The sequence below is a fragment of the Podarcis bocagei genome (genome assembly GCF_964188305.1).
Source record: "Podarcis bocagei genome assembly, chromosome: 8".
In the NCBI taxonomy this organism is placed as follows: Eukaryota; Metazoa; Chordata; class Lepidosauria; order Squamata; family Lacertidae; genus Podarcis; species Podarcis bocagei.
The window spans coordinates 58,436,293-58,658,751 of NC_138133.1; the positions used below are offsets into that span (position 1 = coordinate 58,436,293).

The 222,459-nt window shown below is 41.9% G+C and overlaps 2 protein-coding genes across 9 annotated transcripts; one reads left to right on the forward strand and one right to left on the reverse strand.

The window, feature by feature from the left end:
• Positions 1–354: 354 nt before the first annotated feature.
• SULF1 (sulfatase 1) lies at positions 355–108,208 on the forward strand. Of its 6 annotated transcripts, none has more exons than XM_081204439.1 (21): positions 355–562; positions 19,288–19,346; positions 54,064–54,299; positions 56,156–56,395; positions 63,413–63,564; positions 66,232–66,401; positions 71,545–71,695; positions 73,104–73,279; positions 73,887–74,015; positions 74,280–74,336; positions 75,921–76,050; positions 89,762–89,978; positions 92,960–93,212; positions 94,347–94,443; positions 95,318–95,412; positions 95,956–96,024; positions 96,493–96,665; positions 99,557–99,699; positions 100,111–100,234; positions 102,438–102,471; positions 105,557–105,727. In XM_081204439.1, the coding sequence occupies exons 3-21, from the start codon at positions 54,128–54,130 to the stop codon at positions 105,585–105,587; spliced, it is 2,613 nt and encodes an 870-aa protein (XP_081060565.1). In that variant the 5' UTR covers positions 355–562; positions 19,288–19,346; positions 54,064–54,127; the 3' UTR covers positions 105,588–105,727. The 6 variants fall into 6 exon arrangements, with proteins under 6 accessions (XP_081060565.1, XP_081060564.1, XP_081060560.1 ...); XM_081204438.1 differs by having other exon boundaries at positions 356–562; positions 105,554–105,727; XM_081204434.1 differs by lacking the exon at positions 102,438–102,471 and having other exon boundaries at positions 356–562; positions 105,554–108,208.
• A 1,381-nt stretch (positions 108,209–109,589) lies between these two features.
• SLCO5A1 (solute carrier organic anion transporter family member 5A1) lies at positions 109,590–165,854 on the reverse strand. Of its 3 annotated transcripts, XM_081204492.1 has the most exons (11): positions 165,695–165,849; positions 162,808–162,861; positions 158,108–159,565; positions 138,141–138,273; positions 135,285–135,508; positions 132,756–132,920; positions 127,967–128,165; positions 118,438–118,597; positions 116,074–116,315; positions 114,587–114,651; positions 109,590–114,260 (listed from the first exon to the last, which is right to left on the reverse strand). In XM_081204492.1, exons 3-11 carry the CDS (start codon positions 159,072–159,074, stop codon positions 113,803–113,805), a joined length of 2,613 nt encoding a protein of 870 aa, XP_081060618.1. In that variant the 5' UTR covers positions 159,075–159,565; positions 162,808–162,861; positions 165,695–165,849; the 3' UTR covers positions 109,590–113,802. The 3 variants fall into 3 exon arrangements, with proteins under 3 accessions (XP_081060618.1, XP_081060617.1, XP_081060619.1); XM_081204491.1 differs by lacking the exon at positions 162,808–162,861 and having other exon boundaries at positions 165,695–165,854; XM_081204493.1 differs by lacking the exons at positions 162,808–162,861; positions 165,695–165,849 and adding an exon at positions 161,550–161,768.
• Positions 165,855–222,459: the final 56,605 nt, after the last annotated feature.

The window sequence follows — 222,459 nt, forward strand, 5'->3', positions numbered from 1 at the left end:
TGCTCAGGTTCTCCAGCGGGAGCTTTTGATCTCTTCCTCTAGCTGAGGAGGAAGGCGCTTTTTTGCTTTCTTTTGGAGATTCCCAACAGGCTTGCCATGTGCTTTTCTTTGGTGCCCCCCCCCCTTAGCATTTCTCTCCCGTGCGTCTCACTCACAGCTGAGGGTCCTTTGGGAATGCAAGGAGTTGGGAGGCGCGCTAAAGACCGCCCCCCCCCCTTGCAAAGCCACCCTCTCTCTCCCCCCCCCCAGCCAGAATAGGGGGCGGAGGCGAAGAGGCCTCCCCTCCCCTCTACCTTCCCCGCTGACCCCGCCCCTCGCCTCCTGCTCCTGCGGCTGCTGGATTTCTTAATAGCCGCCCTTTTTCTGTCGGCAACTCTCAGGTTACCGGGCTTAAGTGCGCGCTCCGACCTGGAGCCTCGCGTCGTCGCCGTCTTCGTCGCTGCTGCCTCGCCGGCGCTTCCTCCGGAGCCACCCCGCGCCGGCGATTGGCTCGGGCAGCCCCCGCGGTCTTGACACAGCGGCGCGCCGAGGGCTTGAGGACGTGTTTCAACAGATGGTTGGGGTTAGTGTGTGTCATCGCGTTCGAGTGGGGATTAGGCGAGCCGAGGGCGGCTCAGGCGGAGCGGGGTGGTCTCCTCCGGCTGCGCAAAGGAAGCAGCCAGAGATGTGGCGGCTTGGCGCGCGGGCGCGCTCTTACCTCGGGGGGGGGGGCAGCGCGGAAGAGGGTCCCTTTTTACGCAGGAAGGGGAAGATCGTCCAGGTAAAAGGGACAAAAGTCACCGGAGGATTCCCTTTCTCTTCCCAGCCACGCTTCTCTCTCTCTCTCTCTCTCTCTCTCTCTCTCTCTCTTCCCCTCCTCTGCTTTTGAATGGAATGCTAGCCCAGCGCACTTGGTCCAAGCCGGTCGCGGCCGTCTTATCAATGCTCCTATTGTATAGCTGACAGATAACAGCGGGCAGAGCTTGATGCCTGCCTTCCCTCGCAGACCTGACACTCTGGATGCACTTTGAGGTCACGCTCGAGAAGGTGGTGTTGCAGCAGCAGCAGCCTCTGGTCGGCGGGGAAGGTGGGGTGAGGGACGGGATGGACTGCGGCGGGGGAGTGTCTTTTACGCACCCACGTGCACGCTTTCGACCCCCCTCCCCTCCCCTCCCCAGATTTCTGATGCTAAGGAAGCTTTAGTTGCGCCCTAGAGCGATGCCAGGGTCTTACATCTCTCCCCACCACCACTGCCAGTAGTAGTAGATCATTCAAGTACAAAAAAAAGGAAACAAAAAAGTTTGGCCGTGTTCTCCTTGGAAAGCGCCCGCACGCAACTCGGCTATCTTCGGGAACCGGGTGCCAAGAAAGACAGCGGGGCGGAATTTGTGCTTTGGCCGGTTCAGAGAGGCAAGTCAGGTTCTTCTTTTGGAGAGGTCTCCGGTGTAGTTGGTTTTTGTTTTGTTTTTCCCGGGACGGGCTCCTTTTTGGCAAATGCAGGGCTGGGCTGGGCTGGGGTATGTCGATGACTTGGCAAAGCTGCCTGCTGGATTTCCAGGGTGGTGATGGTGGGAGGAGGGCGAGCAGCAGCAAGCTGAGAGCAGCAGCCCAGCACTGTGGAGATGAGGAGCTGCCCTCGCAGCTGCGCGGAGCAGATGGATGTAATTCATTTGCAGGTCTGTTTGTGAAAGTTTTACGACTCGCTGAAAACTAAGTAGCATCACCATAACGGATCATTAAAGTCTAGCTGTATTTATTTATAGATTCTAAACAGCCTCTCCGAAGTGTTAATTAAATTGAAAGGGGCTTTTCTTTTTTCCTTTTTTAAACAAATCTGCAGGGAAGGAACAAGATGCAGAGACTTGGGCAAATAAATGGCCCTTAATCTGCGTTTAATGCGACGACTTTCAGGGCTACCCCTCGAAGCTGATTTCGCCAACATGTCTCCTACCCCCACATGTGGGGATTGCTGCTTAGAAGGATTCCCGGCTTTAAAGCGGTTATGCCCCTTGCTTTGGGAGTAAACCCATTGAACTCAATGGGATTTCCTTGGTAAATGGAGGATCGGGACCTGTAACTGCTCTCTGGGCTCCTTTGGCACAGCTTACTTGCCAGCTTCAGTAGAATGTGCAGTTTGTTGGTTAGATATGGCTGACTCTCTGTTTCTTATATATTTTGAGGCATCCGGTTTTGTTTTGTTTGTTTGTGTTAATCTGTGACCAAATAACAGCGTTTAGCCTTGAAATAAATAAATATGCATAGGCAATAACTCTTGCATCCCTTATTGGAATGTAAGAATTGCGAGAAGTTATTCTCTCCCATGGGTGGGTGGCTGTGGGGGGAGTTTCGCTATGCCCTCAACCTTTCCAGGTGAGAGATTCTCTAAGTGATACTATGCCTAATCCTTTCTGGAATAAGATCTGAGGAATGTAGGGGGGTTATGATGGAGGATGCGTGCTTCGGATAACATCACCCCTATAACTTTTCAAGTTAAATGCATACATTTAGCATTCCCCCGTCTGCTTGGCTGGCTTACAGATTATACACCCTCTCCAAGAAAGCATCGTTTTCCCCCAAATAACCCCTCCAGCAGTATCAAATAAGGGTATTGGCAAATTGCTAATTAGCTAAATGAAATGACTAAAATGGGAGTGTTTTGATTTTCTCTCTCTCCACCCCCTTCCACACAAAGTTCCTAAGGAGAGGTGGGAAACTTTCCCAGATATTTTTAAAGGCAGAAAAAGAGAACGCTTGCAAATGGGGGTTAAAACTTCCATGAGCTGAACAGCTCCAGCTGCCCTTTCATATCTGGAGAAATGTGGCTGGTGAGGCTTGTTCTGTAAGCCACCTTGTCTCCACAAAGATATACAATATGGTACAAGGCAAGGTGCAGCGGTGTGGTGTCAAGAATATAAACACGCAAAGCGGTGTCAGTCTAATTGCTTCCTGCTGTGGAGCTGCATTTTAGGTAACTGACCTACCACCTGATTCTGTGCATATTTACTCCAGAAGTAGGTCCCCACTGAGTTGGATAGAATTTGTGAGGAAGGATTGCAAGCTTAGTGACTTTAATGTCCTTGAAAACTTCTGGGTGCCAAGAGGTGGAGGGAGAGAAACTGAGCAGGGATCTAAATTCTGTTCTCGCATCACTTGACCTGACTGGGGACTATCTTTAAAAAGAAAAGACAATGCCCTCCGGCTAGTCCAAGCTCTCTGTCGAAGCAGAATCTACTGTTCCAGATGGTAAATGTTCAAAGGAATATTTATGGCTACTGCTGCATACCTCAGGTTGACATTTGGTTTCTTCCTGACAGCACTTGTGCTGGGTACACACAGATGAAGTTCTCATTAGCGACTCGACAGCTGTAAAACTGTTCAGAGTTTAGGATGTTGCACAGGGAGATTATCTGAAGAACAAGGGGGGGAGAGAAAAAGTTCCTGGGGGGTGTGGTGAAGCCCTGCGGCTGACAGGTCTGCCGCTATGCAGGACAATCTTCCAATTTGGGTGGAATAGGCATTTTTGCCTCCATTCTCTCTCTCTCTCTCTCTCTCTCTCTCTCTCTCTGTGTGTGTGTGTGTGTGTGTCTTCTTTATGGAATGCAGAACATACCAGACGAGTCACAAGCCAATGTGGTGTAATGGGTAGAGTGTTAGACTTGGAACAGGACTCACTGCTCAGCTATGAAGACCACTAAGTAGCTCTGGCCAAGTTGTTACTTGTCAAGCTAACCTAGAATTATAGTTTATAGCAGCCTGCCTTGTACCAAGTCAGAAAGTTTGGTGGCTCTGGCTCAGTCCTGCATGAAAACAGCTTTCCAGGGTTTCAGACAGGGTCTTTCCCAACCTTACCTGGAGATGTCTCGCAAGGTGGTTGTGAGAAGTGGTGTAGTGGAGCTGGAAAAGGAGAGCAGGCAAGTGTAGCTTCAGAGGAGGAGCAAAATGCCACCATCTTGCTGGAACACCTTGCTCTGGCATGTGGATGAGGTGATAATGAGGCTTTCAAGTTTTAGTTGGTCACAAATTAACATATAGAGGGAAAGGTGGTGGTGCCCCCGGCCATTCCTTTCCTTCTGAGCCTCCTTGCTTTATGGTACCATTATTAATATGGCTGTTGACATCTTTGCCCCGCCTGTTTTATAAGTCATTGGAATGTGATGATATTGTGTAAATGTATCCTTCTATGATATTCTTTTTTTTTTTTACAACAAAGAGTGGCTAATAGTTTTCACAATAAAACTAATTACATGGGGAATGAAGAAAATATTCAAGCAGAGGCCTTGTGCTTCTTTCTCTTGGCAGGGTTTCTACTTCACATAAGCAGTTTAAATAGTAGTGATTCTTTTTAAGATACGATAGTTTATGTTACTAACAGAAAGCTAAATGCTGCGTTTCATCTGGTGGAAGATCTTTTGTTAAAGCTCTGTGTTTAACAACTCAAACCTCTGCACTTGGGCAGGGGTAGGCAACCTAAGGCCTGGGGGCTGGATGCGGCCCAATTGCCTTCTCAGTCCAGCCCGTGGGCAGTCTGGGAATCAGCGTGTTTTTACATGAGTAGAATGCGTCCTTTTATTTAAATTGCATCTCTGGGTTATTTGTGGGACCTGCCCGGTGTTTTTACATAAGTAGAATGTGTGCTTTTTTAAAAATTGCATCTCTGGGTTATTTGTGGGACCTGCCCGGTGTTTTTACATAAGTAGAATGTGTGCTTTTCTTTAAAATGCATCTTTGGGTTATTTGTGGGGGATAGGAATTCGTTCATACTTTTTTTCAAAATATAGTCCGGCCCCCACAAGGTCTGAGGGACAGTGGCCTGGCCCACGGCTGAAAAAGGTTGCTGACCCCTGCACTTGGGGGTAACTTCCTCTGAGTTCAAGGGAGTTTACTCCTGCGTAACTATGCACAAGAGTGCTGTCATGCCGCATGGCTCATCCGGGTTGTCAGTATAGTTGTTCTCTGTGAATCAACACAGCTGCCTGCATTTTTGGACTCTCCTTGTGAGCGCAGCTACGAACTGTCCTTGGAGACTTTCCTGTTGTGTTCCTGCAGCTCAACATTAATCTCTGGAACATAGGAAGCTGCCTTGAACGCAGTCAGACAGTTGGTCCCACCTAGCTCAGTGATGTCTAAACTGGCTGGCAGCTTTTCTGAAGGGCTTCAGGCAGGGAAACTCTCCCAGCCGTTGCCTGGAGAGGCCAGGGGTTGAACCCAAGACCTGCTGCCTGCAGGGCTCGACCTCTGAGCTACAGCCCTTCCCTGGGGACAAATCCCTTAAGAGAAAGGGTTGGGATAGAAATGTGTGATGGTGGCAGGCATCACCATTGTGGTCAGAAAGAGCAGAACTAAAGGATCAAAGATTGGGTTTTACTTGTGTGCCCGGGATGCCTTTGTCACCTGCACTCAAGAGACAGAAATGTAATTTCACTGAACTGTGCAACATTATTTGCTTTAACCCAGTTCATTTTTATTCTGGCAAGGAATGCAGTGACTTGCTAGAGGCTGAACATGCTTTGATGTAGATTGGCTTAATTGTGTGTTAGTTTATTACTTGGCAGGGGGTTACTCTTTCTGGCAATTCATAGTCCAGGTAAGGTGAGCCTGCTCAGCTCTGCAGCATTTTGATTTGAGCTGTGGCTGGTTTATGTAAATCTTGCTAACAATGTATAACTGTGCATCTTTCAAAACAGCATGGAATATATCTGAATAGATAAGTAGAGAAAAGGAGCAGATTTTGTGATTGTCGCAGAATGTTGTCTTTTCTTATTACGCTTGTTGCCATGCTCATCCTGGAAAAACTTGAGAGAAAATGGGCTTGCATCTCTCCGTACTTTGAAATAATAGCAGATATCGGGATCCCAGTTAAGGAACTTCGTGGGTTTTCATTCTGGGCAAGGACTCATGAAAACAGATTGTGAAACATGCTGAGATGGTGCGGGACAGCATTTCCAAATATGGAAGGCATTATAAACCACCACTCTTACAGGAAGTTAGGCATCTATGGAAAGAATGATTTTTGAATGATTTTCAAATACTCTTCTGGCTAGGTCATCTATTGCAAAGGATTTTGGATGGTTTATTGTGAGGGTTTGATTAGCTGCTTGTGCGTGAAAACGTGCTCCCTCAGAGTTTGTGTGCCCCCACAAACCTCCGTGTGTGACGAAGCTCCTCAGACATGTCTGCTCTAGTCACTAGTAGAGTCCGACAGTGGCTGCCTGCGGAAGCGTTTCCAGCAAAGAAGTTCCTTAACGGAAACGCGTCTCCTGGACTCACGGCGTGACAGTTTCCTGCGAGGTATGGGTCTCCCTATGTGAGACTCAGATACCTCCCCACTATTTTCGCTGGAAGCGTCCCTGAGCCCTCCCTCCTGCTCACATTCCCTCAGAGAATCACTCCTCCCCCTGCTGGTCCCTGCTTCAGCAGTTGAGTCTCTTTCATCCTGCCTGAGTCCCTCCACCACCTGATGCTCTGATGGCAGTTCCCTGACATCCACTTCCCCTCCAGGGCCCCCCTCACCCCCTCCCAATTCCTCCCCCCTGGGAGGTGAAGGGCTAAAACCCCGAAACGAATCTTCCTCATCTTCTGACGTCTCGAACAATTCTCTCCATCGATCGTCGTCCTGGCCAGCTGAATCCTCCTCCTCTTCAGAATCTGGGAACCCCTCCAACTCCTCTTCCTCGTCGGTGGTGGCAAAGTATTCCCTTCGGAACCTCGCTACAGGCTGAGGTTTACGTGGGAACCTCTGATGAAAAGTCTCTATTAAAACCTCGTCATTGACATCCTCTGCCCTAACCCAGGTGTTTTCCGACTCCGGTTCCCCTTCCCACATTACCAAATACTCTACTTGATCTCCCTTCCACCTGGAATCGAGGATCTCCGCTACATGGTAGCTGTGTTCCTTCTCCTCCATTGCTGGTCCCCTAGTGACCCTCCCCTCACTGTCTCCTCTATACGGTGACAGCAACGACCTGTGAAAAACTGGGTGCAGCTTCATGTGGTTCGGTAACCGGAGCCTGAAAGCCACTGGATTGACCTGCTGTATGACTTCAAACGGACCCAGCCTTTTGGGTCTTAATTTCTTACAACCTCCTTTGAATGGCAACCCTTGGGTAGACAGCCACACCTGGTCCCCCACCCTGATGCTTTCACCTTCCCTTCTGTTTTTGTCTGCTTGCCTCTTATATTCCTCCTTAGCCCTGTTTAAGTTGAGTTGGAGCTGGCGATGGATCGCTTCCATTTCTTCCACGAACTGTTCTGCAGCTGGAACGCTCCAGTTCTCCCCCTCCCCCCCTGGGAAGGCTCTGGGATGGCACCCGTGATTGGCCAAAAAGGGGCTCATCCCCGTGGACACGTTCTCTGCATTGTTGTAGGCAAATTCTGCCAACGCCAGCTTCTCCACCCAATCATTCTCCCTGTCATTAACATAACACCTCAAATATTGTTGGAGAACCCCATTTGCTCTTTCCGCCTGCCCGTTGGTTTCAGGATGACGGGCCGTCAAGAAATTAACCTCTACATGCAGTAAGCTCATGAGCTTCCTCCAGAACCTGGAAGTAAATTGTTTCCCTCGGTCTGAAACCACCCTCAAGGGGGCGCCATGCAACCTAAACACATTCTCTACAAACAATTTGGCGGTTTCTTCTGCTGTAACCGCATGTGAGCAGGCTATGAAGTGGGCCATTTTAGTTAACAGGTCTACTACAACCATGATGGCTGTTTTCCCTCTAGACCTTGGCAGATCAGTCATGAAATCTATTGCCACTGCTTCCCACGGTCTCTCAGGTGTGGGCAGTGGTTCTAATAAACCAGCCGGCGCCTGCCTCTCCCCCTTGGCTCTTTGGCATTGTTCACACCCTCTCACATACTCCCGCACATCTTCCCTGACCTTGGGCCACCAAAATTCCCTGGTAACCAGCCACATGGTTTTGTGTTGCCCAAAGTGCCCTGCTGTGGGGCTATCGTGCAGCTGCTTGAGTACTTTCTCCCTCAATTCCCCTTCAGGTATATATAACGCTCCCTTATAATACAATGCCCCATTTCTCTCCTCAAAACCACCGGGTTTGTCTTCCTCCCCTCTGAGATCCCTGAGTTTCCCCTGGGCGTATGCATCCTGCACCGTACCCTCTACCAATTCCCTTTGCCCCACCAAAGTCGCCCCACACACCCAGCGGTCCTCTGGAATGATATGGGTTTCTTCGGGTGCTCCCTCCCCCTCCAAATATTCAGGTTTGCGTGAGAGAGCGTCCGCCCTAACATTCTCTGGGCCTGGCACATAACAAATCTCAAAGTTAAATTTGGAGAACTCTTGGGCCCATCTCAACTGCCTTTGGTTGAGCACTCGCGCCGTTCTCCAGTACTCTAGATTTTTATGGTCCGTGCACACTTGCACTTTATGTTGTGCACCAACTAGCAGATGCCTCCATCTCCGGAACGCCTCATGAATAGCAAGCAGTTCTCGGTCGTACACCGTGTAGTTCCTCTCGGATTTGTTCAGCTTCCGCGAGAAGAAGGCACACGGACGCCACTCCGACTCCTCCTTCCCCGGCTGCAGAAGAAGCACCGCCCCTATGGCTCTGTCAGATGCGTCTGTTTCCACCCTTAGCTTCTTTCGTAAATCCACATGCAGAAGTTGTTCTTCAGAGGCGAAGGCCCTTTTCAGTTCCTCAAACGCTCGCTCCGCCTCCGCCGTCCATACAAACTTCTTCTTACTGCTGAGACAGTCAGTGATGGGCGCCGTCAGATGGGCGAAGTTGCGGATGAACTTACGATAAAAGTTTCCAAACCCTAGGAACCTCTGCACATCCTTCTTGGTTTTGGGTGTTTTCCATTCCAGCACTGCCTGTACCTTGCCGGGATCCATGGCCAATCCCTTGTCTGACAGGCGGTACCCCAGGAATTCCACCTCCTTGGTATGGAACCGACACTTCTCCAGTTTGACCCACAGCCTGTTGGCTTGCAGTCTGCTCAACACTTCTCTGACGTCTCTCACATGTTGCTCCTCATTCTCAGAATACACCAACACATCATCTAGAAAGGCAACGCAATTCTTGTAGAGCAAAGGGCCCAGCACGTGGTTCATAAAAGATTGAAAACACGCGGAGCCTGCTTGTAATCCAAATGGCATAACGAGGTATTCAAACGCCCCCAAAGGGGTAAACATGGTGGTTTTCCATTCATCCCCTTTCCTTATGCGTATCAGGTTGTACGCCCCCCTTAGATCCAGCTTTGTGAAAATCTTTCCCTTCCTTACCATGTTCAAAATATCATCAATTCTGGGCATAGGGAACGCCACCGGTTCAGTCACTGCATTCAGCCGCCTAAAATCACATACAAGTCTCGGCTTGTCCGCATTTTTTTTTGTCCACAAAGAACACTGGGCTCCCCCCTGCTGCTTTGGACTCTCTGATGAAGCCTCTCTTCAGGTTCTTGTCAATGAACCCTCGCAACTCCTGCATTTCCCTGTCTGACATGGCATACACCTTGCCCACGGGAAGCTGTGCTCCAGGGAGTAAATTGATCTGACAATCAAAGGGTCTATGAGGTGGTAGTTGGTCAGCTTCCTTCTCACTGAACACGTCGCTGAGATCTGCATACTGTGGTGGTACCTTCACCTTCCCCATTACTTCAGTCCCTGCTAGGGTGGCTTGGGCCCCTACTGAACCCTTCTCCCCTTTGCAGTGTTCTAGGCAATGTGCTGAACCAAAGGACACCACTCTTTGATGCCAGCCAACCAGCGGATCATGTAGAGCTAGCCAGCTCATTCCCAAAATAATGGGAGCGCCTCCCAGGGTGGCCACATTAAACGCTATCAGTTCTGTGTGCCTTGCCACCCTCATTATCATTGGGACAGTCTGCAAGCGGACTCCTCCTCCCAACAACTCCCTGCCATCAATCGTGGTCACCTGCAGGGGGTTGCTTAAAGGGATGGTCTGTATCTGGTGTTCAGCAGCAAACTCCTTGCTCATAAAATTGCAGGAGCTGCCTGAGTCCAATAGCGCCTTTATTTTTAGGGGGTGCCCATTCTGCAGCTCTAGCGACACTTCAATCACTAGAGCAGGTCGAGGAGCTTCTGGCACGGGCACTTTCACTGCTCTTTGGCCTGGCTGCAGTGCCCCAATTGTGGCAACCAGGCGTTGGCTTTTACCTGCTCCTCTCCCCCTTCTTCTCCCCCCTCAACAGCTCCCACCATCCCTTGCCATTCCTTCCTCTGGGGGCAGACTCTGGCAAAGTGGCCTGGCTGTTGGCAGAGATAGCATTTCCGGGGGCCCTTTCCCTCCTTCTTAGCTCCCTCGCTGGTTTTTGAAAATGCGCGCGCGCGCGCTGTTCCGATTTCCATCGGCTCTGCCGGCGGGAAAGCTGGCTCAGGAATGTCTGGAATGCGGAACTCCTTCCAACGTTCCCCTCTCCCTTCCCGCCTCTCCAAGGCTCTTGCCTCCTGCCGCGCTCCTATGGTCAGCGCAGATTTGGTCAGCTGATCCATAGACTCCGCCCTGGGGCTCCGTGCCAGCTCGTCTTTCACCCCCGAAGAAAGACCTTCTTCAAATAGCATTTGAACGGGTGCCGCCGATAAATCCCAACTCAGTCTGTGAATCAGCATGGTAAACTCAGTCCAATATTCACGGACAGATCGACTCCCCTGCTTACAAGCCATTAGCTGTCTGCGCACCACCCCTTCCTCAATATCGCTGGAAAACATGATATCCATTGCACGAAAGAACTTCATTGTGTCCTTTAGTATGTCATTGTGCGTTGCCATTAGGGGTCGAACCCAGTCTCTAGCCCCTTTCTCAAGATGCCCAATTACAAAAGCAACTCGCGATTCCTCATCAGGGAACTCATCGAACTGCACATTAAGGGCATATTGCATCTCTGTCCTAAAAGCATGGTAGTCCTTGGGGTCCCCCCCAAATTTCTGCACCAATCCTGGTACCTTTCTGGGGAATTGAGTGGCTCTCCCCTTCTTGTCTGCATCCTGAGCCCTTCTCTCCTCCAGCCTCGCCGTCTGCAGGGCCAGTTGAACCTCCAACGCTCGGTATCTATCTTCCAAGCTTGGACCAGCTCCAGCCCCTGCTCCTCCGGTTCCGGTTGGTTCGCTCATGATGCCTTCTCTTGCACAGGCAGCGTACAAAGACTGTCGGACTGCTGTGAGGGTTTGATTAGCTGCTTGTGCGTGAAAACGTGCTCCCTCAGAGTTTGTGTGCCCCCACAAACCTCCGTGTGTGACGAAGCTCCTCAGACATGTCTGCTCTAGTCACTAGTAGAGTCCGACAGTGGCTGCCTGCGGAAGCGTTTCCAGCAAAGAAGTTCCTTAACGGAAACGCGTCTCCTGGACTCACGGCGTGACAGTTTCCTGCGAGGTATGGGTCTCCCTATGTGAGACTCAGATACCTCCCCACTATTTTCGCTGGAAGCGTCCCTGAGCCCTCCCTCCTGCTCACATTCCCTCAGAGAATCACTCCTCCCCCTGCTGGTCCCTGCTTCAGCAGTTGAGTCTCTTTCATCCTGCCTGAGTCCCTCCACCACCTGATGCTCTGATGGCAGTTCCCTGACATCCATTATCAAGGCTTTGAGCCTTGATAATACAGAGTCATAGAGCTGCCTAGGCGTATCAAGTTTTTTTTTAAATTTAAAAAAATGATACAGTGTTTATGTGTATAGGTATGGCTTATTACAACCATATGAAGCTGGAGTTCTGGTTGTGAGTTTGAAAATATAAGGAAGACCCTTTGACATCCAAGGATTTTTCCATTTGAAGATGGATAGGTTTATACTTCTTACAGGGCTACAGACCTGATTGCCTGGTGATTTGTGAGGCTCTTAACACAAAAAGGCAGTTCCTGTGTTGCCACAAGTTTTTACATCCAATATCCAAACTAAGGATACTCCTGTGATGGTTAGGGGCTATATCACAGCATCTTAGAATTTTGCAGCAACAATGTCATATTAATGGGGGGGGGGGAAATGGGCACTAATGCTGAATGGCTTCTGCTATTCAGAGCCAGCCCTACCATTCGACTGTGGCAGCCACCTGAGGCAGATGATTTTGGCTGTCTCAACCTAATGGTAGACATCAATAAAATGGTACGCAAGTTTTTATAAATTGCTTTGTAAAAAAACAACAACCCCCAAATCAAATGGTGTGTAAATTTTATGAAATAAGTTGTTGGTTATTTAATTTATTATTGATTTTATTTTTACTTCCAGGGAGCAGGAGAGATTTTCTGTCTCAAGTGCTAAAATAAGTGGAAAGACTTTGGGGTGCCATGACCAGTATGGAGTAGTTTGGGGAGATAGGATGCTATTAGGTTCCAAAATGTCTTCGGTCTGCACTGCTGCTATCTTAATCTGAATACTACGATCTTCTTCAAAGGAATCCTTGAAGACGTGACGTTAATGTTCAGAGAATATCAGCGGTTACCACCATCTCTTCTTCATATACTGGTTCCTCTTATTAGTATAACAGAGAGAAAGGTCCTAGCAGTAATATGTGTAAACGCATGAGAGAAATGATAACACATCAGCCAGTGAGTGCTTTCAGGGTCAAATTTCAGTTGGTTTCTATAGGACTTGTATCAGCGTGAATATTTTTGAGGTTTGATTTGGACACAATAAGTTTGGATGTTACGGGTAAAGCCAGTCTTTTTGTTTTTTTAAAGAGTCTTTGCTCATTCTTCCACAGCTTGTTTGACATCCACTTGCGTCCAGGAGCTATTTTTTTATTTACGCCAATGTTATCTGCTGCTCTACTGGCAGGAAATGACTTTGTTTCCCACCAGTATATCTGCAGGTGGCTTCAAATCTCTATTCTTTATCGGCTGGATGATTACTCTTTTCTTCAGCATTTTCTTATGGGATCATGGATTACTGGAGCTATTTAAGAGATGACTAATTCAGAACTGTCAGTCATACTTTTTTTTTTAACTAAGTCATGGAAATCAAGGCTATATAAGCTTGGCTGACATGTTTGGCCTCCATGGAGTCATTAAGTGCAAAATGCAGTAAGCGCAATGTGAACTGTCCCTTACATATTTTATGTTTACTTGGAAGTAATCCCTAGTGAGTTCAGCAAGATTATAACTCCCAAATACATGTGTATAGGATTGTAACCTTAATGTGTGATCACCCTGTAGGGTTCCTTCACCCCAAATTAAAAATAAATGAGGAATGCCTGATATTAGAGTGGAATTAAAGCCTGGGATACTGATCAAGATAGAAGTCCAACTGTCCAAAACACAATTAGCTCCTCTTCCATCATTGTCACCTCTCCTAGTTGACTAGAGAACTTGGAGACAAGTCAGTCCCAAACCGGAGGACGGTGATGTCACAAAAAAGAGAAATGAAGATTTCTGCTTCCAGTGGCCATGAAAAGCAAATTGTTAAGATGTAACCATGAAGATTAAAGTGGAATTTATTTAGGTATAACAAGGCACAGGGTTGTTGGAAGCTTTTAATAAATCTATTTTAGATTTTTCCAGTTGAGGATTTCTGTCTTTAGTATGCTGTTACAGTGAAGCTATCTTCATGTTTTCATAGAATCACAGAATTGTAGAGCTATTGTAGAGACCACAAAGGCCATCTAGGCTAATCTGCTGCAAATGCAGGAATCTTTTGCCCAGTGTGGGGCTCAAACCCATGACTCTGAGATTAAGAGTCTCATGCTCTGCTGGCTGAGTATGTGAAGGAACCTTCACAGAATGAAGAGGAAATGGGATTGTACCACAGGCCCAGCTCCTAACATTAAGAACTCCCAATGCCTCACCCCAACCATAACCATGCATGAAGTGAGGAAGCCTACAGGCATAGACTTTCCTTCTTCAGACGTTCCCCTTAATCATGTGGAGCCTTCTTCATAATGTGTGAAAAAGGCTTAAGTCTCTCTTACAGGGATGGGAAACCTGTGGTCCTCCAGATGTCGGTGGACTATAGATCCTATTATCCCTGACCTTTGGCTGTGGTGGCTGGAGCTGATGGGAGTTGGAGTTCATCAATGTATGGCAGGCCACAGATTCTCCATCCATGCCCTCCAGTTTCCAAAAATCCTGTGTATTGTTGCAAGTCCCATCCAGGCCACTCAGGGTGGGAGCAGGAATGGAAAAAGAGAGGGTGGAGGAAACCACCCCCAACAAATCTTACACTTCATTGGCACTATGGCGATCTCTGACCACATAATCGTCTCCATCTGTCTGTTTAGTTGCTTGTATGGTGGCTGTTCAAGTGGTTCAGGTCAGCTATAACAATGCCAAAGACACACCCTTAAAATGAAAGGGGGCAGCTTTAACGTGACAGAACCATTCCAGCACCAATCATCCAAGCACGTAACACTGGAGGGAGGTTCCCACAAGGCTTGGAAATCAAACAGTAGCCGTGCTGCTAACATCTATGTGTGATGATTCCCAGCCATTTTTCAGAAACGAGAAGGGGACAGTGACTTCCAGATGATGCCATGTGTTGCCAAAGTTGCACAGAGTGTTCTAGGAAGTGCACACAAGATTTACTTAATTGGTTCAATGTCCCAGCAAAACTTGGGCTTTGAAGCCTTTCTTCAGAGGGGAGATTATTTGGTTAAACGGCTTTTAATACACACATAGCATTCATTAGGCACCATGGTCTTTTGTGTAGCTATATTTATTACATTCCCCCAACCCTGAAGAAGCTAAAATGGATACTTCATTGGGTCCATAAATCTTATGTGTGCCTTCCTAGAACCTTTATTGCTCTGGGGCTATTGCCCTCCCTTGTTGTCGTTGGTCATCATAGTTCTGCAACTGGTTGTTTTAGATCAGGCTAAGGCAAACTCTGCCCTCCAGATGTTTTTGGTCTACAACTCCCATGATCCCTAGCTAACAGGACTAGTGGTCAGGGATGATGGGAATTGTAGTCCCAAAACATTTGTAGGGCCGAGTTTGCCTATGCCTGTTTTAGATTGTGCATGGTGAATTTTTAAAAGTACTAAATGTACATTATGAAAACAGTGTTGTCACTCCTACGACTGTGTTGGCTTGGACCGATGGGGTTTGTAGTCCAAAACATCTGGCAGGTACATTGTTGGTGAGGGCTGAAGTAGATGGTCTAAGCAAGATCACACAGTTGGAAGGACATCTACGCAAGTTTTTCAGGAAAGCGCCTATGCCAGTCTATTCAAGAATAAGTCCCATTGAGTTCAGTGATACTCTTAGGTAAGTGAATGTAGGATTGCAACTGACATATTTGCTCATGATTTCTCAGCCTAAAAAAACTATGGCCAGTTCTGACAATTGCTTGCACTTAATGAAAGCTACAGGTAGGTAGCCTTGTTGGTCTGCCGTAGTCGAAACAAAATAAAAAAATTCCTTCCAGTAGCAACTTAGAGACCAACTAAGTTTGTTATTGGTATGAGCTTTCATGTGCATGCACATCTGAAGAAGTGTGCATGCACACGAAAGCTCATACCAATCCAATAACAAACTTAGTTGGTCTCTAAGGTGCTACTGGAAGGAATTTTTTTATTTAATGAAAGCTATTACAGTAGAGAGAAATGGTCATTTTGCAGAGTCTGTGGAAGAATTAAGATTATGGTTCTGGTTCAGTTTCCAATGACAATGTGCACTATTTCAGGGTCTTCCTGTCACAGGTGAAGTCCTGCTCCTGTTATCTCGGTCCTTATGGACAGACAGCTTGCTTTTTTCTTTTTTTTTTTGTAGCAAAGGCTGTTTAAGGCTGCAACTGATAAGATTTGCTTCTTGATGGGACTGGAAAAGCAGTAGTAATGCACAGAGTCTGCACTGGCTTTATTACAGCCTTTCCAATACGACCTCTGTAGTTCAAGGCGCACTCTGACATTTTGTTGTTGCACTGAGGTACGCCGATCCTGGCAAAGTCTCCACTCTGTACCGCTCTGAAGCAGTTAGTACAAGACATAGTGAAGACCACTGTCTCCTACACCCTTTCTAAAAATGAATTAGCCCAACCCTCCATTAATCATGCCTATACCAGTGAGGTTTCCATGCTCACAGATCTTTGTACATCTCTGAAAGGGATGGTGGACCCAACTACGAGCTTTACTTGTTGCGATCCTGGAAGTGTTTGCTTGGCTACTAGAGGAAGCAGGATGTTGAGCTAGATGGGTACTTGGTCTGAACCAGGAAGAGGCGTCATGAGGTGGCGGGGGTGGGGAGTCCTTGTTTCACACCACAAAAAAGGTGGGTGGATTAAAGCCCTGTGCGTTATCTTTTGCAGCTGGTGTCTGTGGGCAGAGCCAGTGCCCTCAGGTTCTTTTCGCAACTGTTAGCTCTACAGTGGTACCTCGGGTTAAGTACTTAATTCGTTCCAGAGGTCCGTGCTTAACCTGAAACTGTTCTTAACCTGAAGCACCACTTTAACTAATGGGGCCTCCTGCTGCTGCTGCGCTGCCGGAGCACGATTTCTTTTCTAATCCTGAAGCAAAGTTCTTAACCCGAGGTACTATTTCTGGGTTAGCGGAGTCTGTAACCTGAAGCGTCTGTAACCTGAAGCGTATGTAACCCGAGGTACCACTGTATTCCTGTACCACGTGAGTGTGCACTAATGCATCTCTTATGGATAGTTGACAGTCTTTCCCTACCAACAGTCCAAGTAGTTCAGTCTGCTTAGAAATGAGAGCAGTTCCATTGCCATATCAGCAATGGGAATAAATCTCTGTGCTAGCTTGTAGGGAACTAAGCTTCAGTATGGTCATGTTGAAGTGACCACAGGGCAAAGAGTCCAAATATCATGAACATTAGTTCTTTTTGGCTTATGTGGTTCCATGGGGTTTTGTTTTGTCCCCAAACTTTTTTATTGTCTGCATGAAACCACTGACACAAGAGTCATCTGATGATTGGGAGTTGGGTGTCATCAATATACAGGTGATACCCATATCTATCTATCTATCTATCTATCTATCTATCTATCTATCTATCTGTCTGTCTGTCTATCTGTCTATCTCACTATCTATATTGTGCTGTGGTAATCCTGAACTGTTGTCTGGGCTCAACGGACTGAATGTGAGCTAATAAACTGAAGTTTAATCCAGACAAGACTCAAGTGCTTTTTGAATAGTAGGTTTGGGTCATGTCGTTCTGGCTGTTGTATCATTCCTGGTTAGATCTAGGTTGGACTACTGCAATGCACTCTGTTTGGGGCTGTCCTTGAAGAGTGTTACAAAGAGCTATTAAAAATGTAGCGTCTAGTGTAGCTTTGGTGTTCACTGCTTAGGATGCATATATTATATCAGTTCTTTTTCATTAGCTGTGGTTCCGATTAATTTCAGTTCACAGTTCAAAGTGGTATTTGATACCTAAAGAGCCCTAAATGGCTTTGGGGCCAGGCTTTCTGAAACACCCTCTCTTCCCGCATGGATCTGTATATTCACTGTACAGTATTAAGCATCTGAAGATCTGTTCCATGTTCCACCATCTTCACTAATGTGCTTGGTTGGGGGACATTAGAACAGCTTGTTTTGGCAGCAGCACCAGATTGTCCAGCTCCTTTCCAAAAGAGGTTTTATTTTCCCTGTTATGTACTGAAGTTCTCACCCTGGGCCAGCAGGGGGATACTGTAGATAGTTATGCAAATAAGGGATCAAAAGTGACGTTCAGTGATTGGATAGTTTTAGAAAATTGTTACAGTTACGTTGTACTGGAGCTCTATATAAGCAGGCTGACTGAACCCTTCAGCTCAGTTCTTTTCTGGTCTGTGAATAAACAAGAGCTCTTTGAAGAATCGCTGTGTCGTCTGATATGTTCGCCCACAACTTAACATTCCCCATTTCTTTGGATGGCATAAATGTTCTTTTAATTTGCCTTCAATTCCTGTTGTGAAGAGGGTTTTAAAAAAACACACACCAAAAAAACACACCTGACCCTAACAGCCCTACTGAATACTGATTGAGATACTGTATTTCTTTTATCTCAATATTTTAATTTTATTCTAGTGTTTTTTCATCTGGAACCAGCCTTTCGGGGCAAAAAGTGAGATAGAAATTATTTTAAATAAATAAATAAAAATCAAGCAAAGGTTAAAAAGGCTTGGAAAGTTTTGTTGTTGTTTTCTTTGGTAGATGTGAAAAAAACCAGAGCTCTTGTGCTGTGTGGTCCTCTTGCATTATTCTGACCTGTGGAATAAAGTCTCTTCATCCAATAGGCTCTCAGTCAAACTTTTATACCGAATTCAAAGTCATTAAATAATTTATTCCCTTAAAAGCTTTGACTTCTCTGTTATAAAGATCTTATCTCAAGGCACTCCCAAACTCCCCTTCTTGTTATGCTCCATACTAAGTTATACTTGGCTCATTTCCTAGAAACTTTCTCTGAAAGATTTCTAAGCATACCAGATACTTACAATGAAACAATATGTGATAAGGCTTCTGCATAATATCTAGACATTTATCATCATTTTACTTAACCTGCCTATTTAGCCTAAATAGGAGCCACTCAAATTCCGACTAGCCTCACATTTCTGCAGTCTGGATTTTATGGCCAAATATTTCATAATTGTTCTATAAATCTCTAGTCCTTTTCCATAGTCAAAAGCACCTCACAGTAAATATGTTAATGTTATCTATGTGCTTCTTGCTTTGATGTGCCACATTGGAGTAAAAAGGTCCAATTGAGAATATTTTGTGACTGGGTTTTGTTACAAATACAAGATTTCAGTTCCTTTATACTTTTTCATTGGGAGGGAATGACATTATTCCTGCCAATCTGCAAGCCTTGTGCCTTAACAAATGCTGTCCATAACAGCTTGCGAGGGCTAAATGCCATGACTGTCCCACTGGGTTTTTAAAAGAAGAAATACTCTGATTTGGTCAGCATGTCGCTACTATAATTCTGTAGTAAGCATTATGCAGATGCCATCATTTATGTAGCTTGGCACACACTTTGTGATGATGGTCAAGATCTGGTGCAGGGTTGCAGTTTCGGCAGCACAGTGACTGAGCAACTGTTTTACTCGCAGGAGAAGTCAGGTTGAGTTCCTGACATCTCCGGGTAGGACTGGGAAATGCACCTGTCTGAGGCTCACCACTTAAGAAATTTATTTATTTTAAAATATATATTAAGTGGTTTATGACTGCTTTGAAATAAATGGCCTGTAGACATCTAATGAGTTCATGCATAAGGTGGACATTGACCCTGACTTCCCATGTTCACATCCCAGCATTCTCTCTGTCTTGTATTGCAAATGTTTCCATACCCTTTTATATTTAAATAATTTAATGTTCAAATAAATAAAGCTGTCCTATAATGCTTTAAAAAGTGGAGTTAAAAAACATTTTTTTAAAAGAGCACATATTTACTCACTATTTGCTTCTCCCAACAGCTGGGCATCCACATCTGGACTCATGTTTTACAGTTCCTTTCTTTCAAACTGCAGACAAGGTAAGCAAACCAGCTTTTTCAAGGGACTAACCAGAGACAATTTAGATTCCAATGCAAGCTAAATGGAGGGAAAGCAACAAGTTGAGAATCGGCGTTCTCCTTAGTTTCCACGATGCCATCATTTTTGCAGTGCATCTTGACCTGGGGAACAGGCAGCAACCTACAGTGTGGGTGATGAAGTCTTCCCTAAAAATGGGACGTACGCAAGGACACAGATTCTACATTCAGGGTTTTACTTCTACACAACTAGAGAGGGGTGTGTGCGAGTGTGGTATATGTGATGTATGCTTCTAACGTGCAACCCTAACCGTGCCTACTCAAAAGGCTGTCTATTGAATTCCATGGGACTTTCAGATAAGCAGACTTAGGATTGCAGCCTTGGTAAGTGTAAAAATATACAAAAATAACAGTATGTACCACAGAATGTATGTGCACAAGAACTGGGGACAGGAGTCTTACTTGTGGCTTAACAAGAGACAATAACATTTTGAAGGATGGGAAACCCCTTTTCTCTCAAAATACACATTTAAATAACACACACACACACACACACACACACACACACAAACTTCCAAGAACCATGGTGCAGTACTCGACAAAATGCAAAATCTCATGGATAGCTAAGTTCTGATCTTCACATTAGAGATGGGGATCAAGTCCTTTTGTATAGGACAGGAGGGAGTGAGTCATGGATATTAGAGAAAAATAGATTAGCTCTGATCTCCTAGGTCTCTGCTCTAGTGATTCAAACATAATTTCACTTAGTTTAAAATAATCTTTGCAAATTCATGTTGCTTATATAGCCTGCCTGGTAATATTTGCTTTATAATTGGATTGCTATATTCACTCTGATATTAAGCTTTCTCTCCCCCCCCCCTTTTCTGCTAGCTGTTTCCTCTTAGCTCAGTGTTTTCTAATTATTATTTTACTTACTGGCTCATCTGCATTTTAGTTGCTTTATTGCTGTCTGTCTCCAGAAGAGTCTTTTTAAAGGGGAGGAACTTTGGTTAAGCTAGTATTGTTAACTTTGTTGGCTAACATGAGAAGATGAACATGTAGTGAAAACATTTTGGCAGCTTCAAAGCAGTTACACCTATCAGGGGTCACAGGTAGGGAATTCAAACCTGACCTAAAGTCAATTGTTTTGTATTGAGCCTTAGTGGAAACTCGCAGTTTATGAAATACTGACATGTAGATGATGAAACTAGAGCTGGAATAGCTCATCATTGTTTAAAAAATATTATTGACTTGTATGAGTATAAATATTTAGAATTCAGAAAAAAATAAGGAGGCCTTTAACGCATTGACCCCTTATCATCTTAGCTTGTTGCCTTCTCCTTTGGGACATAGTCAGAGCAATCGTTTTGATAAGAACAGATAGCTCCTTAAGAATCCTTAGATAGCTTTGAAAATGTGGTTTTGCTTATTGCAACTCTCAGTACTGAGTTTTTTGCATATGTTCTGTGCTCTCATAGCATATCTTGTTATATAAATATTGCTTGCTATTTTAAAAGTAAATTAAGGCTGAAATCCTAATCCCACTTATCTGGACATAAACTGAATTCAATAGGACTTGTTTCTGAGTAGACAAGGCTAGTATTGCACTGTAAGGTTTTTTTTAATGAACCCTCTCTCAAATAATTAGATTCTTATTATCCACACGATACCTGTAAGGTTATCAGTTGCATCCCACTAACTTTTACTCACTAACTTGCAATTCAGGTTACTGGTTGCATCCCACTAACTTTTACTCAGAGTAGACCAACTTAAATTAATGGACCAAAGTTAGCTATGCTTGCTCTGTGTATGACTAGCACTGGGTACAACCCTATGTTCCTTATGGGTAATCTCACAGATTTTGTAACTCAAAGTTTGCTTCGCTACTGGAGTGAGAACTTACCTGTGAAAAGCATATGGTAACAGGGGAACCTGAGTGGCCTTTCAGGTGTCAATGGACTCCCAACTCCCATATCCCCCAGGCAGAATTGTTTTGTTTTTTTAAGATATTTTTTATTGGTTTTACAAAGTTTTTATAAACAATACAAGCAAATAAAGAAACAAACAAACATGTATAATTTCCTCTCCTTTTTTCATAAACCTCACTTCTCTGACTCCCCCAAACCTCCCCTTTCTACATCCCAATTTCCAAAGTTATTTCAGCAAATCCTAAACTTAATTTTACCAAATTTATCCCTTATTTGTTCTTTTCTTTTACTTAATCTTTTGTCGCTGTAATCTCCTTTTCTTACAAAAACCTCAACATTTTAACATTCATCAATTTTGTAGTATTTCTTGAAATAAGTTTTAAATTTCTTCCAGTCCTCATCCGCCGTCTCTTTCCCCTGTTCACGGATTCTGTCAGTCATTTCAGCCAATGTCATATAGTCTATCACCTTCATCTGCCATTCTTCCAGAGTGGGTAGATCTTGGGTCTTCCAATGCTTTGCGATGAGTATTCTTGCTGCTGTAGTAGCATACATTAAAAAAGTTCTATCTTTCCTCGACACCAATTGGCCAACGATGCCCAAAAGAAAGGCCTCTGGTTTCTTAGGAAAAGTACATTTAAGTACCTTTTTCATTTCATTATATATCATTTCCCAGAAAGCCTTAATCTTCGGGCACGTCCACCAAAGGTGGTAGAAAGTACCTTCAGTTTCTTTACACTTCCAACACTTATTGTCAGGCAAATGATAGATTTTTGCTAGCTTGACTGGGGTCATGTACCACCTGTAGATCATTTTCATAATATTTTCCTTTAAGGCATTGCATGCCGTAAATTTTATACCGGTGGTCCGGTGAAATTAAGAAAAGGTAAAAGTTTCTACATTTCTTAGGAATTTGTGTAATTATGAAGAATAATTAGAACAACATAGCTGAGTGGTCTTGGGGGGGGGGAGACTGCTACTAGTCTGCAAACTGCTTTGTCCATCTTTGAAGAATAAGGGAAAGAACACAATGTCTTTAAACATCCTCAGTCTTGGGTGGCCCAAGATGCCACTCAGGGTGTGTGTTGTGTGTGTGTGTTTTAAGTAATCCATTTCTTCCTGTTCGGTAAAACATTCCACAGTAAAACAGTGGCAACCAATAATTGTGGGATGCTAATGGAATGTTATCATAGTGTAAGTAAAATACATTTGTTCCAATTTGGAATACTTCTGTATTGTATTCCTTTTTATGATAGCTTCAGTATCTGTAAGAGTTTAAACAATGCTTGGAAAAAAGCCCATGCTTATGCTTGGAGACGTATTTGTGGTGCAGTTCATTAAATTAAGACTCCTAAACATGTCTCTAATTACCCTCTTAAGCCACTTATTCAACACTAAATAGCAACTGTTTATTAAGAAATTTGCTTAAGGCTACCACCACCATTGCATTAATTTGTATCTAACTGTTTAGAAATACATTGCAAATGTTCCACTATTATTGCGCGAACATAAAAGCGGCAGTCTTAATTAATATAAATGAATACAAACTGAAGGAAGCATGTTTCCAATTTTGGAAGAAAGTTTAAAGCCTCATTGGAAAAATAAAAGAACATCTACTTTTTTTATTAAAAAATGCAATCCAAAACAAGTCGTTTAGCGTTCCCAAGGCACTGTGTGTTTCAGTGCTCTTGCATACATACTTTAACACAGCGGTAGCCAATGTGGCACTCTTCAAGACATTTCAAAGGTTCTAAACTTTGGACATTTTAGCAAAATGTATTTAAAAGCCTATGAAGTATAACACAAACATTACTTAATGTAAGTCTGAGACTAGTAAAAAGAGTTGTGGGCAACTTACAACTGCCAGGAACTATGCCTCAGTGCCTTCCACATGCACTGCAGCAGGAGGATTAGATTTGGGGCGCAGGAGGATTTGGGGCACAGGACAGAATTCCAAACAAAGATGTGCTCTCCGAAGCCCATGTTCCCAGTATGTTCGCACTCCTGCCTCAGCGACATCTACGCTGGTTTGGTCATGTCCACAGAATGGAAGATGGCAGGATCCCCAAGGAGTTGGCTACAGGGAGCTGGTTTCTGGCACCACAGACCAGCTGTGTGTTACAAATATGTCTGCAAACATGACACAAAGGCTGACAACATCAACCCCAACATGTGGGAATCCCTTTCAGACGACCACAGTGCCTGGAGGCAGGCGGTCAAGTTGTGTATCCATAGTGGTGACCAGAGGAGAAATGACTGCTGGGAGAAAGTGCATCTACAGCAACACAACTGGATGCCTTCATCTGCCCCAGCTGTAACAAATCATGTCTCTCCCGTATCGGTCTCCACAGCCACAGCAGGTGCTGCAACATCCCAACCTCATCCCCAAAGGTGCACTTCTCCATTGTCTCCTGAGACCGAAAGCCTAAGAACATGGCAAAACCAGGAGCTTCACAATTTGTACTTTATTATTAGCCGCTCCGCTCCACTCCACCTGCTGCTCATATGGGCTAGCTTTTTGGACAGCAGTTTTCTTGTTGAATTGTTCCTTATCCTGCTTTTTGAATATACTATTTTTTTATCTGGCTGTGAGTCGAGATTCTATGTTTAGAGTGCAGGTGGTGACTATGAAGTTGCCAGTTTGCAAGTTGCATTGTGTGTATGCGTGCTTCTGGGAAGATTTGATAATGCAGGTTTCAAGTATTTTTAGCCATAAACTTAAACCATCATTCGTTAGCATCCTTTTCTAACCATGGGACCATAACTTGCCTGCTTGGTGGAGAAAACAACTAATTTGCCAGAAATACAAGGCAGTGACTGAGAGAAATACTGATACCATTGTGCAGAGGAAGATGCAATTTTGGGCTCATTACCCTCCATCAGTTCATACTGAGAAAGTGACACCACTTCCTACCTGGGTGTCTCAGTTTTGTACAGTGGTACCTCGCAAGACGAATGCCTCGCAAGACGAAAAATGCGCAAGACGAAAGAGTTTTCCATTTTTTGAGTCGTTCCGCAAGACAAATTTCCCTATGGGCTTGCTTTGCAAGACGAAACGTCTTGTGAGTTCTTGCGAGTTTGTTTCCTTTTTCTTAAAGCCGCTAAGCCGCTAATAGCCGTGCTTCGCAAGACGAAAAAACAGCAAGACGAAGAGACTCGCAGAACGGATTAATTTCGTCTTGCGAGGCACCACTGTATGTTGTTTTCATAAAGTTAATGAAGGGAGAGGTCTACACTATTGAGCAAATGACTCTTTAAATGCTAGCTGTATCTCCCACCCCAATGTGCACACATAAAGCACACACATCTCCAAAAATGCAACATTGCACAATGGAAATTATGCAGTAAATGATTTCTATTTGGATCAACAGTTCAGAGATAAGTGCCTTGACGATTGCAACCTTTTTGTTGGGGGAGAGGTGTGAGGTTATATACTGCAGGTATATTTCAGCTACGCTAGTTTTTATAATAATTTATGAGCTGATTCACATGGGATCTGTTGTGTCCTCACAGACAAGTTTTATCTTCTCGACTCTGCTGCTAATGGACTTCCTCCTAGGGGGTACCATACTCTATAAGACAGTAAGTCTCCATTATGAATTAGCCATGTAAATCAGTGGCCTTACTGTAGCTTGCAAGAGAGCCTTAAGTAGAACTTGGGGAGGTCAGAATACCTGAATCGAGAGTGAGCACAGAGATCTAGAGCTGTCAACCTCTGAAGCACAAAACCCTACTAACTGGACAGCCGCTAAGCCTATGAGGCCTAGGTAGTAGTGGGGCCAGAGTCCATGCTCTAGGGAGCAGAACTGCAAACCCTGTTTTGTGCATTTTTTTCATGTAGGGCACTCACGGTTTCAAGCTGCACTTTGGCTGTCAAATGTATACATAAGATCAGTACAGTACAGTACCTCAGGTTACATATGCTTCAGGTTACATACGCTTCAGGTTACAGACTCCGCTAACCCAGAAATAGTGCTTCAGGTTAAGAACTTTGCTTCAGGATGAGAACAGAAATCGTGTTCCTGCGGTGCGGCAGCAGCAGGAGGCCCCATTAGCTAAAGTGGTGCTTCAGGTTAAGAACAGTTTCAGGTCAAGTAAGGACCACCGGAATGAATTAAGTACTTAGCCTGAGGTCCCACTGTATCAGTATATAGCAAGGGTGTGGAGCCTCTGACTTGGGGCCAACTATGTCTGCTCCAAGTCTCTCCATTTGGCCCTTGACTCTCCAGGCCACACTTTCTCCCAAGGAAACAACCCTTCCTAGCCCCGCTCTTCACTCTCTCCAAGTGCTTTTGCTTCGCTGGGAAGTGTCCTTGAGCTGTGCTCATTCTCCTTGTTTGTCTGGATAGAGGATGAAAAGATGTGGCTTGGCAAGGCTGGAGAAAATCCTGGCTTCTCTGTGCCTGGAATATGTGTATAATGGAAGGGTTCACATCCATTACTCTGACTACTTTTGCCTCTGGCCCTGTCCAGCACCAGCATGCGGCCTCTAAAAGGTTGCCCCTGAGGGAACACTTCCTTCTGTCTGAAAAAGTTTATTCACTCCTCATATAAATGTTGGTGTGTGTCTACCCCAGATGTGTAGCTTCAGGAAGTCTGTGGTCTTGTTCTTCAGTAGAGATGCTGATAATGAAATGCACGCTTTTGGCAATCCATTATAGCCAAAAAATAAATAAATAAATCTTCCAAGACATCTGACTTCCAGCTATCTCTGGCTTCATTCTGTATATCTCCTGGGACTGCCGACTCACCACTTATTGGAGTGGCTGAGCTTTCTTTTTACTAGTCTCAGACTTGCTTTAAGTAACGTTTCCGTTATACTTCATAGGCTTTTTAATACGTTTTGCTAAAATCTCCAGGGTCTTGAACTTCTGAAATGTTCTGGTGGAAGATGAGAATATACATGCATGAAGTCCTCATGACGTGAATTCGGTCAAAGGTCAATCCATGGAAGCTGCTGATATGTGAAGTAGCAGAATAAGTGGGAAAATTCATGAAATTTATCCTACAGAGGATTTTTGTTTAAGATTTTTCCTGAAGCATAACCCAGCTGTTTATGGAACATCAACTTCATATCTGATAAACAGCTTTTGTTTGTATGGATGGTTTACTCGTTTTTAGAGTTTGTTGAACTGATTTTGTTGTTTAGAGCTTGCATTTGTGTGTTTTCTTCTGTTTTTATTGTGTACACTGCTTCAGTGGCTTTATGTTGTGAACCAGTTTATAAATCTGAAAAAATAATAATGAGGAGGAAGAGGAGATTAGGGCAAGGATGGGGACTGCTGCATCCCATATTTTTTTATGCTGAATTTAATCAAAATTAAATTTTTATTTGCTGCTTAAAGGTGGGTGTAAACATGGTTTCTTCTCCATCTTGGGAACACCAGAATCCCCTTGAAAATTCATTCTTATTGATGAGATCCACCATCCTCACTCCTAGGTTCAATATATTTGTTTGGTATCTTTGTAAATTCTGGTTTATGTTAATAGATACTTGCAAAACCCAGATCTTGTTTAAAAGAACTCTCAGGCAGCTTAACCAATATTCTTAATTTCCATTGTCACTGATGCTACTGCCTTACTTTGTTCTTTCCTATGGCCTTATTCCCTATGTGAGGAGCCCGTCCTGGGGGGACTTCTGAGCCTGGAGCAGAGCTGGCATGAGGAAAAGCTGTAGTGTTGGTTCTTCCATGCTTAGGCTTTTAGTATGATATTGGTGGCAGGGGAAATAGCAATGCTACTAAAGTTTCAACACCATTTGTGTCATGACACCAGTGTGGGCTGAAATCTGAATGGTAGGAAATGCTCCCCATGCCACTCAAAGCTGTTTTGTGGATTACTATGACTGCAATCCTATACATGCTTATGTGAGAGTAAGTCACATTATGAGTAGACATGTATGGCTAAAACCGCAAAGAGAGCTATGCTTTCATAGACATCTGATTATGAACTCCATCATGAGATTTGAGGCACTTGGTAGAAAGTTCTGGAACATCTCCATTAGCCTGGTTTCCAATGCACTTATTGTTTCCTAAAATAATCTTTATATCAAGGAAAGCTTTTTTCCTCAATAAAAGTGGGGCTTATAGGGTTTTTCAGATGAATGCTGTCTTAATTTGCTCTGGACATAATACAGCAAAGGGCTTCAAGATGTTTAGCTTTTCATCACTGGAACATATGGAACAAAAGGGAATTATGAGGGGAAATATTTGCAAGTGATTGGGTCACTTAAAAAAAAAGTTATTAGGATATGTAGAACATCTTGGCAAGGGACAATAGCCTCATCTTTATCAATTGTTATTGAAGGAAACAAGATGTGAAGACGTTTTACGTTAAAAAGATGGGAAGTGCTACTTGATCTAGGCCAAATTACTGGCCATTATTTCTAGAACTCCTAATAGCTTGTTCTATGTCTTAATGTTAAACAGATCTTTTTCTAAAGAAAATTTAATTTGTTCGCCTTTGCCTCCTATAAAATTTGCTCATACATATGAAATGGTCTGTGTTGGAAAGGATTCAGGTATAAATTTCCACCTTTTGGAGCTGCTCTCGTGTTTAGGGGGGAAATGGTTAATGCTGTGTTAATAAAACAATGCAAATACCGTATTTTTCGCTCTATAACACGCACCCGACCATAACACGCACATAGTTTTTAGAGGAGGAAAATCTGTAGGTATGCCACCCATAGGCATTTCCTCCATAACACGCACAGACATTTCCCCTTACTTTCTAGGAGGAAAAAAGTGAGTGTTATGGTGCAAAAAATACGGTAGTTATTTGTTCTTACACAAAGTTGATCCAAAATTTATTAGCTGCAGTGTGCTTGGCAGTAATACAGTGGCGGAAAAATATGAACTCCCAGCAGAGTTTGATTGGATACAATTTTTTAAAAGACATAATCACTATGAGCAAATTCTTGCAACAGCAGGGTAAGGGAACACAGGCACCTTCCACCATGTGCCACATGCCTATTTTACAGTGGACATTTTAATATGCTTCTGGAAGGAGAACCACTGGTTTGGAGCAAGCATAAAAATTATAAAGCCAAAATTTCTTACTCTCTATATCAGAATAATAACTTCAGTAACTGAGTTGTCTCTTCTTATTTGATTTAATCTCCAACATTTATAGGATTGCACTGTTAATCTGGATTGAGTGATGACATGAAATTGTCAATAGAGGGAAAGGGTTGGTTTTTATTATGTTGGTTGTATACTGCAAATATTTAAAGCATCCTGATTCTGTGAAGGAGGTGCATAGACCCAAGCAGGCTTCTATATACATATGATTGCTGGATTAGGAACCTCAGGAGTAAATTGGATATGTATTGGAAATAAACATCTAGAAGTAGATGTTGTATACCCATAGTTAATTCCTTTCAGTCAGATACACATAAAATTGCCCCACGTTCTGGTGCATGTCTGTATATAAGCCATTTTTGCACTTCACTGCAATGAGAGCTGTGGTGGAAGTATGTAGCACCATCTCAAATGGCTGCCTTCCAGATTTTTGGACTACAGCGTCCATGGTCACTGACCATTGCCGATGCTGGATGGGCTTTATGAGAGATGTAGTCTAAAGTATCTGGTAAAAACTAGGCGGCGAAGGTTGATATATGGTGTATAAATTGCCATACAGTAGAAACTCTTCCTGCCTCCCTTTTGCTGATCATATCACATAACTGACTTTATTTCAATGCTGTGAAAATTTGCAGACATGTTGGCTGCAGCAAATCTTCAAAGGGCACCAAAATCAAACATTACACAGGTTAATTAATTAGACCAAAAAACGAGGGGAAACACAATTGTCATGAGCTGCATCACCTGACAGTTAATAATTAGACACGAGAAGATTTACTATTGTTTATTTCCATCCTGTCAAACATTAAGTACCTTATTCAACTAAGGAATCAGTGTACTGTGGTGAATCAGTAAATGGGAATATAAACATCTAAACTAGCTAAATGATTTTCACAAACTTGGCACACACCAAACTCCTGTGTTGGGTTGTGGCCAAACCATATTTTTGCAGGGTTAGACCTGCAGGGACCCACACAGGCAGGATGAAGTGCAGTCCCAAATACAATACTAAAGAAGTTGTTGAAAGGATGACTCTATTAAAGAGATTAAAATGTGTGGTTTAATGGAAAGTGTTTGGTGTGATGTGTTTATATATTTAATACTCGGATACCTAAATCCTTGAAAGAAACATGAATCCAAATATATAAATCACATAACTGAGAAGCTTAATAAAAATGAACATGCCATCACATGCTTCTTTGAATCAGCAGGTCATCTTATAGCATGGTAACTTGGTGGTTGAACCTCTTTTTTAATCTTCTGTCTAGTTTCTCTTCAACTAATGCCTCAGGTACTTATTTCTAGAAAACCAAAGGTAAATGCAGTGGCGTCGCAGCCGGGAGCGGGGCAGGCGGTGCGCCCCAGGTGCCACGTCTGGGGGGGGGTGACAAGAAGGCACCCCGTGGGGGCTTGCGGCAGCGTGAGCAGCCATCGCTCTGCCGCAACCGCATGTGGAGGATCCTCTGTTTGCAGCTGTAGTGGCGACAGAGGGATCCTGGCACCGTCTGTACGGCGCTGGAGCAGCACCACTGGCAAACTGCTATGTACACCGTATGTGCAGCGTCGCTATGTACAGCGCATGCATCGTATGTAGCGACGCCCCTCCCTGGGTGCCAAGACGCCTTCATTCGCCCCTGGGTAAAAGTTAGGTGTGGGGAACTTTTGACCCTCCATATGTTGCTGGACTCCAACTTCCATCATCCTTGGCCATGCTTGCTGGGGCTGACTGGAGCTGTGGTTCAGCAATATCTGGAGAACCTTTGGCTCTCCAGATATTGCTGGTATATGCTTTCTGACAATCTTCTGGGTAATGAGAATAAAGTGCTCTTGTTCACTCAAGGCGCTAGTGCAGGCACGGTGCATCTGCTGCATCCCGCAAAAGCCTCGCCCAGTCTATCTGAAAGGAGCATATCTTAAATCACCAAGACAGCAGATATTCCATGTACAGCTGTTTAATGAAATACCTGTTAAGTGTATAGAGGTATAGTGGGCAAGCTGGCAAAACACTTCACTCTTTCTTTGAAGTAGGATGAGCAAACAGGTCGATTTTGATTTCTCTCAGTTACTCGTTTTTCCTATCTACTTCTCCACATTTCCTCATCAGTTTGCAAAGATTTTTTTAAGGTTCATGAAAATTCATTGCTAATTCAATGTGGATTTCTACTAATTATGCACATTTTTGAAAGATTTTGTTTTCAAATAGAATGCATCTTAATGCTTCCCCCCCCCATAATGTTATTTTATGCATATTACATATACACATTACATGGTTGGGAAACTGCATTGAAAAATTCTGACAAATGTTAGTTTCAGTATTGTTCTGCAAAGTGCAAATTAAGTATTAAAAATGAAACCAAACTGAACTTAGATATTTAGACCAATTCAAGGAGAATAGGAAGGGCTTACTAGCCTTGATGGCATAGCCTTGAAGGCTATGTTCTATATCCGCTATCAGAGGCAATACAGGCAACAGTCAATTTTGATGCAGGATTGCGCATGTGTGCATAGCGCTGAACCCGGAAGTGACGCTAAAACTTCACTAAAAGGGCGGGATAGGGACAGAGCATTTACATGGGCTCTTGCTGATGTGCGTCCGGGTCTGGAACGTATCCCCCGCACAAAACGAGGATTGCCTGTTTGTATTTGAACGCCAGGTGTTGAGAATCGCAAATGGAAAGAGTGCTGCTGTTCTCAACCTCTCGCTCGTAGGCTTCCCATAGACATCTGCTTGGCCACTGTGAGAACAGAATACTGGAGTGGATGGATCTTTGCTCTTATGTGACCTGAAAGTACACTGATTTGGTGAAACTCCCCCCTAGCCATAATGAAGAAGTATCTGTAAATGATACCCGCATTGCCTCTCTGCAAGTAAATCTAAGTATTAGATTCTTGGAAGCATTCCGAAAACCTCTTCTGGTATTTAGGTTGCTGGTTCCATATTACCAGAATCTCTTTCTGTGGTTCAGCCTGTATCAGTTGTCTTATTGTGCTTTAATGGTGAATTGCTGTGGTTACTTAACAGTTAGATACCCAGATGTTTTTTCCAGAATGCTCCTTTTAAAACTTATTTTGCAAGGTGGTCAGGGTGTTTTTTCTCCTTGAATCTGTGATCAAGAAGAATGTATTTTCAGTCAGCTGCATTCTTCTCCTGCCAGTAACGTGATCTCAACGTAGACTGTTGTATTTCAAGCTGTCTAATATGAAGCGAACCCTATAGTATCATTAGGATTACAACCTTGTATTTGGGACATGGAAAAAATCCTGAGAATGAAATCCCTTTCCTGGCTCAAACCCAGAATGAAACTAATCAACCACATCGGTATCAAACATAACAATGCAGCCCTACACTGCCAACTTGGTGATGCTTGGAACTTAAAAGTCCAGAATGCAAATAATGTTGATTATTGCAAAGTGGATGTAGAGGATTAAATGTTCACATGCTAAAGTTTCTGCATAGAGTACATTTGATGGAATGGGGCTCCATTTCAGGCTGCTGCATAATCAAGCAGATAAAGACTTAGTACTTTGTGTCTCACTCCTATTGGTGATTAAAAGTGCCTTTCTAAATAGATTAATTTGCCTGCATTTTTATTATAATTGCAAGTTTGAAGCATCCCGAGCATTTTAGAAGACATCAGAAGTTTTTTATGTTTGAAACTTTATTCTGCTTTTAATGTTCTGTTGAAAGCCGCCCAGAGTGGCTGGGGAAACCCAGTCAGATGGGCGGGGTAGAAATAAATTATTATTATTATTATTATTATTATTATTATTATTATTATTATATTTTCACACTCAAATTCTTCAACAAGTTCATTGTCCTGATATGTAAGAATAATGGAACAAAATGACTGGAAGTGTCCTTAAATTTTCCTGCTGAATCCCATCTGCAACATTTCAGTTTTTGAATTTTGGGCATCAATTGTGTGTTTAGTGGAGGGGAAGGCATCCATAATTCATTGGGGAAAGGAGGGCAAGAGATGCGTAGGGTCACTGAAAAGAGTCTCTCTGATCGAAGAAGGAACAGCCAGAGGACCCACCTCTGACTGTATGTATTCTGTGCAGCCCAGTAGGTGCTGTTTCCACATTTTATTTGCCACCATGAAGTGCAGGGAAACACCATTTTTTTTATATACAAGGGAGCAGAATTTATTTGTTGGTATTTGATGGCTGGAAGCAGAGTGGGTAATACCATAACCCTCAACTGTTCTGGGACATCACAGAATTACAAAAGCCATCCCGGCTTCTGATTGGATGTCCTGTTTTGGCTCCTGCAAAAGTGCTGCCCCCAAAGATGCCTGTTTGGGGGGCAGGGCATGCTCTCATACAACTCACCTGGCTCCTGCGAAAGCACAGCCCTGGAATACACCCAGGGCTCCAGGTTCTCATGTGACTCACGTGGGAGCACGGCCCCAAAATACAAGAACTCCAATTTTCCTCTGCGGCATGTTGGAGAATATGATGCTAGGCACAGGCTCCCCAATGGCAAATTAGATTAGATAGCTACACAAATAGTGCATTGCTTTAATCTTTAAAACATTTGGAAACGTCAGCAGTGCAAATACGGCAGACAGGTTGCTGTCCAGCATATGGCTTTTAGACCTCATTTATCCAGTCTAACATCAGTTGCACTGTCTTCCTATTTATGTCCAGACTCAGTTCTAGAGGCTGATGCTTACCTATAAATGGTACCTGAAAAGGCCATCTGCTTCCTTATGAATCTGCCCAGAAGATATCAACATCATTAAATAAATACAGTACCACCACTAAAGGGCTTGGTTGGTGGAAACCCAAGACAGAACCTTTCCTCTGACAGTTGTCCCGCTCCCCCTCCCCCCGCTCAAAGTGCAGTCCCCTTCCAAAGGTGGTGGTTGTTGTTTAGTTGTTTAGTCGTGTCCGACTCTTCGTGACCCCATGGACCAGAGCACGCCAGGCACTCCTGTCTTCCACTGCCTCCCGCAGCTTGGTCAAACTCATGCTGGTAGCTTCGAGAACACTGTCCAACCACCTCGTCCTCTGTCGTCCCCTTCTCCTTGTGCCCTCCATCTTTCCCAACATCAGTGTCTTTTCCAGGGAGTCTTCTCTTCTCATGAGGTGGCCAAAGTATTGGAGCCTCAGCTTCACAATCTGTCCTTCCAGTGAACACTCAGGGCTGATTTCCTTAAGAATGGAGAGGTTTGATCTTCTTGCAGTCCATGGGACTCTCAAGAGTCTCCTCCAGCACCATAATTCAAAAGCATCAATTCTTCGGCAATCAGCCTTCTTGATGGTCCAGCTCTCACTTCCATACATCACTACTGGGAAAACCATAGCTTTAACTATACGGACCTTTGTTGGCAAGGTGATGTCTCTGCTTTTTAAGATGCTGTCTAGGTTTGTCATTACTTTTCTCCCAAGAAGCAGGCGTCTTTTAATTATGCATCATCATCATCATCATCATCATCATCATAAAAAAGAACACAGGTTTACATGATAGGTCAAGGTGTAATTACTGAATTATATAAAAGCCTTAAACAATTTTCAGTTTCTTCTCTTTCTCTTAAAATTATATTAAATAATATTAAAATGTGTCTTCTATGAACCGTCTGGAGTTACAACGCAAAGGTTATGTGGTTCTGCTAAATTCACAAGCTATAGATTAATGGCAGTGTCAAAGTACATCTGAAGGAAGCTCATTTAACGTGCCTCTGGGCTAGACAGCACTATTCAACAGCAGCAAAGGTTACATGTTTTCAGGTATTAGAAGGTGCAAGTAAGGACAGGCTGCTTCTGTGTCTGATTGGGTGAGGGTCCTCTTTAGCATGCATTCAGTGAAGCTGGCATGCTGCAGTGTCTGCCTGAGAAGAGAGGCTGTGTGCCTCTTAAGTTTGCAGCTGAGGGAATTACGAAACCTCTACTAGAGTGTAGTCTGTAGCTTCATTGAGCTGGGACACCCCACCCCACCCCCGGAATTCATGTACCTTTTACTAGACAGTCTGGAATATTGAACTTATTTTAACTGCCTAAGTAGTCTGTTCCTTATTGATCATAAAATGTAAAGAGAGGTGATTTTGTGTCTGTGCAGAAGAGTGAACTCTTTTCAGTAAAATTCAGAATTTTCTGTAAAATTAGTGGGATGGTCTTAATTCAGTAAAATTAAGTGGTGTGGTGTTTCGAATAAAATTTTTAAAATTTGTATATCATGTCTACATCGAGTACTGGACTTCCCTGAGCAAAATGAGCAGCACAATCCTACAGCTGGAAGTAAAATCCCATTGAGTTCAGTAGGCTTGCTCCTTAGATAAATGGATGTAGGACTTCAGTCTATATTCTTTTTCTTGAATGTTGCGGTTTTTCAAAGATCTCTAGCTTATCCCATCCTCTTATCCCATTCCAGCATAGTTTGGTGAGGAAATTTGTCAAAAGCTTTTTGAAGCACCAAGTATCTACTGTCTATGAGATCACCCCATCCACATGCCTATTATCGCTCAAAAAGTTTAGTGTGACAGGACTTACTTTGCAGAAACCATGATGTGGATTAAGTAGAGACTTATTCTATAATATAGAAGAATATATGCTTGATTATTTATCTTTAATGTTGCCTTTGACCAACTTCAACTGAAAAACAACTACTTTAAACTCACTCACTTGTAATTTCCTGCAACACCACTTGGATATCTTCTTAAAAAATTGTTGTTACATTGGCAGCTTTCCAGCCATCAGGTGTGGAAGCTGATTTTAGGGGCAAGTTACACATTTTTGTTATGAAGATCAGCACTTCACATTTGAGTTGTTCCAGATCACCTGGCAATTCGTTCATTTTTAATTTGTTGATGAGGCCTTAAGAGTTCATCTCTCATCAATATGTTTTGCCTCAGTTGTTCAAACTCCCTTCCTGAAAATGTTACGGCTGTGGTCTACTTGCATACTTAGTTAATGTAGCTCTCTGTTTCAAAAAATAACTTTGCAGTTTTGCATTTCTTGATTCACAAAGATGCGTAAGTGTAGTTGGTCATGTGATCCAAATCATGTCTGTAGTCGAGGTGGTTTTAAGGAAGTTCTCCTTCTAGTCCCATAAGCAAACTCTCCCATTCTTCCGAAGTGTTATTTCTGAATCATAAAAATCCAAGGCTTGTTGTATGTTCCATGATTACAGTAATTCTTTTAAGGTTCCTGTTGAAAAGAACCGGGAGTTTCCTGCTGTTTTTCAATGGGGGCAGAATGGGGCTCATGTGTTTATAATTTAACACTTTCTTCTGGGAGGGTTGAGGGGAAAAGGGATTATGGGTCTTAAAATGCTCAGACTGGAGCTGTTGCACAGCATGATTAAACGGCTATTCTTTTATTTTCCCTTTATAAACAAAACAGCGGTGGAGAAACCTTTTTGATGTTTAGCATAGTGCATCACAGGAAAACTCGGGGAGGTCTCATAAGCTGATTAAATAAAACCAACACGAGTCACAGGAAGGGGAGAAAATGGTTGTGGCCTGACTTGCGCAGAGTTTGAAGCAGCCAATGCCGGGCTGAGGTTTGGTGTTTGAGTTGCCAAGTGACCTTTGAGAGGATAATTGCTGATTTCTTTTTCCCAGGATTCTGAAAGAGAGGTTTACACACAAAAGGGCATGGCATTCAGGAGGAGGGGGAGAAATACGTATATATTCATTTATTCTAGTGCAATATAACCTGCTTGTATCACAATACAGAAATGCATTGCATATTGATATTTAGAGGCACCAGCTACTCCAATTTCCTCTTGTTTTGGAGAAAGAATCATGTGATGTGTTCCCTTGCTTTCTTTCTAAACTGGTGTTTCACCTTTTTTACGTTTCAATGGATATGTTAACTGTTTTCCATATGTATGGCTGATCATGTGTACAACTCTTTACAAAAGAATTAATATGTTATTGTTTGCTCATATAGAAACTATATGCTCCCCCCCCCCCAAATAAAGTTAGATGTAGATTCATTAACATCATGGTATACACTTAGCCATATTTCAGCTCCATGCCATCACGGGACTGTCTCTGTTCTCCTAAAATTTGGGGTTGTTTTGTCTATAAAAATTAAACCATTCAAGTTATTCAAAGGGGTGGTTTCTAAACAGACCTATTTAACAGGGTTATGTTCTACAAAACAAACCTGAATCAGAACTTTTTTTTATGGGAAGCCTGGAGGCAGGGATGTCCACAGTGAATTCCTTGCTACTGAATATGACACAGGGATGCCAGCTCCTAAACGTTATTTGCTTATTTTATAATATTTCTTACCCATCCTTCATCCCGCAACAGTAGAATATACAGGTATAAAAACAGGTTTAAACATTACAATTATTGCATCAGTCATTCACCATAAAAATAGCAATTTTGCATTCTGAGCTAAACACTATTTCTGACAAATAATAGTTCCAAGCTCCAATAATGTGGAGATCTCTCCCCCCCCCCACTACTTAATTTATCATTTCTACAGTTTTATATCAGCATGCTCAATCTTTTTGGCTGCAAGGTACTTACAGTAATACCATGAAAGCTGGCAAGGGTATAAGGTTTCATCTTGCATCTAATAAAAAATGTAGTCTTCATTGCAGGCTTGCTATCAGAAGAGAAGCATACACAGTCCTTATTCATAAGCTTTTACTCATAGTGTCAGACCAATACGTGTCTGGAAAGCAGGGTAATGCCAAGTAGCGAAGCCCCTTTGGTTGTGCTTGCTGGCTGGTGCCTGCAGCCGCAGTCGGAACGACTGCAGGAAGGTGGCATTTGCATGTTCGGCTGTATATGTAAAGGCCTCCATCTGATCTGGAACCCTGAACAATAGGGGGTTCCAGATTGCATGGAAGCTTTCACACACAAAGCTGTGTGTGCAGAAGTCCCATCCTTGCAGATACTTGCATTGTACACAGGACAGGAGGAGGAGGAGCTGGTTGGCAAACCTGACATCAGAGTCATGGCTACTTTGTGCAGCCTCAAAATGTGTGTAAAAACAACGGAATAGTGCTAAGATCTGGCTTATGGTTTTTGAAGGTGCCATGATGGATGAGAAGAAGTGTTGTACTAGTGTTTCACATGCACTATGGTGTCATGCCAATGGAGCCTCAGTTCACATTGCTACTGTGTCGGCTACAACACTGTTGATGGGTGTTGTTCGGCAGTGTCTGTTTACGCCAGCTGTTTCATGCTAACCTGTTAAATAGTATGTATAGAATTTGGCAGAAAAGGAAGAAGGTAAAATGCACACTAAGGATGACTATCATCTTTGCAGCTTCCTGAAGGTATTTTGAGCATCCTATAATATGTCTGAAAAGTGCTAGAATGTTGTAGCAAATGGCAGCCAGTGTAGCAAAATGGAAGCTATCTTTATTGTCAAGACAAACATAGTTGCTGCAGAGTAGCAGAATCCACTCTGTGTACCACTGTGCCTTCTTCCATGTACAGGATAAAAACATTAGTTTGAATGTTAATCATTAAGACTAAATTTGCATTCCTCTCAAGCACTTTTTAAGTACTACAGCATTCTAAAAATCCTTTTGCTGTGTAGAGTCCTTGATTGTTCTGGGTTAAAAATGAAGCCCAACTTTTCATGGATTAACTGTTATGCTTTAGATAATGTTTTGTCAAGTTAATTACAATTTAAGGTGTTTTAGCCTCCTTACCGAAGACAGTATCTCAGAGGACAATTTCCTATTTTTGCTTACAGCAACTAGAAATGCTTAATTTCCTCCAGTGATACTGGGGATATGAAGTGCTTGACACCTGAACTTGTAGCACACAGTTAGCGTAGCTAAATCATTCTTAGAAATAAAATCTTGGTGTATAGGGGATTTCTGTCGCTAGCCAGAACGTGACTAATTGTCTATCTGAAAGACACCTACTTATAGCAGGAGGTTAAACATCAAAGACATTAAGTGAAGACCAAAAACCACTGGACAGCTAGATTGCTTCCTTCCTAATCCTGCAATTATTTTTACTACATCAGCAGCAAGGGACAAAGGAAAGCAATTTCACATATAGGAAGCTGGCCTTATTGCCTTGGCAGTAGAGATCATAAGCAGAGGAGGCTGCAAGGGACATTCAGTTGTTAAAAGTGCTCTTCTTATTGCAGAAGGATTTGGGCTGCTGCTGTAATGTCCTCTTGTTGGAAGAAGGAAGCAGGGTAGTATGAAATGTTTAATTGCTCTGAGTGCCTTGCGTTAAAATGCCTTGAGCTCATTATGAAAGCACAAGCTGGACTATTTATAAATATAATTAGTCCTCGGTAAAAGATGAATTTGGGAGCCAAAATGAATGGGTAGTGATTAGAAGAGGTATCCATTGCCATACAATTGGGTGAGAGACTGAGAGGGATTCATGGAAGTTTCAAGGAATGGTTATGTTGTGAAAGCTTACAAAAGCTGAAAACTAGGCAGGAAGAGTCAAGGAAAGGGGCATCATGGTTTTTAGGGTGTGTGAGAAAGAGAGAGGGAATGTGATTTGTAAGCCTATGGGTATGGTCTCTGTGGTGCTTTTATAAATATCTTAGCACACACTGCCAAATTAATGAACTGCAGAAGTTCACTCCTACCTCTTCCTCCACCTTTAGAGTCAGGTCATGCATCCCATTAGCTTTCTAAAAACAATATTTCAGAGGACCACTAATAGGTAAGTGGAGTGGTCTATTTCTCTCCCTCTCATAACACACACACACCTACACACCTTGTATAATTGGATTGCTAGTGCTTCCACACACTGTTGTCATATGGGCAGGACTTTGGGACAGATATCCAGGTTTCCAGTCAGCAGAATAAATAGGTTCCCCAAGCCCAAGCAGCAGAGCTAACTCAATACTGGCTACATTATGCAGTAAGTGAAATAAAAAACCTTTATACCTCCACCCTCCATAAGAGCCTTAAGGCACAAGCAGGCAGAATGCCACTGTCAGGCTTCCCATAGGCATCTGGTTGGGCACTGTGAAAAGAGAATGCTAGACCCAGATGGACCTGATCCAACAGGCTCTTTATCTGTTCTTAAGTCTAAATTTACCCAACTGCATCATTGCTGAGACATATGCTTCTGTCTCATTCATTCATTCATTCATTCATACAGACAGACACACACACACACCCTCTGCCATAGACGTAAGATGCTGGTAATTTGTATAGTGCAATCATTTAAATGCACAATGAATTGTTTAGTCCTGATCATGTTTGTTTTCACAGCAACCCCATGAATAAGTTCATTGTTACCTTTAGGGCTGCAGTGTTTACTTGACTGATCTAATGAATTAACAGCATTTTGTTTGGCTGTCTACAAAAGTGGCCTCCATTAATCAGGCAACAGCAGATGTTTTAACTTCTAATATAATTTTTAATAGAACTTTTTATAGAAACTGCAGGTGGTGTAATTATTGCTGTGATACCAGATGTATTTTTAAAATTAAAATCACTGCTGTATTTTTTTTCTTAAATGCAGATTTAATTGATTAATTGTAGGAGTTTCAGCTTATCTTAACTGGTAATAGCCCTGCCTGTTTTCCGGTTTGTAGTTGGGATTTGAGGTTGAGAAGAGGAGGAAGGCAAAGAGCCTGTCCTCTTAAGGAACATGTGTCTAGAAGTGTTTTAAGAACGTGACAAGAACCTGCTAGACCAGGCCAATGGCCCATCTATTTTACTGTACTGTATATTTTGTTTTTAATGTGCTGTTTACCAATTACTGTGCCTTTGGGCCAAAAGCATAAAATAAATGAATCACAATGTTGCCAGAGTCTATAGAATTTGACCTCTTGTGTCACTAGCTCAGCAAGTGCAGTACCTTTTTCAACCAGCTGAATTGGTGGTGTCCAAGTGCAGCAGACTTCCTCTTCTGGCAAACAGTAGCAGGGATGCTTTAGTCTCATTCCCACTCCATGATTTGAGAACCCACTACCACCAGCCCTTTACAGTCTAAAGCGAAATAAAGAAACTCTGACAGTTGCTGCCTCTTTTCTTTCATACAGACTGGCCCTCTGCTCCAGAATAGGCCTCCTGGAAGACCAGCCAAAATGGAATTGCCATGTTACATGGCTTTTGCCTTTTTAAGAAAATGAGGTTACTGTTGTAGGACTACCACAAATCAGCTATTTTAATTACTGTGCCCAAGAGTGACGAGGAAGCACAGGGCAATATCTCATAGGTGCTTTGCATCAGAGCAAGAATTGGCACTTGTTCAATGACAGTTTCTTTTCTCTCTCCCCTGGCGTCCCCTTAATCAGTTATAGGTGTATAGGTGAAGATTTGGGGAAAGTGTGGAGCACATGGGAGCGGGGAGAGGTTCAATTGTTCAAGTGCAAATCCTTTCACTTGACAGCACACATGATGCCATCCACTTTACCAAAGCTGAAGAATCCAAGGAGATATGGCGAGCCTATTATTATGAGGGAAGCAGGTGAGGCTAAATTGTAGATCATGTCTGGAAGATATCTACGTGAAGCAATTTTGAAAGGGAAGAGGGCTCTGGGTCAATAGGTTTGTACCTGGTACAGTGGAATGATGCTTGAACACTGACCGTGTCTGTGTATTTAATGTGGCATCATGCTGGCTTGCATTATATACTTTTAAATGTTCATGCTCTCACACTCGTGGATGTGTTGCACTGACGTGATTCCTGTGGTTCAGGTGCCACAACACTCTGTAACAGAAAAAAGGCAACAAGTGCTGATAGTGCTTATTTTCCAGACTGCCAATGTACCATGGCACAGTAAAATGCATTCCAACCAAGTCATTCTAATTGCATTCAAATGATGGGGGTATCGTTTTGAATGAAAATGGCTGCTTCTCATTATCATCTGTGCCATATTCAAAAGCCCCTTTAAAAAGGTTGTTAGACAAAATGCATGCATCACTCTTGAAAGCAGCCTTAGAAACTCTTCTTGTCAGACAGCATCTTTTGGCTTGGCCTGTATCTGTTCTATATCAGTGACTGACAGGTGGAAAATGATGGTGGAGCGTTTACATGCCAACTGTGTCCTGTTGTTTTGGAGTGACGAAGAGTCTTTTTCCATGAGAATTTGTTTTCCTTTCAGAGAGACAGAGAATAAAGAGCCAGAGCAGTAATAAAAGCTAAATACCATTTCAGCAATCTGATATCCAAGCCTGATTGTAAAATTAATTCAGCCTTTCAGAGGTCAGTGTGTAATACTTTCAAAAATTGATGTCATGCATAATTAGCAAGCAGTGTACTGTGCGATAGACCACATTGCTTCTGTAGTCACTCATATTAAAATACTTCATAGAGCATAATAATAAATACCATGGCTTAGTCAGATGGGCAAGATGTTTCGTTTCCCTTCCATCTATCTTAAAAGAAGTCAGATCTTAAGTTTATGGTCATCATGCGAAGTATGTGCATTTAAAAGCCTGCGATAATTGCAAATGTGACTACATAAACAAAACATTTTTGAAGTGCATAAGCCAGTTCATGTATTGAATTAGGAACAAAGTAAATGGGTTCAAAACATGGCAGGAAGCCATGAGCATTTTGGGCGCTGGGATTTGAGAACTTTCAGTGCGTGCTTTGGGCATGATGTTCATCTGCTGCTATGATAGTGCACTAAGTCTTAACATAAAGTGCTAGCAGGCAGTCTAATGTGCTGAATCTTTAATGCCATTGTAGCAGGTAAACATATATAAGAAGCTGTCTAATGCAGGGGTAGGGAACCTAAGGCCCAGTCGTCTTCTAAATCCGGCCCACATACGGCCCAGGAATCAGTGTGTTTTTACATGAGTAGAATGTGTGCTTTTCTTTAAAATGCATCTCTGGGTTATTTGTGGGGCATAGGAATTCATTCATTTTCATTTTTCAAAATCTAGTCCAGCCCGCCACATGGACTGAGGGACGGTGGACCGGCCCACGGCTGAAAAAGGTTGCTGACCCCTAGTCTAATGCTTAAACTGGTGATCTGAGCAACACAGTGCTGGCTATCCTGATTGGCCATCGGCTTTGAGCAGTGTTAGAAACTCAGATATATAAGCTAATTGCCAAATGGCACCTTAAACCTAGGTTACAGTTGCTACAACAGAATGTCTAGGCATTTTTTGTGGTGGGATTATTATTATTACTTATTAATAATATTTTCAGATCTATACTGCTTTATATTTTAAGGGGGGGATCTCTAAGCAGTTTACAACATATTAAAACATCAAATAAAACAATCCAGAATAAAACCAATTCAAGCTTCCAATCCCCCACGCCCAGTGCTAAAACACTTTTCCAATCCATATTATAGAAAAATTGGGCCTGGAAATCAATATCATAGAGAACCCGTAATAGTCTGAACTTCATTAGACGTATATGGTAGAGAACAAAAACTATTGGGTTAAGTCATATGTTTAAATGTTTTGTTTTTATTCTGTTTTGGTTTATTTGGTGTATTTGGTTTATTTATTAGTAAGCCACCCTGAGCACTTACTTGCTTGAAGGTTGAAGCGGTAGACAGACGTTTTAGAAATGTAAATTAATAAAATGTAACCATTAGCTTAGTTCAGTGGTAAAGCATCTCTACTTTGCTTGCAGAGGATCCTTGTCACCACCTTTTAAAATGGATCTTCCGGGGACTGGGATAGGAAAGACTTCTACCTAAAATTCGGCGGAGTTGAAAATGTTAGAATTAGGATAAGGCATGTACACCCCCCTACACCTACTATATTTGAAATACTGTATTTTTCGCCCTATAGGATGCACTTTTCCCCCTCCAAAAATGAAGGGGAAATGTGTGTGCATCCTATGGGGCGAATGCAGGCTTTCGCTGAAGCCTGGAGAGCGAGGGGTCCGTGCGCACCGACCCCTCTCGCTCTCCAGGCTTCAGGAAGCTATCCGCAAACCTTGCAAGCCCGGTGGGAGTTGCCGCCGGGCTCGCAAGGCTTGCGGGCAGCAGCCTGCAGCCCGAAGCATGGGGCGCCCTCTGGAGGGCAGCTTCGCCATCGCTCTCCAACCCGTTCTGGGGGCTGGGGTCGGGGGAAGCTCGAGCTTCCCCCATCCCCCTGCCCCGCAAGCTCTGAGAGCGATGGGGAAGCTGCGCAACCTCGCCTTCACTCCCGGACCCCCAGTCCCAAGGCTAAAAACGAAGCCAGGAAAGCGAACGGGACTGTTGGGGGGGGAAATACATTTTTTTTTTCATTTATTCCCCCCCCCAAAAAAAATAAGTGCATCCTATGGGCCGGTGCGTCCTATAGGGTGAAAAATACAGTATATAGTTTGTGCATGTAATCCTTTTTAATGCTTGAAGATTATAGATTGGCACTCTGATCCCAACTATTTGTGCTGGCAACGCTGGCATAATCCATTGAAGCTGGAAGGGCATGGTTTCCATCCTAATCATTTATTTCCAGCCCCCAAAAGCCTTAGGATCAAGAACTTACATGCACTGACAAACTGCTTAAATTGAAACAGGTGTGTAGCTGTGATGTCTCTGGGCAGGCTAATGATCTTAGGTGGTTGTTTGTCTAAGTTCTTGCAGGATCAGACCCAAATGTAAGTTAAGCTGCACCTGTATTTACAAGCTGTATCTATTGAAGCATTTTAAATGACCAACATGATGTTTTTTCACCTGGTCTGATTATTCTGGTATGCAGATTCTGGAATGCTGCTATTTCTCCTGGCACGGGATCACGAGCATTGTGGAGGCAGCATTCTTGGGTTTGTTGTACCAGGTCAATTACAGGTCACAAAAATGTTCTTCCAAGAATTTGATGGACCATTAGGGTCCGTCAAAGATCCAGGAGAGTTTTAAAATAATATATAGAGGTATAGAAAATGGAACTGTTCTTTTGGAGACTTATGAACTATTCTGGGGACAAATGGATAAAAAAAAAGGATAACAACATTTTATAATGTCTAAGATTCTGGTTCAAATATAAAAATGATGTCTATGTTTCTTGAAGCTTTGATAATCCTGACTTGAGACTCTTTCCTGAGTCATTCTAGATAGGTAATTTTTATGGTCCATTTTTAAATGATGTATTGCACAGCTGAGCAGAGGCCCAGCAAAATTATGCAGTTTATAAAGAGGATGTGAAAATAGCCTAAATTCCAGTAAACACAAAGGTCATTGTTTATGGCTGGGAAAGATCTGAAGAGTTTTGTCATGTATTTCCTGGTAGCTGCTAAAATTGGGCCAAGACTAACTTTTTTTTCAAAAAGTTGAAAGTTAGAATCCTGGGTTACTTTTCCTAATGAGTTAACAAGAACTCACTGGATGTATCATGACACATCTCCATTTTAATAAGCATATCCATAACTGATATTTTAGCTCTGAAGGACAATAGACACTGAATTCAATCACGAGCACACTGCCTTAATAATCTCCAATATAACATCAGGTTTTAATAAGCCTCCTGTTTGCAAGCACACATGTTCTTAAGACTGCCTGGAAACCAAATCAGCAGAGAGAAGGGATTACTTTAGATTACCCTGAAATATGCATTGTTTGAAATGGCCTCTGGTGACCAGCTTTCATGAATGGCTGATTTTACTTGTGGGGCACGTCATCTGGCTTAATTATATCAACATCCTTTTGTGTGGCAAGTGCAATTCTCAACGAGTTGAAATATGAACCTCTAAAACAAAGCAAATTGGACAGTGAGAAAACAAAGTTAGGAAAAGTGTGTTAAAAGCTCACATCAGAGTTGTTTGTAAAAGCTCTCCTTTCTGCTGAAAGATGTATTAGAACTTTCTCTTGGATTATTTCATGTCACATATGGTTAATATAAACCTAAAGCTTGTTACACTTAAACTCTTGATGAGGCCTATAAACTAACTGGCACAGAAGAGTGGTCTTAATCCAGCCGCTTTGAATATTTCTTTGCTCCCATACAGAAATAAGGTACAGTCCAGATTTGATTTATAGGTGTAATTTTAGTCATCATGGTTCAGAATTATGTACTTCTAGGTCTTTTGGAAATGTGGAGATGAGGTGCAATAATCTTAACCACACTTAAACACTTTTAATTTTTTTTAAGAGACCCTCGCCTTACAGTAATTTTGATTATCACCAGCTCCAGTCATACCTACTCTTGGGCAGTGATGTGTGGGGCAATTTCCCCCAAACATTTCCCCGCCATTTTGTAAGGTCATTAGTAACAATGCATGAAAGCCAAACTGCAAATAGCTTGGCTGTTTTAAATTTGTAGCTTTGTTCACTAAATGCAAATAAACATGCTAAATTAGATCACTTTCTAGGCCATTTCGAGGAGGAGGGGACCTGATGCAAACTACAAATTATTGCAATTTTCCCAGGGGGGGAAATCTAGAAAATCCAGCAAATGGTTGGTCGTATAATTTATTATTGTTGTGTTTTTACTGCCACTCACAGGGAGAGGTGCTTGTGAGATCTTCAGAGGAGGGTCCAGGAGGGCCAATTGACCTGGTTCCGTTCAGGATTCAGTAAACATAGTCAGATCAAGTTCCAGCAGGGCAAAGTCAAACAAGCTGAGGTGATTAGCAAGGGCAGGCAAAGCAGGGGTCACCTCAATTGAGCTCACTCAAACAAAGCAGATTGGAGGTCCAGATAAGCATAGTCAGGCAAGACAGGGTCCAGCAAGGCAAATAAGCAAAGTGGGCAGGACCCTGGATAGCTCTGAGTAGAGTGTAGACTGGAAGACAAGACAGGCTTACATTCTGCTGTAGCAACCAGCAAACCTAGACTGAGCCTCTGCTTCTATCTTGCCTCTGAGGAGTGGAGCCCCCACTCCATTGTCTCTGGAAGTCTTCAGGCTAGAGATGTACTGGCATCATGGGCTCTTTTGGTGAGGGAACACCCAGTGAGGCATAGAAATTGGTGGCTGATTCTGAGGGCCAATCTGTCTCCCAGTCCATTAAGTCCTCTGTATTTATGGCCTCTGCTCCTGAGAGTAAGGAGTCGGAGCCCTGGTTCATGACACCACGTGAGGAGGAGAATCCCTCCAGCAATTCCCATGATCACAGTGATTGGCAAAAGAATTTCTGTCGTCATGGAAATTACGCCTAGCTTAAACTGTGGCTGCCACCTTCACATTCTGTGGATTTAATCTGAAGGTACTTGCCCTTCTGTTAGTAGAAAGGCTCTCTTATTCATGGAAGGACTGTTTCCAAGTGGAAGATGTTGTGTGAGGAAAAGCATTCCAAATCTAGAGGAAGCTCCCTGTTTGTGCAAAGTCCTTTGTAAGACGTTGTAAGAGCTTATTTTCAAGTCCAATAAGTTACACAGGGCAGGCTGCAGTTTCCTTATTCGGTTTCCTATACTGTAATGCAGCCCCTACTGTCTTGTAGTTGCTGGGCCCATGGAACAACACTAATTCATTTTCTCCTTCTGTTCATGGTTCTTTGGAGCCAAGCCTAAATTTGTGAGTAAGTAATTTCTTTACTCCTTTGAATATTTCCCAGGAGCTGGTTGGGAATGAAGACATGGGCAAAACCAGCCCAATGGAATGAACAAGTTTCCTTCAGTTTTAAAACAATTGGAAGTTTCTGACTAGTTTAAGTTGCTGCTTAGCATATACACAACGGTTATGGTGGATTAAAACGTGTGTTACATTTTTGTGCCTATGCAGGAATGTATGCTTGCATAAAAGTTTATGCAGAAATCCCCTGATTGTACTTTGTTTGTTAAATTACATCGTACTTTTTATGAGGTTACAAATCCTTATGCCTGCAGTTAGACTAAATTATAGTTGGTGGGTATGATAATTTATCCCCCAGCATGGGTTAAACATCATAATTGCAGGCAGATTATATTTAGAGGTGAGCAAATAATTCTGATTGACTGATAAATATGTTGTAGATCAGACAGATAAATGCTAGGCCTAGATATTTAATGGCATTCTTTAAATTCAGTATAAATCCAGTGCTTTACAACTAAGATTAATGGATTAACCTTTAAGAGGAGGCAGTAGATCCTGCTGTTCTCGGCTTGCTGTACTGTAAATGCATTTTCCATGCTGAGAGGCTTGCTTTCCCATAGGAAACTGGACTGCTAGCCCTGATTTTCTGAAATGGTTGTTATGCTCGTTTTCCTGCAATATAAGTGCAGCGTTTGAAAACTATCGTTGCCTACTTTTAAACACATTTTTCCAGGGACTCTTAATAAAACCCTGAAATTGAGTATGTGCAAAAACTAGCATTTTTCAAGTGTCATATGCTTTTAGAAGAAAAATTCACCTTAACTTTTAATTTGTTTTTGACCAAAATTCTACAGTAAATTTCATGTGACTTCTTATTATATATCTTACTAGGATCAGCCTGGATAGCTCCGTAGGTTAGAGCCTGGTGCTGATAATTCCATTGTTGCAGGTTCATTCCCTATACAGCTGAATATTCCTGTATATTGCAGGATGCAGATTTAGTGATAACAATGTGCAAATGCTAATTTTTAGAATATATGCATGTTTAGAAATGATCGCTGCAGTTTCAATTATAATTTATTTGTTTGTTTCTCACTGAATTTATATACCGCCTCGTACCCAGGGGTCTCAGTGAATTGCATCTCACCATAACAAGGAACTCGGTGACAAGGTGAACTCTTTTTGTCTTTCTATTTAAACTTGGACTGAGACTAGATAATCATTGAAAAAGACCACTCTTTCAGATACATAACACAGGGCATATGGTCACCCTAAAACTTACATTTCCAGGACTGCTAATTAAAGGGGCTACCCAAACTCAAAAGTACACCTGTTCAAATACAGTGGCATTTCATTCTCTCTCTGATACATACACTGGAGATCAGTGGAAACAATGTATGTGAATTGAGTAGGATAAATCAGAATTTCACCACCACCACATGCACACCAATCCTGAAGCTTCTGTATTTGTAACTTGCCAGCATTTTCAACATAAGGAATGTCAAAAATTTTCATTGGCAATTATTAGGTCGGTACACTAGTCGTCTAAAGATGGATTGGTTGATTAACTAGTGGGAGCTAATTTTAATCTCTAAATTGAAGGTGTGGGGTTTCCGTGTCTTCTTACTATTTTGGTTCTGATGGGAAAATAAAACTACTCAAGATTCTCTTTCAAGAAAGCGTTTGTTTTATTAAAATGCAAGTTGCTATGCATTTCTTTCCATATTTTCAGGCACTTAAGACTCAAGTTAACACCAAAAAGGGAGTGGCCTGATCTTTGTTTAATTCTTGCTAGTTTATGGTCAGTATGGAAGTGAATTATTGCAATTCTGCAGGCAGATCACAGCCAACTTGTAAGGAAACATTATCAAAAAATGCTTGTCATATTCACCTTTTGCATAAGTCTGTTGGTATTGATATTGTTACGGCTTTCCAATGAACCGTAAATAGGTGGTTGCTGTATTTGCAATTTGTGGGTTGTGTCTTACTCCATCAGGTTTGCACTTTTCATAGTTCCTCTAGAAGATCTTGAGTCTTCGGTGACATCTGTGGTCAAAAGTGGCTCTTTCCAGGTTCACTGGGTGCACAAACTACAGCTTCTCTTAACCTATGGGGATTGGGATTTGGGGATACAAGGTCCAATAACTTCCACATTCAAATACTGCAGTATGCTCTATAGTGTTGGTGCCCAAAAAGTGTTTAAAACTTGCAGCTGTGGATTCTCGCAAGTAGCTGGGCATCTCAGCCTCTGCTTAAAAGCTTGGTGGATAGGTGGGAAAACTTGTTGGAACAACTTTGTAGCTCCTGTGCAGTCTTGCAATGCTTGTTCCTGATCTTCAGCTTGTGAACCCTGGCCCTGCTTCCTAGATTGGACTTGTTCCTGCTAGCCTTAGCCTTGTAAGAGCTCTGTACTGTATTGGTCTCTTTTCATGTCTGTACAGTTAGGTAAAGGTAAAGGGACCCCTGACCATTTGGTTCAGTCGTGACCGACTCTGGGGTTGCGGCGCTCATCTCACTTTATTGGCTGAGGGAGCCGGCGTACAGCTTTTGGGTCACGTGCCCAGCATGACTAAGCCACTTCTGGCAAACCAGAGCAGCACACAGAAACACTGTTTACCTTCCTGCCGGAACGGTACCTATTTATCTACTTGCACTTTGACGTGCTTTTGAACTGCTAGGTTGGCAGGAGCAGGGACCGAGCAACGGGAGCTCACCCCGTTGCGGGGATTCGAACCGCTGACCTTCTGATCGGCAAGTCCTAGGCTCTGTGGTTTAACCCACAGTGCCACCGGTGTCCCTGTCTGTACAGTTAATCTGCTTTAATAAAGCATCACTTCATCACTCAGAAGTCAGTGCACCTGCTGTCATGTTTTGGGACACTTTAGACTAAATGGCACCACAGCATTTTAACTCCACGTAAGCTGTTAATTGGAAGGGTCAGAACTGTGGTGCAAGAAGTGAAGTTTGTCTTTTTCTTAGTGTGTTCCAGATTTTTGTTTTTTAATCACTTATGCCAAAAGCTTCTATTTGTATTGGAAGGGAGACTCCCATGGGCTTTCAGCCCAGCTTGAGGCATGGATTTTTGACAAGATTGTGGTGGAGAAAGTGTTATTTCTCTCCACCTGCTGACATCTTGATGCTGCTTAGTGGCTATTTACATTTTGGAGGAACATACACATCAGTTGTTGACATGCATCTAATGTCATGGCCGTGTCTACATTGGTCCTTAGAGCTGTTGCGTTGTCAATGGATTGTACTAGAGCACAAATTTCCCTGTGTGCTTCCCTAGTGGAATGAAAGCAGTCCAAAAGTCGCAGACAATGCTCCTTCCAAAGTAAAGCGCTTCAGAGAGTAGTGTGTCCGGATCCAAAAGCTGTACATGAAGAGAGGTTGTAACGATGTTATTTGGAGATACAGATGTAACACCCAGGCTAAAGACTTTGGTTATCACTGGCCTAAACCAATCATGCCCACGTGCGTACATATTGAATAAAGTGCAATCTTTTGCATGTGGTGTAAAAACCGGAAACACTGTAAACAGGATACACACTGTCATGGATCACAGAATGTCAAGCCGGCTGAGCAATCTCTTTGTGCAGTTTTCCTTTGATAAATGGGTTTCGCAGTTTTATAGCTCCATGTAACTTTTGCTGTAAAGCTGATTTCTTGTAGGATCAGAATATATATGGGAAAGGGGTACATTCAAAATGCATCTCCTCTGATTCCATCTAGGAGACCTGATTACATGCCTGCCTGTACAAAAATATATTTATACTTTCTCTAAGTCGCTTATTTTTCACTTGCAGTCAATATGCTTTCATTTACCTTATGGAAGAAAGGCAACTTGTAGTCTCTTCTTGATCCTTGGACACTGCACAATGCCTTACGTTCACTTGCCATGTGTGAAGAACAAGGCCTCTCTTTAATTTTTCTTGCTTTTGACTGTTTCTCAAAGACAAATTGCAGTGTCTCTGAGGACACTTGTAGACTAGGGCAAAGTAGCCAACGCAAACACTACAGTACGTTCTTGTATCCCCACTGAAGCCCTAGATTTTGCAGGGGTGTTTCGTTGCTTCATTTCCTTCAGGAGCTAGAAGCCGGGCAGTGAGAGGATGGCAGCTTTTAAAAAGGTTGCCTTGGAATAAATAAGTGCTTGTGCAAGGGGGGCCTGGTAATGCATGTAGTGAGTAGTTGGGGTTGCTGAGCCCTCCAAGCCCTTTTCAGATTATTAATAGGGAAATGAATGCATAAGGGCATAGGGAAGTACACATGATATATGATACCTGGGCAAGACCTAGATATATGATACCTGGGCAGATATATGATACCTGGGCACTGCTCTGCATCATCAGGAGCTGTACCTATTTGGCTTCCCTGGTTGCACAAGAGGTGTCTAGTCATGTAGAATATATTTGGAGCATATATATAATATATTCTTCCCCCCTCACACACATGTATTGCATTTATATCATATTAACATAGGAGGCTGCCTTAACTTAAATAAGGCCAAAGGGCCATTTTGCTCAGTACTGTTCACACCTGCAGTGGCTTTCCAAGGTGTCAATCAGAGGACATTCTCGCCTCTACCTGGAGATGCTAGGGATTGTACCTGGAACTTTCTAAATGCAAGGTGGATGCTCTTCCAGTGAGCTGCTGTTCTTCCCCATCTTTTCTCCAGAGAACTAAAGGTGGCTTGATTGCCACCTTGCTTATCCCATTTTATTCCCGTAACAGTGTTAACGTAAATTGGAATAGAGTATAGGGATTGGGTCACCCAATGATTTTAATGGTAGGATTGGTTTTATAACCTAGGTCTTGACAGGTTTCCCAAGTCCTACTCCAACACTCTAACCCCTGCTTTATACTGGCTGACGCCACACTTGGGGGGCCCTATATTTATTTATTTTTCAGCCCAGCAGTCCATGTGGTCTGGGCAGCTGCCATCTAAATTGCACATAATGTTTCAGAGCAATGCTGTTTTGTGGGGGCATTGTGGAAAATTAAAAGGCAGGCTAGATCCAGCTTGCTGCAACCATCAAATAAATCCTGGCGAACTTTGCTGATAGACAAGGCGACTCGCCAGAGCACACCTTGCCCCGGGCTGTAGAAAACCTAGGTCTGTTTGGGTACAACGCTATTTGGAAAAATTATCTAGGCAGAAGCATCTGATCCAGGAAATGCTACACATTTGCTCTTTCCTACTCCCACATGCTCCTCTTTTGACTTTATGTGAGAGGAGTCTGGAGGTCTGCACTTGAAAGAGGATCCCCAGGAGAAATTTCTGTTTAGCTTTTGCACCATGTGTAAGTGGCATTGCTGTTATCAGGCAGAAAAAATACTTTCATGGTCAATAATCCTGTACTCCAGTTGGAGCAAATGGTTGAAAACCAAAATATTTTTAAGGGTAGAGAGAGCATGCTCAGACTAATTACTGACTTCCAGTCTACTTATCTGAATGTTACTTAGTCAGGGCGATAGCATTTAACTTAGCATGCAGAATCCTCCAGCATACTGCCTTTATGCTGTGATGTCAATCAGAGATTGGAATGTTTATGCACAGACAATGGAGCCCGGATTTCTTTGCTTACAGATGCTTGGAGGGGTTTTTTGTTTCGTTCTTTTTAAAAAAACAACAACAACATTCACACTCTCCTGGTGCAATTATCTCCCGAGGAGTGAGATGCATGACACTGTTTATAGGATATGTTGTGAAGTTTCAAGTAATAAGTGGGTGTGAAAAGAAAGAAAAAAATCCAGCATTTAAACGATATACGTTTATTGCTGGTGGTCTGTGTCAAATTTCTCCCTAAGGAATTGCATCCCTCCTTTGTGTTTTGAAATGAGTGATGGGACCACCCCCACCCCCTTTTGCCTTCTCTGCTATGCTATGCTTCCATTTAATTAGTTCTGCTGATTTATCCCCTACTAGTTAATGTTGCATGCCTAAATATGAAGTCTCAGGTGTGGGAGGACGGATTGTCTGATGAGTTGTGTTCCATTCTCATTAAGGCTGGTGTCGCCTCTTTTCCAAGCAGACTTTCCCATGGAGGATGCCTCCTTGCACCTCATCTGCCTTCAAGCCCTGCCTGTGTTTTAAAATAAAAATATATGGCCAATTAAGTTTCACGTTCAGTTAGTATTATCACGAGTTTCCATCGCTTGGTGGAGCCTCTGCCAATGGGGCAGAGAATGCTGGAGTGTAAGTGACTAACCTTTTTAGTCACAAGGCCCATCAATCATTTTCTGTTGTGGGTTTAAGTCTGCCACAGCAAGGAGACCCCTCCTGAGGTTGCATTAGGGCTTACAATAGTGGGGCTGCTTGACTGACAGCCATTGAGAAAGGGGTTCTGATAGGCTCAGTGAGCCGAATCTGGAAATGGAGAATTGGGGACAAACGCTTGCTTCAAGTTGTCGTGCATTATAGATGATGTGCTCAGTCCCACTGCTGATTGATGAGGGACAGGGATACGGCCTTTCATGGTGCTGGGTAGGATCATCTGGACTGTCACTTAATACGAGCTCTCTGTTAAGTTGCAAACAGAAACAGAGCAGCGTCAAATAATGTTAGAGATTACGGCCGGCAGCCATGTCTTTATCTCTGCTTCAGAAGTGCAGGTGAGTTGGACTAAAACAGGCCTGCTGTTCTGTGCCTTGGGACGGGACCTCTCTTGAACGGAAAGGAGATGAAAGAAACATAGTAATGTTTATTGAAGGGAAGAAAGCAAGCCGATTAGCTTTGCTGATTTTCTGAAGAAAACCTGGGCCTTTCCAACCATTAGGGCATGTACTCATCGAAACCCCGTATATAAGGAGAGATTGATTTAAGTGACGTCTCTCTTTCAATGCTCCCAGGAAAGGATATCTGCCATGCTTCACAAGAGACATACTGCTGAACAGGGAATGAAGAAGTTATGGATTTGAACACCACTTTTAGAGGGCTTCTTCTAAAGAGGTTCAAAATGCTTTTTTTCTGGATCAGTTGTTTGGTTGTAAGTAATAGAATAATAGATTTGTAGAGTTGGAAGGGACCACAAGCGTCATCTAGTATAACCCAAGTCACTTTGGGTTGCCCTGAGCAAGATAAAGTGGAATAATAATAATAATAGAAGAAAATAATGAGCTGTAAAGAAAACAGAAGCATCTCTGGAAGATGGCTGTGCAGCAAACCATAAAATACAGCTAGCACTAAATCTTGGAGAAGGAAAACCAAGCGCATTGCCATTGAAAAATATCGGTATCATTTTCAAAAAGCAGCATCCAGCTATAAGAACAGTTTTCTGTTCTGTCTTATGTATATTTAATCGAATGCAAGCTGAGCTTTAAACTAGGTTTCTCTCTCTCTCTCTCTCTCTCTCTCTCTCTCTCATTCTTTCCTCTCCCCACCCCCCTTTTTTATCCCTTTCATTATCCAGAGCTTGAAAATTAAGGAACAGAAGCATTTGCACGAGGGTTTAACTGCAGTATTGGACAGATACAATGAATCATTATTGCATTGCATTTATATGGACTGTGCTTGGCACTGAGCTGTTAAGGAGCCACTGTACTACTGTCAAATCCCCAAGGTTCAGAGGACGTGTACAGCAGGAGCGGAAAAATATCAGGCCAAACATTATCCTTGTACTCACAGATGACCAAGACGTGGAGCTGGGTAAGTCTGTTGAAATTTACTGCATAATTTCACTCAGTCCTCTTTGGTTGTTTTTTAAAGATCACTTTCTGCTCTGTAAATGATCCTTAGCATATTTGCCTTTCCTGCACATTATTATACTTACTTGACAGATTTGTAAATCGTGCTCCAAGGGGGGAGGGGAATCAATTTTCTCACTGCATTTTATAATTGATTCCCATTTTGTTGAGAGGTACATTGCAGAATCAATATATGTTAATACTCAGCAACCTCTGATTAAATGAAACACTTTCTGTTATTGCGTGCGGCAAGTCATGTTTGGAAAAGAAGGAAGCTGCCTGTCAACAGCAGCTAATTTTGCTAATAATGGTCCATTTTCCAACAGCATTTAAGCATTTGAAGTACTGTATCATGGAAGCATAGAGGAGAAGCCACTTAAGAAATGAGACAAGAACAGTTAACTGATTTTATCCAATGAGAACAGCCATAGGGAACCCCTGACTCCACCCAAATAGGATTATATCAAGTGCCACCTAGTGAATAAACTATATAATGCACAACATCCATACATAATGTGTATTCAACATTCTATTACTTTTACACTACTAATTTCGTACAATTTGCACACATCTTTATAATAAGCTGGACAGTGATATTACTGAAGTTTATCTTTCATGCATGTTACGTATTATTGCTGCAACAGAAGACCTCTCAGGAATGCAGTTGCATGCTACTTTATTTCTACGGTGTTCTGGAGAATAGGTTGTACTTACTTGGGGCAAACTTTCTCAAGGCAGATCTAAAAAAAATGTGGTATAAACACTGACAATTGGGAAACACTGGCCTGCGAGAGCTCCATTTGGAGAACAGCCTTTACCAAAGGTGTCATAGACTTCGAAGATGCTCAAACTCAGGATGAAAGGGAGAAACGTGCTAAGAGGAAGGCACATTTGGCAAACCCTCACCTTGATCAACTCCTGCCTGGAAACCTCTGTCCCTACTGTGGAAGGATGTGTGGATCCAGAACTGGCCTCCACAGTTGCTTACGGAGTCACTGTTAAAACTGTGTTCATGGAAGACAACCCTACTTGGCTACGAGTGATTGCCAAAGAAGAAGAAGTCCTAGGATCATAGGCACCAGCTTGCGAGGGTGATAAGGTTCTCATAAAGGATGCTATTTTAGCAAGAATTCCCTTGCCCTCCAATAGGTATAGCCAGTACTGGCATAGGGATGTCTACTGTCAGAGGTGCCAGCTTGCGAGAGCGATGGAGAGGATAACATCACTCATGTGATGTCCCAGTGTTGTGAGGAGCTGGGGCCCACCCTACTCCTACAATTTCCTCCAAGGGGAAGAAACAACTCTTAGTTCAAACCAGCAGTCATGGCTTCCTTCTTTCCAAGCAAACCATGAGTGTTGATTTGCTCACAAAGCTAAGCCAACCCTGATGTATGTTCTTTTCCAGCTGGGAAAAGGGAGGAGCAAAGAGGTTATGATTGAGAAGAACTGTATGTATTAATAAGCTGCTTGTTCGCAGTAAGCCATAGCTTATTTTTAACTACGGCTTTCCACAATGCGTGAACCAATTCTGTGTATCTTCCAGGAGACTAAAATCTTGTTTTCATAAAATGAAACTTTAACCTCTGTGAACAAACCTCCTCTTCAACCACAGCTTGCACCCTTGTAGCGGCAAATATCTTTGGTGAAGTAAAACATTTAATTTAGTTGAAAATAGAACTTGGCAAATTTATAGACGAATGATCCACATGGCTGTATGGCTCTTGAAGGTAATGCCACGTGTGTGAACCCACTGCAGGAGTACTAACTGGGTTTGTTCATATCCAATAAGCTATGATACAGCTCTTTTTTGTTTTTTAGGTTCTTTGCAAGTGATGAATAAAACCAGGAAGATAATGGAAAATGGAGGTGCCACTTTTGTCAATGCATTTGTCACGACCCCGATGTGCTGTCCATCTCGTTCCTCGATGTTGACAGGAAAATATGTTCACAACCACAATGTTTATACCAACAATGAAAATTGTTCTTCTCCTTCCTGGCAAGCAACGCATGAACCACGTACCTTTGCAGTGTATCTGAACAACACTGGGTATAGGACTGGTAAGTTTCCACACATACACCCCTTTAAAATCTTTGATTAAAAAAATAACCTTGCTTTTTATTGATGTTCTTTAAAACGCCATCAGGGTTATTGTTGGAAGGCATGTGTCAGAGCAACCTTGCTGAAACAAGAGCTGGGTCTTGTTGCTGGCTAAATGGGAAACCAGAGAGAACCTATGCATAGCAGTTTGAGTTAAAAATAATAGAATCATAGAGTTGCAGGAGACCTCAAGGGTCATCTAGTCCAATCCCCTGCAATGCTGGAATCTCAACTAAAGCACACACAACAGATGGTCATCCACCTCTGCTTAAAAGCCTCCAATGAAGGAGACTCTCCACCACCTTCCAAGTAGTCCATTTCACGGTCGAACAGCTCTTAACCATCAGAAAGTTATTCCTGATGTTAAGTCAGAATCTTCTTTCTTGTAACGTGAATCCCTTGGTTCAGGTCCTACCCTCGAGAGCAGGAGAAAGCAAGCTTGCTCCACCTTGTATGTGACAGCCCTTTCAATATTTGAAGATGGCAGTGCTTGAGAGAGACCTAAACCAGGGATGTGGAACCCGTGGCTCTGCACATATTGTGGAACTACACCTCCCATCATCACTGACTATTGGGCATGCTGACTGTGGCTTATGGGCGTTGAAGTCCAACTACATCTAGAAGGCCACAGGTTCCCCATCCCTGCTATCAGCCTGCCATGGTAGGCAGATAAAGTTTTGTGTTCAGGGGCAGGATCCCTCTGAGGACTGCTGCGTTTATGGATTGCTGGAAGCTTTTAAAAGCATATGGCTGGTCATTGTTGGAAATGAACCACTAGTCTATATCAACCTTTTGGTCTGACCTTTCAAGGTACCTCTTATGTTCTTAAGGCAGTAACAAACAACAGTGGAAAGATGTGAACAGGTCAGGCAGAACAGATTTCTTTGGACGGCAGTGTCTGATTCCCTTTCTGAAATTGACTTGTTTAAGTCTCAGTCGCACTGTAACTACCTTATGTGTTTTTTATCATGACTAAAATAAATGTCCTAACTTGAAAGTATAAGAAGGGTTCTCCTGTACAGTGGTACCTTGGGTTACATACGCTTCAAGTTACATACACTTCAGGTTACAGACTCCACTAACCCAGAAATAGTACCTCGGGTTAAGAATTTTGCTTCAGGATGAGAACAGAAATCGTTCTGTGGCTGTAGCAGGAGGCCCCATTAGCTAAAATGGTGCTTCAGGTTAAGAACAGTTTCAGGTTAAGAATGGACCTCCGGAACGAATTAAGTACTTAACCTGAGGTACCACTGTACTGACTTTGCCAGTGGAATTTCTGTGAATTGTTGAGCCAGGGGTGGGGATGAAGCTGTCCACATACCACTTCTTCTTCTTCTTCTTCTTCTTCTTCTTCTTCTTCTTCTTCTTCTTCTCCTCCTCCTCCTCCTCCTCCTCCTCCTCCTCCTCCCCCCTCCCCCTCCATGCTTTTCCTACCTGCAACAAGGAGTTTAATACTTTTCCAAGGCAGATCTGAATAACTGTTGACAAACAATGCATGGAGCCTTTTTTATTTTATAACACTTATAATGATAGAAAAACTTCACTTTGTACTGGAGAGCTGTTTCATGCATTATACTGTCTTCATGGCTGTCACTGAGGGGGGGAAATACCATACAGATGCCTTCTATGTGGGAAGCCCTTTGCAAATCGGCTCCAATGGGGCTCAAGCCAATTGTAAACACATTAGCAAAAGTCTTATTTTGGCTGAAAGACATTTTGCTTGTATGGGTTAAACTGGCCTGAGTGTTATGGGATCTTCATATGATGTCCTGTGTGGAAGAACACTTATTAATATAGCAGATTGCTTCCATTATAAAACAAACAAACTACATATTAATATAACAGATTGTTCCCATTGTAATATATGAAGCAGGCCAACTTATGCAGGGGACTACTTACTAGAACACTATTAGATTTTAGTTTGGTTTTGTCCTCACTGCCATAACTTTTGTTGAGAAAATATTTGTATACTTAAAAGCACGGGGGTGGACCTGTGGCTTCCATATTGTGCTGGACTACTTTATTTGTTATTTCATTATTAAGCTGTTCTTCATTTTTTGAAAAAGTCACAGAGCTGTTTATTGAAAGAGCAATACTATTAAAATCTCAGGAACGAGGTTATCAGCTCCAAACAGCTGTGACATAATACAGCTAATCATCTGTCCAATAAATTAGAAGTTTCAAGGGACTGTGTAAAACAGCATCAAAGGCCCATAACTGGCAAAACTGCATGCTCCATGCATCCTCCATGCAGAGTACTACAGTGGTGCCTCCCAAGACGAAATTAATTCGTTCTGTGAGTTTTTTCGTCTTGCAAATTTTTCGTCTTGCGAAGCACGGTCAAGTCGCAACTGCACCTCTTCAAGCGGTTTTAAGAAAAAGGAAACAAACTTGCAAGACGTTTTCATCTTGCAAAGCAAGCCCATAGGGAAATTCGTCTTGTGAAGCAACTCAAAAAACGAAAAACTCTTTCGGCTTGCGAGTTTTTCGTCTTCCGAGGCATTCGTCTTGCGAGGTACCACTGTATTACAGTAATCAAGATGTAAAATTTCTAGGGCATAGAACACTGTAGTCAGGCTATCTTGGTCCAGGAATGGCCATAGCTTACCAGAAAGTCGTAGCTGGACATAGGTGTTCCTATCAGCCCCAGCCAACCACCATAGCCAATGGCACTGCCAGCATCTAGAGGGTAGCCACTGGCTACCTCTCAACCAGGCATACAGCTGTATATACACAGATGACCATGGATAATTGCTTTTACTTAACTGAAACACTAAAATAGCTTGTATTGACCAAAGGTGTAGTAGTCTACTCAAGCATCATATAGTACTTAAAAGAGTTCAAAATGCTTAGCAAACCCAACCATGGAAGGGTTGCAGGTGGGCAACTGAGATAGAGTGACTTGCCTAAGGCAGCTACTGAATTCATGGCAGAAGAGAGAGTCAAACCAGAGACTTGCAGCTCAGTCTCTTAGCCGATATACTACAAGCACTAACTCCTCTGCACTGCCCAGTCCTCCTGCATCTCTTTCTCTATTATACTCTTTCCCTCCCAACTTACGTTATTCAACTTAACATACACTCAACAGCTGCATTCAGTTTCTATGCTATATAAACTCCACTTGGCATAAATAGTCTCTCAAGTACTGAATGCCTCTTCCTTGAAGGACGTTGGCGTTTGTTCTGTTCTGTTGGTATGCTCTGTTTTCTCCGTTACCTGGTTGCTGGGAATCACAAGAGGGGAGAGCACTGCTGTGAACATGGGAACATAAGAAGAACTGTGCTGGATCAGGCTAACGGCTCACCTAGTCCACCCTCCTGTTCTCCCGGTGGCCAACCGGATCCTGTGGGAAACCCACAACAGGACCCCATGGACATGTTTTGATCCAGAGCCCATTGTGTTCTCTGGTTTTACGTCAAGAACTGCATTGAAATTAGTCGGGCAGTTCCTGGGGAGAGGAATCCCCCTGTGTCACCCCCCTGCAAATAGCTGGAGCAAGCCAAACTTGGGGAGTTTGGGGGGCATAGTGTGGCTTCTACAAGTCACTTTTAAAAAGAAACACACAAGCACTTGTTTCAAAGGAGTATGCCTGTGATTGAAGCAATTATGAGAACTGCGGGCCGGTGTTTACGAGTGTTGCAATTAAAGGGTCTCCTGGGGAATCAGACACATTATCATAGACGGCTTGTGTGTGCAGACACTGGAATGACATTGGAAAGTCAGCTTTCGTTTGAAACATACTACGTGGAAAAGCAACCACGACTCGGCTAAAACAAACAAAAAATGTCTAAAAACTCTAGGATTGTAGCCAACTGAGTTCCACTCAGAGTAGACCCTGCCTCCACCTAGTTCCAGAAACAGAAATTGCCCAAACTTGCAGTTCAGTCTTTCAGCATTGGTGCTGGGACAGAGTCATCCACCACATATCATGACGTCAGGCTAGATTAGGGAGCACAGTGCAGGCTGCAAGGAACACTGCTCTATCCTCAAACACCTCACCACCAGTTATCACCACTCGGCCCCTGTCACCTGATGTGCCTTCCTAATGATAGGGACAGCCCTGCTAAACGTAGGATATTACTGAGCTATGCCATTTTATTTTATGCTTTCCTTTGAGACTCCTCAATCAGCTGCTTAGGAAAACGTAAGCAAACAAGTTTAAGGAAGCACAGTGTAATTCTTCCTTGACCAATTCCTCATTTGTCACCAAATGCTTCTTAGTTGTCTGGGTATCAAGTATAATAATTGTTCACCTTGAGAAGGATTGCTGTTTACACAAGCTCAATTAGGCATAGTCAAAGAGACTGCCATTATTCTGAGCTGGCAAAGTATGTTACATGTGCTTAAACAATGGCACTGTGTCCTGGGAACAGTTAGCAAAACTGCCAGTATTGCAGATAAAATCTGTCTCATTAAAATGCAAAAATCTACATTTATCTTTGCTATTATCCCTGTGGGCACCATTAGATACAATAATGAAAAGATGTTCCCTGAAATGGTATTACTTTTTAATGAGACATTTTATTCACTCAGCTGTACTTCGTATTTTATTAATTATACAAACAGAAATGGCTTCCTAATTCTCATTGCCTCTGTTTCTAAATATGTATGTTGCCTGTGGCTATCAATGAATAGATTTCAGACATGAGCAAGGAAAAAAGCTTCACAGTTGCAACCGGTTGGAGCATGTAGATAGGGTTTTGTTTGTTTTAATGAGCCAAGTGTAAAAGAAGAAAAAACAACAACAGAGAATACTACAATTGTGGAAAATTTCAAAGTCCAATGCAGGATGCTATTTAGGCCTATTGCTCACAAGGCACTCGTACACTGTCCTGTGCATTATTACCTGTTTTTAAGCTATCTAGTGGGAAAGTGACTTTCTTTTTCATTTAAGTAAAAGGATGGCTGTCTTTACATCATCATTTATTTGGTGTACAGCATTTATTTATTTACAGATCACCCTCTTATGGATGGATCAGTTCCACACTGCCCCAGCCTGGCTGCCACTTTCTCCCACTCCAGCCATGTTTCAATATGTGGCACCAATGCCTGTGCTGGGAGGGTGGCTGCATAGCTTCCACAGTGCTTGCCCCTCAGCTGCATGGCCTCCACAGAGCTGGCCACTTTTGCAGTATAGTAGGAAAAAGAGATTCTTATTGTACTGGATATGATGAGAATAAAGAAAGAAATCAAAGTGCAGTACAAAAGGGCTAGAGAAATAATCAGGAATTTAAAGAACAGAGGTGTTTTGTCCTTACAATTAAGTACTTGGCATTTTGTTTTAATTCAAAAAATTATTTATATTGGTAACCCCATCACATCATGATGACGATTTTGTTTTGATGCTAGGGTCAGTTTTTCTCCACTTGTCTTGACAGGAAGTCCTGATTTCAGTCCACAACAAATCCAGCCTCTCCTGAAGGGAGCATGTATTACTTATTTTTGTCCAATCAGGGCGGTGAACATGGTCCACTCCTTTATCTTCAGCTATAAGGTAGATTTTTGTAGGGATGGAGGAGAGGACTATAAATGACTGCTAGCTTTGAAGGCTATGCACTATTTCCACAATTGGAGACAGCAATGCTTCTGATGGAAACCATGGGAGGAGTGAATGCTCTTGCACTCATGTTTGGCCCATTGGTTTCCCACAGACATCTGGTTGGCCAGTGTGAGAACAGGACGCTGTACTAGATGGGCCATTGGCCTGATCTAGCAGGCTGTTCTTACAGTTTTGAACCTGGATTTCTCCAGGCTAATCTGGTATCTGCTATTTGGAAGGAAAATGTCCCCATGTTTGCTTAGCTCTAGAAGAATATGGTTCATTGAATTAACACCAGATTAATAGCTGTTTGAAAAGACGAGGTGGTTTTATTTCATTTCCCTCCATATGGTAATTAAAGCTACAGCCACTTAGGCAAATCAGGAAGTGGATGAAATCGGAGAATCACTGTGTCTGCGCATGGAAAGTCATTTAGAAGAGCAGCGCTATGAGGAATTCCTGTCTCAATACTCTGGTAGTAGCCGAACTCTCTTTCTGCTCTTAAACACTTCTGAGCTGGGAAACCTGTAGCAGTAACTTTGGAAAGTTCCAGTTAGCTCTATAAAAGTGCCCTTAATAGGTCTGGACCATGTTACCTAAATATTAAGTTTTGAGGCCACCTGCTCACCTACCTGTCTGATAATGAATTATGTTAATAGGGAATTATATCGGGAGTGGAGAAGCTTTTTCATCCGGAAGGGCAATCTACCGAAGGCCACATGCCTGTGGTGGGCGGAGCTAGATGCAAAAGTGGGCGGAGCAATGAACATTATTTTTACCTTTGTACAGTGGGCTAGTTTCTACGTAGACTCATGTAATCATCTCTGTCCTCCATCTAGGCAAACAAGAAGCATTGTCAGAATTCAATGATATATTCCAGGCAGGCAACACAAGGAAGGTACAATGTAGGGCTACTAAGGATTGAGGCCTAAAGAGAGGGGATTGTTTTGGGTGCCAGGTAGAGATGCAGTGTGGTGTAATGGTTAGAGTGTTGGACTAGGACCTGGGAGGTGTGGGTTCAAATCCCCACTCCACCATCAAGCTCACTGGGTGACCTTGGGCAAGGCACCATCCCTTAGCCCAGGGGTGCCCAAACTTTTTTCAAAGAGGGCCAGATTTGATGAAGTGAATGTGTGTGAGGATGAAATGGGGAGGAAGAGAACCATGTGTACCACCTTGAGATTCTTGGAAGATAAAGGTGGTATAAAAATGTAATAAAGAAATATAAAATAAATAGAGAGGCCTGAAGGGTCCCGTTTGGTCCCTGGGCCTGAGGTTTCCCATCACTTACTTAAATTAACAAAGGTGTAGTTAAAGATATAATACTTCAAACATATGGTATATATCTGTTCATCCATGAATTTTGGGTGTGACCCAGACCAAGGATCTATGCCCAGGAGTGCGACCAAACCTACATTTCCTCTTTCTCTTTTCACAGCTTTTTTCGGGAAATACCTCAATGAATACAATGGCAGCTACATCCCTCCTGGCTGGCGAGAGTGGGTTGGATTAATCAAGAACTCTCGTTTCTATAACTATACTATTTGTCGCAATGGCCTCAAAGAGAAGCACGGGTTTGATTATGCAAAGGTATTGCACAGACATGTTTCCATAGTATTAGGTGTTATCTATAAAACTCCCCTTTTTTTCATCATGCTAGAAGAATTAATGTTATGTTCAAGATCTCTCGATTTCTGCCCACCCATGGCCTTAAATCTTGTGTTCTGATCTGTAGGGTTAGAACTCCTTTGAAATGTAACTGCGTTCACAGAACGGAAAAGCCCATTCAGTGCTGCTGTGAATTTGTAATGGATCCTACCCCCCTCAACTTAAATGTGATTTAATTAGGATTTGTGTTCTCTGATACTCTTCACGGTTTTTTCCTATAGAAAAGAAGTACATGCGTTATTAAATACTTTAAGAATATTATTGCATTTTTAAAACACCCTTGAACTCAAAAAGCTGGTTGAGCTTCAGGTGCGAGAAGATGTTAGCTGGAAATTGGGGTAGAATACCTTCAGTGAATTTCCCCATTAAATACTGTATAGCCACTCCTCAACCATATTTTGAACTTATAGGAGTTTGAGGAGTTATTTGGGGAGTTCTGTGGGGTCAGTTAATTTGTAGGTTCTTTGCGATGGGGTGAAACTGATCACAGCTGTTCGGGTTGCCCCAACAGTGTTGTGCAAAATGCACTCGGCCTCCTTTCAGTGTTTGCTTTTGCAGCTGTTCAGGAATTTGTATCCACATTGTTTGATTGATTAGTCGTGCCTGGAAGTGTTTGAAGCTGCACACATTGTCTTGGAACTCTTCTCTGGAGTTCACACCCATTCGTTGGGCCAAAAATGGAATGCTTAGAGTTGGCAGGTGGCTTAATTATTGAGTTTTCATCTTTACATTTTTTGTTCCTTCCTCTTTCTTGCAGATTTTCACTTTACTACCTTGGCTCTCCATTAAGCTAGGGGTGGTGTTGTTGGTTGGGGGTTGGCAAGGGGCTACTTTGACAATAGCAGCTGCACTGCTGCTCTAAACTATGCAATTTAAAAAGAAGACTCACTGATGGTTAGATGTGTTCGTGCACATTTTAAAAGTTATTTAAAATATTTTATAAGTTGCTCTTCATCTGATTCTGATTCCAGGGCAGCACGCAAACACTGTGTGTGTGTGTGTGTGTGTGTGTGTGTGTGTGTGTGTAAGTGAGTAAACAAATAAGCAATTAAAACCATTATGTATGAGATGGCTTAGACAATGTTAAATGGCAGTATGAATTAAAATGTTTTAACCTTGCACCAAAATGATTGCAGTGTGGGTGCCAGGCGAGTCTCTCTAAAGGGGCATTCTAAAGTCAAGATGTCAATACTGAAAGAGCCATCTCCTGTGGCCAAATAATGCTCTCCTGCCCGAGAAGGCAATTGGAGGAGAACTTCAATTGGAGGAGAACTCCTAAGAAATGAACGGGATGATTCTTATTGTAACAAGAACACAGATAGCATGACTTGTGAGTCTGAGCTATGATCTAGGTCAGGTTTCCTCAAACTTGGCCCTCCAGATGTTTTTGGCCTACAACTCCCATGATCCCTAGCTAGATAGTGGTCAGGGATGATGGGAATTGTAGTCCCAAAACTTCTGGAGGGTCAAGGTTGAAGAAGCCTGATCTAGGTGGATATTCCTGGTTCAGATCTCACTTCTTTCGTAAACTCATCATGTTGCCATAGCGTGGTTTGCCATTTTCAGTGACAGCTTTCAGCCAGTGGTTGCATTTGGGCAGTTCCACAAAATCACTGTTTATTGTGTTGAGAGCAATATTCTGCAAGCCTTGGTCTCATGCACTTCCCCAATTCCTTTCTGTGGTGCAGTTGTCAATAATAATAATAATAATAATAATAATAATAATAATAATAATAATAATAATACACCACCCATCTGACCGGGTTTCTGGCTGGAAAGAGGCATTTTCTCTTTCCCATTAAACACAGCTTGTTATGCAGATCAGCAGACTTGTTTACTGTTAGCTATGGGTTGTGTCCAATGCTAGTCCAACTCAGAGTAAGTCCATTGAAATGAAGTGAATCTTAAGTTAGTCACGTTCATTTACTTCAGTGAGTCTACTCTGACTATGGCTAGCATTTGTTTAAACAGCTGTGCCTAACAATCACTGTATGTCAGTTTGGACAAACTAAGCTCTGGTAAATGGGAAACTCCTTGCAGCTGCACCAAAGGAAGGGGGAGTCTATGAGTCACTGTGACTTGTTCTTGTCACACTAAACTATGGCTACATCTCAACTAGGCCATTTTGAAAAGGGCAAGTAATAACCTTAAAAAAAAATTGTATATAAAATAGACAAAGTGTATTCCGTTTGTGCATTATTGCAGTACTGAATCATTGTATTGTGGTTGGGTCAGAAAGACCTGTGTTCAGTTCCTTCCTCATCTCTGAATTTACTGTCTTAATCCACCCTTTCCTCTGTTCTTGCTTTGCCTTGACACCTTTTGCCTCCGTTCTCCCTTGCTATCCTGTTTGTTAATCCTTCCCAGAACACAGCTGTTCATCTGGGCACAGACTTGACTTTGGAACGGAATTGTAATTCTGGTCTTTGGGAATTGTGTCTGCTTCTTTAGCCCAGCTTTTGAAACTGGAGCCTGAGAGAAATCGCGTTTGTTTCATAGCTCACCCTAGCAGAATGAAGCACTGTGATATGGTCTGGTATAAGCGATGCACTTGGCAATTCTTGTTTTTGTGTTGAATGTTTGTTTCAGGACTATTTTACAGATTTGATCACTAATGACAGCATTAATTATTTCAAAACGTCTAAGAGGATGTATCCCCATAGACCTATAATGATGGTGATCAGTCACGCGGCTCCCCATGGTCCGGAAGACTCTGCGCCACAGTTCTCTGAGCTCTATCCAAATGCTTCCCAGCACATGTAAGTTAAACATTGCACCATGACTATGCTGATGATTTGACTGCTGCTTAAATGCCCCTGCATAAAACATGACATTGCTGTTTAGACTGAATGAGGGGGGCTTTTTCTTAATTGTGTATCTTGCCGCTAGGTGTCAGGATGACAGCTCATGATTTTCTTTGCAGAGGTTGTGTCTGTTGGAGGTTTCTGCCTCTTTGGTGACTATAGGAGAACCTCGGAGGCGTCTGTGTAGGGTGATATGTACCAAATGTTTCGCTATTTTGCAGGTCCTCTTCCTATTTTTCTGCCCTGGTCCGTCAGATAGATGAGCTGTAGATAGGCTGCTAACTTACACACACTTCTGGAGTAAGCACCATTGCACTCTATTATAATTTATAATCTAAGAATATGAGTACAGTAGTACCTTGGTTCCCGAATGGCTTAGTTGTCAAACAAACTGGCTCCTGAATGCCTCAAACTCAGAAATAAGTGTTCCGGTTTGCGAATGTTTTCCAGAAGCCAAATATCCGACGTGGCTTCCACAGCTTCCGATTAAGTACAGGAAGCTCCTGCAGCCAATCGGAAGCTGCGCCTTGGTTTTCGAATGGTTTCAGGAGTTGAACGAACTTCAGGAATGAATTAAGTTCAAGAACCAAGGCACCACTGTATAGGATTATAGATGTTTAAATGAATGGTGGGTGCCTTTTGTCTCTAGGTTAAATGCACATGCAGATCCACAGTATATATTTAAAGCATACTTAAAACTCATGGTTTCCCGGGAACTGTAGTTTGTTAAGGGTGCTGGGGCTATGGTTCCCAGGATTCTGTGGAGGAAGTCATGTGCTTTATCAGCGTGCATTGGATATGCTTCAAATGGATAGTGTGAGTCTGTCTCCAAGGCACCATGCAATTGTACAGACAGCCATTTCACATGCTGCAGCTCCTGGGATTCTGCATGTTTGTGCATTGCTTTACAGCTCAGAAGACAGTGGCCGATACGTTATCATCTGGCTGGAAACTAGTGTCCAGGTTCCTTTCCCAGCCTGATAGAAGTTTCTGTGACCTTGGTGTAGCGACAGCTCACAGGTGCAGAGCAGGAAGCCTCCCCCTTCCCTGTGCATCTGATTATTATTGTATGTTCTTTCTTAGGGACATAGGATGCTGCCTTTATACCAGGGCTGCTTATTTGTCCATCTAGGCCAGGGCTGTCTAATCTGACTAGCAGAAGCTGCTATCCAGGGTCTCAGGGAAACGTCTCCCACCAACCGCTACCCGAGCCTTTTAACTGCACATGCCAGGGATTGAAGAACATAGGACTTCTGCATGTGCGTAAGGGGGTGGTATCAGAGGCTTTTAAGCTTCCTGTATGATGATCAACAGAAGTTACCCTTTGGCATTTAATCCTACTGTACATTTTAATGTGTGAACACTGATTTTAGCAAGAATGAGAAAGCATTTGCTGCTGGGCACCATCCGATCTGCCGTTAACATTCAATAGTGGTACCACCTGAGGTGGAAGAATGGATTGTACAGTTTTAGGTTGTAGCTGTGAATCGCTTTTTAAAATGCTAATTACGTTTTGAAATCTCCCTGCCCGTGGAAACTGGCACAACAAGAGAGCGGGTTGATCATTTCTCTTTGATGTTATAGGGGTTTTTCCACTTTGTAGGAAGCTCCTTTAAAAAAAAAAAAAAAAAAGATTTCAGAATTGCACACTCATATAGTTCACTTTATTGCTTCAGAATTCTGCGCCCTCATCTTACTGAATGCGTAGGTTTATCCTGGAGGTGAATGCAAACCAGAGTTTAACCTGTGGTTAGAAACAAGTTTCCTACAGTGACCTGAAGCAAGACACTGTGAGCAAGACACTGTAGCCACCTTGAGTGCTGCAAAAGGAAAGAGAGAGGAATTTGAGCAGGAGAAAGCAGGATAACACAGAGGGACACTTCTGATCATAGGCTTAGGAGAGTTACAAATACTTGGTCTCCACTGAGCCTTATGTTTTAAGGAGGTTTGTGTCTGGCAGCTCTGGAAACTTGTTTTGTCCTGAATGTTGAGACAAATTAGACTTTGTTTTTTTCAAGCAAAGCAACTTGTGCTTAAATTCTGTGATGTTGGGACATTATGGGAATGTCAAAACGGTGAGGGATTAGGAGGCTCCCACCACAGAGCAGGGCCATGGTGCTGCCTGAGGGCATGCCAGTATTGCAAGTCATAGCAAACATAAATTATTTCTCTTGGAAACAATACATACCTGCCAGGTATCAACATAGCAGTATAAACAACAACAACACTTTTTGTGTCTCTTCTTCAAGAAGTGACTGTCATTTTCTCCTTTAAATATCTCACTGAAGGTGCTTGATTTGCTCTTTCTCATATCTAGGTGTGCGGATTGAATGTAAAATTTAGCTCCTCAAGTGACACTGGTCTCCTTTTTTGAGGGTGGGTAGGGAGATTTTAAAAAATTGTATGCATTCTCCATGTTAGGAAGTTGCCGCGTTAGGAATGTTATGTATGAGAAATATTTAGTTTTATGTGTATTTAGACTAAAAAAAAAAAGCTTCACAAAGATTTTATCAGTGTGTATAACGTGCAGATACATCTAGTTATGTGAGGTGCAGGTGATTTTTCAAAGGCAACCAAGTGAAAACATGCAGCATACATTAAACTGTAAGAACAAGGCAAAGCAATAGGAAAAACCACCAAAGAATTGTTATTCAGTGTAATGTATGTTCTGGCTGTAATCCTAAGTGAAGTTTTTGTTGGCACAGCTCTGATTAAGTCAGTGAGGCTCTGCCAGAACAAGTGGATTTCAGCATAGAATCCCATTCTTAAATTGTCTGCAGAAGGCAAGATCAAGGCCTACAGTCTATTTTGAGAATTGCCATTGGCTAGGGAAATATACCCTGAAATTGTTTGAAAAGGGATGTGTGGGTGTGTAATGGTGTCATAAGTGCCTAAACCAAGTGCGTGAGTCTAATAAGGAATGTGACTGTTATTGCTTTTTCTTCCCTTGGGGATCTCCCTTAGATCCACGATACAGCAGGTACTTGCTAATTATTCTGTTTCCCTCTTAAACGAAACATGTATTTGTGTTGAGAGAGGCCTCTGCATAAGTGTCTCTGGAGAATCACTGCCGATTCCGGTGTGCTGTATTGGTTAAGCTATTTGGTCTGAAGCAGATTCTTACATCTAGTTTAACATTATTTGACAGGGCTTAATCACGGAGAGAAACTTATTGTGTCTTTTGCCTCTCGTGGAATATTTAAACGTGTGCTTGCTGTAATGGAAACCTCTTGGACTAATCACTTTCAGTTTTGGTCCCTTGATGTTTCTGGAAACGCTGTGAAATCATACCGTTGGCTGTATTTCTGATCCTAAGAGACTATTCTGAGGGTGTTTTCACTCATGACACTAGGCTAGGAGTGCTTCTTAATCTAGAATGAATCATTTCTCAAAGCTGCTAATAGAAAGTGGAATGTGATCTTTGGACAATCAAGTGTACATTTTAGCCCTCGTAGGTTGTTTATGGGAAATGCATCCCAGTTTAGAATCACTTCATTTAGACTTCAGTCCTATACTACCAACTGATCTCAGTGGAACTGCCTTCTAAATAGAAATGCACAGTACAGATAACTTACAAACCAGCTTCAGACCTTCCTGGTGGTGCTAATGATTTTTAGCTTGATGCTGGGTATGATCCTATGCATGAGTCCCAGGTCAATGAAATCCTGATTAGGTCAATTTGGTCTCTAGAGGGGTGTGTTGAAATCCATTACTAGCTCCAGATGCCCCATTAAGCTTTGTGGGTGTCTGAGCTACAGTGTCTCCCTCAACCTCCCCATGCTACATGGCAAACTGCTTTTGAAATCTGGGATGCAACAGTGTTGTGTGGGTTTGCTCTTTGGTGAAAAATAAGGACAACATCCTGCTGAGCTCATGATGCAGAACTTCCGTTCTTTTTCTTTTCAATGTCTCTAAAGTATTTCGCTGGATTATAAACATAGAAGGCTTAATGAAGGGAGCAGATGTGTTTATTAAAGGTTGGGAAAGCAATTATAAGAGTAATGTCGTAGTCAAGAATTTGGCTTGCTTTCTGCATGTGCAAACACTTCTTTTTGGATCACAGATAGAGCCTGGACCCTGGGTAGCAGCTCCTTCACAGAGAGTACAATCGCATCCAGCTTAGGCAGTTGCACTGGTGGAGGAAGAGGAGTGCGGGAGGAGCGCACTGCCCCCGGCAATGCAATCCCGGCAGGGTGCCATCACAGCTGCCCCCTGCCTGCATGCTCCACCCCCAGGATGCGTGCCCCGCCCCTGTGGGCGGTGCGCCCCACTCCCAGGGTGCACACCAGCCCCGCTCCCGCCTGCTCTCCGCCCCCGGTTCTGGAGCATGAAGCTCCGCCACTGGGCAGTTGATCTATCTCCCACCACAAGAACCACCCACCCCTAAGGCCTCTGTCTTTCTAAGATTCAAGATCATTTCGATCTAGGGCCTCTCCTGCCTCAGATTTAATGTAGAAATGAATAAATAAATATGTTGTAGGAGCAAAGCAGGTAAAGATGCTACAGAGAACTGACGAAATCTGTCTATGTAAAGGAAATGGTGGTGGTGTACAAGCAAAACCTTTCTGTTCAAAAAGACTGTGTCATGTTGGAATGTAAGCACATTCAATGCTATTCAGCATTGAACTATATTTTTTTTCTGCAGAAGAAAAAACCAGGAGCAATAGTCGCATAGATGTGAGGAGCACAATTACGTATGTTGTAGGATATGACACCATCTTCTAATCATGTTAAAAGAAAATGAAAATTTGTGCGATCTGGGTATTCTTTCCCAGACACCTGCTTATTGTGATGAAGGGCTTCAGAAAACATCTCAGAGTTAATGCATAGAATACTGGAGTTGTAACTGGGTCAGATCCCAGATCTGCAGTGTATACAGCTGGATTTGCTTAGTTGCTATTGCTTAATCTTACCTCTTGATTTATGAAAATGTATTTTCTTTTATCACATTTTTTTCAAAGATCCTGTTATGCTAAGCATGCAAATCATATCAAATCAGACATTTTACGGGCAAAGCGTGCAGGTATTAACAAGAGAAATGAACTTTTGGAAGCTTCTAAACTATCATCTCTCTCTTTCTCTCTCTCTCTTTTTTAAGAACTCCCAGTTACAACTATGCACCAAATATGGATAAGCATTGGATCATGCAATATACAGGTCCCATGCTTCCTATCCACATGGAATTCACAAATACCTTGCAGCGCAAACGACTTCAAACTTTGCTGTCAGTTGATGACTCCATGGAAAGGGTGAGCAAAATGAAAATCTTGAAAACAATTTTTTAGCCTTCCACTCTCTTTAATCCTACTGCTGTCATGAGCCCCTTAGTAATATTGTGTTCATGGAAGGCTATCTTACTTGGCTATGAGTGATCGCCAAAGGAGAAAGAAGAAGAAGAAGTTAGCAGAATAATGAATCCCTGTCCCAGAATACAGTATTTCCCTCATTGGTGTTAACCCCAAAGAGGCACTCCCCCCTCTTTCTTTCCCCATTTCATACTTCTCTGTTGAAAGGGGGAGGAACAAAGGGGGTGAGGGAGAGATAGGTCTTTCCTATCATAAAGGAGATGTCTGCCCAGAATTCTGCAGCTCTTTGTACAAGGGGAAATGGCATAGAATGATGTGGTATTATTTATAACACTAACAAGCAATTCTGAAGAAGCAACCATATCCAGGAAATCTTTCAGCAGTTTGGCAGAGTTAGGCTGCGTTTTAATTTGTGTTCTGTAGGTTATTTTCTTAACTTGACTATGACCTTTTCTCAAAAGGAGATTTACTCCTCTGGAATGGTGAGAAGGCGGCTTTGGATACAGATATTACTTGCCTTAGAGTTCCTTGGACAAATATCTGAATTGCATATCTATAATCATGCACGACTGCCATAAGAAGTCCTTTTCTATTGTTAAATGTGGCAAAAAGTAATTACATTTCTGATAGGAAAAGACTGAATTGGATTTAGCAAATGGAGAGAATATATAGATATATACAATGTGGTTGAGCTCATTCGTTTGGATCCAGAGGAGCTATATCTATTGGCAGAAGCATCCACAAATCCAACCCACTGGCTTGAATCTTCTGGAGCGATTCATTCTGCAGGCAACATTTCTGTGAAACGCTCACTATAATGTTGTTCTCTCTTTTTGATACAGCACATGGTAGGCAGGTAGAAGGTTCCCTGGCATCTTCGTGGATAGGAAATCTCTAATGGAAGGTCTGGGAAAGATCTTCACTTGAGGCCTTGATGAGCTACCTCTCATCTAGAGTAGAGGATACTGGGTGTTCTTAGAAGGAATAATGGTCTAAGACATATCCATGTGGCTCCATAACCACACGAGAGGAAGACTTTTCAGTAGCAGATGATTTACAACTACCTTTGTCCATCCTCTGCTATTGAGACAGATACGGTTACAACCAACAGTGGTCACTCACTGTACAGGATATTTGCAGTGGACATATATTGTGTGAAACCCACAAGCTATCTCAAAAACCCTAATAAACTACAATATGAAAAGTTGCTGCCTTGGTGGTTTTGGTTCAACACCGAAATGCAACCATATAAGATCGTTTGCATATATTTGCTTGTATATGCCTGCTGTGTGTGTGATAGATTTGACTTAGCATTTTTTCCATATTTACTTTTCTATTTATTCTGTTTCAGTTATATCACATGCTAGTGGAGACTGGAGAACTGGAGAATACCTACATTATTTACACTGCTGACCATGGTTACCATATTGGGCAGTTTGGACTGGTCAAAGGGAAGTCAATGCCATATGACTTTGACATCCGCGTCCCTTTCTTTATTCGTGGTCCAAGTGTAGAGCCGGGATCAGTGTACGTTCTCCTATGTCTGCAGCACAGCTGTTGTACCTAATGTAAAATATTTGTAAGCACATTTGATTGTCCTTCTTAAGTGGCTAGTTTTTATTTCAACAAGATTATTGCAAAGCATTGGCTATGAAGATCAAACCTACCCCCTCCCCTTTACACATATATATAGAGAGAGAGAGAAAGGAAAAAAGCACTTGCTAAAGGTATAATGAAGCTCCTTCATTGTTTTATTATAGCCCTGTGCAGTTCTTCTTTTGTGACTTGCTGCTAAAGAGTTATTAGGTCATGTGAAGATATATTGTACTCATGGTGGCATAGCAGGCTACATAAATATAGATTTTGTGATGAGTCTACTGGCAAGACAAGAATGTCTGCTTCATATCACTGCTTAACCTAGACTCATATTTTAAAAATGTCTTGATACAGTATTAGCATGTTCCTGCTAATTGCACAGTTCTGGAAGGGGAACTTTTAGATTTCACTCCTATTATATACAGTTTGACATCAAAGTACTACACTGGAAGTAATTGCCGTTCAAATTCTACAAGGATGTGAAAGGTTGCTTCCAACGTGCCTAATATAACTCTGACCTTTTCTTGTAATTTTGCAGAATATCTCAGTTAGTACTGAATATTGACCTTGCTCCAACAGTTTTGGATATTGCAGGACTTGACACACCTCCCGATATGGATGGCAAATCTATTCTAAAACTTCTGGACCTTGAAAAAGCAGGAAACAGGTGAGTTAAAGCTCCTTCTTGAAGGCTGTCTGGTAGCAAATGCCTGAGTAAATCAATAAGCAGATAGAAAACGAATTGTGGTAAAACTAGTGGAGTTGGCCCCTGCTTTCCCAGCTTAAACATATTTTAAAGAACACATTTCTAAAACTGTGGGAACATGTGGGCAGCTAGTTGGTTTGGAGGGAAAATAAATAGTTCACCTTTAATTGCCTAGACAAACATAGTCATAGAGGCCAACAGTAAATATTATTATTTTGATTTCAGGTTTCGAACAAACAAGAAAACCAAAGTTTGGCGTGATACATTCCTAGTGGAAAGAGGGTAATTATTGGGGCTGAGAGAGTTCTGGGAAAATCTTCCTGGTGGGCAACTGCACTTTTTTTTAATGGGCAGCGAAGCAATAAATGTTGCGTGTAAATGCACAGATCTGGCTTCCTTCTTTCTGGTAGCTTGGCCCATTTGTTTGCTGCCATTGACACTGCAGTCTGTGAAGCTCATTCCTTACCTCAAAGCAGCTTCATCCAGCAATTTTCCAGATCCCATTGTTTTTCTTTCCTTCAGCTTGTCTGTTAATTGCTGCTCTTAGCTGTTTGTCCAATGCCAAGAGGTCTTTGCAAGATCCATAGTCCTGCAGCAACAGCCTCTGACTCATGGTTCATGTGTCGGACGTTGAGACTTGGCATTTTTGATGCCTGAGGTCAACCCTGAAATAATATGCAACCATAATAAAGACAGTTGTGTGTGTGAGCACATCCAGAGAACCTCCCTCTCACTGATGAGTTGCCTTAAGCAGCCTGCTCTTCTTGGGAATAGGGAGAGGAGCATCTGCAGTGTGCGTGCGTGCGCGTGCATTGTTCCTTTTTGGACATTAATATGTACATGGGAGCAATAAGCTGCTGCCCCTGACCTATGCACGTTTATTAGAATGCATGAAGGAGCCTTCATAACTCTGGTCAGGCACCCGCCCCTTAGTTGTGTCATGGCCAGAGTGTGGTTCTGCTTCCTGAACTCTTTGTATCCCCTTCACTCTCCCATTCCCACAGTGAGTGTGGGGTTGGGGAGGAGTCTGAAGAAGGGAGTTTCAACTGTGCAAGTACAGTGAAACCTCTGGTTGCGAACAGGATCCGTTCCAGAGCCCCGTTTGCAACTTGTGCCGAACGCAACCTGCGTCTGCGCATGTGCACGGGTCGCAACTCGCTGCTTCTGCGCATTCGCATGATGTCATTTTGAGCGTCCGCACATGCGTGAGCAGCGAAACCTGGAAGTAACCCGTTCTTTAACCCGAGGTATGGCTGTATCTCCCATCTCCTGTGATGCAGGAAAAGGGCTTGTGTGCATGGCAGTCTGGGTAGGGACTCTGCTCAGGTGTTCTAATGTGCATGCATCATTTCAGGGGTGACATCTTCAGTGCTGCCCTCCCTACTTATATTCTTTTGGGGGTGTTGTATCTGGAAAGGGCTTGCCCGGGGCTTCCACACATCTTCTTAACAGTAGAAGGTCTTATGAAAGGGGATAACTTTGGCTGAAACAGAGAAATCCCCAAAGATACAGATGAAAGCCATTTCCAGGTTTTTACCCTGGGCCTGATGAACAGCGTTCATCTCAAGGCACATTGCTCACATAGTTCTCAAAGGTTATCAGACTACCATTCTCATCATCCCTGAACATTTCCCATGCTGGGTGGGGCTGGTGGGAGTTGCAGTACAACAATATCTGGGAAGGTACCACATTGGCTTTTTCTTGTCTTTTTGTTATTTGCTACTGCTACAGGGAAAGCTTGCCTTATTTATTTCACGACTTTTTCTATATTGCTTGATTGTCAGGATACCTGTAAGCAATTTATTCATGTGTGCTACTTATAAATGCCTTAGAGTGCTGCTTCTTTTCTTTTTTTATATAAAAAAGTAAATTTCTGCGCAAGAAGGAAGAAGCGAGCAAAAATGCCCAGCAATCGAATCACTTGCCCAAATATGAGAGAGTAAAGGAGCTGTGTCAGCAAGCAAGATACCAAACAGCATGTGAGCAGCCTGGTCAGGTAAGCAAGAGACTATCCCTCCATTTTTCATTATGTCTGTACTGTGTGTGCCTTCTTGAGAGATTAGGTGAGCACACAATTTATTAATTTTTTTGAAATTACTTTTATATCCTACCTCTCTCCCAAGGAGCTCAAGGCACTGCACATATGGTTCTTCCTCTCCATACGAGCCAAATGAAACTTCCAGGTTCTGGCCTCTCAGACACTAGATCCTGGGAAGCAAATCATACTGAAAATATTGTAGAGTTGGAAGGGACTTCAAAGAGTTATCTAGTCCAATGCAGGAATCACAGCTAAAGAACCCCAGGCAGATGGGCACCCAACCTCTGTTTAAAAACCTCCAGTGAAGGAGAGTCCGCCATCTTCCGAGGTAGTCCGTTCCTCTGCCAAACAGTTAAAACAAGTGGGAGAGGACTGGTGTCTTCATGTAGATCTGGCACCAGAAGTTGGCACCAGTGGGCAGTTGCCAATGGCCTGAGCCCTCAGGAGGGCCTGTCAACAAACAGACTGCTACCTAAAGCTTCCTGGGCCTGAGGCTTCTCTCAGTGCCAGACACTTGCTGGCTTTTGGCCTGGCTGGCATCCACCCAAAGCAACTCTACATCAGCTCCTCGGAGATTGTGGGAGGAATTCTTTTCAGTGTTAGATGCCAACAGAAGCACTGGCTGTCTAGATTGCTGTGTTTGCTGCTGCTACACCTTTCTGCTGCCATTGCTGCTGCTGAGGTGCTGATAGTAAAAAGACCCACACTGTCACATGCCAGCTGCTGCCACAGGGAGAAACAAGCGGAGACTTGGGATGGTGTCAAGGGCACTGCCAGATGTAACACTGGTGCTGCCTTTAGGCTCAGCTTGTGAATATTTTGGAGATATCTGGTAAGTTGATGCTGGAAACAGGGTGTTAGGTGAGATGGGTTCCATTCTCTATAATCAACTGGACAAGGCCTCCTCTCACCCAGCTCCAGAGGAGCCCATGGTATGTCATTGCTAAATACAGGAAGGCTGTAGAAATCAAATGTATGCCAGTCCTTTTCAGTTTTATGTGAATTCCAAGCTATGGAAAGTATCACTGTGTGGTCTAAAGAGGAGGATTGCCTGAGTCCACCCTTAGAACAGCTGAAGGGGCTTTCTTAGATGTTTGGCATTAGCTTTGGAAAAAGCTAGCAGTAGTTTTATGTCACTTTTGTTAACGCATTTACTGTTTCTCAAAGCAGCTTTTATGTTAATGACAGATTTCATGTCTGTTTTGTTGCTTTGTCCTAGAAGTTGCTCAGAGACCCATGAGTTGTACAGTTTTGTAAAGATTGCTGCTTTTACTCGAGGAGCATTTAATACTTCAAAGGAAGTTTAGGATGCCGTTTAATGCAGTCTCATTTGGTGCTCTTTCTGTGCTCCCAAAATAAATAAGTATCCATTCATATACTGGTAAAGGTCACCTTTATGGGTAGCAATAGAGTACAGTTGAAACACATCAGCAGGTAAAAGCTGGGTTGAAGTACCAAGTGGTTAGCCAGACGGACAGTCCCAAGAATCCACTAAAAGCATTTCATATTATGACACTGCATATAAACATGACTGCTGACATTATTGATTTTTGAAACAACCTTGTAGCATTTACAAAAGCAATTATGGTGCACAGGAAACTTTAAGTAGGATCATCAAACAAAAGCCTAGACTCTAGGTTGTGTGTGTGTGTAAGTAAATGTAAGGGACAGTTTTGGGTACAAGGTTGCACATTCTTCCACTATCATTCACAGGACACATGGGATGGTAAGTTGTCTAGTCCATAGAATGAGAGGCAAGTTTAAGAGTGGGGAAAAACCCTCTCGTGCTTGCACATAATTTTGAGCCTTAGGGAATAACTGGGTTTCTCCTAGGGATTGGGGTGAAATTATCTAACTTGCACTGAGCAAAACAATATATGAACTGAAATACAGCCATACTTCAAAATTCACACTTCTCCAAATTTTGCAGTGTGGTTCTCCGTCCAAGTTATGTGTACAAACATAACATAAAGATGCATTCTGTTAGTTAAAATTGCTTTGCGAAACTGTGTCTATTAGGAGAAATTGCATACAGAAATCTGAATGGTAGGAGAAATTCACACAAAAACGGCAACACATTTTCAGCTTTTTAAAAAAATGCAAACTGATGTGAAAATGTGCAGAATTAAGATTGGAAAAATGAGGAAGTGAGAGAAACAGAATTTGACAGTCACCCATTTGTACTTAATTGCCTCACTGAGGCTGAAATTGAGTTGAAAGAGTTGTGCGTATCCAAAATTGATGTTGGCTTTGGGTTATCTTTAGTTCAGTATTTTGTTGTTCAGTCGTTTAGTCGGGTCCGACGCTTCGTGACCCCATGAACCAGAGCACGCCGGGCACTCCTGTCTTCCACTGCCTCCCGCAGTTTGGTCAGACTCATGCTGGTAGCTTTGAGAACACTGTCCAACCATCTTGCCCTCTGTCGTCCCCTTCTCCTTGTGCTTTCCATCTTTCCCAACATCAGGGTCTTTTCCAGGGAGTCTTCTCTTCTCATGAGGTGGCCAAAGTATTGGAGCCTCAGCTTCATGATCTGTCCTTCCAGTGAACACTCAGGGCTGATTTCCTTAAGAATGGATACGTTTGATCTTCTTGCAGTCCATGGGACTCTCAAGAGTCTCCTCCAGCACCATAGTTCAAAAGCATCAATTCTTCGGCGATCAGCCTTCTTTATGGTCCAGCTCTCACTTCCATACATCACTACTGGGAAAACCATGGCTTTAACTATACGGACCTTTGTTGGTAAGGTGATGTCTCTACTTTTTAAGATCCTGTCTAGGTTTGCCATCGCCTTTCTCCCAAGGAGCAGGCGTCTTTTAATTTCATGACTGCTGTCACCATCTGTAGTGATCATGGAGCCCAAGAAGGTAAAATCTCTCACTGCCTCCATTTCTTCCCCTTCTATTTGCCAGGAGGTGATGGGACCAGTGGCCATGATCTTCGTTTTTTTGATGTTGAGCTTCAAACCATATTTTGCGCTCTCCTCTTTCACCCTCATTAAAAGGTTCTTTAATTCCTCCTCACTTTCTGCCATCAATGTTGTGTCATCTGCATATCTGAGGTTGTTGATATGTCTTCCGGCAATCTTAATTCCGGTTTGGGATTAATCCAGCCCAGCCTTTCGCATGATGAATTCTGCATATAAGTTAAATAAGGAGGGGGACAATATACAGCCTTGCCGTACTCCTTTCCCAATTTTGAACCAATCAGTTGTTCCATATCCAGTTCTAACTGTAGCTTCTTGTCCCACATAGAGATTTGTCAGGAGACAGATGAGGTGATCAGGCACTCCCATTTCTTTAAGAACTTGCCATAGTTTGCTGTGGTTGACACAGTCAAAGGCTTTTGCATAGTCAATGAAGCAGAAGTAGATGTCTTTCTGGAACTCTCTAGCTTTCTCCATAATCCAGTGCATGTTTGCAATTTGGTCTCTGGTTCTTCTGCCTCTTCTAAATCCAGCTTGCACTTCTGGGAGTTCTCGGTCCACATACTGCTTAAGCCTGCCTTGTAGAATTTTAAGCATAACCTTGCTAGCATGTGAAATGAGTGCAATTGTGCGGTAGTTGGAGCATTCTTTGGCACTGCCCTTCTTTGGGATTGGGATGTAGACTGGTCTTCTCCAATCCTCTGGCCACTGCTGAGTTTTCCAAATTTGCTGGCATATTGAGTGTAGCACCTTAAGAGCAGCATCTTTTAAAATTTTAAATAGTTCAGCTGGAATATCATCACTTCCACTGGCCTTGTTATTAGCAATGCTTTCTAAGGCCCATTTGACTTCACTCTCCAGGATGTCTGGCTCAAGGTCAGCAACCACGCTACCTGGGGTATACGAGACATCCATTTCTTTCTGGTATAGTTCCTCTGTGTATTCTTGCCATTTCTTCTTCATGTCTTCTGCTTCTGTTAGGTCCTTTCCACTTTTGTCTTTTATTATGGTAATCTTTGTACGAAATGTTCCTTTCATATCTCCAATTTTCTTGAACAGATCTCTGGTTTTCTCCATTCTTTTGTTTTCCTCTATTTCTTTGCATTGCTCGTTTAAGAAGCCCTTCTTGTCTCTCCTTGCTATTTTTTGGAAGTCTGCATTCAATTTCCTGTATCTTTCACTATCTCCCTCGCATTTTGCTTGCCTTCTCTCCCCCGCTATTTGTAAGGCCTCGTTGGACAGCCACTTTGCTTTCTTGCATTTCCTTTTCATTGGGGTGGTTTTAGTTGCTGCCTCCTGTATAATGTTACGAGCCTCCATCCATAGTTCTTCAGGCACTCTGTCCACCAAATCTAAATCCTTAAACCTGTTCCTCACTTCCACTGTGTATTCATAAGGGATTTGACTTAGATTGTATTTTACCGGCCCAGTGGTTTTTCCTACTTTCTTCAGTTTAAGCTTGAATTTTGCTATAAGAAACTGATGATCTGAGCCACAGTCAGCTCCAGGTCTTGTTTTTGCTGACTGTATAGAGCTTCTCCATCTTTGGCTGCAGAGAATGTAATCAATCTGATTTCAATGCTGCCCATCTGGTGATGTCCATGTGTAGAGTCGTCTCTTGTGTTGTTGGAAAAGAGTGTTTGTGATGACCAGCTTGTTCTCTTGGCAGAACTCTATTAGCCTTTGCCCTGCTTCGTTTTGAACTCCAAGGCCAAACTTGCCAGTTGTTCCTTTTATCTCTTGGCTCCCTACTTTAGCATTCCAATCCCCTATAATGAGAAGAACATCCTTCTTTGGTGTCATTTCTATAAGGTATTGTAAGTCTTCATAGAATTGGTCGATTTCAGTTTCTTCAGCACCAGTGGTTGGTGCATAAACTTGGATTAATGTGATGTTGAAAGGTCTGCCTTGGATTTGTATCGAGATCATTCTATCATTTTTGAGATTGCATCCCAGTACAGCTTTTGCCACTCTTTTGTTGACTATGAGGGCCACTCCATTTCTTTTACGGGATTCTTGCCCACAGTAGTAGATGTGATGGTCATCAAAACTGAATTCACCCATTCCCGTCCATTTTAGTTCACTGATGCCCAGGATGTCAATATTTATTCTTGCCATCTTATTTTTGACCACATCCAACTTACCCAGGTTCATGGTTCTTACATTCCAGGTTCCTATGCAATATTTTTCTTTACAGCATTGGACTTTCCTTTCGCTTCCAAGCATATCCGCAACTGAGCGTCCTTTCGGCTTTGGCCCAGCCGCTTCATCAGCTCTGAATCTACTTGTACTTGTCCTCCGCTCTTCCTCAGTAGCATGTTGGACGCCTTCCGACCTGAGGGGCTCATCTTCCAGCGTCATAACTTTTATATGCCTGTTGTCTTTGTCCATGGAGTTTTCTTGGCAGGGATACTGGAGTGGCTTGCCGGTTCCTGCTCCAGGTGGATCACATTTGGTCAAAACTCTCCACTATGACCTGTCCATTTTGGGTGGCCCTGCACGGCATAGCTCATAGCTTCTCTTCAGTTATTCAAGCCCCTTCGCCACGGCAAGGCAGTGATTCATGAAGGGGTTAGTCCAGTATACATTAGACTTTATGTGTGCGCGCACTAGATTCTGTTGCTTGCTTAGAATCATAGAACTGTAGAGTTGAAACAGACCCTGTGGATCATTTAGTCCAGCCCCCTGCAATTCAGAAATATGCAGCTGTCCCATATGGGGATCAAACTGCTACCTTGGCACTATCAGCACCCTACTCTAACCAACTGAGCTTGCCTTCAAGTCACAACACATTTGCCAGACTGCAGTTATTCTGCTTCTTCTGCCCCTTTGTTCTGGGTATTTCAGACTCATTTTATGGCAGCTTTTAAAATTATTGCAACACTGATCTTCAATGTGACTCAACCATGCACTATTATCAATAGGAGTGGCTTCAATCCTGCAGAATCAGTTTGGCATCTACCCCACCATCACCTTCCTCCGCCATTAGATTTTAATGTGTATTTAAGATTACATTTTTATGTGGTTATGTGCTGTTCTGTGTATGCCTGTATATTGATGATAATAATACTGATGTCTTTCAGCATGAAACTACACATTCCTTATAAACGTCTTTGAAATTTTCAATAATGTTTGCACTGATAAGTACAGTATGCTGGCAAGGATAGCCACAAGCTCTTATAGATATTAAAGAATATATACTCCATTAATGAATGCAGAATAACACTTGCCCCAAGCAGTTTCTATGAAGAATTTCCTCCATGTAAATGTGTTTTTTCCCCTCAATTGACTAGGAAATAGAAAATTTAATGGGGAAACTGGCATGTAAATGTTATGCCTTCCACCTTGTTCTCAGTTATTTTATGCTACCTTGTAAGTTGATGCATTCCAGTTACCTTTAATGTGACTTAATTAGCTAAAGGTAAACTCTTTCAACTATGCCATCTGGGCATTTGTCCAGCGTTCTGCAGGGGTCATTAGGGATATTTTGGGGACATTCAATGAAAATAAATTGCTTCCCAAAGCAAGAACACACAAAACAAACCATTGTTAGGGAAATTATTTTTAAATGTAGTCCTTGAATCAAGGACATGTTTTACAGTGGTAGCATTTGCAGACCGTTTTTGCACACAAGATATTTTATTTGAGCTAAATCCATTCATTGTAAATTGGTGATTAAGCTAGAAGCTGGTTTGCTTCTTTATTGTTTGTTTCATTTCATCTTTCTATTATGTGCTATAATTCAGAAAAGAACGCCTAAGTCTGTGGTGCTAAACTTGAGCCTTGCGCTCAAGATAAATCTTTGCATTTTTTTTTATTTTTACTTGACCGAATTAAGATTTGATTTGCCTATTATTAAGCCAGCTTCATAGGGGACTTCTTTAAATGTAGCCATATAGGTGCAGGATCCATAGTTCTTGTTTTAAACTCCCCCTTATCAAGGCAGTTTGCAACAATAATTAAAAACACAATGAAAGAATATTGTTGCTTAAAACAGCAACAACCAGCTATATAAAGCAATAAGACCTCATTCAAGAATGTTTAGAAAAAGTAGGTTTCATACCCAAGCTTGAAGAAAGCTTGTCTCTCCCTGGAAATTAATGAATGGCCCTTTACACTTCTGTTCCACCCCATCCACCCATCCCTATCTGTATGTAGAATCTCCTTTGTACTGGGTACCTTAGTACTAAGCTGTCATTGATCAAGATCCATATGAATAGCAGCTCCCATTTCCTTTCACACACACACACACACACACACCATTCATTCATTCAAAAATTGGATAAAAGCTTATAACAGCTGTGAGGAACATTTCACCCTCCAGATGTTGCTGAACTACAACTCCCATCTTTCCTTGCCATTGGCCATGCTTGCTGGGGCTGATGGGAGTTGTCATTCGGCAGCATACAGAAGGTCAAAGGAACCTGGCTTATAAGATTCCTTCAAATGTAAAATACATACAGTGGTACCTCGGGTTACAGATGCTTCAGGTTACAGACGCTTCAGGTTATAGACTCCGCTAACCCAGAAACAGTACCTTGGGTTAAGAACTTTGCTTCAGGATGAGAACAGAAATCGCGCCGAGGCGGCGGGAGGTCCCATTAGCTAAAGTGCTGCTTCAGGTTAAGAACAGTTTCAGGTTAAGAACGGATCTCCAGAACGAATTAAGTACGTAACCAGAGGTACCACTGTATATTCCTACCAATTTCATAGAAACACCTGTCTTAACACACAGGTTTTTACCTGGCTTAAAAATGCATATGACGTGGGGGGGGGGGACATTCCATATCTGGTGCACCAAGTTAGAGAAAGCAGGATCAGAGTTTTTCCTCTGATCTCTGAGCTATTGCGGCACTAAAACTTAGTTTTTCAAGACTTAGGGTGCAACAAAGCCAAAGCTTTGCAAACTTAAATTTCCACTGAAATCCAATGAATGAGTTCTTCACTCTGGACCGTATTTTTTATGCCTTGGTGATCAGCCTTTCCAACATTCTTAAAGCCTAAATTGTCAGCTGCCAGAGTTTCCATAACCCCTAAGCATGCCTACTGTTGAGGCATCTTTTGTAGACTCTGTAATTAATTTCCTCATTACATGAAAGGCTTTAATGGCTGTCTAAAGCTGTCACAGCATATTAAGTAAACAGTGTTCATTTTAAATACTTAAGTGGGGCATTTATTGCACTTTAACAATGTTGAATGTAAATCTATATTAATACACTTATAAAAGCAATAAGTGGAGGGCGCCATAATCTGCCTCTTGGGATTTATTGAAAAGTCTTTCCAGAATGGTGTGTATTGCTGCCAGTTTTCTTGGCAGTTCCTTGAAAAGACTGTCCAGATTTCTTTCAGGTGACTAGATTTGTGGGAATAACTTTTCAGGCATGAATGGAGGAGGAGGCGGCAAATGGAAGTAAGGACCTGGGACAGGGACTTTTTAATTTTTGCTCAAGGAACTTCAAGTTGGGGACTTCTATTTGCCCATGGAATGGACTTTCCACAGTGATAGCAGTAAGGCGTAGCAGGAACTGAGGCTCCTGACTTAAGTTCCTTCCTAGAGGATTGTGGGGAACTAGATAGGTTTACAGAAGGAAAAGGAAAAACTGAAATGTGGACTTCACTGTTAGGAATACATTGAGGATGAAACTGAACCCAGCATCAAGTCTTGTTTCCAAAGGCTAATGTTCCAATCACTTCAGTTGTGGAGATATCTCGGATCAAAGGCTTTGATGTTCCCTGATGACAAGCTGCTTTGGTTTCACTGGCTGAGTCATGTATATGCTGCTATAGCTCTAGTGACACAAACCTTTGGTTGTATCATGGTTGCAAAAATTGGTCTACTTGACCAGGATGCTAAGAGGGGTTTTTGTCAGGACTGCAGGGGAGAAAAGGTGTTAACTGGTGCTACAGTCCTAATAATTATCTGACACACCCAGTTGATGCTGTTTGTATTTTTTAAAAAGAACAAAACACTAGAATAATCCATGCTAAATTAGTAAAATAATCGAAGAGAAAAGATGTTAGCCTGCAAAAAATAATAATCTGAGATTGCAATTGTTTACCCTAGATCCAGTCTAACAAGTGCTAGGGTAATGTGTGTGCATCCCCATAAAAATAAACTGCAGTCATGCAAATCTGTGTGACTAGAGCTAGCCTCCTATTCTGTTTCTTGAACTGCTCATCAGCATGCCATCTTCAAATATCTGAAAGGCTGACACATAGAAGATGGAGCTAGCTTCTTTTCTGCTCCCCCAGAGGGTAAGACCCAAAGCAATGGATTTGACTGGTAATAAAGGAGATCCCTACTAAACTTTGGGAGAAACTTTCTGACAGTAAAAGCTGTTTGATAGTGGAACGGACTTACCTCAGAAGGTGGTGGACTCTCCTTTGCTGGAGGTTTTAAACGTACGTTGGATGGTCATCTGTCAGGAATTCTTTAACTGAAGTTCCTTCATTGTAAGGGGTTGGATGAAATGACTTTTGGGGTCCCTCCCAACAGTTCAGTTCTGTGATTAAATGCAAAGACACATCTAGCATCATGTCTAGTTTGGTCCTTAGAATTTTGCATGTAGTCTATAGATGGCAGAATATAGAAAAATAAGTATTGTTTGTGTGTTCCCTATACTAGCAGTTTGAAATATGTTGTATTGTAAATTCTCTCTTCTGTTAGTAAACGTAATTACTTGTGTAATGAGGAGTTTATAAAAGATACCTTTTGTATATCTCACAAGAAGTATGAACTTGCTTAAGGCCACAATAGGAAATAATTACTTGTAATTATTTGAACATTATATTTGATGGGTACTTTCTACTGGAACCTTTAGAAAACCAGCAATGTGTATGTGTTTGCCCTTTTACTTAATTCCCAAGACTATGTCAAATCTGTAAGAGGGGCTACTTTTGGATTTGCCAGAGTTTTCCGTTCAGCTCATCTCAATACTTATTAAGCTGGATTGAGCTGTTACTGTGCTGTGATTCATAATCGATACTGGAAAATCCTCCAAGGAGCTTAAATTATATTCAGTCTCTATCAGCAGGTAGCTCGCATGGCAGACAACATATATTAAATACTTTTGCCTAGTGTTGGGCCATGGAGAGACTTCGGAGATTTCCTCAGTACCAATCATCCCTTTGCCTAGCCAATCCCTCTCTGAGCTGATGGAAGCGGTCTCAGACTTGGAAACAGCTCAGAGCTTTGTAGTCACCATGACAACCACTGGGGTATCTTAATATGCAACAGGCCCAAGACCTGTCAAGGCAGATATTCTGTACCAGATGTTTGGTGTTCTGTAACTAATAGGCAGTAGGTGCCCCTGTGCCATTAACTACAATGAACCTGTGGGTGAGGCATATATTAATTATTATCATGGACTGGTTATTGTTGTTGTTGTTATTTATTAGATTCATATACCACCCTTCATCATAAGATCTCAGAGCAGTTCACAGAGTAAAATAGAGGATAGAAACATGAAAATAAGTAAAACAAAACAGCAAAACAATAACTCCCCTTTCCACAGACACATTTAAAAGGCAGCAGAATATAAATCAGTGCTAGGCCTGGTTGAAGAGGAACATTTTTGCCTGGCCCCAGAAATATATAATGAAGGCGCCAGGCGAATCTCCCTGGGGAGAGCATCTCACAAATGGGGAGCCACTACAGAGAAGGCCCGTTCTCATGTTATCACCCTCCAGGCCTCACATGGAGGAGGCACACAAAGAAGTGCTTCGGATGATGAACACAGTGTCCAGGACAGTTTATATGGGGAGAGGCAGTCCTTCAGGTATTGTGATCCTGAGCCATTTAAGGCTTTATAGGTCAAAAACAACACTTTGAATTGGGCCTGGAAACTAATTGGCAGCCAGTGCAGTCAGGCTAGGATCGCTGTCTGGTGGATGTGGACATTACTGTGGCAGAGGATGAATTACTTTTACACCAGTAAGTGCAACCGCATCAATGCTGAACAGAAGAGGGGACTTGTATAAATATCAAGGAATTAAATTGTGGCCAAAGATCTGCAGCACCCCTTTGGGTAACAAGAGAGAAATTGGTGGCAATTTTCTCAGGTGAAATCTGTTTCCCTGGGTCAGGTGTGGGGAACCTGTGGCCCTCCATATGTTGTTGACTTACAATTGTAGTTCAGAAACATCTGGTGGGCCAAAGGTTCCCTAGGTAGACATCATTACATTTCCCTTGCAAAACATTCCAAGCATTTTTCCTGCTTCAGGACTGTGTTTTGAAGCTTAGGGCATAACGGATGTTAAACAAGTGGGAGGGTTTTTCATAATCCTGAAAACTATGACTGGGTCAAAGAAATGAAGATGGTCAAGGATTTCTCTCAGCTGGCTGCCAGTGGGCAACAGGTGAGTGGCTAGTTGTGTCTGTGAAGAAGAGCCATCAGGTTTAGTGATTGAAGAACCCACAGCAGTAAAGGCAGGAAGCGAAGCTGATCTGTATAATCACCTAAAGGAGAAGCACACAGAAACGAGGGCAGGAAGCACTGGTGACTGATGCAGCTATCATTTTGGGAAGCTTCCTAACTTGAGAAAAAAATGGTGGCTCGAAGAGACATGGTTAGGCATTGCCCTCTGATACAACCCCCTCCCTGTCCCATCAGTGATGATAAAGTGTGGCACCCTGCGCTCAGCCACACAGTACAGTGGTACCTCGGGTTACATACGCTTCAGGTTACAGACTCCGCTAACCCAGAAATAGTGCTTCAGGTTAAGAACTTTGCTTCAGGATGAGAACAGAAATTGTGCTCCAGCGGCACGGCAGCAGCAGGAGGCCCCATTAGCTAAAGTGGTGCTTCAGGTTAAGAACAGTTTCAGGTTAAGTATGGACCTCCGGAACGAATTAAGTACTTAACCCGAGGTAGCACTGTACCTTGTTTTTAACCAGATCTCATTAGTGCTTATTAGTGATGGAATCTTTTCCTTGAGTCTAGGGTAAACCATATCATCCCTTGCTTTTAGTAATTTTCCATTTCTGGTTATATCCAATTAGGCTGCAGTCCTATACTCACTTATTTGGGAGTTTACCCTGTTGGATGCAGTGGGACATAACATCTTGAGTAGACATGGAAAGCACTTCACAGTTTAATCTGTTTTGGCATCTAGCACGCCCATGTTTAAGTGAAACCCTCTGAAGTTGACTGGGCGACATAGATAGGTCAGTTACATAGCAAACTGTCTGTTGTAGTTTACTGAACTCTGTAGATCGAGCCTATGCTTGTACAGAAGTAGCTGATTCAACAGATTGCATGCTAGGACCCTTCTTGTCTTCCTCTGTCACCACCCCTGGTCTGTATGTGATGTGTGTGTGGCTTTGCTCCAGCTGCATATGGGATCAAACGGAGGACCCTGATATTGCAGGTCACCTGAATGGGCTTTTAACTTCCATTAGGAGCAATTAGGAGCTGTTCTTGATATTCTGTGATCTAGCAAGGAAAGCTGGACTTCAGCAGACGTGGAAGTGCTCCAGATCTATTTCCACTCGCAAACCATTGTTTTCAGTGCATGAAAAGTGCTGTTTTATGCAACAGCAGATCAAGCTAAACTACTACTTTGTGGCTTTTTGGAAAACTTCCTTCTCGACGACTGCATTATCTCTCTTCATTAGCCCATTGGGAAACTTGCAGTTTGTGGTAGATTAGCTGGGATGTTTTAAAGCCTGCACATTCATAAAAATTAAAAGCAGTAATAATTTGCAGAGTGTGAGCCCAAAAGTCAGATTATCTAAGGGCTTCAGTCATATGCAACTTCCATTTAACCTGTCCACATAGTGCAGTAAGTAATAGGAAAAAAGAGAACATATAAGTGCAGAAAAGAAGGGGCTTGTGCCTGTCCTTGAGGAGTTGTGCAGACTCTGACTAGAGGAGAAGTTGCAAGGATGTGCTGTGATTGGTTGCACAGTGCATGGGATTGCAGAGGGAAATCTTAGTGCAACTTCTTGTTTCCCTGCACCAGTGTGTTTCTGAAAGGGAATCCTCTGAAGGTTTCTTGGCTGTGTTGTTGAGGGTGGTCAATGAGTGGAAATACGAGTTGAGTGTAATGGGAGACACAGTTTGGACACAGCTGGCATGGTGGGGTGTGGGATATGGAGCCACCATCCTAATGGTGGGATCAGTTAACTGGGATGGTGTGGGGTAGGGCAGCAGTGAGGTTGAGGCTGCAGGGGCATACCAGTGACCATCACAGGCCCCCATTATTCCCCGTCACCACACCAGCCAAGTGAGAAGCAGAGACTGCTTTTTTTGCCCAGCTACTCCTAGTATAGTTGATCTGTATGGTTTATATATTTCCCATTGCTGCAATGGTGTAATTCAGGGGTCAGCAAACTTTTTCAGACAGTCCACTGTCGCTCAGACCTTGTAGGGGGCTGGACTATATTTCTTTGGGGGGGGGAGAACGAATTCCTATGCCCCACAAATAACCCAGAGATGCATTTTAAATAAAAGGGCACATTCTACTCATGTAAAAACACGCTGATTCCCGGACTGTCTGCAGGCCGGATTTAGAAGGTGATTGGGCTAGATCTGGCCCCAGGGCCTTAGTTTGCCTACCCATGGTGTAATTCATTTGCATGTTATGCAAACACAGGTTTACCTGGAGTGCAAGGTAATATTTTGCAAGAATGCAAAAAGAAACTATGGACCACAAGGAAGGCATTGCCTGCTGTACTTCTCAAAATAAAAATGGAGGTTCGGAGAGATCAATTTAAGCAGCCTGTTCGTTGTCTTTTCCCCGCAGAAGTGGCAGTGCATCGAAGATGCGTCTGGCAAACTCCGCATTCACAAATGTAAAGCGTCCAGTGACATCCTTGCTATCAGAAAGAGAACGCGAAGCATTCACTCCCGGGGATACAGCAGCAAAGAAAATGACTGCGACTGCGGAGAAGCTGATTACCGGAGCAGTAGGACTCAAAGAAAAAATCAAAGAGCTTTTATGAGAAACCCCGGAATACAAAGTAGGTGACAGTATATTGAAGGCTTTCAGAAAGGTCAGAGACTTTAATTTGCTCCAGGTTTAGGCACCACACATCTTCCATCTGGGGAAACAAATCCTGCAAGTCCACTGTGGACTGAAAAAAATTATGCCACTTAATATAAATCACTGTGGGCGGCATCTGGTAGAGTACATTGCATTCAAAAAGTATGCGCATTGACTTTGGTGGTGTGCTCTAAGTATGACTTAGTCAGATATCACCTTGTGTGATCATTTGATCTAATAAACTAATAACTGTATGTATTAGTCACGAACTTCATTCAGCTCTGGCAGGGCCAGCCCTACCACTAGACACAGTGAGGTGTTCACCTCAGGCAATAGATGCTGTGTGACGTCCGCATCAGATCCCCCTGGCCGTTTGTACAGAGCTATTCCCACCTTCCTCATCCAGTGCACTGCTGGAACGGCTTCTCACTGGCCTGGACTGCCTGTCCATCTTTCCTAATTGCCTTCTTCCAGTGTTTCACAGACTGTGCTATTGAGAGAGGCCCCTGGCAGATCAAGCAGGTTCATACGCAACCAGTCACGCAACAGGCACAATTTGTTGCTTTGCTCAAGAGACATGTGCTGGTACCTCTGCTTCTGACTTTCAGCATCCGTTAAAGCAGGCAGTGTGAGTAGGAGACAGGTGGAGCAGTAAGCAACCAATGACACGGGGTTGGAGCTGTAGTCTGCCACGTATATTGCTCTGAGCCCTCTGACTCTAGAAAGTTGATGCCATTATACTAAGAAAATTTGTAATCGGCTTCCCTCACTGCCGAAGGCTTCCAATGAACAACAGGGCTTCCAGTAAGGCTGAACATAGGTGTGCACTGTTTCGGCAGTGAGCTTGATGTGGAAACCTACCATAATTCTGGCAACCCTACAGTCTTCTCCTCCGGTTTGGGAGGGCAAGGTGCGTTAGAGTAGAAGGTGAATTTTTACAGCACTTGCTGGCTAGCTCTTTTACCAGTCACAAAGCCACCCACCCCTTCAGAGAAGATTTTGAAGTGTGATAAAGAAATAAGAAGACACCACACTTTTGATTGGATTCACTATGCAAGGTGGGTCGGGTGGGGCAAACAAGGCAGCTCACCTGAAGCATAAAGGAAGGGGCAACTTTCAGGCCAGAGCCAACCACGTAAGCAAGCTAAACCATAAAAGTAAATGTGGAGAAAGTACTATTTATCCCAAAGCGATTCCCACTCCCATCAGCTCCTGACTCTACAAACATTTTTTTTCTTGAATTATTGGCTTTACAAGTGCTGTACATGGTTCTTCCCCTCCCACCCCCCATTTATCCTCACAACATCCTTGTAAGGTAGGTCAAGGTGAGAGTTGGTGTCTATCCCAAGGTGCGCCAAGGAATCTTCATAGTCAAGTGAGCTTTAGGTCTCCAAATCCTAGTCCAACTCTAACCACCACACCACTACAAAATCTGTCTGCTCTCAGTTTAATGGAACGTTGTGTTTCTAGACTATTTTAAGCAACAGGTTAGCCAGGTTTAAATAGTACTTAAATATTATTATTTCTGAAGAAAAAGTTATTAGTGTAGCTCAAAAGCTTGCTTCTAGTACATTACTATAAAGGCTAGTAAAATATACCCAAGTAGATGTTCTGTATTCTTGTCCTACTGAGCAGCGATTTCTCATCTAGATGTATATATTTACTGAATGCATCCTTAATGCAAACTGCCTGCTGTCTTACCCTTTTTTTTTTTACAAGATAAAAAGCTATGCTTATGAATGGCTTTCTGCTGGGCAGAAAACATCTAGAACAAACTATTTAGATCAACCTGGCAATAGCAATATTATCACTCAGCTCATCACTTTTTCCCAGCCCTAAATGCAGTTTAAATTGTTCAGCCATCTGTACACAAATTATTTGTCCCTGTTGTACTTTAATGCATCCAGATTTCTCTTAAAGCGAAATTCCTAGCTAGCTAGTTTCCAACACATGTTTCTGCAGTGCCCTCCAGTGGACTCCAATGTGAACTACTTATCAAGTTGAATCTAGTGCACATTTCTTATATTAGGGAGACAGACAAGGTACTATTTCCAGTAATCTACAAAGTGGCAGTTCACTATGGTGGCTATGTAACCAACCAGAAGACCTGTATTTTCTTACTAGGTGGGGGTAGAGCATTTCACAACATAGCTACACTTGTTGGGGGGGTGGGCCAAGGAAGCGACAGAGGGGTGGTAAAATAAAAACCTCACCTGACCAGAACATCACAGGCCTTGCTCACAATTACAGTGACCTCCATGTGAACATCTCATAAATCAGAGAAAGATAACCTGTTGTCTTATGAGTGTTGTTGAGCTCTACAGTACCCCTCCCATCATCCCTAACCATTGGCCATGCTGGCTGCAGCTAATGGGAGTTGGAGTCCAGCAACATCTGGTGGGTTTCTGGTTTCCCATCGCTGTCTTAAAAGCACCATTTTTGTGCAAGATTATGCTGGTGAAGTTGCATTTCATATCCTCCCCGCTCCTAGGGACTTGCATTTCTCTTGTCTGACTCTGACAAATGGAACAGAATGAGAATGTAAATTAGGCTGTAGCACTTCAGATTTTGGGAGAGGAAATGACATCGCCCTAATGCTTCTCTATTAAAATTAAAATCTCTCCAAGAATAGTGTCACAGTCCATTGCACTGTGTAGAGCAGGCCTGGGCAGAGCAATTTTTGAAAATTGTCTTGGGAAGTTTTTTTTGCCCTGGAAAGTTAGGTCCCATTTTATTTAAAGAAATGAAGTGTTCAGTGCAGGACTAGGTAGGGTCATGTCTGTTAAATTGATTGCTTGGACCAAAGAGCTTTGCAGTGAAAATCATCATGAATGTACTATTCCCCTCTCCCCAGTTACTCTGCATCAGTCCCCGGGTCTTGGCTCCTTCCCCTCTTTATAAAGAGTGCACTGTTAGTAGTTGTCTAATTGACACTTCTGTGTTCTTTTACCAATGTAGAATACAAACCGCGGTTTGTTCACACACGCCAGACTCGTTCCCTGTCTGTGGAATTCGAAGGGGAAATATATGATATAAACCTGGAGGAGGAAGAACTGCATATCCTCCAACCCAAAAGCATTGTTAAGCGGCATGGAGCTTACAGTGAAGAGGAGGAGGGCCAATCAGAAGATACTGCTGGTGGTGACAAAGCGATGTTAGCCGATGGAACCAACGCAGTCGGCCAGCCGGACTCTGTGCGAGTGACTCATAAGTAAGAATGCTTTTGCCACAGCTGACTACGGTGAAGTCAGAGGAGCCAAGTACATGAGCAGAGATACATTGGGATTGGTGGATGGATAAGGGAGATAGTGGATTAAGGGTAGTGAGGCTATGAGCGGATGCTAGACTGGTGACTGGGAGTGGCCACCGAGACCATATAACAACAGTCCTGAAAGACCTACATTGGCTCCCAGTACTTTTCCGAGCACAATTCAAAGTGTTGGTGCTGACCTTTAAAGCCCTAAACGGCCTCAGTCCAGTATACCTGAAGGAGCGTCTCCACCCCCATTGTTCAGCCCAGACACTGAGGTCCAGCTCTGAGGGCCTTCTGGTGGTTCCCTTACTGCGATAAGTGAAGTTGCAGGGAACCAGGCAGAGGGCCTTCTTGGTAGTGGTGCCCGCCCTGTGAACGCCCTCCCATCAGATGTCAAGGAAATAAACAACTATCTGACTTTTAGAAGACATCTGAAGGCAGCCCTGTTTAGGGAAGTTTTTAATGTTTGATGTTTTATCGTGTTTTTAATATTTTGTTGGGAGCCACCCAGAGTGGCTGGGGAAACCCAGCTAGATGGGTAGGGTATAAATCATCATCATTATCATTATTATAAAGGTAAGGGCAAGGAAGTTGTGATTAATGTGGAAACTAGTCTGATTATTATTTATTAAATCCCATACTACCCTTCATTCGAGGATCATTGGGGAGAGCATTCCTCAGACGCTGAGCCAACACAGAATAGGCCCATTCTCCAAACCTGTTGCCACCCTCCAAACCTCTCAAGGAGGGCAGGGAGATATAAACCTGCAGGAATAAAAAGGTCTTTAGTAACTGGCAAACAGCCAGGAAGGAAGGAGGGAGCCAGCTACACTTCACAGGGGAAGCTGTTCCATAATGTGCCTGTAGCCATTGAGGAGGATCCAACCAAGCTGTGTCCTTCCACCCTAGGGAGGAAGCAGAGCAAGTACTTGCCCACTTTGATTCTTACGAGATGCTGGAACTACCGTAGTAAAAATAATTTATAGTGATTTCTTTACTCTGTGGATTCAGAGGATTTAGGCTGCATGTACCCAAGAGCTCTCTCCCCCAAACATCACCCCTATTTTCTTTTATCCATTTTTCTACTTAAAGGTGTTTTATTCTTCCGAATGACTCTATTCACTGTGAGAGGGAACTATACCAATCAGCCAGAGCCTGGAAAGACCACAAAGCCTACATTGACAAGGAGGTTTGAAGTCATTTTCCTTTATTAACCACCTGTGCTGGTATCTTACCAAAACTCAAATCTCACAAAACGTACCGGTGGGTGAAGGATCACAATCAGAACTGGGTGATTAAGGTTCAAATCTCTGCTTGGCCATAAACATGGGGTGGCTGTGTTTGGATATAATGCTAAACCACAGTTTAGTGCTAAACCACAGTTTAGCATTACACGAATGAACCTTGCTTGTCTGAGATCTTACCCCCATGAGAAAACCAGAGGCAATTGCTTCTGTTTTCAAATAACCATGGTTAATGTGAACTTGGACAAACTGTGATTAGTCTCAACTATGGTTTTAAGGCAGAAATAGCTGGTGTGATGCCCTCCAGATGTTGGGTTACAACTCCCATCATCCCTGACCATTAGCCATGCTGGCTGGGACTCATGGGAGGAGTGAGCCAACAAATTATGGAAAGTAGTATGTTGACTCCCCCTGGTTTAGGGAAACAAGCCATCTTTAAACCATGGTACCTGATTCTGGCTCATGTCTCTAAACCACAGTTAAGATGAGCCACAGTTCTAGGTTTGCACACAGCAGCAAGCTTTGTGACTCCTTCAGGGGATGGGGAGAGGAATGTGTGTGAGGCTGACTTGGGCACAGAAAACCAAACCCTAGTTCACTATATTTGAATAATATCACTATGTGGACTTGAACAAATAATTATTTCTTGGTGTCAGTTCACCAAGTGGTAAAAAGCGGCTATCATTGTAGATGCAATGTGTGAGATTTTTCAAATGATGAATAGTAAAATAGTAATATGACCATTGGCAATAGTGTCTGAGTATTGAATGAAATAAGTATTGAATGAAATTCTTATTAAACCTGCAACTAACTTTGCAGATTGAGGCTCTCCAAGATAAAATTAAGAATTTAAGAGAAGTGAGAGGACATCTAAAAAGACGAAAACCTGAGGACTGTGACTGTAGCAAAAAAAGGTAAGGGCATTTCTTTTTGTCATCTGCATAATTCCAGATGGAAAATCAATGTATATGGGGGAACAGATAATAACTCCCAAGGTTTGGTTTTCTGGTTAAAATGGGATAAAGCATAAAGACAGCAGTCATACATTTTGGCCAAACTTTAGGTATGGTATGTTTTCATCTGGTTCTGCTTGAAATGCTGCTGCTATGGAGTGCCACACAGAACAGTAATTTGCATTTCTAAAATAAATTTTAAATAAGTGATTAATGTGGAGTTTTTGAAGCAAAATTTTGGACTATATAATATCTGAGTATTTCGTTTGGTTAAGGTTAAGATTGATTGTTTCATGGCCTTTGGGTAAAGAATACACTGAAATCTTTTACATTATATGTAAAGATATAAAGAGTTTGAACATTTTTACCAACAGTTATATTTATCTAAAAGCTGGTGGGGTAATCTCTGTACAAATATTTAAGGAATGAAACTAATAGCCACACTTCCATTTTTAAGTGCTGGTTTTCAGCGAAGCCTCATTTTGTCATAATATTTCTTTACAGCTATTACAATAAAGAAAAGGGGGTTAAAGGTCAAGAAAAGCTTAAGACAAGTCACCTTCATCCATTCAAGTAAGCCCCTCTTTCTTTTTTTATTGATAAGAAGCTATGTATTATTGTTTGTTAATATTATTTATATTTGTGTACATCATTGGCTGTTTGGCTATAAGATTGCCCGTGCAAAGTCATTTTTAGCCATATGGTACAGATATGTAATTTCTTGACCATATAAACTCCCGCTTTGCACAGCCCTGATACAAATAACTCTGGTGTGTGCTATCTGCATGTAAATTAGTGCATGTAGCAAGAACATTTAAGCATTACTCTCTGCCATATGAGTCACAGCTCAGGGAAGAGGATTTCGGCAGCAAGCACAGGTGGGAGGTGACCTTTAAAATCAGTCCTGAAACAATCCATTTCTTCCCTCCAGCTGCTAAGCATGTTGATTTGCTTATATGAGAACTCCAATCTATTGTAGGTGCTTGCTGAAAACTGTTAGGATTAAGCCTTGGTTTATGAAATATTCTTGGATCTGACTAGGGAAGCTGCCCAAGAGGTAGATGGTAAACTTCAGCTCTTCAAAGAGAACCGGAGGAGAAGGAAAGAAAGGAAAGGGAAAAAGCGCCAGAAAAAAGGAGACGAGTGCAGCCTTCCTGGACTCACTTGTTTTACGCATGATAACAACCATTGGCAGACTGCACCATTCTGGAACTGTGAGAACCACTTTCATTTCTGGGGTTCGGGGGTCAGTGTGATCTCTTGCAGCATTGTGAGATTTATAGATACTCTTGTGTTTTTTGGATTATTTATTTTAAATACAACTGGAATAGAATTTAAATTGTATTTAAAACTGGGTTTTAACGAGTTTAATATTTTAAAAGGGTTTTTTCCTTAAATTAATGCCAAAAATAGAAATTGGAATACAGGCACATTCAAATTTCTGATGAGGTTATGGGACTACAGAGCATGCACAATAGTTGTTGTTATTATAGGATTCTGGTGTCCTGGAGATACCACTTTCTGTCTCATCTGAATCATTCATTGAGCCCACCTGGGTGATAGCTTACACCTCTTTTAAGTTGTTTACCTTACCTGCTTGCGTTCCATAATTTGACTTGTTCTCACATTATGATCCTGCCCAGTAGAATCGCTCCTGAATGGTTCTAGGTGTAGCCAGACCAATTCTCTGCTAACTTACTCAGAAGTCCCACTGAGGACAGTGGTGCTCGTTCCCAAATAATTGTGCATGGAATTGTATCCGTAGTCTTCAAGTACGTGGTCTTCCCACACATGTATAGATAAAGAGAGAGCAATATTAAAAAAGAGAAGAAACACCAGGTTGGGGGTGTGGAGGAAGAAGAGAAGAGGCAAGTCTCCAACTGGTGAAGAATGGAAACCATATTCTTAAACTGAAAGCATAAAATTAAGTGTGCTTTGATCTAAAATCTTTCACAGGGGCAATAGATTATGGTGGCAATTTCCTCTAAAGAAAGCATTGCCTTTGAGGTTGTATATATTCAAGAGTAAGATTTTGGGCTGTATCCAGTGAAAAACATCCTGTTAACACAAGACTTCCGCCTGCTCTGCAATGGGACTTCCTCTCTCCACACTTCACCATGTTCTGCCCCATCTCTCTTCTGGGGGAAAGGAATAGCATAGGCATAGGTCCTTGCACTAAAGAGGTTGACTTCACTGGATACAATTTAATGTTTGTGTCGGTGTCAATGTTGCCTTCCCACCATCAACCGTAAACACGTGTATAACTGGGTTGTTCACTGTGTTACATACAGCCAACATTTCTTATTGTTAAAATAAGTTTTTTATTGGAGTGCTAGGATCACTTAAGCAATTGTTTATTCCAGAATCCTGAATATTTATGAAAGAGGATATAATTCATGGAAATAAGTTTTTTTAATTACTTTAAATGTGGGATATTTTCTAACCGCAATTTTTTATTCAGGGTTAAAAGATGTGATCCGATGAAACACTTTTTAGTCCCTTTGATTTTAATGGGAGATATTTAAGCATAGTGTTTCTCCCATTCTCCTTGAAACCAGTGGCTCTTAAGAAATGCTTAATGTGGATGGGGTCACCTGTAAACTGCAGAGACATTCTGTCTTCTTTTTTTCTTGCACAAAAAGCATTTTTTCAAACCTTGAACTTCAGAACTTATGGTTGTGTAATAGTTGTTGTTTTTTTGAAAGAAAATTGTGAAAATGAATTTAAAATTAATGGTCCTGAACCAGAGATCTTGTGTGCAGCGGCAGCAGTGCAAAGATGCTTCCTATGAAGCAGATGGTTGGTGCTGCAAAGTTTAAAAGTTAAGTGGGAGATGCTTGGAATCTGTGCCTCCCACAGAGATGAGCAGTGCTGTCGGAATTACCATTGCCTACCCAGGGCACAGGAGGTGCTGAAATACAGCACTATATGTGTGCACTTCCAGGTGCTAGATGCAGTCATGTTTCCTAAAGCGTGTCCTCCCTAAAAGAGGGCACGTGTTGCGGTGAGACCAGGAGACTGACCTCCTGGTTGTGGGTGGGTATATTGGGACAGCCACAACACCCGATTGGTAGGTCCCTTGTTGCTGGGTTTAATCTGGCCAATGGGAGCAGTCTAAACGGATTGAGGGACCTATATATACCTAAGCACCTGACCCTCTTTCAGCTCGTGCATCAGAACACCTGCCCACCTCTTCCTATTTAGGGCATTTTGCGATTGAGCTTGCTATGCCGTCGTGTGTTGTCTGTCGTTGGGACAGGGGCACATCAGGAATTTTCCCCGCTTGGCTGGTTGGCTGTTGCCATTTGGGTTTCGCCTGCTGTGTAGCAAATCGTCACAACTTGTAAGCTTGCGGATAGGGATGGGAGAACGGTCTCGTCATCCCTATGTGAAGGGTATTCCGTTAAAGGAATTGAGGGACTCAACTTGGTTTGGTCAACCCCCGAGAGGGGGTTGTGCCCATGCCTGAGTCCAGGGGAGCATCTGGGGAGTGAACATAGTCTGTTCCCGGGCTTTCCACCTACCTCAGGTGTTCACCCTTGGCTGACCTATGATAGAGCTCTGGGTCAGCGCTACCTGCAAGGGTGCAGGGAGCTAGTCGAACCAGTGAGCAACCACTCACTTTATGTAATCAATAAAGTTGTGGCCTAAATTCTGCCAAAAACCAAAACTAAAATTTGAGTCAAATGTGTGTTTATTTAGAGGGGAGGTCTCTGGGTCTGAACACGCAAACCATTTTCCTTTAACGCATGAAAGACTGCATCCAGAGAGATGGTATGCACCTTGCACTAGGCATAATTTTGTTGTTGGCATCCATCTGTCTCGGGAGACAATGGAGGAGTGCGCCTTTGGGGCTGAAGTCAAGCTGTTGGAAGGTTGCAGCACCTGCTGTGGCTGTAGAGACCAATACGGGAGCGATGTGTTTTGTTGCAGCTGGGGCAGATGAAGGCATCTGGTTGGGTTGCTTCAGGTGTACCATGGCGTTTTCTTCTCTCTCTGCTCCTCCCAGCAGTCATTCCTCCTCTGGTCACTGCTAATTGCCTTTCCTGGATTGAATATCTGCTTCCTTAACACTGATTAAGTTTTCCCCCCCTTTCCCCAACAGTGGGATCGTTTTGTGCTTGTACAAGCTCAAACAATAACACTTACTGGTGCTTACGAACACTAAATGAAACACATAACTTCCTCTTCTGTGAGTTTGCTACAGGATTCCTGGAGTATTTTGACATGAACACAGACCCCTACCAGGTAAATGTGTGTTTAATGTCTGCCCCTCCTATTACGCTTCATTTAAGCTCCATCTTTGTTGTCTTTTCGGCACCTCTTTAAAGGCCTTCAATTCTCAGCAAGCCTTTTAAGTGGAGATCCTTATCCCAGTTTCCATCTGTAGTGGATTAAAAAATCGTTTTTATTGTTAATTACTTTGGGATGTTTCATGGGAAAATGAAACTCTCCCAGCCCTATCTAGAGATGCTGGGGTTTGAATCTGGGACCTGCTGCGTGCAAAGTTGCATGCTTTTACCACTGAGCTATGGTGGTTCCCTAAAGCTTGGCTTACATGTAAGCGTATAGACTTCAGTCATTTGAGTATTGCACCCTTTGCAGTTGCAGACACTCATAACATTTCTTTCCCTCCTTTCCCCTCCCACCTGTGTCTAGCTGACAAATACAGTACACACTGTAGAAAGAGGCACCTTGAACCAGCTACACATACAGCTAATGGAGCTACGAAGTTGTCAAGGTTATAAGCAGTGCAATCCAAGACCCAAGGGGCTTGACACAGGTAATAACAAATTATGCTTAACTCTGGGTTGTTAATGTTGTTTCTGTCCCTGCACCCTTAATGACTACAAGGAATGGTTAAAGTGGTCTGTGAAACACCTAGAGAAATAATGATTTTAAGCATAATCAGAATGGGGTATTTACAATATGTTTAGCCATTTAGACGTGATTTGCAGCTGAAGAATATATGACACCTCGCTGTACACAGATATTACAGGGAAACTGCATAATAATTACAAAAGCAGGCAGAGTTAATTGCATTATTTACCATGCTGCATGTATATATGATTTCTTCTTCTTGTAAGCCTGACATCTCCCCTGCCCCCTCAATGCAAGGAGTCAGCCTGGGAAATGTGAAGCAATAATGAAGAAGGCATTGCCTTTGAACATTGCAAACTTACTCCCTCTTCTCTGAATAACTCCACTTGCCCTCCAAAACACATCTGGAAAGGTTTATTCTATGCAGCCTTGTGCTCAGATTCTTCTTTTCACTGTACCAATGAACTGCTCTATTAGGACATGAAGTTTTGAGTCCTTAAAGGGTGTGTGTGTGTTCATTTTATGCATCTTCTCCGTTGTCACTCAAAATATTAGTAGAAACCAATCTTACAGCCCTCTCTTCACCAGGTATTCCCTTGGGCCTGGAAGAAGGCCTGAGGTCACCATCTGCTTTTATATCTACTTGTCCAATACTTATATTGGGTTGCCAATAGAACAAATGAGAATTTGTCCTGGGATTGAGCCCACCAAGGGGCATCAAACCCCACTGAGAAAGTACATAACTGTGTCCCCTGTGTTTAGCTCTCCATTTTCCCTGGAAAAATAAGGAATTTTACTACTCTTCTGTAATCTGAAGCCTGTAAAGTGATTAGGGGTTGTGAGCCGTGTTCCAGGGAAATCTTTCTCTAAAATTTTGCAAAAATAATAATAATTCCTGTTACCAATATGCGGTTCCTCAGGGTTCAGTTTAATCCTCTATGCTGTTTAACATCTACATGAAACAGCTGAGTGCGGTTATCTGGAGTTTTGGAGTATGTTGTCAGCAATATCCCAATGACACACAGCTCTACTTCTCCTTTACATCTGCAGGTAAGGCCAGTGGATGTTCTGGACCGTTGTCTTGCCTCAGTAATGGACTGGGTGAGAGCCAACAAACTGAAGCTCAGTCTAGTTACTAAGGCACTGTTAAGTGGGCAGTTTTCTAGGCTGGGTGGATAGGAGGTTGCCTGCTCTTGATGGGGTTACACTCCCTCTGAATGAGCAGGTATGTAGCTTGGGGGTACTCCTGGATCCTTTGCTGTCACTTTGAGGCCCAGGTGGCCTCAGTGGCGCAGAATGCCTTCCGTCAGCTCAGCTGTGCCCCTGTCTGGACAGGGACTGCTTCTGTTGTCTATGCACTGGTAACCTCTAGGTTAGGTTATCGCAACACATTATACTCAGGGCTGCCTCTGAAGACGGCTCAGACACTTCAGATGGTACAGAATTCAGCAGCTAGGTTGCTCACTGGGGCAAGACAGTTTGAACATATTGCACCAATCCTGACCTGACTGCACTGTCTGCCAGTTAGTTTCCAAATGTTGGTTTTGAAGTATAAATCATTAAATGGCTCAGGATCACAATACCTCAAGGACTGCCTCTCTCCATATGAACCCACCCAGACTCTGCAATTATCACCTGAGATACTTCTTTGTGTACCTCAAGAGGTCTGGAGGATGGCAACGGGAGAATGGGTTTTTCTTTGGTGGCTTCCCATTTGTGGAATCCTCTCCCCAGGAAGACATGTTTCTCTATAACCAAGCCTTTGGCTGATTAACATTCTATGGCCTTTTAAAGGTGTTTGTGGGAGTGGGTTATAGCTTTGTTATTGTTTTATTATGCATTTTGTGTTCTCATTTTGTATTTTTTGTTGTGAACCGCCCGTTTATCTTCAGAAGAATTGCGATATACAGATTTAATTAATAAAATAATAATAATAATAATAATATATGTAACATTTCCCTTTTCTTACGATTTTATCACTTTTTCTATTTTTTTATTTATTTAGTACACTCCCAGGTATCTTTGTTGGACTGTCGCTTTACCTAATTATAACACGATAAATTTCATTTTAGGAGGTAGATGCTGTGCATGGAAAGCTACATTATGAATGATTTTTACCAAATCTAAACACTAACAAAAGTTACTCTTGTATTTTCCTATATCAGGAAATAAAGATGGAGGAAGCTATGATCCACACAGGTATCCACACTTTATTATTCTCCTCAGCAGCTTCTTTCCAAATAATTGCATGACCTGGTCCATTTCGACTAATGCCTGTATCCCGCACATTGCATAGCTTTTGCTGCATGCAAGCGCTAATGATGTTCTGCACCTGGCCACTGGTTTTCACATCTTCCACTTTACATTTAACTTTGCTCACACTGAGACTTCATGCGGCTCATTTTACATTAGTCCTGCTTTAGGAAATTCACTCATCATCCTTGTACGGGGGGCTGGGGAGTGGAAGGCACGGCATAGTTCTCTGGAAGTACTGTATGTTGTTTCACGTGACAATAGCATCGCTCGTGTTCATTGATGCACATGGGGGGGAATGAGACTGCACCCACTGGTCCCACAACACCTACATGTTTAGCAAACGTATGGAAGGCATTTCATGCATGTGCAGACATATCTGCAGAAGGCGTCTTCATGCAATTAGGAACCTTGGGACAAGGAGTCTCACCTATGCATAAGTGTCAGGCCCAGAGTCGGCATGGCCAGGCAAATGCTGGGGCCGCCAGAGATGGCAGCAGTTGCTGGCATCACTTTACACCACTAAGCAAATTGCATACAGCCACTCACCACTTCTGTCCCAAGAATACGGCACTTGAGTATAAAAATAAAAGGGAATCCCTCTCTGCTGCCTGGCACACTTACTTGGGGACAACCCCGGGGTGCTATGGCGGTCAGTGACCACCAGAATATTTCAAGGAGCCCTAGAGGACCCCTTGCCCAGGGCTTCTTCCAACCTGCCATCAGCCTTGTGCATGAATCCTGAACACATGGACACCAAGGGCACAGCCAGTGGGTGCAATCTTGCTCCATCTCAAGCCATTCGGTTTATACAAAGGGGAGTTCATTCAAATCTTTGGTCACTTTTTTTTTATCCATGCCATTCAAATCTTGATTGTTTATAATGACTGAACTGGAAGTAGAAGAGAAAAAGCAAAGTGGGATTCAAAAGCGATGTTTATTGATCCAACAAGTTTTGGATATCATAGGGTAAGAAAAGAAGAAACAGCACATCTAAATGTTGGATCTTTGCTTCTCCAAATTTCCATGAAGATGGTATGGTCCAAATACATTGGATCAATATTTTATCTCTTTTGATTATGCCAGTTACTTTTTGCTTCTACTTGCCATTCTTTCTTGAGGTTCCCATTTCTGATGCATTTTTCAATGATGGAAGCATTTTTATTGTTGTTATAGGTTGGTCTTTTCAGAATGTTTCATTATAAATACGCTTATCTTCTTGCTATCGTCAGCAGCAATGAAGCTGATACGGCAATTAAAAATACTTCAGCTCTGCATGACATATCCCCTACAATTGCATAATTGTTGACTTTTAACTCCCCTTATGAATTGGTATTTTGTAAAGTTATGAGTATGTAGGTACTGGCTTTCAAGATTTGGACCTCCATCAGGATGTTCAGACACTTAGGGCATTTTCACAAGTGATACGAAAAATGTGTTCTTGCATTTCCTGAATCTGTAACCCAAGTGAAAAGTTGCATTGTCATGTATGTAGTCTGAAGGCACCTCATACTGTAGCATTGTTGAAGCCATGGAGATTTGGACATAATCAGAGCCTGGCTAGACGATCTATCGGATACTATGTACTTGAGTGAATCTTCAGAGATGAGGAACCCTGAGAATACTCAAGACTGTTAGAAAAACTTCAGGAAGACATTGGGCCTTACTACATTTGTTTCGAATCAGTAAACTTGAATAATTGTTTATTTACTTGGAGTGATCCACTTGTACAAGAATTTGTCTAAATTTCTACAGCTTAAATGCCACTCAGAGCATCAGAGTCGGAGGTTAAGAACCTGTGACCCTGCAGAAGTTGCTGGAATACAACAAACCACTTTGTACCCCATTTTTCCTCTGGTAGTGTACATTGCCCCCCCCCCACTGACAACTCTGAGTTAGATTAGAGTGCAAGATAGTGACTGGCCCACAGTCATCCAATGAGCTGAGTGGGGGGGGGGGGTTGAACCTGGAACTCCCCAGCCCTGGTCTGACTCTTAACCATTACACCACATTTGCTCAAATCCTGTACAATTTTTCTCATAATGTAGTAGGTAGCTAAATATACCAAATCCCCATGTGTTTAGAATTAAGGGCAGGTAGTCCAGGTCAAAAGTGTGCATCTGAATATGTATGGGGTAGAGTAAACAATGGCAACAGAAGAGACCTTTGGTGCATGGATACCTTACTCTTGTTCTTCTGTAGCCTCTCATTGGCTGCATAGCCCTCGTAATTCTGTAGTTGACTTTGCCATTATTGTATAGGACGAACATTTGTTTCCCTTTTGTTATGTGTATGTTGATTCCCTGGGTATCCTCAATGAAGTGTTCTCAGTAATATTTCTACTGTCTAAATCCACAGGCTGTCTTGTGATATACTAGAAGCACCAGTGTTTTCTTATATTGCATTATAAGCACCCCCCTTTTCTGATACGACATCGTTGCCATCTTTTTAAAGATGAAAATGTACAGTAACTTGGCTATGCACAACAGTTTAGTAACAGTAGTAGGTCATGGAGCATCTTATTGGAACCACAATGTCGTCATAAGTATTTTACTTCATTACTTTCTTTATTATTATTGATAGAGTTGGAAAACAAGCAAGGTTCATTGATCCCATATGCACACATTGGATGGTATTCAATGCTGGTCCTACTCAGAGTAGACCCATTGAAGATAGTAAACACAACTAACTTAAATTCATTAATTTCAGTGGGTCTGCTGTCCATAGAACTTAGTTGAATACCACTCCTGCTTTGATTGTGGGCTGCTTCTGACTCCTTTTCTCGATTATTGCTACTTGGATCAAAGTGCCTTTTCCCCATCTATAAGTAAAATATGGGGTGTTTCACTGTGGGTGTCTCCACACTTTCTTAAAAAGAAAAAATGTGTGATCTTTATCTTTTTCCATAACCAATCGACATGCTGCAGTTATGAAAAAAAGGAGCTACTGTACTGAGTCAGGACAGTGGTAGCAAACACAATCAATACTGAACTTTAGTCTAACTACAGTTTCATTTCTTCTCTTTTAGCAGAGGACAGTTATGGCATGGATGGGAAGGCTAAGTTGCCAATCTTCATGGAAAATGTCAACTGGCAAGGACTGGAAGATTTGTACAGTGTGAATGAAAGTTTATATGAAGCCAGAAATGACTACAGACTTGGTCCTAATGACTGGACAAATTACTTGAAGGATGTAGATAGAATCTTTGCACTGCTGAACAGTTACTCTGAGCAAAATGGAGGAGCAAAGACTCAGGCTACTTATGCCAGTGGGTACTTGGATGAATCATCCACACCATTTGCCTTGCTAGATATGAGCTCTGCTGAATCAGACGAAGGTTCAAGTTGGTTGACAGCCCAAGAGGCCCAGCCTATTATGCCTACAGATTTGGGGAAACTGGCTTTGAGCGCTATTATGTTAAGCCAGGGGAGCAAACCTGAATTAAGCAATGATATTCCTGCAAACGTGAGTCCAAACCTACCACACTGGAATAGTCACCAAGCCGACGCGTGGCTGGAGACCAAAGAACCAGTTCATATTGAGACGGATTTCAGTGGGAATGACTTGACAGAGCTTGAGTCTAGCCATAGCTTCACCTTACAACCCAGTAACATTCTTCAGAAAGACTCAGCCCAAGACAGTGACTCTGCAGAAGATATTTTTGAAGAGCAGATCTATCTTCCCATGAATGCAGGGGCAATCCACCAGTTCATCATGGAGCATAAAACTGAGAGGGCGTTGAAAAAAAGGGAACATTTTCCAAATGCTTCACAGCGTCTAAGTGTAGAAGGCAGTGCCTCATCTCCACTCTCCTCAGTTTAGATTGTGGTAAACCACACATTCTTTCTTCTTTATTAATTAGTTGGCAAATAGTAGTAGTTATGACAACTGACATTCCAAATTTTGCTACTGTTAACTTTTTTTAGCAAAATGAGACCATGATATGTGCTCTGCATACACATACACAAACTCTTAAAGTGTAACTGAAGGAGCCAGAGTTCCAGTGTTAAAAAGAAAGTCACATTGCAGTGATACCCTGATTTTCTGCAGTATAAAGGCATCTGCAAATTAGTCTTTTGAGTCATTTGTCTTCTTGTTCCGCAAATGGCTCACCACAAATGAATGTTTCTGTCCACTTAAGCTCCCTGAATCATGGTTTTTTTTAATTAACCACTGAAATTTCATACTGATAAGAGTAAAATTATATTGCACTTTTATAATCTGTGTGCCATAGCCTTTATTAATCTGGTACATGTTCTTAGTTTTGCTAAATAGTGTGTAATTGCAACAAAATAAAGTAGGTTGGTAGCAAAAGCGATATGCAGCATGGATTATGAAAACCAATTATCTGAACATTGAGCAGAAAGCAATGTTTGGTTTTAAGCCTCTATGCTCAAATTGATTTTATGGTAATTTTTCTCAGAAAGAAGCAGCTAACAAAAGATGTAATAGAGAAGGTGTTATATTTTCAGATTTCAATGTATAAGGAAACTAATAAGTAATTAAGGTTTTCAAATTTTCGATTTCTTTTGCTTGAAAGGAAGCTTAATTTTCATTAGGCAAAGACAAGCCTTGATGTGCTCGGAAACTACTCAGATAAGTTTTAAACGGGGGAGGCTAATCTGTGGTCTGTCATATGTTACTGGACTCCAACTCTCATCAGTCCCAGCCAACATGGCCAAGGGTCAGAGATGTTGTGTGGTGAAGTCCAAATCTGGAGGCCATGGGTCAGCTACCTCTGTTTGTAACTGAACTCTCATCCAAAGAAGGGGACTGGTGTATGCAAAAATGTGCCTATACAAATATGCCATTGGCAGTGTTTCATACCAGCATGTTCAGTAAGCATTTTTTATGCAGGGTATAGTGGAGAGTCACTCAGATTTTTACTCATCCCAATGGGAGACTACACAACTGTGAGGCCTTCTCTCTATGTAGTCATATGAATGCTGGATTATAGCCATACATCTTAATGCAGAGGCTTCTCAAACACAGGAAATCTCCAAGGTGCATGTGGAATAGACAAGGGCTTCTCCAGTGACTTCGAAAAGACGGAAAAGCACCATCTCCCATACGACCCCCATTACTTAATAGATTGGACTGCTTTAGAACAAAACAGTTGAATGCAAAAATTGGTAACCATAGATTTAGAAGACGCGGAAGGTACGTAACTGCAGACAAACTCTTGAGTATAAGTTCGTTGCTTGATTTTGCCAAACATTTTTAGAGGTTCTTTTGAACCACAACATTTAAATTATAAAATAGAGCAAAGCGGTATTTCTGTGTTATTTGATCTATAGGAGAGTACATGTCTTTATGTGTGGTAATGGAAATAGGGGTTTAAAAACTATTTGTTTTAAATAACACAGGTTAAAATTGACAATTGTGTGTTCCTGGTGCTCAGTAGGCTTTTTAATAATTTTCAGGAAAAGCTTGTGATGGACTCTGTAAAGTTGTTGACATTAACTAGGTGTTTAATCATGTGTGTGTCATGAGCGGAATGACCGAACAAACGTATTTATGGGCATGAATGATGCTGTTTGTATATAGAGTGTCCATTATTAGACTTTAAGCTGTGTTCTTGTAAAAAAAATAATTATATATTCTGCAATACTTTTATAGAACAATTCTGACTTCGGTGAAGTCTAGAAGCAATATTTCTTGAAATAAAGAGTTCCTGTACCTGTTTCATAGTAAAAAAAAATATTGAGTGAAACCAAAGATTCATAAGGCTAACGTAGTAAATGTTTCCATACTTTCAAACGTCAGTTACTGAAGACAATTAATTAAGTAAACTTTACATTGGTGTTGAGGTAAGCTAATGGTGAAGACCACTCACTATGCTCAGTTGTGAGTTGGACACTTTTACTGTATGTTTATGGGCTATAGTTACACAGTAATAGTATAATTTGTAGATTGCCAATTTAGTTAAAGTATTATGAAATCTCTAATAACATCTACTGATGACAAGGTAGGTTTAAAATTGGGATTCCATCTTATATTCCAGCATAGCCGACCAAAATCTGTAAATTTGATAACTAGGTTTATGCAGATTTGAGTTAATTCTATGTGGGACTTCTAAATAACCATTTTAAATAACCATTCAGTGTTTCTATAGAATCCTAGTTGGATAGAACAATAAAAACAACTAGTTTCGATTGTGGTAGAAAAGTCTGCCACTATTTAGGACTGGAATAAACTCAGTAGTGTGAGACAGGCTAGCAACGAAGGCATCAATTATTTCAATTTTCACTCTTACAGCTACTAAATAATATAGGACATTTGTGTCACATGCCTCAGACGGCAGAAAATTGCTTGCTGTTCCTTACCAGCCATTGGATGTCACTGTGACACTACGGAACAACCTGCTCTGCTGCAATACACACACAGCCTCTGCAAATATGTGGGCATCTTTCCTAATATTTTTAAATAGTCAAAACCACCAGCATAATGAAGTCTGGTGGCCCTGATCTCTGCATTTTATAAACTAGTAGGTTGGGTGTTTTTGTTTTTGTTTTGTTATTTAGGTAACAGTTCCACATTGCACCTACTGATGACAGAAATTTATGTGGAGTTTAATCACTCAGCAAAGGGGGGGGGGACTCATTGAAATTGAGTTTCACATTTTGTAATGCATCAGTTCCTGAACAAGCACAATTCCCAAAAACATCTGCATCAATCAACTTCACTAGATAAGAGCACATAGATATAATTTAGATGGGCAGATGAAAGCAATGCGGTGGGGAGTGGCACCTGTACTTTACTCATTTGACAATTATACATAATTCCAAGTGGTAAGGGGCTGGAGGAGGAACTCCCCCCCCCCCAAAAAAATAGAGCCTTTATAATAGCTAGAAATTTTCATCACTAACCCCTTATTGTTCTGTATATGCTTAGACTTTGCCATTCTAGAGAAGGGGGTAGGGAACCTGTGACTCACCACATGGCGTGCCTCCCATCTGCCCCACCAGTCTCAGTGGGCACCAGCCAGCCACCTACTGCTCCATCCTGCAACTGAGATCCGCAAACCCACACATTCAAGGTTGAGAATGTACAGCAACAAAACACACTGAGAAGCCATTTTTATTTCAAAATGTTGAAGTATCCAAGGGGTTCACTTGCAAAGAGATGTTTACAACAAATTTTGCCCATAATGTTTATTTTACAGGAACTTGCACATAGGTTTGGAAAACTCTTATTTGTTCCATGGACGTCTTAGTAAAAATCTTCACTAAAAAGAAACCTACTGTATCCATCAAATTGCATTTTTGTTACCACAGGCACAGTAGCTAAACACTTTCCCATTGGACACATTAAAAAAACAAACCATTTATGCAGTATAATCTTTTTAACTAGCTTGCTCCCTTGATTAATACCATTTTCTTTTCAGGAACACGGTTTAGCACTACGGAAATGGGTCTCAATGAGTCCAAGTGAAGCTTATTGCCCCTTCCCCATGTTTCATTTTTAAAGAGTTTTGATTTAGCATAACAATTTAGTTTGAGCCAGGAATCTTGGGTTTAAAACAAAACCAGCATCATAATCCATGGTTTGTAGCCGGCTTATGATGAAACTTTTCAGAATTTAAAAATGAAACAAGGGGAGGAGAGGGGCACACCATTGCATGCAAGTACAACCAGTGGCAAAGTCCCTTTTGCCTGGAAGAGAGAGAAGTAGCCAAGTATTTAAAAAGCTAACAACGATTGAAAATTGCATATTTTTGAAGTATTTCTAATTAAGTAATCCCTACAATTTTTCTCTCATGTAGAATTACTACATATTTCCAGTAAGCCTCAAAAATATGTGGTTACTGCACAGCTTTGCTAACTGCTCTGTTCAGCAGTAGAGTACTACCTTTTTTAAAGTTCAGAAGCCAAAAGGCATAGTTTGACTGTCTCCACTGACACTATCGCCATGTTCATTCAGTATTAACCTGACCAAATGATTGTGGGGGCTTATTTAGAAGGAAAACTTGCCTATCACATCTGTTTAGCAAAACTGAAGCACGGTGTCTTTACTATCGTTTTCCTGAACCTTACATTTTCAGATCAACAGAGAACGAGTAACAGTCGATTTTTCATGCCTAAAGTACCTAAAGATATTGGTTTAAATTTTGTACTACTTCAGGCAAGCAACCAACATGTGGAGCAGAAGTGTGTGCCCAACCTACCAATAATTATGTGCACTTTTGTAGACAACAATGAGAATTTCAGAAGGCAAGCACATGCAGCTATTTAAACTTGTATGAAATATTCTCATGCCAGAGAAAGAATTACTTCATCACATTAGCACCAGGGCAGTATGTATCTAGTTCAAAAGGTAATCCAGTTGCATCTTTCATTATTTTCTCTACTAAAAGGGGGTGGGGAGCTTTGGAAGTGTTCAGTCACAGCACTCCTAGAACAAGTCCTGGCCTTACACCCTGTGTTTTATGACAATGTATTGCAGGATACAAGAGTAGTAACACACACTATAAATACATAAATGACACAATGATCTGAAATAAATAAGCTCAGACTAATGCAGTACGTTGGAGGCAACTTTGGATAACATTTCAGATTTCAAGGGTGTAAAACCAACACTGATAATTGTAGATAGAAGAACTTGAAGATTTTGAGGCAATATTAGGTTTGTATAAATATGCTTAATGCTACAACTATAAACATGTATTTACATTAATATTTATGGCTGTCTACTTCCATTTACACTATATACAATGTTATCAAAATATTTTGAACTTAAAACACTGTTGGAGAGGGGGAAACCTTCAATTGAAGTATTACATTGCTCCCCTAAAAGAGTTGTCCCCCTTCTTCCACATCTGAAAGGGGTGGCATCAAAGAAGACCAATAAAGGAACAGCAATGTGAAGCAATTAAGTTGCATGACCAGACCTCCTGCTACCGCTTTCAACAATCACAGTGACAGTGAAGGTCTCTTGACCATGAATCTTCACAGACATGCACACCACTTGGAAAATGCTGACTGAAGGGCAATTTATCCTTTGACTTGAAATCTGCATTTTCAACACATTTCCTTGAAATAGGGGGCTACTGCTAGTTCATATGCAACCCTGGCTCCCTGCAAACCACAAAATCAGGAGCCAGCTTCATGAACATGAGTGCCTCCTTCTTAACTTTTCAGAACCACAGTGCCACTGATAATCCATTGCCATCACTAACTATGCTTCCACGTTACATGTTCATCAACGCAAACTGGGTTTTGAAGATCCGCACTGCATATGCACACTGCCATAGCAACCACTAACATCATTTATATGCACATTACCTCACATGCTTCTCTCTCTCTCTCACACAGTATTTCCCTTAATGCTTTCTTCTGCTAGAAATGTGGCCTGAAACATTTGTCCTTTTCATATTTCCTCTTTGTAATGCCTAGAACCGCTGACAACTGCATCTGCAATGTGGGATTACGACATCCCACTGCATGTACAGAATTCCCTATACAGCTCTTTAACTGTAAGAAGGAAAACCATCACAACAGAAATCCTTCATGACTTCAAATACCTTGATACAATACACAGCACAGCCTGTAGTACTTCCAAGACATAAACAACAATCTCAGTGAACACTCAGAAGCCTTTTTCATCTCGCTGGGAATATACTACATCGACTATCTGGGAATTACACCCCAACAAAAATGAATGCATAACAAAAGAAATTTGATAAATTTAAATCGAACAAGAAAACCTGGAACTTTGGATCAAACTATATACAACACTTAGCTGTGTGTTCTTTCCATCAACAGTTTTAAAATATATAAAGTAAAAAACAAAAAAACAAACCCAAGTTAAATGGAGGAGGAGCAGGCACAGCTCCTTAACTCTTCCTTCTTGCTATATGCCCACTCAGAAATCCACTGCCTTTCCAAGCTATTGCCCCACCTATCAGGAAAAGACAAGAGGGAGAATAGCATGAAAGAAGCTGAAGGGTGTAATCTTTGAGTAAACATGGGAAAGCATTAAGCATCTTGTCCTTGTGACAGTGCTCTACTCTAGACTACCTCTGGTTGGTTGGCACACAAAAAACCACCCAACTGTAAGATGGAATAATCACACAACTATTATATATGTAGCTTTTGAATCTCTGTTTCTCCATACCTAGGAACCTATGTACACATGTATCCTCTAATACTGCAGCAAGGGGAGATCAGCTCTGGCTGTCCTACAGCCAAGCATCACTTGCCCAACAATTCACCCTTGGGGAATTGGAAAGAATTCAGTGCGCGTTACAGCAGGCCACATGGCAAAAACAGGCATTTAATTGCACTATCACATACTCAGAATGACACTTGGTGCATGATGAGATATGTGAATGGCGATCTGTTCATTTGACAAAATAAGCAAACCACTGTGCAATTCCACCAGCTTTAATTAACGTGAGATTCTTCTCAAATTGCCACAACCTCAAAAGGTCATCCTTTTTGTGTGTGTCCATTCATTCTAAGATAGCTTGGGTGTGGAATTGGTGAAAGCAGTATTAGAGTATCTGTGGCAGATTATCTCCTTGTTGCAAGAATATACAAATACCGAGCTGCTCTTTATGCACATATTTTAAACGCTTTAATATTACTACGGATTAATACTAAAATTACTGGTGGTTATAATTCTCTGCGCTAAACTAAAAAATACTACATCATCATGCTAGAATTAAATGAATTGAACAGGCTTAAACTACTATGCCTTAGACTTTCAGACCATACCCAGTGTATTTAACTGTTCTATGGTTTCAAGTACTCTTTATTTAAAATATAACAAAAATGCCCTCTTTTCTAATTCAGATGATTTGAGAAATTTTGAGGGAAAATAGATACACAGAACAAAAAAGTTATCCAATCCAAGTTGCATAGCTGAGACTGGTTTTAGTTGTGCTTTGAAACAGAAGTCAAAATAAATACTTACTCCTCCCCGGTCCAGGAGTTGTGGATGCATTACCTTACTTGTTTTGTAACTCTGGATATTCATTTCTGTCAATCTTGAGTTCTGCCTTTTGTAACACTTGCCTGGAACTTGGGGATTTAACAGACACAGCTGAAATACTTACAAACATGTTTTAAAACTCCCTTCCCAAAAAGGGAAGAAAGAGCTACCTGGGTTGTTTTGAGGTTTCCAGCCCTCAGATAGGTCATGGCTCTGTGCATTAAGCTTTGTTGGTTTGTTATCTGTTGCAGATCAGGTTAAGAAAAAGAAGGCACGGGTGTTTCCAAAGGCCCCATACTTAAAAACTGACCAACAAACCAAATTTGAGGTTAGCAAAGGGCTCTATATCTCAGGAGTGGGTACTTCTGAAGCCTTTTCATCTGGGGCATTTATTGCTTCTGTAAGGGGGCCAGGATAGGTCTGCGCTATGTAATGCATCCCTAGTGACGGACCAGCATCTTCAGTATGTTCGCCTTGAGAGCTAAACGTGGGGCAGGATCTAGTCCGTGCATAGTTTTGCTGAGCTCCGGTGTTCCCCACCACCTCACTCACTGTGTTGATAGATGAGCCCCTCCACATCTGCCTTTGCAGCTTCTCTTCTTTGTATTTAATGGAGTACCAGGCCAGGAAAATGAACAGGAATCCAACACATTTTAGGCCAGCAGCCAGACCAAAGTAGACGAAACGAAACGACGTCACATCATATTCCCAACATGAGCCTTGCACACCACATTCCTGTTGCCACAGCATGCAGGTCGTGTCAATGACAGCTCCAAAATAAATTGGAGTGGGAATGTATGCTGAAATAAACAGGAAGATTAAGATTAATTGACTCCAAGATTAAAACAGTTAATATACAATTGCATAATAAAACCGGTTTGCTTTGCAAAGGCCAAAATACTTTGCAAAGAACTACACATACCTAAAGTTTAAGAAGGGGCAAAAGATCTTGTGGATGATATTTACCAGTAAGTGGGTTCAAATGTAGCAAAGCAACTTACTCAACTGGGTTCCAAGCCAAAACTAGTGTCTCAAATTTAACTCCATCCAATTACGTATTTTTGCAATAATTTTCCTAAATAATATGATCTGAAACAATAAGTTACCCCTACATGACTACACTTACCAAGGGTTCTTAATAAAACAAATTGCATCCCAAGTGCAAAAGGCCTCTCACCATCTTCCACAGACCTAAAAAAGACACATGGTATTTTAAAGCCTTAAACTGCAAGGCATATTTAGTAATACCTTCAATTTCTCTTAATTAAAAAAAAATCCTTATTGAGAAGAAGTTGAGAGTGTGAGTCCACTTATAGTATACCAAAAAAAGCATTCACAGAGTTAAGTGCAAACAAGGCAGTTAATAGACTCAAATCCAAAGGTTCACATAAAGTAATTTTAAGTGACAAAGCAAACTAAAAAGCTTTGCATCCTGATTGAATCAACTCTTTTATCGGGCTTTGTTTTCTATCCCCATTAAATTGCTTCTCCACCCTACTTTGGAGAGCTCAGGGCAAACAAGAATTTGGAAGCCAAAGGCAGCAAAGGACTCACTTTGGTTTCCTCTGTGATATCTGTATTCCTTTTATGACTTTTATTCTGTTTCTACTAAATTGTATCATTTGATGAATGTAATAAATGGACTGAATTTATCCAGAAAGAAAAGTAGCTTCCATGCTACTTCTAGGACCTAGGTCAGGGGTCTGCAACCTTTAAGACAAAAAGAGCCACTTGGACCCGTTTCCGAAGAAAAAAAAAACTGGGAGCCGCAAAACTCGTCATTATAAAAATAACTTTTGTCACTTTTTTATTATTTCTTTGTTTGACCCCTCACAGAATTACTCCTCCTCATAGAAATAAATGTTAAATTAACAAGTTACCTTTTTTGTGTGTGTGTGTTCTTCACTCCCCTTCAAAACAGTGACCAGCGTACATGCCCCCTTTCAATGCAGTGACCAGTGTACATGCCCCTTACAATGTAGCGGGCGGGTGGGAAGGTGACGTCGGGACGGTGCGTGACTAACACACGCCGCCCCCATGCGACGTCACAGCCAGTACAGCGCCCGCCACAGTGGGGAGTGTCGGGGCGCACAATGCGCCTCCTCCCCTCGCTAGTATCCATCCCGGAGCCGCGGCAAAGGTGTAAAAGAGCCACATGCGGCTCCAGAGCCGCGGGTTGCAGACCCCTGACCTAGGTCATCTTAGAAGTATTGTGTCATGCCAGCTGAGAAGATCACAGATCATCTTCACCACTTCTTCAACCCATTAAAATTATTTTTTTAAAAAGGAGTTCACCATATACATTCCGAACTAGTGAGGTCAAATAAAGCAGCGGATCCACTTCTTCCCAACTGAATCCCCTCCTAGATTGTTTATTAAGTGGTTTCATCTGCAATGGCCCACTCCTACTGTGTCCCTCTCTCACACTTTATCTTCAAGTGCCTCTGTGAACTGGGTGCATATAACTAAAATATATCAAAGGGGTCACCTTGATATCTATTATCAGATAAATGAGGATAAGGCATATCCTGCTGAAGATGACACAGACCCCCAGAACCTGGTAACAGCATGCTATCCCTCTAATAAAACTGTAATAATTCAGGCACCTCTCACCTGAGTGTTACTATGATTGCTGATGGCTGGGCACATGCTGTGATGAGCGTAACAATGAAGAGAAAAATGAGGAATGGAATGAGTGTATTGCAGGTTCGATTACACTTCCCAGACACAGCATAACCATTCTCATTGAGATATGTTTTGACGATCACCACTCTCAGCTGACTGCGCTGTCCAACTGTCGGTGGTGTAATAACTTGTCTGCTTTGGACACAGGCACATTCTGTATAATTTCTTATCTGTGGAACATCAAAGACAAGGAGCATCAAATGCCAAGGTTTCTTGTTTGTATTTTATGCTTCCATTGAATTGGCACAATACGCTAGCTAGGGGGAAAGTGAAAGTGACTTATTGATCTTATGTTGTCTTATAAAGCGAAGGAAGGGGCCAGGTATTTATAGGAAAGAATCAGTGTAAATGATTAAGCACTCCCCCCTTCCACCCCCTACTCTCCTAAAAAGCACCACCTGCACACACCTGTTACCTACACAAATGCAGGTTTGGAACGTGTGCTTGCAGAGGTAAATTGGAGTTCCATCCTATATAATCATGCAGTTCCTTGTGGGCTAGGACAAGGTTCCCAAACTGGTCTGTGGACCACACGTGATCAGCAAGCTTCATTTGTGTGGTCTGTGGCATGCCTGCATTAAATACTCATTTTGATTTTTAACTGTATTTTTACAGCACTTATTGCTTATATGGAATTCAAATTGTAATGCAATAAAATAAAATCCAATAAATAAAAGGAGCAATAGAAATGCAGGCAGCATCCAGCACAGCCCATTACAATTGCCACAACAAGCAGGAAAACCACTGAGTGTTCGGTCCTCCAAGACCCTCAACATTTTTTAAGAGCTCCATGAGGGGAAAAGTTTGGGAAATACTGGGCTAGAAGTAATGAGCTGCTAAAGACATTAGAGTCTAAGAGAAGTCAGTGCAGAAATCAAGGCAAAAGAAGTTAGTTCTTTAAACACACTATGGTGGGTCTGGCAGGAGAGGTTAGGACGAAGTAGAATTATGTAATACAGTGGTGCCTCGCAAGACGAAAAGAATCCGTTCTGTGATTCTCTTCGTCTAGCGGTTTTTTCGTCTTGCAAAGCAAGCCCATTGAAGGATTAGCGCTATTAGCGGCTTATCTGCTGATCGGATCAGCTGATAAGTGGCTTAGCGGCTTAGAAAAAGGGGGGAGGGGGAAAAAACCTGCAGGAACTCGCAAGACATTGTCGTCTTGCGAAGCAAGCCCATAGGAGATTCGTTTTGCGAAGCACCTCCAAAACGGAAAACTCTTTCGTCAAGCGAGTTTTCCGTTTTGCGAGGCATTCGTCTTGCGGGGCACCACTGTATTAGAGCTGGGCAGCACAAGTGGGAAATCAGGCCAGGAGTAGAGCTGGACGACTGAGTAGGATAGGCAAACAAGGATATAGCATTGAGCAACTTGGGGGGGTAGCAGATTACACAACCATTTAGCTAAAACAACCTTCTCTAACCTTGCTTCCCCCCAGATGTTGTTGGGACTACAACCCCCACCATCCCGGGCCATTGGCCATGCGAGCTGGGAATGATGGGGGTTGTAGCCCAGTAACATCTAGGAGGAACCAGGGTTGGAGAAGACTGAGTTACAGCTACTGATTGGCTAGTTTGGGGCAGGCTAGCAGCTTCCCTGAAAAAGATTGGCTGGTGGGTGTTTAATCAGTATAGCTCGCAAAATCCAAATGTACTGCCTCCCTGAGTGGAAACACCTCCCCTTTCTGTGTGTTCTAAAAAGAGCACTAACACATCTTCAGTTAGTTATGGAAGGAAGGAGACCCTCCCCTTTTAGAACAACAGGATCTTAAGGCAGAAAGACTATAATAGCGATTGGAATTAAAGAATGCCTGAGGTTAGATCATTTGAAGAACAGAAGCCCTCCTTGGCTGTGAAAGCACAAAAAGGTTTTGTAAAACTTGTAAGCTGAATATTACGTCTGAAGAAGAAGGTCTCCTATTTCAGTCTAAGATATTTTTCCATGCTTAAGGCTGGGGATCTCATTCAGTAGAGGAGCAACTGTCATTTTCTGTTAAGCTATATGTCAGTATCTTTAGGAACTTGCCTTATGTCAAGTCAGATCATTGGTCTATCTAGATTAGTAGCATCTGCCCTGACTAGCAGTGGCTCTTTGGGGTTTCAGCATATACCAGGGGTTTAATCTGGGACCTTCTCCCAGAAAAGCATGTGCTCTGCCGCTGAGCTAATGCCTGTCTCGTGAGTGGTTTGGGGATGGGTAGCATTGAAAATGGAAGAAAGGGGTAATGACCTTACTTGCTTAAGTGTTTTTCTGCATGGCATGAGAAGTACAGTTTGCGTACTTGTGGATATCCTTACCCCTGTGCTATGATTTCCACTGCTGATGCAACCAGCCAGACAAGGGTTGAAATATGTGATTCCATCTGACCCACACACAGGTTCATATTCATGGATTTTGCAGCCACAGTTGACGTTACAGCTCCCAGTGAGATTCCTATGTGCCATGGTGAGTGTAGGACTACAGAAAAAAGGAGATTACAGTACACATTAGGTGAAGAAAATGTTAAATAGTTATAGCTGTAAGACCAGGGGAACCACCCTGAGACCTGCGTGTGTAGGGCAGAATACTACCACCATTTGTCAAATGAAAAGTGACTTGTGAGATGTGCCCTGCCCCATTTTCACTAGAAGTCCTGTCTCCTTTTAGGACAGGTTTAGGATTCCCCACAAATGTGATATTTTGGAGTGCTGCATTGTGGGTCTGATTACACCATTTAAGATCAGACTTGCTTGCCTCTTGTATCAGCAACAGCCAGTATTAGAACTTATCAACAATATTTCTCAAACAGAAATATTGATTGCATTTTTGTGTTCTTTGTGTTTATTGGTTGGGCGTGACTGAGGCTCCTAAGGGTTTTGGGGTTATATGGGGACGATGACTTGAAACACAATCCATGGGGTCATGGGCAACAAGACAAGCATCCAAATGGATCACAACCCACCCCAAAAACAATGTTTAGGGTGGCAAAATAGCACTTTGATGGGGCAGGAATCCTACAAGAGGCAGGATATCGAATAAAGGAGGTTGGACACCTGTCACTTTCAGTTTGTTCCTTTATTCTGAAATATTCCCGCAATGGCACAGATACTTTAGAAATTGTTTTCTCCAGTCATACAATTACTAATATATGATACGGCCATTAATTTTTATGTAGGTGGATCCACATTTTATGTGGCACTGCAGGGACACTAGAGTTCACTGCACTTACACAGCAATTATATGAAGGGAAGGCATGGGGCCCCAAACAATCAAAGATACATGGAGTGAAATTCTTTGTCCACTGTGTATTTGCACATGTGCATCTTCACACTTTGCTTTTACATAGCATCACATGTAGATGTGATCTTATTGCTTGATGCAATAAGATGCAAATGAGCTCTTAGTTATTATTGCTAGAGGAGAAGAGCTCATGCTTCTACCCTTGAACAAAAGGAGTCTGGTGGCCGTCCATCTAGATGGAGTTTAGACCATTTTCAATATGCCAAATCTTGACTAAGATCATTTCTGATTCCAGAACCATTCAGATACACATCTTGCTTAAACTGACTAAATAATAAAAGTTCCTAACTATATAGTTGTTATTGTTTCAGTTTTGTTGTCTGCAAACTACTTGAATTATTATTATTATTTAGTTTCCCCAGCCACTCTGGGTAGCTCCCAACAGAATATTAAAAACCACATCTGTCCCTCAAAAACATCTGTTTAGTAAGCATACATACCTGCATAGCAGAAAATGAAAATTCCAGTCATTTATTATTGCATAAGTTAGTAGGAAAGTACCATAAATATCAATAAAAAAGATACAGCACAGGTTTCCATAGAAACCTGGAGTTGGCCCAGCAAGACAGCTTATAAATATTTAAATAAAATGAATAAATAAGACTTGTAAGAGTCTGAGTCTCTTTGCCTTTTAAAATGATATTTAATCATTGTAGTTATGTTGTGCCCCAGTGAGCTAATATTACTCTTATGTACAATGCTACCTTCTATAGGTTTTTCTACGCAATGTATTTATGTATCTGATTTTTAAAAATACATTTTATTAAAGGTATTCTTCAGCTACCTCTTCATTTTCTAATTACTGTATTTATAGTACTGGGCTAAAGTATTCACTTCAGTCAATTATACCAGAGGCAAGACTAAGTTTTGCAGTAGAAGAAAACAAAAAGGGTGCTTCTTTTGTCTGCAGCAGAAATTCTATTGAATATTCATGACCAACACTGAAAAGACATCACTGGCCAAAGCTCACTGAGAAGCTCTCAACAAACAAATAACATTCTGCAAAACATAAAAGCTTTTTGAAAGCTGATTATATTTACACATGTCTTTTATGAACAGTTCGATACTGTTTAAATAAATAAGCAGTAAACTCAAATAAGAACACAGCACTGAGAAACTTTTGAGTCATCATTTTATTTTAAGGTGAGCACTGGATTTTGAAGCATTACTTAGCTCTCATTGGGGGAAGGGGGACCAAAAAGGTGAATTAGATTTCTAAACAAAGTGTTGTTCACCTTCAGTGTTACTCAGGAATTTGAAAAACAGCTCTACATTTTAAGCAGCAACTGCCACATAAGGAGCGGAAAAACCCTTAGGGCTATTTCAAAGATGGTGTGTTTTTATTTTTCAAAATAGGATGAAAATGATGGAAAGCAACAGTAGCCTTTATCCAATCAAGTGTGTGACCAAAAGATGCTCACACGAGGGGAACTCCTTGTTCCTCCTCTCCACACAGCCCTCCTGACCCCCCCAAAAAACCCCACATTCCTGAAGGTTGGGGGATCTCCAGAGGCTAGAGTAGAAGTGGGGAATTTGGGGTGGGGGGTGGGGACAGGCCAAGCTTCACTCATGGCAAGCCTCCCTCTACCTGATTTTCCCCAATTCCCTTCTCCAGTTTCAGCTCTTCTGGTACTTATTTCAGGCCTTTCCTGAGAGTCCGCAGCAATTTGGGAGACTTCTGGGGGTGGACGAAGAGAGCTTTCCATTGCATCATAAGCTCAAGGGGATATAGCCCCATATTTGGGGAGATGGATCCCCAAGAGTAATGAGTGTGACTACACCTAATATATTGTAAGAATGCAATTCATAGAAGGAAGCTCCTTAAGCAGCGATTAGCTACAACTCCCTATGGAGTGGATTTGCAAAATGTACGAAATGGTCCCAAGTGCTTTGAGGAGATGCCGTCCCTCAAAAGCACAGTTGCCCAGCGTACGTAGTGAAAAATGTGGAAAACTGCCAACTGTCTGCAGCGCGCCAGACGGGGCTCCTATCTCTGGCAGAGAGCATGCTGCCACAGATGGTCAGAGAAAAAGAGGGAGCCACGAGATCACAATCCTGCTTGGACAAGGAGGGCAGGGAAATGTGACTCCAAGGAGCTGCTGGGGTTGTTAATTGAGGGAAACTCCCCCCCCCCAAGCTCTGAGAGAGAAAGAGAAACAACTCTCTGAGGAGACACAGGAAGAGCCAAGCTCCTGGCCCAATCTCTCTAAAATGAACTCCACCAGAATCTCAAAAGCCCAACTGCAAACACCACAACACCACCACTACCTCCTCATCCACAATCGAGACGAAGGGAGACAAATGAGTACAAACACAGGCAAAAAACTAATTACACAGGCAAAAAACTAATTACAATCACCCAGAACAAAAGACAGAGGAGAGGAACACTGAAGACTAGAATAAAGTAAAGAACTTCCCCTCAGACAGCCCTCCTATCGAAGTAGTGGATTATCCGAGTCAAGTTCTGAAGACTACTTTGCTTCAGTTACTTTCTGCAAAGATACTAAAATATTCACCAACTCATCCTTGAGCTGCATTTCCAGTTATGTAGATTACAGTCCCCCAGACCAAAACAGATGAACCAGAGACAAAGTCCCAAATATTAATACATTTAATTTGCTGTGCCTACATAACGAAGGAGGCACAAAAAACTGAATTGTTGCTGTGATTGATCTTTGCTTCAAATTACTGATCAAGGTTAAGAGAGAAGGAACTGAAGCTGTTGAGCCTGGCACTTTAAGAAGTGGAGTAATGACTGATTTCTGGCTGCCATTTGGAACATTTTGTGAACTCCTTCAGGCTTGTCATATAGCAGTCAGATACAGCTGCAGCCAACACAAACAACAACGTGAATGTATCCAGCTTGTAAACAACAGACCCCTCACTAATGAATTTACTCGTGAACAACTCACTGTTGTCACTGCTCTTTTTATTTTTCCATTTATACTCAATGCAATGAAGACTAGCCTGTTTGTCTGATATAAGAAGGATCCTTTTGGATCAAAGGAAGGGCCACTAGCTCCAGCATCCTATTCCAAAAGTGTCCAGACTGAGGGTTTGGGGAATCCTGCAAACAGGACTCAAAAGCTTCTTGGGCTCTTCTATCCCCCTGGCCCCATCTTCCTCATTGTAGAAAAATATTCTTACTTGGCATTCAATGCTAATGCATGTTTTAATCCCCCATCTTTCTTTAATTACCTGTATTTCTCATTTGAACGTAGGTTTGTATACTCTGCATTTGAATACTCAAGCACTTCATCTTGATTTATAATTTATTGTACCTTTTGTGCTTCAGTTATTAACAATCATGCATTAAAAACTGAATAAAAATACCTTTATATCAATGAAGGGCAACAAAGGATTGCCATTGTCTGTCCCACACGCATGCACACACCAGGAACTGAAATTTAGAGGCACTGGAACCTGAATGTTCCATTTGACTATCATAACCAATGTTCGCTTTCTCCACAGCATAGATAATATTATAAACCTCTAACTACACCCCTTCTTAGCTGCCTAAAAAACAAACTTCAGACACAATGGTCTAGCTCCCAATATCTATCCTAAGATATAATACACAGAAAGTCCTGGAGTTTTCAGATGATAATGGGAAATTATGACATATCAGCGTAGGACTGAGTGTGTCAACATAAATTTACAGAATATCCTTTCAGCCTTTCAGTAGTTTCCCAACTTTTGCAACCAAGTGCAAAATCTAAGAGTAAGAAACACAAAGGAATATTAATGCTTTTCCCAAGCTGAAAGCTGTGTTGTTACACTGAATCATCAATAGTTTCCCTTCCTATTACACTGGCATCATAGTTTTAGGATACATACATCTGCCAAAAAGCAAATCTTTTTGCAGCATTTGTTTATGTCACAAGGTTTTAAAGAGAAGGTTCTGCTTTTGGTCCTGTGCATAAGAAATAAATCCATTTACTAGAATTTATAGAGCACCTACAGCTGTGTTACAGCTATGAAAGGAGAAATAAGACCCTTCTCTTAAGAGTTTAAAACCTAAAAGAGAGGATTAAAAAGGATATGATAGGCAAATGTGAAAACATGCGGATATGAGAATGTAAGAGCGCTGCTGGAGCAGACCATCCAGCCCAGAACCCTGTTTCCAACTGTGGCTAGACAGATTCTTCAAGGAAGCCCAAAAGCAGGACGTGAAGGTCACAGCATCATTTCTCTGACTCCAGGACTAACTTGTGGCACAGCCCCCTTCTCTCTCCCAGCATCCCCTTTGAATGGGTGGGTGCAGGGAATTGGGGAACTGGTTGGTGTCCTTTTAGTCCCCTTTAAGCTCCTTATCTTCCTAGCTGCCTGATTTATATTTATACCCAGGCATGGCACTGTGGCAATACATTAATTATACATGAGTGACAAATGCCCTTTAAACATTTCCCTGTACCAGGGATTAGGATCGGTTTCCAGTCTGGAGACCATAGGCCTAAATAAATTCTTTCTTCACATATGCTTTGGGACCTGTAAATCCAAACAGCACCACTCACTCCCAATGTCCCTGGGATCTCAATGTCACCGATTATTATGGTGTTTATATTTCCTGCTCCCTGTTGTTCCTGTTGCTAGTCGCATGCTACACCCTGATGGCTCCTCCAGGTGCCTCAGAATTGGAAAAGCCTGCGGGAACTCAGGAGCTGTGGAATTAGTTAGCAGCTCTCTTGACAATGCAGGCCTAATAAGGCTGTAGGCTTCTGTCCATCCACTTACCCCTCCCTCTCTCTGTGTGTCCTAGTGCCTGTGGAATTTTGCTGAACACTTCTGTTTTCACACTGTTTCTAATTTGGTGGAACCTACCATACAAGACCTGGATGTCAATGACTGCCTGGTCTCCAATATCCCAAAGTCTGTGAATCAAAGATGGGGCCTGGTGATGTCACGAGGTGGCTAACTCCTGAGTGGGGGGAAAGGCCGGCAAAAGGGCACCCCGCCGTCCTGTGGAGGCTTTGCACAGCCGTCCCAAAGCTGGAACAGCGAGACGGAGGGCTGCGCAGCGCCCCGTCTCGCTGTTTTGGCTTTGGGGACAGCAGGCTGCTATCCGCAAGCCTTGGGAGCCCAGCAGGAACTCCCGCGGGCTCCGGCGGCTTGCAGATAGCTGCCCGAAGCCCGGGGTACGCAACTCTACGCTCCCCAGGCTTCGGGCTGCTGCCTGCTATCCGCAAGCCTGAGGAGGCCGGCGGGAACTCCCGTCGGGCTCCACAGGCTTGCGGAGAGCTACCTGAAGCCCGAGGTGCACACAGCCGCGCTCCCCGGGCTTTGGGCTGCAGGCAGCTATCCGCAAGCCTGTGGAGCCCGACGGGAGTTCCCGCTGGGCTCCGCAGGCTTGCAGATAGCTTCCTGAAGCCTGGAACGCGAGAGGGGTCGGTGCACACTGACTCCTCTCGCTCTCCAGACTTCAGCGAAAGCCTGCATTCACTCCATAGGACGCACACACTTTCCCCCTTCATTTTTGGAGGGGAAAAAGTGCATCCTATAGAGCGAAAAATACGGTGATTTCTAATCCCTTGCCTTACCTGAACTGTAAACCCTTCAATAATGTGGCTGTCTGTGAGAATCCTGCTTAGCAACTACATGCTTCTTTACTTCCAGAAATAACAAGGAAGTCCATTGACTAATATTGGCTACAAAAATGCCTTTTTACTAAAACTACCATTAGAGGAAAGCACATACTAGAGTTTCCCCTTGACCTAACACAACAAGCCATTTCTCAAAAGATGCAGTAGAAATTGGGAAATCTTTCTAAGGGGAAATACATTTCAGCACAGCCTTTGAAAGAAAAACACAAACAACAGCTGTCAACATGCCAGAGTCAAGCTTCAAATCAGTTTATTGAACTGTTTTATAACTATAAGCCATAAAACCTTATTTCCCCTGATTTCTCATTATTATAGCAGAATGTGTTCCAGCCAACTCACCATTAGCATATAGGCACAATTATGGCCTCATAATGCAAATGATATACATTAAGATATATTACTGAGGATAAAGTCTGAATATCAAAATTTATTGCTACTCATAGAATTATAGAGTTGGAGGAGATTTTGCGCAGCCTATCTAATAAAACTCCCTGCTTGGTACAGGAAATCCAGAATTAGAGCATCCCCAACAAAAGGCTATCCAGTCTCTGCTTAAAGGCCTCGAGCAAAAGTGAGTCTACTATGCCTCTAGGTCAGGGGTCCTCAAACTTTTTAAACAGGGGGCCAGTTCACTGTCCCTCAGACATTGTTGGTGGCCGGGCTATAGTTTGAAAAAAATATGAACAAATTCCTATGCACACTGCACATATTATGTTTGTGGTGCACAAAAAACAGGAAAAACAATACAATATTTACAATATACTTTAAAGGCATTGCACATGGTGACATCATGGGCACTAGCCAATTTGCTCTGTTCTGCCAGAAATACAGTGGTGCCTCGCAAGACGAAAAGAATCCATTCTGTGATTCTCTTCGTCTAGCAGTTTTTTCGTCTTGCGAAGCAAGCCCATTGACGGATTAGCGGATTAGCGCTATTAGCGGCTTTTAGCGGCTTATCGGCTGATCGGATCAGCTGATAAGAGGCTTAGCGGCTTAGAAAAAGGGGGGAAAGGAAAAAAACCCCGCAGGAACTCGCAAGACATTGCTGTCTTGCGAAGCAAGCCCATAGGAAATTCGTCTAGCGAAGCACCTCCAAAACGGAAAACTCTTTCGTCTAGCGAGTTTTCCGTCTTGCGAGGCACCACCATCTGCACAACCTTTTCAACAAGATATATTTGGATTAAATGCAGTGCAGTTGCTCTAAGGGTGAAGACATTGGAAGAGACAGCATAGGCAGAGCATAGCCATCACGACTAGTAGCTGTTGATAGTCCAATCCAGCAACTTCCACAGTTTCACTTGGTGCTGTGAGCATGTGGTTGCCATGGGCTTAGAAGTATGTGGCAATGGGGGGGGGCACTTGTGTTACATGCAGGTCTTTGGAGAATAAACTCCGTTTGCAAGAAATGGTCAAAGGAGGAAGAAAGAAGGGGAGGGCGGATGAGAGGTGTGTGTAAGGGGGGCAGGAGAGGAATGACTGGGTCCACTTAAAGGGAGAGGCTCTTGGAGATTTCTGAAACCCCAACTGTTGGGAGGCAAGGGAAGTGACCGGGGAAGGGGACCTCCCTGCCACTTGGCCACAGGCGAAGTCTGCAAGCGCTGCCGACCAGAAGGAGAAGCTACAATGGAAGTAGCAGCCCTCGCTGGGATCCCGCAGAGAATCCGTGGCTTCGGCACTGGCTGGTTGCCGTGGAGGGCTCCGCTATGCCGGAGGTCGGCAACGGTCAGTGTGGGTCTCTTTCCCCTCAGCGTGAGCAAGTTAACTCCCAGGTTAAGGCTCAGCGTATTGATTCCCCTCAGTCGCCATCGCCGCCCTGAGAGTCCAGGTGACTTTGGCTTGGGGGATTTGCAGGAAAGGAAGTGGGTCTCCAGGTAATCGTCTCTCTCTTAAGGCAGGCTGTAAATGCTCAGGAGAGCATGACGGCATAATGACTCCCCTTCTCTCCCGTTCCCTGCGATTTGACGGGGAACGGGAGAATGAAAACCAAAATGTGGCACTCGAAGCCAAATGACTGTTGAGGGAATAGTTGAGTAAGAAACTGTCTTTGCGCAAGAAAGACGAAGGAAACCGGGGAAAGAAAGGGAAGCGAGAGGAGTGGCTTTTCGGTTGAAACTGCCAGGAAGCAAAGTGGGGAGGGCGGGAAGTGCCAAGCGAACCAGGGAAAAGAGGCCGCTTAGCAAGGCGGCGGGAAGAAAGGAGCATGGAATGAGAGAAAACCTCAGGGTTCAGTCCACAACAGCTTCAAAGCTCCTGGGGCTCCTCTGTACCTTGTCAAGCTAGAGCAGCCTCTCTCCCGACCGACGAGGCCTCGCCTTCCCCAGCCCTCTGAACCTGCATGTTCCCTGGCACTGCCCACCATGTTCCTGTGCCGCTAAAACTTTGGGCCAAGACCCGTTAGATGGCGGCGGGTTCTGCAATTGCCGGGTGGGCCGGGTTCAGGACCCTGGCAGGCTGGATGTGGCCTGCGGACCATAGTTTGAGGATGCCTGCGCTAGGTAATTGGTTCCGCTGTCATACTTGTTTCTCCACTGTCAAACTGCTCTTATTAAGATGTTTCCCCTCATGTTCAAGCAGTTTCTATTCTCTGGCCCAGAGGTTAGTGTTTGTCCCAAATATCTAGCATTCTGAGTCAGATCTGTCTTATTTAATATAAGACAGGGTTACTCTGTAAGACCAGAACAAGAGGCTATTTCTCCATTTTTCTGCCTTTGCTGAACATCGGCATGCACATACAGTCCACAAGAAATTGTAGGAACTCGGGCTGAAAAAGGTTCTCCACACCTGCACAAAAGCTTCAAAGTGTGGTTATCTATCTCTCTCCCCCCCCCCACTCTCTTTGATTGCCACATTTAATGTCCTTATGAAATAAAGCAAGTTTACTACCATTATATAAGCAGGCTAGCTTTGATGAAAGCATGAATTATTTAGAAAGCCAAAAGATACTTACCCGGTAGTATATGGTATGTTTATCCCCCCTAGATTAATGCTTTCGCATCCAACAATGAACAGTGTTGAAAAGCAGAGCAAAGACACACCACTGCAGATCATTGCCAGCTTTGCAGACTCTCTTGCACTGAGCTTGAGTTTTTTTATAATGTAGCCCCCTAAGACAATACCAACACCAGCACTTGGAACAATGATCACACCTGATTAAAAGGAAAGAAAAGGGTAAAATTAAAACACTTTCTATGTTACAAAGGATGAAAGAATAAAAGGGGGCGTGGAGAGAAAAACCTTTCCCACCAGTGTGGCTGTGAAATTTCTACACTATTTTTATGATAAAACACTTAATACCCCATCCTTAAATTCAAGCAGAACTCTCAGGGTGTCATGCAAAAACAAAACAATATGACCCCATTGCCTAAGGCTGGTTCTCACACCACCAGATGAGGTGATAATTGGGCAATTTCATGATTGCCCCGCACACATTGAATCTGCTTAAAAGCCTCAGAGGTCCTGTCTGTGGACTCACCATCCAGATCCATCAGAGTGGTCAGAACTAGAGACAGGTCATTTTGGTGGTGGCCCCCATATTTGTGGAATGCCCTCCCTATAAAGGCACACGCACACACCTTACTGGATTTTATGCAGACCTTTCAAGCAGTTTTTAATAAATATGTGTGCTGTTGTGCATGGTCTTAACCACTACTGCTTTAATGTATTCAGATTGATTTTATTAGTGCATGAAGTATACGATAAATTCTATAGTGATTTTTATTAGCATATGAAGCATATAATAAATTCTATAGTGTTGTATTTATATACCAGAAGGGGGGGGCAATATACAAATTCTGAAGTAACAAGTCTTCCATACAAAATTAAAAATCAGTGCATATAAAAAAACCACACCTAGATATAAAGGAGAAGGAATCTAACTAGCCTAGCCTTCTCTGTGACATGCTACCGTATTTTTCGCCCTATAGGACGCACCGGCCAATAGGACGCACCTATTTTTTGAGGGGGGAAATCAAAGGAAAAAATTTGATTTCCCCCCAGGTTTGCGCAGCCATCCCCAAGCTAGAAGAGGGAGACGGAGCACTTCGTCTCCCTCTTCTGCCTTCAGGGACAGCCTCCCAAGCCTCTGTGGGGCAGCGCACTGCGCTGCCCAGCAGAGGCTTTGCGCAACCATCCCAAGCTAGAAGAGGGAGATGGAGTGCTCCGTCTCCCTCTTCTGCCTTCAGGGACAGCTTGGCCCGCTATCCCCCGAGCTTGTGGGGCTGGCGGGGGGAGAAGCAGGCTTGCTTCTCCCCCCGCCAGCCTCCAGATCAGGTCGGGGAATAGCGGGATGGCGGCGCTTCGCCATCCCCCTATCCCGCGAGCTTGTGGGGCTGGCGGGGGGGGAGAAGCAGGCTTGCTTCTCCCCCCGCCAGCCTCCAGTTCAGGTCGGGGAATAGCGGGGTGGCGGCTCTGCGCCTCCCCGCTGTCCCCAGCTTTTGGGTGCAGGCTGCTGCCCGCAAGCCTTGCGAGCCCGCGGGACATCCCGCCGGGCTTGCAAGACTTGGGATAGCTTCCTGAAGCCTGGAGAGCGAGAGGGGTCGGTGCGCACGGACCCCTCTCGCTCTCTAGGCTTCAGCAAAAGCCTGCATTCGCCCCATAGGACGCACCCAGATTTCCCCTTCATTTTTGGAGGGGGAAAAGTGCGTCTTATAGGGCGAAAAATATGGTATTTTTGGCAGGGTTTTTCTTCTTCATGGAAGAGAATTTCATCATATGTTCATCACCTTAAGTGAAAAGTAGTGCAGCCCAAAACCCAACTTAACCATCACAGCAATTCTTCATGAGAACTTCACCACAGCAAAAAAAAGTGTCAGAATTTTCACTGCCCTTCAGTTATGTCAAAGGATTAATAAAAGCTTCCTTATGATTTTTCCAGAAGCAGCAGAAACAGAATAAATAGAGCTATTGTTAAATACAAGCAGAAATATTGCTTTGTTTTCATGCTAGGCTGGGAAGGAAAACAGCTCCAAGTGTTTTTAGAAAATACGTGAAATTCAAGAGAATTAAATTAAGTTTCTAATTGGGTGATAATTCACAAACGTGGTATCGATTGTAATTCATTTCCTTTTAGATGGGATTTCATGACTAAGGATTATTTTATGGAACTGTCTTGCTGATGCTAGATCTAGTTTTTGAAAAGTCTCAACGGAGAGAGAGAGAAAAAATAGGGGGGGGGGTGTATCACGGCCTAAAATATTTATATCTATCTACTGCAAGTGGCAAAGCAAAGTCAAAGTAAACACATGGAAAGATGGTAAATTAACTGGATCTGCAAATCAATTACATCGCAGGAAGAAATTCTGTACTAGCAAGGTGTGGACTATATGGGAAACAAATAAGAGCCTGAGAAACAAAGGGCGTACTTTTGGCCTGTTGGTGCATCTCTACAAAATCTCCTCAGAATTTGGGAGCTCCTTTCCCTTTGCTCTCTTCCCTTCTACCAACTGCTTCCTTGACATTTGAACTGACAGTTTTCCCTGCACATGGAGTTCTTTCTATTTTAACCAATATTTCATTATTTCTCATGGCAATCAAGAATAAGAAACACTATAGTTATTGTGCAAAACTATAAACCAAATGTGCTAAACTCATTTGCTTTGTTTTCCTTTTGAGAATCTAGGTGATAGTTGTTTATGCTCCATATATAGGCCCTTCTATTAATGAGCACTAGAAATAAGTGGTAAACAATTTACAGACTCCAAGAAACAGATTAAAATCAAACTGACAAAACAGACTTTGTAAAGGCCACACGGGAAACAACACATATTCTTTTTGACTATGTACTGTATATGAAATGCAAAGCAATGAATTCTAAAAAGAGCACTCGGTTATGCCGTGGTTTGCTCAAAGGAGATTCCAAAGTTAAGCATGTGCTAAGCAAGAGTGTCACATGCCATTTTCAAATCTAGTATCTGATTGCTTGCTACTGTGTCACACATAAGTTACTTTCCAAAGACAGCTAAGAATGGATTCTGAATGTGTCAAAGATGCTACTGCATTAAGTGCCCCAAACCAAGAATAGTTTTGAGTCAGCAATATCCAGTTTCTGTCCTTGAGTTGGCGTCAAAAGGTTGCAGCAAAAAGTTTTCCAACATTCGAGAAAATAATAATATACAAATACCTATTGTATGGTTTTCACAAGTGGTACTAGGCAATCTTAAACAAGGAAATTGAGTAGAGTGAGGCTTAAATGTGAGGGGGAAATGGACAGAATTGGGCTGTGAGAAAGACCTTTTTCAAAAATCTAAGTTGATCCAAAAGTATACATCAACTAACCAGTTTCTGTCTCTCTCATTCTTGGGTTGGACATTAGCAATTTCTCATATCAAGCTTAAGGCTTGGTTTACCCTGACTTTATGAGTACACATCTAATACTAGGCAATGATACAATTAAGGCCCTTGGGTATGCCATAAAACACAGAAGCCACATTCATTAAGAGCCTGAGTAGCTTCTGTACTAATCACATGGAATTGCAAGACTGTCAATCAAAACAGCATTTTATGTATTTTATGTTATAGAATGCACAACTTCCATACCCTGTGGAGGTGTCCATACAGGATTGTCTGCACCCATTTTCCCATTTTTTTTTATTTCACCATTTGTACAAAAGTTCTCTTGGTTTCTCCCCTTATACAAATTTATTAAAATATGGAACGTTTCAACTAAGTTTCTCCTGCCCCTATAAGAATTCCATGTCAAGGTGCTTCCATTACTTCTCTTCATCTCTTCTAACTACACAGTTTTAACTACCCTTCCTAGACCTCTTCTTTGGCAGTAAAGAGAAAGTGTTTTCCCATTCAAGGACTCTAGAACAGTGAAGTCTTGCCAAGATACAATTTACATTAGGCTATTTTAGTTTAGCTAAATGGGTCCTTTCTAAGTACATTTATAAACCTTCATAATTATGTTAGCTGGCTTTTTAAAGGAGGCTAAACTAATTCATATAGAATGATCTTGGGAAAGGGTTTAGTGTTTTCAGGTTGATTTTATGATGCCACCTTTTAAAAAATGAATTGTTTTAGCTATGTTTTATGCTGTCTCAACGATAATGTTGGTTTTAATATTTAATGTCTTTTGTAAGCTGTTTTGAGTATGTGGCCAAAAGATGGGAGGGTATATAAGGCATATTATGATCGCCTCCACTGGAACCCCCAAATTCAGAGCAACATCCATTTGATTCTCAGGTGCTGGAAGCAAACATTATGGAATGGCCTTGTTTCCAATTAACTCAGAGGCCTGCAAATAGTCACTGCTGGGAGAAAATAGGTGGACCTTTGGGTTGATTCAGCTTGGTAATTGTGATGTTTTAATGCCTTTACATGGAAATTCATACAAGAGCTATATAGATTTAAATAACCATAGTAATAGCTTCAGTTATTGCTGAGATGAAAAATGAGTAAAGATATGGACAGGCCATTTGACCAATGAATGACCTGCAAGCAAGAGACTGAGACATGCTGAAATAGCAGTAAAGTTCACTCTTAAGCAATCAATAGCAATCTAACAGGTCAGGACAACCTTTTGATGGTGCTGGCATTGCCAGAGCAATTTTATTTCCGCATGAGAAAACATTATCACACTACAGGCATGGCAAATTGCTCATATATAAACAATGGGTTAATTGCAAACTGTAAAACAAACAATTAAAAAGCATTGCTGAAACTTTTCTAATAGTTTTCTTTTGCCAGTCACAGAAAAATAATTCTTACAGGTTTCCTTACTGATGGCAATGCCTTACCAGTGTAGATGCTGGCATTAGAAGCTGGGATGCCAAACTGTGACTCGATGAACTTGGGGATGAAGGTAATAAAAGCAGTAACAATGGCACTCTCGGCTGTGTATGACAAACTCACAAAAAGGAATGTCATGTTGCTTAAGATCCTGACAGCTGCTCTTGGAAGTTCTACAAATGGCACAAAAATAAAAATAAAAATAAAAATAAAAGTATGACACATGAACTTTATATATACATAATGAACGGAAAACAAAAAGAAAATCAGCCTGCTTTGAGCTGGATTTTAAGGAATAGTTACCCATCCAAGACCTCTTCCTGGGGGTTCCACAGTGTGAATACAAAATAATCTTAGCATATGTTAAGACCTTTCCAACATTCCCAAGTGTGCTTCCACAAGTAGAAGTCTTAGGAGTAAATAACTCAGTGACAGACCACCTGCCTCACATGTAAAAAAAACCCCAGGTCCAATCTTTGGCATCTCATCCTAAACAGATCAGGTAGATGGTGATGGGAAAAATCTCTGTCAAAAATCCTGGGGAGCCAGTGACAGTCAGAGTAGACAATACTGGACTAGACTGACTCAGCATAAGCTAGGATCAGATGTCCAAGTCCCAGGAATTGTAATTGTAGAACTAAATGCACAATCCCGTTTGGCAGGCCTTGGTTATAATGAACAGCAGGGTACAGCTCAACATTATATGGATTTCAAAAGTTCCTTTTGATATGACATTGGTTGCACAGAAGATACTGCAGTATGGCTCCTTCATGTGCGGGTCAGGAAATGGTTATAAATGAGCCCATGCTGCAGCTTATTCCTATCTGAACAGTACTCCTGGAAATGGGGGCAAGGTTAGCCTACGGTAGAGGCAGGATGTGTGCTCATCATATTATCCAAGTGACATGGGAAGGGGTTCTGCTACTGTGGTTCCCAAGCCACCATGAAAAAAGGAACTAAGTGTAGAGACAGGAAGAGCATAGTGAGGACGGCTCAGTATGTCTTATCAGAAATCCTCTACTGCCTCCAGCTGCAGTCCTCAACCTCATAGGGACATTTTGCAGGGCTGATGTTTCAGCAACTGTCTTACATTTAAAAGTGCCAAGAAGAAACAGACTGGCCAAGCAGGCTATAAATGAGCAACACAGGACACAAGAGACAATAGGGGGAAGCTACAACAGCAAACACCCTCCTCTGCAACCTCCACTACTTCTCTCCTCACCACAAACACAATCCTATCCCTAACTTTTCATATCCCTGCAATGGACATAATTGTTGTAAGCATTTCAATTTGCCAGAGAGAACAATCCTCTTCCTGAGCACTGTTCTACCAACACCCGACCCCTGAGCCGCTTGTGGGGACACAGAGGGAGGAGAGGGGAGACCATTCCACTTTACAGCATAGCCTGACCATTTTCAGGTCAACTTAGCCAAACAGCCAATAAGGGTGATTTCTCCCCCAACGTTTGTAATGAATGCTTTTAATAGGAACCAAGGAGAAGCATTACAGCAAGCCCTGGGGACTGAAAGTGAAGGTGGATGCAGCAATTTTTCATTTAAAATAATGAAGACATATAGCAGTCACTGCAAAAATTCAGCAGAATGCTACTCTGCAACTTTTCCTGACACACAGTCATTTAGAGGACAATGCTGAAAGTCTTATTTCCAGAAGACTTGCTCACATTTGAACTACGCAAAAGAGAATGGTTGAGGAACTGAATCACAAAGTTTAGGTGTGAAGAAAGCCAAAACTAAAAAAATGGCATGAAGCACATTTTCTTATAGCCAATTAAATTTGCTGAATTGCTAACTGAGCAATTATGACACTGCAATGTCAAAGAAAAAGAAAAAGGTGACATTTTCAAAGGTGAATATGAAACTGTACCAATGTGCCAAGAAATGATGGTGCAGTTTTATGACAATGCCACAACTAGGTCACCAAATGGTGCTAGAACTATATTACAGGCCACAAAAGGTTGGGGGGCGGAGTTAATACTACAGGTCAGTCTCACTGGAAACCAACTACTGTATAAAGCAAGCCCAGATTTTAAAACAACTTCAAACCAACCATGGTTGAAAATCCTGGTTTTTTTGGATTTCCCTGCTCAAAGACTAGTTATTTAGTGACTTCCTGATTTAATTGTGACTCATACAAAAGGAAGGAGTGAAGAGGTTGTATGCACTGGCAAAAAGCTTATTCATACATTGTTGAGCCACTACTGGATGACCCTAAATCAGCCTCTATGTACCCCTTTGTGTCTTATTTTCTGCCCCATGTGCTTATGGGCTTTGAATGCCCATTAAGAGTAGTTTAAATAGGATATTATATATATTATTTCTGTTACTAGTACCACCAACTATAATATATTACTTTTGCAGTGTCTTAAAACAGAAATTGTTTCAACACTGGTTACTCTCCCATTTCCCAAGTGCACTATTATTGCCTATTAGCTTTCATTATCAATTTTCAGCAGAAACTAACAGTAATAGTATGATCTTAAACCTCACCCCAATCTGTTATTTAAAAAACATATTACCTCTAACATTCTTTCCAAATCCCATTGAAGCAGGGACTTCATGGTCTACCTGACTTTTGCTGTTTGCTTTTTCTTTTACAATATCATCATCACTTGAAACATCATCAGCATGCATCTTCTTTTTCTTCTTTTTCTTGTGTCGAGGTGGAAGCTTTTTGGGGAAAGTAAACATTGGAAGTATGACAAAAAGCATCGCAGTGGCACAAAGGAGGAAGCCACTCCACCTGAAGTTGAGAGATAAAAAAGAACAATTGCAGCTGGACTATATGTGTACTGCAACCAGAAACAAAAACTAGTGACTGAGACTGTACAAAGATTCTCTGCATCTTACAAAACAGAAAACATCCAATGTACTTCTAATTATTTCGTAAAATATTTCTTTACATGCTGAGTGAAATTACAAAACTGACATACAAGTAAGAGTCACAACTAGAATCAGAAAGAAACAAACAGCCTGGTCTGCACATAACATTAAAGTTCAGTTTATTAACTATGGTTTATTAAGCTATGTGTGAACCCAACCAAGCAGCTTAACTAGGATTTTTATACTGCCAAATCATGAACTGGCTTCTAAGAGACTGACAAAGCTTGGCTTGCTTTAACTATAATTTGGCATTAAGTGTGAATCCAGCACTCTTTTTTAACTACAGCTTGTTTGCCCATCCCATCACAGATGCTCACCAAAGTGTAAAGCCATGAGGCAAGAGCAGCTAGAAAGCAAACCAAATGAGCCATGGTTTATTTGATTGTCTATGGGAGAACTTGTGGTTTGTTTGTTTGTTTGTGTTTGTTTGTTTGTTTGTTTGTTTGTTTGTTTAAAAAACCCTAGCTTAAAGTTTAATCCATAAACAAACCACGGCTTCATATAATGTGTGAATCAAGCCAATATATGATACAAAATGAATTTCTATTAAATAAATAAAAAAACTAGGGGACCGAATATCAAGTAGGCAAATAGCACTTGCAGTACAAACCAAAATAAGTTTGAAATGAATGTTAAGGCAGACAGCAGGTGTCTATTTCAGCAGCAAATTAAGCATGTCCTTCTCAGCATTTAGTAGGAAACTAAATGTTTTTATAGATCCACTGTAAGTTTTGTACATTTGTAACACAATAGAAGACAGTAATTGACAAGGTCTCTTAATGTTGGGAAATTAATTCCCCACTCCCCAGACAGCACAATCCCAAAACTGATCCCACCCGCTGCTCACTGCTGCAGACTACATGTTCAATGTAATGGTTCAGACATATTCCAAGGCTAGATAACATACATTCTGGTCATTGTGGCCTATCAGAGTTATGTGGCCACTGATGCTACTTTTTCCTCATCTCTTTTGTCTCTAGTTACTAAGCTAAATTTGGCTCTCAAACTTCAGCTGTGTTCCAGTTCAGTCAGAGTTTTCTTTTTACCTGTATGGTTGATGTATAGCAACCAGACAGCCATTCTGAAAGAAAATATTTTCTGGAGCAAAAGCATTGCAGAACTGGATGCTGACATAGACTCGGTATTATTCCGCCCTAATATTCTATTCTGTGTGTAATTCACATGGGTTACCTTACTCTACCTGTGTTAGATTTTCCAGAATGAATATATACCGGTAGAGAGAGATGGAGACCTCCCACATTCCTAGGTCACCAGCTGCTGGCCATTAAGTAGCTGAGTGTACCATCTGCAGAACACCAATTAAGGAGCATCTGGTAGAAATAAGAAGCCATAGGCTTTATGGCTACTCAGTGCCTTGTAAATGTGCCTAATTATAGCACAGCACCCAGTTATTTCTGGCAGATGTTTGGCACTGAATGTCTGGAAAATCTAAGGCCATATTTCTTCAAATTAAGATCACCACTATTATTGTCATGGTTAGATTGTTCATGGTTAGATTGTTAACTCCCTTCACTGTGACTCTTATATAATTATTGCTGCTCCTTTGATGTCGTTGCAGCTGTTTCTAACCCACTTGCTGCTAAAACTAAACAGTGCTTTGTCAACTTGGCTATCTCAGCGAACAGCAAGAAGAAATTAGGGTGCTAAAGTTGTTAACACTAATCAGATATCATCATGGTCAGTACCTGGATGGAAGAATGTTTGATACATCTATAGGAAGCTACTCTGTGCTCCCAACAGAAGGGGAATGTGATTAATTGAGATTAATTAATCTGAAAATGCACTGATACAGCATGGGCTGCTTGGCAAGCGAAACACAACAAGTAAGAATTGTCCTGTTGGTTCTAACCAAAAGGTCTATCTACTCCAGCATCTCTGGGAAACTCACAAGCAGGGCATAAAGGTGATTCCCATCTCTGTTGTTTGTGCCTGGCAACTTATGTTTAAAGTCCATTCAGCTATCTTGCCCACAAATCTGCATAAATCATTTATTGTGACAACCCCTCTGTTGCTCAAGTAGACATGTTAGAGCATCATAATTTGTGCCAGTACAATGTCTCACAACAGCAAGCTATAAAATGAGAATGCATGACTAATTATGCAAATTGAATTATTCTCACATATTAACTCCTATATAGTTGGAAGTGCAGAAGTGTAGCTGGATATTGGCATATAAACACACACACATACTCCAGGAAGGGAATCTAAAGGCTTTGCTGCAAATGCTAAAGTACTTGGTTTTTAAAAACCTTTTTAACTTTGAATATTTATTCATAGTTCTACATGTACAACTAGCAAACAACAGGGGGAAAAAGTGACAAACCAGCAATCAATCTGGTTAAACAATCCACAGATGCATCACGCACTGTAGTTACTCTAAACTCAGAACTGCCAAGGACACGGTCAAATGGATCATGAATCCAATGTCAATGGTCATTCTCATGCATAACAGACATACGGCTGCAACTTACCAGTTACCGATGAAACGAGGGTCACTCTGGTCAATATAAACAGTACTTCTAGGATCCACATAAAACCCAATAAGAACTCCGCCTAATAAATATCCTGCTGCTGGACCAAGTGCTCCCATTACATACATGATGGCTGAAAAAAGAAAAGCAAAAGCCAACCCAGGACATGTCAAAATATACCATATTACAGACATTACAATATTAAAGCAGAATGCTAAAGTAATAAAAGATTTCACAGATAGAAAGAAAAGGAAGACAAGTGCTTTCCTATGATTTTGCTTATTCTAAGAGCAGCCACTCCTGGCTTTTTCTACAGTTCCTATTGTTTCTCCCACATAAAACATCCACCCCCTTGCAACTGCATACAGGATTGCCTTCTAAAAAGCAAGTTCCATTCCTGCTGCATGCTAATGAATGGTAACATCATACCTTTTTAACACTTCTAACTTTAAGCAGCTAGATATTTCAGGGTATTTTTTCATTCCTTATTTTCAGAATAAGGAAAAACTATTTGCAGTGTCTGATTATTGACATATAAGCAAGTGGAGTAGATAGACAACAGGGGAGGGGACAGACTCTGCTGGGTGGGGAGAGTGTGTCCTTTTACATGAGCTTGGGCTTTTTTCTTGCAAGGGTCCTTGGGAAGGCGAAGGATGGAGCCAGAATTCCAGGTAGGGGCCATGTGGGACAGAACCACTTTGGCAGACTGGGGCAGAGGCACGGGGATGGCATGCAGAATGCACTGTGCTGTGTGTAATACTCTGAACTCTCTCCAGAGTAGACCCAGGTATAAATATGCATATCTTTTGGAGAATACATGATTTGCACCCAAATCATCCGCATTTACCACTGGAATGTGCAGCAGCTATTTAGTCTAAGCAGACATTACAGAGCATTTATTTAGTAATGCTGAAGACAAGTTTCACAGTTAGCAGAAATACAGTATTACAAAGATAAAAATAACAAATGCAGGCTATATTCCATTAGAGATGGGAATGCTGCCTAAAACTTAAAATTATGAAGATACTGTATGCGGTCCTCCGATTCTGTAAATATATCTTACTGGCAATATAAATATTAAACACCCTGACCCTTAAAATAATGTACTTAACTCTTCAGTGCATAAATGGAAATTAGGAAGTGCCCCCCTCCATTAACAAGTTACCAATCCCCACTGTGGTGAAATGTGATCCTGAATAGTCATCAACAATTGTAGTAAGATATGGAAAGTGAAACTAAAACTAGGCCTGAAGCACAAGTAAGGTGGGCTGTTCTAGTCACTTTTAGACAATAAAAATGCCTGCCATTCATTAAGTACCGATATGAAATTTTAAGTAGCTAATGAAGAACAGTTCCTAGCCTAAAACTTATTTACAATTGTATACAGGAATATATATTTGGCTATTAATATAGAACTAGTGGGGAGTGTCAGGCGCTACCCATGATTTTTTAGAAAGCAACATAAAATGGTTTCTCCTCCCTTAATAGTGTAATTTGTGAGTTTGCACCTATCACACCAAATAATGACTGGAGTCATGCGCCAAAGTCATATTTCAGTCCATGATTTCATCCTTACAACTTTGTGAGGCTGGAAGAGAGAAACTGGTCCAAGTTCAGCCAATGAGGATCATAGCCTAGTATGCAGTTGAACCCCAAACTCCTTGATCCTAGTCTGACACTTTAACCACTGCGCCATACTGGTCTCTGGGATTGTAAAGAATCTCAAATGCCGTACCATAATTTGTTTGAATTAATGAGGAAGGAAGTTGGGCAGAGCAGTCCAAAACCATGATTTCTAGGGGGTTTGGTTGAAGTGGGGGTGTCCACTGGCCCACTGATTAGGAGCACTTGAATGCCCCTGCCTAAATAGCAAGTGGACAGACACTACCATTGGTAGGCATGCCACTGGTGTTAGTTTCACTGCACCAGCCTGGTCCTGGGAGCTAGTGCAAAAAGAGACATTCTGCCCCCCGCAAGACCTTCTGCCCTACTGGGTTCAAGTGGTGGTGCTGTGGCCATGTCACTCTATCAAGTCCTATGTGAACAATGATCACTGGGTAAGTTTTAGAGTCCTACCTAACTCAACTTTTATTTTTTTTTACAATTAATATAGCGGATATTGTCTTTAAAACTTCTTAAGTGAAGCACCATTCCTATGTTATAAATTAATCATAGTTCCTGTCTTGTGGTAATAGTGCTATTTTTGAAGCTTCAGACTTACATTAGTATAACTGAAGAGTGCTTCCAAAGGAGGTGGCTGCTTTTAAAAGCAACAACTAGGGAAACAAACTTGGATTCACTTTCTGTTGTCTTGCCAAACTTAATTCACCCAGAGCTTATGGAGTTTGCATAGATCTCACTCAAAATCACAATTAAAGCTCTCCAAAGATTAGCAATGTCTAGGAAGCAGTCGGATTATTCCCCCCCAATGCAGAATAAATTATATATTGTACTGTGTATCATTTATAACAACTGAAATATCTCCTACAACACACAAAAAGATGTTACTTTTTCCAATACTAAGAAAATAAGCACAAATTATCAACTATTATCAACAGAGGTGTCTGGCAGATGGTTGAGGACACACACAAAAAATACCTGTGAAATTCACTGTCACATATAGGGTTGATCAGCTGCTTAAACAAGCTTTAGAAAAGGATCAGACTCAAGTCTTCATCACCCATTCTTAATTTGTATCCATGGAGGAGGTTGGGACAACATGCACTAACCCAGCACTCCTGACCTTTCCCCATTAAGTGGTAATGTCTGAAGCAGGGTTGTTAGTGCATTTGACCAAATGTACTTACAGTCTTCCCCACAGTCAAAAACCCTGAAGAATCAGAATTCCCAACACACTGAGGATTACAGTTCAGCTGAACAAACCAGCTTGAGGTCAGCAACCTGCCCTTAAGAGAAAGTTGGACAGCGCAGGAGCAGTGCATGTGATCCCTCCACAACCCCCATGGAAAACAATTAAGAATGTCTAATGGTTAAAGTACAGTAATGGAGAACAGGTCTACCAGAAGCTACTATGTGGAATTTCTAGGTTCAAAAACAACACATCTCTGGATTCCAGATGCTTAGGACAAACAACAGAGAAGGCCATCATGCTTGTGAGTTTGCAGGGGTATATGGCTGGTTGCTATTAGAAAGAAATAATGGGTTTTCACATGTACCTTACTTATTTTCATATGGCAAGATTCATATCAACCACATTATGGAAAACATTGACTTCTGAACATTTTCCAGCACATTAGTCTTACCACATGGAATGGATTTAAAGACCTTTTAAACAGCAGTGCAAAGCAGACCTTTTCCACGCCAAAATACCTAGAATAATAATCATCAGCATTTAGACTCACTTTTTTTTCTTGCTGTGTTCCTTATAACAATCCTGTAAGGTAAGTCCCTACCAGTTGGGGAGTGGAAGGAGGGAGACAGAGAGGCATGCCTAAGGCATCTGGTGAGTTTATGATAGTGATGGTATTGGAACCATTGTTCTTGTTTTTACTATGCATTTTGCCATTTTATATTGTGATTTCATGTTGTGAACCGCCCTGAGACATGTTGGTATAAGGCAGTACACAAATTTAATAAATAATAATAAAGTAAGAATAATAAAAGACAGCAAAAAATATTCCTTGCACAGATGCCACATAAAATAGTTCAACACTCTAGATTTAAGATTCAGTTTTAAAAACTAATTAAATAAAAAGGTATTTACATTGCCCTGGAAAAGATAATAAAGATGCAACCAAGAGCCTCTTCGAGAAGGCTTTTCCTTAGTTGAGGTGCCACTACCAAGACGTTCCTGGTCTTGGTAAGCCATTGACTGATCAGGCCAAAAGCAGAAATAGCAGAGTTCGTATTCTTGTGCTCGCCTATTGTTGTTCCCCACAAACTTCTCAAGTTGTCCACTAATGGATATTCAATCTAAAATCCATGTCAGAACTATAATCGGCAAACAAAAATGTTACAAGATAATTTTGGTTCGACTAATAAAGATATAACCCTAACACAGATTTTGTTTTTTTCTTATGAGCCCAACACTGCTACCTTTCCTTTTTGTGTGAGATACTCACTGTTTTCTTTCCTTCATTTTAATATTGTAGGCGTGTGGACAAAGTCTGTTTTTAGTTTTTGCATAGCACCTTATGGTTTTAGGTGTTGAATAACAATAGTCTATAGATAAAATGTTATAGAATATTTGTAAGTAATTCAAATGCACACTCACGTAAAAGGATTCTTGATGTAGAGGAGGGGTGCATGGACTGTGTTCACAGTCCTTATTCTCACTTTCTACACATACTATATTCTGCATAACTTCTGCCTGTGTATGTGCAAACAGGAATTCTGCCTCTTCTTCAGTTCCAAATGTGCCAACAATGTCTATGTACAAAACACCTTGTACACTAGTTATTTCAAAAGTGTTGTTAAAAGCCAATTTTTTTAAGCCAACTACAAAATAGGGTTTTCTTAAAGTTTTCTCTGCAACCAAATATGTCCATTATGAAAAAATGTTTGATATTTATAAATTAAATATAATTATCCCCTAATAACAATGTCACATTCCAGGTAACAATGTACAGTTAATTTAAAAGGCATCTTTGTAACTGTCCTTAAAGAAGCAAACAAAAACAAGAGTACTGAGCAATACTATAGAAAATATTTCCTAATACTCAGCTGACAGTAATTTGATAAGACAACCATGTTGGTTCCTTTTTTCGGGATATGATCAAAATCTCCTTAAGCTACATGATGAGTTGCTTATAACTTAGTACATGGAGCTGTGCTCAAGATGTTGCACTAGAAGAAGCTAACACCGCACAAGTAGTCAAATGTATGAATCAGACCTAAGATCTAATATCATAAGACAGTATGAAACTTAGGCCAGATCTCCATCTCTAGCATGTTGGAAGGGACTATTGGGACTATTCTAAATATTAATTAAGAACAGCATATAGAATTTTTGCTCCTAAAAGACTTCAATAATATGTCGTGGTGTTTCCTCTCAACCAAAATTAATCTCATTCAGAATAATGAAGGGAAATAAATGTTACAACAGCAATTAAAACCTAAAGACCCTCTAGCATTGCTAGTTTCCCAACACATTTTCTATAAACATTCCCAAAATGTCAATATAAATGTAAAAAATATGCACATGTACATAATTTAAAGTCACCAAGTAAGCTCCAGGGAGCTTTCAACAAAGCAATAATGATTTTATTTTTCAGCTGAATAATGTGAATCCATCTAACAGCCCTAATGTCCTATTTCTCTTATTAATTATAATTATACATTTTTAACAAAGCGTTTTTGCCTCTAGAAATAAATCAGATTTTGTCACATGCTTTTTTAAATTTTCAGTTCGCATGAATTAAGTGCAGTAAATTAAATTATCCTGGGTCACAGAAGTATAGCCAGTTGAAAACTGCATTTGCAATCTATGTTTCCTGACATAAAGCCATAATGTGGGACTAATTAGTAAATAAACTGAAGATCTGTTATCAGATATATCACCATTGCATTTCACATCACGTTTAGTTTGGTTCTAAGAATTGGTTCACAGGATCCATTCTTGCCTCTTTGATTCCTTCTCCCCTTTGTCTTCTCTCTGGCTGTCAGTTCTAGTAAGAACGTAAGATGAACTTGCTTGATCAACTCAATGACCCATCTAGTCCAACAGACTGTTCTCATAGTGGCCAAAAACAGGACCCCACTAGCAGTTGATATATACTAAAAATGGTATGAATCTTCATTTCCCTAAAACAGTGGTGTGGGATGTAGCACAGGATTCATGGAGGATAACTGAATCATAATTTTAATGGTATGAAGGCAAAAACACACATCCAAAAATCTAGCTGCAAATTCTCCATATATACATCTAATCATGTTCACCATAAAATTCTATTTGCTGCAAGAATAGTTTGCCAAAGTATGGAGAAAGTAACCTCCATTCCCAAATTTTTTATCGCTGTTTGCCAAGTGAAATTTACTTGGAATTTCTAAGGAGTGGACAGAGGTATTTTGAGAACTGCAGTTCCATTTACTGAATTACACTGATACGAAGGCGAACGTATTTTAAAAATAAATTCGTGCTTTGAACATCCTGGCTTCAATAATTTCAGAAAATGTTTCTATTGGTGTTTCCTGTAGGGGGTGACACTGGCTGGGGTTGTTAGAGGCCAATGAAAATCTGTTTGAAATTGTTTTAACAATTGGTGATTTTAACAATGACTGACAGCACTATCTCCATCCATGCTATGATCCTTAACTAAATCTTCATATCGGAGTTGATAAACTGACCACAAAACAAATGCCATCAAGTCATTTTTAAGAAAAAGGCAATGACAGGAGCTGGGAGGGAAAGTGAAGTAATTTATTGGGCCCAGGGCAAAATCTGAAGAGAAACAGCAAAAAACCCTTTGGGACCTTAACAAGGAACAATATTTTTCATTGCATAAGCATTTGCAGGCAACAGACCCCTTTATCAAATGAATGAAGCAGTTAAGAAGGTTTATTATATATATGTACAGCCAAGGAAGGCTAGTTGTAAGCACTTAAGACCAAGACCAGAGAAAATTGAATAGAAGATTGTGATAGGTACTGGAGATAGGTCGGGGGAAGGTCCCAGTCCTAAAAACACCGATGAATTTATGGTTCCATCAGTACTGCTGTCCGTGTAGCTACAAAGCAAAGACTGCACCTACTCACACCAACTAGTATTCCGCTTCCATAGCTAGAAACAGCATCAACACAATTGTTTTCTGTCATGTAAAAAACATTAATCGGTATCTCTATTATTAGTCCACGGAAAGCATAATCAAACAACATCAACATCACTTATTAAGAACAGCTTATCCTAGAACAGGTTATCCCAGAACTTATCCCAGGGATGCGGGTGGCGCTGTGGGTTAAATCACAGAGCCTAGGACTTGCCGATCAGAAGGTCGGCGGTTTGAATCCCTGCAACGGGATGAGCTCCTGTTGCTCGGTCTCTGCTCCTGCCAACCTAGCAGTTCGAAAGCACGTCAAAGTGCAAGTAGATAAATAGGTACCGCTCTGGCGGGCAGGTAAACGCCGTTTCCGTGCACTGCTCTGGTTCGCCAGAAGCGGCTTAGTCATGCTGGCCACATGACCCGGAAGCTATACGCCGGCTCCCTCGGCCAATAAAGCAAGATGAGCGCCGTCTTCAGGTTAAGAACAGTTTCAGGTTAAGAAAGGAACCTCCGGAACGAATTAAGTACTTAACCCGAGGTACCACTGTACATTGTGATGGGAAGATTGACACTAGTATGCTTGCCCTCCCAGGGATCCAAATAACCATCCACTGCACCAGGTATCAGTAACTGCTACCAAAAACAGACAAATCGAAGTTAGAAACATCCTCAACCACTTAAATCATACTTTGGCAGCAATCCTAAAATGACTTACTAGGGAGCAAGCATCACTGGACATAGTGGGATTTACCAGTATGCACAGCTCTAAGAAACATTTTTCCAGCAGGTCTAGGCTGAACAGCTCATGGACCAGGGTGTCCATCTGGAAATGGTCTTGCTGTTGTTGTTATTTAATACTTCAAAGATACTATCAAGTTGTGCTTGCCTGAAGTAAAAGAGAAACCATGTGATTCAAAGAGATTAGATGGAAAAGAAAACTACAGGATATGCCAATTGGGGCCACATACAGGGGTCAAATACATAAAGAGCATAATCCATTTAGAACACTTTTGAACACCTAGGTATCCCTTTTTTATGTCAAGGACCAGGTTTCTAAGAATTGTTTCCATCTGACTGTATTCTCAGACCCATTAACTTGTCTCACACTGAGGCAAATCTGGAGAGCCACTGCCAGTAAGTAGATAGTACTTAGCTGGATTGACCAATGGTCTGACTTGGTATAAGGCAGCTTCCTATGCCCTTATTAAAAATCAAATTACTACTTCCAGCTACCATTGAAGGTAGAAGTTGAGCCTAAGTCTATGGCTTATTTATTGTTCATCTCCACTTCACCAATCACTTACACTCTTAGCATGATCAGCTTATGCATGGTACGCTAGACTGGCATACCCTTTTACAAAATCAGATTCAAATACGCAAGTCTGTGTAAAATGTTGCTGAACTAATTATGTCTGCTACATTTGCAAACTCTGCATTGCCAATATTTTGCTCATTACTTCTGCAAAATGCCTTTGAGATATTTTGAGCTGGAAAGATGCATAACGTGCTGCATTCTGTTTTTGGTGAATCGGGTTAATTAAAGTCACCATCTGCTGAACTGAAGAAATTGTTAAAGGCAAAATTCTATTTTAACTTTGATGTTCTCTTTTACATAAATGGATGACAGAGGAGATCAAAGTACTGCTGCAGAATATTATTGTACATGCCTGATAGAAGAAACCAGATATTTCCCCTCTATAGTCACACTTTAAAATTGCCTAATGTACATTTTTACATATCTTCAGCAACCGCTAAAGCAGTCTATTAATTAAAATGGCCTGCAAAGCTATTCCTGTCACAGAATTATAGTCAGAAGGGGTCTCAAAGAACAGCTTCTTATATTCCTTATATATTCTATTCCTTATATATTATATTCCCCTTATATGAAGGGAGTTGTAGTCCAACAACTTCTGGAGGACCACAGATCCCACATCCCTCGTGTATATCATATAGGACATTAAAGAGTAGAACTAGCACTTTAAACTGACCCCCCAAACTGCTGCTGATGCAAAACTGGTATAATATGATTAAGCATCGTTCTTGAGGCTTCTTCTCTGCCTTTCCCTGAGGACATGAGTTAGCAGAAACTTATTTTTGTTGACACATAGGAAGTAGATCATGTTCAACGGCCAAAAAATGGTACTAGCATTAACATCAACCACAACAATTATTATTATTTTCCGGAAACATCCTTATTTAAATTATTTTCATCCCACATTTCAAAACAGCCTTCCAAATGTAAGTCTTTAAAGTGTAAGGTGCTACAAGACTCTGTGTTGGTTTTCTACAAGACCACTGGAACTGAAATTCTAAGGTGCTTTGCAAAAGCTATTGCCTTCAGTTCACGAACATTATGAGCCATTAAGGATGCAAAAAATGCAGTGACAGAGCTCCAATTAAAGAAGAGAGGAATATGTTATTAAGTTTAAGAAGTGATAATCTTTGAGAGAAAATGCCACAGATGGTGTATAAAATATGAACTATTCCAATATGTATTTTTATTTATGGTCTATATTAGTATGTTGTACCTCATATTTTGTCTTTTGTTTTAATTTTTGCAACCTTGCAATCAATTTTGAAGCAAATTTTGATGCAAGTTTGAAGCAGCAGAAATGCTTTAAAATAAATATGTAACATTTTCATTCTCTTAAAAAAAAGAACTCTCAACTCTTAGCACTTATTTGTGCTCTGTTGCTGCTTACCTCACAGAGAGGATTAGCTTGGCAGCATGCATAAGACAAATCAGTGCAAACCATGCAATAGATGACAGCTGACATAGAACACCAGACTGTGACACCATAGCCACCATCTGTTCCTTCAGTCACATTATGTATGCTGTGCTCACATTTTGTATTTTTATGTTGTGAACTGCCCTGTGATCTTTGGATGAAGGGCAGTATATAAATTTAATAAATAATAATAATTTTCATATCAGTGATGCTAAAACATCAAATTGTACTTGGAATCTATTCTACTATTTTTTACCATCACCACCATGATACAGAACGCATCCTAAAATTTATGGAACCTTCCAGTTCTGACTTGTTTTTAAAATTTCTGTATGCATCTCTTTCTATACAAAATTACCTTAGTTTTCAAGGGGGGGAAAGAACTCTTCTGTGAATCATTCACATTTACTTACATAACATTGTAAAAAAGTTATGATTCATTACAATTTTCATAACAGTTAACTGACTTGTTACTGTAAGTCACATATCAGAGCTGTTGATGATTAAGGTATATTTGTTCCAACAACAAAAATGTTGACCGAAAAATGTTACTTGAATAAAGTTGATGCTTTGAAAATATTTAACCAGTATTTGGCTGGCCAAAAAGATATTGTCAAATGGCTAATCAACTGAACCCTCCTGTATCAAACCAAGGAATATATAAATACTTTACTTGATTAGCAGGCAAATGAATATGCTGTTTCAGCTTTTAAAGGGTGGTAATATCCCATAGCTCAGTTACCAAGTATCAGTTTCTTAAAATAACCACCCTTCTTGCTAAGCCCGTTGGACAATCCATCTCAACCAGGCAGAAGCAATGCATGGTACAGCCCTTCTCAATCTGTATCACTTCGGACTGCCAGTAGGGAACCACATGTCTGAGTACTTCCACCATTATAAAAACATACTAAGCTGTATTATACCAAGACAGACTATTTTGTCAACACAAACTGGCAATGGCTCTCCAGGGTTTCAGACAGGAGTCTCTCTAAACCCTACTTGGAAACACCAAGGATTTAACCTGTGGCCATTTGCTCACAAAGTCTGTGCTCTGTCAGTGAGTTCAAGCCCTTCCCCAAGCTAGCATATTTTATTTGCAGGCAAAAATGCCAACATGAAAAATGTAAATTTTCCATTTTTGGAATAAGATTCATCATCTTATTCTATGCATTCCCACCTTGCTGTTTATTCCAGTCAGGCTGGAACTGGAGGCCAAAAGCTCCCAATATACCCATTTCCTCACAGATGTCCTGTTTGCCTTTCATCACTGTCAAACCCTAAAATTACTGTTTTCATAAGGGAGCCAACAGGGCCAGATGACATTGCTGATGGCCTTGAACTGCTATGTACTGGGCACACATCCATTAAATGCTAGCCAGTCCTTGGCTGTACTACTGCTAACATTTTAAAGCTTCCTCAGGTCCCTCAGTGCAGTATTAGTCAAATACCTCCCAAAATGGGCTACACAAAAGCAGTGTGTGTGCATGTGCAACTGCCCCACTGCACAGCCGAGTGGCTCTCCAGTTACACGATGCAGGAAGCCACCTGGTCCTCCACACCCATTTAAAAGTTCTGACCTACCTCTATCTTCACTCAGAAGCACACACAAAACCCATAGGCTTCATTCATGGAATACTGGAGCACTTGGGTCTCTTGAGAAACCTGAATTCAGTGCCAACTTCAGCAATTAATGGCTTGAGCAAGTTCCTAACTCCTCCTCAGTCCCATCAAAAAATTGGGAGTAATTTTATGTATGTGTTTATATACCTTTATCCACATTTCTACTTAATGGGCCTAAAAAGCAACTCAAAACAATAAAAGTGAGCTAGTTAGTTTCCAACGTTGTGCCACACCTTTGCATAATCAAAAAAACAGAACCAAACAAGAGGCTGGGTAGAGAGAGGTTGGTTTGATTATCCATGCCTGTGGTCATTGGAGGGAGGATGTAAATTTACTTCTAGCTCAAATAATAGTCCAAGTGAATCATTTACTTTCTCTTATGTAAGTCAACAGCATCAATTCCTATTGGGGAAAATAAAATTCTGCAGGGGGTGGTGGTATAAAAGAGGAGCCAGAAGAATAGTGGCGAGGGGAAAGGGGAAAGGAAAAGGGTTGTGGGCTATTTCTGCGGCTTAATTGTGGCCTTGCAAATTCAACTACCTAATGCTCATCACGTTTATGATAGGATTTGGTATCTACTTCTAAACTGCAGAACAGACACATTGCACCAAGTGCACATTTGACACCACAAGGCTTACAATCAGAATGAGAAATATTGGTACAATCTTTCTTATTTATTACATGTATACTCTGTTATTGTGGCTCATATAGGGTCCTCAGGCAGCCTCTCATCCAGGCAATTTAACAGGGCTAGACTTGCTTATCAGCACTAGCACAACTGTACCATGTGATTTTAAACAATTATCTGAATCTCCACTAATGGAACAATATCCATATTGAAGATACAGATCTTATCTTTGTGATCAGAGTTCACTGAAGTAGTCAGAACTGATTGTGAACAAGTTCCACGCATCAGACATTATTTATCAGGGATTGAAGTTCTGAGATTTTAAATTGTGCCATTCTTTTCTGTAAATAAAGTCCAAAGCATCCCTTCTCTCACTAATGCTACTTATATCGGGGCATTTTTAAAATTGCTACTGTGTCAAGCAATAAGGGGATTGACTCATTCACGGTCTTTACAATCCACAAGGAAGCCCACTGCAAAAACCGCAGGACTTTGCAGGCTTATCTTGCTAAACATATAATTGCTTGGCACCTTAGCCTGACTAAAAAAGACACTTTACCTTGTAAATTGGCACAGCGCCATCCTGACAGATGGACTGGGATGCAGACAGCCAAGAGATTATGTATAAGCATCAAATGCACTTTTCTAAGAGCAAGACACCCAGTCAGGAATGTCAAAACAGCTGTCCCGCCTGAGCTTGCATGCCTGCACTTAAGAGGATATGACGTTGCCACTCAACCCACTGAGCTGGATTAACATGGAAAATAAATAAAATAGCTCCCACATCTATATAAGGTGAGTTTTGTAAAATCAGGATTACTACTGTGTAGTAACAGGCAGCTCTTAAAGCATTTTGGGGGACCAAAGTCTACAGTGATGCAAAACTTTCAAGTGACTGTGTATCAAGCATGTTTTTTCAAAGAAAAGGAGTTGTGAAGTTCTGGGGAAATGGTCTAGAAAAATAAGTTTATATTCTGTGATCTAAGTACAAAATGCAAAAGTCTTCACTAGAAATATATTGCAAAAACTCTGTGCTCCCCATTCAAAAACTGAGTTATATTTTTATTTTTGAATCAGCCAGGAAGTCTATTCCTTTCTGCCTACAGGTACAGGCACACAAAGTCAGACATGTAACTTTTGAGGGTATTTCTGACTTGCATCTTAAATTTTGGTCATGCGAGTCCTACAGCCTTGACCTCACACATGTATGTTAGAGGATGGGACCCCTACTGATACCACTAACCTCTTAGCAACTTGAAAAATAAGGCAGCATGGCATATAAGATAAGGGAACTTCTATGTGACTGAATAGCACAGCCACGTGATGAATGTCATTTATCATGTGCCCTTGGCTGCCTCACCTGCCCTCTGCTCATTTGACTAATCCATTTAGAGCAGAGATTATTCTCACGTTCCAACTGCCTGAGCAGCTTTCAACTTTGAGGCCTGTTGAAATCAATCTGCCAGATAGAGGTGTTTTTCAAGTATGAGGAAGGTTGGAGGGAAGAGAAGGGATAACAAATCCTAGTCCTTAATTATGAAATTTCAAGGCCCTAAAGATTAATCATATACATATTCCAAGCCCTGAATTTTACAGATACGGATTTCAGACCTTACTCTCTCCAAATAGTGAAGTTTCTAGATCTTACACTGCCACAAAGAGGTGGAATTCCTTTTCTGTGGAGAGTTCCCAGCTCTGAGAAATATGGAAATACTTTTTTCTTTTTTTATTAAGCTGGATTTCAGTGCCTGAGAGGTAGCAATGCTTCAGAAGTTGTTGTGCATTATTTTATTTTAATCTGATCTTTACTGGATACTAGGGAAATGCCCATGAGGCTGACTGGATGATCACATTTCCTTGCATGCTCCCCCAGAGGAGGAAATAAGGGCTGGGCTTGGTTCTCTAGGTGTAGCATCTCTTGTGAACAGTTTTACACTATGCTTTCTCAACTTGGTGAACTCAAGCCAATTCAATTTCAAAAATACATTTCTGCTTGATTGATAGCTATAGGAAGGTGCTAATCTGCTTCTCAAATGAGTTTTTCAGCTCACATGATGAAATACCACCACCAGATCCTCTGGCTCCAAAAAGCGCTGCAATCACATGCAGCCTCAATCACATATAATGATTCTGTGTGGCCACCAAACCACTGGACCAGAAGTTGGCTTAGGCTGCAATCATAACTGCACTTATTTGGAAATAAGACCCACTGAATTCAAAATGACTTCCTTTTGAGTTGATACGGCAGAGCTGTATCTAGGAGGGATCTGCCAAGGTTTCTGCCCTGGGTGAAGCCTCCAGAGGGGCACCATTAGGTTCCCAGCCTCCCAGCATGCCTGGGCTTCAGCTGGAGAGAAAGATGAAAAAATGAATGAAATTGCCTATTTTTTGTCCTTTAGGAATAAATGTGTTGAGGGTGTGTGTGTGTATGCAAACACACATCCGGGGGGGGAGGCTGCCAAACTGGGTCTTTGACCCGGGTGACAGAGAGCCTAGTTTCAGCCCTGGATATGGTTAGGGTTGCACTGATGGACTCAGTGGGTTTCCTTTCAAGTCTGTCTATATTTCTAGCAGCCAAGTGACCTTCCCTCTTCTTTGCACATTTTCTACAGCTGCTCTGCTCCCTTCTACTTAATGTCAGTAAATCCCCCTGCTCCCTTCTTTACATTGCCACACAAAATCACATTTAACAAGTAATTTCAAACAAACCATGAGTGGCCAGCCAAGATCAAATCTAGGTTATAGGTCATTGTTTGGAGCAAGACAAACCACAAACCTGGATTAGTATGTAACGCTAAACCAAACTATGACCTAGTTCTCAGTAGAACAGCAGCAGCAAGACCATGAGAGCAAAGCAGTCATGATTTTCCAGATGGGCTTCCTTGTTCACGCTAAGCCAAATGTTGACTTAATATGTGAATCAGAGGATGCATTTCAATCTGGTTTTAGGCTCAGTTTCTGCACAGAAACTGCATTGATCATCCAGGTGGGTGGTTTGGAGTTTTGTGTGTGTGTTTTTTGCCAGGCTCTCTGGACTTGGAGCTAGAAGCATGGCGTTCCCACTCATATCCAAAAAGTCAATTCCAGAAGGTGGTACTGAGACTCCAATAGGATTCCATCTTGTCTCTTAGGATATTTAATAGCTACATGAAACCACTGAATGAGAACACCCACTGTTTTCCAGTTTTGTATCATCAATACACATATTAAATTCAGTTCTACCATTCCTTTCTACCATTCTGTTACATCTGATTCAGGTGAGGCAATTAAAGTGCTGAATCAATGCTTGGAATCAGTAATGGACTGGATATAGGCCAAGCGAATAAAATCAGTACTGACAAAATGGAGGTACTTTATAATAGGTGATTTCTCTGTCCAGGGAGGTGATATTCAACCTGTTCTGAAGGGCACTGCATTTCTGCTGAAGAATGAGGCTCACAGTCTGGGGATGCTCATTGATCCAGCCTGGTTGCCGGAAGCCCACATAGTTTCAGTGGCACACAGAGCACCACCCTTTCACTAGCTGAGGCAGATACATCAGCTGCAAGCCCTCTTAGAGGTAATTTGATCATGGCTGTCCATGCTCTGGTAAATTTTTGCCTAGGCTACTTCAATGCAGGCTGCCTTTAAAAAGTGGTCACAAATTTCAGGTAGCTCAAAATGCAGCCACTAACCAGGACTGGTCATTGGAAATACATCTCACCAGTGCTTACCAAATCAATTTCTAAGCATAATTCAGATTGCTGGTACATAAAGTCCTGCCCAGCTTAGGACCTGAATGGTTATCTTCTCCCACACTAACTTGCCCAGGCGCAGAGATCTTTCGAAGCCCTCTTCCAGGTAATGAGGCAGGAGATAACTAGAGAAGGGGTTCTCTGTTGTGGTACTGTATTCTGCTTAGGGAATTCTCTCTCTCTCTCTCTCTCTCTCTCTCTCTCTCTGTGTGTGTGTGTGTGTGTGTGAGAGAGAGAGAGAGAGAGAGAGAGAGAGAGAGAGAGAGAGAGGGAGGCTTGCCTGGCATTCACACTAATGTAAATTATCTTTTTTATTTCCCCAAGCTATTCAAATTGGATGGATTTCTAAACTTGATGGAAACGTTTTAGTTCTGCTTTTTGATCTGTTATTTTCTTGATTATTTCTATTAAATGTTTATAACATTTTTATATTGCTATTCTAAAATGCTTTTACTGATGAGCAGCATTGCAATTCCTAAAAGGAAACAAATATGCTGAAATCCTCTAAGAAACCGGATGCAATAAACAAACCTTCTATTCGTTTTGAAAATCCATTGGGAAAGTATACTTAGGACACACACTTTGGCATGGGCCACATTCTACCATGCTGAATCAACTGCCTAGTGGTGAAAAAACCCAGAGCTTTGAGCAATGCTTCTTCCAAAGGAGCAAGGAAGTAGATTCATTGGGGGGGGGAGGGGAGAACTTGCTGATACAGTTGCAGTTCTCAAGTCTGTGGAAGGCTTCATAAGGTTAGGACCGGTTTATTTATTTTTCTACCCTTCCTTTCCATAAAAATAATGATTTACAAACAATATATTTGATCTAGGCTTGAACATTCGTGCTATTGCTGCAGTACTGGTACTGGTTTTATGTGCTATTAGTGCCATCTGGAAGAAGACAGGATGCAGCAATCTGCACCAGCTGCATCTTCAAATGGCTGTCCCTGGTAGAGCACTCAATTCTGAGTGTTTTATGAGCCCAGGTCACAGAAGGGTGGTCCTGATGCAAAAGAGAACAGGGCTTCTGCATCTTTGCTATGCAGCAGAGGGGATTTCAGTAGGTGCAGCTTGCATGTCCCGCTACACCTGCTGAATTTTTCTCTTCTGTGCATTTATTAAAAGTGCAGACCCCTTTCTTCAGCTGCATCTGGACACCCTGGATCACAGCAACAAAATTCTTGTTTTCAAGGAAACCATATGGTGCTTTGGACAGAGCTGACAAAATAAATTCTTCCCAAGAAAACTGAGTTTCTTTAGGAGTGATCTGGGTCTAGAACCAACCTAGGACAACAAGGCTTCTCCAATACAGCAAATAAGAACCCATCTAGAATAGCAAAACTGGAAATGCCTGGATTTCCTATCAAAAACACTTGTATCTTATCAGGATTTTGCTTCAGTCTACTGATTCTCTTTCAGTTAACATTCTTAAAGAAGAACAAGTATAATCAACAAATCTGTGACACTTCCCTTTATAGATAAGCAGTTTCATTGCCTAAGGCTGCAATCCTAGCCTCATTTACCAGCTAATAAATCACATTACTTCCAAGTAGATATGTCACGGACTGCACTATTAAATGCTCAATAATAACATCTCCCAAAACAGTAAACACTCTTAAAATCAATTATTATTTTATTCTCCTGTGGAACAACTGCTGGAAAGCAAAAATGACTAAACAATGGTTGGGAGGCAATAATATTTATACAGTGGTACCTCGGGTTAAGTACTTAATTCGTTCCAGAGGTCCGTGCTTAACCTGAAACTGTTCTTAACCTGAAGCACCACTTTAGCTAATGGGGCCTCCTGCTGCTGCTGCACCACCGGAGCACGATTTCTGTTCTCATCCTGAAGCAAAGTTCTTAACCCGAAGTACTATTTCTGGGTTAGCGGAACCTGTAACCTGAAGCGTATGTAACCTGAAGCATATGTAACCCAAGGTACCACTGTATAATTATTTTTTCTATATTAAAACACTGATTTTGCATTGTAATTTAGTACCGGTAATTTACTCTGTGGCTGCAATCTTGTGCACCCCATGCACATCTAGTAAGAATCAATGGGAGTTACATACTGCAGGACAGTATTGCGTTTGTGTAATTTTCTCTGAAAATAGTGAAGTGATGTTAACCATAAGCTTTTCATATTTCAAAATTCAATTTCCTTCTCATGGGAAGCATATCTGTGAAGCTCCCAAGAGTACAATGTAATAATATTTAACCAATACATTCTAGGAAAAAGGCTACTAGTTTTACTAGACCAGGAATGGTGTACCGGTGGCACTTCAAATGTTGTTGGATTCCAGCACATCAGCCCCAGCCAACACTACCAATTTACAAGGATGGTGGGAGTGTAGTCCAACAAAAATGTTGGAACCAACAATGAGGAACTAGGGAAGGGCTGTCTAGAAAATGGAGGAGAAAACACAGTCCACCTTCTATTCACTGCCACTTGACTCACAAAATATGAGGAACTTACAGATAATGAATGTTCCTTTGCCCAAAAAAAGACAATATTAAGATATTTAAAAAGACCCATAGGGGTACGACTTTTTTCATTTATATGGTGCAACCAAATCTTTTAGAAATTGTAATATGCATACATTGCCAATCTCTTCAAGAATTTCTGCCCTCTTTAAAATTACATAAAACAATTTGCTTTCGTAAGCTTTTAAAAAAATGTGAAGGCATACCACCTTCACCAATGATATTTTCGAAAATAGGCAAAAGAATCAGGGAACCTAGCTGTAACATGGAAAAGACTGAACTGCTGCCAGTATTTTTGAACTGACTTTATAACTTACAGAAAAGTGAACTCTAATCAGACTAAGCAGAAGAACCTGGAAGCATCAACTTGTACTAAAATCAGTTAATTGTAGTAGAGTGAGCTATTACAAGCACAGTAGAGTCTGTAGGACCCAGTATGACAAAGAGTAAGAAAATTTAGTGGTTTAGCGTGCAAATATATTGCCCATGCATACATTAGTACCATAGTGGTACTGTTAAAAACGGACAACTAAATTGTAGTTTCAGGTAATTATAAATGATTTCACCGATATAATCCACCATGCATACTTAAATGAATTCAAAGTACATCAAGTTACAAGGAGAAATAATCAACTGCCTAATTTTAAGAAGAAAAATACTGCATTAAGATATCAAAAAACCCAAGTCGTAAAATCTAAATTTCAACACTTGATCTCTGATTTAGTTTTCAGTTTGGAGAATGAATTTCAGCCTTGTGTCAGCCTTCAAATGTTGCTGATACAATCTGATTTTCAGTCAAAAAAGTAGTTTTTGAAATTTAAGTATCTTATTAACTTTCCCTAGGAAGTGCATTTGTATCATTACAGATCATTACACAGCCAAAGGTCTATTTTGGGTGAAATGCTGGCTGAGGTAAGTAAGCATAATGTCAAGTACACATAGAGTAACTAGATTCTGTAACCTCCAGCCATTTTCAGCTCTCTGAGCTGATGGCACTGAGGCACCATTGTCTCTGCTGGAAATTGGTATATACTGTATAATGCAACTTCATCATCATTGCTTTCAATAATCTTTGGTATCCTGGGCCCCAACATCATTCCTGTGGATGTTGGGTCCCTAGATATTGTTGGACTACAACTCCCATCATCCCTGACCATCGGCTAAAATGGCTGAAAATGATGGGTGTATTTAGGCTGAAAAACACCAACCTAAGTGGATTGAACTATTTATCAGGCATTATAAAAAGCAAAACTCAAGACACCATAACAACCTAGTCACTGAGGGAAGAATTCAAGGTTACTCTCTTCTAATCGATCCATCAGCGCAAACATTTCTGCTTGGCAGATGAAACAATTCCCCCTATCTTCCCTTGCGTGCTGTTCTGGGGGGTTCTACTGACCTTCCAGAATGGCTTTGGGGGAGGCAGAAAGGGAAAGCCCTCGTGTGCTAACGGGAGCCTTACACTGGCTTCCACTAGTGTGCTACGTTTGTTGAATCTGGACCTATATTTTAAAAAATCACATGTAAAGAAGAAACGCCATTGGTACATCTGCATCAGCACAACCGGACACCTTCATCTGCCCCAGCTGCAACAAAGCATGTCTCTCATGTATTGGTCTCTACAGTCACAGTAGGTGCTTTAACTCTCCAATGGTTCGGCTTCACCCACAAAGGCACACTCCTCCATTGTCTTCCGAGACAGACAAGTGCTAGCCAACCAACCCACTGAAACTGAAGCATCTTCATATACCTCAGATTTCAACTGAAAAATCAAGTACCTAATTAAATCTCTCCCAATCGCTACTTGAAAAGATACTACATTGTGGATGAAAATACAAACCATGAGCCAGTGAAGCAAAATTCTCAGAAGATCTAGTAATAGCTGCCAAAGTCTGAGTTCTTATGAAACATTAAATGCAACATTTACACTACATAAATGCTAGTAAATTTAAATGCAGAGCCGATACCACTGCTGACTATCTTCTGGGGCTTTTTTTTAATGTGGGAGGTGATCCCCTTCAACGCACATCTGTTTTTACACACAGCCATCTTACCTAGGTAGAGTGATGAGTTTTCTTTCTTGACATTGTCATCCAAGTAGGTTGGTCCCAAGGTGTAGATGGGTGTGGAGCCCATGCCAATGAGAATTTGGGCACAAATAAATAAAGCTACATAGAGTGAGTGGTCCTTTCCACCCGAATCCCTGAAACACTCTGGCGACTCCGCATGGTCTTTGGAGTTATTGCCAGTCATGCACAAGCCGTCATTAGAGACAGAAGAGTTCAATTCCTGGATCTGATATGGTGGAGAGATGAAATGAGGTAAAGAAAACATGGCAGCCCCAAGTGCAATAAATAGTCCACCGACAGCAAGCCACAGAGGCCTTCGTCCTCGTCCCCCAAAGTAACTGATGAAAACCACCACCACCAGGCTGCCAATATCAAAACAGCTGACCAGCAGCCCAGACTCAGAACTTTTCAGACTGTACCTCCTTTCAATGGTGGTGATAACACTGCTCAGATAGCCAGAGACCATAAGGGACTGGATGAAAGTCAGGAAGCACATGCACACCAAGAAGAACCTAGAATCTATCAATACTACATTGAGAAATTTTCTACCTGGGATTGCCAGCAGCGTAGAAGCTGGTGAAACCCCTTTACTAATGCTGGCAGAGTTATTGCAGCCTGTTCTTTCAGCAAAACTCCCAATTCTTGAAAAACTGGAAGCTGTAAAAGAGAACATAGTCCTGGAAGAAGCAGTAGCAGGAGCAGCAACATTGCTGCGATGTGCTAATGTGTCAGGGTCAAGGCCACATCTCTGATCAGAACCCCCCTGGAAGCTCTGTAAGTTCCTTTTGGCTGTAATGAGAGCACTTTGTGAGGTGTTAATCGGTGGAACAGATCCATTCAGAACCGGCAAGCTCTTGGACCTGAAGCTCTCATCTGGCTTTTCTGGCTGCTGTCCCCCAAGAGAATTTGGGCGCTGGTGCTTCTGCTGCTTTGTTATCCCTGACAAAAGCATGCTGATCACAAGCCCAGTTTGGACTGAGAGTTACCACTTTCCAATCAGATGCATAATCTCGTTGAAAATCAATGCTGTCTTTTCATCCCATGAGCACGCAAGCATGCACTGTGGCTTTCAACATCAGCCACAGCCACTCTGGAATAAAGGAGTCTACAATCCAACACTGTCAAATCAGTGCATCAGAGCACGTGCCCAGCAGATTCTTTTGTGGCTCCATCCTTCTTAGTACTGCTTAAGGACCTGTTCCCCCCTGCCAGCAGCTGAGCTATAAACGGATCGGACTGGGCCTCTCCCCCTCTGCAAGCACATTCCCACGTGGATTAATTGGACACGTTTAGCAGCGAAGAAGTGCCAGAGCTCTTAGAGAAGCCTAGCAGCTCTGGGAAAGAGTCCTTGAATGCCTGCATCATCGGCCACCAGGATATGGATTTGAAGGATGTCTTCTCCCTGTCTCCAGTTTAAAGACTCCTGGTGGTAAATCTGCCAATCTGTAAGGCAGAGAGAGAGAGAGAGAGAGAGAGAGAGAGAGAGAGAGATCAAGTAAAGAAGGTCAGTATGCTGCTTTTGTCCTGCTTCACCCAGCAGTAGTTCCCAGCTGCTGCTCCCTGGGGCTAGAAAAGGACACAGCAATCTCTATTATCAGGCACTCTCCCCTGGACAATAAAAGCAGGATGGCTGGAATCTTCTTGCCCTCCACAAGCAGTAACAGCCTATTGATATGACATTCATTTTAATAAATGAGAAGTGGTTACAGCATCAACACAACAAAAAATTATCCCTCAAAAATATATGAAGGCAAAATCAGGTTCATTTCAGCAATTTCTTTCCCCACCTCACCAGCCTACCCTTTGTAAAAAGAGATATTTATAAAAGAATCACATGCATAAGTGTCCTTATGCAGACACTATAGCCCCTTTTATTAACTCCGATGCAATAGCAAATGTCAACATACTAACTCTTTTATTTTCATGGCTAAAAATAAATATACTGGAATAAATATTCAATTACAAATAGCAAGGCATCAGAGACTGTCTGCACCTCATCCATTTTGCTTCCCTGGGCTCCTGATAACAAGGACTGGAGTTTCACAGGAGGCTCTCCAAAAGACAAGGGAAAAAATTGGCACAGGAAATAAAGAAAATCTCAACACATATCTGACAGACATGTGCCATCCCAATATCAACATACAAGACAAGCATTATTTATATGTCACTCGTACACAGTAACGGCAAGTAAGTGCAATTTCATGCACATATCTGCATGCTCAAAACACCCTCACACAGGCAATCTTGGGGCACAGAATGATCCACACAGCCACATGCATCGGTGTTTGGCCAGAAAAAAGTGCCCATCTGCATCTCCATCTGGAAGAGTAACATTTATAAAGCTCCGTGCTTGGCTTTGTCAGCGTTTGCCTGGGCTTTGTGCTAAAATATAAAGGCATCGCTACATACTGGGATAAAAAAAACCCCGAAATTAAAAGGCAGGGGAAGGCGCAGGGAATCCGTTTAACTAGACAGCTGCCGCTGCCATGCAGCAGCCTGCACAATAAGTTCCATGCACGCGGCATGCACACTGCCTTCCCAAAGAGCTAGAAACCAGTTCGCACATGCCAGCCTGTCTGTCACATATTTTAATCTCTGAAACTCCAGGACTTTCGGACCAATTCTAAACCCGCACCCTCGGAAGCAAGTCCCGCTGAGTTCATCGGCAGTTAAACGTGCATAGGACTGTCACCTTAGATGACTTCCTATTTCCACAAGTTCTCCCTAATACTATTACCCCATCCCTGTGCACCGACTTCACAGATTCTCCTACGGAAACAAAGCTGGCCACTTAGTGGTCGTGCCCAGGTGGAAGAGATGCCTCCGTGTCCGCCCCCAGCCTCTCCCACCCGCTTTTGTCTCCTTTCTAGCTGTGGGGGCTCGCTCCGTGCAGCGCCGAGTCCCAAAACTTTAAGCCTCGAGGAAGCTCACAGGGAAGGCAGATCTGGAGGTTAAAGGGAACCCGCGAAGGAACAAGGGAAGGGGGGAGAGAGAGAGAGAGAAGCGCGAAGGGATTATAATGCAAGGCATCCCTCCCCGCCATCCAACAGCACCCTTCCGAGATGAAGAAGCAGCCTATTACTCACACAGCTCCTCGCTGGCTCGTATCCGTGGGAAGCCGGGAGGGAAAGCGGGGCGGGGGGGGGGGAGGAATGGAAAGGCGAGAGAGGCAGGAGGAAGGGCAGAAAGCCAGCCGCCCCGGCTCTAGCTGGGTTGCTCCCGCCCGTAGGTAGCGACTCCCCAGTGTCTCTCCCCTTGAACTCCCTTCCTCACCCGGCCTGACACTCAATGCGGAGTTTCCTCCACCCCCCCCACCCCCCGCGCCGTCTCTAGGAGCGAGGCCGCGTGGAGCGCGCAGGCGCACTCCGTCCCCTCCCCTCTCCTTTGTGAGGAGAAACGTCTCCCAGCGGCTGAGCTGTCGATCCACCTGCTCCTGCCTTTCCAAGAGGGACGCAGATTGGCTTCCCCTGGAGTCAAGAGAGGGAGCCGCGGGGCTGGCGAAGAACCGCCACAGAGAGGAACTCCCGCCGGAAGGGGCAAAAGGAGAGAGAGAGAGAGAGAGAGAGAGCCCTCCCCATAGAAGATTCCATGGCGAGCACACGCGACACACCAGCATTCTCCTCAGAGCCGAAATCCCCTCGCCGCCCTTCGGATGAAGTGGGCTTGTTCCAGTGACAATAAAATAAATCCATCCCAGAATGCAGTCCTATATGCGCGCTAAGGGGGAAACCCGTTGAATGTAGCGGGAGTCCCTTCAAAGTAAACTCGCTAAGGGTTCTGTTTTACAGTTAGTAGGAGTAGCCGTAATAATAATTAATACACATGTTAAGTAGATAGCGAAATCAATTTACGAATAAAATAAAATCCAGTTCCTGCGCACCTGAGACAGCACACCAGGATAAGGCCACAAAGATACAGTACTTTTTTTAAAAAAGGCGTTTTAAAGGGTGTGGGAACAATGCACCAACAGCAGATTTCCCTTAAAAGCACCAGGAGAATGAAAAAAAGTCTTCACTGACCCTTTACCTGCGAGGAACCAAAAAAGATCCCGAGGGAACAGATTATGACACAACAAGAGAGCTAATTTGTTTAGCTATCTTAACTGACAAGATTACCTATCAATGACAAGATTACCTATCAATGTGAGTTATTTAAATGCTGAAAACTCAAGCCATAACTTTCCTTTGAGCCATAGCATATTTTATTTATTACAATTAAAGCTTGCCTTTCATTCAGGGAGCACAAGGTGGCATACAAGGGTTTCTCAGAGAGTTTCCCATCCTGGCATGGGAAAGATATGGACTGTTGCTTCAGTCAAGTTGGTTTGTCATGCACCTGCAGACCATTTCCACTCAAGGCTATAACATGCTAATCCAACAGAATTGACTGTCACTTTAGCAGGGCCATTCCTACCATTTAGGCAAAGTGAGACAGCCACCTCAGGTACACTGTCTCACTGCCAAATCAGTCAGCTTCTTTCTATACAAGAAATGCATAAGGGAAATCAATCTTGTCTTTTGCATCAAATTGTCTTGTGCCTGCCATGCAACATTAGTCATGCAATTTCAGACTAAAATTGCCATCAAGAACCTGAACCATGTGCACACCTCTACACACATTTAGCCACAAATCGTTTAGATTTTGACCCCATTCCACTCCAACAGCTTTCTAATTGCATATCATACCAAGAGTTGTGCTCACAACTTCAACAACATTTCAGAACATCCAGGTGGGCACTGCTATATGTATAATAAATACAAAATAATACAAACTTAAATGAGACATCAAACATTGAGGACAGCACATTCTATCATATATTAACAAAAGACATATTACAATTTCTATTTTTTATATTTACCTAGGGGAAAAATAATTATAAATTTAAAAATAAATAAACTTTTGTGAGTTCTTTGATGTACTCTGTATACCAGAGGGCCAAGTTATTACTCACATGTGTCCTGTGTGGCAACTCGTATCAGTAGCACTGCCTCCTGCTGTTCTGAGGATCTTACTGTCCCCATATATTGTGGCTGTTGTTCCTCCCTCTGGGAGAAGTAGAGCAGGTGACAGCATTTTCAGTAACCAACCACAAAGTTACCTCTAGCCTTCATGTGTTACTTCAGTTCCCTGAATTGGTCAAATCAACACATATGCACACATCCCCATTTGGCTTGCCAGTGATAACCACTGGATCTCCATTTCAATCATGTATTCTGGTTTTTTCTTAATATGTTGCTGTATGGAATTTACACTAGTCTGGCAATATAGATGGGGGTTTGGGGTATGGTTTCAGTTTATTTTGTATGGTGTCTTCCTCTGGTCCACAACCTGGACAAATGTAAAGTCTGTCTGTCAATTAACTGCTGGCTTAATTTTTAATGCTGCTTGTCCCAGGCATTCAGTCAGTTCCAGGGCCTCACAAATCCAAAATATAGGTTTTCTTAATCCCTTTATCACAGGAACAATTTCTGATTTTCTAATCCAATTTCAGTGCATGACTGCTTTGAATCTTCCACTGCAGCTAAATATTGTTGCATACCACTCCCAAGTGGTGCAAGATTCCAGGGCTTCCAGCACTTTGAGTAAGTTCCCGTTTTGTTTTGGGAATGAGGTCCAGCAGAGACTGTGGTGTCATTATGATAGATGGTATATTTAGATATATTTACAACCTAAGTCTACAGTGGAGGGGTTCACAGCATTAACACCCCAGAAAGTCCCATGCCACAGCTTTGGATTCAAACAGAAGAAATCAAACGTAGCTCTCAAACGTTGCTCCAGCTTGCTGCTTTCTTTCTAGGTCACATCACTGCCCACTCTGCTCCCAACTCTGGCCTTTTCTGTTGAGGGAGGGGCCCCCAACAATTTGCCATCTTGCACAGAGCCCCTTAATCCCCCATCACCTGTTAAATTGAATGAGGGGGATGCAGATTTTATAGTCATATTGGCAGGGGTAGACCAGATGACCCTTGGTCAATTCTGTTATTCGGGGGGGGGGTTATACTGATGTATATTTTGCTTTAGGAGGCTTAGTTTGGTCAGAACTGAATATACACAAAATGCAAAATCTATTACTATTGGTAAATGAGCCACCATAGCCTAGGGTTGCCATGCGACTGGAATTTGCCGGACATAGACAGGATTTAGCCGTATGTAACAATATCCAGGCGGAAATTGCTGGGGAAATCCTGATGTATAACAACCCATGTCAGTAGAGTAGATTTTGGCAACAACTTTCACTTTTTGAAATATGGCAACCATAGCTGCTGGAGGGCCGTGACAATTTGTGTCCGAGACTTTTTAAACTCATCTACCCATGTAGTATCTCAACCAAAGAGGCGCATTGGTTGCTAGAAGTGAAATATATTGGCATTTTTCTCAGCTCTCCCATCCTACTAATTGGCTATTTCCTGCAATTGGAAAACTTGATTAGATTTTAACACTTGATGGATCCTGGGATTAGAGGGGTCATCCCTCTCCCAACCTTGTAACAATATTCTTCTGATAATCACTTCGGGTTCTTCTCTGACATTTAAAGGCTCTCTTTTGCATGGACTCTAAATACAGGTAGTGCAGGATAGGTATGATATCAGCCCAATATCTAGCAAGGATTTTACTGGGTGCATGTCTATCGATTTATGTCACCCGTATTCTCTCTGTCAAAGATCTCAGAAAGCCAGCTGGGTTAGTAGCGATTTGTCTTACCGCTACTCTTGCAAAGCATGCCCTTCCTCCTCTCTTTTTAAGCTCCATGCCCACTCTCTGAACCAGGAACTTCCCTCACAGGCTGAATGGGTGAGGCCTGGACATTTTCTTTCTGAGATTTCAGAAGGAGTTTCTTGTGATTCTGGAGAGGGTGGCTCAGTTGAAGATTTCGGAGAGGAAAGAGACTAAGATAGGGTTGCCATATGTCCGGAATTTCCTGGACATATTTGGAGCACTGGATCCGAAAGCAGTGTCTGGGTGCACAACTGATTAAATGTCCAGGAAAACCTGGATGTATGGCATCAGATTTTGGCAGTGTTGGTTTTGCCAATTTTCCTTTTTTTAAAAAATGCTCAATTTCTTTGTGATTTTGCAAAAACAAACAAACTGCCAATTTCCCTTTTTTAAAAAAATGCTCAACTACTTTGGCCGCCCCCCTAAAAACAACTCAACAACTTTTCCGTCTGGAAAAGCAAACATCACAGCACCACAACCAGTGAGTGAGACTGAGGCCTACACGTGTATTCAAGCCTAGGACTGTGTAACAAAAGATAGGCCTGAAAGCACGATCATTCACCTGTGGATAACTGATTTATTAGACTCCATTTTCCTCCATTTTTGTTTACTGATTTACAATAAAAGTTGTGTCTGAGTTGTTCCGTTTGCTCCTTCCCTTTTTCTCTCATTGTTAAATACATCTTAGCTCCTATTCCTTTATCCCCACTTGAAACATAAACCTGCTTGGCCTAGGGGCTCCACACACTATTTTGAGGCCTTGCCAGTCTTCCATCCTTTTATAGTTTTGAACCCAGGTCCCTTAGTTTGACCACAACAAAAGATTGCCAGTGGTAAAAGAAATTTTGTACCTACCTGCTCAGGGCAGAACCTGTTGCGACCTTGATTCAGTCAATTCAGTAGCTGGTTAGAAAGGAGGCCTGTATAACCACAGTGCTCTCCAGTATTTCAGCCTATTTGAATGAATATGTCTGAGCTGACCTAGGTTGTTTTAAGATCAGCTGGAGATAGGACTGTTGTAATTACAGTTACTGCATCACAGAGCAGGGTGAAAGCAGGATCCAATCAGGAAACAAAGTTCCCTCATTGCTTATGATGAAACATTGCAAGCCAATTATTTAGTTTCTTAGGCTGCAGTCTTATGAACTCAGTGGGGCTTACTTCTGAGTAGACAAGCAGAAAGCTGCACTTTTAAATACTTCAGCACATTAAACCAGCCTTTCCCAACCTGGTGCCCTCCGGATGTTTTCCAGAACAACAATAATATTCACTGGGCTTTTGAGTTTTGCTTGATTGGTGCCACTTGAATTCTCTCATGTTGCTAGTCCAATACAATACATTCTTCCACTTGTAGTCACACTGGATCAGGGACAACATAAACAAATCCCATCTCTTTGTATTAAACTAATATCCCTGTGCTTCAAATAACCCAGTAAATATAAATAAATCAGACAGTAGTGGCATCAGAAAGAACTCAGCGGATCAGTTGTTTTCTTCTGAGTTGAAATTCTGCAGACACTCCACATATCTATGTATATTCATAGGATCACAGTCAGACATCCCTGTCCCATCACTGGCTGTACCTATTGAGGTGCAAGGAATGTCTTGCTAAAATAGCATCCTGCATGAAGCAAGGGGGACCCAGAGGAACCAGGTACAGAAGACAAAGGTGCTGCTTGTAATGATGGGGTGGTGGTTCTGCAAGGCTCTCTGGTGGTACAGATATGGTTGGACACTGTGAAAACAGGATGATGGACTAGATGGGCCTTCCATCTGATCCAGCAAGGCTCATATTATTTTATGTACTGTTCTAGAGTTTTGTTACAAATGGGAAGAGGGGGCTTCTGATCAACTCCATCAGCTGGCTATAGAGTGGGGGTTGGGAGCCTCCATGTGTTGTTTCTATCATCCCTGGCCATGAGTCATGGTGTCTGGGGCAGATGGAAGTTGAAGCCCAACAACACCTGGAGAGTTGTAGGTTCCCCATTGCTGGTGTAGAAAGAGGAAGAGTAATATGCTGTCACTACTTGCCCATCATTTGACCAACCGAGATAGATCTGAAAGAAAAGGGCAGTTTCTGCCCTTTGTGGATTTATCCCATAGATGGTTGGTGGAGTTGATTTCACAGCTGTTCTTTCTAATCTTCATCTGTTACTCTCACACATATTGTGGTCCACCACTGAAAAGAACTGAGAACAACAGAACGTAGAAAGTATATGTGTATTTTTAATATTAAACAGTAAGCGTTTGACATATAGATCAAACACTTTATGCCTTTAGCTTCTGTTCAGCTAATGTTGACAATAGGTGACAATAATACGGGAACAGAGTAATATTTTCACCATTAACCATGGAAGTGGGCTGGAACACTGTTGTACCAAAACTCTAGAAAAAGCACAATATTACATTTAAAAATAACAACAACCCTGTCAAGCTTTTACAAATTTTTGGCATCCCACACAGTGCTTTATTCCGAATAGATCTAAGTCAACAGGACACTTTTGAATATTTTACCCCTAATTCACATTACAAATGCTAATGTTCTACTGTGCCAGCCTTAAATGTCAAGGTCATTCATGACTAAAAGTTTAGCTATTTTATGTAAAAGAGTTCCTGCTGTTTCCATGGTTTCACCTGAAATGTACCCTGGGCTTTTGTTGTTGAAGATCCTTGAAATTCACTCCAACCAGAGAGAGAAAAAGCAGCCTTTAAATAGTCTGCTTGGCTTTGTCTCTAACAAATGGTTGTATAAAGTTCTGCATCATAAACACAAAAATAGCTCTTTGGATTATACCGCCCTTCTAAACCTATTCCTGGATGTATTGCATTTACTCTAAATTTTATCATGCAAAGATGTGATGTTCTTTCTCTAGAAATGTTACCTTTTTAAGAGTACTAAAGTGCATTTAAGATGGCATCCATTCCGACCAAAATGAGGAAGGAGCAAAAGAGCTATACCTTACAGGAACTGATTTTAAAAGTATTAGTTGGCGTAATGATTTTATGAGCAAGAACTATAACTGTTCTTATAAGCCCACCACCTCCACCATCAATCTCAGCTTGGTGTGAGTTAGGGAAAATGTTTTATTTGTTTGGTTGTATCCAACTGTAGTTAGTGACTACAGCTGGCAGCTTTCAATGGCAAATGCCCAGATAATGCAGTAGCCAATATAGCTCCACAGTCTTGAGTACTAGGGTAAAGGTAAAGGGACCCCTGACCATTAGGTCCAGTCGTGGCTGACTCTGGGGTTGCGGCGCTCATCTTGCTTTACTGGCCGAGGGAGCCGGCATACAGCTTCCGGGTCATGTGGCCAGAGGACAGGGCTCCTGCACCTTTAACAGCTGTGTAAAAGAGGTAGTTTCAGCATCTACTTTCCCATCCCTCTTCTTCACAACTGTTAAAGATACAGGAAGAGGAAGAAGAAGAAGAAGAAGAAGAAGAAGAAGAAGAAGAAGAAGAAGAAGAAGAAGAAGAAGAAGAAGAGGAGGAGGAGGAGGAGGAGTTTGGACTTGATACCCCGCCTTTCACTCCCCTTCAGGAGTCTCAAAGCGGCTAACATTCTCCTTTCCCTTCCTCCCCCACAACAAACACTCTGTGAGGTAAGTGGGGCTGAGAGACTTCACAGAAGTGTGACTGGCCCAAGGTCACCCAGCAGCTGCATGTGGAGGAGCGGAGACGCGAACCCGGTTCCCCAGATTACGTGACTATCGCTCTTAACCACTACACCACACTGGCTCTCAAGGAACCCTGTCCACTTTTGCATCTGGCCACCACATAGCAGAAATGGGCAGGTTACAGGTTAATGTGGTGTACTTTGGGTTTTACTAGAACCCTGAAGATCTGCTAACCAGTGCTGAATGAAACCCTGTGGAGGCCCCTAGGCCAGGGGTCAGCAACCTTTTTCGGTCGTGGGCCGGTCCACCATCCCTCAGACCATGTGGTGGGCTGGACTATATTTGGGGGGGGGGGAATGAACAAATTCCTGTGCCCCACAAATAACCCAGAGATGCATTTTAAATAAAAGCACACATTCTACTCATGTAAAAAACACCAGGCAGGCCCCACAAATAACCCAGAGATGCATTTTAAATAAAAGGACACAGTCTACTCATGTAAAAATACGCTGATTCCCGGAGTGAGGTGGATTAAGAAGGCGATTGGGCCGGATCTGGCCCCCGGGCCTTAGGTAGCCTACCCCTGCGCTAGGCAGTCAAAATATCGGGGACCCCCACTCTAGTGGGATAACATTGAACTAACAAAACTTGACTGTAATTTTCTTTCAAGGTCAAATCAATATTATTTTGATCCATTGCCATGTGGCCCCTAAAAGGCATGGAGTCCATAGGCCGGTGTCTGTGCCATAGGCACAGAGTAGTAGGGGGAGCAGCAACGTAATCTTAGGATTAAAGAACAGGATGCTCATGCGCATACCAGGAATTTGTTTTCAGTCCTTGAAAGGGGTTCACAGTTCTACCACACACATAAATCCACTTCTGTCAATCTGCCAGTGAAGATGCCAACACTAAGGACTATTACATGAGAACCCATGACTCTTTGTAATAAAGACAATATCACATCACACAGACAGAAATGCCCACAATCCTCCTTTAAGCAACACAATTCTTATTTACCTTAGATTGTTTATTATTTATCTTATTTATCTTAGATTGTTTACATCTGATATCCTGTTAAGGGGGCTAGAATACATAGAACAAATGATTAGAGTCACCAGTTTTGACTGTGTCATTAGCAAGGATCCCTTCAGATTGCATTGATATGAGAGAACTGATTTGATTCTCTGATTTTTTATACCTCTGATCTGAGGCCTGACCTCAGTTATGCCACTCAGTTTTCATGGACCAGTGTACATGGAAAGGAGTGTGATGGATGAAGATTCCCATAAAATAAAGTCGGCTAGCAAAGAGATTAACCCATTTACAAACACACTTTGCTCAATGCTGAATTTATTTTGTTTTATGAACATCAGCCTAAATACATATACACAAACTTCTGAAAACAAATCAAAGGGTAACATTCAAAAATAGGTCACCAAATCCCATTGTATTTTTATGGTAGGGGGGACACTGTTGCACTGATTTAATTAATATGATGCCATGTTTTTAGTGCAGTTTCAACCCAGAAACAAACTTCAAAGGGTTTAGGCTTATATCATTTTCATTTTGAGAGAGGAAAATAAGAAATCCTAAACTTGCTAGTTTTTGTATGCTAAGGGGACAAACTAGTCTTGATGCTTTGCAGGCTCCCCACCCCCACCCTCAACCCAAGCACTTTCTTTAAAATAAAATTTAAACCATCAGCTTTCCATCACTAAATATGCAGACTTTCACCCATTTAATTAACTCAGGGCTAAATCTAGATTGTTATATTGTTGGGTGGGGGGGGGAAAGAAACAATATACCGTAGTTTAATCCCATCAAGGACGTTTTTGGCATCTCCCTATAAGTCTTACACTGAAATATCAAAAGGCTTTTTATATAAAATGTTACATTTTAAGTCAATGCCTAGCGAGCCGCATGCCATCCAGTGACAATAACAAGATTTGTGAATAGTACTTGCTGCACACACTGCTTGTAGAACCCTTGTATTCATGAGATCTCTTTGTATCTTGTCATCTACCATGTGACATATGTGCTAACAGGCAGATGTAAGAGCCAGATGGAGTTTGAGCAAGCCAGTCAAACCTCAGGACTGAATCTCTCACACTCACTCACTCTCGCTTCCCTTTCATTTCTAAAAAGAAGGAAGCCAAGGACAATGGAAAGAATGTTTTAGAGAGCATTCTGATTCCAAGCGTAGAACAAATAATCTGCTGAAAGAAAACGAGCAATTATTTCTTATTTACTGCAGTTGCATTTATATTGTGCCCTTTCATTTAGGGTACATCATTTTAAAACAATTTAAAGCAATACAATAAGTTTAGACTTCTTTTCTATAAAGTATCATAGCAAAAATAATCCCAGTGTAAGATGCCCCAAACTAAACAAAAATATCTAACCTCCCATGTCAAGAAGATACTAAGGGCTACATCCAACATTCTCTGCTAGAGCACATTTTCGCCTTCCCTCTGCTCACTGGCCAGTATTTCAGAATGATTCTGCACACTTCCTATAAAGTACACAGGTGCTGTGGCTTTTTCTGTTGGCATGTTCACTCAATGTTTATTGCAAAGATGCTCTGTTTGACTCCTCTTTTGCTGCACATGATCTAAAAGGCAAGATTGAGGGGCACAGAAATAAACAGGGCAGGGGCACGGCTAGCTACTTAAAGCCACAACCCCATGTGCCCATATGCAAATTTGCATAACATCTGCATATGTTAGATTCTATATAGAGATGCTTCTGGGCAAATTAAGACAGCAGGTAGCTGGGGTCTCAACAACAATACACTTTGCAATATGACAGCCTGTTAGCAAAGTAATTTTTTATTTTTTTTTACTGTTTAAATCAAGAGAGGGAAGGGGCCAGGAGATCCTAGACCTTGCACAAAAGACCCACCACTCAGTGCAGAACCCCAGGCCACCCCATAAGAATCAAGAATCAATTGCCTAACACTTTTTTTTTTTTACATGAATGAGAAGAGAGCAGTTATTCCTTATTTTATTCCTTCACTACGTGACCTCTTTTTGTGGATTCGTTCTTGTGGACTGTTTTCTAAAATGCAGCCATCAGCGGAATGACTAACAGAATGAATAGGATAGGGATTCGCAATTTTACTCCAATGCCAGAATTGCTTGAGGCATCACGTGTATTTTTAAACGCTTCTGTGCCAGGATGGGCAAATGTATAGTGGGTGACTAATTCTAATGCTTGGAGTATGTACATATTTGCTTCCCTTAATTTGTCATCTGCAATTTTCAGCCATTTACTCAGGAGACCTCCTAAATGTTTAGTTATAGGGGTCATATCTGAGCACATTGTGCAGCATCCTCATTTCACACATGCAGGCACATGTGATGTATCTTGCTTTATGTTCTGCTTTCACATATAAAGCACAATACCATCAGCAGTTGCAGACCAGAATGTGTTATTCCAGCAGTAGCCAAATGGCACCAGCGAGCATATCAGGGATTGTAGGAGTCAGGAATTGTGGGAGCTGTAACCCAACAGCACGGAAGGCATCAATATTATTTGATTTGATTTCCCTGTCCAATACTGCAATGACATAGTCAACCAATGGGCAACTTTTTCATAAAAGCATCTAATGTACAACATTTGCAGAGCAACGCATTGTGATTATTTTCATACATTGAGGTGTTGATATTGCACATGCGGTGCCATCAGGGCAAGACTTTGAGGAAGAAATTCAGGGCCCTACTTTAAAAACTTTTTTAAAAAAAGTTATACTATTTAATGCCATCTTCTTCCAAACTGGCTGCAGAATAATTCTTGCAACAGGAAGCACTGGGGTCTTTTACAGATTTTCACAGGAGAGGCCAGAGAGATTTTCTGCTCTATTTCAAAAAGCCACAGTGTGCATTTTATCCTGGTACTGCTGAGTGGTAAAAAATCATGACAACCTCTTTTAAAAAGAAGTACAAAGTGGTGGGAATCCCATTAAAGCACTTTTCTATTCCCATCTACCCAGAGTGCTTGCAAGCCTTGCAACTGACTCAGAGTTCTTGAATAGAGCAGCATATGATGGGCAAGTTATCTGCCTGACTTTGCTATTTGTGAAAATATTTTCAGCTGTCAGGCATTTCCCTATGTAGAGCATAAACTGTTACTCTTCTTCTGTTCTTCCAGAGCCTTTGAATGCCTTAGAGATTAAAAAGTTAAAGAAGACTTGTCATCATGGGTGGGGAAGGTTTTTGGCCCAGTAGGGCAAATTTTTATCTCCTCACTCCCACCCTAGGGGCTAACTTTGACAGGTGGGTCAATCATCTGATGTAATGACAGTGTCACAAGACTGATAGGCAGGCAGTCCCACCCACCTGTCAAAGTTGACCTGGGAGTCAGGGGTTGCTATGCCAGCACATTCCTCCCAGGAAGCACACTGACAAAGCAGTACCCAGCTGTACAAACCCATTGTAAAAGGCAATCCAAACTCCATAAAGTCCGATCTTAAAAGTTTATAATATGCATTTACTGTATTTTATTCTTGAAGTTTTTAATGTAAAATACCATGCTATTTTACCACAGCAACTAAATTGTTTGTTTGTTTGTTTGTTTGTTTGTAACAAGCTGCACCAAACAAGGTCACAAAACATAAAACCAAAACAAACTATTAAAAAGTACAAGCTTCAAGTTCATTATAAAATACAATGATTCTAGCATTGCTGCTGCTATTATTACTACTACTACTACTACTACTACGGCTACTACTCCTAGCAGTTGTACTGTTAATAGCATGTTCTTGCTGAAACTTAATTTCAGAATTTCATGCGGCAATCTCCCTAATTCTTAGGCTCCATGAGCCTTAACAGTAGTAGATTCTTGCAGGATCTGTTTCTCTAAGTAGAGATCTTCATACATATTTCGAGATAGGATATTTTTATTGACTTCTATTTATAGATGGTTATATAAGGGGTGGAGATGCAGAGTGTTGTTCACTTTGATGATAAAACTGTTTTTCCTTGATAGGCAGATAAAAGCCCAACTAAATATAGCAATCATCTGGTTATGGAATCATACCCCAAAGGAGGCAAAACCTTTTGAAAGGAAACGGGCAAAAGTGGCAGGCAGAAATTCTGAAACAACTACCTGGTGCTCCTATGCACACAATATACAGTGGTACCTCGGGTTACATACGCTTCAGGTTACATATGCTTCAGGTTACAGCCTCCGCTAACCCAGAAATAGTGCTTCAGGTTAAGAACTTTGCTTCAGGATGAGAACAGAAATCGTGCTCTGGCAGCGCGGCAGCAGCAGCAGGAGGCCCCATTAGCTAAAGTGGTGCTTCAGGTTAAGAACAGTTTCAGGTTAAGAACGGACCTCCGAAATGAATTAAGTACTTAACCTGAGGTATGTGTAAAAAAAGACATACCCTCTCATTAGGAGAATAATAAAGATGATGATGATGTACTACCTAGCATTTGTAAAGTGCTTTTGAGTGTTCCAAGCACTGCATCTGTATTATTATTACAGCAGCCCTGTGAAGTAAGCCTTTATTATTGTCCCCCATACTACAGAAGAGGTGACTGAGGCTGAAAGAGAGAGTAACGAACGTAGTTAAGGCCATCTAGTGAATTCATAGTTGAGGCAAGATTCAAAAAAATTCTGCTCTGTATCTCAGCCTCTTAGACGCTGTGCTACACCAGCTCTTCAAACGCACATCCACCGCCACTCTGCAATTCAGGTATGCTCTTAACATTCTGCGTGCTTAAATACAGCAGAGAGAAAAATGTGCAGGTTTTCAGGACAGTGCTTTGAGTCAAGAGAAAGTAATGTGTGAAGGAGCTTTCGGTAACACTTGCCTATCTTTTGCAAACAAGAGAGTGACACTCAGGAGTCCATAAATAGAACAAATATGTTTGCTTCTCCTGATTCATCTGGCCATATGCAGTCCTCTGTGTTTTTTCATGAAGCCTTTATTTCTTCATGCTGCAAACTCCTGTTTAATGGAGGAAGCACTCACAAGACACCTCCTGGGCTACACCTGACTCTATAGAACTGAAGAAGGTAAGGCTAGCTACAATTTAAATGTCACAGTTCAAATCTAAGCAGCTAGGCTTTTAAAAATAAGCCAGAGATACACACACGTTTCTGAGTCACAAAAGCGATTTTATAATTTGCCCAGAAGAGGGCATTGTTACTTTATTGCTTTAAAATGCTGGTTTTAAATAGAAAATGTTGGTGTCTGGTAAGGAATCAGCTTACAGCCGAAGGAAAAGGCCAAAGCCAATTATTTGAATGTCACATTTGTTGTCTCTGCACAATCCCACTTCATAAACAGCCAACCATTTTTTACAGTGCAATATATAAAAGATTCAATAATACACAGCACACTGTAAATATAATGGGTTGTTTCCTTAAGCTTGTGTACACACTAAAAATATGCCTTCAGAATTCATAAGTCAGAAGTGCCTGGCAACCAAATTACCAGTTTTAAGTGAAAATGGGCCCAAAACTTTGCTTATTCATAGTGCCCTTTCTGACTGTTAACATTTAATGGCGTGGGCTGTGGAATCCACTGCATGCAGCTGCAATTTCTACCCACACTGCTTGGTAGTATCAGAAAGTCTTACTCGCTGGTAAGGAGACCATGCTCTATACAGCTTTTCCCCAGTACTGTGCAGTTCTCAGGAGGGGCAATGCTATGGTGAAGGACTCTTTCTCATTCAATCCACTCTTCCATTGCAACCCAAGGCGACTGAGGTCATTAATGAACACTTGACTGCAAATAAGCTGTAAATCCAGACAAAACAGAGATGCTGTTCCTGGTGAGTAGACCGGGTAGTCTGGGAACAGCCAAGTCTTGGGTGATGCTGTATTCCCTTTGAAGACTCAGTTCCACAACCTTGCTATTATTTCCCTTAAGAGGTGATAGATAAATGTTTTAAGTAAAAATAAAATAAATACTGTGGGGTTTAAGCAGGGACAGACTATTTTTCCATGCTGTTTACATGACATATGTCCATGGTTCTAAAATTAGAAGCAGGAGCTCTCTAAGGCAAAAACAGGTTCGTTGGGGTGTGAATTCTTCTCTTGTCCCAACTATTTTGTTGAGTAGTAAAATAGACTGGTTGGGTCCAGAGAGTGATTATTGCTTCGCTGTGTTGATGAGTTGGACCCAGCTGCATTGAAAGAGGCAGTGGTGCGGCCACTGCTAAAGAAACCAGCTCTGAACCCTTTGGGTTGGAACATATATTGGCCAGTTGCCAACACCTGCTTTTGGGGGAAGGTGGTGGAGAAGGCTGTGGTGGGGCAGCTGCAGGAATTCTTGGAGGACACAGATTATTGATCCTGCCCAATCTGGGTTCAGACCTGAACTGAGGCCACGGAACTGAGTTCCCTTGGCTGTGCCACAGAGAACAGGACAGGGAGAATGCAATCTTGCTCCTACTTCTTGATAGCTCATTGGCATTTGATACCATTGACCATGGTATCCCTCAGGACTGGCTCTGAAAAATGGGAATTAGAGGTGAGCTGTATTATGGTGGTTCCAATCCTACCTTTGGGACCAAGTTTAGAGAGTAGCGTTAAGAGAGTGATCCCTAGTGGCTACTTAATATCTGCAGGCAACTCATAATAGATATTTCCATAATAGTTAATTTCTGATTTTAACTTTTTAATATGCTTTTATGTTATGGTTTTATGTAAAATTGTGGTAAACCACTCTGGTATTTTTTTAATGAATTGTGACATATAAAGATTTTAATAAATAAAAAATAAAATATTTTATAGATAAAAAATAAAATATTGCTGTCTGATAGGTCATTACTCATACCCCTATTGTTTACTTTATTTGTTCTCTTAAAATCGTTGGCGTGCACTGTGTAATGTGAAATTTTCAATAAAATTACATTAAAAAAGAAGAGCTAGCTTCCTTTGAGATGAAAATAAGCACTGCAAGCTGAGGCACAGTAATTTTTGAAAACCCCAAAATATGTCAAAGAGAGCTGAGGCCAATATAAGGCTGTTTCCAAACTGACGGACTGCCTTGTCTAGTAGTCTAGTATATCTCTGCCTGGGCAAGCGCACCTCTCCAAAGAGCAGGGCTATGTGTATCACATGCCCCAGGGGTGCATTAACTATGCTCTAGAGACCAGGCTTGTGGTGTGGCATCATCCAGTTCTCTGGAATCAGTTACCAACTGAAATCAGGCAAGTGTCTGATGTTCGGAGAGTTGGGCACCTACTGAAGGCATTTTTTCTGAGGCTTCCCCTGAAATGTGACTCTGTCATTTTAAATGAATAATTATTGTGTAATTGTAGAAATGGGTCAGTTGCTTTTATTCTATGGAGTTTGTAACCTTTTGCATTTTAACTTACCTTTTAATATTTGTTGTACACTGATTCAGTAACTTTTTCCTGTGAAGAAGTTGATAAATCTGCAAATAAACAAATAAGGGGGGGCTTAAGGGCAAATAGGGAAAACCCCCATAGGGCAACAGTCTATGGGCCAACACTCCCCCATCCTTGAGCTGGAGGAGTCAGATCTATGGAACCTCTCCAGATACCAGCATCTTCCAAACCCCTCACTTCTCTTGGTTTCCTTATTGTTGCTCCTGCTTTTTCTCTCCTTGCAGCTGTGCAGTTGGAGTAGGAAACAGAGAGGCAACTGTTAAGACAATTGCTAAGTTTGGTGAAAGTCCTAAATAAAGAAACCACTATAATTGCCAAACTTCTCATGGTGTGTGTGACAGATAGAATAACCATCGCAAAGCAGACTCCTTGGCTGAGTTGCTCAGGCTTCCTCCTGAGGTAAAACCTGACTCTCAACATCTTTCAGAGAAGTGTGCCACAACCACATATCAGAGGGGAAATACTATCATCACGTATCTCCCCATCAGTGAATGTACAATGTATGTTAAACTGCCTTTTTATTAGTCATTTTTCTTTTGTCCTGCAGGTGGCACCCATGCATCATTTTTATGAGGTGGCATGTAGGCTAGCAATCAACCCCATAAACAGAAACTGTTCCTAGGAATGATAACAAGGGGAAATCACAGTCTAAAAGTGAGCATGCCTACACATCTGAAAACAGCCCTAACATTTGAAAACTTTAAATTCACCCGAGTGCAAGGTTTTTGAGATGAGCTTGACCTTGAATCTGATTCTTTCTATAAAAAACCCTTAAAAACGCATTTTAATTTGTGAAGACAAAGCTATTCTCCTCTTTCACTGTTTCTTTGTTATTTCTGCAAAAACTGCAAAAGTCAGAGCCTCCAGAAGACCATATATTTGTACTCTCCGTGCAACCAGCACATGCCCTTCTCTGGTTTCCAGTTTCCTAAAGTGTTATTCAGAATCCAGCACAAGGAAACTTCTCCATTTCCGACAGCCTTTTAAATCCATGAAGTTTTATGAAATCAGTATTAGCTTTCTTTGGATATGGGCTTCTGATGGCACCTTGTCTTTTATCTAGATCATTTTATGGTCCATTAATTGAATAGATAATGTTTCTCTGCAAGGGCTGAAGGGTCATTTAACATTTTCAACAGGATTGCATGTCAGAAGTACACCTTACTGAGTTCAAGGGGGCTTACTCCAAGGTAAGTGGGTATAAGATTGCAGTCTTAATGCATATATGCACCCTTGGAGGGCTGGATCCACGCTTCCTGTGAAACAGTTCTGAGCCATTGATTTCAATGGAGAGGCAAACGTGCTAAATCTCTCTCACCAAAATTATCAGGACTTAAAACTGCTCAACTGTGGCTGGATCACCTCTTATATTATTAACATCTGTATTTAATTTAAAAATTAAAAATCCACAATTTATAGAAAATGGGGTGGCGGTCGAAATATATTGATAAATACCCCCCCCTCCATTCCTCATTTGAAGAGCCTAGACACACACTGACAGCATTGTTGTGGTTCTATGTATGTGCTTGTAAAAGTCCCATTACTGAGGAGAAGTGCCTACATATGTAGCAGGTCTGACCCAATACATTTTGCTGCCTCGGGCGTAGAAACCAATAGTTGCCCTGTCAAGGTGCAAAATCCAAATCCAGATAGGTTATTTACAGTGGTGAACAGTGGAGTGGGGTGGTGGCAAGTACCTGACCTCTCAACAGCCGAGTCGCTGTTGTTTATGGGGAGAATGGGAGGGGCAAGGTAGCAGGGTGCGAGGCAAAGGCAGCAGTCCATGCAGTCCAACTCTCCTGCCAGTGCATTTGCACTGTGCTGACCTCCTCACCACCTTTCTCCTACACTTTTCTTTTGTTAAATAAATTTTTATTATTTTCCACAATTTAACTCCACATTAACACCAATAAAAAAGAACACTTCTATCCCCCCAATCCCCATGTGCAGCAATATCTTTTCAAAACCTTTTCTTCGAGATTCCAAGAATCTCTGGAGATTGCTCCATCCCCTCTTCTGGTTCTTTATATAAACAAAATTCTCTTACATTTCCATATCCATTTACCCAGTTCTCTAATAATTACACAAAGTTAATCAAAACTTGCTAACACTTCAAATCATTTACTATGTAAGCTCTCAGAATACTTAGAATTAGCCAAATTGACAGACAAAATAAGAAAAAAACCAAAAAGTGAAGTAAAAAAAGAATGGGAGTGCCTAAATGAATACCTCAAAAGTCAAGGTTTGAGGGCAGAAATCTGGCTGAGTGGAATAACCTTGTGAAGTGAAAGGATATGAAAGAAGGATTTATATCTAGATGTTAGGATAGAGATAATAAAGAAAACAGGAAAACAGGAAGACACAATGAGAGATAAAGGAGGTGTTGTGGGATTGGTGGAAGTCAATGTCTTCTTGTTGTTGTTTTAGTGTTTATAATATTAACTTGTAAGATATAGATTTGTTGTTGTTGTTGTTGTTTTTGTTGTTTCTTTCTTTAGTTTTCGAATGTTGATTTTTGTGTGTTGTGTATTGTTATTTTTTGATATATTTCTTGTTGTTTGGAAAATTCTAATAAATTTTATTTTTAAAAAAACAAAAAACAAATCATTTACCATTGTTTAACACAGATATCGTTTAAGCATCTAGAATATCATTTAACACAACTACACTTTTCACTTCTAAGTAAGCAGCTACTACTCAGCTCAGCATCAACACCACACCAACAGACACCAAGCTGTCCACTACTGGCTGCTTAGGCAGCTAAGGAAGGAAAATGAAGAAGTACTCTTTTCTGTCCTTAGAAGTGAAGCTGGAGGCAACACACAGACTGTTGTCATTAGTGCCCAGAGCAGCCCAAAGGAGACCCCAGCTATTCATTCATTCATTGTCCAGAGGAGCCTAGAGGATATGAAGAGGTGATGTCTGGAAAGTGATTGCCTTCAGGTAGTTGCTAAAAGGAAAGCAACACTTTTGAGTGATCCTTTGAGAGTTGTTCTTAATACTCTCATGCAGTATTGAATATGTGGTTTTAGTGTTGTTTTTCATCGCAAATCATTTGAACAGAAAAGTACAGTATAAATGTTAACTCTAGTTTAATCTAATAATAAATTATCTAACATTCATTTGCTGCCTGATCACAACACCCGAAAATCCAGCTACCTCACTCTACCTAATGCTTAGGGCTGACCCTGAGGGCGCATGCTGCAGAAATGTAGCAGAACCAGTCATTCTGATTCTGTCCAATGTGAAGTTATTTGGTATCTGAAAGGGGCTTTTGTCATTCGTATAATTAGGATTGCAGATTACCACACAAATTTGCAGTTCTAGCAGATGAGAGCAAATTTCCTCATCCTCTTCCTCATCAGGAAGAAAGATTACTTTGTGGTGATGGGCATGTAAGGCCTCCTAATAATGAAGCACAAAATATTTGAGTAGGATTATTTCTCCTGGCCTGCTATGGCAAGATTATTTTCCATGGGTGTTTGTTGTATCTATGTATCTATGCTGGGGGTTTTTTAAGTGCTTAAAATTGTCATGTTCATTTGGCAATACAGTGGTACCTCAGGTTACATACGCTTCAGGTTACTGACTCCGCTAACCCAGAAATAGTACCTCGGGTTAAGAACTTTGCTTCAAGACAGAACAGAAAAGAAATTGTGCGGTGGCAGCTGGAGGCCCCATTAGCTTAAGTGGTGCTTCAGGTTAAGAACAGTTTCAGGTTAAGAACAGACCTCCAGAACGAATTAAGTACTTAACCCAAGGTGCCACTGTACGCTGGAACTTCAATACACTGGATTCCAAACCAGATTGCCCTCTCAATTTCGTTTGAGACCCTTTGCAAATTATACTGGCACAGCACGCAAGACTCTGAGAAAAGTCCTGAAAAAAACCTACTTCGGTTCCCAGCACGTTTCCAAGCAGAACACAAGGTGCTGCAGACCTTTAAAGCCTTAAATGGCCTCAGCCCAGTATACGTGAAGGAGCGTCTTCACTTCCATTGTTCAGCCCAGACACTGAGATCCAGCTCCGAGGACCTTCTGGCAGTTCCCTCACTGTGAGGTTACAGGAAACCAGGCAGAGGGCCTTCTCGGTAGTGGCACCCACCCTGTGGAACAACCTCCCGTCAGATGTCAAGGAGATATTCAATCTTTAGAAGACATCTGAAGGCAGCTCTGTATAGGGAAGTTTTTAATGTTTAATGTTTACTATGTTTTTGTATATGCTGAAAGCCATCCAGAGTGGCTGGGGCAACCCAGTCAGAAGAGCAGGGTATTATTATTATTATTATTATTATTATTATTATTATTATTATTATTACAGACTGCACCCCTCCCTCTCATTTACTAATCATTAATGACTACAGCCACATTCTTTTTTTGTTTGATCAATTGGGGCAGCAGATGCTTAAAGGAGTGTCCAATCTAAAAGGGGTATCTATCTATCTGTCTGTCTGTCTGTCTATCCTTATCTCCTCCATCTTTTGGGGTCCCAGGACATAAGAATAAATATATATCAAGGTCTGCTATCCAGCTGCTATTTGGAAACTGCTGAGCCTAGGATGATCTCCTCATTGCCATCACCGCTTATTAGAGGGGTTTTTTCTTCTGGTGGCAGAGGACAGAACCACGAGACTGGTGTAAAACACTCAAACAAAGGTTTTATTACAGCTATACAAAACAACAAACACAAAGCATGTGGATGTTCTCTCTCTGCAGGCAAATTCAAACTGCAACTACTCCTTTTGTACTCATCAGCAGCTGTACCTAATCAGCCTAGAAAACCACTCACAGAAACAGTTCTTAAAGTTAAAATCATCTTTTCTGTTTCTTTGCAGAATGACTCCTAACACCACTCCTTCATCGAATTGCATTCTTCCAAGGGAACACCCCAGGCCTGATCCACAGCACATACTGCCTAGAACAGGAATGGAGAACCCATGGGCCCCCCATGGACTCTAATTCCCAACAGTCCCAGCTAGGATGGAGTCTAACTCAAGTCTATCTTCATCTGGAAGGCTCCACATCCTTGCTTTAGATCATTTTTCATTGTTTCAAGCTTGCATCTTGCAGCTGAAGATCAAATTCCCCCATGGGTTTGTGCCAGAAATTTTAGCTGTTCTTTTCATTTCGATATAAATTGGTAAATAAATATGCTGTCCTTTGGGTTTCCTCCAAAAGCAGAAGAGCTGCCTCGTTTTTCTTAGGAGGAGATAAAGACCTGCAAAGATTTCTGTGTGGAAAGGAAGGAGAGTGCTGTGAACAGAAGGATTTAATGATTGGAGGGGCTGGGAACAGGGGGAGAGTGTCTACAACACTTTGGGAACTGGAGAAAGGTAATCCCCAGGCTGGGAAAGGTAGAGAAGATGCAGAGGAGGAAGGAGTTGAAGGTGCAGATTACCCAAAAGGGAGAGAGAAGGAGGGGTCGCTAAACAAAAAAAACGAGGAGTCAAATAAATGCATAAATCAAGATTTGGCCACAGCATGCCAGGGAAAAAATAGTAATTTTGAATGCAATTTTGATATAGTTATACACGTGAATTCATCACATACAACTTTCGAAGCTCCTGTAAACCAGGTCAGACTCCCCCCCCCCCCAATTAGCTCACTCTTGTTTATTCTGCTACTTGATGCTTTTCACTGGAGGTGCAAAGAACCAAACCTAGCAGTTTGTATGCAAAGCATTGAGCTGTGGCTCCTGGTGCCCTGTTCGTATAATTGGCTGCCCATGACCCTCCAAAGCGCAATTCACCTTCTGATACATTTAAAGTGTCATTTTGATCACACACACACACATACAGGTTTTGATATTTTTCTTAGGCCTGACAATTACTTCCACACTGCATCCATCACGGCACTGCTGGAAAACATAAGCGCTCTCTTTCATTGTGAACAGAATTGTTTTGAAGGGGATGTGCATTGTTTTTTTGCAGAAAGGGTAGGATAAAAACCAAATAAATAGTACTAGAAGAATTGGTAGGTAGATTTTTCGGGGGGGGGGGGAATGGCCTATAAGGAGTACATAATTTAAAGGGAGTAAAATATATGGGAAAGGAAGACAGAAGTACAATCCACAAGGAAGACTCTCAATACAGCTTAGCACTTACAGTAAGGAGGAAAAGTATTTGATCCCTTGCTAAACCTTCTGGGTTTCTGGGGGTTTTCCTGTGGTTATTCTGTCTCTCACAGCTACAATAAACCTACTATTAAAATTATGGACTGGTCATTTCTTCATAAGGGAGCAAATGGGCAAATTTAGCAGGGGATCAAATACTTTTCCCCCTCACTGTAGCTATCAAAGATTTTAACAGTATTTTGTAGGAATCAAAACTGCAAAAAATGGGGGGGGGGGGTTCTATACATACACTGTATATACATTGTAATGAAATGATTATGGGCTTCTTTATATTCCTCTATTTACCTAACAAAAGGTCTGATGGAGGCTTTTTAGACCTCCTTTGCATAGATCCATCAAATGATGACATACCTAGAAGCAGGATGAAATCAGACAATGTCTCAGCAGGTTAAGGTAATATCTACTGTTTTGTCAGAAAGATCTGATAGGTATGTAGCCTTTTGACTAAATAGAAACCTTATGAGTTAAAGCTAATCCCCAATTCATGCAAACCCTTTGGAAGAATTAAAGCTTATGAGGGGGGTCTTAAAGCTCCAAAACTGAAATGTAAAAAGAACTTACTCTGTTGAATTCCCAACAAGTTATTTTATATACTCATTTTAACCATATGAACACCTATTTATTTATTTATTTATTTATTCATAAAAATTGTATATTGCAATTTTACAAAACAAATAGCAAAAGAGTCTACAATGTTTTTCACTGAGCACACTGAACTCAAGCATAGGCATGTTTACACCAAATAAGTCCTTTGCACAAGTAAAAAACAAGGAAGGACATTTGTATGTTGCTCAGCTAACTCTTCCAAAACAAAGGAGAAAAGTACCATAAGCGGGGGGGGGGGGGAATCACATGAACTCTCTAAACAATGAAAATTGTACAAAAAGTTATTTAAAAGTAGGCAAAACAAGACTGCATGCAAGATGAATAATATACATAAATAACTGGGATGAGATCTCCTTGACTACATCCTGTTTCATGCTTCAGAAGAACAAATGGCATAGCCTCATTTGATTTTTAAAACTGTGTTGATCTATGTTCATTTTAAATAGTGTAATACAAGAAACTACCCATTTGAATGCCCAGGGTATCTCCTCATAGTAGGAAAGTATTTGATGTGTTTGGAGAAATAGTTGTAATTGCTTAACCACAGTGGTTAAGACTCATATTTTAATATCTGTTCATTCTGCATACAGTGTTACCTACTTATAATTCACTTTTTTATGCCCAGAGAACTCTTTTCACTGGGCACCTTGTAAAATAATGAATGAATGAATGAATGAAGGCTGTAATGGTATGCATGTTTACCCAGCTGAATTCAGTGGGACTTACTTCTGAAAGGACATCCGTATGATTACACAGTAAATTACTTTATACCAAATTAAGAGTCATTTTGTTTTGGATTTCAGCCTATATTCTTATCTTGTTTCCACATGCTGTGTATTTTTTGTTCTCTCTGAGCAGAGCTGGGATTGCACAGAGAAATTATAGGCAGCACACTCTGAGAACCAGATTTATTAATGGAGTTGTAGGTCATACCAGGGGCTAGGTCTCAGGAGTCATTTCTCAAGGAATAAATGAAGATCAGTCATCCAGTTAACAGAATGACTTATATCCCAGTACTAAGCACATATACACAGAAGTAGTTTTCATTTATCTCAATGAGTGTGCACCCTAAAACAGAAACGAGCTTACCAATACCAGGATATCTGTTCTGTCTATGACTGTTTCCTGTTCTTTAGTTCTTTGCCCCACTATAGGTGTTACCGGTAATACAATCATCTCAGCACAGCTAATTAAATGATCACCCATCTGCTACTGTAAAAGGTGTACCTGTCTAATATACATTTAAGTTCTAATTATTCATTTTAAAATCATGTTTTCTTTTGTTTTTAGAAGCATCATAAACAATGTTATTCAAGAAGGGAACTAACAAAAAGGAGAGAGGGAGAGGGAGAGAGAGAGAGAGGAGGGGAAAGGGTGAAAGAACAATGGGAGAAAAATAGCACAGTTGTCTATCCATTCTTAAGGAAATCAGCCCTGAGTGCTCACTGGAAGGACAGATCGTGAAGCTGAGGCTCCAATACTTTGGCCACCTCATGAGAAGAGAAGACTCCCTGGAATAGACCCTGATGTTGGGAAAGATGGAGGGTCCAAGGAGAAGGGGATGACAGAGGACGAGATGGTTGGATGATGTTCTCGAAGCTACCAGCATGAGTTTGACCAAACTGTGGGAGGCAGTGGAAGACAGGAGTGCCTGGCGTGCTCTGACTTCCGGTCGGTGCCAGCGCTTAATGGCGGTCCTACCTCCGAGCTCCGGAGAAGGACTGCTTCGCAAGTTCGGGTCTTACCCGCTACGGCAAGCGGGGGACCCCTAAAATCCCAGGCGCTGAAGCCTGAGAACAAGGAGACTCGGTGGGCACCTTTGCGCCCCCCGGTACCGTGAAAGAGCCTTTTTAAAGGCTACGGATCGACATCGGGAGTGAGCGCGGTGCTGAGAGTCGCTACCCAGCCTGCGAAGTGAAGCCGCGTCGCCATAAGCGGAGAGCGCCGATTCCTTCCTGAAAAGAAATTCGGACTGATTCCCCGTGAGTAAGAACTGAAAAATAACTGGGACTTTTCTTAATTTTAAAAATTGGGCTAAAAACGGGGGAGATTTAAACAAAGGAAGTCTGCCTCCCCCCGACCGCATGAAAGTGAAAGCAACGGAGCTCTAAACCTGCATCCGTTTAAATTCATCCTTCGATCAGCTAAACCGGACATTTAAACCTTTGATCTCCCCTCTAGCAAGCAGGGCAGAGGGGAGGCGAATTTGACCATTAACTGCATGACTTATTTGAAGGAAAAAACCTCTGCTATCTCATCTACTTGAAAGTCTGAAACGGTCTGCCTTCTTAGTACATTGAGCTGACTTTTTCCTGTGAAGTGATACCTTGATACAAAGTTTCCACAGTGCCTGACTTTTGTACATTTTAAGAAGAAACAGTATAAACAGTATACTGGGCAACTGTGGCAATTGGAAGCTATAAGACTTTAGTAACATTGATTTTGACTGGGTTAATCTCCTTTCTTTCTACATCTTGGATGGTCTCCTTTGTTCATGTATTTTGAAATTTCCTTCTATGGCCATTTTGACTTGCTCCCTCTAGAGGATAAAGTGAAGTCCAGCACGGCCTAAGACAGTGGAATTTTCCAAGGGAGAATAAATCCCGTGGGAATTGACCTTGACATGAGTGGGCCACAAGAAGAGATAACTACAAGAGCCAAGACCAAGCAACAACAACAGCAACAGCTGCAGCTGCAACAAGCAAAGAGAAGAGGTTCAATCTTAGGCGTAACAGCCGGACTAGTTGGAACAACAGGACAGGACAAAGGAGCAGCCGTTTCTATGGAAGCTGTGACAGAAGCTTTGCTTAAGATAAACCAGACTCTGGAGTCTTTGACAAAACAGACTTCAGAGAACACACAAAAATTAACAGAAATATCAACAAGATTAAACCAGAATACAGAATCTATAAATAAATTGGTCGAGGAAAACGCCACCACGCGTCAAATTGCCGAAGAGGCCAAAGCCACAGCTGGAGAGACGCAGGAGAAATTAGAGCCACTTGCCAAGAAGGTCTATGAGCATGATGCAACCTTGGCCTTGTGGGAGTTACAGAGGAAAGAGAGAAACTTAAAATTAAGACTGATTCCGGAGAATGAAAGTGACAACCTTGTGGAATACTTGACACGGGAGTTTGCGGATTGCTGGGACCTGGAGGAAGACGATTTTAAAATCACAACTGCCTTTAGACTCGGCAAAAAGCAAGATAGAAAGACACCAAGAGATTGTTTGATCACACTCAGATCTAAGGAGGAAAGAGATAAAATTTTAGGACTACACTTTGGAAAAGCCCTCCAAATTGGAAATTCAGCAGTACAGATCTTTAAAGACATACCAAAATATATCCTGGACTTAAGAAACTTCTACAAGGATTTGGTGCTTTTGTTAAAGAAAAATCAGATCCGCTTCAGGTGGGAATTCCCACAAGGACTGTCATTCGACTACAAGGCAAAGAAAGTGAAAATAAAGACAATTCAAGATAAAGACAAATTTCTGGCAAGATATCAGGAGGACCTACAGAAGGGGACTGTGGACGTACTTGCAGAACAGAGGAGAGCACTGGATATCCTGAATCTCTCGTTTGGACAAAAACCACCACCGTCAGAAGAAGAGCAACAACTTGGAGCTGTTGGAGGAGCCTTAAGAAAATAACAAGATGGCTCTGCAATTCCTTAGTTGGAATTGTAATGGACTGAATGGGCCTTTGAAGAGAAGACAAGTATTTCACATTTTGAACAGAGAACAATTGGATTTGATATGTTTACAAGAAACTCACATAACTAGAGCCCACAGGAGATTACTCACAAATAAAAGGTTAGGACAAGAATTTGTCTCATCGGACAAAGTTAAGAAGAGGGGAGTGGTAATATATGTGAAGGAGAAATGGGCTCCAAAAATGATATTTAAAGATGAACAAGGGAGATATCTGGCTGTGGAGATACAAGTACAAGGAGAAAAACTTTTAGTTGTTGGAATTTATGCACCAAATGAAGGCAAATCTGACTTCTTTAAGGGACTTCATGAAACTTTGACGGACTATCTGGATTATAATATGATAATCATGGGAGACATGAATGGCGTGGTCTCCACTAATATGGACAAGGCACAAAGACTAACAGTCACTAAAGAAGGGAGACTCCCCAAGACTTTTTTCGAAATGACAGAAAACATGGACTTGATAGACATTTGGAGAACAAGGAACCCTCTGGAGAGAGAGGGAACCTTCTTCTCCCAAGCAATGATGACCTGGACCAGAATTGACCAAATCTGGGTTACTAGTGGACTGGCTCCAAAGATTAAGAAAGTGGAAATCTGCCCAAAAACTTGCTCCGACCATAACGCCGTGAAGATGGAGATGAAACTCACAATAACCGGTCAATTTAGATGGAGAATGAATGACACCCTCTTTCGAGATAAGGAGATTCTCACGAAGGCCCAAAAGACCTTAAAAGACTATTTTGAAATAAATTTGAGGACTGACGTGGAGAAAAGAGTGATCTGGGACGCAAGTAAAGCTGTTATGAGAGGATTTTTGATTCAACAAAATTCAATAAAGAGGAAAAAACAAAATGAGAAAAAAGAGAAGATCTTGGAAATGATAAAGGAAGGAGAGAGGAAATTAAGAACAAAACCAAAGTCTCAGGACATTTTAAGAGAGATTAAGTTATATCAAACTCAATATATGGAATTGATGAACCAAGAGATTGAATGGAAGATAAAGCAGATGAAACAAAAGACTTTTGAATCAGCAAATAAATGCGGTAAACTTTTGGCATGGCAATTGAAGAAAAGGCAGAAACTAAATACAGTTACAAGCCTAGAGGTTGATGGAAAGAGTATATCTAAACCTAATGAAATTAGAAATTGCTTTCTAAGTTATTTTAAAAAACTTTACACCCAAGGCCCGCAAAATGAAGAAGATATAGACAAATTCCTTGGAAGATATGGATTACAAAATATCTCTCAGCAAAGTAAGATGGACTTGAACCAGAGAATCTCAGAACAAGAGGTAGAGGCTGCCATTCAGAATATGCAATTGGGCAAATCTCCGGGACCAGATGGACTGACTTCTAGATACTACAAATCGTTGAAGGAATGGTTGATTCAACCATTAAGAGAAGTTTGTAATGAGATCCTTGAAGGAAAAAGGGCACCTGAATCGTGGAAAGAGGCATATATCTCACTCATACCAAAGTCAGAGACTGAAAAGACCCAACTCAAGAACTACCGCCCGATATCACTCCTTAATGTGGATTACAAAATTTTTGCAGACATTTTGGCAAAAAGATTTAAAAGAGTCTTGATGGAGAAGATTCATAAAGACCAAGCAGGCTTTCTCCCTAAAAGACACCTAGCGGACAATGTAAGGAATGTAATAGACATTTTGGAAAAGCTGGAGGTGAATATAAACACTAAAGCAGTATTGATCTTTGTGGACGCGGAGAAAGCCTTTGATAATATCTCTTGGAGTTTTATGAGGAAGAATCTTCATGGGATGGGGGTAGGCCAGGGTTTTGAGAATGGTATGGCTGCAATATATTCCGAACAAAAAGCTAAGCTGATTGTAAATAATGTTGTGACTGAGGAACTTAAGATAGAAAAAGGAACTCGGCAGGGGTGCCCAATTTCCCCATTACTTTTCATTTCGGTTCTGGAGGTGTTGCTGAATATGATAAGGAATGACCAGCAGGTCAAAGGTGTGCAGGTCGGAGCTAAACACTACAAGTTAAGAGCGTATGCAGATGACCTAGTATTGACTTTGCAAGAGCCAAACACTAGTACGAAAAGGGTTTTAGAAATAATTCAACAATTTGGCCAGGTGGCTGGATTTAAGTTGAATAAGCAAAAAACTAAAGTCTTAGGGAAAAACCTAACAGATATGGAAAAGGAGAAGTTTCAGGAGGAAACAGGCTTGACAGTGGTTAAGAAAGTCAAATACCTAGGGGTTTATTTAACACCTAAGAATGTTAATTTGTATAAGGACAATTATGAAAAATGTTGGTCAGAGATTAAAAAAGATCTAGAAATATGGTCAAATCTGAAACTGTCAATGTTAGGCCGAATTGCAGTAATTAAAATGAATGTATTGCCTAGAATGTTATTTTTGTTTCAGACCTTGCAGATTCTTGATAAGATGGAATGTTTTAAGAGGTGGCACAAAGACATTTCGAAATTTGTCTGGCAGGGCAAAAAGCCCCGAATTAAATTTAAAATACTGACTGACGCTAAAGAAAGAGGGGGTTTTGCCCTGCCGGACCTAAAATTGTACTATGAGGCAGCAGCGTTTTGCTGGCTGAAAGAATGGATGCTCCTCGAGAATACAGACATCTTGGATCTGGAAGGCTTCAATAATGCTTTTGGTTGGCATGCATATCTTTGGTATGACAAGGTTAACAGTACCTTTAAAAATCACATTGTTAGAAAAGCATTATTTAATGTCTGGATAAGATACAAAGACTTATTGGAAAACAAAACCCCTAGATGGGTGTCACCAGTGGAGGCTAAAGCAGTGAAGAAACTCAATATGGAGGTCGGATGGCCGAAGTATTGGGAAATTTTAGAACAGGATGGAGACAAGGTTAAACTACAAAGTCAGGAGAAATTGAAGCACAAAGTAGAAAATTGGTTTCAATATCGCCAAATAATGGAAATTTTTAAACAGGATAGGAGAATCGGTTTCCAAGTGGAGAAATCAAAACTAGAGACCGAATTGCTAGAACCCAATACTAAGAATTTATCTAGAATGTATAACTTGCTGTTGAAATGGAACACACAGGATGAAACAGTTAAATCTGCTATGATTAAGTGGGCGCAGGATGTTGGACACAACATTATGTCAGATGACTGGGAATGGTTATGGAACACCGGTATCAAATTTACGGCATGTAATGCCTTAAAGGAAAACATTATGAAAATGGTATACAGGTGGTACATGACCCCAGTCAAGCTGGCAAAAATTTATCATTTGCCCGATAATAAATGTTGGAAATGTAAAGAGACTGAAGGTACTTTTTACCACCTTTGGTGGACATGCCCGAAGATAAAGGCCTTCTGGGAAATGATCTATAATGAAATGAAAAAGGTACTTAAATGTACATTTTCCAAAAAACCAGAGGCCTTTCTCTTGGGCATTGTCGGCCAATTGGTGACAAAGAAAGATAGAAATTTCTTTATGTATGCCACAACAGCAGCAAGAATACTCATCGCAAAGTATTGGAAGACACAAGATTTACCTACTCTGGAAGAATGGCAGATGAAAGTGATGGACTATATGACACTGGCTGAGATGACAGGCAGAATCCGTGACCAACGTAAAGAGATGGTGGAAGAAGAATGGAAAAAATTTAAGAGCTATCTTAAGGACTACTACAAACTTAACGAATGTTAAAATGTTGTGGTTGCTAGAAGTAACAGGGTACAGGGATACAAGGTTAGATAATAAAGGAGGACTAAGATGACAGAGATTAGAAAGTAACAACTGGGAGTTGCTAGTTCAAATATGGACACTGGGATGCAGAGAGGGGGGGTATGGGGAAGTCCAAGAAAAGAGGTTTATGAAAATATCTTTGAAAGTATTTTGTATGTTTGTTTTGTTTTGTGTTTGTTTGTTCTTTTTAAAAAATGCTGTAAAACCAATAAAAATTTATTAAAAAAAAAAAAAAGGAGTGCCTGGCGTGCTCTGGTCCAGGGGGTCACGAAGTCGGACACGACTAAACAACAGTACACTTAAAGTGCATTCCCAGACATATTTCTTCTAGTCCAACACCCGGAAATGCAGGAATCTCCCAACCTCTACTTAAAAACCTCCAAGGAAGGAGAGTCCACAACCCTCCTGAGGGGAGACTGTTCCACTGTCGAACAGCTCTTACTGTCAGAAAGTTTTTCCTGATGTTTAGTCAGAATCTCCTTTCTTGTACAGTAACTTGAAGCCATCTCTGATCAGTTTGTGCGATCCCTATTAAAGCTCTACTTCTTATCGGCTATAATTTTCGCATCTCATTATTCAACTCTCACCTTTTGATTTTCTCCATTACATTATCTGCCATGAAAGCTTATGACGTAATAAATTGCTTATTTTTAAGGTGCCACAAACCTCTTGGTTGCTTTATTCCCAGAGAACTAATATTATGTTATAGATCTAATTCATGTGACTGTGTGTTAGGGATTATTCAAATACTCAAATCGTGCAAGCCAGTCTAAATTCACAGATACGGTTGCTGATTTCTTGCACAATCCTCTTTTGTAGCTCAGGGAACTTTTCGTGTAATGTGCAGAAGGTTGCTGCTTAGAATTATTTAAAGTCTGAGAAGCAAGCCATTCATAAAGGGTTTTCTCTGCTGGGCAAGCTGCTGCAACTGTAGCATATTTAATTGTTTTTATAAGTAGAAGCTCTGTCTACACTAGGAAAATGTGTTATAGAAAAATAATCCCCAAGCACTACAGTTGTTTCAGCTGTGCCTTTGGGAGCCCAACTTGAGACCTCAATTAGCTTTGATGTTGTTTATTAAATGTCCTAATGAAAATGGAAGGTTCACCACAAAACCACTTTGGAGAAGAACAAAAGTAGTCACAGTCCTCTAAGGTTCATCTTGATGTTACAAGAATGACCTTGGCTGCAATACTATGCTGTATCTTTAACACACATTTCAGTTTTTTTCTTTATTTGAAAAGCAAAAGCAAATAAACTACCAACATGTGCAACTACTTAAAACAATACTGCTCACTTTTCTATGGCTTTAATTTCTGTTCCTTGACCTGGTATGGATTAACCATTATGCTAAGTGCTGGGAAGTTTTTGCACTATAGTTTTACACTATATCATAGAGTGCCAGCAAAAATTTGGTACTGTTGTGATATGAGTTTCTCCATCATGCAATCAAAATCTCTCCTCTGCTGTTCAGCTTATTACATGATAGGGGTAGACAGACTACACCACTCAAATGTTCCTTACTGCAGGGAGAAATCTCACATTTGAAATGTTCATCCTTCCTGATTTTGCATCCCTGTTCCTAAGCCTCTTAGTAGTTCAGCAAGCACGTGAGACTTGGATGAAATGTATCCTGTCCCTCACAATTCAGAACACTGATAAAAATGCTACTGCATTTGTGAAAAATTACTGTGCTTTGCAATGTCACTAAAAGCCAATAATGGATGTCTGCCAGAAACACTGAGTCCTAGACTGTTGTTAGTCACTGACTAAAATTCAAACCACAATATACTATTTTATTTTACACCATGTTAAGCATTGTTATTATCTCTGCCAACCATGACAAAGAGGTAGCTTGAGAACTCGTTAAAGGAATAAATGAGACCTAATGGACATATGAAAATAATGTGCAAGTACTTTAATAGATAGAATAATCAGAAAGCACTACCTAAGGTGGATCACTGTCCCTTCACAGCCTATGAATGGTTTTTAATAGCCTTCCTCTGGAATTTAAATAATGTTCGCATAAGCAAGAGAAAGGGAGAGAGTGAGAGAGAGAGAGATCATTATATTTTATTATTTCCTGTTTCTAACTTGTGCATTTATAGAATCAGTATAGGCTACAATAAAACTTAGTTAATTAGAAGTCTGCGATGGTAAATTAACACCCTCTTGTAGCCAGAAGGAGACTCAAAAATTAGAAGATAATGAGTTTTATCAGCACTCATAATGTCTTCAAAGCAGAGTTGCCTTGAAGTATTGGATCATTTAGGTACTTACTCCCCAAAGAGCTCCCTATAGGACCAAATGGATCAATGGCAAATTGATCTATTTGTTTCCAGTCTGTGACTCAAGCGATAACTACCAGCTGATAAGATACTGCTGCCTCTGATCTGGTTGGTCTGATTTGTAATGTAGTGAATTTGGGTGTTTCTGATAACACCTGTACAAGAAGTCAAGACGTGTCTGAATGGGGGTAAGAGGATCTGAATTGTTGACATGATCTTATAGTGAGGACAAAAACCTAACCATTCTTATCACAAGTCATCCTAGCAGAAATCCTAGGATTCCCCCAGAACTGCTTCCTTCCATGCACCCATTCTTGGAACACTTCGGTTTATGGGGTGGGGAACAGAGGTATGAACAGAAGATATGCCATCTTCTGTTCAGTGACCAGAGAATGAATCAATTTTATTAGCTGATTCAATTATATCAGACCAACAAACCGGCATCATATCAAAAAAGTCACCAAAATGGTACAAACATTTTGCAGACAAACAAAACCCAGGACTCAGCTATACAGTTGCAAATAAAACGTTTTAAATGTGTTGTAAAATACAATATACAAATCTGACACTAGATGGCGAAAGTGAGCTACGCCAAATTCAATGTATTTTTCAAAACTTTTTTTAAAAGCATTTTCACAGCATTTTTTATACGTGTGTAGATTCCACCCCAGTCTGAACACCAGCCCAGAAAAGGAAGTAGTTTTAACTGTAATTTGCCTCTGGAACTCAGAAATCAACAAGCACACTATCTGATTAGCACCTGGTTCTAGACCTTGGATCCATCCATCCGATCTACATGACAGGAGGCAACAGCAAGGCCCACACGTGCTTCAGTTCTTGGCCCTGAGCATGTCCAGGTAGAGAAGGGGCTAACATGCTCTCTGCAAGAATCGCCAGTTCCTGTTAGTGCAACAGCTCCACAACAAAGATCCATTCCATTGCTACATATGCCAGACTAAAGCAACAACAACAGGTGTCTAAATTTGTGGCCCCCTTTGAGCTTGAAGCCCAGGCCAAATGGCCCTCCTGCCCTCCCCCCGTTAGCCCTTTGCTCAAACACACACACCTAGCAGTGGCGTAGCGTGGGGGGTGCAGGGGGGGCCGGCCGCACCGGGCGCAACATCTGGGGGTTAGGGTTAGGGGGCGCAAATCCACGGGTTAGGGGGAGCAAATCCATGGGTTAGGGGGCACAAATTACTTGCCTTGCCCCGGGTGCTGACAACCCACGCTACGCCACTGACACCTAGATCATGTACATAGCAAAGAAGGTGCAGGATTTATGGTCAGATCCCTCTGATTTCTGCCCCCCCCTCCCCAATTCACTATGATGGACGTTGACCTTTCCCCAGAAGAGTTCAAAGCGCTGACACATCTTCCAACCTTTCACATTTGGGAAGCTTCAACGTCTCCTTTAGACCAGTGATTATTTTGAAAGGTGGACTTGTTTTGTTGAAATGGATAGAGAACCAGGTTAGAGGCTACGACAATAAATAATATATGAATGACAGCTCAAGAGCACAATTAGACCAAGGTTAATAGGCATTAATTCCAGAGGGCAGAGGCTTTCTCCTTAAAAGTAACCACCATATAATAAATGCGCCTTACTCATTGGCTGTAATACCTGCTTGATAACCGTTAATTATATATCAATGAATATAGGAAAAAACCAAGAAAAGATCCGCAAATTGGTCTTTGACGTATCAGGCCGCAAATTGTTTGCCATCAATCAATCAGAATCATAGCAGTGGTTATCTTATGTGGGCATACCAAAATCTGAAAATAATGTGTGCACTCAATTGATTTCAATGAGAAAGAGGAGTGCAAGTGTTTAATGCTCCAGCTAAAATCAATGCAACTTAAACAGAATTAACTTTGGATAGATCATGACATTTTTCCTCATTACCTCTTTTATTTCTTCTGTCAAGTCACATCCACACCAAACATCTAAAGCACTATTATACCACTTTAATAATCATGGCTTCCTTCGAAGACTCTTGGGAACCACAATTTGTTAAGGGTGCAGAGAGTTGTTAAGAGACCACCATCTTCCTAGGGAATTCTGGGAACTGTGGTTTTTATTATTATTATTATTATTATTATTATTATTATTATTATTATTATTATTATTATTATTTTAAGGCCAGGTTCCAAAGGTCTGCAAAACTAACTCCAGGTACTCAAAGGGAGTTTTGAGCCAGTTTTCTGTAATGCAACCGTATGTTGCTAGGCAAATCGAGGGAAGTTTCAATGGCAGTTCGGTATATTGCAAGGGTGAAGAAGCCAATTTCGGCCAGAGGACTAGTTCCAAAAGTGTGTAACCCTCCGCAAGCCATTTGGACAGGTGAGGCAGGGCCACCAACCTGTAAATCACCTGACGTTGCAGAATGTCATACATTTCTGGAGCTTCAGCTGTGAAGGAAGATTCATCCTCTGCACCTGAAGATTGAACTTGGGTGTTTTTTTTAAATTCAAGCCATAGCTACAAAGCCATTACAGCCACAACTCAAACTTTACTGCAATGGATGTCATATGATGCCAGATGTCATAAAGGTGAGCACAGTTTGCCCCAAATGACCTCGTGGGTCAAATCCAAAGGCTCAGCAAGTCTAATTAAAGCCACAGTGGCATTTATGGCATTGTGACTGACATTGGGATCAAATGCAGAAAGAAGGATCCTTTGAGGTAGACTACAGGAGGGTTTGAGATCTCGGTCAGCTTTAATAATAATAATAATAATAATTCTTCTATCATTTCTATACCACCCATCTGGCTGGGTTTCTCCAGCCACTCTGGGCGGCTCTCAACAGAATATTAAAAACACAATAAAACATCAAACATTAAAAACTTCCCGAAACAGGGCCACCTTCAGATGTCTTTTAAAAGTCAAATGGTTGTTTATGTCCTTGACATCTGGTGCGAGAGCTTTCCACAGGGCTGGTGCAACTACAGTGGTACCTCAGGTTACAAACGCTTCAGGTTACAAACTCCGCTAACCTGGAAGAGTTACCTCAAGTTGAGAACTTTGCCCCAGGATGAGAATGGAAATCATGTGCTGGTGGCGCAGCGGCAGCAAGAGGCCCCATTAGCGAAAGCACGCCTCTAGTTAAGAACAGTTTCAGGTTAAGAACAGATTAATAAAAACTTTTATAAAAAAGAAAAAGAAAAAAAAGAACGGATCTCCAGAACGAATTAAGTTCGTAACTAGAGGTACCACTGTACCAAGAAGGCCCTCTTTTATTATTTGAGATACACAACTAAGTATATTAGCCCACAAAAAGAATATTTCAAGACGTTGGAAAGTGGCAGATTTAGGTTAACTGTTAAGAGAAAGATGACCAGCTGCCTGCAAGGAATTCTTGGAGATGGGTGGTATAAATGGAGGAAAGACCATAGGTTGGTTGTAGTGCACATACATTGCATACGAAAGATCCCATATTTGATCCCTGAAATCTCCAGGTGGAGCTGGGAAATGTTCCTTTCTCAAACCCTGGAGAGCCACCACCAGTCAATGAAGACAATACTGAGCTCAACAGACCAACCATCTGACTCTATATAAAGCAGTATCCTATGCCAAATCCTCTACCGCTCTTCTTCCATTCTCACTACCTGGCTCAGATTCTCTTCTCTCTCCCCCCACTGCACACACCATCTCCCTTCTCCTGTTTCCTTTGGGGTTGGGCTGGGCTGAACGGAGGAAACCTAGTCTTGCTAATTGTACTATTTCCGTATGGTTGGGACACCATCATAATGACCTCAATTCTTGTGTGCCAAAGACAAAGCCCCATAGATAATACCCAAAGAGACTTATTAGCCGCTCTGGTCTCTCGTGTATTATTTCCACCTCTGAAGGAATAAACGACATGGAGCTTGCTTGGATGGTCATTATCACTTGGTTTCAGAATGAATCAAGGCACACAGTTGCCTTAAGGAACTGGTGTTATTTGTGTTAAAAAGAAAGAAGGATGTTCATATCCTTTTAACTTCTTCTAATCAGGGAGAAGTTTGGTCCATTGTCAGCCCTAAATATATTGCACATGCATATGCTGGACCAAATTGTCCTTTTTATTTAGCTTGGATTCTAACACAGAAGACATGTTTTTAGGAGTGAGCAGCCAAACTTGAATGTTATTTCATAGCAAAAAATTACAGCTGCAAGAATACATATTCTTATAGCCTCCTACTAAAATGAAATAATGTCCGAAGCACTAACACGTGGATGTCCACAGTTTTACACATACGGAATGGACACAGCCTCCAAAGTCGGAATATTTAACAAAGAGTTAGAAGTTAGAAGAAGGAATGTGAGTCTTCCTTCTGAACTCTTCTGAATCAACTCATCATGCCATGCCTGGCTGAAAGAGCAAAGCTGTGATAATTATCAATGATCCCTGTGATAAACCCATCATTATCTATAAAGCATGTCAGATTCTTCTGAATGCTAATGTATCACTTAGCTGAACATATTGCACATGTCAAACCCTGATGATGATTGAATTCATGATTTACAGGCTCTGCATTCACGCCACTATTGACCAATAAATGCAAAATCTCTTACCATTGTTAGAAGAACCCATATTCATCACACTAATTATAACATTTGGAGAAAACACTAATGACATTCATAGTGACAATATTAATGACTTGCCTTCTCGGGAGAATGTCAGCACTCCAATGGATTGCTCATTCAACTTTTTGGTTATTGCCAATGAGTTGGGACTCCTGCCTGTGTAGAAAGTTAATATGGGAAGGAGGGAGGGCAGGTTGCATGAAATACACACAGGACACTTCCTGCCACATCCTCTCCCAAACACACTGTACAGTGAAAGACCTACACTGGCTCCCAGTACATTTCCGAGCACAATTCAAAGTGTTGGTGCTGACCTTTAAGGCCCTAAACGGCCTCGGTCTAGTATACCTGAAGAAGCATCTCCACCCCCATCGTTCTGCCCGGACACTGAGGTCCAGCGCCGAGGGCCTTCTGGCGGTTCCCTTGCTGTGAGAAGCCAAGTTACAGGGAACCAGGCAGAGGGCCTTCTCAGTAGTGGCACCTGCCCTGTGGAACACCCTTCCACCAGATGTCAAAGAGAACAACAACTACCAAACTTTTAGAAGACATCTGAAGCTAGCCCTGTTTAGGGAAGCTTTTAATGTTTAATGGGTTGTTGTATTTTAGTGTTTTGTTGGAAGCCGCCCAGAGTGGCTGGGGAAACCCAGCCAGATGGGCGGGGTATAAATAATAAATTATTATTATTATTATTTATTATTATTACAGTGTGTGACTTTCCTAACATTACACACTGTTACCATACCTTGTCCCGTTTGCAGGCTCCCCTTAACAGCTGGTTGGCCTGCATGAGAACAGGATGCTGGACCAGATGGGCTTGGGTCTGATCCAGCAGGGATGTTCTCATGCTTGCCGGGACACATGCTCTGAAATCGACATTTCCATATTTGGGGAACCAGCCCTTCTGCAACACAAATGTCTGGGGGGAAGTTAGCATGAATGCTAGGGAAATTTCTTCTTATTTTTGTCCCCAGTTCTGTTCTGCTGAAGGCCAGGCTATGATCAGTCCAGCAGAGCTGGCCCAGAAACATGCCTAGAAGCCCCCTTCAGACCCTTCCACCCAGTGCAGGAAGACTAGGGGAGAATAAGGTGCAAGTGTATTGGGAGTGAGCCAGTATGAACAACCTCACACCCCCTAAATGTCTTGCAATTACCTCTTCACACCAAACACTTGAACAGGGCTTGTGTCACTGCCTAAACACCTATGGAGAACCCTGAGTTTTCTAGTGTCCTCACAAGAAGTCTTGTCAAGTACCCTATTCCTCTCCTTTTGTAGGAAAACACAATCATATTTCTTTCATTATTCAGCTGGACCATCTCAGTCTGCTGTTTATTTTCTTATACTACAGCTGGATTTAAACATAAAACTTCGTGAAATCCTAGCAAGGCTCCACAAGAACACATAAGCAGCGTAACTCACTTTAAGCTCAAGCACTCTGCCTGACTGGTTTTTGCAACTTGGTGCCCCTTCTAGCATCACTGAACCCCCTAATACTGGTTTTTGTTTTTAGTAACCTTTATTTTTGCAGTTTCATATATAACAAAAGTACAGTATATAAAACCCTGCATACTTGACTGAATTTTCACACTGCCTTTTAATGTTTTTATTGATCTATTGTATATATTATATTTCTACTGTATATTCATTCTGCAGTACATATTAATGCTGTTTATCATTTTGGGGGCCTTTGAGCCAAAATACAATTTGTAAATAAACTATATCACACCAAAGTTACACATTTAGGTACATGCAGCTCACAACTTCAGAGAGGTGTCTTAAGTACATTTAACTGAGCATGCTTAGAACTCCCCTTCAGACCTTCACATTCAATGGAAGGGGGACAGATTAGCACATGCAACTCCTCGACTCCTGCTGACCTCTGCTAGTGTTGCAATTTACTTTTTGGCACAACACCTTCATTGCTAGGGCACAATGCCTACAGTCCTGAAGTGGATAAATTAACAGAAGAGATTAGCATGTCACATGCTGCTGTACAGAAGGCAGACCATTCCCATTTCATAGACTGTGCCAGAAAAAACTGTGAAGGGATTTTGTCCTCGCTTGAATAAAACTATCTGTAAATCTCCTCATATGTCCCGCCTAGTTCTCTCTGGTATATGACTTCAGACTAAGAGGGGCAGGGCAGGGAGTGACTGAATTCTCCCCATCTACTTTTCTCTGTGATGAAACCCCTAAGCTACAATTCCCAGAGTTCCCAAGGAAAGGGAGTTGATGGTTAGTTAAACTACCCTGACAACTGCAACGTTGTGTCTACATTGCATGAGCACTGTTTTTTCTTAATAGATCAAACTGTGCTTATAGATTACGTAAAAATGCATATCTCATTCTAAGGAGAAATGAATATTAACTGAGAGAAAAATAAGACAGAGCTTGAACTAACTCACAGAGAGGCATAGTGTATATTGTTCTTAAATTTGTATGACATAAAAAATGATCCTCTTTTGCCTTTAGTTGTAAAAAAACCCAGCTACCTTAAATTGTGAAAGGCAGATTTTTCATATCATTGCAAAGAACATGTGTACAATATAGCTGCTCTTAATATTAATTGAATCTGTTATCAACACCCTTTTTTGGAAATATATTAGACGTGTTTTGAATCATTAGACTGTCTTCCATATAGTCCTCTTTGCTAACAACCAGCCAGTGTGATCGTAAAAATCACAGCAATTAGTTGCGAAATACAACCTCAGGGACTATAAACTTGTCTCCTAATGAAGCTGCAAAAGATGTCTGATGCCTTTCTATTCACTTTCAGTGGGGTGAGGTGAAACAGAAAACTTTATATTTATTTTCCTGTATTGAATTCCATGGCATGAGTCTTGCAGTAAACTATAACATTGTCCCAGTGTGCTAATCGATCTATTGTCTTAACAAATAAACTTTCTTGATTAGGTTTGTAAGCCCAAGATCAGTAAATCAAATTACCTTGGGGTAAACAGGCACAAGCAGAAGTAGCTTCTGCTGAAGGACCCAATAGCGCCAAAATAAATCTATTTCAAATAAACATCACTTCATTGTCAATTCAATAAGCTGGACTAAATGACTTCTGTGGACTGATTTATACATTTGTCCAGCATCATTTGCCGATAGGAAGCTGGAAACTGTACCTTGGTCATTGGGCTGATTTATTCCAGAAAAGTGTACAAAAGAAAATGGAGGTTCTCTATCTTGCTCTTGTCCTTTCCTAGACTCCTGTTACTATATAACTGGCATCCTTTTTCTTTAATTACCTTCTCCATGGCTTGAGAGTTTTGATGACTTGATTAAGCCTTGCAGTGCAGTTCCAGTCCCTACCCATCTGATTAATTAGCCAGAAGCTTATTAACTTCCTAATTCCAATCAATAAAGCACCGATGCTTAGCAGTACAAGGGCAAACTAAGGATAGTACTTTTATTTCAATATATGGAGCTTCAAATGTTGCTTTCTCATTTACTTTTATTTTATTTCCATTTTCCCCAGGAGTGTTTAAAAAAGAAGAGAGTCTGTTGTAGTATGTAGTCCAACTTATAAGCACTTGATAGACTCATTACAAAAAAACTGAGGAGGTGCATGTTTGGAGAAAAACTTGTTTTGGTGAGTACATATTGCATATTTCTGCCCCTTGACACTTCTGTGAATACAGGTTAGCCATTAGATCCCAACAGCTGTACTGGAGCTAAAGACAAAATACGTAAATTAGAAAATCAGATTAGAAGGCTTGTGGTTGTCATTAGCTATCAACATTATCTACTGTAATTCAAACGGTGAACTTTTCCTAATCTGTACAGGAAAAATAAAGGCGGGAAAAGAGATGGGCATTAATGCTGTGAGCCCCTCCATCATAGGCTCAGCTTGTATGTTTGTGCAAATAAACCATCTATCATAAAGACACCACAGTCTCTGCTGTCCCTCGTTCTGAGCAAACCAAACCCTGAGCAGGGACAGACTTGTGGTCTTTCAAATTTCAGTGTGAGGCCAAATTTTGGTCGTCGCCACCACCTCTTGCCTTCTGCACATGCACTACGTCATATTTCCAGAGCCCTGTAGTACCCCTCCTCAGCTCGACATCTAGTTCATGGGAACCGGTCGTGCTACCCTAAATCTGCCTCTGGCTTCAGTAAGTACCTGGAACCCCTGAAATCTTGAACTGCTCAGAGATTGGGGGGTGCAACAATATCACATCCTGGGTTGTAGAGTTGTTATACGCAGCACTGCAGTTAGGTAAAAAGGTTTTACAGATGTTTTCCCCACTCCACTTTTATTGATCCAGTGAGCTTACTTTGTAGTGTGTGTGTGTGTGTGTGTGTGTGTGTGTGTGTGTGTGTGTGTGTGTTCCTGATGAGTACTGTAATCAAAACCTATTGGGCTGAAGGAATCTTAGTTTACTGCAGAGCCTTCCCCAACCCGACACTTCAGATGGGAATGTTTGTTACTTCACTTATTCAAAACGTAGTAAGCCATCTCTGCTGCACATTCAGCTGAGTGGGGCCCTGAACTTCTGCCCCCAGGATCAACTCTGATGGCATTGCTTATACAGTGGTACCTCGGGTTACATATGCTTCAGGTTACGTACACTTCAGGTTACAGACTCCCCTAACCCAGAAATAGTACCTCGGGTTAAGAACTTTGCTTCAGGATAAGAACAGAAATCATGCTCCGGCGGCGCAGCAGCAGCAGGAAGCCCCATTAGCTAAAGTGGTGCTTCAGGTTAAGAACAGTTTCAGGTTAAGAACGGACCTCTGGAATGAATTAAGTTCTTAAGCTGAGGTACCACTGTATATATTAAAAAGACCTAAAAGTCTTGGATCATCTGGTCTCAAGTGAGAGAGGCAGAAAAGGGTTCATCTGCACCCAGTCTAGTTATGCCCTTCTCATCCCCAGTACATCGGTATAATAATAAAACAAAGGATTAGTGCTCTTATGGTATGGGCCTATTGCCCATGCTCTCAAAGCACAAGCTGTTTCTCTGCCCCACTTCACTTGACTCATCAGACCTATTATACCACTGAATGGTACTGGTGAATGATTGCTGGGTCAGCAGCTGGCCAATTCAGTAATCTAGTTATACTGGTCAAACTCACTCTTTTTGGCCAGACAGTGAGTTATTTTGGTAATCTGAGTAATCTTATTGCTAACAGTTTCATTCATTCATTCATTCATTCATTCATTCCATTTCTCTCCTGCCCTTCCTTCCAAAGGAGACCAGGGCAGCAAACACATTATTAAAACAATCTCACAGACAACACTCTAAAACACTTTTTAAAAATAACTTTCTCTCGACCAATGGTTTCAGGGTTGCCAGGAACAGTATCTTTCAGCCATCAAAATGTCTGGGTAAACAGAAATGCTTTAAAATCCTTCCTGAAAGTCAGTAATGAGGAAGACAGATGCACCTCACCAGGACGGAATTCCACAAATATGGAACCACCCCTGAGAAGGCCCTGTCATGAGTCAACACCAAGCAAGCAGCCCTCAGTGGGCTTTCTCCCACATAAGCAGCAGGATTACAGTCTGACAATGTAGGCCTGGACATGTCTACTCAGAAAGTGCATAAGGTTCAATAGGCTTTGCTCCCAATTAACTGTGTATAGGATTACAGCCTTGGTGTTTAAGGCAGGGGTTAGTCACCAACCTCTTGGACCAGTGGGCACATTTTGGGGGAATGCTGGAGGCATGAGTCACAAAAATGTCATACTCTCCAACATTTATCCCATGAAAATAGGGACATCCTACTTCCATAATGATAATTTTACTATTTATACCCCACACATCTTACTGGGTTGCCCAAGCTACTCTGGGCAACTTCCAACATATATCAAAAGTAATAATTTTAGTAATAATTTTATTACGGCCGTAGGCCCATACAGATAAAAACAAGACATAAATAACAGCTTGTGCACGTGGGAAAAAACAGCCGCTAAAACACTACAATAACAATAAAATACTATGAGGTGGAATGGCATACTACGCCTTAATTAGCTTGTGGTGCTCCTTGGCAACGCTTTTGGGTAAGGACAGCGACCAGGAACCTAGCCACTTTCAGGGTCATATGGGTATCCTTATCCTGCAAGATTTGGGCAAGGTGGAATTTTGGTGGGGTACCCTCTAGTTTCTGTATGATTGATCCCAACAAATTTGCCCGTGGCCCATTGAATAAGGGGCAAGTGAACATAATGTGCTGAAGCGACTCCGGCGTCTCCTTATCACATTCGCACATGGCGGAGGCTTGGCCCTTTGAGAATCTATGTCTCAGGACATTGGAGGGAAAAACGTTAAACCTCGCTTTGGTGAAGGCCAGCCTATGGGCAACAGTCGAAAGGGAGGAGAGGTATGATGGAACGCAGTAAGTTAAAGTGATACCAATGTTCTGGGGCGAACAAACACCTCCCCCCAGCGTATAATTTCGCTGTAAATCGATGTCATCCAGTCTTTGGCGGATCAGTCTTTGAGCAGTGATTTGATCTAATTTTAGGGAATCTAAGGGAGAGATTCCATAACTCAGGAGTTTGGCATGAATTCTACTAGTCCAAAGGCTGGAAAATTCATCTCGCCATAAGCATTGGACAAGGTAATGGTCTGGTAATCTATGCCACAATGATAACCAATAATTGAAGACTTGCTTCCACAGGCAAGTTTCTAAGGATGCGATCTTCAATTCTAGACGCATGGCTGCGTTGCTTACGCACAGGGGGAGCATTAGGAGCCGACGTAGGAATTGGTTTTGCAGAGTCTCAAGAGGAGCAAGGTCTGTCATCACGGCCCAGAGCGGGGCAGCATAAGCAAGCACGGTAACCACTTTTGCCTTGAACACATTTAGGGCCGAGGGAACATGCAAAGCTCCATCCGAAAAGAAAAATCGGAGGAGCGCATATGACAGAGTTTTGGCCTTGTTAAGTAGGTGTTGAATTTGTGCTTTCCACCCCAAATTGTATTGAAAAATAACTCCTAGGTATTGAAATTTTAGGACTTGCTCTATTTTTGCTCCACCAAGCTTCCATTCGTATAATCTCCGACTTCTGGCGAAAATCAGAATCTTAGATTTAACATGGTTGATGGTTAATTGGTTGAGTTGACAATACGTGGCAAAGATCTTCAGAGCTCTGGTTAGTCCAACACGTGTATAAGATAGAATTACCGCGTCGTCCGCATATAAAAGGAGTGGACAGCGGTAATCCGCTAGTCTAGGCGTGTGTGTACTTGGAGATGAGTTGACTAGGGGTGCTCGCATGTCGCTGATGAATAGATTGAATAGGCAGGGAGCCAATATACATCCTTGGCGCACTCCCTTGTTTATTGGTATCAAATTTGTTAGGTCGCCCGCAGGAGTAAGTCTCACTCTGGCAAGGGTACCTTCGTGGAGCTGACTTATAAGCCATAAGAGTCTTCTATCGATGCCCTGTTTCGCAAGTTTCTCCCAAAGAATATTTCTAGGAACGCTGTCAAAGGCTGCCTTTAGATCTAAGAAGGCAGCACACAGGTAGCCCCGGGGAGGGGAGGAGTACTTCCATGCCAGATGGTAAAGAACTATCGCATGATCAGTTGTAGAACGTTTGATTCTGAACCCTGCTTGTTCGTGGCCAATCTGGTTAGTCTCATCTACCCATCGCAATAGTTTCGTCAGCAAAAAGCTGGCATAAATTTTCCCTATGATCGAAAGGAGGCTGATGTTACGGTAATTTTCCGGCTCCATTGGAGAACCTTTTTTATGAATTGGTACTAAAATGGCCTCCTTCCATATTTTGGGGATGAGACCAGAAGCGTTGATTGCATCGAAGGTTTTGGCCAAGATGCCAGCCCACCATTTTGGGTGTAGTTTGATGACTTCAGCAGGGATCAGGTCGGGCCCTGGGGCTTTGCCCGATTTCAGCTGGGCTATTAGCATGGCTATTTCATCAGGATCGGTGGGAGGCCAAATAGGTAGGTGGGAAAACAGATGCATCAGATGGTCGGAGGGAGCATCTGCCTGTGAGAAACATTTCTTGAGGAACAATTCCCATGTCAGTGCAGGGATGACTGCCCTTGGGTATTTCCTCACCCTTCTGTTAATCAGAGACCAGAATTCCCTGGATCTATGTGGTTTTGAAGCAGTAATCAAGGCCTGCCAGCGATTATGTTGCCACTCACGTTTGGCAATTTTCTGCGTGTGTTTGTAAACTTGCTTGGCTTGTGCATAACTAGCTGGCAGAGTAGATGCATCGGAGGTCTTATATACATTATATATAGCACGAAGGCGCTGTCTTGCTTGTTTGCACTGAGAGTTATACCAGGGGGCACCGTAAGTATACTCATTTCGATTTAATATTTTGGGTGGTAACCTGAAGAAGGACGTAAGATCAGTCGTATGATGGTGGAAGCGTTTCAACACTATGCTATGCTCGTCTGAGGCAGAGCCTATGTAGGGATGGGGCCCGAGGATTTCTTTTTGGAAGAATTCCTGATACCTTTGAGCCTGGGTCTCCGACCATTTGATTCCTCTTACTTGGAGAGATACGTTGGTTACCATCTGGGTCGCATGTCTATAGGCCTCCGACTGCCAGTTCAGGGAAAGCTTAGCTACAAGGGGAAGATGATCACTAGAATGTACATTCTCGATCTTAAAGGTGGAAATACACTTAAGTAGATCACTGGAGACCAGCAGGTAATCGAGTACGCTGTTTGATTTAACACTCAGGTGAGTGAAATCCCCTGGAATATCAGGGAGGCATGTGCCATTTAGGGGGACCAGATTTAAACGGATGGCCATTTGGTAGAGGAGTACTCCAGCCTCATTAACTCGTTGGTCTTTAGAAGTTCTCCTCATGATATGTTCCAGATCATAATTATCAAGGTTTGGGGTAACCCACCATTTGGCTTTGGTCAGCGAGTCCCAATTTGCTGCTGTGCGGGCATTAAAATCACCACCTATTATGGCCGGGGTGTTAGGAAACTTAACATAGCAAGAGAGCAAATGCTCTTCTAGTGAGCCCCATTTAGAGCCCAGTTCAGAGGAAGAACCCCCGGGTGGCAAGTAAAGATATATCAAAACATAATAAAACATTAAACAATTTTAAAAACTTCCCTATACAGGATTGCCTTCAGACAGCTTGGGGGTCAGATAACTCCATACCTGCCAACATTTCTCCAATGAAAATAGGAACGTCCTAAGGAAAAGTGGGACATTCTGGGATCAAATCAGAAACTGGGATGGCTTCTCTAAATCAGGGATGCCCTTGTAAAATAGGGACACTTGGAGGGTCTGAAATGGCTACCATGGAGAGTGTGGTATCACAAAAATTTAGAGAGAGAATCACCTCTGACAGAGGTAGATTTAGGAGAACGCGATTGATTTGGTTGCGGTGAGTGCGGAGCCTTGGGGGTACTGCAGGGGATGCCACACAACTATGCTTTAGAATGGAGCGCAAGAGGCAGAGGCATCAAATTTTGCGGTCACACAGGCTGCCACTGAGATTTGAGACCCTTAGTTCTGCCATAAGAATCCAGACATATCCTGGTTGTGTAGAGCACACAAAACAGATGGCACACACTGATGCTGTCTGATAACAACATGAAACATTATTCAGTAGCAGGAAAAATATGCAAAGTGGCCTCATCACACTCACTCTCGTTTTGCAGAAATCACTTAGAAGGCACTTTCACATTTTGTCCCATAACCTTATTTCTGGGCTGGCTAGAGACTCTGAGTTCTCATTTAAAGATGAAGTCAGTGTAAGGCATCTGCCCAGGAACACCAATGAAAGCCTGTGCTGCCAGCGTGGCCCCCTCAAGCACTGGGTTGACGCCCCCTGGTTTAAGGTAACACAAAGCCACTTCCGGCTTGCCCAGGAGGTGGGGTTGCGGGCTTCACGCCCACCCCACGTGAGCTGGTTGCAGCCCCCGCGAGAGCAGGGGAATCCCGGCCGGGCCTGCGCCCCCCCCCAGCCAGCCAACCAGCTGGCTGGGGGGGGGGTGAGGCCTGTCCTATTTAGGGCCGGTGCTGGGGGGCTCGCCCTCTTTTCGCCGGCTAGCCCACACAAAAGTCCTTACAGCCCAGTTAAATTTCCATGCATGTGGGTTAGAGATAGTTTGGGTCTATTATAAATTCTTCTAAGATACGACAGAGGGGAAAGTAGAGGTGCTGAGAACATCAGAAAACACTTCAGTGTGAATCAAACCCAATGTACCACTTTGCTTTACAAACTGATCCTTGCTTTCTGCTAGCTATCTTTTATATTCCAATTAAGTCATTTCTTTAATAATAAAGGCTGCCCTCAAAATCCATGGAACCAGAGAATCAAACAGATAAGTATGAAAGCAAAGCTATCCTATACGGACTATTTCACCTCACAAAGGAATTCAATAACTGCCTGCTATTTTCCATTACACTTAGCATATGTTTTAACAAATGGATTTTTGTGTCCAGAGGACAGTAAAATTCCTTTATCCCTCACATACCCCATGGGAACTTGGCTGTAGCTTTCACTTGAGGACATTAATGGAAGCTTCCTAACCAGTGTGAGTTTTCTAAGACAATGACAACTCAAGGTCATCCCTCTTAAAAATGAAACATGTTCAATATCATAGCTGGAAAAGGCACAGATACAGCACACAGACATACTTGAAGATGTCAATCAGATTTGTTGCTACTTCTTCAAATCTGAAATTTAATGGGGGCATTTATGCTAAAAGGCATTAACCAAATCAAGAAATCAATTTCTAGTAAGAAGCATTCAGTATAAAGAACAGCAAATGTTCTTCCCATCTCTCTCTCCCCCTTTTTTTGTCTTACAGACATTGCAGGAATGCAGAAGGAGATTTGCACCAGGTTATTGATGAAAACTAGCCAAGGACATCTGAATTCTTGGAAGCTAACACCAAGATGAATTCCAGAGAGCTGCCCACTGAAAGAGGATTTTAAGTTAACAATATCAGCACGATTCAGAAGCAGACAAAAAAGGAGTGCCCGCCAATGTAAACAGAGATAAATCCAGCAAATACTACAGATATATCACATGGAGCTTGCAGGAGGAAGAGAAATCTACAAATTGAAGCAAATATTGTGATGTATCTGTAAGAACCTAGCCAAAACCAAGTAATGGATGGTGAATGGGAATCCTCCACATTCATTTCTGCTAGATTTCCAGTACAGTATTTCCCCCTGACTGTGTGTGTATCGACTTCAGCCCCATAGCATACCTACTTACATAGATAATAAATCTAATTGAAATCAACCAATCTTACTTCTAAAGTAAACATTCTTAAGACTTCAGGATTAAAACCCTACCTGCATTTCTGCCAAGTCTGCCTCCCAATGCAATAGAGAACAATTAAGATGCATTTGCATATCAATTCTTCTACCCAGAATGGATTAGGGTCAAAGAGGGTCGATTTGTCAAGGAAAGTTAAACTCCTGAAGTTGGAGATAATATCACTGCAGGTGGGGAGGGAAGTGGCATCCTTTGCCCTTTGCTCCACTCATCCTCCAGGAGCCAACCCTGATCACAGTCATTGTCATGATTATCAGGAAAATGTAGTGCTCCTCCTTCCAGGCAACGATCAGCTGAAAAAAGATGCAATACTCCTACCAGCTTGGTTAATTCTGAGTGACATTTATTGATAAGGTCAAGGTAAAGGACCCATGGATGGTTGCATTCAGTCAAAGGTGACTATGGGGTGCTATGCTCATCTCGCTTTCAGGCCAAGGGAGCCTGCATTTATCCACAGACAGCTTTCTGGGTCATGTGGCCAGCATGACTAAACTGCTTCTGGCGCAACGGGACACTATTTATCTACTTGCACTGGAATGCGTTCAAACTGCTAGGGTGGCAGAAGATGGGACAGAGCAATGGGGGACCCGGGTGGTGCTGTGGTCTAAACCATTTAGCCCCTTGGGTTTGCCAATCAGAAGGGACAGGGTGAGCTCCTCTACAGTTTATCAACCGGTTGTCAATCAAACAAGCACTCCCCTGCCAGACCTTTACTATGTTATCACTGCATGGCCAAAACTGGGCTATATGAACCTTTGCCAACCTGGTGCCCTTCAGATGTTTTGGACTACAACACTTATCAGTCCTAGTCAGCACAAAATATCTAGAGGACACCAGGTTAGCAAAGGCTGGGGTATATGCTCAAGCCGCTATCACCTCCCATGCCCATGGGAGTTTGAGGGTTAGCCTAGTTCTGTCCTGCTGTTTCAGAAACTCAAGCACCATCAAAAACCAACATGGTTCTTCAGTTTTATGACATTTTGTTGGCATTTGATGAGAACTTATATTGTTGTGACACCAGATTCCCTTACAATAGGAATTTCACAGTAATGCATCAATCCAAGATAACTGGTCAAAAAAGTAGTGCAATGGCCTCAGGTAAAATGCATCTAAAGGAAAGGAAATAAACATTCTCTTTTAAAAATGTACATATTCGAACACTTAAATTCCACACATTTAAATTACACTGAAATCAATGAGATTGAAGCAAGACAGAAGTATCCTCACTTGTGGCCAAGATGTTAAGAAAAGAAATAACAATTTCCTTAACTGTGTGAATCATATTGCAAAACAACAGGAAACAAAAGTTCTAAAACTAAAATGATCTGTTCCATAAATATTCTAGATTGGGATTTAAAAAGAAAACAAAACAGGGGTGGGGAAACATGTGGTCATCCAAACACTGTTAGACTCCAACTCACACACACACACCCCAGACAGCATGAGCTGGGAGGGTGGGAACTGGAATCCAACAACATCTGGAAGGCCACAAGTTTTCCATCCCTTCCTTAAAGACTTGACAAGATTTTGAGGATAGAAGTTGTAGCTAATCAAGACAGGTAGGAGGAACAGAGAAAGTCATCACTGGCTCAAAGTCAGCCAATGACCTTCATGGCTTCCTTTATTAGCCACAAACTAATTCAGGGGTCATCAGCCTTTTAGAGCCCTGGGCCACATCTGGAAATGTAAGTGCTGTTAACACCATAAAATGGGCAGCCATGTTTAATAATGGCTGCCAAGGGGACCCTCCTTGTCACAAAAGTCAAATAACTTCTGAAGAAACTGAGTTCAAGACAAAGATTGAGGCTGAGCCCCAAATACCAAACCTCACAAAGAGCAACAACAACAAAAAACCCATTTCACAGAAGGAAAACTGCTCTGAGAAGGAAATAAGCAAGTTTGCTCTTCTATGTTGAAACTAACAGTATCTACTTTGGCAGGATCTTCTCCTAGATTCAGGAAATCAGAAGGGTCCAAATACATTTCAAAGGATTCTGGAAAATGTTGACTTTAAGATAAATTTTCTTAAATCATTTGCTTAATCTAAGGTTACAACCTCGACACCCCCCCCCCAGTAAAAGCCCTATGCATTAACATCTGCATGACAAAGTTCAACAAGAGCAGCATTTCTAGCATTGACATTTAGCAATAGGAAAAGAGGCTCCCTGTCTGCCATGCAGCTGTGAAATGCATAGAGCCTCATTCAGGAAAATAATGCAGTGGCAACCCTAGTTTAATCCCATGAAGATTGCCTTGAGCTAGAAGAAGTATTTGCATTTTTAAAATCTACATACACAGGACAAAAATAAGATTTGTTGAAGTTTTTTGTTTGGGTTTATAATGTGAAATTCCTGGAGATATATTCTCTCTCATTTCCTCTTACCTACAGATAGGTAGCCGTGTTGGTCTGCCATAGTCAAAATAAAAAAATTCCTTCCAGTAGCACCTTAAAGACCAACTAAGTTAGTTCTTGGTATGAGCTTTCGTGTGCATGCGCACTTCTTCAGATACACTGAAACAGTCTGGCAACTTCTGTTTCAGTGTATCTGAAGAAGTGTGCATGCACACGAAAGCTCATACCAAGAACTAACTTAGTTGGTCTTTAAGGTGCTACTGGAAGGAATTTTTTTATTTCCTCTTACCTACTTATCACATTGTTAGTATGCATTCAATTATCCTTATAAGTCACATAAAAGATTGGCAGAGAAGAAAGAAATCCCATCACCACAAGCATCTGAGTTGTTTTACTGTACAATTCAAAAACAGGCCAGATCCTTTCCTGCGCTACTTCTTAAAGAAGAAAGCTGCCAAGTTTGAATTTGAGAAGAATAATAAATTTATTCCACCATCAATTAAAATCAGGTTGAAAGAACAGTGTGGAATGCAGGACTCACTTTGTTATTGGCCATGTTGACTTGAAACTATTTCAGGAGAATTGTCATATCCCACCGATTTAATCCGTCATTTAATCTACTGTGATTTGTTTTTAATGACTGTACACATTCACCTTTGACCTCAAGTTTAGCGCTATTTACCCACTGACCTTTGTCTTGTCTCCTTGTAGAAATCTCCGAAACTACAGCTGAAAGTCTTTGTGTGATCAATACTAATATGTTAAACTAATGCATTAATGAGTCTTCCTTATAGACCACCAATTAAACTCTGTTCTTGCAATCAGCCCTACAAGACAGGAATACAGTAATTCAGGGAGACCCTTCCATTCAAGATTTCGCTATAGCATGGACATTATTTCACAAAGACAGCAACAGAAGCTCAGTCCATGTCAGGCAACAGCTTTCAAGGGGGATTCACTTTAAGCCACAACTCCTTGGTGATCAAGAAGAAGACTGCCTTAATCAGCAGTCCCCCCAAGAAGGATGCTCACCATCTGCCATTGTCGTAAAGTCATCTGCTCTGCAGCCTTTCAAGCCTGGTATGTAAATAAAGTGAAGGCACTAAAGCACCTGTTTCCCACTCTGCAGCAAACAGTAAAAGTGAAACGTCAAGGCAACAAGACTACACTCACTTTTTAATTCACAGCTCCATCCAATGCTGTTGTTTTTGCTATTGGGCCAGGACACAATCAGAAACTTTGGCTGTGACCACTGAAGCACCAGCCTATTCAGATTCCAAGAAACTTCGCTTTTCTTTAATAACTCCATAATTCTTCCCTTGCTTGTGCCTTGGATAGGGTAGACCATGCGTAGGCAAACTAAGGCCCGGGGGCCAGATCCGGCCCAATTGCCTTCTCAATCCAGCCTGCGGATGGTATGGGAATCACCGTGTTTTTACATGAGTAGAATGTATCCTTTTATTTACAATGCATCTCTGGGTTATCTCTGGGGCACAGGAATCCGTTCATTATTATTCATTCATTTCCCCCCTTCAAAATATAGTCCAGCCCCCCACAAGGTCTGAGGGACAGTGGACCGGCCCCCTGCTGAAAAAGTTTGCTGATCCCTGGGCTAGACTGTTATGGTTGTGGTACATAGAGCAAGCCAAACTTCTGGGAGGCAGCACTGGGGCTTAATGGAGCAGCAACGCCATGGGCATATGCAGAGCGCTGCCACTCATGCTGGCCAAGGTGGATGTTTGGTAGGGGAAGGAGCCCTCAAAATCTTTGCTGCATCAACTCCAGACTCATGCAGCAGTGGGGCCCAGATCATGCCCTGTGTGGCAACTTGCCAGAAGCTGAACCATCTTTGAATCCAGACTGTCCTTAGCCAGCCAAGCTCCACCTCCTCCTTTCCCATCCCAGAAAGCACCTCGGGGGTGGGGGTTAGCTACTGTCAATCCATAGTTTAGGTGGGCGCAGCTGTTCTGCATCAGCAGAGGTGAGTGGAGAGACATCTCCACCCCACCCAAACACCCTCCAATACAGCAGATGTGGTGACTGAGTGGGTGTTGGGTTCCTAACTACCAAAATGAGCTCAGATACTGCACAACAGAGCCTTGCGGCTTTCATTTGCTCCAGTCAAGGGCAAGGCAAATTGTCCACAACGCAAATTGTCCATGGCTGTCCTCAAAGGAGATCTGCTAGAACAAAGAGAACCTCAAAGCCAAACTTGGCCTAATGCTGATCATGTCACTGGCAAACACATCAGCTGGAAAGAAAAGGAAAGATAAGACAGTGCGGGTGGGGCAGGGTGGAGAATAACAACACAGAGATAGGTTTAACCTTTTCTCAGCACTGGAGCCCAAATAATGATTATCCTCTCTGCCTGTTATTAGCCTCCATTGGTAATCCTGGGAGTTCCTTTCTGGAGTAAGAGTAGGCATTGCGGCTGGAGATGATTTTTCTCAGGGCCATAGGAGGCAGTCTTGATGAGCAATATTATGCCTATGCCTATTAATATCCCCACCCCCAACCCAAAACCCCTCTGATGTGGCTCCCAAAACTGTTGTGTCTAGTTTGGCACTCAGTTTAGATTTTACAGCATTTAGAGACACACATGTGATAATAATATAATAATAATAATAATTTATTATTTATACCCCGCCCATCTGGCTGGGTTTCCCCAGCCACTCTGGGTGGCTTCCAGCTGAATATTAAAAACAATACAGCATAAAACATTAAAAACTTCCTAAACTGGGCCACCTTCAGTTGTCCAGGAATCTGGAGGTCCAGGAATCTGTTTGTGCACAATACATTTCTAAACATGGTGGGTGGGCGTTGCCTAATAAACATGATCAGCAGAAGCCCTGTACAAGGGCTTCCACTTGCGCAAAGGATCTTTCCTCCTCCTGCACACACCCAAAAATTGGCTTGGGAGCTTGAGAGAACCCCCATAAAACTGGGGGAAGAAAGGTGGATCATTTCATCTGGCAAGCTGATACGTTTGGCAGATGGAACATTCAACATAGTGTGTGACGCTGAACTCCATAGTCTTACATTAAATCTGGTAGTTCCCACCGACATCCTGAAAACTCAATTTTAATTTTTAGAAAAGATGCCATATATAGATAGATATATAACGTCTAGCCTGCATGGCTTGGATAATAAAAAATATAAAAAGTTAAATTGGTGTGTTACTAATCCAGAATCTGATAGATGAGATGACTTAGTGTTGCTTCCCAACACTGCAATGAGAATGGGATCATTTTATTAATATTTGTACAGGGCATTGTACTTGCATCATTTCTGACCACCAGAAAAATGATTATTTTAAGGTTGCGTGTTGTTGTTGTTTCCAGGAGACAAATATGCACCTGCCTTGTTACTGTTAGCTGGAAGTAAACGCTGGCTAAAACAACCTGATTATTTTTTCTTAGTGGATATGGCCTTAGGTACACAGGACAACTCTGAGCAACTCTATTACGGCCCTGAGATAAAAAAGAACGTGCTTTTCATTAAAGGAATCACTTGAAAAACATTGCTGAAACTGATACCACAGCCATAACCTTCCTCCAGCTCTGCCTCGGTGCTTTATAATGGCCTTTGCATTAGGCAGCCTGCTGGGGAGCCCACTGATGTCCATTTACTTTGGTAAAGATTGTTATTGAATGGACCCTTTAATGGGAGGCGTTTATGATCCTACTCGGCTAAGAGCTCCAAGCCCTGTCTTAGAATAGTCTCTCTCTCTCCACCTTGACAGCTATTAGAGAATCAATACAGGTAATATGTCAGGCAGTGGTCAGCACTCATGTAAACAGTAAGGTAAGGCTGAAATGGAAACTGACAGGTAGCCACTTAGAGAGAGTCTGTGGGTCAAACACGTTGAAAAGTGAAGCTCCTCCAGGGAGAGCCAGCAGCAGCCTGCCCCAGGATTGGATAGATGGCACAAAGGCCAGACACCTATAAAACCCCACTGTATTTTCCCCTTGAACCCTGGGGGCAGTGGAGGGGAATGGCCTTAAGTCCAAGTTGCTACTGGCGACTCAAGACATGTAACATGGATTTTAGAAGGGCTTTTAGAATGCATCTGGGCCTATTCCAGTTCAAGAGACATAATCTGAAATAGTTGGGGAAATTATCCTGTGTCTTGTTGCTTAATTTTAATCTTAGCCCATGATCTTTTGAGGTTGCTGCTTCTGGCTATCGCTTTGCTATCACCTTCGATTAGCTGCTTTGCTATCACACAGGGTAGGCCACTTATTACCCCCACTTAACATTCAGGGATAGGAGACTTAGCAAAGTGATGGAGCCATGGCTAAGGTGGGACTCAAACTTAGATCTTCCAGATTCAAGTTGAACAGCTCCATCAGCATCCAAGCTAAAGCCCCCTTCACGCACACAGTGTGTGTGGGAGTCACTTCCATGTGGTGCAATCCCAAGCTGCTGGGGAGCTTTTATATTCAATGCTGAAGTGTAATAAGAGACTAGAACACAGCCTTAGTGACACATATGCATAGCACCTGGGAGATGTTTGCCTGCTACATATGAAATCCTGCTCTTCCTCCAAGCAGCTCGTGGCATTTTGTCCTCGTAACCCCATTTACCATATTTTTCGCCCTATAGGACCCACTTTTTCCCCTCCAAAAATGAAGAGGAAATGTGTGTGCATCCTATGGGGCGAATGCAGGCTTTCGCTGAAGCCTGGAGAGCGAGAGGGGTCGGTGCGCACCGATCCCTCTTGCTCTCCAGGCTTCAGGAAGCTATCCACAAGCCTGAGGAGCCCGCGGGAGTTCCCGCCGGGCTCCCAAGGCTTGCGGACAGCAGCCTGCAGCCCGAAACCCAGGGAGTGCTTCGCAGCGCACCCCGGGCTTCAGGCAACTATCCGCAAGCCTTCTGAGTGCGGCAGGAGTTCCCGACGGGCTCCCAAGGCTTGCGGATAGCAGCCTGTTCTGGGGGCTGGGGGGGAAATAATTTTTTTTCTTTATTTCCCCCCAAAAAAACTAGGTGCGCCCTATGGGCTGGTGCGCCCTATAGGGCGAAAAATACGGTAAGTTAATAAGAGACACAAAGAATGACTTGCACAAGGCAGAGGCAGATTTAGGGCAGTGCAACCAGTTCCCCTGCACTCGTAGCTGAGCCTAGGGGGCGCCACAGGGCATTGCAACTATGACATAGTGAATTGAGCAGAACAAAGGCAAGAAGCGGAGAGGCGCCAGATTTTTGCCTCACACAGGGTGCTGCTGAAAGACCAAACTCCATCCCTGCACAAGGAGAGCTCCATAGCTAAGCAGGCAATAGAAATAGAAAGCCACCTACTCCGAAGTAAAACTCTAACCATTGTACTATATTGGCTTTCTGGCAAGAAGACTGCTAAGAACCTGGCTTTCAACTTTATGCCAGCAGAGCAGGGACTTGCAACTTAAAAACAACCACCAAGGAATCACTTTTCAGAATAATGGACTGTGAGAAGGGTCCATACTAAGGGGAAATAGCTGTGCCAAGTAAGTGGAATTTGTATTTGGCATTGTACTACTTGCATTAGTAGTAGTTGATTTAATATATTTTTTTAGCAAATTTAACAAGGAAAAGGAGAGAAAGGAAAAAACATGGGGGAATTAAAGGAAAGGAAAAAAGAAAGAGAAAAAAATGATACACAAAGAATACTAATATCAACAGTAACAAAAAGCCACCATCAGTATACGTTGTAGATACAGTGACCATCAGTCACTTATCAGTCATTTATTCTAAAAAATAAAACTCACCTCCCAACTTCTCCATTGCTACCTCGCAGCTCAGTGTTATGCTTGGAGCATAGTGCTCCTAATGTGAAAGCCTTGGGCTCACCAGGCATCAATAGAAGCCTTTTCTTTTCTAATAGGCTCTAGCCATAACTCAGTAGGAAAGCTTTGCATGAAGAAGGTTGCAGGTTCAATTCCTGGCATCTGCAGGTAGGACTGGGAAAGACCCCTTTAAGAAAGAGCAATGGCCAGTCAGTGTAGAGACTAATGGTCCAACTCAGTCTAAGGCAGCTTTCTATGAGTTAGCGTAAACTGCAAGGTGGCCACTTATGCATCACCAAAAGACATACACAGAGAGAGATTTGTCACCAAAAAGAGGACAAAAACTGCCCTGTGGGAAGAATTCTGAAAGAAAGGGCTGGAGGTGAAGACCACCTCTCAGGGATTGGTCCAGCTGCACTCTCCTTCCCACAGGGTGATCTTCCACCAACTGTCCTGTGGGAATGATTCTAATGAGTTTTTAAGAAGTTAATATTGTTTATTATGCTTACAAACTATGTAATTGAATATTACTTGTAAGCTCCCTTGGTAGAGTTTACACCATGAAAGGCAAGATCCAACTAATTGTAATAATAAAAGATAGATTTGCATATGTTAATTTCTTTGATTAACCCATTTATAAATCTTCTAAATAAGTGCATAGATGCAAATTCAGGAATAATTTATTATAATTTCAGCAGAAATGCAATACATCCTGCCATAGTGGAGAAGACCAAAACCTGGTGACTTGCATGCCTGCTCAGTCTGTTGCCCAGCTGATGAAAGAACCATAAGTGGCCCATCTGTGCTTTATCTTTAAACCTTGGACTGGACCTCTCAGGGTCTTTCAAACATAGGACTGACCTCTAAAAGTTGGTATCTTTTTTATGTAACATGAGGCAGGTTTGCTACAGCCCTTCAAAAGGAGACACACATTAACCCTGAGGACTAGGAGGGCTGTGCAGAGACTGTGGCACATAGTCCTACAATTTAGACCACACTTTTTTCTCCATTTGCTGTGTTCATGGAAATGTCAGCACCTTCTTGTGCCTCATTCAAATTAGTATTTCCTCAAGCAGCCCCATAAATGGGGTTAGGGAAGAGAATTACTCCTCTCCCTATGTCCAACCAACCCTTCAGAATCCACCATCTGAGAATACTGGTCTCTCCCAACACCAGAGTTGGGAGGCACACTGGGTAGAATGATTTTCCTGGTTTAATGAACAGTTTGGTTTAATCAATATTTGCTTGCTGCATTATCTGTAGCTCACTAATCTCTTGGCTGCTTTCTGCCATTCCATGGGGAGAAGCAACTCTCCTCCTTTTATTCTCTTCTCCACCCCACCCCATTTAGTACAGTAGAACAAGAGCTATTGGCGGGGGGGGGGGGCAGGGAAAGAGGATGAAAACATCTGAACATTTGGTGTCATGCTGGACTCAGCTAAAGGGCAGCAGATGTCACTGGGATGGCTTTTGTTGTGCTGCAAGTGGCCAGCCTGAGCTTTAAGGGCCATATTACTGTTTTAGCTGCTCTATTGTCATTCATGTTTCAGGGAGACAATCCCCATCCCATCCCTGTTTAAGATCCCAACAAAACATCTGAGATTGCCAGAAGCCTCTGCGGCTTGTGCTTAGATCACTTCTTGTTTTACATTTAAAATACTCTTGTGGGTAGAATGCAAAACAGTGAAAATAAGTTCTTTTTCTACAGGTTTGTTTAGGAAGCCACCATTGCTGTGTAACCCAACCATTTATAGAATATCACTCTTATATCTGATGACATGTTTCATGGTTTTTGGAGTTTGCATGGATGGAGTTATTTCTTTATAAAGTTTGTTGAACTGATTTTATTATTCTTAAAGAGTTTTGTTTTGTTTTTACCTGTAAACTGCTTCAGTGGTCTTTATATACCAGGAAGTGGTCTATAAATTTGTATAATGATAATTGGAATAGTTTCACTGTGATGGCTTTCTCCTGGAACTTGTGCAGTACTTTTCTTCAATGGATCAACAGATCGAAGAAAGATATTCAACACCTCAAATTGAGAATGATGTGGAAATATGCCTACATTCAGGTTTTCCAGAGATAAATCAATGATAAATGTGTATTATCCAGCATTTTATTACAATCTATTCTCCTCTTGGCCTTTCGAGCATCTAATATTTGCAAGCTAGCAAACAAAAAGAGTGGCCTCAGATCTGAGCTACCTCTGAGTCAGTGCTGAACTGTACACTAATGGGTGACTGACCAACATCATCTGTTGGGGGGTAGAATCAGCTGCAAGGATACTTGTGCATCAAATGAAAGCAGAAAAGTGAGAACAGACACCCGAGCTAACCACAGACTCAGCCATTATTACAACACTTAATTTTTGGTCCCCTCCTGACTTTCCCATAGAATGTTCTTTGAATTATGGAGGAAGTGGTAAACGGGCCCTTTATGAAATATTTCTTAGACAGAAGTTTGATAATTAAGGTGTAGACAATGCTGTTCACTGGGCTGCTGTCAGGGCAAACTGGTTTTAAATGTGTTTTGAGGTATTTTAATTATTGTTTGCAACTAGCTTGTTTTTTTATTTAATGTGCTGTGTTTAAATATTATAAGCCACCTTGAATACCAGTTTGGGGGGAAAGGAGGGATATAAATCTATTAAATTTAAAAATTAATTAAGTGCAACCCTGATATCTCCCAATTTAACTCAACTAATTGCACACACAAACACTCCTCCTCTAAAGATGTAGCTAAAGAGGCCATCACCACTCTGAGGCTGTTGTTTAACAATCAGACAGTACAAATTCTATGAAATAAATAGACAGGGTCCCCTCCTGCTTCCTTATATATTGTGTCCATTTCTGCAGCTGCTTCTTTCCATTTGACCCAATGCAATTCCCTGCTCTGTTTTAGGGTTATCATTGGATACTGCTTGAACAAAGGAAAAAAACTGAAAACCATCTTGTCTAATACAGCTAGATATATCTCACATATACACACTTTACAAGAGTTTATACATACGCAACCTTAGTTTCAGTATACTGTACAAGATGGGAATGGGAATGAATCAAAAGCTACCTTTTTAAAAGGTTGATGTGTTTCTGTCAAAAAGTACGATAAGAAAATTAATTTAAGGAGGAACATCTAAAACATACACTTGGAGCAAGTCCCCTGGGCTGGACACCTAAAGAGCTGTTGCTTCTTGCCAGGAACAATTAAAACTCGCTTCTACAAAGTTTCTGCCTGATCAGCCCATGGAGCTGTCCAGGGTACTTATTTCAGTCCTGAACTAATGTCATAATTGTTCATGATGCATAACTGGTCAATGTGTTTTAGGGTTTTCAAGTTATTTCTGCAGTCTGGTTCTAGGGAAAATGTATGTCATGACTCTGGGCCTATTGGTAGCAAATAAAAGACTAGGTAGCTAATTAGTTTTTAAATAAAATTTATTTTTATCCCACTCTTCTACATCAAGCATTCAGGACATTTCACAAGTAAAAAACACAAATCAAACATAAAAATTAGAACAGAAGCAACACACAAAAACTAGAACAGAATAGTGTCAGAACAAAACATTGAACAGATGGGCTCTATGCCAGAATGTGGGGACACCCAAGACAGATTCAGAGATCATGCAGACTGGTTGGAAAGGAGACAGAACAAGTAGTATGTGGGTCCTAATCTAGGATTGGGCAGACTTCAGGTTTGTTGGACAGACTTCAGGTTTGTTGGAACTACTTTGTTTTTTAGTAGAACCCCAAAATTTACTAGCAAGAGCCAGACTAAACCTTATAAGTAAAAAAGAGAGGGAGGCTGCCTCTGAGTACATTCTGAGCCTAGGCATTTATTTTTTTCAGTAGCAGAACTGAACTTTATTCATCGTCTTCATATTATTTCTGTGTAGCTCTCTTTATCTGGCAGTCTAATTCAGGTGGGGAAAGTCATTTTGTTAGTGGTACCAATGTTCAAAACAAATTGGGAGTCAGAAATCCTTGCAGATCTACTAAAAAGCATCTATCAGATGATCCAGAACTATCTTCAGCTTACCCCAAACCATGTAGGGGAAGTTGAAAGTACAAATTGAGCTCAGTTGGAAACATTTAAGCACTAGCAAGCTACAACCCCCCAATGCCAGGTCCCAATTAGCATCCCAGCAACTGTGCTCAGAACTAACTACAGTATCAAAATTCAAAAGCTTTTCCAAGGGCTGCACCACATACAGCAGTTCATTACATCTGAGGTCCCCAAGGATCTCGATGCTACAGCACATCTGTTCAAATATTACAAAACATAGACAAACATGCAAAAGGCAAGAAACAAAGCTAAAACACAACTCTAGTCATTCAGTCTTCCACGTACTCTACAAATCTTAACATTCATGTAAAGAATTTTTATGTATATTTTATGCTTACAGGATTTCATTTTACCCACCAAAACAAGACAGACATCATTTTGAGCAGCAATAATAAATAGATCAGTGCAAGTCACTAACATTTGTATACCCAAATGTAAAATTACATTTAACTTCCAACAGCAACACACAGTCACACCGTATTTAAAGAGTAAGGCAACTCTCAAGCCACAATCACAAACATTCCAGCCCATATTTCTTATACTTATGCGCAAAGCCTACATAAAGTACAATTTGCTGTAGATTATGTTTGAACAATACTTCATAAACTTTGTATTTCCTTCCCCACTTTAAGAGAGCTATCGTTTAAAAGTGTTGCCTCAGTATTAAGCACGGGATGAATTTTGAGATTTGTTAAAGAAAATTGCGCACATTTACAAAAATTCAATAGTGTAATTTTAAAAAGAAATATACTTGCTGATGTGTTGCCACTCTGTTCTCCAGCAATGAGCTGGTGGATGCCCTAGCCTCGTGACAAATGGGCTGGCACACTGGACAGGAAGGGAGGTGGGCAATAGCTTAGAGCCCAAAGGAGAGCATCCTTGACATAGAGCCAAAAAGTGTCCAAGCAGACAGGTAAGGGGCAGCAAGTTAACAGATGAGTGAATGGCTGGCAGCTAGTAACACCACAACTACCCTTTTTGTGGGTAACTGTAGTAAGAATAGAACAGGGTTGGAAGTGATTTTAGCAATTCTCCCTCCCTATGCCACCACCCCATTTGCTCCAGTGAAGATTTGGGGTGTGTGCAGAGAGCAGGAGAAATAGCTGAAAACTGCTTCCTTCCCTGTTCTGCTGACAGAAGGCTTAACATCCACTGAGCAACACCACTGAATACAACCCAATACCCCTAGTAACACAT

Excerpts from the sequence above, each read along its gene's own strand:
- SULF1 (XM_081204434.1), top strand. The coding sequence starts at position 54,128 with ATGAATCATTATTGCATTGCATTTATATGGACTGTGCTTGGCACTGAG. Across the intron at positions 95,413-95,955 it reads TGTGACTGTAGCAAAAAAAG|CTATTACAATAAAGAAAAGG; the intron begins GTAAGGGCATTT and ends ATTTCTTTACAG. Across the intron at positions 100,235-105,553 it reads ACCCAAGGGGCTTGACACAG|CAGAGGACAGTTATGGCATG; the intron begins GTAATAACAAAT and ends CTTCTCTTTTAG.
- SLCO5A1 (XM_081204491.1), bottom strand. The coding sequence starts at position 159,074 with ATGCTTTTGTCAGGGATAACAAAGCAGCAGAAGCACCAGCGCCCAAAT. Across the intron at positions 138,274-158,107 it reads AAACTCATCACTCTACCTAG|CCATCATGTATGTAATGGGA; the intron begins GTAAGATGGCTG and ends TTCTTTTTTCAG. Across the intron at positions 128,166-132,755 it reads TAATGCCAGCATCTACACTG|GTGTGATCATTGTTCCAAGT; the intron begins GTAAGGCATTGC and ends CCTTTTAATCAG.